The sequence below is a fragment of the Sinohyriopsis cumingii genome, chromosome 12, assembly GCF_028554795.1.
Source record: "Sinohyriopsis cumingii isolate HCF-2022 chromosome 12, ASM2855479v2, whole genome shotgun sequence".
Lineage (NCBI taxonomy): Eukaryota > Metazoa > Mollusca > Bivalvia > Unionida > Unionidae > Sinohyriopsis > Sinohyriopsis cumingii.
The window spans coordinates 126291556-126579913 of NC_142972.1; the positions used below are offsets into that span (position 1 = coordinate 126291556).

A 288358-nucleotide genomic window follows, 5' to 3' on the forward strand; every position below is an offset into this window, starting at 1 on the left:
CTGTCATTTACACTGTATTCTCTCTCTCTCTCTCTCTCTCTCTCTCTCAGCAAGTCTGAGTCATGCCGCATGTAAACATGTAAAAAGTTCATCTTGTAATAATGTTTTAACATGATGTATCCATGTATGCATATGTGCCCGTTTGCTAAAAACTACACACATTGAGTAACGAAGTATTACTGAATTTCAGTGTGATTCTTTTCTGTTATTATTGTCATATATTTGTCTGTCTATCCATCCTGGTAAAATTCCGGCAAAGAAATATAGACAACCGTAATGTTAAATTATTATACAGTCCCATAGAAACTCAAACATAATGTTAAATTTCCATAGGGGCCACACACTGCTAATGTTAAATTCCTGTTGAGAGCAATTAACGCAGAGAGTTGCCGTAAATGTTAATTCCTATAACCGCCATAGAGGCCTAAACGCAATGTTAAATTTTAATAGGGGACCATAGCGTCAATGTTAAATTTGAATAGGGGACCATAGCGTCGTCCGTTATTTTAAATTCACGTGGAGGACCAGACAAGAATGACCCTTTTTGACTTTGCTTTCATAACTGTTCCAAACGATAGTGTTAAATCACAGTAAGCACCATACCAATCTAGACATGCTTTTCAATTCCCATTACCGCCATAATGACCAAAAGGTCAGCGTTAAATCCCCATAGACTCGATATTGCCCTAAACGCGCATTTGAAATTCTCCGATTTGCCTCAGTTCTTAACTCACAAAACAGCCATATATACTCCCTTAACTACTAGTTTTAAAAAAAGCTATGTGCATACCGTTTGTCAAGAGCTGATAGAAAAAATAAATGACTGAGGGGTATAACTGAAACTGTAACTGCGTATCAAACTATTATTAGAATTCTTAACACTCGTCTGCTCTTCTCCAGTTTCATTGTTCACAGATTAAGTGTAGTTAGTGTAGTAGTTACAGCGTATAAATTCTTTGCCTCTATTTCTGGCAGATTTCCAAATGTGTATATAAGTATACTTCTCGGTGTATCGTATATAAACAGTTGAGTGATTTTCGTCACAATATAGACTATATGGAACCAAAAGCACATTTCCCTATTTGTTGGAGAAATGCGTCGCTCTTTATGAGTCAGCAATATTAAGTGGGTGACACAATGCTACTGTTCAAAGAAGACGGACGATTCAGATCGGAATGACCGTGCTATCGTCATTTGGTATGTATGTCAAGGAGTCGCTTACATATTTATAGGTCCAGTGTAATCAAATCGCGTACATATTTATGGGAACTGAGTAATCGATTGCTGTTTGGGGTTTTTTTTATCACTCTAAAGGATATAATGAACTCCTTCTTACAGGTAAGCTGGAATTTGTAATGGTTTAGTATAGATGACACATATTTTCCTTCCTTTTTAAATCGCAGATGAAGCTTACGGACGTTCTTGCAAACTATGTAGACATTTCCATTCGATCAATATTAGCAGGTTCATATTAATTTGAGATATTTGACTAGTTTCGCCATCGATCCAAACAATCAGTAGGCCTACTCATCTAGCTAGTCGTATGGGAAACAGAAAGTTGTTGTGCACTACTTGACCCATTACTCAGGACACGCATTTCTCCTTCCATGTAAACATCTGACTATAACTTTAACGTCGAACGTAGGCGTACAAAAGTGCAACATCGGCGCCAACCCTCCAACCCACCGCATTGGGATGGATTTAGGATTCAAAACTGTTGGCTGTCATCTGCTTATCCACACGACACACCACACCTAACTCAATCGATGTGATGGTGTTCAGATTACATTGTATAGTCCATATTACCAGTTAAAAATATGATGTGACCTTTGACCCCGACCCCTGGATACAGGATTTTTTTTTTTTTTCTTGAAACATAATACCACCACCCCTCCCAAAAATACGATCATCGCATGATTCCAGCCTTCTCATCCTCATATAGCAGAATGCCGGAATTTCGAAACTTTGCTTGTTATCTACTACTCACCATCGACATCATACCAAATAGTACCTTCTTCCAAGGGCCCCGAGTGGCCGAGTGGTCTAAAGTGCTCTCCGTTTCGGATCACTGCCATCTCACCTCTGTCTGCGTGTGTTCGAGTCCAAAGCTCGGCTAGCGTGGGTACGTGGGATAGCCTGCCAGTAGATTCTCGTGGGTCGGTGGTACTTCCCTGGGTTTACCAGGATTCTTCCTCCACCAGTTACACTGGCCGCGATGTATAGCCTATCTTGTGCTGAAAAATGGCGTTAAACCCTAGAACAACAACAACCTTCTTCCTAGGGGCCCCGAGTGGCCGAGTGGTCTAAAGCGCTCTCCGTTACGGATCACTGCCATCTCACCTCTGTCTGCGTGGGTTCGAATCTTGGATTCGGTCAGTGTGGGTATGTGAGAATGCTTGCCAGTAGCTTCTCGTGGGTCGATGGTTCTTTCCAGGGTTTTCCCAGGTTCTTCCTCCACCATTAATACTGGCCGCCATGTATGGCCTATCGTGTGCTGAAAAATGGCGTTAAATCCAATAACAACAACAACCTTCTTCCTATGTTGTTGTAGATGAACTTCAGGGTACAAGGTTAACTGAGAAAAAGACGTGTGAGCGTTACGGACGGATGCACAGACATAACTTAACACAATATATCAGCAACAGTGCGAATATAAAAATACAGACTTTAATGAAAGGTGTAAGAGCAAAACAATGAACAACATTTAAGACCGTAATAATTATGAATTGCATGAACGGGATGTAATGTAAGTAGTTAATGGGGATCTTATAGGGTCTATGGGATTTATCATTAAAAACACCCTTGGGAACATGTAGGGTCTATGTAAATTTAACATGGAGAAAAATCGTGGGAACATATAGGGTCTATGGGAATTAACATGGCCAAAAACCCTGGGACAATATAGGGTCTATGTAAATTTAACATGGACATAAACCCTTGGGACTGTATAGGGTCTATGTAAAATTGAAACAGGGAGGGTCTCTATTTTTTTTTTTTAAAAAAAAATAAAAAATAAAATAAAAAAAGGGGTAGGCAATTCAAAGACTATCTCTTTTCGAGAAATATGGCTGGCCCTGAAAAGGGCCTTTGGGTTTTCTTCTTCTTCTTCTTCTAATTTCTTCTTTTCCTCCACCAAGTTCTTATTTTATCTCCTACACTCTTCTTCTCTTTCTTTTTTTTCTTCTCCTCCTCTTCTTTCTTCTTCTCTTCCTCCTCTTCTTTCTTCCTCTTTTCATTTTCTTCTTCTTTTTCAATCTTTTCGTTCCATTTGCTTATTCTTATTCTTTCCTCTTCATCCTCCTTCTCCTCCTTGATCTCTTTCATGACACCACTAATCTTGTCCTTTGCTTTCCTTAAGTTATTAATTTCCATCTTCACACGATGGGGACTATAGGAATAATGGTCTTCAACCAGTCTTAATGGCATCTGTTCCATTATTCCTAAGTTGTCTAAAACGTCTTGCAAGGTTTGAATTTTGTCGATTTGGTTTGACGCCATCTTCTTTTTATTCTTTGCAGAATGGTTTGAACAAAGAACACTGTGAGTTCTTATAGTGAAAGCGCGGACGTGAAGGAAAACATCCCCCTAAAAAACATAAAATTGATCTTACCTAGATCATGACCCAACAACGCGCGGACGTGAAGGAAAACATCCCCACTTTTCTCATTTCATATAATATAAACCTCAACTATACTCTCCACATACGCTAAGAATCAATAAATAAACCCATAATCTACTATTCACACAAACTTACTTCATCATTTACAAACACAAACACACAATCACATACACTCCCACTATTAATAAAGAGTTAGTGTTTATTTTCACACTACTCTACCTACACACACACTGGCAAATCGATCGTTATTTCTTTTCTAGAGTATTGGGGTAGCCCTGAAAAGGGCTGTTTTGTTTGGAACTTCATGGACACCTGGTTAATGGTGGCACCTTCCAGGCCTGGCGCCACATACGCATCTTATCCCCCAGTTACTTTTTACCTTTTGGGGGGAGAGAGCAGAGGCAGGATATGTCGCTTCAGAATCCCAATTTTCGCTCTCTGGGATTTTGAAATTTTTTCTTCTCTCCTTTTCCTCCTCCTCTTCTTTGTTTCTTCTTTCCTCTTTATATCTTCTTTCTTCTTCTTCTTCTTCTTCTTCTTTATATCTTCTCTCCTCCTCTTCTTTGTTTCTTCTTTCCTCCTCTCTTATCCTTCCCTCCTCGACAATGGCTTCCGCGGCCAGTTCATTTAATATGCGCCTGGCATATTCCAGATGCACATGAAGCTCCAACAGTTTCTCAAGTCTCGTGTTCATTTTTTGGTGTTGATCAATCAACAAGGGTAACTGGACTGCCGAACGAGTTTCAATTTATACTGAAAGCGCGGACGTGATGGAAAACATCCCCCCTAATAACATAAAATTCATCTTACCTAGATCATGACCAAAAAAACAACAACGCGCGGACCTAAAAGAAACACTCACTCACTTTTTATGCTACCCATCACTATTTTAAAAATTTTTTATAAATCACTTCAATAGACTATCCACATACGCAAAGCAATTCAATCTAACTCCAAATATACACCTCAAACACTAAGAAAAGATATCATTTTAATCTACTATCCACACCAACTTACTTGAGCTCTTACAAACACAAACACACCAACACATACACTTTCACTATCAATAAAGAGTTAGTGTTTATTTTCACACTACTCTACCTACACACACACTGGCAAATCGATCGTTACTTCTTTTCTAGAGTATTGGGGTAGCCCTGAAAAGGGCTGTTTTTTTTGTTTGCTATGGCATTCTTTTTTAGTTTCTAAGAATGCGATGTCCTCTGAGGATAGACTTTCTGGCGATAGGTCTGCTTCTTCGGAAAGAGAAGAAGAACTCTTTGGTGTCGATACGGCAATCGACAAAGCCTCTGTCAGGTTCAGGTTGCTGCTGCTGTTGTTGTTGTTGCTGCTGTTGTTGCTGTTTTTGAAGTCTGTACTTCTCTGTCCATTCTTCTTTCTCCCTGTTCACTTCTTCTCTGAAGAGCTCTTCTATCAGGTCTTCAGTGATTTTTAACATTCTCACATTCTCTATTTCTTCTGGCTTCGGTATCAGACTGTGTCTGACCCTATGCAAATTCACGTAGGCTTCGTTGAGCTTAGCTAGTTTGGAGCACATTTTCGTAGGAGGATGAGTCGACAATGGATGGTTAGACTGGAAACAAACCCGGTTCTTAAAGTGAAAGCGCGGACGTGAAGGAAAACATCCCCCACACGGTTTTCGATTCGCAACGTTCAGTGATTGTCATGAGAGGGATAGTAAGAAATGAAAGAGCATCAATTCAACATTCTTATAGCTAAACAAAAAGACAAAAGCATTTTTTCAAAACACAACATTTTTTATTCAAAAATCACTTAACACTAAACAACAACTCTAACATTTTTTAACAATAATCCAACACTATAACATCAAACCATTTTTTTCAAATCACTAACATTTTTTCTCAATGGACAATCTACTTTAAACAAGGCTGACAACGTTGTGAATGAAATTGTGATTTCCACTGTTGGAAATCATTAGGCCATTGATGGACACTACGTTTCCTAGCTTGAGACAAAAGATAAGCATAATGGTCACAAAACCATCGATCTACTTTCACATCATTTCTAGAAGAAGAACGAGGATCAAAATGAGTCACTAAATGTTCTAAGGAATAGCCCAGGCTGCGATGATGCAGAAAATACACACAATATTGTCCACACACCAAGGAATCTGTGCCTTGTAATTTCACGTTATTGAATCGGGTGGTTTGAGCATTTCTTCTCATAAAGTCGATGATATCGTCTTCCAAAGGGGGCAATCCGTACGAATCGAAATATTCCACACATCCTTCTTGAGGAAAGTAGACGGCTACCCAGTGGGTTCCTGGGAGATGACTGTCGTCCGTGTTGATCACGTAAGCTTGATGGTCTTTAGGTTTGCGATGAGGGAGTTCATCTTTAGCACAGACGACAGGATTCCAAGAAGCCGTATACGAACTGTGGTTCAAAAGGTAATAAAGTTCCCAGGTATCCATTGATTTGTGTTTGTTTTCTTCTTCACAGGTAATAATAAGTCGTCAATTCGATCCTGACTTTTTGCTTGAAAATGTCTGACGAATAAACGGTTATTCGTTCTGTTTCCTCACTCTGATTCAGGAGAGCTTCGATACGATGGATCTCTTGAGTGGTTAATGGTGGACAAGAATGTTCACGCAAGTCTTTATACCACTGGTGCAACACGTCTTTGTTCGAGATGAGACTCCAAGCTTCGTCCAGATACTCGTCCAATTTTTCTTCTTGACTCAACATCAGGCATTTATCGTGTTGAATTTGACTGGGATGATCGTTTTGACATCCATAGCAATTTTTCTTGATCAATTCCGTCATTTTGTCGACCAAGTGTTTGGCAAAACAGGAGACTAAATGGGCTTCTTGTTCTGGCCATCTCGATTTCATCATGATCACTTCTTCTTCCACAGTCTCCTCACATTTCATGTCCCAAGTTTCTTCACTAGGTAAAGAGGGATAACAGTCTTCCATGACTTCTAATAATCTAGAATGACTTCTCTCAAACTGTTGATTTCTATGGTATTATCGAATTCTGCATACAGGATGACGTTCACTGTTGCTGGTAGTTTATCTGCAAACTGAAGTTCCACACGAATCTGGCCAGATTTTATAGGGTGGAAATGTCCCTCGTCGCTGCCTTGGTCTGAAGTGAAATCGAAAGCCCACAAAGCATAGCCTCCTGCATATTCGTTGTACTCAATGCCGTGACTGGTGTTGGTTCCTAACTGACCGGTAGCTTCGTACAGGGACAAGTACGATCTCAAGTAATTGTTGTTGGCAAAGTCAGGTTCGAAAGGTCGGGTACACAAGGTCTTGCCATCACGACTGACTTCGATTTTCTTTACGTTGAAGTGATGAAAGTTGAAAGGATTTTGAGCGAAGGCTCCGTTGAAGGCTGAATTCGAGACCATACCAAGGATTAAACGTTTGGGTAACTGTCCTTGGAACAGATGATCTTCGGTCATGGAATGCTGTCCAGCAGGAATGGTGAAGGTTTTCACTTCTACGCGTCGTATGGGATACTTGGCGGTCGTTCTGCTCAACGTTTGACTGATGTCGTTACCCACTTTGGGTAACACTTCCACGCGTCGTACGTAGAGTTTGGCCTCTAAAATTGTGCTTTTAGGATTGCCAGTCTTAGTAGCATCAGCATCAGCCAACAAATGGAAAGCGGTACTGCTACGATTCAGTCTCAAGCGAAGATTGACCCCGTTTAGCAAATATTTCTCTTGCAACCACATGTCCAAATGCAAACGATCCATCAGTTCTAAACTCTTTTCTTTTAGGATTTTGCTTCGTCTTGCCTCAAAGCCGTCATTGTCAGTTGCGTCAAACTTGCCCGCTTCGTCATCTACCCACAGCACACAGGCATTGAGATGACTTGTCTTGGCATCTGTTCCGTACGTCAAGAGATTTTCCAGGTAGGCACGGTAAGGGTAAGTATCCATGCTGCTGCTGACCAGTTTGTTGTTCAAGTACAAGTCCACTGAGCTGAACAAGGAATGCATGAAATTGTTGACGGGAGCTATATTCTCAGTGTCTGTTACTTCACCATTATCCTTATCTAGAACTTTGACTTTCAAGTACAAGTAACTGCTATTCAGATCGATGTAATCTTCGGGCTGTCCCTTGATTTCAAACTCGATGGGAGCGGAATCGGTTAGTGAGGAGACGGGGTGAAATTCCACCCACTGGGATTCTTGCATGGTCATCATGGTGGGGGGCATGGCAAACAGATCCAGTTCCGTCTTGGAACAAGCGCAAGACTCTCGGTGCATCATTTTGTTCTGTTCTTTCTCAATAATCGAAAACGTCTAAGTCTCGAACGGTTCTTCTTTTCTTGGCTTTTCTCGCTTGAAGTCTGGTGAAAGGGTGTTTTCTTCTTCGTCGTCTCTTTCTACCTTGTCCTTGCTGAATGCCTGACTCGGTAGCGTGCAGGGCATTTATAGGTGTGTCTCGTCGGCCTAAAATGTCTTTGCCCGTTTGCAGCAAGACATTTTTGCCTGCCCTCATGAAGGCTTCTTTAGGGTTTTGTTTGTCGATGATGACATTTTGGAGAAATTCTTTGCCTTGCGTCAGTGCCGCATCTTTCAAGGCGTGCAATCCGCGTGTCACCATCGGTTTCAACACTGGGGCCACCGAACGAAAGGCCGATTTTAACATGTCTCCTAAACCGTGTCCTCGCTGTCGAGCCACCCCTTGGTACACTGGATACATGACTTACTTACGAGTCGTGAGAGAACCGTTTTCGAAAATGGAGTTTCACCGTGACTTTTCCTTTGGTGAATGGAATATTTTGTCCCAGATCTCCTTTTATAGTAATGTTGACCGTGTCCAAATACGACTTGCTGACCGGCAAATAGTGAGGATGGACAAATTCGCGGTGGACGTGGTAAGTGTTTCCACCTTCCTCGTCAGCGTTCGTGGCAGAATCCACTTTGAAAGGAATGACACGCAGTAACGGCACGGAGGTGTGGCCCACCACGTTGTACTCCACCACATCGGAATACACAAAGATCAAATTCAGTCCTTGGTTCAGTTCTACCGGGGTACGAAAATACTGGCCAAACGTCACGTTGTCAGAAATGATGGGTAATTCGCCTTTCTCTTTTTCTACTTTCTTCCTCATCTCCATGTCCCCGCCCAACATGTCAAACAATTCAGGACAAAATACAATGGACACGATTTTAGGCCGCTCAAATTTCATCAAGAAGCGACGAGCTACTTTGTGGTACTCTATGGTGACACTTTTGTTCTTGACAATCTCAAAAGCTTTCCCAAACACGCCATTAAACCTGGAGGTTATGGCGCTGACCAAATGATGACCACTGAAATAATAGCCTGGGAGAATGGACAAGTGGTAGGTGGTCGTTTTAGTTTTGTCATCATAGTCTTTAATGTCAGATATGGTTCTCTTATCCAACTCCTGTTGCAATTGCTCGTCATGAACTTCCACCTTAAACCAATTTTGCTGGGCAATGACATTGAGGACTTGGGTCGGGTGAATCATTTCTACTAAAGCCACTTCCCAATGGGCTTCGTGATCTAAGGGGATGGCTTGAGGTAATTTGGCCGTGTAACAGCACAACGTGTTGTGGGGAAACACCTCCATGGAACTGTCACTGGGTAAGGTTAAGTAAAATTGATTTTGGTGACTCATAATTCTAGAGTTCTGTGGCTGTCCGAGGGGATATTACTGGACGTCAGAGGTGTGTCTCCGCCCAAAATGGGGTTCTGGTTGTGGTTGTTGGAGTGGTGACTGGCACTGGCACTGGACACAACGTTCCCGTTCGAGGAGAATTTCAGGGAGGGATTGGGAAGCAGGTAACCGATGCAACTGCTCAATAAAATGGTCCACAATTGTTTGTCTCCTTGTTGCAAACTCAAATTGGCGATGGCTGCCCCGATGACACAATACACCACGAAGATTTGGCAGAAAAAGACGATTTGCGTTTTAGGCACACGTTCTCCACACCACACCCACAAGGGTTGTTTTTGTAAATCTTGCACAGAAGAACTAGGGGAAGGAGGAGTGGTCGACGTAGCTGCGTCTGCTGCTGTGTGAAAGGGCATGATGGTCACTTCTTCTTTTTATAGTCGATGACTTGCGAAGCGTCGATCCAAGAATCGAAACTGGGTGGATATCCTTTCCAACGTACTTTGACTTCTTTGACACGTCGTTTGCCCACTTTACGGGTTCTGCGTTCGAGAATGCTTTCGATGTCGTACACGTCGTCTTCTTTTTTGGTGACACGTTGTAACTCGGGCAAATAAAACGTTCCTTTGAGTACTTCTCCGTTCATGTCTTCCAATTTATAGACGGCAGGATGACGGCCATGTACTCGTCCAGTGACGCGAAACAATTCGGTTGTCCAGTTAGGTAAGTAACCTTTGTCGAAAGTGCGTTTGGTTTTGCCAATGCGCACCCAATCTCCTACGGTCAACTCTCCACTTTTCTTGGGGACAGCCCTCGTCGGGGACGTACCGAACAGACTCTCAAACACCAACACTTCATTGTCGGGAGTCACGTCTTGCGGGGCACGTCCGATGCTTCGATGGTAAGATTGGTTGTACGCTTGCACCAGGTGCGGTAAGATGTCGATGTACTTCAGAGTGTGGTGATGCGTAAAATATTTCCACATGCGTTCTTTCAAAGTGCGTTGAAAACGCTCCACGATGCTGGCTTTGGTTTCGGGATTCTCGGTGGTAAAAAAATGAATGTCACGTTTCTTTAATTCTTTTTGGAAAGCTTGGTTCAGAAATTCGGTGCCTTTGTCCGTTTGCCATCGAAGAGGGTGACGGCCACTTTGTTTCAACACTCGTTGCAGGGCTCGCACGAACTCGCTGCTGGATTTGGAAGTCAAGGGCACGACCCAGGCAAATTTGGAAAAGACGTCGATGACACAAAACAGATATTTATAGCCACGATTGTAGCTGGCCAAATGAGAGACATCGGCTAAATCGGCTTGCCATTGATGATCGATGCCTTCCACTCGGGTGCGACTTCTGGCAAACTTGCGTCGAATGGGTTTGTGCAAAGTGTAGGTAGCTTGTTCTTGTAACCATCGTTGCACTTGAGGTAAACGGAGACTTTTCATTCGCGTTTTGGCAGCACGATACAATTTTTGAACTCCTGCGTAACCTGCAGGATGCGAGGGATCGTAGTAAATGCTAGCTAAGACTTTTTCCATTTTTTTTGTGTTGATTGGTGTCTTAATAAGGCACCCACTCTTGGAAGAGGCTACTCTTTTTCTCTTGGGGTATTTTCTTGGATTGCAAGGCTTTGCGTGTGCGACCGGCAATAGGTGTCGAAGAGGAGGATGTCTGAGCAGGGGATATCGGTTCTTGTTTCACTTCTGTCTTCACTTTCTTTTTCTCTTGTGAGGAAGAAGGGGTGGCCATCATCTTTTTAATCCATCCAATTCTGGAGGTAGGTGGTGTTGTTAACTTGCGTACTTTTTCTGGTGGAGTTTGAAACCCTTCTTCTTCTTCTTCTTTTCCTTTTTCTGTCTTGACCACTGGTACCGGTACTGGTACTGGTACTGGTGATGGTGCTGGACTTTTCATCAAGGTCTTAAAATCTTTCAAAGTGGGTAGAGCTGTTTCGTCTAAAGCTTTCTGGTGAAAGAGTTGCAGTCGTTGCAAGAGTTGACCGTACTTTTGCGATTTTTCTGTTTCGGACAAATCTTGGCGATCCATCAAGGATTGCAATTCGTGTTGTAACTGGGACATCTCGCTCAAATGGGGATTGGGAGGTAAATGCGGGGTGCGTTGTTCTTGCCACCGATGGTATTCCATCCATCGTTTGTAAGGCACTAAAGCTAGTTTTCGTCCTTCCATGGGGTTGTCAGGGGTCGATTCTGAGATCTTGGAACTTCCGAGGCCTTTTTATCTTGCTCCCACCAGTCCTCCCAACATGGTTCCCAAGACTCCTTTCAGTATGGGGCCTAACAAGAGAGGTAAAATGCCTCCACGTTGGACCAACATCTTCTTTTTTTGACGAATGGGAATTTTCTTTTGAACCATTTGGCGAAGAACGTGACGATGTTTGCCTAAGCATTGTTTCTGGTGTTTGGACAAAGGGATCGTGCCTTTCAAAACGTTCAAACAACATTCGCACACGGTATCGATGACCTCTTTGGAGGCCGTTTGAATGAGTTTTTTTCGTAGGGGTGAAGAAGCTTTGGACAGGACAGATAACAGGTCCCCCATGTTTAGCTAAACGTGGTGGCAGTCCTTTCCTTTTCTTTCCTTGGGGTTTTCTGGAGGGTGACATTTTTTGCTTGTGGGTTCCGGGACATTCACCGAACAGACACTAACGTCGATGACTTAACGCACGCCCTTTTATCTTTTTTTTGGGACTATCGCTTTGTCATAAAGGTGACAATGTTTTTCCCAAAATCACCAAGGAATCCTCCCCTTTGTTGACGCCTCTTTTTCTTGGAACGACTGAGTCTTTTCTTAGGGTAATGTCGATGCTTGGCTAAGCGCTTTGTCAGATGACGCGTCTGCCTTTGTCTCTTTCTTTTGTGGCTTCTTGGAGGTGACATCTTTTTTACAAGTTCACTGATACCCCGACTTGGTCACAGGCTCTTTTTATACTGGAACGCGTCGCCACTGATTGTCTTTACGTTTTATCAGTTTGAGGACAGGCATGACACGTCGTGCAGGGGTACGCAACGGACTAAATCGAGCCAGTTCTTGCTTGGACAAATCCAGTAAACTTTGTAACATGCCCGATCTTTCTTGGACTTTGATTTTGGGAGAAGGTACTTTGTGAGCAGCAGCCACTGCCACTAAATTGGAGGGTCCTGCCACTGGGGAAGTTCTTTTGGGGGTCATCAACGGAGATGTTCTTGGTGTGATCAACGTCTCCAAGTACTCTTCAGTTCTGGGTGTCATCAACGGAGAAATGGATGAACGTGAGGATGTCGGAGACGCAGTCACTGCCGTGGCAGGTCGTGGTTTGCGAGTGTAAGGTTGCGTCCTGGCCGAAGTGCCTCTCTTGCGACTAGTTTTCTTCTGTGGACTTTTCTTTTTCTGGGGACTTTTTCTCTGTTTCTTTTTCTTGGGGCTTCTTTTCTTTTTCCGGGGTGGTGGTGTCTGGTAAGAGGAGGGTCCTGCCACTGGAGAAGTTATTCCTCTTGGGGACCTGGTCTTTTTCTTTTTCTTCTTGGGGCTTCGTTGGACTTTTGTCTTTGGGATAACTTTGGGGGCATTAGGATCCCATCTTAAGAGTGAGCGAATGATGACCCCTCCTAGAGTACCGCTCCCTCCAGGTTTCAAAATGATTTGTTTTTTGGTTTGAGTGTCGATGCGGGGATCGGCCAGTTGGACCAAAGCGACTTTGTTTCGATCGAAAAAGCGTTTGGTTTGATGAGGAATCTGAATGATTCCTTGGAGTAATTGACGTGCCGTCACCGTGAACCATCGTAAGACTTCTTTGAGACTAGCTTCTAAGACACGGGCTCGTGTTTGTGGATCTTTTTCTCGACTGATGCCATACAAGGCACGAATCAATTTGACGGGAAGATGCGACTGAAGGGACGTCATGTTCACACTGTGTGAGACAGACGAAAAAGGGTCTGAGGTTTTTATAGATTTTTTGATGGGGAGTGAAATGAAGTCGAGGACGGAGACGTGTACAGGACAGGCCCTCCGTCTTGGCACCAGTGGTGAAACAAGTGGGTACGAAATCGCAAATCCTCGGGGGTCGTAGGTTTCAAATCGACGAGTAAATAGGCGTGTGGCGTTTGAGTGGCATCGTCGTACGCCTGAGTCAGCCAAGACGTTCCTAACTGTTTGGCTAAGACTTGCACTTGCGATTTATCTCGAGGGCTTTTAAACAAGACCACGTAATGCGCATTGAGACTGATGGTGCGATGGGCTTTACTTTGTTGAAACAAATTTTGGGTGATGTAAATGACACTGGCATTACGGTGATGCCCTTTGCGCGTGAACCACAATTTAATTTCTTCTTCGTCTTCTCCTAACATGTCGTCGAAAATGACCAAATGGGTTTGACGGGAGTCAGAGACGATGCCGTCGTCTTCTTTAGGAATGCCTTCCACAAACACGATGGAATCGCCTTGACTTTCTCGCAAGAGGCTGTACGCCGATTGCCACTCTTTGTAACACCACACGATCCGTTGAGGTGGCCGATCGATCAAATGATGTTTATGTTCGATCAAACGTTTGACGAATTCGGTTTTGCCTGAACCGCTAGGTCCAGCAATGAGCATGTTAAAGGGATGGCGAAGATACAAAGCCTCCCAACTGGCACGATCTAAGTGTTCGTCGATGACTTTGACAGTAGAGGAAGAGGGAGCAGAGACAGCAGAAGTAGCCATGGTGTGAGAAATGTCACTTGTGACACGAAAACGAACAAGACAAGAGTTTATATACTTTTTCAGAACACGTTTATTGAATGTTTTTTTATCAAACATGAATACGAAAGACAAAAATACATAAAAGCCAAAGGCTTAAGTACAAGGATAAAAGGCACATGATAACGATGAACGCGGAATAAACACAAGTGTCTGTACAACAATCACATCTTTTGGGTAATGTTCTAACCAGTTCAACAGAGGGTAAGGTCACACAAGTGTCCTCCCGAAAGGGTCTTTCAGGTCTGTCCACGACAGTCCTGTCCTGGGTGACGGGTTCTTCTGGCACCGTCACTAACACGGGTTGAAAAGTAACTTTTTTCCTTGAACAACTCTCGTGCATACTGGGCCACTTCTTGGGTCCAAGCCTCAAAATCCCATTCTTTCCAGGCACGGACATCTGTCCAATGGGGATGTAAGTCACAAGCTACACACACATCGTCATACACGTCTTGGGTAGCTAAAAGTTGACGAATCTTTTTTTCCCGTAGAGGTCGAGAAGTATCCAGATGAAACCGCAAGGCTTTGAGCAAAAGGAGTTTTTCGTGACCATTTAAGGCCATGGAGGTGGTAAGTACTGATCGTAAAGAGTCCACAAAGAATCGGCTGGTAAACGAAATCCCAGAAAACAAGTCACTAAGACACACACCACTTGTCGTCCCAAATTGAATGGATACAGTTCTTGTAATAATCGATGGTAATGATCCACGGTTTGAATATGGTCATTGAGTTCCTTCCACGGAATCTGTTGGATGACATGTGACATAAGTCGTGGCATGGCAGCCTGTTTTTATAGTCTCTTTGTTTCGGAAACAATACACGTACTTTCTAGCCAGAGATCTTCGTTCTCCAGTAGGGAATCTAAATCTTGCATACTGTAACCGAAACTTCAGAGTTCGTTTAGAAGTTTCCTCTTCCTCTAAGTAGATTCCACGTAAAATATGTTGATAATCCTTTAACTTGTCTTCCTCAATGTATTGCTGTAGGTGAATCTCGAAGTAACCAAAATAATGAACATTTCGATCATTCACTAACTCAAAGTGTTGAACAAGGTCTGACCACTGAAACAATTTCTGACGAATCAGTTCTCTTATACCATTCAGGTACCAGTGGTTAAAGATCTGGTGACGTAACGGATGCAATTGTTCTTTACGTTTGACTTGTATTTTCACCAGCTCTCGGTAAATGCGTTCTCTCAACTCCACAGGCAAAGCACGAATGTTCTCTAGCAAAGTATCCATGAATAGGTCATACTAAATCCTCTTTGGTCTGACACAAGAAATGTACTCTTTGCACAAACATGGTTTCACTTCAGTGTCAAATTTAAATCGTTGAGTCACTAATCTACACATTACAATTCGTTCAGAAGTTTCCTCTTTCACTAAGTTGACATTGTGTTCAAGATGTTGGTAATTCGTTAACTCTTCCTCTGGAATTCGATGCAGTACGTTTACAATGATGTAGGTAGAATCGTCCATACCAAACCAATCCTTTTTAAAACTAGAGGATCGTTGATCAATGTCTGTCCGATGGAACACTTTCAATTGAATCAATCCTTGTATAGCCTTCAGGTACCAGTGGTTCAAACACCGGTGACGTAACGGATGCAATTGTTCTTTACGTTTCACTTGTATTTTGACCAGCTCTCGGTAAATGCGTTCTCTCAACTCCACAGGCAAAGCACGAATGTTCTCTTGTAAAGTATCCATGAACAGATTATTATGGTAAGAAGTTACTTCAATGTCTCGGTCCCACTAAGGGTAAGTAATGACAATTCGGTGACCATCGAGCATGTTCTACGTAGGCCGAATCTTGCGGTTCCCAGTGGTGAAGTGTCACATCGCAACTGAAGCACCTGACTTTATCTCCTTCGCCCAAGTAGAAAAATCCGGCTCTGGCTAATTCTTCGGGGGTCGGTCCTCCCAGATACTTTGGCCATTTTCCTTTGAACGATTGAAGACGATTTTCAAAGTCGCAGTATTCCGACAAACGCACAGGAAACGAATATTCGTTTTTCACAGGTTCGTTTCGATGAGGGTTGAGTGACATGGGTAGGAGTTTGCTCAAGGCTGGATGACATCCGTAGGGGGGTAGACGTGAAGGTGAACATTCCCCTTTAAAACGAAACCCAGTAAAATGTCCAAGAGGACGAGCGGCATCACTTTCGCATCCGACATGTTTGACACGCACAGCATCACTTTCCATGATAGGGGTAGGGGTACTAAAGTTCCCATGATGCTTTACGGCATCGCTCAGGTCACAACGTACAGCATCGTATCCATCGCAAGGCTCACAATCGCACTCGTCTGCAAACTCCGTTACGCAATTACAATGGTAACCACATGGACAATCGCAGTTTCCTTCCGGACATTTTCCGTCGCAATGCATGGGTCTTATCCATCCAATATTAGTCACACTAGAGGAAGATACAACTTTTTTACAATCCCCAAACTGGAACGATGTCTCTTTCAAAGTATTCATCTTGTTTGCTCGGTCTTGGTAGTCACAATGAACTATCGATCTTGCCTAGGGTTCCTTTTTATATACAGACCAATACCGACGTGACCGTACGGTAAGGTGAAATGATTGGGAAGTCGAACTCGCTTCTGGTACACGATTTGATAAAGTTTTTCCAAAGGTCGACTGACGATGTGGTGAGTGGGTAAACGTACAATCTTGTTCGGTTGGTAAGTGGTCACTTTAAAGTTTCCATCCTCTTCCGATTGCAAGGCTTCTTTCAATACCCCAAAGTTGACCACACGACTGGTACGATGATTCAGAGTCAGTCCTTTCACTTTGCACGTCGTGTGCACTTCTCCTTGTTTGTCCCGGTATTCGTAGCCGTAATTTTTGGGACCGCCACTGACGAAACTTAGAATCTTGTCGTCGGGATGCTCGTCTGTCCAGGCTCCTAAACGGTCTCCTTCGATGTCAGGGTGATGTTGAATCGGGTGATGGATGTAAATGCAACTGTCCGTGTCAAAGTACAGGACGCGTTCTTCTAACAGTTCTAAAGCTTCGTACAATTTTAAGCGAGCATGGGCTGTCACGTAAGCCGCAATGATGACATTTCCAAAGGGGTCGTCTTGTACAAAGTCCAGATCTTCTTCGTAATTGACTAAGATCAAATCCTCGCGAACGACGTCCACGTGTTTCATGAATTTGGTTTTGTCGTGAATCATCTGAAAGTAGCGGGAAGGTTCTGTCAAATATTCCGTCTTGGGTAAACACGGGCGTTGTGCCATTTTACCCCACAAGCAATTTAACATCACTTTGGCAAACGATCGCCTGCCTTCGTTTTTCTCGATGTGGTCTAAAGTGATGCCTTCTTGTTCGTAGTATTTCTCTTTGAATTGTATTTGGTCTTCGGGAGTGTGACACCAGGAAGGATAGCCGCTGGCTTCTTGCTTCAGTTTCAAAAAGGCATCCACGTAGTCTGCGAAAATGCTTTTCTGAGTAGGGTCACCCTTGTGGTATTGTTGTGTCTTGGGAAAGTGGCAAATTTCGTACACTTCTAACAGTTGGTATCCCATGTCCATAGCTTTGAACAATTCTACGCTGACCCAGGTTCCCGTCAAGGCCCGTTCTTCCTGGCTGTGATGACAAGGCTGGTCTTGGTTGCACGTTTCGGCACAAGTACGGCACAAAGGAAACATCAGTTTGCCTTGACAAGGGTGAGGTAAGACGGGATGGTATAGGTTCGTGGGAGGCAAAACTTTACACTTGATCAAGCCTTCGTATTGTCGAATGTTGACCAGGTCGATGTGTTCCGTGAACAATTGCGGGTGCCCTACAGGAAAGCGACAATATTTGCACACGTAGGGATACAGCGAACACACGTCCAAGTATTTGATTTCTTCTCCGTTCTCTTCGTCGGCTTGGTACAGCAAACAGGTGGCATTGGTCCTTCCTCCGTACAAACTATCCCTCGGGTTCAGCGGGTCCATGAACTGGTAACTTTCCACGAGGCGTTTAAACTCGGGATCGGTTTTTTATACGGTGATCGTACTCGTGTTCCCACATTTCCACCACTTGGTATCCTTGCTGTTCTAACTTTAGGCGTCGCTGACAAGTGTCCTGGTACAAGTCTTCCATGGTTCGTTGCAAAAACTGATTTTTAGTGCCACGGTCAGGATAACAAACGGGACATCCGTGAAATAAGCAACCGTTAAACTCGTACACGATCTTGGGGTTTTCTAAGTCCCAGCCATCGACCGAATACGTTCCGATGGTCTTTTCGCCCCCTCCGTTGCGGGCATGCTGAATCCACTTGTCTTCCTTGTCGCACAAGTAATGTAACCAACGTAGGGCTTTGACCGAGTATTGACGCTTGACATAGTGGGTCGTTTGAGGACTGATGACAGCCACGGTGTTTTCAGGCATGAATCGTTGTCGATACACTAAGGAACACGCTTTGGCAATGGTGCAAGCTTCTTTCAAAGGATCGACCCCTCCGTGTTCCATGAACAGTTCTCGAAATTTTCCACAGCAACGCCGTAAAATGTCCACGTCGGAACGACAATACTTTAGCATTTCTTCCTGAAAGTCGAAAGGGTTCGAGGCGTGAGCCTGGTACCAAGCGTAGAAAGCTTCTCGTTGTTCGGTACGCATGTTGTCGGGGTCGTAATAGTGAGCCTCAGGTAAATGGGGTAGAACGGCGTGTTGATTGGCTTCCGTATTGAAAAAGTGTGGAAAGTACCCTTTAGCCATTTCTGTCATTCCAAATAGCTCATCGAATTTTTAAACTGTACTTGTCCCACTTGCATGAAAATGATTTTGGCTCCGTTCAAAGTCACTTTAGGACGTTCGGTGCCATGTTCCGTATAGTATCTGAGAAGAAACTGTCCATCGTATCCGGAGAAATTGTGAGCCATCACCGTGGCATGACGATGACAATCTCCGTAAAGTCCGATGTCCTCTTGGCTCCACGTCTTGTCGATGGGGTCTAAGACCCATTGGGCAAAATCGGCTAACGTGTTTGGCCCCCGAAAGATTTTTTCACGCCCTCCAGGAATCTTGCTGCAGTGAGGGCAATGACTGAAGATAGGTTCTTGAATGCACTTCTCGCACGCTCGATGAGCCACGCAGAAATTAGGAATGTGAATGCCAGTCTCTTGCATGCATTCGAAATCGAAAAAGATGAAATTGCCTTTCTTCTTGTGACCGTCCTCTTTCTCTGGTGGGGGTTGGTATTTTTGCACGTAACATTGGTGTTCCAAGTCCACGATGTGGTGACAAATGTGACATTTCTTTTTTCCTGAACATACGTGTGCCTTGGTACTATTGGTACGTATGCCTTGTCCACACGTAGGGCACAATCTCAGGAGTTGACAAGCACATTTCTTCTGTGAACCTTGCGTTTTCAGATGTTGTTGGTAACAGGTAGGGCTGACAAACGTGCGCAGACAAGTTGAACAAGGCACTGGTTCTTCGCTCAGACAGGGTGAAGAGGCCAAACATCCTGAGCATTTCGATCCACAATGCTTGTGTTGCTCTCGATTATTATAACCATGGTCACATTTCTCACAGTAATAACCGTATCCCAGGAATCCGGTGATACTGGTAATGGTATCGAAATGGTCATCGTGATGATAAACGTGAATGTATTTTCCGTCCTTAAAATCTTGCCCTCGAAACAACAGAGGTCCGCGCACTTCTTGAGGGTGCACTTTCAAGGTGTATCGTGGAGCTAGGGCATCTTGCAATTTTTGCATCTCAGGAATGCCACAGGGTATGTCTTTGGACATGCCAGCTTTTCGTAACAGGAGTTCTGCTTCACTTCGTTGTTTGGCTCGGTCCGATTGTCGAATGTTCTCCCAGTCTCTTTTCCATTCTACCGTGTCGTTCTTGTTGGCATAGGTTCGTCCCACCACGATGGCACGGGCTAAACACATCTGGTCATGAGGATTGTGAATTTGGACAAGGCTACGCTTAATGCTGCGAAGGTCGTTCACCAATAACATCTTTTTGCGTCCGGTCCCTTGAGGAGGAGAGACGTGGGTCATGTCCAATGTGGCTTTTCCATCGGTGATGTCAAACGGGTCATTAGATTGTTGCACGTGTTGAATCTTGTCCATGACTTTGGAAGCGGTCAATTCTGCAGGGGTGCTAAACTCGATCCAAACAGGGGATTTCAAACCGTCGTGTTGTATGGAAAGTCTCAAGCGATCGTCTTCTTTGGGTTGACATTGTCGCTTGAGTGCAGTGAGCAGAGAATCCCACACTCCGGTGATGAACCCTTCTGCTTTCTCTAACGGTACTTCGGACTTGAAATCTTTAAACTTCACCGTGTATTTGTAAGCCGTGGTTCTAAATTTTCTAGAGGAGCGCTTTTCCGTCTCTCGAATAGAATAGTATTTTTCAGGATTGACTAAGGGTGGTGAACTTGGTTTAGAGGTTTCAAATTCTGGTTCACTCATGTCCTCTTCAAAATCACTGGCATGAATTTGTGCCAATATTTCAGCCCTGGTACGAGGCGATAGATCACGTTTCTGCCTCTTACTTTCTTCTTCTTCTTTCTTCTCGAATGAATGGGATCGTTTCATCTTGAAAGCAAAAAGTCAAATGACTCAAGTTCAAACACCATGAACTACTTTATAGTCATAGCAGACCAGCGTATATAAAAGGGTGTGTGTCTTGTCCTTTCACTATTCATTTCACTCTCAAGCCGAGCACAACGATGGAAGAGACTAACCAGATGGAACGTTTCGTCAGAGCTTTGCGAGGGGTCATTAGAAAATTCTCTTCAGACCAGCCTACGGACTACTCTCCTTCCTTTCGAGATAAAAGTCAAGATACTTGCTATATCTGTCAGAAGAAAGGGCATTGGTCTTCAGAGTGTCCAGACCGTCAAAAAACAGGAGCTAAAAAAGACAAAAGTAAAGATACCTGTTATTATTGTAAAGAAAAAGGACATTGGTCTCCAGATTGCCCAAAAAAGAAACAAGAGGAGTCAGAAGAAAAGAAGGATTCTTCAGAAGAAGAGAGGGATTCTTCTGAGGAAGAAAGAAGACAGGTGAAGAAAAAGAAACAGGAGAAAAAAAGAAGGGAAGAAAGCGAGGAGGAAGAAGAGGAAAAGAGTGTGACGGTGAAGAAATTCAAAAAACAGAGAGACTAAACAAGGAGAAAAGAAGAAATCAATGAACTTTTTATTAAAGTGTTGTGTTGTGAATTGTGACTTGTGAATTGGATTGTAAAAAATGGAGAAAAGAATAAATGAATGATATAAGGTAAGAGTCTTTGAGTTTTGATTTTAAAATAAGAAGCTACACTCACGCACTCATACACAGACACGTACTATAAGGGTAAAAATGGGTGGGGTTTATTTTTGAGTTATTGGCAAATTGAAATTGTATTTCTTTTCGAGAAATGTGGGTGGCCCTGAAAAGGGCCTTTTTTCTTTATGGTGCAGGGGTGAGTTTAAGCAATCAATTTTAACTGCCTTAAGCCTTTGCCACGGCCAAGACCTACTTCTGGACTGCGTAATGATGATAATGATTGGGTTGAAATCACTAAGGGTGGTACGGTAGGCTTAGTCACAGGGTTGACGTGTTTAGCTCGGGAAGGTCGTATTCTCTTCGGTCGTGATAAAGAAGTCTGATACATTTGTTTCAGACTTCTTAACTCCGCTAAAATGTCCAACAGTACCGTGACCGTTTGATTTTCACCCTCTTGTTTCTTTGCTGCTACTTCTTCTTGCTGTTGTTTTTTTCTTACCTCTTCTTCTTGGTGCTGTTGCTGTAAGAGAAAAGCCTGTTCCGCTTCCTTTTGTCGTTGCATAAATTTCTCCAATTCTTCTTTCTGTCTCTGTCTAAAATTCTCCACTTGCGGTAATGAAGAAGGTAACGAAGGTTCCGGAACAAATTCTTGCGAGGAGAGAAAATCCACAAAATCCCAATTCACCTCTTCTGAAAGTAAGTCCGGGTTCCCTTGGGCGGTCTCCCCTGCTGGTGCACCCCATTGGATCGTTTTCTGAGTTTCCGTCATGTTGAATCACTGTCGCATAGATTGACTGCACACAAGCGCTAGCGAATCTATATAGACTACGTGACGTCACAGACTGCTCTCTTCGGATTGGATGCGGGCTGACTGAATTCTGTAACGCGTGTTCGGATTGGTGAATGAACTCAATCCGTTTCAATCCTTTCTGTCCCTATAAATAAGCCCAGTTCACTGCATTGATTCACCTATTGTAGGAGCCTCAACATGTGGACCGACGTTGAATCTTCAACCCTTGTGTCAACAATGATGTTCAGGACGGACATGCTCATGTATGTCCGATCCAAGTGGACCGTTGTCCACAGGACCAGCAGCAGCCTGTGGATAAGAAGAGTCTATATAGAGAGACAAGGTTGCCTCAAGAGGACTCTGATGTATGGCCCTGCTGTAAGACGAAGTTTGAGGACAAGAAGATGTCGCAAATGCCCTTTATGTTAAGGGCATATTAACATAAACCAAAGGCCCTTTTCAGGGCCAGCCATATTTCTCGAAAAGAGATAGTCTTTGAATTGCCTACCCCTTTTTTTATTTTATTTTTTATTTTTTTTTAAAAAAAAAAAAATAGAGACCCTCCCTGTTTCAATTTTACATAGACCCTATACAGTCCCAAGGGTTTATGTCCATGTTAAATTTACATAGACCCTATATTGTCCCAGGGTTTTTGGCCATGTTAATTCCCATAGACCCTATATGTTCCCACGATTTTTCTCCATGTTAAATTTACATAGACCCTATATGTTCCCAAGGGTGTTTTTAATGATAAATCCCATAGACCCTATAAGATCCCCATTAACTACTAATGTAGGAGTACGCGGAATAAAAATATCGTATTCTTTGCAATGAAATGGGTGGCTTATCAATTCTTTGATCAGTTAGATTTGTACATTTCTTTTGTCAGGGACTGTGTCCATTGGAAAAGCACACTGCACCATAGCCGCTAAATAAGCGATTTGGTTATCTGGCGATTTACTATCCAGCTCCTACGCCGACCAACTCGGAGGTCACGTCTGTATGTTCAGGAAAACGATTTAGTTTAAAATAAGCACAATTCGTAGAAGAAATCGGCAAATATGTGTGTTTGCAAAGCATAAAATTGACCATAATTGTTGGAGCACTTTCGTTGTCAAAGCTTCAGTTTCGGAGATACTGCTGGTTGTTAGGATCTTCAATTTCGGAAGTAGGTAAATCTTGTTTGTAGACCTCAATCCCATAATGCCTAAATCGAAGTGATTGGTTTCGAAAAACACCAGAACTTGTGAAATTGGTTGGAAAATAGCTTTATTTTTTGTGTAGGTGACACTAGTACATCTAAAACCTTTACTCAGAGGTTTTTCTTTCAAACTAGCATCATATTTTGCAGTCACTCCGTGGTACTTTCGATTACGTTTATCTAGTATCTCCTCTTTCGATTTCTCTATGAAAAAAAACAACAACGTTTTCTTCATTTCCTCTATGTTCACCATCAGTAAATCTCTTATGTCATCACTTCTGTATTGTTTTTTTTCCTGATTGCATAGTCTGTATCTCTTTGTATATATTGTAATCTTTGATCAATATAAGTTCTGTGTCTTGTCTAATTGTCTTTATTGTTTTGCGTATCATATCGTTCTCTACTATTCAACTTGAGAATTGCAGATGTTACCCTTTCATCATGTGATAACAACATTTTTCTCGTTTTTCCTGAAAGTCTTTGTAAGAAATAATCCTGTCAAGGTTTCACTAAATCCGCAAGAACCTATATGAACAACTCCACTATTAGCTATTCATGCACTACGACATAAACTGTTTGCATGCTAGACTTCACCCAATTTTAAACGTTGTATGCTACTTTGCATTTCATTACAACACCTATATAGTGTTCGATCTCTGTCAAAACCATGTTCATCTCGTTAATTGTAGTAACCCAAAGTTAAGAATATGGTCTCAGGGCAGTGTGGGATATAACACGTGTGCCTAGATATTCATGTTCTCTGGGTCGACATCTTACTTGCAAAATAAACTGCGTTGTGTTGAGTTTTGCCAGTCGAATGACTTGAAATATGGGCCAACTTTTCCACAAATTAAAACCATATTGCTTTCCTAGGACTATCTTGACTCTTTTTTTCTGATGGAATCAAATTCTGATGCAAGCGGGTTTTGAAGCGCGTTTTGAAAGTCTTTTGTCACACATTTCAAATGGATGAAGTGCGAGGTGGTCGAGGAATGCCGCAATCTGGTAAAGGTGGAATTTATTTCTTTAAGGAAGCGAATAAAAACATAATATGATAAAAAATTTAAAAAAACACCATTAGAGAAATTCGTTTCGTTAAAGAGACGTTATCTCTACTTTAAAAGTCTTAGTCATTTGTGTAAGGTGGCGCTCCAGTTTCGTATTTTGCATAAGATTTTTAAAGAAAAGAGTTTCCCAAGTTTTCCTCACTGGTTGTACTGGCTATTTCAAAAAGACCTTGTATATATAAGGTATTATTAAAAGAACTTTTAATTAACTTTATGTTGGTGTATGATTAATAGATGTAATTTGGGTTGTAGAGTATACAGCTTGGCCTTAGATGTTCGCCTATCGAAAAATTGCTAGCTCCGCATGATCATTTTATATTCATGTATTTCAAAGGAAATTGTATAAAAAAATTTTTAAAAAATAAAATAATTTTAGAGCCGATGACTTTGAAGTACATTTGATATATTTTTAATTCATTCATTGCACGTTCAGACGCTGATATTTTCTTGTCTGGCGAAACTTATTTAAAAATTTATTTTAACATTTAATTTTTTAAAAAAAACTGCTACAGATAGTTTTCTTTAGACGAATTCAAGCTGATTTTGGAGTGCAAGGGAGCAGTCATTTTGGTTACCTGTGTGCTTAGATCATGTATAATTTTAAAAAGTTCGATATCCAAAGAAATTTCAGCAACAGTACATGAAAGTAATATAGAGGTATGCCAACAGTCTCTCCATTGTGCAAGTCAAAATGCAAACAACTTCACCTTTCAAACGTCACTCTCTCAGAAGTACTATTTGAAGAGCACCCTATAGGATTTCGACCCAAGGAACATAGATATCATGTTAGACGTCCTACATTGTGCTATTTAATCGTAGCAGCAATAAACAGCATATCAGGGTAGACCAATTATATTGTACTTACTAATAGTAGCTGCACTATACAAACTGTGCTTCCACATGAATATACATCCAAACCGTGTCTGCCAAAACAAGTCTACTCATTTGTGAATGAATATTGCGGCAATTAAGCGTAAGATTACGTATAACAATGCGGTCATTCATAACTGTCTGAAATAGCACTCTTTATGGACACAAATGCACGTTACGATGGTAATGAGAATAGCCATGCCGTAAGCGTTCTCAAAAGGACTATGTGAATTAATCCAGATCAACCGACTTAGCAATATGCAAATCACCACTACATTTCCATCATTCTTTCCTATTAGGTCCTATGCACCTGTTTAGAATGGACTTCGTGCAACCTATTCCCTTGGTAGGAGGCTGATTTTGCACCTACATGTTTATTAGTTATACATTAATGGTAATTTTTGCATTTAGCTTAAGTTATACCTGCCATCATTAAATTTGGCGAGCGGACGCATCAGCAACTCTTAGTACGCCACTGTAATCCACATTTCACGCTTCACAGACCTTGATAAAAATTGTTTTTAGCCTGCTTTCATGTTCTGTTCATGCTAAAGTCATAAATGGACAGCATTGTGCCAGCAAAAAACGGAATATATAGTACAAATTGAAAAATAATATTTATTAATTTTTGTAATTAAGAAAACTTTTAAACTTTAGATATATAAAAAAAGAAACTTTACTTGGAAGAAAGGGGCAAATATTTCATTATCAAGATGACATTTAGGCTGAATTTCGTTTCTTTTCTTTCCGTTTTTGTGTGTGCAAGATATTCATTATTTATAATGGCTTCTGGATAATACTGCAGACCATGTAGAGGTGGGCTGTATAATCAAGATGCAAGGTTAAATGGGATGTTCATGGATTGTCCATACATCTCAGATCGCATAAGGTCTCTATCACAGTCAAAATCTTACAATTTAAGCCAAAAGCCGTAAAGTCTTTGTGCAGTTTGCCTACTCCATGCTATAAGACACTTTCTTGGATCAGCCACAGGTCCATCAATTCACATAGTGCCCAGTTCAGTAACAAAAGTACACACATGATACTGAGTCACTACATTCTCGTTCCTTCGTCAAGCAAATGGAATATGCATTTAGTGATCAAATCACAGTCAGTACGTTCTGCGAGCACGGTGAAGCTAAATTTTGTATAATCATCACCCGTTTCATTTCAAATTCAACAGCAGGTGTCGGCGTTGCCACATTCACCAAAACGAGGTGAAATATACTCACAAGTTCCACAGTCTTTGCTAGATCTCACTAACATGAGAAGATTGTTCCTTCCTATCGTCACTTGAGGAAGTCTTTCGCTCGTTGCCACACGAGTTTCGCTCTCCTGCTCCGTCAACAGCTTGGTACAGAGTTGCAGCATCTGTTGACATGCTAATCACCAACGATTAACCGGCGTTCAATTGTTATCGCTGTCGGGTTGAGTATCTTTCTTCGAAAAACTGCATTCGTATAGCATCCACGAGAATAGCGAAATCCTTTCAAGTAAGCACATCAGATGCCATCTTGGACGGTGGAATAAGAAACGGTTTTATAGAATACGTTTCCTATAACATGCCACTAACATAAGGAGTTTGAAAGTTATGGACGATAAAATGATCCTGTTCCGTCAATATCTGACTCTGCTATCTGAATCTGACCACATCTGGTCAGTAACGAAGCCGATCCTACCTGTTATGTTAACATAAATATGGACAAACTTTTATCACCATCCCGTATGTCCTAAAAAATTATGTGCACTGACACTCTTGACACTTAGTCTACCTATAGTGCCACCATGCGCACAGCTCGCTCCATGGCTAGTTGTGCCACAATTGCCTAATAAGGAAACTTCTCGTTGGAAACATTCCTGAAGATCTATTACAAGTTAATAGCCATGGTTCTCGATAATCAATGTAGATAAAAGCACGGATAAGGGGTCGTTCCACCCCAATTTCTCTCCATGCCGTAAGCTATAGATTGCTCACGGTCGATACTGAACCAAAATCTAGCTTTCAAATATGCATGAGGGGACTGCTTACGATAATCTAATATCATATATTCCGTCCCCACCCCATCTTTACACAGCCCCGTAATGGGGAAATACATCCAGTTGATGGATATCTACTGTATAGTACCATCGCAGTCCCATGCCATTCTATGACCAGATAGTGCCTTTGTGCCAAGTTAATATCATGGACCCAGGGAGTCCAATAGCTTAAGTTTTTGCAAAGAACCGTCTCTCAGCCCGAGGATCCTTTGTCGTCGTGGTTTACTCATTTGGACAGCTGACAAATCACCAATTTATGAGGTCATTATAATGATACTGTTATCCCAATGGCAGCTGAAACTTGGCTCCTTGGATCCAACATTGCATATGAGGTCCCATCTCAGGAATGGGAGAAGCTGACTTGGATTAGGTGGAGTGATCTTTTGTCTTCGAGTTTACAGTTTGTACGGACACGAGTACTCCGGGCTGGGGTGCATATCTCCAATTACTCCATTAAGCCAGTGGACAGCGCTTCAATCAAGATCATCTATTGGATATCAAATTCTGGAGATAAAAGCAATACAAAAAGCATTCCATCGTGGCAGGATAATCTACATAGAAGGGCATTCTCATTTTGTGCGATATCTCCACTACTGTGACTTATCATTGGAGGCAATGGGGAACGAAGACGCTGACCTCCGCGTTCTTTTTGAATATATACGCTGATGTCTTCAATGTCAAAGCCATGGACAGGTTCGTCAGAACGGTAGCTTTACCTATCGGTTTTCACTCGCATAAGTGCCCGCTGAGATCGACCAGTGGCGGATCTATTGGCGTCAAGGGATTTGCAAAACTTTCAAATTTTGTCTCCCAGCCCTTGGTCTAAAGACTTGGGAAGTCGACGCTCTCTCCATATACTGGAAAAGTTGGACGTATATGCCCATTCTCCATGACTCCTGCTTCCGAACATAATACAGAGCATAACAGATAATCGCTTCATCCTGATTGTTTCCTTCAAATGGGAAAATTGTGGCTTCAGCTTGAGGTATATATATATATATATATATATATATATATATATATATATATATATATATACACACACACACACACACACACACACACATAATGATGTTCTTTTATCTTTAAACTGGCTTTGACAATCCTCTTTCGGCAATATTTTGAGTCAAATACTTCCATTTTCTAGTCTTTAATCTAAGTAACGTCAAACGTATTCATTGGATTTATTTTCAAGCAAATCGGAAACCTTTTTGTTAAAGAATTACTTTCTTTCATTGTAATGTATCTTTGTTTCATGTGTATTTATAGCGCACTGTGTATCGTCTGACACATTTTCATTTTTATTTTCCAGCTCAAGCATATTTAAAGGACCTTTAATACTGTCAGCATTTAAAGGACCTTTAGTACCGTCAACATTTATTGGTATCCACAGTTCTATTTACTGCATGTCAACAACATCCATCCGTTATATGTCACCTACGTATTTAATATAAACAGTTTTTAAAGAAAGTATTTCATTCTTTCTTTGTTTAATGTGTGGGCAGACTATTCATTTAATAATTCTTTCAACTGATCGTATTTTTCCCCCCGTTTAATCTGCATACAAATCTAGAGAATAATATACGCCTGATAATTTTGTATTGTGATCGACAAGCCAACAGGACGACCGTCTACAGCGTGTACTCCTATTTTTAATAATTGCAACGTTTCTTCAATTCTAGAACTTCTTGAAGTTGCTAGAACTGATATTTCACATGGAACGCTATGTGTGATGCTTAGCTTAGTGCATGGAAGACGTTCCCTTGGCCTGACATAATTCACTCTCACTTTCATGGACAAACAAGAGCTGTCTGTGGTGTAAAAAAGTTAGAAAATTAAACTCAATCGCAACCACGGGTTCTACTCATCTGGAAATTAAGCCACTTCAGGTATAATGATTTCAGACTGACTTCAAATTCTGCAGCTCATGTTTCTAAAACAACTACTTCATAATAATGTCTCCATTTATTAATTTAAATCTAACTTTGTTCTCCATATAGTCTGTCTGTTGTTGAAACATTTTACACTGACCTTGTGAAATTTATGAGATCTGCGAGCTGTACTTTAAATTGGTCCAGCCATATACAGTTTTATGAATTTAATCTTAGCAAAGAGGTAATTGTTTCCAGAGATCTCGGAAACACTTAATCACGCGTATTTGGACACAAGTTGTCATTTTCATGGACAAACAAGAGTTGTCACTGGTGTAAGAAGATGGAAAATTAAACTCAATGGCAAACATTAGTTCTACTCATCTGGAAATTTAGCCACTTCAGGTATGACCAATATGATTCTGGTAGGGGACTGCAACTTTTGCTGGTAGGACTCCTGTTCCCCCCCCCCCCAATAAGAGTCCTGGACTCCTAGTTTTAAAATCCTAGCGAGACCTCTGGTTTCAAGCCACATACAGTACAATTTTAACCAATGTTATCATTATTAAATAAAATATATAAATCAGCATTTCGTTTTTTAAGACTTGTATGGACTTGTATGTTATTTGCGTAACATAACTAGCTTTAACCACATTTTTATCTCATTGAAACTTGTAAAGAGTTACACGTTTTCTCGTTACCGACATTCTTGCGTCATGTTAAAACTCTTCAAATATTTCTGTCTTCTCTCTTAAAACTGCTGAATTCAATACATTGCGGCTTTATACGATTTTTATGATGTGCAAGATAGCCTTTGTACTCTGCATTGCCTGTTCTCTTTTTTTTAAAACTATTTTCATAGTCTGCTTGGTGTATTTATTAAATTTTTTCTTCAAAATACTTACAAGTAGTACTGGTCAAATAATTTTCAATTTCGATTCTAACGTTCACTATTCACTATCATCTCCATTACTACATCAAAACGCAAAAGACAAAATAGGTCATGAACCGTTCCATTTACACTATTTAAGTGGTTATATTTCCATGTCGTGTACAAACACACACACACGCACACGCACGCATATAAATGGAGAAGTTTAGTTGTTTGCTGGTGTTTTCACGCCACCACATGCATTAGACTTTCGGTAAAAAAAAGTTGCACAAAATGAAAATTATGTGTACAATTTACGCCTTACAATACACACATAGATGATCACAAGTAAATGAAGTCGCAATGTTAGAGTGTGAACACTTGGTGTAAGATTTACCCATCTAGCCGAGGGGGTGAAAAACTACAACAACCACATTGTAACTCAGCCTCGTGTGCGGGTGGCGGGCGTAGCGTTAGAGACATTTATCCCCCATATGTGTGGATATGACAGGAAATCTAACTCTCAGGGAGTAATATCGTGATTCAAATTCCCTTTCCTGCCTTGTACAAGAGGAATATATCCCATAATTAAATGAAAATCCCACACTTCTTAACATTTTCCAGATGACCATATGACAGTCTGAAACCAACTGCAACCAGACGACTTCGGAACAGCGCAGTTAAGATGGAACAAAATAATTCACAGGTACCATGTGCCATATCATAACTTTCTGGCATCGATTTGTGGTCATTTTTGTCCAGTACTATGATAATTACACGTGATGTTTAAAATATGTATATTTCATTTGAGCAAACTTGCAAAGAGTTGTATCAACCTGTCCATTAATTTCGGATCGAATCGAATCACAGCTTTCTGTTACTAATATCATAATTTTCTTCTGATAAGCATCTTTCACTTTATTTGTTATTTCCGTCCTTGTTCTTTTTACTTATGTATGTTCTTTGTATGTAATTGTTTCTTTGCATGACCTAACGAAACAATTGAGATAATCAAACTTTTTTGTAAAATTCAATAAATACTTTATTTCCCCAGAACGCAAAGTGATAATTGTAAAAGAACTTACAATATTGTGAATTCAATCCCAAATAGTCCTAAAAGCTTTTTACAAGTCCAAATGTATAAAGTTCCAACTGAATTTCAGTGGTATTCCAAACCTTAAGTTCCAATATTAAATGCGTTGATGTGCATGTAGTCTTAAACGTGGTAATGTGCCAAAGACATGAAAAGTGATGATCTACTTTCAGTATTTTGATGTATCACAATAATATAATCCAAAAGTATTTTTGTCTGAATTCATTATAATTCCAAATTAATGTTCCAGTCCAAGAATATTATTGATGAGCACCTCGTACTTCCAGTGAATAATATTTTGAATAAATAATTCCACCCAAATGAAAAACTGAACACAACAACACAACTGATTCTACTTCAAGGTGTTAATGCAAGAATTAGTAGCTCCTCAAGTAAACAACATTATATAAAAAGCCGAGACACAAAATTATAATCAGGAAGAGTGTCAAAAGTTTGTTCCTAGAACATTCTGAGTTGTCAAAATGATCAGGTCTATTATTAAAATTATAACAAAAATCATAAGAAATATTAGGTACATTAGGTTTTTCCATGGGGGAATTCCAATGTCCTCGACTCAGATTAGGATAAACATGTTTACCTTTACAGAGAAATATTAGCTATGTATCATGTTTACAAAATAAATGACATTAGTCAGGTACACAATGAATATGATTTTGGACAAGATCAAGTACAAAATACAAAATGTATTTATCATATAATCATTAAGTAAAGCCAACATATAATACAAATTAAATATATATAACAAAAGAACAAACTGTTTTTTTCTTCAAACAATATCTTACGCTTTGTAATAACCTAAACGGTTTTATTATTTCGAGACAATCTTCAAGAAATAATGAAAATCTGTCGAAAAGCATGTTTTCTAAGTAAAATCAATTATGTTTACGTTATAAAACATACATTTGTTATTATGCACACACACACACGCACACATATTTTATACATTCGGGAGAACACTTTTAATTTACGTGCTTGTGCTTGTTGAATAATTATACTAAGGAGTTAACCCAATGAACCGTTTCCACTATTTACTTAATCAGCACCCCATAATTTCTAAATGCTCAGGGTCAAATCGAATTTTTCATTATTGATCCATCATTGATGTAATCGTCTATGTAGAGAAAATCATATGAGCGGAGGCATTTATTTTTATGTTTGAAGTACATGTTTTCGATTCCGCACTTAGATTCGTGTGCTAATTTCAGTAACTGCTGCTGCAAACAAGTACGCGGATTGTTTTCAGTGTACTCAGTAAAGTGCGTTTCGTGAAGGTAGACACTGAATTTGTCACTTTGAATCCACAAACTTAAGGGTGTGTACTGATTAGTTTCTTTCACCACTTCGTCAATCCTATGCTGGCATAGCTGATCGTTCTCTTGGTACGATCACGAATTTGATATAAAAATGGCGCCAAGGTTCCTGCGGGCTCAGATATGTTAAATATACCCGATGTGTCCTCCTGCATGTCGTTAGAAGTTATCAGTAGAGACTGGTGGATCACTGGTTAGTATGCTGGACTTGCTTTTGAAAGGGTGCGGGTTGGAATCCTACCATCGCATTAGCCCCTTGAAGTTTGCAGCTCTGTGTAACTGCTTTGTTGTCTAATGTGCGTGCGTGTGTGTGTGTGTGTGTGTGTGTGTGTGTGTGTGTTTGTGTGTGTGAAGGAGAGAAAGGAGATCTATGCAAAATGATCAAATCTTCTTTGAACGTTTTGATTGGTCAGTTTACAATCGGCTTACACGCCTTATAAAGAACAAAACCTTGAACTCCAATAAGCCAACATCATTATAAATACCATGTACATGTCTTAGTGCACATATATCATTGTTGACGCTTGTTCCGAACTCTGTACCTTACTACAAGTTTGAGAACAATGCAGCATTTACTTGAGAATGAGTTTAGTTCTTCAGATTTGTTACTCGTTAATACTGTAGCCAACAGTGAAGACGGCAGTCTGAAACATTTGGATTTTTGCAAACTTTCATCTTTGAAATTTGGCAATTCCGTCTTGTCCTGTGTCAAAACTTTTACTTCTTCTAAGGTAAAAACACATTGCATATTGAAAGTCTCTGCCTGTCTGTCTCTGCCTCTCTCTCTCTCTCTCTCTCTCTCTCTCTCTCAGTGGTTAGAGCGTCTGCCTCGGATGCGGGAGGTCGCGAATTCAAACCCCGGCCGAGTCATACCAAAGACTTATAAAAATGGTACTAACAGCTGCCTCGCTTGGCGTTCAGCATTAACAGGTTAGTGTTAGGACTGGTCGGCCTGGTGTCAGAATAATGTGACTAGTTGGGACATCATGCTACATGTCTGCGGCATGCTGCCTCAGTGCTAGACATCATTATAAACTGCCACACTACAGACATCGTAGCAGTGTGACTGAAAAATTGTTAAAGCTGCGTTAAAAATCAAAATCACACACACACACACACACACAAACACACACACTAATACATTTCTTTATGCGATTCAACACACAAGTCGCAAAATGTTTGCTTGTTATGCCGGCTTTTTATGATGATAATTTTATAATAGATTGTTTCGAATGTCTTTTTTATTTGCATGAAACCCATGTGCGGACTGCTGTGACAGTATTTTACATTCATATCACAGGGCCGGATCAGCGGGGTTTGGGGCACCGGTTCCGGCCTCATACCCGGCTAAAAGCAAACGTATGCACACACGAACCTAGTCACTTGTCAGTTGAAATTTGACCTACGTTTTATCCTTGCGCATGTTTATTGTGTATTATGCACACAGTTAGTTAACAGACACATCGACTTTCGCTTTGGTGCTCTTTCTATGAAAATCAATGGTCTTTTGGTCTCACTGGATAGTTTCGTATTTTGACACCTTACTAATTTTTAAGGTAGAAGGCATGAACCTAATTATCACAAGCCTAGCATTTATAAATTCACACAGAAGCTAAATCTGTAATGTGGTTTAGATTTACTTTGAGTTAGGCTTGGAAATGGGTTGGCTTGTTGGTGACTGCCTGTCACAATTAGACGAGCATTGGAGATCACTTGCGTACCTTTGGCTGCAAATGAGCAGCCGACTTGGCTTACGTATTTACGTGTCTCTGCTACAGAGGTAAATATCTACAAATCTAGATGGTTGAGGGGTGATGAAAAGTATGGTAATATGTTGTAGTACTAGTGAACTTTATTCATGCATAAGGTACATACTGATTCTTTTAGCTACCTGTCACAGGACAATATTCAAAATAGCTCTTTCCTGTCAAAAATGAATGCAAAATTTAAGGGTTGGTGGCAGCGTTGGTTCAGTATAAAAGCCACCAGTTGCATCAGGAATTAACCTGATTGCCGCAGTCAAAATCTCACATATATGCTTTATACAAAAACCATTAATTTGTTTTTATTTGTATCTTCAGTGTAAAATTATTCTCATTTTTCTGTAATAAGTCATTGTTGGATGAAAATTCACCAGATAAACTGTCCAGTGAGACCTTTGAAGTTTTGGACCCCCACCCCGAACACTTGACCTGATCCGGCCCTGTTTCACAGGGAGTATGTACGTAGATTATAAATATATCATGGATATAGCCAGAATCTATTGTAATATTATAATCTGTATAATGTGCCAATGTGGTTCTGTGAGAATGCTTGCCAGTAGCTTCTAGTGGGTCGGTGGTTCTTTCCGGGGTTTCCCCGGGTTCTTCCTCCACCATTTATACTGGTTGCCATGTATAGCCTATCCTGTACTGAAAAATGCCGTTAAACCCTACAACACAGCAACGTTTATATATTGTATTTCTATATGCATATACATTCCTTTCCAATTACGGCTTGCACAATTGAAAGGGACCAAACCATAGCGCTCTCGCACAGTATGAAAGTATTAAATGACTGACCGCTCCTATGGCCTAGTGGTTAGGGTGTCCGCCTCGGATGCGGAAGGTCGTGGGTTCGATCCCCGGCCGAGTCATACCAAAGACTTGCCCAAAAAATTGTACTAACAGCTGCCCCGCTTGGCGCTCAGCATTAAAAGGTTAGTGTTAGGACTGGTCGGCCTGGTGTCAGGATAATGTGACTGGGTGGGACATCATGCTACATGTCTGCGGCATGATGCCCCCGGCTAGACATCACTATAAACTGCCACGCTGCAGACATCGTAGCGATATGAGGAAAAGTTTTAAAGCTACATTAAAAATCCAAATCACACACGCACATTAAATGACTGGTGAAGGAAATAAAAACTAATATATATATATATATATATATATATATATATATATATATATATATATATATATATATATATATATATCTGGCTGCATCTTTTTAGTCTGGTCTTATTCTGGAGAGCCCTGTAACCTGAAACTGTTTATATCGTAATAATAAATCTAAACGACCTCACATCTCTATTTGCCTGCCACAACCAGTTTTATCTTACAACAAAGCATGACTTTAGACGATGACGTGCGAATTACTTTTGTAGAAATCAGGACCGTGTCAAATGTAATACTATTCCGTGATGGGAAAATCTTAACCGAAATTAACTTCTCGTGTGTGTCTTCTTTGAACGTTTTGATTGGTCAGTTCGCCATTGGCTCTTACTCGCCTTATAAAGAACAAGACCTTGAACTCCGATAAGCCATCGTAAATATACTTCTAAATATCATGTACATGTCTCTGTGCATATATATATATATATATATATATATATATATATATATATATATATATATATATATATATATAATTGTTGACGCTTGTTCCAAACTTTGTACGTTACCACAAGTTTGACAGGGATTATGTACGTGGATTATAAAAAAATAACGGGTATAGCCGTAATCTATTGTAATGTTGTAATCAGTATACTGTATATATGCAGGGCCGGCGCTACCATATAGGCAAAAATAGGCAGCCGCCTAGGACGCTGATTTCAAGGGGGCGCATTTTTAAAAAAATGTATTGTTTATAAATTTTGAAATTGATATTTCGGGGGGGGGGGTGCGCCAGAATCTAACCTTGCCTAGGGTGCCAGATAGTCTGGCCGGGTCTGGCGCCGGCCCTCTATATATGTATGTATGTATGTATGTATGTATGTATGTATGTATGTATGTATGTATGTCAGAGGTGTTACAAATCCCGTCGACTTGCTGTCATCCATAGCAGAAACTATTTCAAACACTAACGTATACCATAGCAGAAACTATTTCAAACACTAATGTATACCAATCGTCTATCTGCCGTAAGTACTTGTGAAGATGCATCATTTTATTGTTCATGGGCGTGATAGCCAGGTGCTCACACTCGTACATAAGTATAAGTACCGACCAGCTGAAACCTCAACAAATCTTTTTACCCTATAGCTCATAAATAAATATAAATAGAGGTTACTGCAACCACATAAATATTAACCTCAAAACTCATAAATAAGCTTAAGTACCGGACTCCTGATACCTCATAAATCTTTCTTGAAAGCTCATAAATGAATATAAGCATTGGCTTTCTGAAACTTTATAAATCTTTGTTTGAAAGTTCATACATAAATGTAAGCACCGACCTCATGAAATATGAAATATTTTCCTGAAAGCTCATACTTAAATATACGTAACGAGCTCCTGAAACCTTACAAATCTTTACCTGAGAATTCATAACTAAATATAAGTACCGACCTCCCGAAACCTCATAAATCATCATATGAAAGCTCATAAGCATCGACTTCCTGAAACCTCCTACGTCTTTACCTGAAACGTTATAAATAAGTATAAGCACCGATCTCCTGGTACCTCGTAAATATTTACCTAATAATTAATTCAAAATAATATAAGCACCGACCTCCTGGCACCTCGTAAATATTTATCTAACAATTAATTCAAAATAGTATAAGCACTGACCTCCTGAAACCTCATAAATCTTAACCTGAATTATTACCTGAGACCTCATAAATAAGTATATAAATACGGACCTCCTGAAACAACATAAAATTTTACCAATAGGTATAAGTACCGACCTCCTGAAACTTCATATATCTTTATCGTAAGGCTCATAAATAAATATAAGCATCAACCTCCTGAAACCGCATAATCTGTAAATGAAATTTCATACATACAAGCACCGAACTCCTGCAATCTCCGTCGCATGACTGTTTTTCCTTGAGGGTGATTTCTCCTGTGTTCTAGTTGCCGATTACCGATGATATACGATTTGGTTTTCATGATGCGTATTTTCGGACATCAGTTAGAAAACGTTTTCGTTCGTTGCAGTGGACATTTTGCATCTCAGGATTTTTATTATAAAAATAACGATAACCCCATTTTTAGAAACTCGTGGAAGAAAATGGCTACCGTGTACATGTTTCACAGAGGAAATATAGCAGGATATCACATATAATATGGAAAAGAACAACAACAACAAAAATGGATTGTCAATTGTGTTATTTTATATAACATATTGGAAAAGCAAACTCACTTGTTGTAAGAAACAATGACCAGAGTTCAAAAGACAAAATAGACTTCTTTCGTAAGTGCAATAGAGCTTCGGTTATCTGAACATCAATTGATTTTAAGTTCATCCTAGCCACCAGCATATATCTCAACATTTGCAATGTACATAATACATGATCGTTCGACTGCTCCGTGGCCTAGTGGTTAGAGCGTCCGCTTCGGATGCGGGAGGTCGTGGGTTCGATCCCCGGTCGAGGCATACCAAAGACTTACAAAACTGGTACTAACAGCTGCCTCGCTTGGCGCTCAGCATTAAGAGATTAGTGTTAGGACTGGTCGGCCTGGTGTCAGAATAATATGACTGGGTGGGACATCATGCTACATTTCTGCGGCATGATGTCCCAGTGCTAGATATCACTAAAAACTGTCACACTGGAGACATCGTAGCGATATGACTGAAAAATTGTTAAAGCTACGTTAAAAATCCAAATCACACACTCACTCACACACACACACACACACACACACACACACGATCTTTCGAACTCCGATGAGTTTGGGATAATTGTACTCTATTACACTATATAGTGTCTCGATACATATATGATATATGCATTGCTTATAGCCATTAAAAATATTACTTCACGTTTGCTGAACTAGCTATTCCTATTTATTTAAGCGCATTCTTGGTGGCTCATGTGTCGATTGTTGATGTGGACTTTAATGGTGGAGGAAAACACATAACCCTTGGATGGGCAAGTGCCCAACTTTGCACGTGTTGGAACCTAGTATCTAACCGGTGTGGATCGCAAAGGTTGAAAACTAGCTATTACGACGGAGTTCATATCTTTTTACAGTTGGAGTTATCGCCCTTGTTCGAGAAGCCCGTGCAGAAACAGTACTCCAGAAAAGAGGTGTCCAACCACTGCGATTCTAGTTCCTGTTGGATTGTGTTGGACGATAAAATCTACGACGTCACAGAATTCCTTTCCAAAGTATGTCAATCATACACCCTGGTCTTGATGTTTTCCAAATGCATGTACGTCATGAGACAAGAAATAACATTATTCTTAGCTTGGCTCGTCGTTATTTTAATAATAAGAATGATCTTTATAGACAATCTGATTAAAATGGAGACCTTCGACGTAACTGAGATCTAATAGGCACTGATTTAAAGTTCATGTTCTGATTGCAGTTCAAATTTCTAGTGCACTTAGCTTTCGTAACACATCAGATAAATTGTATTTTACTTTAGGGATACGTTTCGTTCGCAGCAACATGTTACGATTGACATTTTCTTTTTACTTAAAGGTCACTGGCCACATATATTGTACAAACGTGTGATATTATTATAGTCCTAAACAAAACGCATTTGTTATTTATGCACACCATACAAATGTTTCATTAGATTTAGAAATCCGCTTTTTTAAATGAAAAAAATTATTCTGCAATCTCCGTAAACAATCGGTAGTTTCCGCGTGCAAAAAAACGGATATGACGTACATTTATCCCTTCTATTCGACCTAGCCATTCAAATGTTTAATTTCCCAACGTAAATGTCTATGTGATATATCTTACGATCGTGCTTTTGTACAGCAATTATGGTGCACAGTGTTGCATATGGATGTAACCAAAAGGATGATGATGGGAAAAAGTGGATTCAAGCTTTGGGATCAAATAGGGTGAGGGATGGGAGAGTTGTATCATTTATGCTGGATTATATAGTCAATTTGGCCCAAAGACAATTCGGCTCAATTCGAAAGACCATTCGGCCCAGTTCGAAAGACAATATTTATCTTGCTCGTCCTAATTAAAATATTTATATATATTTTGTATGCTAATAATATACGCATCTGCACAATGACATTCTGAATTTATGTCTTCCGGTCAAATTATCAATACTGATTTATAAAACAATAATAATTAACAGATAATATTCTACAGAATACGTATACATTTTTCTAACAGTAGCGTACATGAGATGTTATACCAAATGTATTTAATTTTAGGTTTCATGTTGTAACACTGCTGCATATAATACACACTCGATTACAGATGAAAGAGAGAGAATAATGCTGAGCATTTTGTCAGTGTTTAGTTGCTGCAATATGAAGTTCTTACCAGTTAATTTTATGGTTTGTTTTTATTGTTCAAGTTGTCTTAGTGTGTGCGCACGTAAATTGAAAGCTTGCAGAGGCATCACTAGGGTTTGTGTCACCCAGTAAGGTAACTCATCGTGTCACCCCCAAGGACCTCCTTCCTACACATAAATTCAAAAATGTTATAGACAGTCATGTGCAGTAACTCATGGTGTCACCCTCATGGACCCCCTTCCTGCACAAAAATTCAAAAATGTTATAGACGGTCATTTTGGCATCACTCCCTCTGATGGTGTCACCCGGTGCGGTCTGCACCCCTAGTGACGCCACTGAAAGCTTGTCATTACTAGTCAATATCGTCAATCATATTTGCTCCATTATTCCATACAAATAAGAAAGAAAAAAATCTGTGTTGAATTTGTGCCTCCTCCCCCCACCCCCGCACGGTACAAAAAATTTATAAACATACTTATTTGAAAATACAATGAAAGAAACTAACCTTGCATTGTTATAATTTATTCCTTCTTTTTTCATCATGCGAAATTTATTTTAAAAAAATATATCCACGAACTCTGTTTATGTAGCGGATGCCGGTTTGCGTATTCATCCTTTCTGTAGCGTGTATCGCTTATGTTAAATAACAAAATAGCAAAAGAGACGAAAATATCACCCGATTGCTTGAATGTACTTGCCATTCACGAATAAGTTACAAGATGCAAACTGACCAAGATTATATTGTATCCAGGTTAACTATACGACATAAAAAAACATTCATAATCTTTTCGCTAGCATGAGTTACAAAAGTATTATTAAAGAATATTATTGTTATGTATACTATTTGCCCTGCAAACGTCAAGTATGATTACATATGGCAAACAAATAGAAGCCCGGGTGATGAATAAACACAACTGGCAGCGAGCAATAAACTCCTTGCTTAAACTTACGGACAGGTTATCAAATACAAAGCTTATTTTATTACAAAGCAAATCAACCCCGGAAACTGACTTTGGTATATTTTAAGTGTGCCCATTTTTTTCTTATGAAGTCGGCCGACGTAAGGAAGCCAAGTTTGGTTCCTTTGGATTCTTTTAATTGTGCCGATTTCTTTTTTTTTATAAGGTCGGACGACATAGGGAAGCCAGCATTGATTCATTTTTACCTGTATTAACGGGAATTTTCAAAATAAATTGAAACAATGGAACAGTTTTGAAAGTGACACAATCTAGTGCGCCTTGCGCGCATATCGATATACGGCTGAACAGTAAATTAGTTTTCAGTAGTTTCCTCTAAATATTTCCTCCACATAGTTTACAGTGTTTTATTTTTCGACAAGAAGAAGTATGCACTTCTTCTTGTGATATAAATGTACGTCATTTCCGGTTGGCGTCCTCTATAGGTGGGAAATCGTAGCTAAGGGGAAGTAACACCGTTGTATACTTATATTTCGCGTAATTAAATTATTTCTTCTTTACACTTGATTATTGTGTTGTTCTTTTTGTGCGAGTATAGCTACCTTTAATCATGCTATGCAAATCTGATGTAAAAAAAAAAAACCAATGTTGAGAATCGGCGGTGACATTTAAGCGGAACGAAAGCTGTAATTTGTTTATAGGATAACCAGAAAGTCAACATCACGTGACCTTACATCAGTGTTTGTATGATTTACGTATTGACGAGAAGATCTCGACTTTAATTATGTTGCTTATAGTACCAAAAACGATTTTTCGTAAATGAAAAACCGTTTTTTCTAAATGAGATATTACCAAAAAAAATTGTTTTTAATTTTTCTTTCTCGAATTATCTATATGTTATAATGGCGGTAAGCATTGGACATTACGTCGACATAAATTACAATTCTGAAATTACCTTGTCTGTGCAGGACAGAATAAATGCGTGAGGTTGTAATTATTACTGCCCCTGATAATGTAACTTTGTTTTCTATTCCAGAAATCGATCAGTCTACATAAACATATGCATGAAATCTCAGTCATGTATTGTTCTCGGGGGATGACACATAGTAGGAATTTTAATTAATACTTTAGAATATTTCCAGAAATTCTGCAGCATTTTGCTCGAACGATTTTCCAGCGGCATATAGAATTAATGTCATCGTTATAGTTAACATCACAATATTAGCATTAATTTACCACTAATGAGACACCTCATAATTTTAGCACCCAGGCGGTCCAGACATAATTCTGGAGAATGCAGGTAGAGACGCGACGGTACCATTCAAGGACAAAGGCCACTCGGTGGAAGCCATCAATCTGCTGAACAAGTACTATATTGGAGATCTGATTGTGGTATTATGATACTAAATTTAAAGTACTGCATATTAAATAAAGTCGATTGTACAACATGTCGCAACTTACGTTCTTAACGGACCAATTAAAGTCGATTGTACAACATGTCGCAACTCAGGTTCTTAACGGACCAATTGAAGGCGCGGGTTGGCCCTTGTAGTGTTAAGTACAGGAAATAGGAAACCCGGGTGAACCACCAACCTTGTATGGACAGCAACGTACCACTGCTGGCACAGAAAATCAAACCCAAGCTCGCAGAGGTGCAAAGAGTGTGTACTACCACTACGCTATACAGTCCCCGTAGTATACAAAGTTACACTCCAATGAGTTATGTTAACGTAGTATTAAGAAGCTAGCTTATTACAGGGGCCCCGAGTGGTCTAAAGCGCTCTCCGTTACGGTCACTGTCATCTCATCTCTGTCTACGTGGGTTCGAGTCTTGGATTCGGCCAATGTGGTTATGTGAGAAAGCGTGCCAGTAGCTTCTCGTGGGTCGGTGGTTCTTTCCAGGTTTTTTTTTCCGGATTCTTCCTCCACCATTAATGCTGGCCGCCATGTATAGCCTATCATGTGCTGAAAAATGGCACTAGATCCTACTACAACAACAACTCGCTTATTACCGTGCGATTAACTCGTGCGCTTCCCGATGTCCTTATGCTTGTTGTGCAACGGTCAATGGTCGTCTCCATGTAGTTAATAATTATGAGGCGCCGTAGCGGACAAAAGCTGGTCCAATGAGAAAGCTGCAATTGAAATTTTGATATGACGTAGGTCGAGAAATCCAATATCACGTGTTGGAACAAATTGCATGTCATTAAAGTTCCATTTTCTAGATCGATTTCATATGTCGAATCATACAGTAGTGCTTAAAAATTATATTTCCTATGTCGATGGTGGTTGAAATTTCAATATCACATGTCGAGAATCCCTAATTCACACGTATGTAATTGTTTGTGATGAAAGATTTATTTCACTTGCCGAGTATTTAGATTTCATCTGTTGAATTTCACAGCAATGAGAAGCAGCCGTTCACGAGAGCGACCTCTAACGAAGAAATTCATAGTAATTCTCTACCTGTGAATGGTAACTTTCAAACTGTAAATGCATGAAATGTAATGTCGGTTCATAATTGAGTAAACGAATGATGTATCTTAATACTCTATATTATCTTGAATTGTTAAAGTTGACATTGTGTAATGTTACTTTTAACACCAACACATCATTTCATCATATAAAAGTAACAATTCTGACAAGCGCAATAAAATGTCCAACCACCACTGTGTAATTCAACAGATACAATCTAAAACCTCAACATACGAAATGGAACCTCAAGCACAATCACTGTGATTCAACATGTTAAATTGAAACTCTCGACATTTCAACAACCGCCCCGTAATTCAGAAGATACAGTCTAAAAACTGACATTGGACATCGCATTTTCGACCAGCGCTGTGTAATTCAACAGATGAAATCTAAATACTCAGTAAATGAAATGGAACTTTCAACATAAACTCTTTGAACCAATACGTAAATTAGGAATTCTCGACGTATGACATTTAAATTTCAACCACCACCATGTAATTCAAACGATACAATCTAAAACCGCGACACAGAAAATATAACTTTCCACTACCTTTTTATAACACAATTAAGTCATCTTTTACGTGATTCATATATATATATATATATATATATATATATATATATATATATATATATATATATATGCGATCACAAAAGAGATATTAAATAAATTAAAGCAATATCATAGTAGTATTTATAGGGACGAAATTAAGTCTGTATATAATCTAATGAATGACGACAGTATAGTGATTAAAAAGGATAAGTCAAACACTATTATTATTGTGAATCAAGATGATTATGTTAAAGAAGTTGAACGTCAATTAGAAATTAAATAAAAAATTTCAACATGCATTAATGAGATAGCTAAAAGTAATAATTCCGTATGTGAGGAATTTGATACTTTCCCTCTTAACATACGTACACCTCAAAAATAATAATTCTGTATATGAGGAATTTGATACTTTCCCTCTATACATACGTACACCTCAAAAATAATAATTCCGTATGTGAGGAATTTGATACTTTCCCTCTTAATATACGTACACCTCAATTCTATATATTACCCAAAACTCCTGAAAATCCTGACCATAATTTACCTTTAAATTTTCCAGGAGGACCAATTATATCAGGTTATAATTCATATATTGAAAACCTATCCAAAGTTATTGATAGTGTTTTACAACCTTTAATGAAATCACTTCCTTCATTAATTAAAGATACAACTACTTTCATTAAAAAGTCGAAGTCTATTCCACATCTATCTGATAATTTAATTCCTGGTATCATTAGATGTAACATCACTATATACCAACATTCCGCATGCAGATGGTATTGAAGCGTGCAAATATTTTCTTGATAACATATTAACAATCCTAATAATAGCACGCTATCTAGCGAAGATATTTGTAAAATAATAAAAACTTATCTTGGAAAATAATTATTTTCAATTTAATAATACGAATTACGATTTTTAGATAACATATTTATGATCTGGAAGCATTCAACTGAAGAACTGAAAAAATGATTGATCGCCTAAATCATTTTCACCCGATGATTAAATTTACTTATACTGCATCTAGTACGCATGTTTCATTTTTGGATGTAAATGTAATAAAAATTATGATAACACTATCTCTACAAATATTATTAAAATGCATCTAATGATTTGAAGAGCAGAGCAGAAGGGACAGATAACACTTATTTTTCGTTAAGTACGCGATGAAGTTGATCAAATGGAAAAGTTGAAAAATTGTAAATTTTATAAATTTGATAAGTTATTAAGTTGAAGAAAAACAACAATAAATAAAGCCTTAACCATGTGGCTGTATCTCAGAATTACTGTATATGATCCTTGGGGCGATTCTCCAGGCGAAGTGGGGCAACTTCTCCGAACCGTTGCGAAATTTGTAAATATATGCAACAGCCGAGTCGATATCGACAGAAGCAGCTTGTCGGAGGAAAATGGCGGACGTAAACAGTGTCTGGAGGTGTGTATAATAGCGCTCGCTGATTGGTCAATCGAGCAGAATGATTGACAACTGGCGATAGGTCAATTCAACAGATACATCTAAAATCTCGACCTAGAAAATGAAACTTTAATACAACATGTGAAATTGGAATTCTCGACCGATGACATTAAAATTTAAACGGCAACATTCTGATTGGACCAGCTTTTGTCCGCTGCGGCGCCTCATATAATTCTATTAATAATTCTATGATGTTGATTCGGCCTTGTTCAGTTCAAGGACAACGCCATGACACCACCATTGAATGTTTTATTACTTAAGGCGCGAAAGAATTTGTCAATATATCTATATTTGGTTTTAAAATATCTTTCTATTCATTGATGCATAAGGTAGTTCCCTTTACAAGCCCCTGTTTTCGCGAGTTGTCGAGGCTGACCACTCGAAAGCAAATGAAAATATCACTTTAAATTCTTAATTTTTATTTATTGCCATTCTCCTAGTCATATTCATAGCTGAATTTACCTCGTGTGGGATGGGATGTGGAACAGATCTGACGCAATTCCCTCCATATCGCTAAGAAGTGACACTTGGAGGTTGAAGTCGCGGTAGTTCAGTGGTTAGCATGCCGTCCTTGGGAAACTTATTCTTTTTACCTTGGCCGTAAATATCATAATCGTTTTACTGTGTCCTTAAACAATAAATCAAACCAAACTAGAATTTGTTTTTGTTACATAAGGTTCTTTATTTGTTGTATTTAACGGCACTTCCTTTTTGCTATCTAATGTCTATGAAATTGAGTATAGTGCCTTTCTCAGGAACATATCGAAGCAGCCAACCAGGGCTGGCCTAGTTGGGTATCCAACAAGCAACCTCAGATTCCGAGTCCTGCCGGTGCTGTACCAACTGAGCTAACTCGGAGAGAGAGAGAGAGAGAGAGAGAGAGAGAGAGAGAGATTACACTTCTAGAAGGCAAAGTCAAGTTGATATAAATTACTCTCTTTTCTTCGTGTCTTTTCAGAACGATCGTCCACGAAAACACTGATGAAGATTGTTGGAATATACAAGTAGTTCCTAGTGATCAACACGCATGTAATGAATTCCCCATGGCGCGTTTTTCAACTTCCGTTGCTGTTTCTTTTTATATACATTTTATAAGGTCTTTATGTAAATATGCAGTTATATAAATGAAAGTATGATGCTTTTAACACTTAGTGATGGAAGTCCACTAGGACAGTTTACACGTAGGCAGCAGAAATAGTCGTTTGCTCCAATCTCTGTTTAAGTTCCCGCATGTTCTGTACATAACCATGGATATAAAACTGCGCATTATCTTGCCTAGCCTCTAACTAATAGAGAAACTTTTTGCATTCGAGGTCGCAAAGACGTGACCAATCTTAAAGTGTAGTTTGTTTCGTTTATTCGTTTTGTTTATATTTTTGTTGTTGTTGTCTGGTTAGAAGTTTAATGAGACAGCACACTTTCGATTATATGGTCTAAAAGTGTTCAAACGTTAACGTCACGGAGAAGGAGCCGATGTAGCATTCGTAGCAGGTGAGATTGCCCGGAAAGAATACCGGTCATTGCTTTCGGGGGCTCTGCAATTTCACACGAGATCTGACTTACAAATGTACATGAAAGATATGTGGATCATAATTAAAGGTCTACACACAAATTTCATTAAAAATTGCGCAGGAATTAACGAGGATAAAGTATGGTTGTTCAAACCCTCTTTCGTACCTAAATTTGCAGTCCATGTAAGGCTGTAGTGAAATAAAAACCTTAGGAAACTTAGAGAGATATATCCACTTTTCCGTTCCAAGGGCAGCATTTTTTGTGTTTCATGGTTCCATGATAACAAATGGCAATAAAATCTGGATGACAAGTTAGTTTTGAGGAATACTGTATTATCAAAATGTGCTATAACTGTTCTCTCTATACACGGTTCAATTGCAAACAACACAGACCCTAAGCTGCCGTCGCATAATGAGCTGGCACATCGGGGTCTATATTATTTGTTCTGCTACTTACTCCTAACTGCATTTACCCATATATGCCGGCTCATGCGACGGCAGATTTAGGTTTGTGTACTTTGCAGTTGGACTCGACGTATAGGCGAGTACATACGGTACATCTGCCTCATATTATTGCTATATTCAGATTCACTGTTTAAGTTATCTTTTGTGCTATAATATCATTTCACCGTCATGATGTCATGTTTATATTTGGTCATATTTCCTTGATTGTAAGAAATTCTTTGCATCTGCCATTAAACTACGTCATTGAAGCGACGCCGTTGCGAGTTTTGAGTTGCTTTTCATTGAAAACTTGAAAAAAACTGTCATAAATTGTTTTATTTTCCTTTGTTATTAATAAACAGGGATGCACCTTAAGTTTGAAACAAATTCTTCTTCCGACAATTTTTCATTTTTGCATGACTTTTGTAACAAGGCCAACTAACCAATTAAGTTTAGTACAAGAAATCATCCGATCCCAATTCAAAGACCTTATTTTTGGGCTCGGTCTAATACTAAAACACGAGGAAAGTAGCAATAGCGAGATTAAAATTTATCACACACAGAAATGAGGTAACAAAATCAACAACCCCGAAGGTCGTGTTAAAGACCGTCTTTGATGGATTGTGTTAAAGGCCGTCTTTGATGGATTGTGTTAAAGACCGTCTTTGATGGATTGTGTTAAAGACCGTCTTTGATGGATTGTATTAAAGGCCGTCTTTGATGGATTGTGTTAAAGACCGTCTTTGATGGATTGTGTTAAAGGCCGTCTTTGATGGATTGTGTTAAAGGCCGTCTTTGATGGATTGTGTTAAAGGCCGTCTTTGATGGATTGTATTAAAGGCCGTCTTTGATGGATTGTGTTAAAGACCGTCTTTGATGGATTGTGTTAAGGGCCGTCTTTGATGGATTGTGTTAAAGGCCGTCTTTGATGGATTGTGTTAAAGGACGTCTTTGATGGATTGTATTAAAGGCCGTCTTTGATGGATTGTGTTAAAGGCCGTCTTTGATGGATTGTGTTAAAGGCCGTCTTTGATGGATTGTATTAAAGACCGTCTTTGATGGATTGTGTTAAAGGCCGTCTTTGATGGATTGTATTAAAGGCCGTCTTTGATGGATTGTGTTAAAGACCGTCTTTGATGGATTGTGTTAAGGGCCGTCTTTGATGGATTGTGTTAAAGGCCGTCTTTGATGGATTGTGTTAAAGGACGTCTTTGATGGATTGTATTAAAGGCCGTCTTTGATGGATTGTGTTAAAGACCGTCTTTGATGGATTGTGTTAAGGGCCGTCTTTGATGGATTGTGTTAAAGGCCGTCTTTGATGGATTGTGTTAAAGGACGTCTTTGATGGATTGTATTAAAGGCCGTCTTTGATGGATTGTGTTAAAGGCCGTCTTTGATGGATTGTGTTAAAGGCCGTCTTTGATGGATTGTATTAAAGACCGTCTTTGATGGATTGTGTTAAAGGCCGTCTTTGATGGATTGTATTAAAGGCCGTCTTTGATGGATTGTGTTAAAGACCGTCTTTGATGGATTGTGTTAAGGGCCGTCTTTGATGGATTGTGTTAAAGGCCGTCTTTGATGGATTGTGTTAAAGGACGTCTTTGATGGATTGTATTAAAGGCCGTCTTTGATGGATTGTGTTAAAGGCCGTCTTTGATGGATTGTGTTAAAGGCCGTCTTTGATGGATTGTATTAAAGACCGTCTTTGATGGATTGTGTTAAAGGCCGTCTTTGATGGATTGTGTTAAAGACCGTCTTTGATGGATTGTGTTAAGGGCCGTCTTTGATGGATTGTGTTAAAGACCGTCTTTGATGGATTGTGTTAAGGGCCGTCTTTGATGGATTGTGTTAAAGGCCGTCTTTGATGGATTGTGTTAAAGGCCGTCTTTGATGGATTGTGTTAAAGACCGTCTTTGATGGATTGTATTAAAGGACGTCTTTGATGGATTGTGTTAAAGGCCGTCTTTGATGGATTATGTTAAAGACCGTCTTTGATGGATTGTGTTAAAGACCGTCTTTGATGGATTGTATTAAAGGCCGTCTTTGATGGATTGTGTTAAGGGCCGTCTTTGATGGATTGTACTGATGATGATCGTGATTTAGGAATTTAACGTAATCACACATACAGGCAACCGTTTGTTCTGTATTATCGACACCTTTTGTCCATTAACGCGAACAGATGACGAGGTCGATTACCATATGAGAGTCTGTTTTGTGGATTTAAGGGTAATCGTTTCATGCTTCGCCGAAGATGATGCAATACTGTCCATTTCTTTTGGTGGTACGATTGTTCTAAAACCAAGACATAAAATTAGGCCTGATAACGTTCACTTGTCTCGAGCAAAAATCTATGCATATTTAAACTGACCAGATGGAGTCGGACCACCAATTAATTATGTATTACCTATATCCATTTCTCCAAGCTGAACTCAAGCCAACATTCCAAAGATGCTATGATTCCTATGAGTACATTATAGTACATTAATTCACACTACAACTTGTCAGATGTTACCCTACGTTTTTAATGACAATTGAATAAAGCCTTCTGAGGTTAAGATTCCATTTCCGGGTCAGTGAAAACATGTTTCTTGACCATATTTCATACTTATTTTACCTGTGCGCGTCCACCACACTGCTTTCACAACCACAATAAAAGGCACCTTAACATAAAGAATGACTCCTTCCAAACTATTACATCGTAATAATCAATGCCTATCATGAATATTTCACCGTGATAAGCTCAGCCAAACAACACCTAAATTTAGATGGAACTGCTTGGATCCACAACCAATCGGAAACATTTTATTGTGGTCTGACCCCAGATGGTAGTCGTGATCAAACTCATTCGTAATCTGATATATGCTTACATACTAAGTTTGATCAAATACGACCAGAACTACAGCCTACAGACTGTCAGCCAGCTCAAGCAATCAGATTTGAGAAGGTATCACTTGTATGGTCAAATATCCATCATAATTCAACTCATCCGAGATCTTGATGACAGGAGCCTATATGTGCCTATATGTGTCAAAATTGGATCAGAAATAGAGCGTCTAAAGTGGTGATCAGCTCCGCTAATAAGAAGCCTGAAAGCCTCATTGATGTGTATAGTTCTTGCTTATAGTCAAAGATTAATCCGAGATGGGGGGTGGGTGAGGCCTGAGCCTGACGTCCCGCTTGCCAAAGGAAAGTAAAGCGTCTCTCATAACCTCTCCTTCCCAGGTGTAGTGATCGCCGCAGGACCACTGTCACGCTCTGCGGGGCAGGAGGTTACTTGCATATGGCCTCTCCTACACTATTGTGTCCACAGCAGCACCTTTACGTGGGTCCCCCTGTTTTAACAGAGCCTGCTGTGTGGCGCGACCGAGTGCCCGGCGGTATAACTGGGTGGGCAGACTGGGCTCATTAGCCTTGGCAGGCAACCAGTCTAAGAGAAGGGAAACTCTGACTCCAAACCCGGGCAGATGAAGCTCGTTAGCCTTGTCAGGCAATTCATCTAGGAGAATGAAACTCTGATTCAAAACGCACCAAGTCCCATCCATTCGATTATGGCTCCACTGCCTTGTGGATATCTTCGGGAGAAGGAAAGGCTACGGAAGTAAACCCAGACAGAATATCCGGAGTGGAGCCCCTAAGGCGGCTGGGGGTCGACTACGACTTCATTTCGGCAGCTCCTGCATCCAAACTGGTGCCAAATGTCACGCTCAACATTCCTTTGGACCCCACTAGCAAGGACGAGAGGGGGATCCTGACGTCTGGGCAGCCCAGGATCTCCATACTCCACGCCCAGGCTTGCGCCCTGGAGAGGACACTCAAGTCTCGCTACTGAGTGAGGAAACAAACACGGAAGCTGACAGTTTACGGGTTATAAGTACCACCCGATTGGCGTAGGGAAGGGGCGCCACGGATCAGCTTTGACGGTGGGAGGGATCATCGTGTCCCACTGGCCAACTATCGCCCGCCTCAAGCCGGGCAGCCCCCGGTCAATAAGGTGTTGACCCGCCATCGTCTGCCTGCTCCAGTGGGTGTCTGGAGCTCAGTGTGTTGTTCAGCATGACAAGCAGACGGTAATTCCACACCAGACAAAAGAAACAAGAAACCAATAAAGAAGATTCCAGCTCTTCGATTTGCAAGCTGAAATTTGCGCACCATGTATACAGGCATCTCCGACGACCTCAGAGAAGTGGAAAACACCAGAAAGACGGCCATCATCGATAGGGAACTCACCAGACTAAATATCAGCATAGCTGCCCTCCAGGAAACCAGGCTCGCCTCTAGTGGCTCCCTCAAGAGGAAAACTACACCTTCTTCTGGAAGGGTCGAGAACCTGAGGAGTCCCGCCAGCACGGAGTGGGCTTCGCCATCAAAAACAATCTTCTGGCCTCGGTTGAACCTCCCACAGGGGGCACTGAGCGTCTCGTGTCCATCCGTCTCACCACTGTTTCAGGTCCTGTCAACATCATCATTGTCTACGCCCCAACCCTCACGTCGTCAGAAGATCCGAAGGATCAGTTCTATGGGCAGCTGGATGAACAGATTAAAGGATGCCCCAAAAACGAATGCCAGAGTAGGTGCGGACCACGAGTCATGGCCTACCTGCTGAAGCTATGCACCTACCATGGACTGTGCGTCACAAACACCTTCTTCAAGTGTAAGCCACAACACAAAGTGTCATGGAAACACCCCAGATCTCATCACTGGCACCAACTCGACTTGGTCATCACCAGGCGCTCTGCCCTTAACAGCGTCCTCTCCACCAGAACCTACCACAGTGCAGACTGCGACTCCGACCATGCCCTCGTGAGCAGCAGAGTGCGATTACAGCCACACACGCTACACCGCTCAAAATCAAAAGGACGTCCTAGCATAAACACTGCGCAGATGTCTGTCCCTGCCAAGGTGGAGGAGTATGTGTCCGCCCTGGACAAGGCTCTCCAGGACCTGCCTGAGCACGACGCTACAGCCAAGTGGAACGCCATGAAGGGTGCCATCTACAGTACAGCTATGTCAACGTTTGGCAAGAAGGAACAACCCAGCCAGGACTGGTTCAACGCACACCTATCAAGGATGGAACCACAAATCGAGCAGAAACGAAAAGCCTTCATAGCTTACAAAAAATGCCCTAATGAACGGACGCTTGCTGATTTCAGAAGTGCCCGAAGTAACACCCAATGCATCGCTAGACAGTGCGCGAACGAGTACTGGCAACAACTGTGTGAAGGGATCCAGCGCAGTGCCGAGTCCGGACACATCCACGGTATGTACAGTAGCATCAAAAAGGCTCTAGGCCCTACAGTGAAAGGGGTCGCTCCCCTGAAATCTCCCCTGATGGGAGAGAAGATCACAGACCGTGGGCAACAGATGGCCAGATGGGTGGAGCACTACTCAGAGCTATACTCCCGAGAAACATCAGTCACCGACGAAGCCTTCAGCAGCATAAGGAATCTGCCCACCATGGAAGAACTCGACAAAGTGCCAACCTTAGAGGAGCTCAGCAAAGCAATCGACTCCCTTCCAAACGACAAAGCACCAGGTAGTGACAGCATCCCGCCCGAAGCTATCAAACGTGGAAAACCAACATTGATTAAACCACTCCATGAGTTACTTTGACTCTGCTGGGAGGAAGGAGTAGTTCCCCAACACATGCGCGATGCCACAATTGTGACCCTGTACAAAAACAAGGGCGACCACAGTGACTGTAATAATTACAGAGGGATCTCGCTCTTAAGTATCGTTGGTAAAGTGTACGCCCGCATCATACTCAACAGGCTGCAGTTGCTGGCGGACCGTGTGTACCCAGAATCACAGTGCGGCTTCAGAGCAGGCAGGTCGACGACAGACATGATCTTCTCCCTACGACAACTCCAAGAGAAAAGCAGAGAGCAAGGTCAACCACTCTACACGATGTTCATCGACCTCACCAAGGCCTTTGACTTGGTCAGCAGGAATTGTCTTTTTGAACTTCTGAGTAAGGTTGGTTGCCCCACAAAACTCCTCAGCATGATAATCTCTTTCCATGCAGATATGAAGGGAACAGTCCTGTATGATGGATCCTCCTCAACCTCCTTCCCAATTAACAGCGGCGTGAAGCAGGGCTGCGTGCTGGCACCAACACATTTTGGGATCTTCTTCTCCCTGCTCCTGTCCTACGCCTTCGACACGTCCACGAATGGCATATATCTACACACCAGGTCCGACAGGAGGCTGTTCAACCTGGCACGACTGTGCTCAAAGACCAAAGTGAGAGCTGTGCTCATCAGGGAGATGCTTTTTGCAGATGACGCAGCTCTTGTGACCCACACCGAAGAAACCCTCCAGTAACTGGGAGACCGTTTTGCTGATGCCTTCATGCAGTTTGGTCTCACCATCAGCTTGAAAAAACAAATGTCAGCGTGCAAGATACCACCATTGCCCCTTCCATCAAAATCAATGGTGTCACCCTGGAAGCAGTCAACAACTTTACCTACCTAGGGTCAACCATCAGTAACACTCTCTCGATTGATATGGAGCTGGACAGAAGGATTGGAAAGACAAACACCGTCATGGCTCGATTAACGAAGAGGGTGTGGGAAAACAACGTGCTGACAGAGCACACCAAGGTCCGAGTCTACCAGGCCTGCGTTCTCAGCACCCTTCTATATGGAAGTGAGACGTGGAGTACCTACATGAGGCAAGAGCGCCGGCTCAACTCCTTCCATATACGGTGCCTAAAACGCATCCTGAAAATCAGCTGGCAAGACCGTGTTCCACACAGCGAGATCCTGCAGCGTGCAAGTACCCCCATCATGTACTCCCTGCTGAGCAAACGCCGCCTTCGATGGCTGGGACACGTCCGATGCATGGAGGACGGGAGGCTGCCAAAGGACATCCTATATGGACAGCTGGCCACTGGCACGAGAAGAGTCGGACGCCCCTCACTCCGTTTTAAGGATGTATGCAAGAGGGACATGAAGGCATGCAACTTTTCACCCGATGGCTGGAAAGAGCTAGCTGAGGACCGGAAGTGTCCACAAAGGAAAACTTCGCGAAAATCGCACGTTTCGCAGCCCGTAACTTCAGTTTGGTACAACGCAGAAAAGTCAATGATGGCTTGATGGATAGAAAAATATCTCAGAAGTAAAACAAGCCATATAGTATGGTCGCGTGCCTTTAAAGACGGAAATAGCAGAAGGAAATCGAGAGTCATCGGTGGAGCGAAGTATTTGGAAGTTCCGTACCTAATCTCTTATATATTATGATAGAGAGGGTCCTATGTCAGAACGGGTCATGGGGGTAATCTAAGGTATTTTTGTCACTCTGTATGATTTTTTCCTTTAGATTATTATTTTTTTCTTAACATCAAGCTCGCGTCGAGCACCTGTGGGCTTGTGTGGGGCTTTGATATAAATGAATACTGTTCTATGGGGGAAAACATCAGAACTTTTCAAAAGGACTGTTTTGATGCTTGCGACTTAAACGTTTCACTTATACAACCAAAATTAAATCATACAATAATTATACGTACGTGGTCTTTACGGGGAGCTCATTGTGAACTTATGCGAAAGTAACGGCTGGAAATTGATGTTGTTTGCATTTGCAACATCCACACTATAGAAAATATTAGCTTACCACTATGTTGTTTTAATGGACTGTGGCTGAAATTTCTTTGATATTGTACTTTTGAAAATTGTACACAGCTAACCAAAATGACTGTTCCCATGTGCTCGAAAAATCAGTCTGAATTAGTCTCAAGTACACTATCATTAGCAGTTATTAAAATAGGGGAAACGAATTTTGCCAGACTATACAATATCAGCTTCTAAAAGTACAATGAATGAATTACCAAATATACTAAATGTAAAGAACGTATCGGCTCCCATTTTTATAGCAAATTTGCCTTTGAAGTCAATGGAATAAAAACGATCAAGCGGAGCTAGCAGTTGACCACAGTTGGTGGAGGATATCCGTACACACGATTCTGTCAATTTACTAGCATTGTTTAAAACAAAAACTGAAACTTGTTAGACTTTGTCATCCCTTTTTTTATCGAAACTTGCAAGAAATAAATTGGTTGTTCTACCAGAAGTTTACTAAATACTTATTAGAAATTATCGCTGTATACTCTAATTATTCATATGAATTAAAATTAATTACAATGTAAATTTTCTGCTTTGTTCATTTCAAGCCACATGGGCGAAATACGTGGTGAAATGTTCAAAATGTGAACATTAAACCTTATAGTTATTTCAATCCACTGAAACATAAAACAAGGCCCTAGAGTTCCTGTTTTTCTTTCATCTGATTATTCGCATAGCGGTTTCAGTTTACTCATAGAAAATTCAACATTACAATAATTTAAAAAAAAATCAAAATGAAACGAAATATGTGCAAAAAATATCAGAGAACAGAGACAGTATGACCAAAAACACACGAGAAGATGATATGATATCCTCGAAAACTCATCCCTTTCCAAAATGAATTATATCAATAATCCGAATTTTTTAATGATATAACATATTCTTATTACATATTAGATACTGAAATATGCCACTTTTAGAACTAATCTCTTTTTCCGTTTAGGACGTATATCTGCCCTTATATATGTTATTCAGACCTGTATTTCCATATTTAGGCCTATTTCAGTTTTTCTTCTCTCTCTCTCTCTCTCTCTCTCTCTCTCTCTCTGCATACGAACCATGCAAATTGTCAGTGACTTAAATTAGATGACATCATTCTATGTTCGATATTCTCTCATCCTACATTATCGTATAACTGTCCCATTCAATCATACACATTTTAAAGAGAAACTGTTGACTGCATATAGTAATACAAGTGCTTATGTAGCAATTTTAAATATCATCACGATCATAATCATGTCTGAAAACAATGTAGAAAACGCATTTACTGGTGTCTATTGCAAACCGAAAATACGTGGCGATTGAAACATGATTACCGAAATAGACTGCAAGCTTATCAAGACACACAATTCACGTCTAAATAGAAAATAAACAAAACAAGCAACAATAACTCCTTACAATAAACTCACAATCCTTACAATATATTTTTTATATCATGTTGCGACCGGAAGTCTGTTGGAGTTTTCTGTGGTGTTGTTATGGACCTATCACCCTCTCACCAACAATGTTCATTGTATCAATCCGCGCAATAAATGTGTTAATGTACATAAGACTCCGCATTTTTGGCAAGAAAACATTAATTTGACAAAACACAATTTTTAGCATTATATGTACAGTCTAAATTTGCAAAATGTTGCTGTCCTACTTTGGTGAAAGCTTTAACTGTGTAGTAATATTATTCATATTTGACAATATTGTTAACTTTTCAACCACATACACAAGCACTACAAAGAAAGCTAACCTAAAGATTTTGTCCTGACGCAAAGGACTTCATCAGCAGCCTGATTTAATCTTTACTGACTGTTAACATCGCTCGATGTTAACTGTATCTGTCCTAAAATTATTGTAAAATTTCGGAACTTCTTTTTATCGATGTAGAAATAACGCCACTAATCGCACTGACACAGAATGAAGAAACAAATCAGTGTAAATTAACGTTTTTACCTTTAAAATGATATATTTTAGAAAATCTACCGGACCCAGCCGGATACGGTAAAATCGCATTCTTATTGAATCTGATCATGAGACGGTTAACACGAGGTCGCCTGTGCGTCATTGCACTGTGATGATCAGATGCACAGTGTTAAGATATACTCAAAGATTTTATATAAGCACTTTAGTTGTCAAAGACGTCGTCATCATCCACCATTTTCTTTTCCAAAAACGATTAAGCCCTACTATTAATGACCCTGATTCAAGAGCGAATAATCTTCTCGTTTACAACGATATGATGCTTGAACACTAAGAGAATCCCGCGAAAATATTTTCCCAGAGGCTGACACTAAACCACCGACGTGATGCATCTTAATCAACGATATGCACACGTGCCGAAAAAACGAGTTTCAGAATATGTTTGTGGAGGACACCCGAGGTCAAATATAGTTTCCTCATGATCGCCTTAATCAGAACTTCCGAAAAATATCGAGTAGACTTTGATTTAACAATTTAAGCCACTATGGTCAATATTAGGTATAAACTTGCCAGTCATATCATAGTAGAGTAAGGACAGCGACGCCTCAAAGCTGCTAGTGAAGTCTGAAACTGATTTATAATGTAATAGTCGGTCGCAAACGTGCCATATATATAGTCAAGACACACTGCACGAAAAGATCTCCCTGAGGGCTTGCAATAAACATTTGCACCACTGCTTTAGCCCACGCGTGAAACCACGGAAGATGTAAAGAAAACTGCGGGAACCACTGCAGTAATGGTCTGTCTGTTTGCCAGGATAGACCAAGCCACTAAATTACTGCCACCGCAGATGAAGAAATTCCAAATGGCACCCAGGAACTCGACGAAGACGAAAGAGCGGTAGTTGTAATCTTCCACGACCACCATTACCGTATACCAGTCAATGCTGAGAACAGATCCGTAAAATTGTAATGAAGAAGGTCGTCATAAGATTGTCGTTCACCGCCTCGTAGAAACAGCTCGTGATCAGGAAAGCATCGAATATAAAAGATGTATGGACCAAGTGGTTATACATGGAAATTAATGTGTCTAAATATAACAATGACCCGACATTTGATTGTTTTAATAGAATACTTGAAACAGTTAATTATGGAGACTTTAAAAAAGGCCACGCAATGCTTGGAGAATTTATGCAATAAGTAAGTAGATCGGTAAATTTTCAGAAAACGGCCTCGCGCACGTCCACCTAAAACTTTTCCAAAATCCAGCTCAAGCAAACACCTGCACTAGCATGCAAAGATTTACCTATTCCTCCCCTTGAAAAACTTTCCCAAGCTAAGCCATCTGCACACACACGGAAAGAACAACAACAACAACAACAAAAAAAGAAATAACAGCGTGTAGATGTGCAGCAACAACAAGAAATTTCCGAATTGCAAAGAGAACAATGAAAAATAATAATAAAATTTAAAAAAAAATTGACAACTAGCAGAAGAAAGATGTGTATATGATAAGTAGCAACAAAGACGTCCATCATACCGAATCCAAGAGAAACAAAGACGTGTAAATCAATAGCAACAAAGACGTTCATCATACCGAACCCGAGAGAAACAAAGTCGTGCAGCTACATCCTATCTGAATCAGTACGTGCATGCGAACCAGCGCCTTTGAAAATCATTTGCTACATTTCAGGAAGCAGCTAGAATAGTTCATAAGTAGATAATAGAATCAGCACCCGCACGTATATTAGCCCAACCTCAAACATCTCATCCCCAAGGGAACAAGAAGAAAGACACACACACACACACACACACACACACACACATATATATATATATATATATATATATATATATATATATATATATATATATATATGCCAACAAAGACAAGTATCATCCCGACAAAGATCTTCTTTACCCACATTGAAACAACAACCAAAGAAACAAGGAAAAGGCCTTGGTGGACTGGATGACCCTCACGACTCTGCCGATCAGTTGGAAACACTCGTGGGATTGGTTCGCACTAGGAACAACATACCAGAAGCCATTATTGAGGCGACATCGATTTGTCAGTGGCTGCTCACCAATGATATAATGGACCCGGACAATTTTCGCGCCTTAAAACAAACTTATTGAAGACATAGTGTATACTATGACAGCGATGATAAATTCAGAGGCAATTCTCAGCGAAATCAATGATGTGGTGCAGCTTGTCGTTGCAAACACAGCCTCCAAAGTTACCCCAATGATCACGATCTCATCAACAAAACCAAAATTGTAAACCAAAATTGTATGGGACTTTGCTAACACCTACCACAACTGGGCAATACCGCACAATTAATATTGCACTAGTGTCACTGCGCGTTTATTGCAGTTGGCCTAATATTCGATAGTGGCCGTTTGGAAGCTTTAACTCGCCTGCATTTTCGTCAGACAGTGGTGCAACCTGGAATTTTGTTGGATTTTCCAAGGGCGCATACGAGACTGAATCAATAAACACTGAGACCTGACGGAAGACCACACTGGTGATCGATAAAGACACAAATTTTCATACTCATACACCAACCCACATTGAGATCTGCCATCTCGATCGAAACTCCATCATATGCAGGGATACAATTTTGCGCCAGACATTGTCAAGATTACCTCAACGATTCAGAATAATATGACCTGTGATGCCATCAGTGGTAGTTATGAAGCTTCTGTCTCATCTCTAACGTCGCAGGGTCACACACACACACACACACACACACACAGACACACACACACACACACACACACACACACACACATATATATATATATATATATATATATATATATATATATATATCTCACGTAGCGTCCGTGCAACTTATATATGACTGTGGCCAGTTGGTACTAATGCATTTCATCCTTACGGAACAAGGCAGACCCACATTTGACCTCAGCGAGGAAACCCGGACAATACAACTGTACCTTAAAGATCGACCTCGTATTTAAATACAAGAACAGTTGAACGTGGACTAGTGATATGGCGTATTCATTAAAACCTGCACAAAATCAGGAGCTACTTTTTTCTTCACACATCGGGTACAATGTTACACACTTACTGATATTTCTCACGACTGTTGAGCTACGGTCGGCTCAACAGTTCTCTTGGCATTGTGTAAACACTATTTCCGGATGAAATGCTATATTTGACGACTTGCAAATCCACGTGGAATTAACACAACCCTCAGTTTTGTGACCCTTTCGAATTTCGCGCTAGATATGGCTGTTATCAAATACCGGTATCTAAACTGCACCCCGGTGTGTTCCGAAAAGATTTGCATGCAGCAAATTGCACATTTTAATTACCAGGTGACATCATACCCATATCTCGTCCATCATTACCAACACAAAGTTGGCGAGGTAGGAGGATTTATCGGACTAGGTCTAGGGGTTCCTGAGTGCTTAAAGGCGATTGCCCTTAGCAGCAAAGGTGGCGAAAACACCGACTTTGGAAGCGTCCAAAAACCGAAATAAGCCTTCCTAAAGAAAAAGGATTAATAACTTTAATAATCAAAATAACTAACTACAGATGCTCTCTCAAAGAGTCCCTAGAGTCCCTAGGTTAGTCCATGTTATTTCTCCAACTAAAATCTTGTTAATGGCGAGTATATTAAAAAAAAAAACGAACCAACTTGAGGTCCCGCCCCCTCTGCTGCTATTAATTTATCCAAATATTTTATCAAGTCCAATACCATATCTTGTTCTAGGATCGTGCAAATTTATTGTTATAAATCCATGTGGAGTAGCTTGCGCTCGTAAAAAGAAATTTCTGAATTTAATTATATCCATGTCACCGCTGCACCAAGTTTGATGAATATTTCGCAACGTATGTGTATCAACTCCATTAAACACAACTAAAATATTACATTATCTCTGATCACTTTTGGTATTTGTGTGTATCGTTGAGTAACATAAATGACATCTGTGTTTTTATGTCTACCACGGGAAAAAATCCTAGCTGGATTGATTGTTTGTCCAGCATCACATCATCGTATACAACCAAATTATTAATAAATCCGTCTATGGAATCAACTGATGGTGCTTCATCAATATCGGTTATAAACTCGATAACATCGTTATCCTTATCTATTCGAGCGTTTTCATTAAAATCCTTGAGCACATTATAACATCGTTGATCATTAACTGACGGGGCTACCAAATACAATTTATCCCACTTTAACCATCTCATTATAAGATTAAGTAACAACTGTGTCTTTCCACTTCCAGATGGTCCTATTATTATCATTCTGATGGAATTTGGTAACGCAGGATGGTGCTTGACAGGTTCTCGTTTTCTTGTCGCTGAAAAATCAATTATATCCATGCTGTATAAAATATCCATGGATTAATATTGTGTGAAGTGCAGGACGCGTACCCCGACGGATACACTAACAACTATTACCACAAAAAATAACAGATCAGCGGTTACGGGTAAGTGTACGCGGTGTGGTACAAAGAAATTTAAATTTATTCCCGGTGATAATTCAGGGACAAAGTCAGCGTTAAAAAAAAAAAAAAAAAAAAAAAAAAAAAAAAGAGGAGGTGATATTGCAGCAAAATTAAAAAAATTACCCGGGACTCCGTGGGCTAAATACCCAGGAGAAAAACATCTACCAGGATATAACTATTGCGGTCCTGGTACTCGACTCGATATCAGGTTTGATAATCAGGATCAACCAAAACCAGGCGAGGAACCAATAAACGCTATTGATAAAGCATGTCATGCTCATGATGTTGCGTATAAAGGCAATGATCTACAACCTAGGCATATTGCAGATCTGAAATTAAATCATGCGCTAAATTCTATAAAAAATAAAAATATCAAAGAATCACTAGCTAATTGGTTAGTAAGATCCGCGATGAAAGGTAAATTAGCGCTAGGGGCTGGTAATATATAAATGGAATCGATTTATTATTCCCCAATTGGATACTGGAAAGGTAAAGCAGCAATTAGTAAACTTGCTGATGCAGCAGCGGTTAAACATTCTACTGCTAAAGCATGGTTATCCAAACAGGCAATATGGCAAATTTACCTACCACCACCGAAACAAATTCAGTACGCATATTTCGATGTTAGTGTTCCTAATGAAGTTCATCAAGCTGATATTCTGTTTTTACCACATGATACTGTACGTAGAAAAACGTACAAATACGTACTAACCGTTGTTGGTGTTGCAAGTAGATATAAAGAAGCAGAGCCGTTGTCAACAAAGACAGCTGCTGAAGTTGCTTCTGCGTTTAAACGAATTTATCAACGAGGTGGTCTACGATGGCCACAGCTGTTACAAGTTGACCCTGGCAAAAAATTTCTTGGTCCAGTATCATCGTTAATGAAGCAACATAATGTCAAAATACGACGAGGACATACTGCAATTCATCGTGATCAGGCAATTGATGAACGATTTAATCGAACACTTGCTGAGCGGTTATTTGGATATCAATACGCGAAGGAATTCATTCAAGACAAGAGATCTCGCGAATGGGTTGCAAGATTACCAAATGTGATAACTGCATTAAATAATGAGATTACTCGAACAACCAACATGAAACCTATTCATGCAATCACAAAAGCGCATATACCAATACAACGACGTGATTTTTCAGCGCAACCATTATTAGGTAATATCACTGTCAGGTATTTATATGAGCCCGGTGAACTTGAAGGTGGTAAACAAAGAGCGACTGATCCTATTTGGAGTATTACGACGTACAAGATATCCACCGTGACAAGATCCACTGGTAGACCTGCAATCTACAGACTGGATTCAACTGCTCCTCAACGTGGATTTGTACGTGAGCAATTACAGATAATTCCCGATGACACACAATTACCACCCAAATCACTTAACTAGCACTGGTGCCAGTACCCTGACGTCGGTTACATTTAAGACAGGTCAATTTGATATTTTCTCCTGTATGACCAAGATTGTTATTTTTTCTATCTACAGTAAATTGTCTTGGATCATTTTTCAGATACAGCCATAACATTATACAATTACAACTTGCACAATTATTATTCTGTTGTTGTTTCAGCGCATTAATAAAATCAACATCAAGATCAAAATTGCGTTTGTTTTTTTTTTTGTCACTTTGTTTATAACCAGATAATTTTTTTCTTATTATATCATTTTGACATTCGACAATATCATCATTGATCACTGACGAGTCCATGACGATTCTCCGCAGTTGAGATATTTTTCTAACTCGAGATACTGCAAGATAAACAAAGTTCGACCATTCGATACGATCATCAACGATCCAAACAACTGTATCAGTAATATTTTATCCCTGAGATGAATGAATCCTCATCGAGTATCCAAGCGTCCACGGGGATTTATCAGCACGTAGAGCATCTTCAACAACATCAACATCAACTGCAACAATATCATTCAACACAAGATTCTGTTTCCTTGACTCTGTCAAGTGTCCTGGTATATCAACGTCAATATTTTGCCGTCGCGTATCTGCTGGTCGATAACATAACGGAACTGGCAACGTTGTAAACTTTTCTCGTTGTAACTGAAACAACTCCCGTTGAAGTGTATCACGAACTATCTTTCTACTTGCAACTATCAAATCGTTTGGTCTCCACGTTTGCAGAAAGTCTTTCATGGGTGTTTCTGAAATTATCTCGCGCATTACTTCACACTGAATTTTATTCGGTTGTAGTCTGATTAACTTTTTAAATTCCTTTAATTCTGCATCAAGTGCTCTATGATCATCAGTTATTTCTTCATAGTAATCAACGAAATTTTTCAGTCAATCCTATGGAGATGGTCCAACTACGGGTGGTGGTTGACCGTGATCGCCGCACATTATCACAGCAGTACAGCAGTATTTCTTGTTAATAACCAATCAAGAAATATTTTTAGTGTTTCTAGCGGTACAGTGCATATTTCATCCCATATTATGATCCTTGGAATATATTTTTCTTCCATCCTTAAAGATGTCCATGTATCACCCTTCCATCGGAAGAAGCTGTGATAAGTTCACGATTGTACTCCTCGTTGTTTCATTTCTCGCGCGAGTCTGTGTGTAGGTGTTAGCATGATCATATCTGAATTCTGAAATAGTTCGATAGCTCGAGTGGTTTTACCAGAACCGTCAGGTCCGTTTAGATAAACTGTTTTGTGTCTAGTTATTGGATCGTATACCGATGGTAACAAAGAAGTTGTCGACGATAGTTTTGATGTTTGATATATTTTACAGTAAATACCTTTAACCGCAACAGCAGAGGATTCAGAATAATTAAGTAAATTTTCCTTTTTTATTCTCCACGAACCCCACGATGCACAAGTGTCTTTGTTTAATTTTTCTAACAGTATTGAATATTTTTTACTTATATAAAACGAATCCGTAACAACTCTGACAGCAAACTTAGAAACCTTATTTATCATCGATAATAAATTTATCGAAACGTACGCTAACATTGAAGATCTTAAATGAGTAAACTGCGGTGACTCACCGTCCATGTAGCTCACAATTGCACCTAGTTTATTTCCATTTGGCAAGAAAGCTATTTCTCGACTTATAAACGTGTTCTTATTCGTTGTATCAGCGATTATGAAATCTAACTCAGCATCGTCCATGATCAATCTTGTACAATGTCGTTTATGATCATATGATCCTCCTTGGGTGAACTTGCCAATTATTTTTCTACCAAGATCTTTTGTGATCTTATTTACATAATCAGTTTTATCCGGGTTTTCATAATCAGAATATTCCTTTTGTTGTGGTAACCAAACTTCGGTTTGTTTTCGATACGATATAATTGCTTCGCTGATCGTCAGCGATATTAATATCGCACAATCAAGCATATACCGTAATAGTACTATTGGTGTCCACATTTTTTCTGAAAAATGTTTTCCAAACCAAACATAACAAATTGGATGAAGTCCTTTAGACATTTCGAATGACTCGATACAAGCGAATCCAGTCAGGTCAAAATCCGGTAATGGTCCATTTATCGATACTCGCGTCATTTCGTGCGTCGGATTACCGAATCTTTTAAAGTATACAGAACAATCTCCCATCCCGAGAAAACTTCTGGGATAACACGCGACCATATCAACTGAAATAACATCTCTGTGATCGTATTTAGTATTCCACAATCCGCCGTGTCCATATTCGACACAACTGGATACTATGTCATCAAGAAAACCAAACCTAGTTGGTTTCCACGAATTTTTCTTTCTAGCAAAATGAGCCGCAACTGACGGAACAGTAAAACAGTTGCTCAATAGTTCGTCAGTATCATCAGTATATTGCAGTGCAAGATTTTTCATTTTCTCGTGAAGAAGATCTGTTCGATAAATAACGCCGTTTGGTCTCACCAGCTGATCAAATTTATTTTTTTCTTCCATATCTGATTCGTCTTTAGAACTCTGAAATAACCGTACTGACACAGGTTCGTTTTTACTTATTTTGTTAATAAAATCAAACATATCTCCATCAGAATTATCTATGGGATAACATTTGACAGTTCGATCTCGTGGAAATATTGTTACTGCGTTAGTCTACGCGTGTGCGTTATGATCAATAATTTCAATTGAAGCTCCTTTTGATCTATATTTTGATTCATACACAATCTCTCCTGCTATCGTCGCTACGGTTATTGGAATTTTTAATTTTTTTTCTAACTCAGCGACATCTTTGATAGTCGCCCCGGTATCTTTAACCATTTCTCCCCACGTTTTTATTATTTACGTCTTTTATCCGTTAGACCGTTTCCACGAGTCGAAACGGTAAAATGTTCTTTTGCTCGTTCAGCTACACAGTTTATTTTTGAAAATTTCATCGGCGCCAGTTTATCAACGCTAGCTTTTTCATTTATCACATAGATTCTATAAATAACTGCTGTTACAGGATATGCTCGTTCATAATACAGTTTTTATTATTGTGGACAGGATCATATTTGTCACGGATAATCCAATCATCTGTTTCTGAGATGAGATGCACCATCTGTGCGAAATTCTTTCTTGGCGTCGTGAATTTTATTAATCAAACTTTTATTTTTCAGATCAACCAGATCTTGCATCGGTAGGTCAGGAGATATTCTGTCGAGATTAAATTTATCTGTGCTCCAGGGCTTTATTCGGGATAATCTATCGAATTCGTTCATATCATATTTCAAACAAATATTTAAATTAAAATATTATGTATACAATGTCTCAATGCAAATGGCTGATGGTGGGTTCATTGACTCGTTGTAATAAATCCTGTAAAAAGGAATTCTGCGGACAACACATGCAAAACGTTCACCGTGGAAGCTTAGGACCAATACCATGTCTGCGATGTGGTGCTGGAGTACGAGGAAAAACACAGTTATGTGCAAATGCAGTGATAAAAAATATCGCAAACATAAAAGATATTATGACAAAAAAAAATAACGACCTGACAGAGTCAATAATAACGCATTAAAATCCGTGGAGGATTATCTAACTAATTTTTCAGACAAATTATGATTTAAACAAATGATATTATTATAATGAACCACGAGTTTGTGAAGAATCCTATAATAACAAACTACGAATCAAATATTGATAGTATGATCAGAAATTGCCAGAAGAAAGTACCAGTTTATTCTGTTAATAAACATGGTTATCTATTGTTTACTGTTGGGAAGAAACCTTATCTCTGTCATCGATTCGTGTATGAATGTCATAAGGGGTTGATCAAAGACGGTCTTGTAATCGATCATATCAACGGGGTGAAAATTAACAATAATTTATACAATCTTCGAGCTGTTACACAGAGCGAGAATGATACACGTGGTAATACTGGGAGATGTAAAACAACCGGAAAGAGGGCGGTAAAATCTACAAACATAGAAACTAGCGAAGAAATTATATTTCAATCAATGAACGCGGCTGCGAAATATTTTGATATCAATCCGCCTTCAGTACAATTTGTCGCGGAAAATATATATAAATCCACTTTTTCCAAGAAATATAAACAGAAAATCACCTTCCAATATTGTTAATGAGATAAACTATCATCACTACCTCGAATTATATTTATTAACCATTTTTTAAATTATTTATCCTTTTTGGCAGAAATCCTCACTTTTATACTACTTATTTTTCGATTATGCGAAAGGGAGATTACTTCTGTAATATAACTTTCTTCGTAGATTTCCGATTTTTATGGTCGTAATTAGTTAATTAATCATCTACGTCGTAATTAATATCAATAATTATACCAAAGAAAAATATTTATGGTTTCTAACTTACAAAATAGAAAAATATACGTATTTCATATCGCACAAGATAGCGAGCTATTTTTAAATCTGTTACGAGAAATCGAGGCAAAACACGCTGTTTTAATGCAGATATTTACAATCTGTTCAGAAATACAGAAATATTTAAACCGATCTGCAGGTGGTAAAACATTTGATGGTGCAGTGGTAGTATGTAAATATATTTTATCAAGACAGAACACGCTGTTAGTGCAAGATATTTACAATCTGTTACGAGAAATCGAGGCAGAACACGATGCTCATTTATATAGTTACAATCTATTCAGAAACTGTTGTTTTAATGCAGAAATATTTACAATCTATTCAGAAACCGCTGTTTTAATGCAGAAATATTTACAATCTATTCAGAAACCGATCTGTAGCTATATAATAACTTCTGAAACGTATATTGTTAGATGATTCGATTGCTCAGTTGATAACGTATCTGGCCGTGATACTCGAGGCCCCAGGATCGAATCACATGACTGACAACTGTCGGTGATTTACGCATATTAGCGATTTTTATAATTAATTGGGGCACCGCCAGCCCCTCTGCGCTCAACAGAACCCCTCCAACCAAACGTTACCAGTGGTTGATACATGTTTTGTATCACCCACGGGCTGATTATTGGAGGGGGTGTTCTTTTGAGCGTAGAAACTGGCCCCATATATGTTTGTGCCGTCCTTAATTAAGATTTCATTCATTGTATATATTTCATTTCATTCATTCATTGTATATATTTCATTTCATTCATTCATTGTATATATTATAAATACTACGTGTTGTACTGTCATTCATTCATTGTACATGTTTGTGCCGTCCTTAATTAAGATTGTCATTCATTCATTGTATATATTTCATGTCATTCATTCATTGTATGCTTGTGCTGTCTTCACCAAACGCACCCTCTTGGGCCTCTAGACCGTTGTTTGACGGGTTAGGGGCTCTCATAGGGGGTAGTGTTTCGTGTGCCCGTTGAACTTGGTAGAATGCGGTGGCAAGCTACGAGTTCTGGGTTGTACTGTCCTTGTAAATATGTAAATACTATATATTGTGCTGTGCCCCTTCCTGAACTCGCTAGAACACTCGACTAGGGGTTCATAGGGGATATTCTTTAATTATATATATATATATATATATATATATATATATATATATATATATATATATATATATATATATATATATATATATATATATAATGAACTACGAAAATATTAATGATCTAATTTTGCTATTAAAAAATTGGAAAAAGATAGAATTAATATATCTGATGAACTAAATCCTGAAAAAATAATTTCTGATTTTGAAATTTTACAAGAACGTAAAAACCAAGGAATACACACACTATCATCTGAATAATGAACTACGAAAATATTAATGATGTAATTTTGCTATTAAAAAATTGGAAAAAGATAGAATTAATATATCTGATGAACTAAATCCTGAAAAAAATAATTTCTGATTTTGAAATTTTACAAGAATGTAAAAACCAAGGAATACACACACTATACACGACCGAGCACGTGTAATATTTTATTTATTCTGAAATATGTTATTTATTCTGAAATATTTTATTTATTCTGAAATATTATCTATCTATTCTGAAATATTATATATTTATTCTGAAATATTATTTATTTATTCTGAAACAGTTTATTTATTCTGAAATATTATATTTATTCTGAAATATTTATTCTGAAATATTTTATTTTGTCTGAAATATTATATGTTTATTCTGAAATATTATATATTTATTCTGAAATATTATTTATTTATTCTGAAACATTTTATTTATTCTGAGATATTATATTTATTCTGAAATATTATATTTATTCTGAAATATTTTATTTTTTCTGAAATATTTCAACATTTTTAGTCAAATTTGTTATTTTTTTTAGCTATTTTAGTCGATTTGTCAAGGAAAATTGATGAATTTTCCAATATCATTCGGGTCAAACCTCAAGTGGTTCTCTAATTGATTTATCAATAAATCGTTAAACATCAGTAAAATTAGCTCAAAAAATGAATTTTTCATGCGATTTTTGTTAATTTTTATGGTAATTTTCGAAAAAAAGAGGATTTTTAACGATTTATCGATAAATCAATTAGAGAACCGCTTGAGGTTTGACCTGACGAAAAACTGTAATTTGACGAATTTTCCTTGACAGATTGACTAAAATAGCTGAAAAAAATAACAAATTTGACTAAAAATGTTAGAATATTTCTGAAAAAATTAAATATTTCAGAAAAAATAAAAATATTTCTGATAAAATAAAAATTTCTGATCAAAGATCTATGATGAAAAATCATTATGATAAAAGTATTTAAGATTTTACATGTAGATTGACAATCAATTCCTCCCCACGCAGGTCAATTAATCGTCCTATGTGGTCTGTGAGTTTAAAATTTATTCGTGTTAACATAGAATTATGACACCGCAGATAAACAGGATTGGTTGGTACTTGCACGATGAAATCCCCAGGGGGAACTTGTGGTGTGAACGTGTATAAGATATCTTTGTTGAGCCTGATTTGATTTTCCAAGATCTATTTGATAACTGCCATCGATCACATCACAAAGTAGATTAACCGCGATTGTCGATGTTATATTAACGATTCCCGGAGATACATGCCGCCGCCGTGTGGATCATTATTATATCTAAGAACAGTTGCTGGTGGGGCTATTTTTCTCCACGCATCGAGTATTTTAGGAAAATATTCATCAATGACATCATTGACAGATTTTCTTAATTTATCTGGATTATAATCAGGGAACTTAAACGTTGCAATGTCAGCTTCGGGTATTTTGTATTTGGTTGCGAAAAACCTTCTATTATCGACCGATGATTCAAAAACCAAGTTTATGATCCTATTATGAAAATATTCAATGGTATCAGCTATATGATTTAAAATTTCTATCCGTTTAATAATTTCTCCACGCGTAGATGTCAAATCAGACAAATATTCATAGAAAAGAACACGTAAAAATTATTTAGTTGTTCTTTATGGTCTGAATTTATAATATCAATGACATTATTAATATTTATATCGTAAAATGAATTATACAGATTATTACCGTCGTCAGTGTTATGTAAAAGCCAATAGTATTCACCAGTTCGCTCGATACGAAATTGATCCCGTTTATCCCATACTCGTTTTTCTATGTTCCACCAAAAACTCATATAACCCATTTTAACTCCATGATATAAACTTTTAGTCGATGTAAAATCAGCCCGAGTTGGTTCTGGTATCTGTGCAGCTATTGGTGGTGCTATTTCAGGCCATCCTAGTACGGATCTTATCGTGGACTGATAAATATCAACGACATAATCAGGCGAGTTTATTTCGATTGCAGAAGATAGCGTCGGCTCATGAACATTAATTGATATTTTTAATTCTTTTCCTGTTATTGATTTTATTCTACGCGCAAATTCATCATTGATTTGTTCGATCTCATAACTGCCAGCTGGTATTCCAACAACGACCCAATCAGGTGTTCCATCTGGTTTGTTTTTATTAGCAAATACAAGTGAATTATTTGCTTGTGTACCATTAAATGATTTCGATCTGATATTTTGCCAACTATGGTATACTCGTAATTGCGCTAGTGCAATTTCATTAGCGCGAATTGCAGTTGGAAAACTGATGCTAAATTCAGGATTAATCGAGCTTACCGAGATCATCGTGGTCTTGTGCGGGGTTGTGTTCGTCACGATCTGCTGGAGTAATTCCGTCATTATTAATACTCGTACCTTTAATACTAGCGCAGTTGTATATTTTAATCATCTCTGAAAACTCAAAATCAGATATAATTCCATCACTGAGACTCGCTGATAACAACGAAGATAACTTCGAGTATGCGACAGTTGCTATGTGTAATTTTATCATGTAATCGGATAACTTTTCATTCGTGCAAGTACATATTTTTTTTTGCAATGATATTGAGCACACCTGCAATCGTTGTTGCAGCTGAAATACAAATAGTTACAGCTACTGGTGCCATCATTGTCATTGTTGATAATATCACACCGGTTCCATCAACAACATCGGATACTGAATAAACGATCATGTCGACGATAACTAATCGTCGTCTATATTTCTTTACTTTTACTGTATATTGTTCGACTCGATCTTACAACGCTGCCTGCCATTCACGCGCTTGATTGTACCTATAATGTTGCGATGCAACATCATTTTGAACGTCGATTGGGGTATTCATTATTGTTTTATGCAGTAACCAATTGAGGTGTTTCAGCTACAAATTCCAAACACCACCAGTAAGATGTTGCGGTTAATTTCTTATCAGCTGCTTCCAGAATAAATATTTCTTCGTTTCCGCTATTTAATATAAAAGATACAACCCCGGAAAACTTATCAGTTGAATGACACCATGGATACGTTGTAAATATTTCAAATTTTGCAGCACTGAACACAGACAGCCTGTACACGCCAGTGACTGTTGCAGTATATTTGATAGTTTTATTTTGCTGCGACCATGTTGCGAATCCAGATGATACTGTGTATACGATGTTGTAATATGCCCGGGAGTAACCCCGCCGTGAATTTTAATCAAACTGGTTTTATTAACGATCTCAGGAATCCCCGCTACGATGTTTTGCTGTGTTTGTTTGATCGTGTCGATGTTCGTCTTGATATCAGCGAGTTTTACGTCAACGGTGTGCCCGATTACCAAAATATTCCTCTGCGGTTTCATTAATTTTTCTAAAGTTTCTGCGAAGATTTGTAAACACGTTTACGTGAACGTCATACTCTGCCCACAACGTGGATAATTTACCATCTACGGTGTTGTAGTTAACGTCAACGTATTTTCTTGTTGCTGCGTCTTCGTCGGATGTTGGATCTCTCAAAACTACTATCTTATTCCCGTTAATGCTGAGTTCTCCCGTCATTGTGTCACCGGTATTTTTCACGCGATTAGCAACACTTGTTGTAATTTGATCTCTGATGGTTGTAAACGATACACTTGAATCCCTGATTTTTCCGCTGTCAGTAAACACAGGGATATTATCCGTGACCGCACCGAGTACTCGTCGAATTATATCATTCCATTTGATATTGCTCGTTTTTAGTTTTCCGTATCGGTCCTGAAAAATAACAACCTCATCTGGGTCAACTCCAGCCAGGTTCATAATATCAGCGAGTTCATCTTTAGTCGCGTACTTCGACAGATCAATATCATCAGACTTTTTCTTAACTGTAGAAGAAGATCTTCTTCCGTAAATATCAACCGTTATATAAGATCTAAGATCTAAGATCTGTTTAAAACGAATTGGTCGCTTGTATAATCATGTACGACTTTATGTGGCGGTTTGGATGATTTTGATATAGCATTAAGTACATTAATTACTTCACGGCCACATATTGGCGGATCTGTCATTGTTTGTGTGAGTAGCGTTGAATACCAAACTTGCGCGTGAAGTGGTGCAACATACTTGATAAACTCACGCGGTGGAGCTAACCCGTATGAATCAAAATAAACGATTCCACGTGGATCAACCGCGTATGATACCCAATGAGTACCAGGTCCTGAATTCGAGTCAAGATTAATAATACCTGTTTCGAGTTTGTTCGGTTGTTTCGGTAATTGATCTCGCATAAAACACCTCTGAAGTGTTTTTATTTTTAATCGTTTAGCAGCATCAAGTAAATCAAAATTTGATGCTGGAGCGTCTAACGAAGTGATCCTGGAAGCCTCAGACCTCTTCCCCAACGAGATCCCGGTAATCTTAGGCCGCGTCCCTTTTTTGTACCCATTTCCTGTTGCTTTCTTTAGAGCCATTCCAGCAGCTGTTCCAACAGCACCTAACGCGGCCGCTTTTGCTACGGCTGGAGCGGCAGCAGCTATTAACGCTGGTATTACTGCAAGAAGTAGAAAAATACCACCGGTTTTAACCGAGTCTTGAATCGCACCCGCAGAGAGATTAAGTTTGACGCCTGTTTTTGATTGTTTAGCGCCGTTGAAATGTTTAAGTTGACGTTCTGATAATGATAATTTATTTTGACCACCCGTGATCTGATCTCGCTTTAGTGATATTTTCATTCCGCAGTTTTTTGCTGAATTTGATTGAAGGTTTTTAATCTGACCAGGAGTCAGACTGACACTAACGTGATGATATGGCATTTTATGATAATACTCGCCATTTTCCAAATGGTGATTAAAGATTTTCCACTGGTGCATCACTAATCCTCATTCGTCCACCAACACCCTCAAGCAACATTGATTTGTCGCTAAATATAACAGCAACTGCTCTGTAAGCACCATAAATAGCTGGTTGACCAGCTACGGCAACAGGAGGTTGTGTTACCTGAACTCGAAAGTGAATATCAACGACAGATTGTCTAGATTAATCAAGATGTTCCAATGAAAAGTAATAAATCGGATATAATGTTGTAAAATCAAATTGTGATATTTGTAGACCAGTATCTATATTTAGATCACGTCCCATAAATGACATCAAACGATGATATGCACGCGCTACGTGATTTTGATCAAAATTTAACAATATATCTTCAGCTGGTTCTTGATGTCCATTTATCCGCAAAGAAACTTCATTAACTCCAAATTTGTCAAATATCATATGACTGTGTGTTTGTGAACTCATTCGCGCAAAATCCTGAAAAGCATTAAATATATGTCGTGGTGTGTGAAGCTATATGCCATGTAAATAAACCATTAACAGAACTTTGGATACTGTCTGTGGTCACTGTCAGCCATGATAATAATGATTTACAGCCTGAATCCATAAAAGAGAGTAATTTTTGTTCCTCAGCAATTGATGGAGTCATTACTGGCATCCACAATGAAAGTTTTGTTAGTATTACTTTACCAGCATCAACAACAGGTCTCCAGAGTGCATCGTTATGATCACCCTTTCTTACCAGTGCAATTGTATGTTTAGCCCCAAAGATAACTTTTCTAACATTTCTGCAAAATCCAAAGATATGGGATAAGGGAATCGCGCATGAGAAATTTCTACGATTACCTTTTAACATCGATCGTCGTGATGAAAATTCTACGTTGAACTCTGGATTAGCATCATGAACAACCGGCCACACAGCAGCATCAGCGGTATCGGCATCGTTTCTTGGTCGTCTTATATTATACGGTCTGCTGTCTGGGTGATTAGAAGTGTCTTTGGCGAACATCATTGTCGGACCGGCTGATCTTGTATAATCATCTGAATATCTTGCTAGACCTATTATCGCTGTGGCAACATCAACGTCTTTTTGAATAGATTCAATATTTCTTCCATCAGTCATGTATGTGGCACTATCAAACAACGCCATAATACCGTTGTTAACTAAACCGATTCTAACATTAGCTGCGTATTCAGTATCGTATGTTTTTATAATTTCACCTTCTACTTCAATAAACGCTTCGGCGGGTAAAAAATATCTACTTGTATCCTGAACTTGTAATTCGATTCGACCACGTTGGTTTGGTTGTCGTGCGTCATAAGAATAAAATTGACAATCGCGTATTGATTCGTCTTTGAGAACTGTTGCGTCTATATCAAACGCTGGATCGGATACACGTTTAAACATTTTATTATAATTACCCATTTTTTCAAATGGTGATCTAAATTATCATCGTGGACGAAGACCGCTTCCTGCTATTAAATTTGCTGTTATATTTCTTTCTGCTTCTTCAGATAATTCCGCTAGTTTTTGATTTGCAGCCTGATTTATTATTTTACTGACATTTGCTGGCATAACTTCAGTGCTAGACAGTTTCATTGGTTGCTGCTGTTTTCTTCGTACTAATCAAGCTAGTCTGTCCTTGACAGTCGAGAACGCTTTACTGGCAAGATTACCAATAGCGCCAGGAATTTTATCACGAACAGCCTCAATAGCCTTCATCCCTAATTGTTTTGCAATCGGTACTGCTTTTGGAGCCATCCTTCTAAATAGACCCTGAACAACATCACCAAGTCCATCTCCGTAAATTGCTTTGTAATTTGGCAGTCGTGAGTTTACTACCCTGACCATGATCGGTCCACGTTGAGCAGTGTGTATAATCATTTTTATATACTGATTAATTAATTGTTTAGTCGCTGTGATAATCATCAGCAATTTCATCAATAAGGGAACGATAAATGCTGCGATCCATAATACCGCCTTGAAATAATCTTCGACAAATATCAGATATTTCATTAACAATTTCTGGTGAGTTATTTCCGGCACGTTTTCCCCCTATGAGAACTTCTAACCGTGACACGTCATTGAGGATATTATCAGGACAAACAAACTTATTTCCCAAACCACTCCCCGGTGCTCCTTCTTCTGTTGTTTTCTTAAATAGTCTTAAGGGTGATTTTTTTTTCTTTTACTTTTTTAAGTAGCTCCTCAGACCTCTCAAGTTCCGACATCAACCTCTGCTGCGGTGAAGAAGATTGTTGTTGTTCTGTTTGTTGCAGAGGTGGAGGAAGTTGATATGAAGGTTCCTGCTGGGAGAGTTGCTCTTGTTCTAGTTATTTTAGTCTCTCTCTATAAAGTCTTTTTACTTCTTTATCAAGATTTTTGTATTCTAGATCTCTGGCTTGTTTTTTGTTTCTATATACGCGATATATCCATTTAATAAGATTATCATCACTTACTTTTTCATGACGGGGTTTTAAAATATAAGATTTATTAAATATACCAAATAATATTGTTTCGGGTAATTTTTCTCTTTTAGTATTTCTAATATCTTCAACAAAACCTTCCCTAAATCTTGCAATCAATTCTAAGTTTTCTCCTATTGGTTTGGGTTCAAGTGCAAGTTCTTTTCTCACGTCGGCGACTTCAGTACGAAGTTTTCCAATATCTTCAAGTATTTCTTCATCGACAGGTGGAGGTGGAGCTGCAGCTATGTCAGTTGGAAGGTCTCGTAAAATCTTTTTTGTTTTCTTGGTTCTTCTTGCTATTTTTTTAGTCTGCGCTGCAGTTTGTTCTAACGGAGGAAGTAAACTCTCGGTAACTTTTGTAACAGGTTTAAATAACTGTTCTGTGCCTTCTGCAAATTCAACCTGTGCTTCTTGACGTTCTTGCAATTTTTGTCTTACAGAATCACGAACAGGAATAAATTTCTTTATTGCTTCTAGTCTTTCTCGAGCTAATCTAGCAGTGTGAGATTCACTAGCCGGTGGAATTTATTAATATGATGATGATTTAATTATAGCAGCAGAGGGGGCGAGACCTCAAGTTGGTTCGTTTTTTTGTAATATATTCGCCATTAACAAGATTTTAGTTAAAGAAATAACATGGACTAACCTAGGGACTCTTTGAGAGAGCCTCTGTAGTTAGTTATTTTGATTTTTAAAGTTATTAATCCTTTTTTTAGGAAGGCTTATTTCGGTTTTTGGACGCTTCCAAAGTCGGTCTGTTCGCCCCCACTGCTGCTCCTAGCTACGATGTCGTAGCCTCAACTTGTTTTGTTGTGGTTGAGGTACACCTGTCCACGAGGTACGAGTAAGGGTACTATGCTGCTCCCTTACTGGTCACTCATACCAGAACTCAGACCGCGTGGGGTCTAGTCCAACTAACGTGAATACGTGAGAAAGCTTCCTAGCAGCCTCCAGTTGATCGGTAATTCAGGGTTATTACTCAGCCGAATATACTGGCCACGTTAAACCCGCCAAATAAGTAATCTTAAGTTCCGGTGTGAGAGACGCTTTGGTCCAGAGTGTATCACATACCTGTCAATAGTCTAGGATGATGTAAATCGCTTTGTTGTTAGCTTCTTAGTCAGCGTATAAATAATAAGAAATAACAATGTTTGTTTTCTTGGTTTTTTGTGGTTGTTACTTTTTTAATACATACTACTGTTAACGAAACATGCTCGACACATGTTTCTGCCAGGTATTTGCAATCGGAGTACCTTGTGAAATTTTGTACGTACTGTTTTTGCCTATCGGAAAGGCCCGATGATATTCCGATTGAGTGATGTGATGAATTTGGAATATATCGGTATTAATCCAACACCTGCCAATGATTGAAGTTTGGACCGTCGGTAAGAAGAGAATCATTATCTTATTGTCCCGTGTTAGTTTAAATTTTATTCAAAGCAGAGACAACGTGGCAATTTTAATTTTGACAACGGAGTCCGATTTTAAATGTCCATTTTCATCTGCAGCTGCTGTCATGCATACACTTAACATACGATGATGCGCGGTGAAATGACGAGTCTTCTTCACGGCAAAGAGTTCATCCCGGATTTTATCAATCAGCATATAGCAATGCAATAAATACAAGAATAATTTTAGTAATTTTGAAAAGTATCAGTAAGGACGCGAGTATAATATTACACGAACAAGATTTTACTCTATTTTCAATTCATAAAATCAAATTAATGAATCAGTGCATATAATTGGATACAGATTATAGTACAGTCACATGGGTCATGTAGGCATCCAGCACCAACTATTTCAGTACTGGGTGTCATTTTTTAGAATTTGATTCTACATACCATTAAGTGGCAAGTATTCACTTCATTTGGATTCTTTTACATCAATATTCCTTTGGAAGGTCATTATTTAGACGCCCCGAGAGGTGCTTATGGCAAATGCAATGTTCAAGTACATAGACATTTTTGGATGAAATGAACCTAAAGATGTGATCCAGTACAATCCGGATTGAATGTTGTGTGCTGTGATGTCATAATGAAAGGTACACATTTTAATGAATAGATTCACACTACCCTCAATTGTGACGATTCCACTTGACGCGCTCTTATTTTGACCCAAGTTTAGTACATGGCCACCATCGTAAAAGTTTATAGTGATAGATAATTTTTTTGTCTGGAAGTTTCTTGGTGACAGTTTAGGTGCAGAACATCCATTAATCAGGATTGACTAGACTTTGGTGAAAGAAAATTAGTGTTAAATTTTAAGAACAATTTATATTTAATTTAAAATGAGTAAATGTGCATACATGACCCATGTGACTTGTACTATAGAAGCTGTGCTTAAAATAAACCAAAAGGAAATATTTATTGATTGATACCTCAACTGCTTTGCCAGTACAGTGCATAATCCAAAAACTTGGCATAGCCCATTTAGTGAGAAAAGCTGGTCATTGCAACCACAATTGATGTATTTTAGTTGTCAACAAAAGTTACCATTTTGAAATGCACACATGAAATTGCATAGCCATACTGCATGCAACCTTTCTGGGGTAACTAAGCAAGGCTTACATTGGCAAAGCAAGGATCTATTAGAATACAGTATAAGAGAGAGGGAGTTGTTGTTGTTGTGAGGTTTACACCATTTATCAGCACACGATAGGCTATACATGGCAGCCAGTATTAATGGTGGAGGAAGAACCCGGAAAAGCCCCAGAAAGAACCACTGACCCACGAGAAGCTACTGTTATTTATTATTTGTACCTCTATATTTCTTTGATTTTTATCTATCCTGGGTATGCAAAATCTTACAGATGTTATACAAGATAGCACCATTCTAATTGTTCGCAGGAACCCAAGCTTCTGAGTCTTATATCTTTGAAATTCTCAAAGGACCCATCTTTTCTCCATATGAATCTTCACTGTGACCAGCCACATTTTCCTCATGCGATGCTCACTTTTTGATATTTTTTGTCAGCCATTGACATTCTACAGAATAGCTAATGGCTAGACTTGGTTACCATATATACTCTCTTATAACACAAGTCCAACTGCAAACCGCACAGACTACTATCTTCCATTGCATAATGCATCTGCAGATCTGGGTCTGTGTCATTTTTTACGAGTTATCTTAAAACAAACAGCATAGAGACTGATGTGTGGGCATATCATGCTTTAGCAGATCAGGATCTTAGTTGTTTGAGGTTTGAATTATAAGCAGGTATGTACAGTACACTGGCAAGAAGCAAATGTGAATAAATTAAAGTTAATCCTAGCCCAATGTGATAACTTAAGCCAGTGTTCTATTGAATGTGTGTAAGTACCAGTGATTGTTTGGCAAATGAACAATGTCCTTTTGTTTAACAGTGTTTAAATTGGTGTTGATCTGTAAATAATCATGAAAGTAATGACACCTTTCTCAGAGTTTGGATTGGATAATACTATCAAATCATTAAGGAGCAAGGAAACTTCGAATGTGAGAACTTTGGAGAAGTAGTTCTCATGGTTGATAAAAGTAGAATCCAATAGTAAATAAAAAACATTTTTTTGAGTGGTGTAAGACTAAAGAAAAAAACAGAATCCTTTTACTTAAAAATAGAAATACTGAATGCAGTTATCTGCCTTTAACCCTCTTAAACTTAACCTGGATAATTTAATTATTGTTGAGTCTTACCATGCTGCTGAAAAAAGGATAAAATCCTATATGATGTTGAAAAAACTCTACAAATTAGTTTGAAAAATGATGTCTCCAAATTAGTGTGAAAAATGATGATCACAGAGCAGAACAGTATAGTGAAACTGAATAAATTAGTCAGAATAATGGAGGAACACCCTGAAGACTTTGATGACCAGAATGTCAAAGAAACATTTGAAAAACTAGAGTGCAGTATGATATGCAAATTTCTGGACAGTTACTGAAAAATAGTTTCTCTCTAATGTGGTCTTATGAGGCATAGAATTTAACTAAGACCTGTAATAAAATATTGATCATTTTTCTTTCTAACATTTTGAAAGTGATGGACTCATGAGTTTATGCCAGAGACTTTAGGAAATATGCTAGTTAGTTCCATGAGTGCAGATTCCAGGACTCTTCATCCTGAAACTGTGTTGAGAGCCCTCCATTCTCTTCAGGATGTTGGTTATGTCATCACAAAAACTTTCCCACATTAGTTCCACATCATCTGAATCCACTAAATTCTGTACATTTTGAGTTAAGGATGTTTCTTCTGTTTTGATTTTTTCCCATTTTAATTTTTTTTCCTAGTCGGGTTTCTTATGAATCAAACATTCATGTTATTGATCTTGGAAAAAATTGGGTGTATATCGGCATTTACATTTGTCATCATCATAGTCTGAGATTCCTGGGATGGACTGAAAATGTTTGATGAGTGAAACTGTTGATGGAGAGTGTTTGATATAACTTGTAGTATCTTTGTAGCTGACCATAATTTGGGAAATGCATACAAAATCAATGTTTATTTGAATCATACTTCCTTGTCATTATCAAGTAGGACCACTTGGGTATGAGGTGCAGGGGTCCCAGCAACACTGTAGGAAATGTCAGTCAAAGCTACGTTTAGAAGGACTATCCAACCAAAGCTACCTTTAGAAGGACTATCCGCCATGGAAGATGATATTCATCATTCACCAAAACAATGCAGAGTACTACTGTACAGTGTCATCAGCTGATCTTTGACATTGTTTTATTTGAGAGATTGCATCCCATTCACATCCATTTCATGTCTGCTTTTCCAAAGTTTGTTCTTAAACATATTTATAGAGGATAATTAGGTACTTATCTGTCTACCATGCATTTTTATGTTTACATCAAATTTAAAGGAAATCACTACAGTGATTCTAAATGAAAGAACAGCTGGTCAAGTATACTTCTTTCCTTGTCAATTTCTTCATTTCCTATTTTCATTTCAGACTGTTTGCTCACTAGTGGATAAACTGAGTAGCGATTGAGCTTGTTGCCATGTGGTGATTCTTTCACTTCACGATGTCACGTTATGATGAAGACTTGTTTGAGAATCCTTTCTTTGTGGCTCTCCAGCGAGAAAATGCAAAATTGTTTGAGAAAGCCACCACAAATAGATGGATAGTAAGTCAAGCTAACTACCATATTTATAGTAATAATATTGCGCATCTGTCTGTCTGGTTGTCTGTCAGTCTGTCTGTCTATTCATCATCCGTTGGGGTTTCTGTAAGATAACTTTAACTGTTGGATTTTGGCCAGATTTGGTATGCACCTTTATATTTATATGCACCTTTATATTTATAAGTCCTCAGCAGTGTTACATTTTCAGCCTTCTCTGTCTTCTTTTACTTGAGTTATGCCCCCTGATTACCAAACCTCCAGACTTGATTGTGACTTCGTCATTAATGACACTTTTAATGAGTAAGATTTCCACTGTCCCACAACCATATACTGTTGCGGTGCCTCCTGGTTACCTTTCTTTCATTACTTTAGCAAAGTATGTTGGATTTCAGCCCAATATGATTATGAAGTACAAATTTCATGGATTATGGATTGCCCACTTAAGCTGGTTTACATGGACAGATATGGCAAGAAATTAAGTGCTCACCCTGAGTAGTGGATGTCCACTTTGTTTTTTAAAGAAAAAAAATTGAGAAATTCATTTGATGTTTTCATGTTATTGTGTGTGCTTCCATTAACCTTTCAATGCCTCACATATAAGTCTATAACAGCAGCACAGAGTTATGACATGTTTACAAAAACTGACATGTATGTTATGTTGATGAGACCTTTGGATTTTAAGTCATCATTAAGAGGAGTTATGTCCCTTCTCCTTGCATTGGTTTCCCATCAAGTTTCCGAGTTTAAGACCAGCCATATAAACTGATTTAGGCATATCTGTATATCTGTCTGTGGTTCCTCTATTGCTAATGGCTCCCATTTGATGGTGTGTTACTGTAATGGCTCAAATTTGATGGCGTGCTACTGCAATGGCTCTAGTTTGATGGTGTGTTACTGTAATGGTTCTAGTTTGATGGTGTGTTACTGTAATGGTTCTAGTTTGATGGTGTTCTACCATAATGTCTCTAGTTAGATGGTGTGTTACTGTAATGGCTCTAATTTGATGGCATGTTAATGTAATGGTTCTAATTTGATGGCATGCTACTGTAATGGCTCTAATGTGATGGCGTGTTACTGTAATGGCTCTAGTATGATGGCGTGTTACTGTAATGGCTCTAATTTGATGGCGTGTTACTGTACTGGCTCTAGTTTGATGGTGTGTTACTGTAATGACTCTAATTTGATGGCGTGCTACTGTAATGGCTCTAATTTGATGGCATGCTACTGTAACGGCTCTAGTTTGATGGTGTGTTACTGTAATGGTTCTAGTTTGATGGTGTGTTACTGTAATGGCTCTAGTTTGATGGTGTGTTGCTGTAATGGCTCTTATTTGATGGCGTGTTACAGTAATGGCTCTAATTTGATGGCGTGCTACTGTAATGGCTCTAATTTGATGGCGTGCTACTGTAATGGCTCTAGTTTGATGGTGTGTTACTGTAATGGTTCTAGTTTGATGGTGTGTTACTGTAATGGCTCAAATTTGATGGCGTGCTACTGCAATGGCTCTAGTTTGATGGTGTGTTACTGTAATGGTTCTAGTTTGATGGTGTGTTACTGTAATGGTTCTAGTTTGATGGTGTTCTACCATAATGTCTCTAGTTAGATGGTGTGTTACTGTAATGGCTCTAATTTGATGGCGTGTTAATGTAATGGTTCTAATTTGATGGCATGCTACTGTAATGGCTCTAATGTGATGGCGTGTTACTGTAATGGCTCTAGTATGATGGCGTGTTACTGTAATGGCTCTAATTTGATGGCGTGTTACTGTACTGGCTCTAGTTTGATGGTGTGTTACTGTAATGGCTCTAGTTTGATGGTGTGTTACTGTAATGGCTCGACCACTCCAGTGGCCTAGTGGTTAGAGCATCCGCCGTGGAAGTGGGAGGTCATGGGTTCGAACCCGGACCGAGTCATACCAAAGATTTACACAGTGTATCCCCTAGGGGTGCAAGACTGGGGGACAGACTGAATAAAAACAAACTTTCTTACCAAAATTGGGGTGAAATTAAAAATTTGGGGGTATCTGAAGTGCAGATGAAGGTAAAGGTGAAACACTGCTTACCCAAATGGAAGTAACAGCTGCCTCACTTGGCGTTTAGCATTAAGAGGGTAGTGTTAGGACTGGTTGGCCTAGTGTCAGGATAATGTGACTGGGTGGGACATCATACTACATGTCTGCGGCATGATGCCCCAGTGCTAGACATCACTGTAACCTGCCACACTGCAGACATCATATCGGTATGACTGAACAATTGTTAAAGCTATGTTATAAATCCTAATCACACTCACAAACACACACTGTAATGGCTTTAGTTTGATGGTGTGTTACTATAATGGCTCTAGTTTGATGGTGTGCTACTGTAATGGTTCTAGTTTGATGGTGTTACTGGAAACTGTCTCTAAGTAAATTACAGACTGGTACCTGCTAATGGTTCTAGTTTGATGGTGTGTTACTGGAACTCATCTCTAAGTAAATTGTAGACTGGTACCTGCTAATGGCTCCAGTTTGATGGTGCGTTACTGGAACTCATCTCTAAGTAAATTGTAGACTGGTACCTGCTAATGGTTCTAAGTTGATGGTGTATTACTGGAACTCATCTCGAAATAAATTATAGACTGGTACCTGCTAATGGTTCTAAGTTGATGGTGTATTACTGGAACTCATCTCGAAATAAATTACAGACTGGTGACTGCTAATGGCTCTAGTTTAATGTTGTGTTACTGGTTCTCATCTCTGTAAATTACAGACTGGTACCTGCTATTGGCTCTAGTTTGGTGGTGAGTTACAGGCACTTATCTGTAAATAAATTATAGACTGATACCTGCTAATGGCTCTAGTTTGATTGTGTATTACTGGAAATGATCTTTAAGTAAATTACAGACTGGTACCTGTTAATGGCTCTGGTTTGATGTTGTGTTACTGGTACTCATCTCTATGTAAATTACAGACTGGTACCTGCTATTGACTCTAGTTTTATGGTATGTTACTGGCACTTATCTGTAAATAAATTATAGACTGGTACCTGTTAATATCTCTAGTTTGATAGTGTGTTACTAGAACTCATCTCTAAGCAAATTACAGACTGATACCTGCTAATGTTTCTAGTTTGATCATGTGTTACTGGAACTCATCTCTAAGTAAATTACAGACTGATACCTGCTAATGGCTCTAATTTGATCATGTGTTACTGGAACTCATCTCTAAGTAAATTACAGACTGGTACCAGCTAATGGCTCTAGTTTGATGGTGTGTTACTTGAACTCATCTCTAAGTAAATTACAGACTGGTATCTACTAATGGCTCTAGTTTGATCATGTGTTACTGGAACTCATCTCTAAGTAAATTACAGACTGATACCTGCTAATGGCTCTAGTTTGATCATGTGTTACTGGAACTCATCTCTAAGTAAATTACAGACTGATACCTGCTAATGTTTCTAGTTTGATCATGTGTTACTGGAACTCATCTCTAAGTAAATTACAGACTTATACCTGCTAATGGCTCTAGTTTGATCATGTGTTACTGGAACTCATCTCTAAGTAAATTACAGACTGGTACCAGCTAATGGCTCTAGTTTGATGGTGTGTTACTTGAACTCATCTCTAAGTAAATTACAGACTGGTATCTACTAATGGCTCTAGTTTGATCATGTGTTACTGGAACTCATCTCTAAGTAAATTACAGACTGATACCTGCTAATGGCTCTAGTTTGATCATGTGTTACTGGAACTCATCTCTAAGTAAATTACAGACTGATACCTGCTAATGGATCTAGTTTGATCATGTGTTACTGGAACTCATCTCTAAGTAAATTACAGACTGATACCTGCTAATGGCTCTAGTTTGATCATGTGTTACTGGAACTCATCTCTAAGTAAATTACAGACTGATACCTGCTAATGGATCTAGTTTGATCATGTGTTACTGGAACTCATCTCTAAGTAAATTACAGACTGGTACCAGCTAATGGCTCTAGTTTGATGGTGTGTTACTTGAACTCATCTCTAAGTAAATTACAGACTGGTATCTACTAATGGCTCTAGTTTGATCGTGTTTTACTGAAACTCATCTCTAAGTAAATTGTAGACTCATACCTGACATTGCATTTGCAGGTCAGAGTGAGTCAGAAGTTTTGGTCACTCCACTGTAATTTGGCCTTTGTAACACTTTTAATAAACATTTTAAACTGCTTGATAAGCTATGATAGATAATGTTTTTAACATATTTGCAGATGAAATATTATATTCTATAACTAGTTTGATAACTCAGCAGACAAAAATCAAAACTCCAAGAAGTCATCATTGTTATTTCTGTATTTTCAATGTACACTCACTGGTTTTTCTTCCTTTTTTTGGCAGATCCCTTCTAAAAGAATCAGGTATCAATAGATTGCAGCTGATGGCGATTTCACTTAGTTATGTAAAAATGATGACATTGTGTAGATTGGATTTTTATCATATTGGTTTAAAAGAATTAGAAACTCTACCAAATTATTGAAATATTTATATTGTTGTAATCAGTTGTTAAATTTTATATAAATCAGTGGAAAGCTGGATCATGATGGGGTGACCAAAATTTTACAGTTTGCTTTACTTAGGGTTTACTACAAGTGCTAGATAAGTTCATGTTATATTTGGGTAAAATGGTACTTTTCAGTGTTTGAAGTAAAGCTGAAATGAATATCAGCTTTTTCTGTTTGAATTTTCGTTGAATGTATTCAGATAGAAGTTTAATTCTTTTGTTGCTGTTGATGTGAATATGTATGAAGCTATGAAATCTTTGCATTTTATCTTTGTCTTCTTTAAAAGCTATTGATTCCTCCCCTGCATTCAATTGTTGGGTTTTTGATTAATTTAATGGGGGTGGGTGTGTGGGTTGTCACTCAGATTGATAAATAAATGTAGTTGTTGTTTTCCCATTTTATCTTCGAATACAGTGAGACCAAAAATTCAGCACTGACAAGGAACTGTAGGTAAAAGACAGGCAGTAAATCTGAGTTACTTATTCAATCAAATGTGGCATCTGTTATCTAAAAGATTGTTTTTGGTCAGTGATTTGCTCATGATCAAAATTAAATGTGGATGGTTGATATATTCACAGAGGCTTTGGGACTAAGATATGACCTCTGTTCTATAACATTTTCCTTCTCAATTTGATGTATTATTACACACAATCATTTCAAAAGTACCTGAATAATAAGGAAGAGAAATAGCAATGTGACAGTTTAGATTAATGAAAATAATTGGCAACGAGAGCAGTGTGGCTATTCAGAATTTTGTCCTTGGATTAATCAACATGTTTTTTTTCTCCTTCAGATTTGTATTCCCAAATACTCTGTTGTCAGTAAAGTAGATTCTCTGACCAGTGAAGTATTTGAGGACCAAATTTTGTTGCCAAAGGAGGGAAGTGATGAAGAATTTCTTACAGTGTCAGGATATGTAAGTATTATAATTGTAAATGAAAATATGCTTCTTGGAGATCCAAAGAAATGTATTCAAATAAACCTGCTTTTAAAGCTGACTTGGCTTTAAGAAGAAAATATATTTTTCTGTCTATTTTGTTCCCAATGTACAGATGGCAACAGCTTAGATCAGCAGTTAGATAATAAACCAACAGATCAGAGTCTACAGGATATTTGTAGAAATCCACTTGGGAATAAATAAACCAACAGATCAGAGTCTACAGACATTCTTGTCCTATGATATCTTAAAACAGTTCGTCAGCTTGCAAACTCAAGACAATATTCTTGTCCTTGATTGTTATGATGCATGTTGCTTGTTAATATTGTTAACTCATGAGATTTCTTTGAAAGGTGTGTTTGGAAATCAAAGGCACTCGTCTCTTATGATTATCTACCAGGAGGATTTCAGTCAAAGTGTAATTGATCTTAACAAAAATGTGTCACATATTTATGATATGTTGTTTACCTGAAAATTAAAGGAGACTGATACATACTTACTGCCTGGTGAACAAATAAATGGATACAAATATATGCTCTCATACCATTCTCAAAAGCTGGCTTGTCAAATATTTTGATGTTTGTCACCAATTTTATGATTAGATGCTAATTATTAAATAAATGTGAAAGTGGATGCAGGCATGAGTGGAAATGACACATCCCAGAATAAAGAGTGGAGAGTGAAATCATTGTTATTATATGCTCATTTTTTTCTCCGTTAACATAAAATGTTTATTATCATTCTGGGGAAGAGATTGCACATGAATAATACATGACGATCATGGCATGGAGCCTGAAATTTTCTTTGTATTTTTCTTATCCACAAAAAAGTAGTTTTTTCTTCTTAAAAGTATGAAAAATAACATGTACAAAGTTTATTTTGGGATCACATAGGGCTTCGCGAGTGTCCCAAACTGTAATTTTATTTTCCTTACTGGCAGCAAAATAGACCATCTGGCATTTTTTTTTTTTTTTTTTTTTATTGCTGTCATTATTGGCTGTTTAAACTTGTATATACAGCTGTTAGGTTTTAGTGGAGAAATTCCCAAGTGGAAAAGTCCAAACAAATGTTATATATTCAGACATCAGTAAAAATAAATTTACACAGTTCTGTTATAGGTTTATCTTTTCAGTTCAAGGTCTTTTACCTAAACATCTCTATCGCTTAAATGTCTAGCTATTTCTAAACCCTTTCTATTTATCCATGTATATGTTTATATACATGTATATTTCTGTTTTTGCTTTCGTACTATATCTTTCTCATCTACATATCTACCTACATGTATTATTTACACATATCTTTTTTCATAATTTTATTTATTGGCATATAGTTTTAAGGTGCCAATAAAGATAGGATGGTTATTTTGGGTAACATTTCATCAGCATAAGCATGTACATGCATCCATTGACCATGTTCATTTTAGGTCATTGTTAACCATGTATGTAGCTCAAAATTTGTCAATTGATACAAATTTTGAGTTTATTTTCATTGCCCCCAAATAATGGAAGATGCACATTAAGAAAACCTGTCTTTAATCTCTGGAATATAATTCTCCAATATTTAAAACCTGGTCTCTTTTGACAAAATTGACAAAGTTTTTCCCCCACAAAAATCATATGATAGATGGTATATTGTAAATTGCCTGCCCATGTGTCTGTGTATAAATCCCCATCAGTCTGTTCACCTTGTAACATGAACACCAAAATGTTCATCTTGTAACATGAACACTGGTATGTTGACCTTGTAATCTAAAAACGCCAGTATGTTCATCTTGTAACATGAACACCAATATGTTCATCTTGTAATGTGAACACCAGTATGTTCATTTTGTTACATGAACATCAGTATGTTCATTTTGTTACATGAACACCTGTATGTTCATCCTGTGATCTAAAAATACCAGTATGATCATCTTGTAACATGATCACCAGTATGTTCACCTTGCTATATAAACATCAGTGTTTTCATCTTGTGACATGAACATCAGTATGTTCATCTTGTAACATGAACATCAGTATGTTAATCTTGTTATATGAACACCAGTATGCTAATTTTGTAACACGAACATCAGTATGTTCATCTTGTGATATGAACACCAGTATGTTCATCTTGTAATCTAAAAATATCAATATGTTCACCTTGTATTCTGAACACTGGTATGTTCACCTTGTAATCTAAAAATGCCAGTATAATTACCTTGTAACATGAACACCAGCATGTGCACTTTGTAAACTGAACACAGTATGTTCACCTTGTAAAATGAACAGTGGTGTGTTCACCTTGTACAGTGAATGTATGTATGCTGCTCTTATAACCTGAACACTTGTATATTCATCTTGCAATCTGAATACTCGGGCCTCACTTGAATTTTAAAACCAGGAGTCCACAACTCCTATTATGGTAAAAATAGGAGTCCCACTAGCAGAAGTGCAGTCCCCTCCCAGAAGCATGTTGGACATACTTGAAGTGGTTCATGTCCAGATTGCCACCGAGTTTCATTTTCCTCATTCTTTACACCACTGACATGTAGCTCTTGTTTGTCCATCAGGGAAAGGTCATATTCCAAACACTAAGCTAGGCATCATGCACCATGTTACACTTAGCCAGTGTCCCATCTGAACTATCATTTCTAGAAACTTGAGCATTCTTCAGAATCTCATTACAGTCTTGGTCAATTTGCCATTTAACCCCAAAATGCTTATCCAAATTTGCAAATGGCATTTTGTCAAAATCTCGATATTTGTCTTGATTTGAGGACACATGCACTACTGAAGGTAGTGGCTACACTCAGAAACAAACACACAATTTAAAGCTAAAGTTGTTCATTTGATGTATTGTTATAATGACCACTCTTATAATGACCACATGTACATCTGTGTCTTTCTGCCTCTGAATTTAGCAATTGTAAATATCACCACATTTTCCCACTTAGCAGCTGGTCGAAGCTTTTGAACTTGCCACTCAGCTATTGCATCATGTTCTTTCAATGTTCTCTTATAATGGCAATATGCACATTTAGGGGACTTTCAGCCACTGAAGTCTGTCATTGTAAATATCAGCACAGCTAAAATGATCAATTGATCAGCAGATATTCCCTCACAGCAGGTGGTTGAAGCAGGAATGGCAAGTCTTTGAATTTGCTGCCCACCTATTGTGTGCATATGGAGGACTCACTTGTAAGAAGTTTTCTGTTTCCCAGATAACAATTTGCATCCAAATACACATGATTAAATGTTTCTGAGACAAATACACATGATTAAATGCTTCTGAGACCTACCGCAGACACTGTTATGTTCACCTTGTAACCTGAATGTTGGTGTGTTCACCTTGTAGCCTGAATGTTGGTGTGTTCATTTTGTGATCAGAATATTGGTATGTTCACCTTGTAATATGAACACCTGTATGTTCATATTGTAACTTGAACACCTGTATGTTCACCTTTAACCTGAACATATGTATGTTATTTTAATCTTGCAACATGAACATCTGTTCATTTTTTAACATAAAAGTCAATGTGTTCATTTTATAACCTTAATACGGCATGTACTACTATGTTCAGTGTTACCTGAACAATAGTATATTTACCTTTTAGCCTAAACATGTCTGTTCACCTTGTTACCTGAACACTGTCCACAATTATTGAGAGTGTGTGATCATATTTAGCGTGATGCTTCACAAGGATGAATAGATATAAAACTTTCATATCCTCTGAGATTGTGTAAAGACGATAATTGCAGCTGCTTTCATACCTAGTTTGAGCATTATAGTTGCACATGTGCTTAAAATGTCACTGTAATTTATGTTTTTCTTTCACTTCAGGAAGTTGTTGTAGAGAATGGAAATGTGATTATAACCATAGCAAGCACTGAGAGCAAGGTATGGTATTGTTTTTATTTTAGTTGAACATGTTCCATGAGCTGGTACTTGAATGAAATGCCATGAGCTAGTACTTGAACATGGGTCATAAGCTGGTACTTGAACATTTGTCATATGCTGGTACTTAGACATGGCCCATAAGCTAGTACTTGAATATATGCCATAAGCTGGTACTTGAACATGTGCCATAAGCTAGTACTTAAATATGTGTCATAAGCTGGAACTTGAACATGGGTCATAAGCTGGTACTTGAACATGGGCCATAAGCTAGTACTTGAACATGGGCCATAAGCTGGTACTTGAACATGTGTCATAAGCTGGTACTTAAACATGGCCCATAAGCTAGTACTTGAATATATGCCATAAGCTGGTACTTGAACATGTGCCATAAGCTAGTACTTGAATATGTGTCATAAGCTGGTACTTGAACATGTGTCATAAGCTGGTACTTGAACATGTGCCATAAGCTGGTACTTGAACATGGGTCATAAGCTGGTATTTGAACATGGGTCTTAAGCTAGTACTTCAACATGTGTCATAAGCTGGTACTTGAACATGTGACATAAGCTTGTACTTTAATATGGCCATAAGCTGGTACTTGAACATGGGCCATAAGCTGGTACTTGAACATGTGCCATAAGCTGGTACTTGAACATGGGTCATAAGCTGGTACTTGAACATGTGTCGTAAGCTAGTTCTTCAACATGTGTCATAAGCTGGTACTTGAACATGGGCCATAAGCTAGTACTTGAACATGTGTCATAAGCTGGTACTTGAACATGTGTCGTAAGCTAGTACTTCAACATGTGTCGTAAGCTAGTACTTCAACATGTGTCATAAGCTGGTACTTGAACATGGGCCATAAGCTGGTACTTGAACATGGGCCATAAGCTGGTACTTGAACATGTGTCATAATCTGGTACTTGAACATGTGTCATAAGCTGGCACTTGAACATGTGTCGTAAGCTGGTACTTGAACATGGGCCATAAGCTGGTACTTGAACATGTCATAAGCTGGTACTTAAACGTATACCATAAGCTGGTTCTTGAAGATGTGTCATAAGCTGGTACTTCAACATGTGCTATAAGCTGGTACTTCAATATGTGCCATAAGCTGGTACTTGAACATGTGTCATAAGCTGTTATTTGAATGTGTCATAAGCTGGTACTTGAACATGTGCCCTAAGCTAGTACTTCAACATGTGTCATAAGCTGGTACTTGAACATGTGCCATAAGCTAGTACTTCAACATATGTCATAAGCTGGTACTTGAATATGTGCCATAAATTGGTACTTCAGCATGTGCCATAAGCTGGTACTTCAACATGCGCCATAAGCTCGTACCTGAGCATTAATGTATGTAAAAATTGAGGTACAATCAATTCCTGTTATAATGACCATGTTCGCTTCCTGCCATTTTGTCAACATAACAATGTCTTTGTAAAGGTCATGCCTTTAATTTAGAAAACTTTATATTGTCACACAAATACATGTATGTGTCTGTGTGATTTGGATTTTTAACGTAGCTTTAACAATTTTTCAGTTATATTGCTACAATGACTGCACTGTGGCAGTTTACAGTGATGTCTAGCACTGAGGCATCATGCCGCAGACATGTAGCATGATGTCCCATCCAGTCACATTATCCTGACACCAGGCCGACCAGTCCTAACACTAACCTCTTAATGCTGAGTGCCAAGCGTGGCACCTGTTAGTACCATTTTTGTAAGTCTTTGATATGACTCAGTCGGTTATTGAACCCACGACCTTCCACATCCAAGGCGGACACTCTAACCACTAGGCCACCGGAGCAGTTGCCAATACATGTAAAAATGATTAGAATGAGCCAGAAAGATAAATTTCTACTTACTGTTAAATATTATCTTGATTATTTTTGCTTAAATCAAGCATTAATTTTTTAAAACATTTTAATAGTCAAGGTTTTAGTAGGATCTTAGGAAATAGCATCCTCTGACTTAGTCCTGATGAAACTAAAATCCCAGTGACATTATAGTGTTAGTGTATTTAATTTGTATATGTTAGTTTTTTCTTTATGATTATAGGTTATGCATAATTGTATTTTGTACTTGACCTTTTTGGGGCCCCGAGTGGCTGAGTGGTCTAAAGCACTCACCGTTACGGATCACTGCCATCTCACCTCTGTCTGCTTGGGTTCAAGTCTCGGATTTGGCCAATGTGGGAATGTGAGAAAGCTTGCCAGTAGCTTCTTGTGGTTTGGCCGTTCTTTCAGGGGTTTTCCCAGGTTCTTCCTCCACCATTTATACTGGCTGCCATGTATAGCCTATCTTGTGCTAAAAAATGGCATTAAACCTTACAATAACAACAACATTTTGATCTTTTCTAAAATCAAGTTCACATTTTACCGGACTAGGGTCAATGATGTTGTTTTTATTTTGTATCAAATAATACATAGTTATTATTTCTCTAGTAGTGTGGGTTTAATATCATTGTCAATAAAGGTAAACATGTTTATTTGGGTCTGGGTCTAGGATAATGGAATTCACGTATGAAGAACATGTACCTGATGTTTCCCAAGTACTTATTTATAATTTTATTAACAGATTTTATTTGTTTACAACTTAGAATTTTCTAGCTCTACTTTTGTGTCTTACTTCTCTATAAAATCTTGTTTACTTGAAAACGTATTCATTCTTGGAATAACATCAGATGCAGAATCATTTGTATTGTTGTGTTCAGTTTTTGATTGGGTGGAATTATTTATTCAAATTATCATTATTCTTTGGAATTACAAAGTGCTCAATAATATTGTTAGAAACAATAATTTGGAATTATAGTGAATTCAGACAAGGATACCATGAATTATATTATTGTGAATAATTGGAATACTGTTAGCACATCATCACACTTCAGGCCATTGTACATTGGTATGTTCAAGACTACAGGCATATCAACACCTTCAGTGCTGCATCTTACTTTGAACACCACTGGAATTTAGTTAGATCTTTATTCATTAGGACTGGTGATGGAATTCTTTGGACTATATGTGATTTAGTTTACAATAGTTTAAGTTCTATTTAAATTTTGTATTCTAAGGAAATAATTATTTGTTGAATATTACAAGACTTGTTGGTCTTCACTTTTTGTTACTTAGTTTAAGACCATAGAGTCATAATATTGAAGCAATGTACATATTTTTATACTGGAAAATAGTTCATGGAGTTGGAAATTAAATTTTATCAAGATAAAATTTTATATTGCACATTCTTTTTCGGTTATGACAGATATTGTATTGTAATGAATGTTGTTGTAATGATTTTGAATGTATTAGTAAAACCTTAGGAATAGATAAGAATTGCAGAAAATTGCACCTAAAACCTAAAACCAGTCTCCTAATCCTATATTAGGTCATGAATAACACATCATTGTTCATTTTTCATTTTGTCAAGCCAGTCTTTACTGAAGCTCAGCTTGAAATTTATTGACTCACTTGTTATGTTTCATATAGAGATAGTAATTGATTCTTTGTAAAATATGTGGACATATCTGTTATATCTCCTCATGCAGAGATATCGATTTTGAATTTGTATTCACCATATGCAGGTTCCTTGACCTGTGTCCTATAATTCGCCAGAAAGTTTATTTTTGTACTCTCATTGTAGGTGCCAGTTTTGTTTGAGGAGACTTTCTATAATAGCAAGGATGAGAATTACAGGGTATTGTGTGTGGACACCTTCTTCAGGGCTACAGTTGCTGGTATGGCAGTATGCAAAAATAAAAACATAAATAGAAACTTAAATATTTCAGTGTTGCCTCAAACAATATCTGTTTCAAACTATTTAGTATAGGGATCATTCCCAGATTGCAAAATTCAAATGTTTGCCAAAATATGATGGAGCCTGAAGGTTTTTAATCAGAGTACCTTCCAATGTTTGAAACTTGTATATAATTTGCAATCAGTATTCTCATATGGTCCATTACTTAATAATGGACATAGCCTGTATATTAAAAAATGCTTCAAAAAGTTTGCTGTTTGTATTCACTTATAAGTTGATTCCACCTACAAACAACATAGACCCTGATTTGCCATTGCATGATATGTTGGCAGATCAGGGGCTATATTATTTGTTCTACTGATTACTCCTAACATACTGCACAGACTCCGATCTGTCGGCACATTTTGTGTGAAATCAGATCCAGGCCTGTACGATCTGTCACATTGTGTGAAATCAGATCCAGGTCTGTCCGGTCTCTCACATTGTGTGAAATCAGATCCAGGCCTGTCCGGTCTGTCACATTGTGTGTACTCAGATCCAGGCCTGTCCGATCTGTCACATTGTTTGAAATCAGATCCAGGCCTGTCCAATATGTCACATTGTGTGAAATCGGATCCAGGTCTTTCTGATCTGTCGCATTGTGTGAAATCAGATCCAGGCCTGTCCGATCTGTCACATTGTGTGAAATCAGATCCAGGCCTGTCTGATCTGTCACATTGTGTGAAATCAGATCCAGGCCTGTCCGATCTGTCACATTGTGTGAAATCAGATCCAGGCCTGTCCGATCTGTCACATTGTGTGAAATCAGATCCAGGCCTGTCAGGTCTGCAGTTGAACTTGACTGATAAGAGAGCATATATGGTTATTCACTTATTTTATGTTGAAACACCTTATACTCTAGTTGACATTGTATTTCACATTGACTTGTGTTTGTCTTCAAGCTAACCATTTTTTATAACATGTACTTGACCACAAACAACAGAGACTTAGACTTGCCATGTTATTCATGGTTGGGCAGTATGTTAGACTTGATCCATTGTGAGATGAGCCAGTACAGGAGGCACCTGTTGGACTGTTGCAGCAATGGATGACATGTTGGATATGAGTCATGTAGGATGTACCTATTTGGCTGTTACTGCAGCTTTGACATGCTCCAGTGATCTCCCTTTATTCATTAGTTTTCAGATTTCAGCAATCAAACTGTTTCATTTTTAGTGGTGTCTGTGTTTTCATTTTTGTGCATTTTGCTATAGATGATGATGCACACTGTTACATCAAGTGATTTCTTGTGTTTCATGAGTCGTGTGCAATGTTTTACAGGAGAAATCTCATCAGCAGGAGAAGCAGGGGTATATGTAGACAAACCTCCAACCACATATCAGGAGTGTATGAAGTTACTGTGGGGACATGCAGGTATGAATACTATGCATTTTAGTTGGAGCTTAACTCTTGTCTTGTTGGGTTCATTTTGTGTGTTTTTTCTGTAGTTGGATTTATGTTACGCTTGATTGTTTGATATTTTTTAATCATTTTCACTAAATCGTTTCAAACTTTCTTGAAATCTTCTTGAGAAAATTCCAGTATGTGATAGGTTTCCATGAACATGACATGCATTACAGGGTGAAATTTGTGAGGTAAAAACAGGCATGCATTTGTAATATGAAGCTTTGTATTGATCACAAGTAGAACAAGTAAGGTTGTCATCATTCCTTGAGATCATTAAGTTTATGCCCTCTGATTGACCATTCTTCTGACTTTGTTTTCACTGCATAACTTTACATGGCATTTCAGTTAACTTTAACATGTGATTAGCTTTGACCTTCAACAAATTTCATTTCCATCTTTACTATTACATTTACAGAGTTATGACCCCTGATATCCAACATGCAGGCTCTGGCTTGTGTAGCATAACTTTACCAAGGATAATTAGATTCCAAACAGATTTGGCAGGCACATTTATATTAATGAGACATTGTACGAGTTCTCGTTCATGTGCACTGAAATTGTCCTGTCTTCTCACTTGGGTTGGATTAGTATAACTTTACAAAGTAATTTTGTATTTCAGCCAAACCTAATTTTACCATGGTTTCATGGTCCAATACAATTTGGCAAATGGCTTCATATTGATGCCAGGTCATTGTTTAAATGAATTATTGTCGCTGAATGCTCATTGTTTCATAACTTTGGTTTCCCAATACAAGTGCTTCAGTTTAAGGCTCTACCAATTACATGTAAATGTTGCCAATAGCTTTTGTATAGAGAGATTAAATTGTATTTAGCATGGGCCTTTATGATGTAAATGTTGCCAATATTTTTTGTATACAGAGATTAAATTGTATTTAGCATGGGCCTTTATGATGTAAATGTTGCCAATAGCTTTTGTATACAAAGATTAAATTGTATTTAGCATGGGTCTTTATGATGTACATGTTGCCAATAGCTTTTGTATACAGAAATTAAATTGTATTTAGCATGGGCCTTTATGATGTACCTGTTGCCAGTAGCTTTTGTATACAGAGATTAAATTGTATTTAGCATAAGCCTTTATGATGTAAATGTTGCCAATAGTTTTTGTATATAGAGATTAAATTGTATTTAGCATGGGCCTTTATGATGTAAATGTTGCCAATAGCTTTTGTATACAGAGATTAAATTGTATTTAGCATGGGCCTTTATGATGTGCATGTTGCCAATAGCTTTTGCATATAGAGATTAAATTGTATTTAGCATGGGCCTTTAGGCTGTAAATATTGCTAAATGCTTTTGTATACAGAGATTAAATTGTATTTAGCATGGTCCTTTATGATGTACCTGTTGCCAATAGCTTTTGTATACAGAGATTAAATTGTATTTAGCATGGGCCTTTATGATGTACATGTTGCCAATAGCTTTTGTATATAGAGATTAAATTGTATTTAGCATAGGCCTTTATGCTGTAAATGTTGCCAATAGCTTTTGTATACAGAGATTAAATTGTATTTAGCATGGGCCTTTACGATGTACATGTTGTCAATAGCTTTTGTATATAGAGATTAAATTGTATTTAGCATGGGCCTTTATGCTGTAAATGTTGCCAATAGCTTTTGTATATAGAGATTAAATTGTATTCAGCATGGGCCTTTATGTTGTAAATGTTGCCAGTAGCTTTTGTATACAGAGATTAAATTGTATTTAGCATGGGCCTTTATGCTGTAAATGTTGCCAATAGCTTTTCTATACAGAGATTAAATTGTATTTAGCATGGACCTTTATGATGTACCTGTTGCCAATAGCTTTTGTATACAGAGATTAAATTGTATTTAGCATGGTCCTTTATGCTGTACCTGTTGCCAATAGCATTTGTAATGGGCAATAGATCAGTTTTGAAATATACAATAAAATGGAGTAATTAAATTTGGATGTATAAATATTCAAGAAGGTAGAAAGATGTCAGGAGTAACAACTTATTCTTAATTTCAGGTGGCAATAAAACTAAAGAGAACCTAGACAAAGCATTATCTTCCTTTAATAAATCCTACCAGAGTTTGGAAGGAGAGAATCTCAGTAACTTACAGGTACAGTATACAAACAGATAATATTTTACTTTGCAAATAATTTAAGGATCTATCATTTTTGTGTTTTAGCCACAATTGTAATTCTTGTTATACATAAAAGTTGGAGTTTTTTCTTCATATCTATTAAGAGACAAATGCTCTGTTTCTAATTGAAGATTGTGGACATTTCGGTACCTGCATTAGATTATTTTAAAAGGTCATAGGTTCAGTATTCCTTCAGGTCAGCCTGGGTTTGCTAATTTTGTAGGATCACAGGTTCAGTATTCCTTAACATTAGTCGGGGTTGGCTCATTTTGTAGGGTCACAGGTTCAGTATTTCTTTTATGTCTGCCTGGGTTGGCTCATTTTATAGGGTCAACAGTTCAGTATTTGTTCATTTCATCCTGAGTAGGGTCATATTTCTTCAGGTCAGCCTGGGTTGGCTCATTTTATATGGTCATTGATTCAATATTCCTTCAGGTCAGCCTGGGTTGGCTCATTTTATATGGTCATTGATTCAATATTCCTTCAGGTCAGCATGGGTTGGCTCATTTTGTATTCTCACAGGTTCAGTATTCCTTTTATGTCTGCCTGGGTTGGCTTATTTCATAGGGTCAACAGATCAGTATTTGTTCATTTCATCCTGAGCTGGTTTACTTTGGAGGGTCATATTTCTTCAGGTCAGCCTGGGTTGGCTCATTTTATATGGTCATTGATTCAATATTCCTTCAGGTCGGCCTGGGTTGGCTCATTTTATATGGTCATTGATTCAATATTCCTTCAGGTCGGCCTGGGTTGGCTCATTTTATATGGTCATTGATTCAATATTCCTTCAGGTCAGCCTGGGTTAGCAGTTACCATTTCCTTTGCATGATGCAGCCAATAATGTGTTAAAAACCAACCATCAACATTACTTTGCAAAAGGATTAAGTAAATTGGTTAAATTAATAATGGAGTTTTAGCAGTTTTGATTTTTATATTTGATTTTTTCCTAATGTTTGCTTTAAAAAAAATTTGAGTAAAAAATATGTTCCATTTATATTCTTACATGCTGGCTGATTTTTTGCATGCAGGCTGTTAGTTTTTAACTTGCTGGCTGACAGATTTGCTGGCTAATTGCTTGTGTATGATATCTGCTTCAGGTATATAAACCAATATGATCGTTTGCAAGAGTCAAATTTTGCCTTAATAAAAGAAGTTAAATAGAATATAAACCTTGACAGTGTTCTTTTTATTTTTAAATTGTGTTATGTTTCAGATGAAGTCTTGTTTCTATCACATAATTAGAAATGAAAACAAAATGTTAAGCTCTGTAGAAGCCTCCCTATTAGTAGAATAAGACAGTAATTCAGTAAAACAGTTGATAACCAGTTGAATAGTTGAGTTTAAGCTGATTTAGATGGTGATTATTAGAGACAGTGTAAAGAGTTTGGACCACATTACTTTTTCTGTGTTTGTTTGCTTCAGGATGCTGTATATGCACAGATGACACGGTTGATGCAAATGGTGCTTAAGGATCCAGCTCAGGTTTTTATCTTCTTCCACGTTTCCACCCCATAGTATAGTGTCACCCATGTCCATTCATTGGCCCATCTTTCGACACATCAGTCTGTATGTCCATACATCCATCACTCCATGGTCAGGTTTTGTGTTTATGTCATTTTTCAGGCATTTTATGTTTCTTCAAAATGTTCCCTGGTCACTTGAATGTTAGGAAAATAAATTTGCTACCTCCCAAATCCAGTCCTCCCCAAAAGATGAAAATCATCTTTTTTGTCTATATCATATAGTTGAAGGGCAATAACTCTTGTACCTTTCCTTGCCACTTCCATGCTTTCTAGTTTTAAGCTTTCAAGTTTTATCATCATGGCTGAGTGGGTTATGTGCTCTTAAGTCTAAAAAGACCAGAGTAACCTCATGTAAATTTCAGCTGAAGAAATGAGATCTCTGTGAGCCTTGCTAGCTATTGTAAGTTGTCTGGCATGCACAGTCAGCCTTTTGGAGTTTTATTGCCGGATTTAGCTTTGCAAAGGCAAGATTTGAATCGGGTGGATCTAGTGGCTGCTGCCCAGATGCCACCAGACTCAGTTGATCTCAGCATAGCTTCCTCACTGGCATATTTTAGCAATTTTGCAGGATTGTCAATAAAAAGTTTGATCTTAAGAAGAGTTCAGTAGTCTTGGTCTATGCTGCTATCAAGTTAGGAGAGTGGGTTTTCACAAACGGAATCCAGCCTTTCTTTTCAAGAAGGTTGTCCTTTACAGGTAGGATACTCAGCATTCCCTCCTCCTATTATCTTTGCTCCTAATGTTTGTGATTGGAGAACGTATTTGAAGAAGGCAAAGTTTTTTGGTAAATTCTCCGAAAATACTTAGTTGATCACATTACTTTAAATTGGACCAACTTCTCCATCATGTGAGTGTCCCGTCCTAGTTTATATATCAATTAGCTCAAAACTAGTGACACCTGGTGGTGACGAGGGGAGATAATGGGCAAGAGTTACTGCCCATTGTACAGGATGGAAAAGATGATTTCAATCTGTTTGGAAGGGCAGGATTTGGGAGGTAGAAATCTTATTTTTCTAAACATGTATGATCAAGTAGTTATTCCTTGGGGAAATATAATTTATTGAAAAAGTTTGCTTTCCTGAACATGTTTCTAGAACAATTCTTTAAAATCGATATTTCAGTTATCCCAGCCATAAACTAGAGTTTCAGTCCGTCATTTATTCCAAATTTTAAAGTTTATCATACTGGAAGTTGACTGTGAACAAAATGCTACCATAAAAAGATATTGCATTTTATTTATAATTACAATAGATCTGGTTTTGGCTATAACTATAAAAACAAACTTAATAAAATTTCCAGTGCTTTGCAAAGGAATGTCCCTTTTTGCAGTTTCATTTAAGCAGCCTATGCTAGACCCTCACTCATGTATTTTATTTTGGTAAATGCGCATGAAATGAAATGGTTTCTGAATGAAAATACAATGCTTCTAATTATAATGCAGTTCAAGGGAGTGATAAACTTTGACCCCACCATAGATGAGGACACCTTATATTGAGGTATTTTATTCATAATATGGTGGTTCCCCCTCTTATATGGCTACCCCTTCTGCACCAGGAAAGTGTCTGTATAAGACAAGTGACCAGAGGGGAGGTCTGTATGTTTTAGAAGTATATGTATTTAGTAAGAATGCTACATATAACAGGTTCTTGTCTTAAAAACTGACTTGTTTCAAGTTAACTTACATTTATATTTCTTATTCTTAAGGATGAAATGCGAGTGAAGTATTGTTGGCTTGTGCATTGCAAAACCATTTTTTCTTTGTGCGTCCATTGCTTGGCATTTAGAATCATTCTCTTTCCATTTACTACATCTTCCCACTGCAGCAGAATATTCTTATCTGTTATGATGTTGTTTATTTGAGTCTTCCTAACGTAAAATTCTTTTGGCAAGACTGTTGAATTCAGCATATTGTCATAAAGTTGAATGACTTTTACTTTTTCTACCAAACTATTAATTTTCCGTTTTGTGTGGTCACATGTTAAAGTTTGTTAACAATGTATATTTATGTTGCTAATAGTACAGTACTACAATTTAATAATGCAGACAAAACTTTTGTAGAATAGACAAAAATGCCTTGTTTATAAAGGAAGTATTACATGTACTGTCATATGATTTTTGGTCTTTGTCTGGTAAACTGTTTTGTTCAAGGTTAATTTTTCTCATTTTCTTAAATCACAAAATCTATATTTAGTCGATGCATACCACGTTATGATCTCGACAACTGCGTCAGGTCGTAAACATCAGAGAGAAGAACTCAGCTGCTGTGTTAAGCCCAAAACTCGGTCACAACATCTTCGAACCCATTTCTTGTAAACATAGGCATTGATAGATTATGATATAATTTTAACCTTAGTGGTACATGCACTTAGTCAATACTTCTTTCAGTCATAAAAACCTGACATCAGAAAACAGACCAGTAGAGATAATCAGATTACTTAGCTTACCATATGAATTAATTACTGCCTCTAGACACATATTAAAATAAATATGCTGGCTGCTGGTCGTGTTAGATGAGTGGTCTTTCTTGAGGGGTACTTTTGAACACAAACTTGTTGGTGCCAAGGGATTCTGGTTGTAAAAAGTGGGTGGCCATTGGGTTGGTCAAGGGGGGGTAACATTCATGAGGAGGACCACTGTATTATTATTAAATGACCTTATACTGATGTGTGTTATAGTGAGGGAGTATTGTATACAGTAGACTCTGAATAGCTCAACACCTAAAGGACATACTATATTTACTTGCTTATAAGTGAAATCAAATTGCAAACAACGAAGGGGGCCCCCACTGGCTGAGTGGTCTAAAGCGCTCTCCATTACATATCACTGACATCTCACCTCTGTCTGCGTGGGTTCGAGTATAGGATTTGGCCAATGTGGGTATGTGAGAAAGCTTGCTAGTAGCTTCTCGTTGATCGGTGGTTCTTCCTGGGGATTTCCTGGGTCCTTCCTTCACCATTAATACTGGCCGCCATGCATAGCTTATGATGTGCTGAAAAATGGTGTTAAACCCTACAACAACAACAACAACGAAGACCCTGATCTGCTGTTGCATAATGTGCCTGTAGATTGGGATTTGTGTTGCTTGTTCTACTGATTACTCCTAACTGCACAGACCCAGATCTGCTGGTGCACCATGTGATGGCAGATCTGGGTCTGTGCAGTTACACTAATCTTATAAGCAAGTACACACGGTAATAAAATTTAAGAGGTTTGTGAATCAAGTCAGTGAGGTTTCACTTGATCTTGAAAATTCTGTTAGGTCTTCAAAATAAGTTTGAGCAATTAAGAATCTTTGACTTGACCATATTTCAGCCATATATATTGTATTTTAAATTCTGACCAGTACTTATTCCAGTGATCTTTTCTTTCCAGAAAAGAGAGACCAAGTTTAGTCCTAACTATATGGAAAACTTGAAAATAGCAGTTGAGGTAGGTGATTGTGAGTTATTTTTACAGTGAAACCTCTCAAAAATCTGAAAACCCATGGGACCTCAAGAAATGTTTGATTTTGAAAAATTTTTGTTTACTGGGGTTTTGCAGGTATTAAAAAATTCTTTTTATAAGCACTTATGTGATGAGAAAGAGAATGTAATTATGAGAGCATTATTGTCTGTGTGTGTAAAAGTGTTTTATTATTTTAAAAATATTTAATGAAGAATTTGCTTAACAGTATATGTTCCTTTGATAAATCACAGTATATAAATTAAAAAAAAATTTTCACATAGAAATACAGTCCTCATCACAAGAAACCTATGAGGAATGAGATAGTTTTATAACTTTACTACAAGTCCATTAGAATAATGAATCATACTCCACAATGTAAAAATAATCTGTATAATTCATAATGTTCAGAGTTAAAGAACCAAGCTTGAAAAAGTGGAACATTATCTGTTTTTTCTTGTATCTTTCCTTAACAATGCCTTGTGGTAATGACTCCATTTCTTGTGCCATAGTCAAATAAAGTTAATCCTTTGCAATCTCGGTATAAGATCTAAAACATCAGGATTTGTCACTGAGTGAAGTTTACTTAAAATGCTGCTTTTTGATCTCTGTTGGCAATGTATTAAAAGTGAGGACAAGAAAACCTGGATATTTAATTAAGAAAACAAGCAAACAATGTTCTGCAGATTGTGAGCATAAATTAATAGCATGAATAACAATTAGATAATTCAATTAAACATAAACAGCTTACGTACAATTAGCTATTAATATTTTGCCTTAAAGTCATTTTTCTGGTCTTTGTTACACAGATCACCCTACAACAGCAATGTGTTCCACCGTGTACCCGGAACTTTTCAGCTAAAATATATTTCTAAGTTTTAATTGAGTTTAAGTTTGATGGGAGATAAGCATAACATTTAAGTATGGGATCAAAACTTGTTTCAGTATTTGGGTTTACTGTGGAAAAATGATCATATTAAGGAAGGAAATATTCAGAACTAAGAAAAAATTGGGTCTTGAGGGGACTCTGGTATAATGGGGTGTAGGTTTGAAGAGTTAAAATGTATTTTAGAGAACAAACTACATCCAGCACAGGTTAAACAGCATTTAATTCCTTCCTATACCTACTTTTCACAACATTGAGGTCTTTAATTATAAGATTAAATGTTATTTCTCTTTTCCACAGCTTTTTAGTTGGTATTTCTGTTTTTTCTTCTGGGAGCAGACCGCTTGTCATAAATCTCAAAGACCCTCCACAATATTATTTTTTCTTCACACATTTTTGCTAAGTAGACCTTCACCCTGAATTTATATTTTCATTGCAGATGTACATGATGAACTGCATTCATCATCAACTGTTCTCGGCCATTACTGCATGTGTGACCACTCAGGATGCCAAGGTCAACAAAATGACCCGAAATCTCACCGACATCAGTCTGGAACAACTGGGAGTCCGGCACGAGTTTGAGAGGAATTTGCCGTTGGCCAGAAAACAACTGGCAAAGCTAAACAAGTATGCGACTCCTATTGGTAGACTTTGCTGCCTTAAAAGGGTCATGTCAGATTTAACAAAACCATCTGTGCCATCTGCTTCTGAAAATGAGGGTAAATGTTAGTCAGGGCTAATGCCCCTATCTTTTTTGCATAGTTTTTCCATTTCCACCCTTTTTTCCTTCCATCTATCCATCACACTTTCATCTCTGCATTTATGTTTAAAGCCATGTGAGATAAAGAAATAAAATTTGGTTTACTATGACATTATCATGAGATAGTGTGGCTCATGCCATTTTAGGGCTTACTTATTTTAAGGTCAAGGTTATGCATCAGTATTTTATATATTATACATTTTGATTTCCGGGAACTTTTTGTGTTGTGGGCATTGTCTCTGAAGATCCCATGCAGTAGGCCTAGGCTGGTCAAAGTGGAAATAGGCCATGTTATTAGGGAGGATGTTGTCCGAGTCATAATGTTGGGACAGGTTACTGTATGCCATGTTAGTAGGGAGGATGTTGTCTGAGTCATAATGTTGGGACAGGTTACTGTATGCCATGTTAGTAGGGAGGAAGTTGTCCGATCATAATGTTGGGACAAAATACGGTATGTTTTGAGCCACATGATCAGTCTGTGTATTGGTGGAGAGAAAGGATACTTTGTTTTGCTCATTCATTTGTGTTGTTTATTATCAAGAGCTGTAGAGTGGAACCCTAAAGAGGCAAGGCCTAAAGGTATCGCCAGCAATGAGGAGTCTTGTTGTGGTGACCTAGGTGCCTGGGCTGTCTCTGATCGTGTAGATTTCTGGCATTTTGAAAAGTTTATTTGTCGCCCTTATCTGCCCCAAATCCCAGCACTGATGACATGTCAGCATATAGGCTTATCCATGTCTTAATCCATTGTCATGCATTTCTGTGCTTTTCCCAATCTGTAAGATAAATAGAGCAGAACATATAAATCAGTTATAATTCTCTACCTGTGTCTTATTATTGAACACAAAGTTGGCACAGAGCTGTGCCTAAGAGCATTAGCAGACAAATTCAATGAAGCTATGAAGCATTCAGGTTGAAAAAATAATAATTCACCATACTACCTGTGAGAGATTCAAGGACGATCCATACAGGTAAAAGTATTGGCAACAAAAACTCACCTGTATGTAGCCAGACATTGTGGAATTATACATATATTAAGAGTTTTCTATAGGTCTCAGGGATTTGCACATTAACACAGATTAAAAGTACAGCCTGAACTTATCTGTGAAGTCATGTAGGCTACCCATGCAAATACCTAAGTACAGTAAAAATGTGAGTTGGAAATATAGATGGAGTATACTTTCCGTGTGAAGTGAGAACTCCTCCAACTTGTATCAGCGTTGATTCTGGCTTTTGTAAGGGCTCTCATGGTGAGAACATGCAACAGTAGCCTCTGGTGGCAATTGGTCCAACTTGGCATGAGCGGAAGTAGTAACTGAGGTATTCATGAGTAGTGCCACCAATCCCTTTATCAAGGGGAAATCACTCTACCCAACTGCCACCAAGATGGAAAGATATCTTTTAGCTCCTTTTAGGTTAAAGTTTTATATGGGATGGCTGGAGTTGCGAGGTATTAATAGTTCTAAGGTATTTATTATTGGTTAAGTATTTGTGAAGAAACGTATTTTGCTTGAAAAAATTTGTTTTTTCATGGTTGTGCAAAAGTTAACTCTTTCATTAATACTTAACTTCATTGATGGTGAGACTGTCCTTATGTCTTCAGAAATGGGTGAAGAGTTCTTTGTGACTTGACAGATGGGGGAAGGATTCTTAGTGTCTTCACTGATGGGGGAAGGATTCTTAGTGTCTTTATAGATAGAGAAAGAAGTCCCTAGTGTCTTCACAGACAGGAGAGGGGTCCTGATGTCTTCACAGCTAAGTGGGGGTCCTAGAGTCTTCACAAGTGCACGAGGGATCCTATTGTCTTCACAGATGTGGAAGAATCCTAGTGCGTTCACAGATAGGGGAAGGGGTCCTAGTGTCTTCATTGTTTGGGAGGGGCCTAATGTCTTCACAGCTCAGTAGGGGATCCTAGTCTCGACAGGAAGGAGAGGGGCATTAGTGTTTCACAGATAGGAAAGGGGTGCTTGTCTATTCATTGTTTGGGAGGGGCCTAATGTCTTCACAGCTAAGTAGGGGATCCTGGTCTTGACAGGAAGGAGAGGGGCATTAGTGTTTCACAGATAGGAGAGGAGTGCTATTGTCTTCACAGATAGGAAAGAGGTCCTATTGATGTCTCAGATGGAGAGGGGTCCTAGTATCTTCACAGGTAGGGGAGGGTTCACTGTCTTCACAGATTGGTGAATGACTAGTGTCTTTACAGATTGGTGAAGGTCTAGTGTCTTTACAGATTGGTGAATAACTAGTGTCTTCACAGAGCAGCGACGGTCTAGTGTCTTTACAGATTGGTGAAGGTCTAGTGTCTTTACAGATTGGTGAAGGTCTAGTGTCTTTACAGATTGGTGAAGGTCTAGTGTCTTCACAGATAGAGGAGGAGTCCTAATGGTTTCACAGATAAAAAGGAGTCTAAGTGTCTTCACAGATAAGGAAGTGGTCCTGGTGTTTTCACAGATAAGTGAGGGGTTCTAATGTTTTCACAGATAGGGAATGGTTCCTTGTTTTCACAGATAGGGAATGGTTCCTTGTTTTCACAGATAGGGAATGGTTCCTTGTTTTCTTATAGATAACAATATTATTGTTGACTAATAGTCTGAAGCAACCGTGAAAAAATCACAAAAATGTACACCCTACAAATAAAAGTGGTTATATAATACCCTTACAGAATGTACACCCTACAAATAAAAGTGGTTTTATAATACCCTTATAGAATGTACACCCTACAAATAAAAGTGGTTTTATAATACCCTTACAGAATGTACACCCTACAAATAAAAGTGGTTTTATAATATACCTTTACAGATTTGAAATGGAGCTGTGGTTTATTCCACTTGATATTCTTTTAATGCTTAATTGTTTAGATTGTTCTGCTGATGAGGTTATAGGCTAATATTCAGGTAGATTATTCAAGCATTATTGGAGAAAAGAGTTATGGTAGCTGTAGGTTGGCAGCATTGTTGATATAGTTTCATTTCAATTTTCAGAACTTGTGATGACAACTGATGACTTCCTTCCTATTTTGATTTTCCTAATCATCCGCTCCCAGATACCAAACTGGTAAGTCAACCATACTTACACAAGTGTATTTCCAGATATGATACTGGTAAGCATAATTTCTTAGAAAAGATTTTTTTCTAGATACCAAGCCAGTAACTCTACCTTTCTCCTTCAGATATGTTCCCCAATCACATTAATATTATTGATATAAGTATGCTACATACCTAATCCAGCCTTACTAGAATGATGAAAATTGATTTTTTTTCTGTATATATTATGTATAGCAATAACTCTTGCCCATTACCTCCCCTTGCAGCTACCAGATATTGTACAAACAAACTGTCAATCCATGCCAATATCGATGTTAATTTTCGACCATCCATCCAGAAATTTGGATTTATATTGTGTATTAATCATTCCTTTACTGGTGGGATACATTTTTTTGAATTTTTTCCAATATTTTGATGAATTTTTCACATTCTCAGACTTTGACTATTTAGACCACTGCCATAGATTAATGTTGTCATTGACATTTTAGTGTGCACTGCCTATTTTTTGCTCATGTGGTAAATGGTGTTGTTTTGGTGACTTATTAGCATGCTACATTTATGAATTTCTTTAGTGTAACATGTTGGTGATGCACAATAAATGCAAGAAGTTTAAAGCAAGGGAAGATATGCATGAGTCGTGTCTAGCATGTGCAAAATGTACTATGTCCTTACCTCACTAATTTGCCAGTGAAATTTTGTCAATTAAAGGAATTCAGTAATTGTCTTAACCAGATACATCTCATGGATCAGTGGTTCTTTCTGGGGTTTTCCTCGGTTCTTCCTCCACCAGTTATACTGGCTGTCATGTTTAGCCAAACTTGTGCTGAAAAATGGCATTAAACCCTATAACAACAATTTAACCAGATATATAGAGTCACATGTTTGGAGAGTGGGTTATCATTCACATAGGGAATCTAGCCCTTTAATCCCTAGAAGGATACCTAAGGTATACGTGGGAATGTATTTGAAAGAGAAAGAAAATTTTGAAGTAAATTATGTTTCTTCAAGAATACTTATTTGTTCACATCACTTAAAATCACTCCCAACCACCCCACCATGATAGCATTCTTGTTGGTCTTTTGCATAGCTTAAAAATTAGTGTCACTGGGTGACAGGAAGGGAAGGTTAAGAGCAAGAGTTATTATCCTTAGTCATATGATACCAACAGAAAAGTGAATTTTCATCTTTTTAATATCTCTGGATTCAGGAGGTAGCAATCTTATAGTCTTAATGTTAATACGATTGGGCAAACATTCTTGGAGAAACATAATTTGCTTAAAAATTTGCTTTCTTACAAAGGAGTATTTCCAGATACCAAAAGGTAAGTTTACAAAAGAGTATTTGCATATACTTATTAGGACTTTGAAAAATTAAAAGAAAGGAAAATACTTGAATAAAAATGGAAATAGAGTGTTTGTGTCTCAAGTTTGTACCCATGTATACAGGAGTTTGTCTTATCCAGTTAGGCAAAATATTAACACTGTTCATATGAAACACCACATTTTGTTGAATACTTGTTTTATTGTTAAAAGATCTTCACATGTTAAACAAAACATTTATATTTTGGTCTTAAGTTTTCATACTTTTCTCATTTGTAATACATAACCTGGATCACTGTTTTGCTACAAAAAGGAATTACAGTTTTGTGAATTTATTTGTTTTGCTATATTTGTAAATATTTAATGCTTCTTAAAATTTTGTGATGAATAGTAAATAAATGTCTAGTTATAAGGGAATACATGTTTAGTAGTCATTATGTACATTTGAAGGCCTAAAATAGTACATACAGTCATACCTGGTATATCCAGTACTATCTGTATATAGCAACCAACTGCATATATCAGCAGCCTGAGACCACCAATCTTTAGTCTACCCATGCAATGTACTATTTTGCCAGCATTTTGTGACCACCTGCTTAATGTGACTGTTTTTCTGTACAGTCGACCCTCATGTACTATGTATTGAAACCGATGATTTGTATAGGTGAATGTTACTTTTTTCTTTGAATTAATCACCTGCATAAACTTGCCTGAAGCAGATTTGAACCATTGCATCTAAATCTGACTGTTGGTATAATTTTATTGTCTACATTTCAGGACTGCCAATCTGATGTATATGAAACATTTTCACCTTGCCAAGCACGTGGATGACGATGAGTTTAGGTCTGTGAACTACATCCATTTGGTGTGTGTGTATGTGTGAGTGCATCCATGCATGTTTGTGTGTGTGTGTATGTATATATATAAATATAAAATTCATTCCAAGCAGAAAAGTATTTTTTTTATTACATTTATTAGGGCATGTGTAGGTATTAGACTGAATACAGTGCGGTTTCTTTTGCAGTTACACTGAAAGGTATTATTGCCTTTATTAATTTCTCTAAATTAATGGTGGTTTCTATTTTTATTTAAATGATTACATATTCTTTGAATTTTCAAAACAGTTCATTTGCCATTTAAGGTGCAATGTAAATTCACTGGTCCTTAAGGTAGTAAGATTGTTTAAAACACGTAGGTTTTATTCCTATTGAGGTTTGTTAGAAAATTCATATATATATATATATATATATATATATATATATACATATACATACAGTGCTCAAAAAGCAGATAGCCTGATGCCTGGGGCTTCTCTATTTTAGATTGGGCTCATTCTGTATTCAAAGTGATGTACCTGTTGGGCATGTCAAAAATTTTTAAAAATTTGTCTGAGAACACTTTGATTACGCTGATGATGTTGTTGTTATGGGGTTTAATGGCATTTTTTGGAACAAGAGACGCTATACATGGTGGCCAGTATCAAGGGTAGAAGAAGAACCCAGGAAAACCCCGGATAGAACCGCCAACTCACGAGAAGCTACTGGCAAGCTTTCTCATGTACCCACACTGACTGAGCCCAAGACTCAAACACATGCAGACAGAGGTGAGATGGCAGTGATCCATAACGGTGGGTGCTTTAGACCACTTGGCCACTCAGGGCCCTGAATTGTGCTAATGAAGTGTGTAAATGTATTTTCAAGACGTTGACATACCTGGTATAACGAGCCGCAATCTCCTTTGTGAAATTGTTTTCTGATTTTAATTAAATTGAAGCATGGCGTGTCATGCTAAAAATATGATTTTGTACTCACACCCCACCCACCCCAGTTGTGTTTCAAGAAAACACAATTTTCAGTAATCTTCACACACACAAAAAAACCCAAAACAAAACAAAACAAAAAAGCAAAAAGAACCCACCACTTTCAGTATATATCTGTTACATGCAGCATGTATAAACAGGAAACAGTCATGATTGGAGTTTGTAGAACTATCCCTTGAGCAGTTTAAATAGAAGCATTTAAACGCAAAAAGAGCAGACATAAACCCCTATTTCATATCTTACTTAACTGGCTGAAAATAGCTAGTGAGATATGTTTGAAGGCTGCAGTGGATGAGCCCATTGTGCTAATTTGCATAGGTAGGATCAGGAAGTGGAACAATCCATTATAGGTAAATGAAAGAGATGCTACATGCATGTACAAGAACAAAAGTTATTACATTATTGCCTTGAGTGAGAAAGTTTAAGAAATATGTGTTATTTTTGACAAGCTTGTGATCAGCGCCAATGATTCATTGAAGTGAGATTTAACTGCATATACAGAACGCAAAGTATGATCATTTCAGTGTTCAAGTGTAATTCATTTATGAAGTTGATTTTGGAAGCAATTAGCTATCAGCAGAGGTCAACAAAATAAATTTCAGAACTCATGGTTGACAGTTTTATTTTGTGAAGTACACCAGCAAGAAAAAAGAATAAAAACTATGAGGGGTGGGGGCTATTAATTCTTTACACATACTGCAAACAACACATCAACACGTGTTAGCTCGATTCTGACCAGGATTCACTCAGAGAATCCAGCAGAGAAGTTTCAACACCAAAATCATCCAGTCCCTACCGAGTATGGTGATAAACACTAATGACTCTTGCATTAACTTCAGAACCCCCTATTGAATCTATATTAGAGTCGTGGCTATTGTAACGTTGTGTGACAGTATTAAAAAGGGGAAACTTTGGGCATGTGGAAATTGGAGTCCGGGATTGTGGAATTTCAGTCAGGACTTGTGAGTTTATTTGTCACCAGCCTGGGGCCTGTGTCGAAAAAAATATTTTTTGAGCACTGATATATATATATATATATATATATATATATATATATATATATATATATATATATATATATATATATATTATATATATATATATATATATAATAAAAAATGTATACATGCATAGCTTCCAAAATGCTTAACATAATAAAAAAAGTTAGATTTATTGTGATAACCAGACTTTTTATTTAACAGTTTTTATCTGGCAACAGTGGAGGCAGCCCTGGACTACATTACAAGTGGTAAAGTCAAACAGGAAGCATTAGCCACTACCAAGAAACAGGCATGTGATTCACAGTTACACGTGTGACATCATCTGTTTACACTAACGACCATTTATCATGCGATTTTTATTGATAAATGACAAATCACAATTTGTATGATGTCAGGATTTGTTTTTAGGTGCCATAAATATGGACACAAACAAAGACTTTGTCCATCAGTGTATGCATATTAGGAAGCTGGCAAAGAGGAGAATGCCAACGCTTCATTTACAAAAAAACTAAATGTACCCAGTGGGACTCTTGACTCTAACTATTCAATGGACACTATTGTAGATGCAAATGTAAATGGATTTTCAGGGTTTGTATGTGACTTTGAAGATGCTAATATATATGAACATTTAAATATAGAAATAGGATGTCAGAATGATAAAAGTAGTATGGAGACAATCTCAGTGAGTACCCCATTGCATGATGACATACATGTAATTGATATGAAACTAAATACAAAAGGTTTTAACATAGGTCACTTAAATGTACAAGGTATAGTGGGAAAGATAGACCAGATTAAGTTAATGTTGTCTTCCAAAGAAAATAATATACATGTTTTAGGACTCACTGAAACCAAATTAAATGCTAACCACAATCATGATCTATTTCACTGTCAAGGCTACAATAAACCATTTCGTAGGGACAGAGAGACAGCAGGGGGGGGTCTTGTTGTATACATTAGGGAAGATGTAAATGTAAAAAGGCGACTTGACTTGGAGTCACATGAAATTGAGAGTATCTGGGTGGAAATTTTTCAAAATAATGCAAAATCTTTCCTAGCTGGTTTCATTTATAGACCACCTTCCTCCAAAGCATTTCGGAATGATAACTTTTTGAAACAAATAGAAAATGTTCTAGCACAGGAGAAAGAAACATATATACTCGGAGATATAAATAAGGACCTTCTCAATAATCAAATAAGGAACAACTGGATGGAATTTATTGAATCATTAGGCCTAGACCAGCTGGTAAATGAGCCTACAAGGGTAACAGAAAAATCAAGCACTCTTATTGATGACATTTATACTAACCTACCAGACAATGTGGCTTGTGTTAATGTACCGAATGTTGGTCTTAGTGACCACTATCCTACTTTTTTGACAAGAAAGGTTAAATGCAAGAAAAATAAGAAAAATACACATAAAACGATCACTTACAGCTCGTTCAAAACTTTTAATGAAGAACAATTTCTCAATGACCTATATAAAGTTCCATGGAGTATGATCCAGAATTTGGATGACATAGATGAAGCCATGAGGGTGTGGACTGACTTATTTATGGATGTAGTATCTAAGCATGCACCACTGAAAGTACATCGAGTAAAGACTGATATTCAACCTAATTGGCTTACTACTGAAATCCTAGATGCTATGAAAACACGAGACAAATTCAAGGCTATGGAAAACCATGCACAATATAAAGTATGGAGAAATAAAATAACAAGTATGATCAAAAAAGCTAAAAAAAACTTATTATCAATCACTGCTTGAAAACAAAAAGAGCAACACAAACTCCATTTGGAAAGTCTTCAATGAACTCACTGGAGGAACGCACAAAAAACATACAAATAAAATTCACTCACTTCTGGTAAATGACACCATAGTCACTGATGAAACTGACATTGCAAATGTTTTCAATGATTTTTTCATCAACATTACCACAAAGTTAAAAGAGCCAGTGATAGAAAACAACTTTAATGAACTGAAAAAGTTCTGCAGCAGTAAAATCTCAAAGGAGGTATGTTTCTCTATCCCACCAGTGTCAAAACACTTTGTTAAAAAATGTCTCGGTGAACTTGATACCAAGAAAGCTACAGGACTTGATCAGATTGGTCCACGACTCATTAAATCTTCTGCCTTTGCTATTGTTGATAGCATAACATTCATAATTAATTTAAGTATTGCAACCTCATCTGTCCCCAAAATATGGAAAACTGCAAAAGTAACTCCTATTCACAAATCTGGTTCTAAGGATGATGCTGATAACTACTGACCAATTTCAGTACTACCAAACTTGTCAAAATTGATTGAAAAACATGTCCATGACTCATTCATGTTATATTTAACCAAAAACTTGCTGTTACACCCTAATCAATCAGGCTTTAGACAGAACCATTCCTGTGAGACTGCCTTGATCTCCCTAACTGATAATGGCTTCAAGCACTTGACCAAGGTAGAATAATAGGAACTGTATTTGTAGATTTCAGGAAAGCTTTTGACATGGTGGATCATGAAATCCTTTTGAAGAAACTGAAAATCTACCAGTGTGATGAAAGAACAATTAGATGGTTTACTTCGTACTTAAATGAGAGAACACAACATGTTTACATAAATAATGTTCTGTCTGAACCTGAAACAATTAGATATGGAGTACCACAAGGCTCAATTCTAGGTCCACTACTATTCATTTTATTTATTAATGACCTACCACTTTTACTAATAGACTCAATATCATCTACAGATCTCTATGCAGATGACACAACATTGTCAGACATCCAAAACACAAAGCATGAGCTCGAAATTTCTTTACAGAATGCACTTAACAAACTGGAAAACTGGTGCACATGTAATGGCATGGTGGTAAATACTGGTAAAACTAAAATATTACTTATCTCAACACGGCAAAGAAGGACAAATCTTGATAGTGATGAACTTTGTCTGACATGGAAGGATACAAATCTGCAAATAGTCTGCCATGATAGGCTACTTGGTGTTCTGGTAGATAATAACCTATCATGAACTGAACATATCAAACATACCAGTAAAAAAGTCAATTCAAGTTTATGGCTTCTCAGTAGGATAAGACATTTTCTCCCTGAAAGGCACAGGAAACTATTTTATAACAGTTACATACAACCCTATTTGGACTACTGTAGTACAGTATGGGGTAATTCAAATGATAAAAACATAGCAAGCTGGCACATCTTCAAAAATGAGCATTTGGGCTAATATCAATCCAGAATGACAGCAAGGAAAGTTTAGCTGGTAGGTTAAAAATATTACCTATTAAAGACCGAATCTGTTTGAGAAAAGCCAAATTAATGTACAGGATATCTCAGAATAGTGCTCCTGGATATTTACAATCACTATTCCAGTATAGGCTACCTGGTAATACTCCCCACCTGTGATCCATGTCTACCAAACAGTATAAAATTCCCAAACCAAATAAGGAGTTATTTAAAAAAAGTTTCCAATACTCTGGAACTCTGCTCTGGAATAGTATTCCAGTTGAGATTAGAAATGCCTACTCTGTTTCCTTCTTCCAAACCCAATATATCCAGTGGCTTCAGAGATGCAGCTTAAATAAATGAATTCCTTTGTATGAGGGCCTCAAGGTAGATTAGTTTTTAGCTAATTGTGTTACCCTCTTTAAATAAGGTCATTATTATTTTATCAAAATGAGAAAAACTTGGTTTAAACCATATTTTTTGAGTTTGTCAGAGATTTTTTCCATCACAAAGTTTGACATTATCCACATGACTGACCAGAAATGAAGTCACATGACCAGTTATCGTAATTCAGAATTAATTTATTTCCTCGAAAAAGTACTTATGGTCTGCAAATTTGTTAATTATTTGGTAAATAGTTTTTATTTAAATCAGCAACATGAAAATGATGACAAAATAAACATAAATTACATAATTACTAGGTACCAGACATAAGTATACATCCAAAGAAAGTTCCAGTTACATGTTTCCAAATGGTCACCATATAGGGTGAAAGGGAGACAAAACTGTAGACCTTAGCAGTCAGTTTGCATTTAGTACACTTGATTCGAATTTCACATTTAGGTTCAAGATTACATCGTCAGATAAGCATGTTTATTTGCAGCAGACTTAAGGTAAAAATGCAGTATTTTCATAAGCATAGTTGGCTTCCTAGATGTGACATGGGTGTTACGGTCAATCAATTTAAATTTGTGGCAGCCATTTTGGGGGGTAACTTGTACCTCAGATTTAAAGTCACAACAAAATATGAATCAAGTTGAGATTCAAAGCATCCCATTACCTCACTGCCTGCACTATATTAAACCATATATATATATATATATATATATATATATATAGTCATGACAACTGATAAACCATGATAACTGGTCACAACCCACTATTCTGATTACATTGGTTTAAATGTGGTTTTATTATAACATATTTCTTTTGCTTAAGTTTAACCATTGCTTCATTGTAAAGTAAAACTTTATAGGGCACCATCAGCATATTTCCCTTACCTTCTCTAAGCAACCCATATATTCAGTTCTGCCAATTTTATAATGGGCAGATCCAAATGTTGGGCCTTTCTGTGTTAGAATTAAAATTTGCCTTTTATGCAAATATTTTTGGTTCCTTTTAAGTGATTACAATACTAGATACCTATTTACTGAACCATCTTCCTTTCCTGCTTCTTCCTTCTTGTTATCTTTACTGTCATTGATCTTTCATCATTATGACATATCATTTTTACTCACATAGAAGTCAGGACCAACTGTAAACAACGTAGACTCTAATCTGCCTGTGCATTGTGTGATTGCAGATCATGATCTTTGTTTGTCTTACTGATTATTCCTGACAAACTTTATCGATCTAGATCTGGTACATTATACAAAGGCAGGTCTGGGTCTGTGCAGTTTGCAGTTTGATCAGACTTATAGGCAAGTATATACCATACTGTGAAATCTTGATAATATGTGTAAACATCAACATTTTATAAATATGTTATTTCATCATCAGTTAATGTATTATATGATACATTTCATTGTCATTGTAACATGTTAAAATTTTGCTGTCAATTAGTGTGATGTGATGCATTTCACTGTCAGTGTGTTGTGATGGATTTCATTGTCAGTTAGTGTTGTGATGCATTTCACTTTCAATTAGTGTGTTGTGATGCATTTCACTGTTGGTGTTTTGTCTAATTTTTTCAAAAGTAAGCAAATGAGCATATTTTTCATATTTTACAGTATAGTCAAGAGAGAAAGCAGCTTAAATATGGGCTGGTTAGTTGGAATTTTTGACTGTATTAGAAACTTAAAACTGAATATCTTAGAAATCAGATTTAGATCTTGTCATATATTTTACACATCTCATTGACTTAGTTGTACTCGGTACACTAGCTCAGTCCTGTTGTAAAGATTTGTTTAATTTATATTCATTGCATGTTTTTAAGTTTTCACTACCTCAGTCCTACCATAATTGCACACTTCGTTTTATTTAACTTTTATTCGTTGCATGCTTTTAATTTTTCGTGATTCGTTATTGTTTTCAGAATTTTAAACATCAAGAACACACAGACCCTCCTGGATTTAGGAGACATCCCTCTGGTGGTTCATCAATGCGAGAGAAATTTTTTCAGGTTAACATTTTTGCCTCCCTTGTTTTCAAAAATGCATGTTACCTAAACCCATTGGAAGATGATGATTTTGTCCCTAAAATTGGTTGTTGGGATAATTGATTTTAAGGTAGCTTGCTTTTGTAAAACAACTCTTACCTTAAAGCTGATATGAAGATTACATTATGTCAACAATATGATGTCATTTGTTACTTGACATGGAGCAGTGAACTATGGGAGAGATTTGATGTAAAATGCAATTCTTGCCTTTATTAAATAATGAAAAAGGAAAAAATATACTTTTAATAATAATTGCAATAACAGTCCCGTGAAAGACAGCAATAGGACTATGAAAATGACTTGTGGCCTTGAGAAATCTTTTGCAGTTTACAATCTGCTATAAATCTGATATGCCTTCTTTCTGTTACAGAAAACCAATGTGACCTCAATACATAATATCTCACCAGCATTCATTTTTTCTTATGCTTGGGTCATCTTCAGACTGCAGATTTGTTGAATATTTAAATACTCGTTTGTTAGTCTTTGGACAGTTTCCTTTTTGTCACCTACTTTCCTATGTTATGACCCTTACATGGGGATAGATCTAGCAGTTTAGAAAAACACAAGAAAATGTACGCCAACCTATGCATCTTTAATTTGTTGTAGATTGCATGGACTCTTATCCATGTAGAAATATTAATTTCTCCTGCAAATATATTACCTGATCACATTACATAAGGATAACTTCTTTACAACCTCCGAATCCAGCCCTTCTGGAAAGACAGAAAAACGTCTTTCTGCCTATGTATTATATAGACAAAGTGAAGGAACTCTTACAGGTTGTATCCCCTTTTTCTACCTGCTAGGTGGCTACCATTATATATTGTTAAACCAGTTTTTCACTTTTACTCCATGTTCATGGATATCCATTCAGTCCAGTTAATTCTATCAAATTATATACATTAAATTTAACCATGATCATCTTTTCTTTAGAAGTTTTTTGTTGTATCTACTCGTTTATTTTCATTCATTACAAAAATGACTAAATGGTGTAACAAGAGATTCAAACTAGTAGATGACGTTCATGAAGCATCGCTGCACTTACCGATTGCTCTTCATCACACACTTGTAAAGTGTGGGCAGATAATACATGGTCTAATGTCCTTAGAAAACAGCTCAAGGGCTGTGGAAAAAGAGAAATATCTATTTCTTTTCATCTTGAGGCACTGAGACTACATTCCACTTGAGAATTTCTAACAAGTCTCATGAAAGATGCTAAGATGCATCCGATGCTGATATTTGTTCTCCATGAAGTTTCAGAAGACAATGCCAGATCCTAATACAGTTGGAATGAGAGACATTTCCAGCCATGAATTTGAATTTCTCATGCTTTCCATAATAAAGAAGGCTTTATCATCTCGAATGTAGATGAGAGAACAGGAATTTCAGATTATATGTAATTTTTCATATATAAGTCATGTGATCAAGATTAATCACTAATGAAGGCAGTGTGATATTGCTGAAAATTTTGAATTCTTAAGATATTTAAGCTCTGAGTATGAGAAATTACTAATGATCATGATTTATCCAGAGCAAGGAAGCAACCTTTTCAGGAATAGCAGAATCCCCTTTGGACAAACCTTTAGCTTCACCCACAAGTTGAGACAATTTGTAAGTCAAATATTACCCCATCTCTGGAGACTGAGGGTCAGAGTCATATCTATGTCGGCCCTGAAGGTGTGAGTATACAATACCCTGTACTTGTCCATGCATGACAGTGTTCTTTCCAGACATGAGGATGTATTATTCTGCTCATACAGACATACTGCTGGTCATCCAGCTGGACCAAATAAGCTGCAATCTGACTTGCAGAGATGGATAGATGGCCAGCCAGCCATGCCACATACCTTCTCAAATGGAGTGGGACGAAATCACTGATCATTTGTGCCATGGTATGGGATTGCTTTAGTTGGTGTGCCCAATACCAGTTAAATATTCAGGTATGCCATATGCAAGGATGACTCAACATTTTAGCAAACTCATTGTCAAAGAAAGGACATCTCCTTCACACATAGTGGTCTCCATCTTTCTGCATTCAATCGAATTTGCACCCGATTGGGCTGCCTGATGATAGATCTTTTTGCAACAAGGTAGAACAACAAATTTCTGACCTTCGTCTTCCTTTTCCAGATCCAGAAGCATGGGCCGTCGATGCTTTATCAGTCGGCTGGGCATTGACCTTCCTTCCATCAGGCCTGATACCAAACATAGTCCAGAAAGTGAGGGACATGAACTGCCAGATAGTTCTGATTGACCGTCAATGATTGGACAAATCATGGATCAATGATCTTATCTCCCTGGCGACAGACGAACCCAGGAAAGTCATGGTGACTCCCACCTTGCACAAGCAGCCCAGATTGCCACTGTTTAATCTGTATGTAGAGAATCTTTACCTAATCTCCTGACTCTTTTCTGGTATGCCTTGAGCGAAATGGAGCTTGGATCTTTGGTTGTAGAGAGGATTGCAACAGCTAGAAGACCTCCACTCTGAAAGTATATGAAGATAAATGGAGCCAACTTCTATCTCTTTCACTTTGAAGCCAAGAAGTTAGTCCCCTTGAGGGATACTGGTCCATGATCATTGACCAGCACCATGGCCAAGATTATACTGGACACAACAAGAATCTTTCCAACTCTAAGTTTGATCTATCCAGACCATGTTCACTCATGTTTATTCCCAAAATGGAATCTTCCCTGGGTGTTGACTCATTCAAGTTCAAGCCCTTGTCATCCATATCCATCAATTCAGCTATGATACAAGACTTTCTTTCTATTAACACTTGTATCAGCATGCAGAGTCAGTGAACTTCATTGTGGACCCAAACTATGTGCAGTTTCGCCGTGATCGATTAGTTGTCTATGACACAACCTGCTGCCAGAAACCAATTGCCATCGCTAGGGAGATGAATGGCATACCACTTTTTCCAGCTTTTTTTCTGTGGTACATGGCCTCGCAGAGGAGAGAACTGAACCTCATTGGGTCAGTGGTAGCTGCACAGACAGTAACCACTCCCCACTTATTGCAGCACAACTTTGTAACAGTGCTATTAGCCAATTCTACTTCATTGGCCTGGGTAAAATTTAACAGGTGAGACCAATTAATTACAGAATCCCGTAGGTCTCCCATTGTGTTAAACTAACATTAGAAGAATATGAACCATTAGATGAGCATGCATTCTCCTCATGGATGACACCTTCAGATGTATAATATTCAAGATTTCCTCCTCCTCTTTCCTATGCTCCTCATGTCATGTGATTAAGTAACGTATTTGCAGGAGAAAGCAAATTTTTAAAAATAAGATGTTTTTCCCATACTTCCCTAATGACATTACAAATAATCCTCCCACCCTTCCCTGAAGTGCAAGCATCATTTAATGTCTTGCTTAAGTAAAATAGTGGTTTAATCTGGATATAACAGTAACCACCTAGCATGTAAAAATAGAGATAACTTGTAAAAGTTGTCTCCCTTTTTCAACATAATGGCGACAGAAAGATGTTTTTCCATCTTTCTGGGAGGGCTGGATTTGGAAGTAGCAAAGAAAGTTATCCAAATATGTGATCAAGTAAGTACTTATTAAAGTAAATAATTATTTTAAAAGAAACATAATTTAATAATTTTTTTTAAATTGCATCTCCTGAAAGTTGAATACTAACATTTTCATAAGCAATCAGCCTGAAATAATATGAAATTTAAATTATGGGTAAATGATGGAAGTTGATATGAGTGAACAATCCAGATAATTGATATCTATATAATTATGATAATTAACCTAATAACCTGAACCTCCAATTTTCCATAAACTGTATTTGAAAATTGTAACGATTTTAAATAAAATCATGTTATTTTTAGAGCCAACAAAAAGTAAAAAGCTAAAATTGAAACTCAGACTAGGAATGTTTTACCTGTACTCAAAACTGGTAAATGATTAATCACTCTTCTGTCATTGAAACTGCATTGATTACTCAAATTATCCCATGGATTAATGGAATATGTTGTTAATAGACAGCAATAAAAACTGCTGACACGTTCCACAAATGTAGTAGTGTCATTGGTTTAATTTTCTTGGATAGAAAAAACGGGATGGGGTAGTTCTCACTTAATTATGAGGTCAGGAGTTGAAAGGTCAAGGTCACTGGAGTCAACATTGTAATGTGTTTTGTTTTGTTTCCTTCATTGAGTCAGATTTCCTGGATTTAATTTTTTAACACTTTTTAGTCTATATTTGGTCATGGGAACCTATCAGTAGATTCTCAAGCCCTAAGGTCAGATGTCAAGGTCATGGACATAAAATTGTCATTTTGGTTTCCATACATTAATATATCCACTTTCCTCAAATTTATACTGCTTATACTTTAGGATGAACATCTTCCTAATAAGAGTGGTTGATAGAGCAAAGGTCATGGTCTCTGGATGTAAAATTGCAAATTTGCATTTGTAATAGCTGTAGTTAGTCTGGGATCAACCATTCCTTTGATGTTTGAGGTTTAAATGGTGTCAAGGACATTGAACTAATTTCTGTGTCTGAATAAAGCTTGAGTCACTTGTTGACATTTTTTAGACTTTAACAGTCCTCATGTCACTTGTTTGAGTTTGCATGTACATATGATTTCTGTTCTTACATATTGATGCTTCATTTTGAAATATGGTAGTTTTGAAGGATTTGATTATTCTTGCATGAAAATATAAAACCTTATGTTCCATTTAAATTGCACAGTATTAAGTTTTATGTCATTGACAGTAACTTCATGAAAACTTGGAGAAAATTTTAAAAAACTTTTTTTTACATTCTCAGTTCATGACATTGAGGGGGCCGCAAATGCCCAAGTTGGCTAAAGTGCTCACCATTACAGATCACCTCTGTCTGCATGTGTTTGAGTCTCGGGCTCGGCCAATGTGGGTATTTGAGAAAGCTTGCCAGTAGCTTCTTGTGGGTTGGTGGTTCTTTCCCAGGTTTTCCTGGGTTCCTTCTCCACCATTTATACTGGCTGCCATGTATAGCCTATCTTGTGCTGAAAAATGGCATTTAACCCTTCAACAGTAACAACAGCAACATGACATGGATGATGCAGTGTTTAAAGTCTGAGAGAGATAGAGAACTGATTTAGTTTGTAATGCTTTGCTTAGTTGCTTTGATTGCTGCAGTAAAGCATTGTGTGCCTTTTATGTGATTCTCATTGATATGCAGGAGTTTAATTGGTATCCAGACTGCATAGACCCTGATCTGCCAGCATATTATGTACCAGCAGATTTGGGTCTATGCTGTTTGTTAGGAATGATGAATAGAAGAAGCACAGATACCCTGATCTGCCACCACATTACATACCATCAGATTTGGGTCAATGCAATTTGTTAGGAATAATGAGTAGAAGAAGCACAGATACCCTGATCTGCCACCACATTATGTATGTGCAGATTTGGGTTTATGCAGTTTGTTAGGAATAATGAATAGAATAAGTACAGAGACCCTGATCTGCCAGCACATTATGCAGTAGCAGCTCAGGGTTTATTTTGATTGTAATTGGCTTGCAAGCAAGTACATGTGAAATGCAAGAAGAATCGATCTGTCGAACATTTATTGTAGTGAAGTGTCAAGTGGAACTGATTTTAATTCCAGTATGTGCAGTATGGTGATGAAGCTGCTGTCTTGTGTATGTTGAGAAAACCTAAAACAACTGGTGATGAGGTACTTTTAAAGCTTTGTCACCCACTGTGTTCCTGTGAAAAATGTACAGAACTGCAGCAGCGCAACAAAATCAGCACAGGACTGGTATCTCCATATACCAGGGATGACATGGGACATACAGGTAGGTAGAGGGAGTTTTGCTTTCACATTGTAGGATTTTGTGTTTATTTCTCACTCGAGAAATCTACCTGTTTTGCTAACCTTACTCTTCCTTATCTCAGTCAGGTTATCTCAGATGTGTCATGATGTCCATGCACTAGGATAAAAACAAACCCTTGATGTCTTCTGCTCTTCCTGATGGAGTTGTTATAAAATCCAACAACAGCGTTAGATATATGAAAAAAAGAAATTCACTCATAAAGCAACTTAAGGTGTCTCCAATTTTGATAATGCCATCCAAAACATTTTGACACACACACACACAGAGCTGAGCTATCTGATGGGGCTCCTGACACACAGGCAATACACATCAATGGCCACACAAAACCAAACTTTCTCATGTGCTACTGCAAAGCCAGCAAAAACCAGAAATGTGTTCCGTTAAACTGCTATCTTCTAACTTTGTCAAACACCCACAATCCACCCCTGCTGAATCAAATATAATATTGCGATTACAAATGAAAACTCCAGCACTTACTAACCATTTGTTCATTAATCAGTCCACATGCTGTTTCACATAAAGATTTCCCTGTAGTGTATCATTACACTAGTGATAGTATCACTTTCCATATTTCCAGGCCAGAAAATATAAATTTCTAAGAAAGACATGAATTAGAAATTTCCTGATGCCACTACACACTTTGTTAGAACTATACCCAGTAGGCATATTGTACTGCACAGTATCATACCATTGCCAATATCTGAAACAGAAGAGGTATTAGTTTACAGACAAAGCTGAAGGTGTACAGAATATAGTACTCCCTACACTAGTATATGCCTGCGAAACCTGGACAGTGTACCAGTGGCATGCGAAAATGTTGAACCACTTCCATACAGCTTGCCTCGGAAGACTCATCAACATCAAGTGGCAAGACAGGATCCCGGATACTGAGGTCCTTGCCACAGCAAGCCTGCCCAGTATCTACACCATCCTGATGCAATTACAGTCGCGATGGGCAGGCCATGTAGCTTGCATGACTATATGGATTAAGGTTTCTTTGTATATTAAAAAATAAAAAATAAAAATAAAACAGTAAATTGTAATTCTGGCATTAATATATAGATTACACTTTTTGTACCCAAATTACTCTTGTTGCCTCTTATGACAGCAATAATTATGCTTATGCCTTATGCACCCAATGAATACTGTGTTTTGAATCTGTTAAATTAATTGCAAAGGTGCAGGGTTATTTCAATTTAGTTGGAGAAAAAAACGGGGTGGGAAAAATAATCTATGTCAGTGTTTGTTCAAGACAAGGAAATCTCAGTCATGGAGTTAAATTACTTGCCTCCCTATGAGGCTATGCTGAGTGGGCAGACAAATAATATAACCCTTAACTGGGATTTCCTTGTCTCAGTCCAAATCTTAATGATGATTATATTATTCTCACTCTTGAGCAAGGGAATATTGTTATACCATGTTTGTCCATCTGTTCATTGATGCATCTTTCCATAACCTCAGCTCTTAAACTATTTGGTGGAAATTCACCAAACATGGTACATGGGTTGCCACTTTGATGACCATCTACAAAGGGTATCATTTTTGGGCCCCAATACTGTGATCCTTATTAGGACTCAAAGGTCAGAAAAAACTGCAGTTACAATGACATTTTGGAATATTTGTTTACCTTTCTTTGTATATGCATTGGTATGAGGACAAAATATTTCTAATTGATTTGGGGTTACACCTCTTGGATCACAATCCAGAAAGAGAGGTGAAGTCAAATACAGTTTGTTATTGTGAGCCATGTGTTTCATTTTGTTTTAAATTGTCTTTTCATAAGACCAAGTTAGGTTATGTTACATCATTTGGCTGGCTATCCATCAACAATTGCTTGTTGTTTCCCACCTTTTAGAAGAAAAGAGGATGACATAATATCAGTGCTTCCATCTATTCATTCATCTTACTATCTGAATATTTGTCCATCACACTTTCTGTTCTGTTGTATAATTTTCAAATTTTGTGATTAAAGGAAGAAACATTGTATACTATGAAGGTGTGTTGCACATCTTATTGGGAATCCTATCTTCTAGGTAAATGTGATTTTGTTTTTGATCTCTTTGCTCTCAATGCAGCATATATGCCTTATCTTCAAGGGCATTGTCTCGATGTTATCTTTGGTATTTTTGTCTCATTGTCCATTCTGCTGTATACTTTTTGGAGCCATATGAGATGAAGACATGAAACCTGGTACAACTGTATATTATCTCTGAAAAAATGTCTTGCGTTGCCATTCTAACTTGACAGATGTTTAAGATACTGTGTGAAGTTTGTTATACTTGTATATTGTCACTATAAGATGTGTTACATTGGTCGTTTGAGGGCTTGTTGTTATGATTGAGGTCACAGCACCATATTTGTAGCGTTCTTTTGTTTATGTTTTACATCATAGTACAAGCTATTTTAATGACAGGGATGAAGCAGGTACACTTATGCTTGACAGCTTTATGGCATCACATGCATCAAAGTCAAGGTTTCATCTAAGGTCAAGGTCAATATTTTTTAACCCTCCTCTGCACGTTTTCTCCACTGTACTTGAAGAAAGGGCAATGAAACTTGGTTACTTTTGATGACTTCCCAGTAACATTACAGATGTCTTAAAATCACTGTCAGATTACATGATTGTGAACTTTTATGACCCAGTTAAATTGTTTCAATCTTAACACAGGTAACCTGACTCAATTTTGTTCTCATTTTTTGATCATCTTGGTTAGAACATTCTGCACTGTGCCTGCAAACTCTAATTAGCAGTCATGTTTATGGAACATTATGCACTGTGCCTGCAAACTCTAATTAGCAGTCATGGTTACAGAAGATTTAAAAAAAAGTCTGTAGTGTTTGCATTATTGTCATTTATAGTAGTCTTGAAATGTGGCTACTGGTAACATTTAGTGGGTGGTCATTACATTTTTAAAGTAAAATCAATCTTTGCATGATGATTTTGGTCATAAATACAGCTGGTCATTTGTTGCATAGGTCATTCAAATCAGATTTTAGCATAATATAGAATTTATCTCTAAATATATTGTCTACAGCTGGTCATTTATTGCATAGGTCATTCAAATCAGATTTTAGCATAATATAGAATTTATGTCTAAATATATTGTCTACAGCTGGTCATTTGTTGCATAGGTCATTCAAATCAGATTTTAGCATAATATAGAATTTATCTCTAAATATATTGTCTACAGCTGGTCATTTGTTGCATAGGTCATTCAGATCAGATTTTAGCATAATATAGAATTTATCTCTAAATATATTGTCTACAGCTGGTCATTTGTTGCATAGGTCATTCAAATCAGATTTTAGCATAATATAGAATTTATCTCTAAATATATTGTCTACAGCTGGTCATTTGTTGCATAGGTCATTCAAATCAGATTTTAGCATAATATAGAATTTATCTCTAAATATATTGTCTACAGCTGGTCATTTGTTGCATAGGTCATTCAAATCAGATTTTACCATAATACAGAATTTGTGTCTAAATATATTGTCTACAGCTGGTCATTTGTTGCATAGGTCATTCAAATCAGATTTTACCATAATATAGAATTTATGTCTAAATATATTGTCTACAGCTGGTCATTTTGTTGCATTGGTCATTCAAATCAGATTTTACCATAATATAGAATTTATGTCTAAATATATTGTCTACAGCTGGTCATTTGTTGCATAGGTCATTCAAATCAGATTTTACCATAATATAGAATTTATCTCTAAATATATTGTCTGCAGCTGGTCATTTGTTGCATAGGTCATTCAAATCAGATTTTACCATAATATAGAATTTTGTTGCATAGGTCATTCAAATCAGATTTTACCATAATATAGAATTTTGTTGCATAGGTCATTCAAATCAGATTTTACCATAATATAGAATTTATCTCTAAATATATTGTCTTGGAGTTTGTTACCTCAGAGTTCATTATCAATTGGTTCCTTTGTAGATTTCGTTTGAAAATATGAACTTATTTTCGTTTCATTCTTGCTTGTGTTTATTTTAAGCCCTGCACATCGCTGCCTTACATGGTCAGGCACACCTCATAGACATTCTTGTTAATTCCGGAGCCCTGGTGGATGCTAGTAATTTCCTGGGAATGTCTCCTCTTCATCTCGCTTGCCAGAAGGGCTACCAGAATATTGTTGTAAGTAAATTTCTTGTTGGATTAATTATTGCTGTGTATTCCCTCAAGATATGATAGTGGTGTCTTGTTGTAACAAGACTTCTAGGATTAAACAGACTGAGTGCTGTGTATTCCCTCTAGATGTGATAGGGTTTCTTGTTATAACAGGGCTTGTGGGATTAAATAATGGTGTGTATTCACTCTAGGTGTTATAACAGTGTCTTGTTGCAAAAAGGCTTGTTGTCCATGCAAGTTAGTTGATTATGTATAACTAGTGCTGTTCATTGAAATGACCAATTAATTGATTACAATTTATATGATTGATTTTGGTGGATATTTGGATTTGCATGTTTCAGACTTTAGACTATTTGAAAAATAGTTCTGGTCTTGGTAAGGCATAATTTGGACAAATTAATAGATAATTATTTGATCATCAGTTAGCAAGTGATGTTTCATCATGAAATTGTATTAAGTTATAATAACATTATATGTATAACATACTTCATTATAAGGCAGCTCAGTGTAAATCACTATACTGTGTCATGGACAGCATTATAATGAGGGAGTACTGTATTTCAATTCAGCTGCTGCTTGTCCATTTTGGAGCAGACATCACTATGGGTGATAATGATGGAAACACTCCCTTGCACCTTTGTGCTGCAAATGGTCATGAAGATGTAAGTAAATTTTCTACTTTTTCCTTACTTTCAATTTTTCATACCCTCACAGGCTGAATCAAGTGCATCTTGATTTGGTTCTGTAAATCCATGTGTCCATCTGTACATCGATGTATCAATCTGTACATTTATATGTCCATCTGTACATCCATATATCCATCTGTAAATTCATAAATCCTGTGTCTATATATCTGTCTGTACATCTTTATATCTGTCTGTACATCCATATATCTGTCTGTACATCTTTATATCTGTCTGTACATCCATATATCTGTCTGTACATCTTTATATCTGTCTGTACATCCATATATCTGTCTGTACATCTTTATATCTGTCTGTACATCCATATATCTGTCTGTACATCTTTATATCTGTCTGTACATCCATATATCTGTCTGTACATCTTTATATCTGTCTGTACATCCATATATCTGTCTGTACATCTTTATATCTGTCTCTACATCCATATATCTGTCTGTACATCTTTATATCTGTCTCTGCATCCATATATCTGTCTGTACATCTTTATATCTGTCTCTGCATCCATATATCTATCTGTACATCTGTATATCCATCTGTAAATTCATATATCCTTCAGTACTTCCATATATCTGTCTGTACATCTATATATCTGTCCATATATCCATCTGTATATCCATCTATCTGTCTGTACATCCATGTCTGTACATCCATATATCAGTCTGTACATCCATATATCCATCTGTACATCCATATATCTGTACATCCATATAGCTGTCTGTACATCCATATGTCTGTACATCCATGTGTCTGTACATCCATATATCCATCTGTACATCCATATATCTATCTGTACATCCATATAGCTGTCTGTACATCCATATAGGTATGTACATCCATATGTGTATGTACATCCATGTGTCTGTACATCCATATATCCATCTGTACATTCATATATCCATCTATACATCCATATATCTGTCTGTATATCCATATATTTGTCTGTACATCCATATGTCTGTACATCCATATATCTGTCTGTACATCCATATATTTGTCTGTATATCCATATATCTGTCTCTACATCCATATATCTGTCTGTATATCCATATATCTGTCTGTACATCCATATATCTCTCTGTACATCCATATGTCTGTACATCCATATATCTGTATATCCATATATCTGTCTGAAAATCCATGTCTGTACATCCATATATCTGTATATCCATATATCTGTCTGTACATCCATATATCTGTCTGTACATCCATGTCTCTCTGTACATCCATATATCTACATCCATATATCCATCTGTAAATTCATATATCCTTCAGTACATCAATATATCTGTCTGTATATCTATATATATGTGTCTGTATATCCATCTACATAGCTGCCAACCCTCACGAATTTGGTGTGAATTTCACGACTTTTTCAGCGATTCACGAATTCACGCCGTAAGACAAAAATTCACGAATTTTCCGATCCTCAGTTATTTTAAATCTTTAATAAAATAACCGATTTCCCGTTAAGCGCTAGTCATGATATTCGCAGTTGCCGAAACAGTCCGGTACCGCTGGTCACGATATTAGTAGATCTACAGACGATTAGTACAGTTGGCTCGGTCGCAAGCATTTTAGCCTATTTTAATCTATATGTATAAGAGTAGTTTTACAAATACTTTTGAGAGAAACTGGGGCCTAACCGGAAATTTGCTCCACGCATGCGTCAAAACACTGATTCGAGTTACCGTTCAGCATCGCATGTAAGATATTGAAAATGTCTTCACCGCCAAGGAAAAAGAAATGTATTACTCAAAAAGTGAAGTTTAATTTGGAATATATCAAAAATTGGCCGTGCATTCTGCCATTAAACATTGATATTCATTCATGCTTTTTGCACTCAGTGTGCCATCGCAGAGACGATGTGAGGAAGAATGTCGGTTGCAAAAAACACGTAGAAGTTGGGAAAATTAAGAATTTGCATATGTCAGCTCTGGAATATTTTAAACCATTGGTGGAAGACCCACAGGCTACCAACGCTTAAGCATTATTTGTGAGTTTTCTTGTGTCGAACACAATCTACCTTTATCAGCTGGAGACCATGCTAAACATTTGTTCTGACATATGTTCCCGGACTCGAAAATCGCTTCCAAATTTTCCTGTGGAAGAACCAAAAATGCTGCAGCTCCTGTGCATTCCTCACAGCAACAGTGACGGCGAAAGAGTATTTTCATTAGTTAGGAAAAATAAGACAGACTTTAAGGCCTCCTTAGCTGCAGAAAATTTGGCAGCAATTTTAGTCCCCAAGATCAACCAGCAGGCAAGAAGTCGGAACTGTTTAGAAAACAAATTTACGATCAAGCAGTTGAGGAAGTTCAAGTCTGCCACAGTATCATGTCTTGATAAATAAATATTTCTGCATATATATAGTGTTTTATTTTTATTTTGCGAACTTGATATAGTGTAGTATTGACGGTTGGAGTAGTCAGAGTGGATGGAGTTATTGTCATAGTATTATTCACGAATTCGTGTCCAAATTCACGACTTTTTATCCCTATTTTCACTAATTATGAGCCTGGAAGGTTGGCAGCTATGCATCTATACATCCATGTATCTGTACATCTGTATTTCTGTCTGTACATCCATATATCTGTACATCTATTTCTATCTGTACATCCATATATCTCTCTGTACATCCATATGTCCATACTGAGAAGCTTGTTTGTAAGATTGTATAAAAACATCTTAATATAAAGAAAATCAATTTGCTCTGCTTATTTTGTAAGCATATGAAGATGACCAGGTTAGATTTTCAGACCATTACAGCAGTTTTGTTCCATTTTCTATTTACACCTTTTTTTGCTTTCCGGCATGTAGCCTCTTTTAAAACTAAAACCTTTATTGCACAGTGAAACAAAATCCACGTTAGATGATCATGACATCACTAACTGGTTTAGTTTCAGGTAGTGTGTGAGTGACTGTAAGGTCAGTTTGTGCTCTGAACTGCCTGTGGCACACTGGACAGGAAGTTGTTTCAGTGGACTTCAGGTTTCATTTATTTAACACACCGCTCTGGCGGCCTAGTGGTTAGACCGTCCACCTCGGATGCAGGAGGTTGTGGGTTCAATCCCCGGCCGAGTCATACCAAAGACTTACAGAAAAATGGTAGCAACAGCTGCCTTGCTTGGCACTCAGCATCAAGAGGTTAGTGTTAGGACTGGTCGGCCTGGTGTCAGGATAATGTGACTGGGTGGGACATCATGCTACATGTCTGCAGCATGATGCCTCAGTGCTAGACATCTCTATAAACTGTCACACTGCAGACATCGTCGTGATATGACTGAAAAATTGTTAAAGCTACGTTAAAAATCCAAATCACACACACACACTCTAATTTCACCTTCTTTAATCTTCCCCTACCATGATGGTGGTTCCATACATGCCAACCCTTCTGCTTTTGGTGTAGTCATTACACATTTTTTTCACCAAATTATGTTTTATGTTTGTCTGCATATGGATTACACTTTTTTGGTACAGTTAAAAATAAAATGAAAATAAAACAATAAAAAGTAGTTTTTGTCATATTTATTATCATCTCTTTAATCCCACTCATAAAAATTTGAGAATATTCTAAGAAAGGCGACTTTTGTATAAGAATAGCATAAGAGTACTTTCGTTATTTGCTATTTATGACAACTGTATGTGACACATTTAAAAAAAACAGACTGGTTTCTTCAAATTTGAACTTTGCCTCAGTTTCATTATGATAACCTAATTAGTTAGCAGGCCAGTCTATAGTTTTAAAGAAAATGGCACCACATATTAAGCAAAATGTTTTACGATGCAGGTTGTGGATGTTATAGGACAGAAAATGTTAGAGCAGATGGATCTTTTCAAACTTCAGACATGTCAGATCAGAAAAAGGACTAATTAAAATCACCTTACAAACTTTAAAAGAAGAATACAAGAGTAATGCAGTACAGCACACTGAGCACATGGTCATGCTTTTTGTAAAATTCCAGTTCACGATCATTCAATGAAAGTGACAGATGTAGACTAGTTAAAGTAAGTGCTGAATATAAATATTTTTTCTGTATATTTTGTGTTTGTATTCTGGTTCTAATCCATGTGGATTCTATACCCTTTGTGACAAGAATTTTGATCAGCTGCAGAACCAGGTTAGTAACAAAACTAAATGCATCTTTTTCATATATGCTGTAATTCTCGCATGTAATATATAGATTATGCTTTTTCCACTCATAATAGCAATAATTATACCTTTTGGTGGAGTTGGCATATATGCAGTTCCAGCTGATGTTGCAAAATTAAAATCCTTCTGAAGGAGAACATTTCTTTTCTCTGAAGGAGGATGATTTTAAAATCTGGATTTGGTTACAGTTATTTTTACTTTCAGGTTCTGATAGCTATGAAGAGAAATTTCTGAATGTCATCATTTATAGCTATACTGGTCATAGATCTGAAGACCTTATGGGATGATCTGTTGTCTGTCGTCCATCATTTATAGCTCTATTGGTCATAGATCTGAAAACCTTATGGGATGATCTATTGTCTGTCATCCATCATTTATAGCTCTATTGGTCATAGATCTGAAGACCTTATGGGATGATCTGTTGTCTGTTATCCATCATTTGTTTTTTTGTCTGTTATTTCCATTGTCCATTTATTAGCACAAGTTTGTTATCTCTACTCCTCCTAAGTTACTTGGAGGATTGCCATGAAATTTTAAACACACATTCATCCCATGGTCCAGTTGATCCTAAATGTGCTGCTCAGATCCTTGCCACAATGGCTGCCATTTTGAAAATCTTATTTTTTCTACTCTTCCTTATCTACATGAGGTTTTACTACAAACCTTCTCATGATATCTACTTGGTCATGAATGAAAATGGTGCCAATCAACATCCAATATGGCCACCAAAATGTCCAGCTTGAAAAAACTTGTTTCACCAGAAGACTTCTTACAATGTCTGGTTAGTCCAAAATGAAAATGGTGCTGATCTGATGTCGTAGACGTCTTGAAAATCGTTTTATTGCTAATTGTCCTGAATGAAAAGTAATATTGCCATGGTTTTCACCAGACGGCTTATTATGTATCGTTGAAAATGGCATTGATCTGTGTCCATCTGGAAAATATGTTTATCACAACTCTTCCAAAATGGATGCTCATATCAACATGGGAATTTTACTAAACAGCTTCTAATGATATCCAGTTGGTCCTAATGGTGCCATTCAAAAATCCAATATGTCTGTCACTGTAGCCATCTTAAAAATCTTGTTATCACTATTTCTTCCGAATGAATGGTAATAACAGCTTGTGGTTTTCACTGAGAGACTTCTTATGATGCTGTTGAAAATGTGACCTCTAATCTGACCTCTAATCAAACTCCATAATGGCCATCTTGAAAATCTTGTTCTAGCTACTTCTTCTTGATGGCTGGTCATATCAGTAATGTGCTTTTACCAATGGTCTTCTTTTGATGTCTAGTTGGTACTCAGTAGAAATGGTACCAGTCTTATGTCGAATATGGCCACCATACCATCCATGTTGAATACCTTTTTATCATTGCTCCTCTGAAATGGAAAGTCATCTTAACATATGCTGAAAAATATTAATGATGGTTTTAGCACTCTGTGGATAAATGGAAGAAATGGTCTCATCTTGAATTACTGGTAATTATTTCAGCAAGTAGAGGATCAGTCCCTTCAAAGGACTCGTTTTAAAATGCTTTCAGATTGTACAATAATGCATGTTACATTCATCACCTGTACAATAATGCATGTTACATTCATCACCTGTACAATAATGCATGTTACATTCATCACCTGTACAATAATGCATGTTACATTCATCACCTGTACAATAATGCATGAGAATTTTCTCAAATTAATGTTACATTCATCACCTATATTGGTTTAAAATTCAAAATGGATACTTGCTAAATTGAACAAAAATATACATACAAATGTCCTGATTCTGCTGCAAGATGTTTAGATTTGATTTTACTGTGATATGTACCCGATTTAAAGATAACGATACAATATTTTTTTATTTTACAGTGAGATGCATCCTATTTTAGATTGTTTTCATTTGCACAGATGATACATATCTGTTGTCAAATATGGCCACTATTTCTAAACATAAATATAACAATTGGAAATGACTTCTCAAATTGCTCATCAGAATTTTACTGTACTAAAAATAGAAAATCCTTTGAATGACTTCTCAAAAACCACTCAACAGAATTTGACCAGATTTGACAGAAGGCATCCTGGCAGAATGGTCCTATAAGTTTTGCAGTTGATGTACATCAGCCATTGACCATACTAAGAATAGAAAACTACTGAAGAAATTTTGACAGCTTTTTGGCAATAAAGGCTTTTAAATTTGTACCTATGATAGCAATTTGCCATCAAATATGGCTGCTACTTCGTAAGATATAAAAAAAACTTAATAAATTTATCTTATGGTATGGAGGACATAGAGGACATTAAACAAATTTTGGAAAAAACATTCATCCTGTGGTTTTCATGACAAATGCATTGAACAGCCATAAAAGAGATTTCTGTAGAGTGTCCTTGACCCAGATGTATGGTCTGATTGATTATTATGCTGTTGTGCACATTTCAAACAGTTGAATGATTAATGCCTGCCCACTTGAGTCTCTTGTTTGTTTATAAACATAATTTTCTCTCAAGTAAAATTAATGTTAATATAAATGTTGCCTTTTTTTAATGATTGCATATTCATTAGGTTTTCTGTATTCTTTTATTCTAGTGTGTGAAAGCCATACTTTTCCTTGACATTGTCAAGAATAAATTGGATGTCAACAGACAGAATGATATGGGTGACACACCACTACATTTAGCAGCCAAGTGGGGTTATGGTGAGTTATCCATACAAAATTAAAGGATCTTATTTAAGTAATCCTAAGAATTGCAAGCATCCTGATGTTATTTAACTCAATTTATAACTTTAAATTGAAATTGAACACAGGTTTTAGAGGCTTTGATATTTGCAAGCTATCCAGCTGGATGATAATGGAATATAGTATTCCTTGTGTCTATCCATCTTCCTGTCCTTCCATTCATCTGTCCTTCCATCTTGAATTCTTTAGTGCACCAGGTCCCACAGGTTTTAGTTGATTGTCTTGAACATTTATGGCGATCATATAAAGATGCACGTATTAACAAATCATTGTGCTTCCATGATTTTTTAAGGGTTATTGCCTTTTTTAACTTCACTGTATACAGTGTATGGCAGACATTAGTGAATGCAAATTACTCTTGCAGTTTTTAGTAGATTTTTGTTAAACTTTGTACAAGTTATATTTATTATAAGAAGACATGCATGTCAACCAATCATATATATATAAACAAATTGCTCAGCATTTCTTCAATTTTGATATGATCATCAAATGATGAATTTGGCTTTAATAAATTGGTGTATTGCTTCAAAAGATAATACTTTTTAACATCCTTTTGTTGTCCGCAGTAAGACTGGAGTGAAGTTGGCCTATCCGTCAACCTATGTACAATATACTATTTTTTTGTTTTTTTTTCAAACTTTTATTTCAAAATCTTTTTGATATTTGATGTAGAAATGAGTTTCTACTGGAGTATTGTGTAAGTTACCTCCCTTTCCGACAAGGGATTGTCTCCCTAAAATAGGTATTTTACTGTTTAGTATTTAACTGAATGAGCCCTTTTACAAGTTTAAACTGAATGTAAAGAAAAAGTAATTTCATTGAATTTCTATAAAATTGTGTACTTTTATCTAATACAGTCAGTTTGTGAGTTTTGTGAATTGTAACTATTATCACCTAAAAATGAATATAGAGTTCATTTGTTTTTGCTATGCATTATTATCTAAATACCTACTGTTGGAAAGTAACTCTTTGATTGAAAGAGAAACCACATATTTGATGTTAAAAGACACAATTCTGTACCTCTGGTCTCTGGTTTGTTAAATGCCAATCTTTTATGAACTTATTGCCCCGACACAAATACCATATTCTGGATTGGAATTTTTAAAATTTATGGATAGCAGTATTATGGGATAATGGAAAATCTTCAAATTCAATTTCATGTTCATATTTCAGGCTTTGAGATTAAGTGTTAATAGCATGCCATAATATCCTTGAAATCTGATAGCAGTATACCTTGACAGGTAGCTAGTTCTATGACATTTGTCTGAAAGCAGTTCAATGGAAATTCTAAGAATTAGAAACAAAAGTCACCAAACAGCTGTCAGTTTTAATAAAGATTAATATCCACCTTTTGTTCTGTCAAAAAAGATGTTGGAAATAGTTTTTAATGTGCAAGTATAAGATATGGCCTCAGTTTCACCAACATAAGTATTAAGTTAAGTCTAGACTTAAGATGTTTGATTAGTCAGTATTTAGTCAGACTTAAATTTCAGCCAATCAGATTGCAGGATGCTAAATTTAAATTTAATTCTAGACTGAAGTTCTTTTAGTGAAATTAAGGCATTATCATACCTGTGATGCTATCATCCACTATTCTCTCTTTTATTCCTATTAGTAGAACATTGCTATCAGATTTTGTGATTAAGTAGCAAAAGCATGGAACATATAGCTAGTCCGCATTGCTATCAGATGTTTTGATTAAGTAGCAGAAGAATGGAACAAATAGCCAGTCTGCATTGCTATCAGATGTTTTGATTAAGTAGCAGAAGAATGGAACATATAGCCAGTCTGCATTGCTATCAGATGTTTTGATTAAGTAACAGAAGAATGGAACATATAGCCAGTCTGTATTGCTATCAGATGTTTTGATTAAGTAGCAGAAGAATGGAACATATAGCCAGTCTGCATTGCTATCAGATGTTTTGATTAAGTAGCAGAAGAATGGAACATATAGCCAGTCTGCATTGCTATCAGATGTTTTGATTAAGTAGCAGAAGAATGGAACATATAGCCAGTCTGCATTGCTATCAAATTTTTGTGATTAAGTAGCAAAAGCATGGAACATACAGCTGCTGCTGTTTTTGCATTTTTTAAACCCTTAAATTTTACATTCAAACCTGTTTCACTTGTCACCTCCATGTAAAGGTCATCTGTTCATATTTGTCAGTTGATAAGATTCATTTGGTCCCATTACTTTTTTTAATCAAATCTCCAATATATAGAAGCCACTAGGTCATTGTGGTCAATGGTTACTTTTCAGAGTCCCTACTGCAAAGGGTTTCTATATAGATACATAACAGTCATATTAGCGTTATTGCATGAATCCTTTATGTTGGGTGATGAGAGTTTTTGAGTTTATTTTATTGATTTGTTATAGTAATTAATGCAGAAACATGGTATATTTAATGAACTCAAAATAAACTTTCTTTTGATAATCATTTCTCTTTTTCGGTCTGTCTGTAAAACAACCCTGTTGGAGAACTATCAGCATTTGCTTATACTGACCTTTTTCTATTTTATTTGAAAACCATAATTCCAGTTCAGAAATGAACTGTACAGACCTTCAACTGTATTGTTTTCTGATACAATGATGCTATATATGATTGTGACCATAAATATAATTCCATTCTGCAAAAATGATTGGAATTTACCAAGATTTTGCATAGGTTCTAGCTCAGAAAATGGCAGTTGGTTAAGATATAACTTCCAACTGCAGATTTGGTCCAGTAGGTGCAGAACAAAGCACATGTCACAATGCATGCATTGCAACTGAACTCCTCAAGGTAATGGATTCATCCAACATTGATACAGTTCATAATCATGGTTTTTCTCATAGACTATTGGAATGTAGTGTAATCTTACCAAGGCTTTTTCTCATAGACTATTGGAATGTAGTGTAATCTTACCAAGGCTTTTTCTCATAGATTATTGGAATGTAGTGTAATCTTTCCAAGGCTTTTTCTCATAGATTATTGGAATGTAGTGTAATCTTTCCAAGGCTTTTTCTCATAGATTATTGGAATGTAGTGTAATCTTTCCAAGGCTTTTTCTCATAGACTATTGGAATGTAGTGTAATCTTTCCAAGGCTTTTTCTCATAGATTATTGGAATGTAGTGTAATCTTACCAAGGCTTTTTCTCATAGACTATTGGAATGTGTGTAATCTTACCAAGGCTTTTTCTCATAGACTGTTGGAAATGTAGTGTGTATGTATGTGTGATTTGGATTTTTAAAGTAACTTTAATAATTTTCTATTTATATCGCTATGATGTCTGCAGTGTAGCATTTTTTAGTGATGTCAAGGCTTTTTCTCATAGACTATTGGAATGTAGTGTAATCTTACCAAGGCTTTTTCTCATAGATTATTGGAATGCAGTGTAATCTTACCAAGGCTTTTTCTCATAGACTGTTGGAATGTAGTGTAATCTTACCAAGGCTTTTTCTCATAGACTATTGGAATGTAGTGTAATCTTACCAAGGCTTTTACTCATAGACTGTTGGAATGTAGCGTAATCTTACCAAGGCTTTTTCATATAGACTATTGGAATGTAGTGTAATCTTACCAAGGCTTTTTCATATAGACTATTGGAATGTAGTGTAATCTTACCAAGGCTTTTTCTCATAGACTATTGGAATGTAGTGTAATCTTACCAAGGCTTTTTCATATAGACTATTGGAATGTAGTGTAATCTTACCAAGGCTTTTTCATATAGACTATTGGAATGTAGTGTAATCTTACCAAGGCTTTTTCATATAGACTATTGGAATGTAGTGTAATCTTACCAAGGCTTTTTCATATAGACTATTGGAATGTAGTGTAATCTTACCAAGGCTTTTTCTCATAGACTATTGGAATGTAGTGTAATCTTACCAAGGCTTTTACTCATAGACTGTTGGAATGTAGTGTAATCTTACCAAGGCTTTTACTCATAGACTATTGGAATGTAGTGTAATCTTACCAAGGCTTTTTCAGATAGACTATTGGAATGTAGTGTAATCTTACCAAGGCTTTTTCATATAGACTATTGGAATGTAGTGTAATCTTACCAAGGCTTTTTCTCATAGACTATTGGAATGTAGTGTAATCTTTCCAAGGCTTTTTCTCATAGACTCTTGGAATGTAGTGTAATCTTACCAAGGCTTTTTCTCATAGACTGTTGGAATGTAGTGTAATCTTACCAAGGCTTTTTCTCATAGACTATTGGAATGTAGTGTAATCTTACCAAGGCTTTTTCTCATAGACTATTGGAATGTAGTGTAATCTTACCAAGGCTTTTTCTCATAGACTCTTGGAATGTAGTGTAATCTTACCAAGGCTTTTTCTCATAGACTGTTGGAATGTAGTGTAATCTTACCAAGGCTTTTTCTCATAGACTATTGGAATGTAGTGTAATCTTACCAAGGCTTTTTCTCATAGACTCTTGGAATGTAGTGTAATCTTACCAAGGCTTTTTCTCATAGACTGTTGGAATGTAGTGTAATCTTACCAGGGCTTTTTCTCATAGACTATTGGAATGTAGTGTAATCTTTCCAAGGCTTTTTCTCATAGATTATTGGAATGTAGTGTAATCTTACCAAGGCTTTTTCTCATAGACTATTGGAATGTAGTGTAATCTTACCAAGGCTTTTTCTCATAGACTATTGGAATGTAGTGTAATCTTACCAAGGCTTTTTCTCATAGACTATTGGAATGTAGTGTAATCTTTCCAAGGCTTTTTCTCATAGATTATTGGAATGTAGTGTAATCTTACCAAGGCTTTTTCTCATAGATTATTGGAATGTAGTGTAATCTTACCAAGGCTTTTTCTCATAGACTATTGGAATGTAGTGTAATCTTACCAAGGCTTTTTCTCATAGACTGTTGGAATGTAGTGTAATCTTACCAAGGCTTTTTCTCATAGACTGTTGGAATGTAGTGTAATCTTACCAAGGCTTTTTCTCATAGACTATTGGAATGTAGTGTAATCTTTCCAAGGCTTTTTCTCATAGACTATTGGAATGTAGTGTAATCTTACCAAGGCTTTTTCTCATAGACTATTGGAATGTAGTGTAATCTTACCAAGGCTTTTTCTCATAGACTATTGGAATGTAGTGTAATCTTACCAAGGCTTTTTCTCATAGACTATTGGAATGTAGTGTAATCTTACCAAGGCTTTTTCTCATAGACTATTGGAATGTAGTGTAATCTTTCCAAGGCTTTTTTTCATAGATTATTGGAATGTAGTGTAATCTTACCAAGGCTTTTTCTCATAGACTATTGGAATGTAGTGTAATCTTACCAAGGCTTTTTCTCATAGACTATTGGAATGTAGTGTAATCTTACCAAGGCTTTTTCTCATAGATTATTGGAATGTAGTGTAATCTTTCCAAGGCTTTTTCTCATAGACTATTGGAATGTAGTGTAATCTTTCCAAGGCTTTTTCTCATAGATTATTGGAATGTAGTGTAATCTTACCAAGGCTTTTTCTCATAGACTATTGGAATGTGTGTAATCTTACCAAGGCTTTTTCTCATAGACTGTTGGAAATGTAGTGTGTATGTATGTGTGATTTGGATTTTTAAAGTAACTTTAATAATTTTCTATTTATATCGCTATGATGTCTGCAGTGTAGCATTTTTTAGTGATGTCTAGCACTGTGGCATGATGCCACAGACATGGAACATCATGTCCAACCCAGTCAAGTTTTCCTGAGAGCAGACTGACCAGTCCTCACATTAACCTCTTAGTTTAATGCTACCAAAGCTTTTTCGCATAGACTGTCGAAAATGTTGTGCATTTCTAACAAGGATTCTTTTAATCAACTATTGGAATGTAGTGTAATCCTGTCAAGCCAATCTTGATGTTATTAATTTGTGAATATGTTTTATGACTAACTTTATCAGGTATGTCATGCTTATTATTCCAAAAATATATAATGAACATAATTATAGTGGAATAATTACAGTATTTATACTGAACATAATTATAGTGGAATAATTACAGTATTTATAATGACCATAATTATAGTGGAATAAATACAGTATTTATAATGAACATAATTATAGTGGAATAATTACAGTATTTATAATGAACATAATTATAGTGGAATAAATACAGTATTTATAATGAACATAATTATAGTGGAATAATTACAGTATTTATAATGAACATAATTATAGTGGAATAATTACAGTATTTATAATGAACATAATTATAGTGGAATAATTACATTATTTATAATGAACATAATTATAGTGGAATAATTACAGTATTTATATTGGACATAATTATAGTGGAATAATTACAGTATTTATAATGAACATAATTATAGTGGAATAAATACAGTATTTATAATGGACATAATTATAGTGGAATAATTACAGTATTTATAATGGACATAATTATAGTGGAATAATTGCAGTATTTATAATGGACATAATTATAGTGGAATAATTACAGTATTTTATTATTGCTGACCCTATAAAACAGGTTTGTCTGTAATGTGAAAGCTTTTTTAGAAACTCAAACATATGCTTTACAACACAATCATCATTCCTCCAGAAGAAATGTATTAATCAAATGATTCTAAGAAAAATGTAAGGATTTGAAAACTGAGTTGTCTTGCTAAAATAAAAGACATAAATAATGACTACAAGTTTGTAAACTCTAGTTCCATGATAAATAACATTGAATTTTGGCAGTTTTCTATCATACAAGTGAATGTTAATTTGTAAGTATTTATGAAGTAGCAGGAGAAATTTTATTTTTGTGTATCACTATTTTTGCAGAATTACTGTTGAAGTAGTAATGGATACAAATGCATTTAAATATTTTTATATTTTATATTTGCAGACAGACTAAACAAGCAGAATATAAATATTGTTTGTTATGTTGTATTATAATGACAAACTTGCATACCTACCAACAATAAATAATGCAATGGAAGATGGACTCCAAAATGCTGTAATATCTCTCAAGCAGAAGTTTGATTTAACTGGAATTTAAAAGTGCCAGTATGAAAGGAATATTGTACAAATCAGGTTATTTTAGTTACAGCGAAACCTTTCTTAGCAGACACTTCCATCTAAAGAATACTTGCTCACATAGGACAAACAGAGTCCATCATATATGGATTGGTGGAACATTTCACATTTGGGTCAGATTTGACCTATCCAACACAATAGGACTACCAGAGTCCATCATATATGGATTGGTGGAACATTTCACATTTGGGTCAGATTTGACCTATCCAACACAATAGGACTAACAGAGTCCATCATATATGGATTGGTGGAACATTTCACATTTGGGTCAGATTTGACCTATCCAACACAAAAACTTAATAAAAGATGTCAAGACGGTGTATTTTGAATACTGATGTAATTTTAAACAGCTGCAATAGAAAATAAAAAGTATGGGGAAACTTTCAGTGATGTTTAAACACAAATTAGCAAGTGGTTGAAACTGTTCAAATACATAGTATCCTAACTCTGCCCTGAATATTGATTGTACATTGACATAAATCTGAACAAAATAATATTTGCTTTTATCCCAAACATTAAATGAAACAAAAAAAATAGTGATCATTTTAGTTTTTGTTTTTTAATTGATTTTCCTTTCATCAATAATTAAAGAGGATGAATTATTGAAAACAGCAAGGGCTTTTTCAGTATGAATGTGAATCTGTACCTGCAGGTAGACCAATCAGTGCAGAATGTCTTTTTTGAGGCATATTCACTTCAGGTGCAGAATGTTTGTTTTGCAGCACATTCACTTCAGGTGCAGAATGTTTGTTTTGTGGCACATTCACTTCAGGTACAGAATGTTTGTTTTGCGGCACATTCACTTCAGGTGCAGAATGTTTTGTGGCACATTCACTTCAGGTACAGAATGTTTGTTTTGAGGCACATTCACTTCAGGTGCAGAATGTCTGTTTTGAGGCACATTCACTTCAGGTGCAGAATGTCTGTTTTGAGGCACGTTCTCTTCAAGTAATGCATGTTTTAGATTGTCAATCTGTTACAACTTATGTTTATCTTGATTATTGTGAAAGAATGATCAGGTGATGATGACTTACTGCCAGATTGTGTGTGCACTATGATCAGAATATAAGGATATGTAACGAACGATAGATATTTCCTGTCACTGTTTTACACTGGAAAACATGATTATACACAAGTAGAAATGTGAGAAAATGTTTATGGTCCCATCTTATTTGTTTTTGCACCATTATTACCTCCCTGGCTGAGCCATACCAAAGACTTACAAAAATGGTTCTAACAGCTGCCTTGCTTGGTGCTCAGCATTAAGAGTTTAGTGTTAGGACTAGTCGGCCTGGTGTCAGGATAATGTGACTGGGTGGGACATCGTGCTACATGTCTGCGGCCTGTTGCCACAGTGCTAGACATCACTATAAACTGCCACACTGCAGACATCATAGCGATATGTCTGATTTTTTTTAAAGCTATGTCAAAAATCCAAATCAGACACACACACCTCTATATAAAGGACACAAGATCATAACAGATTTTTGTAGTCTCTTGAATACCTTTAACAAACAGGTTTCACTATTTAAGGTAGTTGAAAAAACATGTTTACTAAAAATGGAGTACAACCAGATCATATAATTTATTTTGTTATAAAAGAACCATGCCTTTTTTCAGTTGGAATTGTGTCATTCCTATTGGAATCAGAAGCTGATCCATCAATCCGAAATCGTAAGAAGCAACTGCCTCTTAGCCTGGCCCAGAATGCAACAGTTCAGACGATTCTTCAGCAGGCCATGGACAATCCACTACCAAAACTTACCAAGAAGACATTGCAGGATTCCCATGCTACTAGGACCTCAGGAAAAAGTCAGCAGAAAGAATGGGTTGGTTCCCATCCATGAGTAGCCCTTTATTTTTGCAAATATTGATCAGAGTTGGGAAAAGCTGGAAATTTTCAGGTGCCACTTGATCACAGATAGAATACATAATTGAGCCATAACTAAACTAATCAAGTTGGCTCCACATTAGGAATTATTTTCACTTACCTGCAAGATCACCATAATTAATTATTTATTTATACTGCCTAAACTGCTCTGATCCTGCTAAAAACAAAGATAGTTCAATTTCTAATCACCATTTATTTTTATTAGCATCAACCCAAAACAATATTGGTATTTCACCAACAAGACTCCCTAAAAGCTGAAGATTTATGTTCAGGCTTCTTAAAGACACTCTTCAAATATGCCACAACTTTATCTGCTTCTGAGAAATCAACTTTCTCTTTTGGTTTCATGTATCTCTTTGTCATTAAGTGCAGGGAGCTTTCATTGTGTAATTCCAGAGACCATTTATGAAAGCTTTTACACCCATCAATGAACAGAGTACCCAGAGCACATTCATATTTCCCTGGATACTCTGTGCAGAAAGTGCACAACTTCATATCTTTTCTATGTTATGCATAAGTCATTTGTATTCATTTGCCCAGAATTTCTGATACTTTCTTTCTCTCCTCTCTTGATTACATGTGCAATCACGCTCTCTCTCTCTCATGTCATCATCTAATTACTGCTGTGTTGGTGCCAGCTGCACATCTTGTAGATATTTCCACATGTTTACAATTGTCACGACATGATGCATTGAGTGTTTGTTAAAATACATTTTTCTGTTTAATTCTGGATTATTTGTTGAATTGGAGAACAGAAACTTTTCCAATTGGTCTGTACTAGCCTGAGGTCCTGCACATTTTCTGATTGGTTGGGACTAGCCAGCCTGAGATCCTGTACATTTTCTGATTTATTGGTACTAGCCAGCCTGAGATCCTGTACATTTTCTGATTCACTGGTACTAGCCAGCCTGAGGTCCTGTATATTTTCTGATTGGTTGGTACTAGCCAGCCTGAGGTCCTGTACATTTTCTGATTGGTTGGTACTACTAGCCAGCCTGAGATCCTGTACATTTTCTGATTGGTTGGTACTAGCCAGCCTGAGATGCTGTACATTTTCTGATTGATTGGTACTAGCCAGCCTGAGATCCTGTACATTTGTAATCATCAGTGTTTCTTGGTGGTACACCTGGCCAGTTTGACATACGCAAAGACTGTTGTGACAGTAATCTCCCTAATTTGCTTAATGAGTGGATGAATGATTTAAAAACCTGTCCGTTTGCACCATGAGAATTTATTATACCATGTCAGTTGCAGGATGTTTGTAGGTATTCGATTAACACAATAAACAGATCAATTATCCATTAAAGAAAATGGCAGCTCGTGACCACTACTTAACTGTTATGATAGGTGACTGGCGATAATTTTCACTGCCCCCACAGATTAGCAACTGCTGGGTTTTACTGATATAGCATTAATTTAGAGCCCTGGATCATGAGTTTCATTTATTGAATTCTTACTGGCAGTTTAGAGGTTGCAAAACTCTTCAGTCAGTTTATGTACAGTTACTACATGGATCCTGTGGGTGTTGATACTAATCATCTTAGTATAGTCAATCCAAGTGCTCAGGCAATCAGATTGGTCAAGTTGACTGGTTAACCTTGGTAAGCTCCATATTGGTATCTTTTCATAAGCAGAAGGGATGAAACCAGTCTAGTATAACACTCTGCCAGCATATTGTATTATGTTTAAGATGGGAAAAATTAAAATCTTCCCCAGTTCCCCATTTTATATGCAAGTTAACAAAAATGTAGTGTGATAAATCATTGCTTATTATTCTATAGTTTGCACTTGGAACACTATGTTTGGTATTATCATTAGTTGTAACCTTCACTGCTCCCAACTCTAACTCCCCTTTGCAGTGAATTTTACTATCAGACCTTGCTAAATATGCAAAAACTTTGGAGAGCTAGGGCAGTTTTCAATGCAGAATCCCAAACTTTGGGTATTTTTGACAATGACTGCATTGAATATACAGTCCATTGGCTGATTACATTAAAAGTAAATGTTAGGGCACCAACCAGACATAAGCAGATGAAAGAATTAATTCAGTCCTTGTTATACAAAGGTATATCATTATTAAGGGCTTTTTGCCAAAATTTTAAACAATCCTTTCCTAAAACAAAATGTTTTTGATAACAACATAATGGAGTTAAGTAAAAAATAAAGGAAAGTAAAGTTAATATCTTTATTCTGTAAATTTGAATAAGTTACAAGAAAATGAATTTTAATTGGTGTAATTGTTCTGGTGATTCATCATGTGGATTAGTACATGGTATGATTGAGATTTTATGGGAATGTCTCAGAATAGAGACAGCTTTTGATTAAACATGTGTGTTTCTTAGCCAGTTTGGTTTTGATTCCAATTAGTAAGAGGTTATTTAATGAATCTTGATAAAAATCAATATCGTCTTGGAAATGACCTGTACAAGACCTGGAAATTTTTGTTTCAGAAAGTTGGGGAACCCTAGCTGGGGTAGATAATACTGTCATGTTCAACTTCTGATTGGGAATAAATAGAAGTTATGCTTAACTTCTGTGACCTCTTATTTATAACTGAGCAAGCCCAGGAATTTTCTTGAACTTGAGTTGCAGCCAGTTGCAAATGATGTTGTTTTTAAAAGGTTCATACTGATTGGCTGATAGTGGATACTGTTTCAAATTCAAGCTCAGACTTTTATGGTCTCCAGACTTGAGAAAATTTCTTGCAGAGGAAGCATCATTATTTAATCCTGTCCAGTTTTTCATCAATCTTTTCATCTTTTTTTTTAAAAAAACCTTGTTACACAAACTATGCCATTCATCTTGCAAGCCTTGGGGGCAGAATTAATAAACTTGTGTATCACTGTAGACCAGCACTTGTACTATGGTCTCATTACATGCAAAGGTAAATTTTTGCCAATCAAGGATGTTCTGTTTTCTCTGGCATATCTAGGAGTCCTTGGTTTTGATGCACTTAAGCACTTACTTTAACCTTTTTCTGAAATTTGCTTCTTTCAATGTGATATCTCTCATTCCAATCAAAACATTATTTATTTAAACAAATTATTGGTAACTGATGACAATGATATATTCTGTCATACTTCTCTTAACTAGCCTTCATCCATACGACCCTTGTTGTAAGGAGCATGTAGTATGTCATCCATTTTGACGCCCATCAAAAATGTCTATTTATTCATGTGACATCTTTGTACAAATTATCAAGAGAAAATAATATGTTGCAGAGCAACATAAATAGCACATAGAAAACTCAAGTTTTAAAAAAACTACTTAAATTTAATTTAGGATTCCTAAGGTTTTTCTTATTTTTGTCATAATCTTCGTTTTGGAACAGATTTTGTCACAAAAGCTAAAACAATCAATTGGTGCAAAATTCTGTTTGTATTTTTATTTAAAAAATTTAGATCTAGCTGTTTTTAATATTTAATTGGCATTGTGAATATTTAGAACCTCAATCCTCAAATGTGGTGTTTTTGGAAATTCAAAACTGGTTTGCATCCTTCGTAACTTATGTCTCTAAAAGTGTAAATATTTGGTTATCAGCTTGCAGTTATCACATTATGAAAACATATGAGCAATCAAAAGTGATTGTTAAAAATCAGTTTAAAGCTAAATAGATTTTTTAAAAATCTTTTATTTCTTGTTATCTGAATGGAAGATTCCAGTACTGATTTCCAGTATTGTATAAATCAGCATTTCATTGTACCTGGCAAAAATATGTGGAATGAAAACTCCACAAAGATAAGAATATCAGAACCACTGTTGGAGTGGCATCCCTCATATTTAAATTTTTTTTGCAGAGATGAGGCGTTATTTTGTGGATTGCATATAGGACATACATGCGTGACTTGTGCATACCTTCCAAAGTTTGAACCTTGACCAGAGTGCATATCGTGCCAGTGTCCACTGACAGTGGAACACATTTTTATTGGATGTTTATTTCAATCCAGTGAGACAGTTATTATGAAACTGAACTGCATGAAGAATGTGTATGATGATGTACCACCGTGGAAGTTTTGGCTTCTGGGAGGATTGTGGTTTATAAAGCAAATTTTTACCAAGTGTAAAGAATTTTCATTACATGTGCTACCTTTTTTGTTTTATCTTTTTTGATATATTTTACAGAATTTAAGCATCTTTACACCTGATATTTATCTTGTTGTTCATATTTTTATTTATTTAGACTGTTTTTTGGTACCCCCAAAATGTTTAAAATTATTTATTCATTTTTTAACTTTACATTTAGTTGAACCATATAACCATTATTATGCATGTAACTAGTGAGGTGCCGTACACACACGACTACGTACATACATGTTATTTCTAGTCTTCACAGGCCTATGATGTAGTAGATGTGAAGCCCATGAAGAGGTCAGCGCCCATGGAAGGTGTGGCACCTAGAACACCTGTAGTGGCCTCCCTTGATCAGGCCGATGAACGTGTAAGGGAGAAATTGTTCAGAGCTATTAAAGATGGTGACATCCCACTGGTGAGTGTTAAATATCAACAGTAAAGACTCTCTGGGTCTTTTTTAATATATATTGTCTATGATACTATTATGGGCTGTAACTGCAAATTTGCACACATGTCCGGAAGGACAACTGGAGAGAAGGTAGTTGGAAGTGTTGTTGATTTGTTCCTTGACATTAGCTTGTTAGTAATCCCGAAGAGCTCTTTGCAGCTGGAACTTTCCATGATCTTAGTAGTGTAGTGGGCTGATTTCACTGCATGGGCTATATTTGTGACATTCTTCTTAGCGATTTCATAGATTTGCTTATGAATAGTGATTCTGGTGGAAAGCCAGAGCCTCTCAGCTTTACGGCGGTCTCTTTTAGCAGTACGAAGCTGGTCCCTAACACTGCTCTACCATGGAGAACACTTTTGAATTGATACTCTGCACTTGGTAGCTGGGGCATGTTTGTCAAGCAGTGAACGCAGACAGTTATCGAGTTGTTCTGCGGTAGGAGGTAAGCAAGTTGTTAGGTTAGTTTGGATGTCGTGCATTAGTTTGGTTCTATTTATCATACAGAGGTTTCTCTTAGTAGCAGATAAAGGTGGAGGGTTAGGGACTGATACGTCCAGATGGCATATAATGCAGAGGTTTTCTGATGCAAGGTCATGGGATACCAGGGAGGACCATAGAATGTTATCATCAGGTCTATGAAGAATCCAGTCTAAAATGTGACCATATTTATGGGTGGGTTGGTTAGCTGACTGTTTGAGGTTGAAAACATTAATGGAATCTATGAGTTTTGATGTATTTGAGTTTCCGGGACAGAGTGAAAGTTTAAATCTCCAAGAATAATCAGGTTGCCACCTATCAAATCATTGAAGTATAAAATTACTGTCATGCTAAATCATTGAAGTATAGAATCACTGTCATACTAAATCATTGAAGTATAAAATCACTGTGTTATACAGAATCATTGAAGTATAAAATCAATGTCATACTAAATCACTGAAGTATAAAATCACTGTCTTATACAGAATCATTGAAGTATAAAATCACTGTCATACTAAATCATTGAAGTATAGAATCACTGTCATACTAAATCATTGAAGTATAAAATCCCTGTCATACTAAATCATTGAAGTATAAAATCCCTGTCATACTAAATCATTGAAGTATAGAATCCCTGTCATACTAAATCATTGAAGTATAGAATCACTGTCATACTAAATCATTGAAGTATAAAATCACTGTCATACTAAATCATTGAAGTATAAAATCCCTGAGTCGGATTCAAACTTGCCCTCTTTAGTCACCCTCCTCTCCTAAACAAGAAGAGAGAATTACAAGGTCCACACTCACCATTTTCTCCTTATTTTGTCTTTGATGATAACGTTCCATTTTTTCTTTTATTGGCTTGAAGGTATTTTATTCCATCCATGCTTAGAGCATAGTATCCATTCTCTTTTGTATCACTAATAATAGCAACAAACTTTATGATCATACTGAAATTAGTAACCAAGTCGAAAATCAATGGCCTATCAGGTCACACCATCAGTACTCTCAGTTCTTTTGATCTAAGACTAACATACAGGGGGATTTATAACTGAGGGTAACATACAGGGGGATTGAAAACTCCTTACCCAACCTGCGACAAACATACAGGGGGATTTAAACTGAGACTAACATACAGGGGAATTTTAACTGAGGCTAACATACAAGGGAATTTAAACTGAGGCTAACATACAGGGGAATTTAAACTGAGACTAATACCAGGGGGATTTAAACTGAGGCTAATGTACAGGGGAATTTAAACTGAGGCTAACATACAGAGGAATTTAAACTGAGACTGACACCAGGGAGATTTAAACTGAGGCTAATGTACAGGGGAATTTAAACCGAGGTTAACATACAGGGGGATTTAAGCTGAGGCTGACATACAGGGGAATTTAAACTGAGGCTAACTTAAAAGGGAATTTAAACTGAGGCTAACATACAGGGGGATTTAAACTATGGCTAACATACAGGGGGATTTAGACTGAGGCTAACATACAGGGGGATTTAAACTATGGCTAACATACAGGGGGATTTAAACTATGGCTAACATACAGGGGCATTTAAACTGAGACTAACATTCAGGGGGATTTAGACTGAGGCTACCATACAGGGGAATTTAAACTGAGGGTAACTTACAGGGGAATTTAAACTGAGGCTAACTTACAGGGGAATTTAAACTGAGGCTAACATACAGGGGGTTTAAACTATGTCTAACATACAGGGGGATTTAAACTGAGGCTGCCATACAGGGGGATTTAAACTGAGACTAACATACAGGGGGATTTAAACTGAGGCTACCATACAGGGGAATTTAAACTGAGGCTAACTTACAGGGGAATTTAAACTGAGGCTAACATACATGGGAATTTAAAATGAGACTAACACGCAGGGGTATTGGGAAAAAACCTCCTTACCCAACCTGTGACTTGCATACAGGGGCATTGAAAACTCCTGAACCAACATGAGGCTAACTTACACGTGGAATGGAAGCTCTATACCCAGCCCACAAAACATAATCAATTCCCTGGTGTTATGCGAATGGTACTATCCATGCACTCAGAAATCTTAAGGAGGCTTTGTTAATCACATTTATGGTAACCACATAGTACTAATATTAGTACTCTTACTCCTACCTCGTGGACAGGGTACTAACATGAGCATATACATGTCAATGGAGCATGCCGGATGTGATTTGCACCCGGCACTCTTTTAGCCCAATAATAACAATTTGAACATATTCCTTGTGTATAATCCAATAAATTGAGTAGTCCTCTTATTTAATACTGGAAATATCAAAAATCTTTGTAGAAATAGTTGTAAAATCTTGTTTACCTTTTTTATCCAATATTTTTGTTTAGATTGTCTGCTATATTAGTTCAAATAATGATTACTTCCGTTCTCAGCCTCATTTGTTTGTGTGCCATGTAAGGACATTGAGGCCTTATTTGGAAACGTAAACAAATCGTAGTAAACATTTGGCGCGGTTTGAGTCAGAAATTCTGTGCATTAAAAGTAAATACGGTTTATCGGCAACTTTAAAATTCCACCAAAAAGCGATTATTCTCCACTTGATTGATAATAACATAGCATAGAATATCCAAATATGGTCTGGCAAGCCTTACATAGAAAAGAGGTCACGGCAAGAGTCTAACATTATCTGTCATGGTGGAGACAGTGAGGTTAGTGTAACCATGCCAATTTATTTTATCGTGTAAGGGCTTGATAAATTAAAAATAAGCCAAACTTCTTTCACAACATGATTATACTTATGTAGTTGATTTCTACACTGTTTGTTTTTCTCACTTTAATGATGATTTTTTTTTTTGCTCCATTACATGATATGAGATCAGTTCGTAGCCTCAACCACAATGAATCAAGTTGAGGCTACGACATCGTAGCTAGATAACCACAGTTCTCCTATATTTATCATTAATGTAAAAATAAAGGTATTCTTTTATTGAAAAAGATGTAAGAGTGCATTGGTATAGTTGATTTAAACATATAAGTAAAATGCTTGGAGAAATGAGAGGTTAAAGATGATTTTTCATTTGCACAAACATTTTCAGAGGAACTTACAGAATTTTGAATTAATAAAAATTAATCCTGAAAAGTTCAATCACATGTCCAAAAGAATAGTGTTCTGAATGAATTCTAGGTCTCAAAATGTGCAGAAGTATCAATATCCTTGAATATGCTGAAGTACCAATGTACCAATAGTCATGATGTATCACAATGACATTGTCCAAAACTCCTTAGAATGAATTCACAGTAATCCCAAACTGTTACATTAGTCCAGACTGTAATATGAGCACTTTGTAATTCTAGTGAAGAATTCAAAACAAATGATTCCTGTGAAATCATATCTAAACACAACATTAAATGCTTCTGTAGACAGATTTTTAAACAAGAACATAAGAAATAGGAATGAATTAATTGTCCACTTCTTCCTCTTTATACACACCCTCCTCATTTATGTCACAATGTTGTTGCATTTCCTATTTTATGTTAAGAGAATCCACCTAATTTGATTAACAGGAAATTACCCCAAACTTGTAAACAGTTTTATTATTATGACTGAGTTTAAAATTTGTCAACAACCTTGGTTAGCTTATTGCAATCTACAGTCATGGACCAAAAGTTATAGACACAGTATAGATATACTAAACAACACACATATTATATCTTCATTAAATATCCGTCCATGTTTTTGAGTTAAAAATGTTAGCAGGCATTTTGTAAATAGTTCACTCATTTTAGTCCAAAAATAGAACAGACTTTGTCATCAAAGATATTATGTTGGTTTAAAATTTTAAAGGAATTTTGTGCCAAATTTTGCAAGATTATAGAACTGGGGAACCCACACACACATGTAAATACATGATGGGAGTCATGGGACTAGTTTTTCAACTTAATATGTATACTGTTGTTTGAACAAGGTGACCTGGCAGTCATTGATTTGACATTTTCTTTACCTAGCCAATGTATGTTACTTTTGGGATAACTCCAACATACAAACAAACAAACAAGCTGTCTGCTGTCTTACTACATGTATGTGTATAAGCAGAAGATATTGTGTGAGAAATAAACAGAGGGGCAACTTCAGGAAATCTATGAATAAAGCCAATTTCCACCATAATTTCCTGCACTTATATTGTATATTAATAGGAAATAATGCAAATTACCTGAAAATCTTTCCTAAAAAAGGAATTTGTAAATGCTTAGAAAGTTTTAAGATTAGGGAAGAAAATGATTAAAGAAATAGTTACAACATCAAAAACAATGACAATAATTAAAATAATGATTTTGATTTGCTTAAATTCCAAGTTTGATAGTTTAGCCTCCATCTGGAGGTTGCTTTTTAGCCTCCATGTGGAGGTTGCTTTTTAGCCTCCATTTGGAGGTTACTTTTGTTTAGAGTCCACTTTAGCCTTTGCCCATAGGTGGCTGCTTGTTACAGGTTTCATTTGTACTCTTAGATCCTTGAAAAATTCATTGCTGCTAATTTTAATGAAAAATACATTTATTCCTAATTGAAAATATGGAAGGTATAAAACACAAGTTGCTTTCCAGAAGAACATTATTATGGTTAACTTCAAACTGACACCTAGGTAAGCACTCTTAGGTTTATAGCCTGAGGGCAAATTCACCCACCCACCTACCATGCATGTACTGCTCAACTGACTACCTGGAACACCATTTGCATATCAGTAATGAATTGGTGATATTCAGCAATTCTCTAGAGTTTTCAGTCCCAGTGTCTTTTACTTTCTAGGCTTTTATATACTGTACTGTTAAATTTTCTCAATATATATTTCATTCACTGGGCTTCTTACCACTGTGGAGTCCCTATTTCTGATTTGGTTTCAGTCAAACTTGGAATATGGGTTTGTATTATCAAAACCTTTAGACTAATTCAGTAATGAGGAAGATCAGTGTATATTTATATAGTGATCTTACATTTCATTGGTTAACCTTGATACCACATTGGAGGCCATATTTCTGATTCAGTTTTGACCATACTTTGAATATATGCTTTTATCACCAAAATCTTGAACAAGCAAGATGCATGCATGTTAATGAGTTGATCTTGCCTCTGATTGGCTGAACTTTTTGCTTTGCTACAAACCATATTTGATTCCATTTTGATCAAACTGTAAATGTTGGTTTATGTCATCTGGAGTTTGAATGGGTTAGTTAATGAGCAAGATCATGCATATTAATGATGTAATCTTTGATCAGATTGGTCACCACACAGGAAGCCATTTTTGTGATTCAGTTTTCATAAAACTTAGGATAAATACTTGTATCATCATGAGAAATCCATTCATATTTATGAGGTGATCTTGCATGTGATTGGCTGAGCTTATTACCACTCAGGAAGCTATAATTCATATTTGATTTTAATCAGCATTAGATTATGGGCTTATATTGTCAAGATCATTTTCAGGATTAAGCAGGATCCATGCATATTAATGAGACAATCTTACAGCTGATTGACTGAACTCTTAAAGTCCTATTTTTGTTTATCAGGATCAGGATGACATCAACAAACTCTGCATGTTCATTATATTTAGTTTTTTTAGCAGTAGGTAAAAGCAACATCATGGAAAGTTTGGAGATAATTTATGTATGAAGTGTTCTTACTATGCTCTGCATAGTGAAATGGTTGAGTAAGCCAGGTGATCGATATTAGGCCTTCTTTGACCCTTTTTTTAAACTTTCATTTGAGTGCTATTGTATTGTACATTGTACCCCAAGAAGACAGTTTTGTTAGTGGTTTCATAAGGTAGTGATTCAATGTTCTGTGTTACTTCTTTTGGGTGACTACTCAACATTGAAATATCCTTTCCAAATTCCCAAGCATGGTTTACAGGAACAGCCCCAAGAGTGTACTTATTTGTTTCAGGTTCCCCCTCCCCCAGTTCAGAAAGTCATTTCCTTTGAATTCATTTCTTGTCATGGGTATAAATTTCTTTAGATATGTTACCAGATTATTATCATTAGGAATACATTCACTATCTTGCAAATTCAGCCATTTCAAGCCAAAACAGATGTTTACCACTTCTTTTTGTTTGTTTGAGCAACATAAGTAGTAAAAGTTGTCTAATTGCCAAGGTGGCAGTCAGATTAGAGTGGTCTCCCCATGAATATATTGATTGGTGCCAAATCTCCTCATTTTTTAGTAATTACTTTTGCTCTTGCCTTGTCAGGATGCCTTTTTTCAGGAACTCGCAAAAATTCCAAGTTCCAGTGTGCATTTCCATGGTGATTCTTGAAAGTGGTCTCACTCCAGATAGTTTTCTATCTATTTCTTACTTTATTTTCATCATGGATGAATTTTTTCAACGTGGATTGTTGAACTTTATCACACTCCATTTTGTCAAAATGTTCCTCAGTGCATATAAATCAGAAGTCCTTCCACAACAAGTAAAAAGTGGTTCAGAATGTCATAGCAATAGGATCCATGTTCAGCTTGGTTTCAATGACTATTTTCCAGAGATATGAACACATCAAAACCTTTTTGTTGAGACCCCTGCTGATGGTCATGGTTGGTAGTCTGACTTTCATATGACTTTCTTAACAGAGCACTCTTCTATATGGCCACATATATGTTAAAATCTACTGTTTGTGGAAAGAGACGTCTTTCTACATGAGTCTGCTGTCTCGACAGATCACCAGTCATTCTTAGATCACCATCACTTTCTTCCAACCTTTTTTCTACTGCCTTGTCGAGGAGGTCATGAAACAGGTCACCAAAGAAGCTCACTTCTGTCAGGTCCCAACCCACACTTCATAGTAGAGATAAGAAAAACCTGGAGGAACCACCTACCTCTGTAAGAAATGCACAGTTGAGAAATGGGAAGGACACAATAGAGATCAGTAGAGATCAGTGAAATAGGAAGGGCACAATAGAGATCAGTGAAATGGGAAGGACACAGTAGAGATCAGTGAAATGAGAAGGACACAATAGAGATCAATAGAGTTCAGTGAAATGTGAAAGACATGCCTTCAGTGCAGGCCATACAGGAAAATCATCCTATTAGCCTTTTCTTTCAACAAAAACTTATTTTCCAAGATCAGTGGATGATGAAACATGTAACAAGGATTGGCTTTGAGCCAACTTGTCTCCTTATTGGAGATAGTAATGTCATTATAATGACATCCTTATCTGACATCCTGGTGAGGGAAAGATTTAAGTACTTTGTCATGGAATGGAAAGGACTTAAAAATCATCTTGGAGGGCCTCCAGACGTCACCACAGACAACACTCATACAATCCAACATTCTGCAGTAAGAAATAACACTCTTTACAAAAAGAGAGTATATATTTTTAACAATGCATGTTCACTGGGATTTTATTCTCCAAAGTCATTTGGGACAACATGTTTTAGAATGGAAATGCCAGAATTGGTTCGGTTCTAATGTCTTTCAGGAAGACAGTCATCTTAGGCCTTCAAGACGAATATGTTCATATTCTGATTCTCAGCTTTGCCTTCAGGGACACTGTTTACCATTTCAGGTCATTCCCTTCAGGTACACTTTACCATTTCAAGTCATTCCCTTTTGGTACACTGTTTACCGTTTCAAGTCATTCTCTTTTGGTACACTGTTTACCATTTCAGGTCATTCCCTTTTGGTACACTGTTTACCATTTCAAGTCATTCCCTTTTGGTACACTGTTTACCACTTCAGGTCATTCCCTTTTGGACTGCATCTTCATGAGAATCATAAACAGAGTTCCATGTCACAATTCCAAATCACCTTCATGTCTGTGGCATCCATCTATCTGGACATCTTTCAACAAAGGCACTAGGTGTGTTACCTTTTGTATCAAGACTGAAATCTTTGTTTCTCATCTTTTGTTTAATTGGATTCTTTATCAGCAAAGACATTCCATCTTCACATTTCCATTGTCTATGGGGTTCAAAACCCACTTAAACCAAGTCTCTCCATCAGGAATGTGCCTTAAAAATCATTAAATATTCACTCTTGAATTTCAGCCTGGGGATTTCTTCAGTTCTTGAATCTCATCAGTGTGGCAGTGGATGGTTGTATTCTTGGGTTGCTTGCTTATTTTACCACAACAGTGAGTGGCCCATTCTGCCAGCCTACCAAGAATTATGCAGAGTTTTCCAGAGTGCCAGTGCACTGATTATGTAAAATGCAAGGAGGAATAAATCTCTAGATATGTTGCTATCTGGTGTGGGATTTTCTGAAGTGAAGTCAGTGTGTTAACAAATCTACATCCAAGTTGGCCACCGAGATAGGCTTTTTGTCCTTCACTGTACTGATGAACTCGGTCATTTCACAACCTAATGGTCCATTTGCCCTTCTGTATTTAGACAGATCTGTGCCATTTGGGATAGTCCTGTCATGGACCAGTTTGCTCTGACAAAGCTCTAGATCTTTGTTTCTTTACTCTCTGATCTGAAACAAGTCGACACTATTTCTTGATTAGGATTGGTTACGATGCATATACATCCCCGTTACACCGGATTCCACAATTCCTGCAAAGAACAAGTGCCATTTGATCCTGATTGCTTCCCTCTGATCTTTGACCTATTGAACTAAGGAGCAGAGGTTCCCAGAAGATCTTGCATTCTTGTTGCCTGCTCAGACAACTATGAATACAGAATTTCAATTGGAATCCATATATACTGAACCCACATATATGACTCCTATCAAACAATCTATCAGAAAGAATCCATTCTCAGAACTTGTGTTAGAAAAATTATTGAAACAATAAGGCCCATCACATCAGAAAAGCTTATAAGGGGAATTGGAGGGTTTTCTCTCAATAGGATGAGCAGAAACACACATCTCTGTCATAAAAAACCTCACTATGATAGATGGCTAACACCCTTATATGGCTTTTTGAGGATATGTTCGCTCCCGTCACAATCAACTGTTCCATGACCTTGGAAACATTTCAGTATCATGGAACAAAGACCTTTTAAACTTTCTGGCAAACTTCAACATATGACAACAGAAGTCTTTTTGGCCATCTGAAATGTTATCTTCCATGGGTTCTGACATGGTGGAATAATGAACCTTTTGAACCAAAGTCTGGATCATCCACAAATTACCTTTGGCACCAAACCTACTTTTACACTGCTCCACACAGGGAGAATGAGTGTGATACACACCTTGTTAAATGAGCTGAACTGCATCCATGGAAGAAATTGCTCCCACACATGTAAAAACTAATGATTAATGAGATGGGGTCTGTCCAGGTGAAGATCATTCAAGTATGACTTCACCATGCTAAGCAGCCATTTTGTTTAGCACTTCTCTTGCTACATGTGGCAAACATCTGATGTAGCTTGAAAGGGCTGATTTGTCAAGTAAGGAATGTGCTCCATGCATATTATGATCAGGTATTTACAAACATATTTTGCAGTTAACACTTCATTTTCTCGGTTTTATCAAAAGTGACTTTTGCATTGGTGGTTACATTCATGGACTGATGAAGGGATCCTTTATTTACACAGATTGATCTCTGATGTGTGTTTAAATGTTTTTTTTGTAACCAAGAAATAGAAAATAAATTTGGTAACTGTGAAAGTTGGCAAAATCACAGTATCTTCAAAATAGGTTACTATATATGTCTAAATTTTATAAAATTGAAACATCTGTATATCTAAACTCTTTTACATCAGTATATGTCGAAAGTTTATATCCTTTATATCATTATATACAGTTGAAACCTCCATATGTCTAAAGTTTGTACACAGTGTCATTTATATCAATAGTTATATTCATTTGAAACTTCATATGTCTAAAGTTTGTCTTTTGCATCAATTGAACTTCACTGTGTCTAAAGTTTGTAAACAGTATCTTCTACATCAGTTCCTTTATACAGTTAAAACTTTGGAATAATGCTTCAGTATGTCTAAATTTTGTACCCTGTTGTACTCAGAGTTCCTGTTTCATCTGCTTCAGTAAAAAGCTCTATCATCGTGTTGTGAAAATGATCATTTATGTTGTACCACTTTGCAGGTCTTTGTAAGCAGTCATTTATGACAAACAATGTTACAGGTCTTTAAAGGCTATAATTTATGATATGTTATACCATGTTACAGGTCTGTAAAGCTATCATTTATCATGATATACCATGTTATACCATATTGCAGGTCTGTAAAGCTATCATTGATCATGGTATACTATATTATACCATGTTGCAGGTCTGTAAAGCTATCATTTATCATGATATACCATGTTATACCATGTTACAGGTCTGTAAAGCTATCATTTATCATGATATACTATATTATACCATGTTGCAGGTCTATAAATGATTTATGATACACCATGTCATTTCATGTTGCAGGCCTCTGTAAGCTATCATTTATAACATGCCATGTTACAGGTCTGTAAAAGCTACCATGTATGACATACCATGTTGCTGGTATTACTCTGCTTTACAGGTTACCTTTTACTTTGGATGGAAAACATATTCTGTAGAAGAGAGTGAGGATGAGGGTGATTCTGCCAGTCTGACATTTGGTGAAATGTGTCACCCACTATGTCAGTGTCCAAAATGTCAACAGATCCAAAAGGTAATTTTGTCAAGCCCACTTAAGTGAAAAAGCAAGGCAGAGCAGATACTATTCTAACACTGCTGCAGTTTCAGCTTTTGTTTATGTTTTTGTTAAGGGATATGTTTCCTAATTCTTTGATGGATTCTGATTTTATTTGGCTTGAATTACTAGGGCATTTGTTCTTGCAACACCATTGTTCAACACTTGATCTTTAGGTCAAGGTCACAATCATTGAAGATTTTCTTTAAGGTTTTATGTAAAGTTTTTCATTTGCAAATATTTTATAAACTCTTTGATGAATTCCAAATGTACATGGGGATCAATCATAATGAGATTATATTGAAGCAAAGGCAATTCATTTTATGGCATAGATGCTTTCCTCTTTGACCTTAGGGTCAAGGTCATAGTCTTAGAAGATTGGCATTAAGGTTTTGCTTATATTTCCTATACTCCTTCATGAATTTAATTCATATATTGGGAACAAACACAGTAAGATTATGTTGACATGAAGGCAATTCATTTTTGTGGCATATACACTTTTCTCTTTAACCTTGTAATCAAGGTCACAAGCATAGAATATTTGCATTAAGATTTAGCTTGTATTTCCAAAATGCCTTGATGAATTATATTTGTACATTAGATTAATCATTAGATTATTTCAAGCCAAAGCAATTCATTTCATGGTATACAGACATTCGTCTTTCATCTTGGAGTCAAGGTCAGTTATAGAAATGTTGTTTTAAATTTGAAATAAAGTTTTTTTGTTTGTTTTATTTCCTGAACACTTTCATGGATTCTATTCATGCTCAGTGTGAAACATTATGATACAATCATCTTGTAGTCAAGGTCACATTGTACAGCATTGTTTTGAGTGTCAACTCAACAAGCAAGATCTGATCTCCTATTTATTTTTCCATCTACTTTACAAAATGTTTCAAATATTGTACAATTATGTACTGTAATTGAAGACCTGGACATAATCAAAGGGGTGTTGAATTATTTACAGTGATTGGATGAGTGCTAAAATGTTAAACTTGTTTCACTTCTTCCTATTTTTATATTTTGCATCTTCTTCATGTAGTTTGATTAAATTTATCTTATAGGGTCATAAGAGCAATTAAAATAAATTAGGCAGGGCAGACTATATAAAACACAGATTCCAAGTGGAAGTGGTGTAAAACCTATTGAATCTTTTTCCTTGGAAACAGTGTTGACAATTTTGGATTCAGCTGTGTCAAATCTGCTTTTCATTCTTGGTGGCTTTAAAGTATCGGTATGAGATGAACCACCATTGTATTTAATTTGGTTGTGTTCATTCCTTGTTTTAAAAAACATCACCCCAGGGCCAACTTACAAACAACATTCATAATCATCCAAATATTTGTGGAACAATATACAAGGAACTGTAAGAAAAGGAAGGTAGATATTAAGGCAATGACACATTTAATTTCTGTGTCAAATGTGAAGTGAAATCCATATATCATCTAGTTTCAGTTTTAAAAATAAAAGATTAAAAAGACAAAAAGTTTTTCATTATCATTGCTCATTGAAGCCATGCATTTATAAATATCCCTTGAATTATTTCAGCTATTTCCTTACAAAGCATACATTAAATATTTTAATTCCCACATTTGATTATAATGTTTGACAACAATAATATCTATGTCCACATTATTACCTCCGATCATCATAACTTTCCCTTTTATTTTTGCATTATTTTCCATCTTGTTCCTTTCTTTATAGTCTGGTAAGAGCACAAGCTTGGATGTTAACTGTACAAACAGCCAGGGTATGACACCACTTCATGTGGCCACGCTTTATGGGCAGGTTGAATTAGTCAAGTTGTTCATCAGTAAGGGTGCTAACAACAATATTCAGACGGTCAAAAACATATCTCCACTTCATAGGGCTTGCTATATCAACAACAAAGAGGTGAGTGCATGTTATGATAGTTATCCTGGTAGGATGCAAAAATTAAAATACAGTAGGATTCAAAAACACAGACACATACACACACAGACTAGCCTATAGTTCGCTAGCTGGAGCCTAGTAAATTTCCCATCAGACTATTAGTCTTCATAATTTATTAGTCCAATGGCTAGTAAAGTTTCAGTTGTTACCAGTCAGAATTTATTTACATAATTTTTTAAATTCTGAATCCACGAACGTTGTCCAGGTTGTTTAGAAAATTATCATGTAAATCTCATGATAGAGTCACTTGGTCCCCTAGACTGGTAGAACAAATGTGGAAAACAAGTCTGTATAAATTTTTATTTGTTTTGATAGATTTATATGGTAAAATTCTGTCAAAGACTGGTAGTTCCTCTGACCTAATTGGCTACTCTATGTCAACACTGCATGGTGTCTTTGAATTAGGTTTTCAATTGGCAATGCACTCGGACCTGTTCTAAACCATTTTTGTTGTGGCGTGAGGTCAAAGTCCATTACCTATTGGATTGCCAAAACCACACAGTGTTGGCATTAGGTAGCTGCTTACTATCAAATTTAAATAACCATTTTTCAAGCCCTGCCCACATGAAATCAAGGGGAAGATTATTTATCTTCTCAGAACTTGCAAGCTTAAATTTGTTGTGTCTTTAATTCATTGATAGAGGAGACGAAGCTAATGCATAGACGAAATCTACTGTGGTTCTCCCCATTTCATTGCTAGTCACATGACTCAATCTCTATATCCATGTGATGCTAACAAAAATTCCTTTCCATTCTATACCCAAAAAATTGGAAAATATTAAATGATAGTTGCATAATCTTTTTCCACCCCAAAAATGAAAATGCACATAATTTCAACATATTTATTTTGAGAACAACACCCAGAAACCTGAACTGTTGCATCAGCCTGAAAAAGGCCAGATTCACCACATAGAGCACATGTTGGCATGGTAATAGTGTGATACGAACAAAAACCATGTTGATACATGCTCATTACTTGATGAATTTATCAATGAATCAAAGAACACCAATGTTGTACTTGCAATTTCTGAGAAGTTGAGCCATCTTCCTATTAATTTTATGCAGGTATGGTTTAATGTTCGCTAGACCTGGTAGTAAATGGCTACCCTATGCTAACACTAACTAATATTTATTGAGTCATCTCATTTTACAGTTAATATTTGGAGAAGTATTGCTTTTATTGTGAACTTGTTGTGAATATTTTCAAATAACCTTTGTCTAAAGCAAGATTTTTACTACAGAAGTTTAAATGATTGTGATATTTAAGAAATGAAAGTGTTGTTAATGTAGATAATTGTCTAGCATTGTTTTGTGGGAAAAACAAGTGAAGACAGAAGGACTAGTAAATTTCTTCAGATATGTTCTGCAATTGCATGAACATTAGGGGTATTAAACTGCTACCTCATGAATCCAGCCCTACTTAAAGATGAAAATATCTTTTTCTGTCTATTTTATATAGACAGAGGGCAATAACTCTTACTCATTACCTTCCCCTGCCAATGCCAGGTGTTGGTCGATTTTTTAGCTTTGCTGCTGTACTGATAATGACATACATTTTATCTCCGATAATCCAAGAAATCTTTAATTTGGACCATCCAACTTGAAATTCGAATTTAATGTGTTGGACAAACATTCTTCTACAGGTTGTATACATTATTTTTACAATTTCTTCCAAAATTTGTCACCTTTATGGACTTCATTATTTAAGACCACATATCAACACGCTATTGTTGAACTCTAGTTGTCATTTACAAGTTAATGTGGCACTGACTATGTTTGCTTAATCTGTTAGTAATGGGGGGCGGGTATTGGTGGTTAGTAATATGCTGAATTACTGATTTATACTTTGTTTTCTCTTCTTGTGTGGTTTCAGTAGAAATGTCAGCCAGATGCATGAAATGCAAAAGTTCAAAAGCAAATGAAGTCAACCGTGACTCTTGTGTATACTAAGTATTCATCATCAGTACCATGTATAATGGATGGAGGAAATCTTGGCTACACTATTAATGAGTTAGTAACATGCTAATTTATGCATTGTTTTCTCTTGTGTCATTTCACTAGAAATATCAACTAAATCCATGATATGCAAAGAGCAGTGGTCTATAAGGCATCAGAAGGGAAATAAAGACAGAATAAGTTGAAGATTGATAACTTTGACGACCACAGTATACATCCCAAGTCAGCCTCCACTGTAAGCTATGTGGGGAACAATGGGGTCCCCCCAACCTAAAGTTCATCACTTGCAATTTCCAACTCATTGGAGGAGTGTCTCCCCAGTTTTAGGCAGCCCAGTGAGTGCAAGTCCCCTGCATGTTCGAGTATGGCCTTTGGGCCTGTAAGTCTGGACCCATAGGGTTTGTACCAGATTTGTTGGATTCATTTCATAATACAGCCTCCCCTTCACTGGCTGTCCAGCTAACACTGGCTGTCCAGCATGGGTACTGTTTTTATAAAATGGTCAAGCCAACTACGATTTATTAGTGATGGATCTGTCTATTTACCTGTGCCATTGGTGACATAACCATACTATGAAGAAGATTTCAGTGAGAAATATGTCCATCCAGCCAGGCCTTTGGAGCAGCCAGTACTGGTGATAGCTATTAAACTTTCCCAGCATGGAGATTTTTTTATATAAAATGGTCCAGACAACTTGAATTTATGGGATCTTAGTGACAGATCTGTTCCTTTAGCCACACTATCAGTGACATAACCTTACTGTGATGGGAATTTCAGTGAGAAATCTATCTGTCCAGCCAGGCCATTGGAGCAGCCAGTGTTGGTGATTGCAGGACCGTATTCTATACCAGCAGCATCTAGGCCGACCATACAACAGGCAAAGCTGCTGTATGTTCCAGCATTGCTGGACTCCGTTTTCACTGCTTATCCACATTGGAGAATTAGTGACATTTTCAGGGAGGATGGAATGGAGTCACCAATGCCACTGCTATGGGTTATCCAGAGTTGCTAGTGGAACTTGGACTGGACTCAACACACAGCGACAGTGTGACAAAGTTCCTACAAATCAGCCATACTCAGATCCAACCATGGAGCAGACTGAGTTTTAGCATCAAGGCCACAGTGGAGGAAATTTATAGGGTGTTGGTAACTTCAGCATGCCCGCTACTGACCTACCCTCAACACTGCCTGCAGACAGCCTACCTGTAGGCATCTGCCTCCTGCATTTTCAGGCTCACTGGATCACTTAGAATGATTGGGTGATCCTTGTCTTTTTGTAAGGCTTTGGATTTCATTTATCCAACCCCTTCCCATTTCCTCCTCTCCCCTCTTCATTTAGATGCCATAATATGAGAAGAAGGATGACTTTCTTCAACAGGAGATACAGTTGCTCATATAAAAAAAGGCAGTGGAGATTGTGCAAAAACCACTATTTTGGGGGCTTTTATTCAAGGCTGTTTTTTATTTGGCAGGTGAATGTCAAGTTGAGGCCAATCATCAACTTAAGTCGCTTCAAACTACATTTTGCCACCACTATTCAAGATGGAGACATCAAGATCAGTCTGTCTTTACATCCGTTAAGATGAGTATGCCATCAGTCTGTCTTTCCAATGCATATTTTCATGTCCATATTGTGTCGCAGAATTTCCCATCTGTCCAATGCATATTTTCATGTCCCTATTGTGTCACAAAATTTCCCATCTATCCAATGCATATTTTCATGTCCCTATTGTGTCACAGAATTTCCCATTTGCTTACCACAACATGATTTATCAGTTCATACTCCAACCTTTGGCATCAACATCAGCCCTTGGGTTTTTAACAAATTTCTCGATTGCATTTTCACCTTGTTCTGATTGACTTCATCTACAGTAATGGCAGTTTACATGGATGACATCCTTCAGAAACCTATGGCAAGTGTTATACTATAATCTTCTCTCACTTTTACATCAACTAATCTTTTTGATGAACTGGGAAAAGTCTGACCTCCATCCATCCCAGTTTTTTGTCTATCTGGGTATGGAGTTTATCACCATCCTGAATTTGGCATGGCTTCCTTGTGCTTGCATAATCAGGATTGTCATGCGCACACAGTCCATTTCATCAACCTGAATTTGGCATGGCTTCCTTGTGTTTGCATAATCAGGATTGTCTTACATGCAGAGCCCATTTCATCAACCTGAATTTGGCATGGCTTCCTTGTGTTTGCATAATCAGGATTGTCATACGCGCAGAGTGCATTTCCCTCAGGACTTGGATTTCAGCAAGAGAATTCTTGCAACTCCTTGGATTGTTCAGTGTGACACTAGGCTTGATCCCACTTGGCCCCTTGCAAATGTTGTTCCTAGCACAGTGGCTCCTCTTTTCAAGTGCTTTCTATCAAACAGGCATGATCACACCCGAGATGTGATCATTCCTGCATCAGTGTTGCAAACCCTGGTTGGCTGACAATGAGATCCCACTGGAGAAGCCCCAAGCAGAAATAACAGTATGTACTAATGCCCATGTGTATGGTTGGGATGCCCAACTGCTGCTGGACTTCACTACCATCAGCAGCATGTAGGAGGCAGGCCTCTTCACATCAACCTTTTAGAAATGAACATCAACACTTTTCACTTCTGGAATGATCGACTCTCAGGCAAAATGTCCTCATTATGTCCAACAACTCAGTGGTGGTGACCTACCTCATCAAATGGGGACAACAAATCACCCAAACTGTGTGCTCTGATTTGGCAGTTTCTACATTGGTGCGACAATCTCTATCAATGTACAAATCAGACATATTCATGGCAGACTCTGTGTCTTAATGTCTTGGCTGACACTCTATCCAGGAAAGATCAAGTCCTTCATACAGAATGGTCTCTCCATCATTCAGTCTTTATTTAGATCTACATGCTTTGGGAGCATCCAATTATCTTTTTGCAGCAAGGTGGAATCATAAGTTGCCCATCTTTGTCTCTCCAGTTCCAGAGCCAGAAGTTTGGACTTTGTAGGCTCTGTCAATCATTTGGGAGTTGTGAGCATTTGCCGACCCTCCAACAATCTTGGTACCAAAAATAATGCAGACGTTTCACGGTCAGAAATGATTGTGACAGTTCCTCTCAGATGGGACAAGTCCTAGATTAGTGACAGATTTGCCCAGGAAGATTAGGGCCAGCTTGACTCATCCAGTTATTATTGTTCCATCCTTACCCAGACCATCTTCCTCCCCATGCTTGGCTCTTGTCCAGACAGCCTTGCAAGACAATTTAAGGTTTTGATTCTGGAGAGAATCTCAACAGCAAGAAGGACCACCACTCTGAAGTCTTACAAGGGAAGGTGTTTTCAGGAATTAGTGCCATATCAATAACATCATCCCTCTGAGTGCCTCAATCCCTTAACTGGACAACTTTTTTTCTCTCACGCAGTTCAAGGAGAAACAGTTAGCCACAATTACTATCAAAGGCTACCACTCCATGATATCAGGCACCTTCCAGCAACGTGGTAAACATGATATCAGACACCTTCCAGCAATGTGGTAAACATGATATCAGAAATGATAATGATCTGTCAGATCTTTTGACAATTTTGCTCTCAGTCAGTTGAAATCTTTCACTCTCTTTCCAGATGGAATCTGTCCTGGGTTTTAACATGGCTCAGTTCAAATAAATCAGTCTTTAGCCCACACTTTGCTTAAGTTACTGTCATACAAAACAAGTTTCCTGATAGCTTTAGCATCACCATGAAGGGTGATCGAGCTATGTGCCCTTTCTGTCAACACGAACTATCTTAGTTTAGATCAGATGGTTCGGTGGTCTTGTTGTCACAACAAGGTTTTGTAGACAAAAATAGGTTATCGTCTGTCAGTAATCAAAGTGTCATCATTTGCTCATTCTCTTCCATAAATAGGTTGAAAACAACAGCCATGCAATATCCTGTTTGCTCAGCATACCCTCTTCGTATTACCTAATCTCCTGAATTACCTAATTACCTAATTTCCTGAATAGTAATGGGATTGGGGAATGTATTTGAAGGAGAAAGCAAATTTTTAAGTAAATTGTGTTTCTCTAAGAATACTTACCCTATCACATTACTTAGAAACCCTCTGCTATGCAAGCATCCTTGCTCAGAAAAACAACTAGCGACTCTTGGCAGTGACATGGGGTGGTTGTGTGCAAGAGTTATTGCCCTTCATCTATATAAGATAGACAGTAAAGGACAATTTTCATATTTTAGTAGGGCCGGATTTGCAAAGTAACAGACTAATATTCCACACACTAAGCTTTACAAATGACTTGCACTTGTGGTAAGGGAAAAATCCAGTGATTTTGGATCATTAGGTCAATAAACAAGATCACTGTGACTGGAGGGAAAAAAAATCATTTCTACATAAAAATTTAGTTCTCAGTCATGTACCTTCACCAGAGTTTGTGGATTACTTGCATGATATGCATGAAAGAAACTTTTTGATTGTTAAGTCAAATGGTCAAAGATCATGGTCACTGTGACAGAGTGAAGAAAAATGGTTGTCACATAGAATCTTTAGTTTTTGACCAAGTACCTTTACCAGAGTTTGTAAAATGATTGATTGCACATAAGGTATGGAAGAGGTCTTGATTTTGGAGTCAAAAGGGTGAATGGTCAGGATTACTGTGGCTTGAAGAAAAATTGTTTTTTTATAATACCTTTCATTCTAGATTAAGTTCTGAAAGAAAACTATGAATGACTTGCAATTATGGTTGTCAGAAACCTATAGATTCTTGGTTCTAAAGGTCAGAGGTTATGGTAAACCTAATAAGAAAATGGTTTTCTGCACCATAAGTTTACTTAAAGGTCATGCATCAGGTACATTTGACTCATTGGTGAATAGTCCGCCTTAGTCCTACTAGTGGCTAGATAAAGGACCATTTAAAACAGGTAGCCATATAGTGTATTATTCAGTGTACTCTGTCTTATTGGTCAGAATTGCACAAAGATTTCTTAATTTAATCTTTACATTTAATAATTTATCAAATTTTCAAAAAATTTATATATGACTATTATAGAGAGAAGTGAAATAGAATTCCATGATATCTTTTTTGAAACTGATAAGTGTATAAACTTTCCACTTATGCAAGTAGATTGCCTTTCTGTTGATAACCAATGGAGCCAATGTCAATGCCAAGGACTCTTATGGTGAGACGGCCCTTCACCTGTGCTGTGGTAAAGGCAGTAAAGAAATAGCAGAGTACCTTCTTCAGGTAAGTACAGTGTTAGCATTCTTATCCTGATTATGTAAATTAACACTTTAATAAGATTGATAGTTTTTGTTTCCATCCTGCAGTGATCCTTAATTTTAGTGGTTGCATATAGTCCAGTAGTGACCTTTGATTTTTTTTTTAGTGGTTGCATAATTTAATACATCTGGGCATTATAGTCCAGTAGTGATCTTTGATTTTTTTTTAGTGGTTGTATACTTTAATACACTTGTCGATTACAGTTCAGCTGACCATTAGTGCCATCAAGAAATGACCTGTCAATTAGTTGTAATTTCTTTGGACATGTTCAGTAAGAATGCATGTTTCTGCTTTTTCAAACTTCAGGCAGTTTACAAATATCTGTTTTGGTTAGACATCAGGTTGACAAATTAATTGATTATTAATTCCTAATCGACTGATAAATAGAGACTGATAATTAATGATAAAAATTTAACCAGACTCCGGAATTAATAATACATTTAGAAGATTTATACGTACCTTGTTTAAAATATGATTACAGTGGAAGCTATGGTGACTGTTTAGCATTAATTTGCATTTGCCCTGTAATTATTTACAGTTTGGATGTATTAGAAAGACAGTTGTTTAGTATCATCTGAACTTGGCTTTGAGTTTTATTCTCCCACTTTTAGTCTTATACCATTCTAAAAAGCTGTAGCCAACTTAATTTCATGTGATTAAGTACATTACTGTTTTCACATTTTTTCAACACTTTGTGATTTGGGTATGATAGAGTTCAAATTAATCCCTTTTCTCAACAAATTTCTGTTTAATACAGTTAAACCTGACTTGAGAGACCACTGCTATGAAAGACCACCTGTCTTGAGAGACCAGGTTTTCCTTGAACAGATTGATTGAATCTATAGTGTTATGACCTGTCATGAGAGACCACCTGTCTTGAGTGAGCCATTATTTTTTGGCAGAAGGGGTGGCCTATCAAGACAGGCTCTGCTGCTTAAATAAATGTATCACTGTTATAACTTAAACCCAGATAAGGCCCATGCAGATTATTTTCAAAGTTTTATTTAGAAGTTTCATGTAGTTCACTAACAGTATACCTCTCCCTCAATGACTAGCACACAACAGGGTCCAAAAACATAAACTGCACTATAAGTTGGATCTCAGAGAAATGCAGAAGTGGGTGCCATCCTGTCTGTTGATCAAGAAGACCTTGGAAGGATGTAGTAGTGGTACAGTTTAATAGCAGCTGAATACTTGTTTTATAATCGTGTTGGGAATAATTGTCAATAAACATTTTTTTAAAACTTCATTTTCAATAAAAAATTATCTTTATTTTAGAGATAACTAATCTCTAAAAGTTTGTGGGAAAAATACTCCAAGAGGGTACAACACATCACACACATGCATACCTTGTTGTATAACTGCAAGACATTGGGTATTATGTCACTGCTTTTTGCACAATAAAACAAGATTCCTTTTGTTTAAAAAGTAGAGACATTTCTTTCATGAAAAAAGCCTCAACAGTGAAACTCGATTTTGTTTTGTTAGTTAATGTTGATGCAGTAATTTGAATGCAAGTATTTGTGAAACTTCTGCTTATCCTTAATCAATCACTGAGTGCCATTTCAATAGTTTAATTTCACTACAAACTTTGGAACTCACTTTTCCGTAATGAACCGTATCTTTGAAAGGAAAAGTTTGAATTCGCCATAAACTCCTTGCAGTCGTTGATCACATTTATGAATGACTAGGATAATTTAAGGTAGTGGTTTTTTTTATCTTACACAATAATATTATAACAGTGTTCAAGTGGTCAGTTGAACTAAGTTGACCTGACAAATGACCTTGATTGCTATCTCTTACACAGGTACGAATTGCACACCTTTAACTTTTTTATTTATTCCCTTCCCTTGATTTAAATTGATACAAAATACATATCATAATAATACAGAGCAGGTCTGCTTTTAATTGAGTGTAACAATACAGCAAATATTTTGTACTGGAAATGAATAATATACATATTTCCACTGGTATGTCACCAGGTGTCAGTTAAGTCATATAACCATGCAAGTTGTCCTTTGTCTCCTTTAAACCCCCATTATAAACTGTATTAGTGACTGCTGCCTAGTTAATTCGAAATGAAAGAGCACCTCTCTTGGCAACTCTGTTAATTACACGTGTAAGTTAGTCACATGGCCAAACTATTGTGAGTTCTTTATTATTTTTGGTGTGCCATTTTCTTTATTTATTTCATACTTGCTACAGAGCAGGAATTTTATTTAAAAAAACAACATGAAACAGCGATTCTGCTGTTGAAACAATTAGACCCCCTTAGACCCCCTTCTGCTGTCTGTAAATTTAAGTAATGCAAAATGTCATTTTGTTGTGGAACTATCAAAATTGACAGAAAAGATAATTGAATTAACTGATGTTACTATATATACTAGCTTATAAGTAGAGTCAAATTACAAACAGTACAGTCACTGATATTCCGTTGCATAATGCACCAACAGATTAGGATCTGTATTCTTTGTTTACTGATTACTCCTAACAAAGTCATGTGAATTCCCATCATTTTTCAAAACTGCCATTGTAAAGCGCCTCTGCTGAAGAAATCAACACTAGACCATAACGATTTAAAGAACTACCACCCAGTTTCTAATCTCCCATTCATATAAAAAATCTTAGAAAAGGTTGTTCTATCCCATCTTGTATCTCATCTTAATTCAAACAGTCTTTTTTGCAATGTACAATCTGCATATCGCCCTTGCCACAGTACTGAAACTGCTCTTCTAAAAGTAGTTAATGACATTCTCTCTGCGTTGGATAGCGGAAAGATTTCAGTCCTCACCCTCTTTGATTTGTCTGCAGCATTTGACCCAATAGACCTTGATATATTACTTCACCGTCTCCAGCATGTATTTGGCATTCATGATACAGCCATACTGTGGTTCAAGTCCTACTTGGTCCACAGGACACAAATTATATCAGCAAATGGAATACACTCCAGCCCTGTTGATCTTTGTTGTGGTCTTCCACAGGGGTCTGTTCTTGGACCTGTTCTCTTCATTTTATACACTCAGTCGCTCTCAAGTGTCATAGATCATCATCCAGTGTCTCACCAGTTGTACGCTGATGACACCCAAATATACAAATCTAGCCACCCAACTGAACTTGATGCTACCATCCAAGGTGTAGAGAGGTGCATTTCTGATGTGAAATCATGGATGACATGCAACAAGCTGCAGATGAATGATAAAACTGAGGCCAATCTGATCACAACACAAAGACTTTCTCATTCACATCCTTTACCTCAAACAATAAATATCAGCAACACCAACATTAAATTCACACAATCAGTATGAAACCTAGGTGTTACTCTGAACAGTGCTCTCACATTGCACCAACATGTCATGAACATATGCAAGGCTGCATATCTTGAGCTGAGACGCATCAGCTCCATTCACAAATATCTTTCAGTTGATGCCACTAAAACACTTGTCTGTTCATTAGTACTTTCAAGACTGGACTATTGTAACTCAAATCTGTCTGGTTCGTCTCAATATCTGCTCCAGAAACTTCAGAAAGTTCAAAACACAGCTGCTCCGATCATACTTAGAGTACCACGATCAGAGCACACCTCCCTGCTGCTCTGTACCCTACACTGGCTATCCATTTGGTCCAGAATCAAACACAAAATTTGTTCTCTGTGCTACGTTTCATTGTCGGACTCTAGTCCAACATACCTATCTGACTTCACCCATGTGTACTCACCAGCAAGAAATTTACGCTTCTCTTCTGACAATCTTATACTCATTATTCCCACAACAAAAACAAAGTCATATGGACAGCGTTCTTTTGCATACCATGGCCCAGCAACGTGGAATGAATTGCCCACTGAACTTAGACACAAAGACACAGTGATCCCATTTAAGAGTGCTCTCAAAACTCACTTATTTTGACTGCAAGAAAAAACTTAAAGACCTAATAATGTTTCCTACCTTAAATATTCTCAGCATGTTTTTTTATGTTTTCCAATTTCATGGTGTTTGTTTTTGTAATCATATCATTATATCTGTTTTTTATCTTATATGTGTTGTCTAATGTTGTAAAGCGCTTAGAGCTTCTAAAGATTAGGTGCTATACAAAGTTCTCATTATTATTATTATTATTATTATTAATACCAGTCAGTACATTGTGTGATGGCAGATCTGGGTCTGTGCAATTTGATTATGATAATGATATGATTATGCCCACTTTTCTTGACCTCATTTATCTCAAGAATCCATGTATTTCAAGCATTTTGGTATTGTCCCGTAAAATCCTTCATTTTTACAATAATTTTTCCCTGCTAGATCGACCCCTGTTGAGTCAATAACCCCATTATGTCGGGCGTAAATTTTTTCCAAAATAATGTGCACCTGCTTATTTCGATGAAGTGCAAAATTTTAATGTCCATCTTGGAGAAGTTTTACAAGAAATGAATAGTAAAACCCATCAATATTCAGTCAGTTACATTTTGCTACTAGTCACAAGTCAATACTAACAAAAGAAAATACTTTTAAAAAGTAGTCTTACATAGTTTGTGAAATGGAAATTTTTAAAAAGTGGGTACAGACAATACAGCAGAACAATGCACATCAACTTTTTGCAGAGTAAATATCACTACAGTAGTCACTTCATACAACAAAATCATCACTGATACATGCTCTATTCTTGATGAATCTGACTCTCTCCAAGTTGTCAGGCTTCTGGTCATTGTTCTCAGAAAAATATATTGAGAATTACGTGTCTTTTCATTCTTTTACAAACAGAATGTGACTTTAATGTAACATTTTCATATTTTGTAGAATAATATTCTTGATATAACATGGCTATTGGACCTTTGATGTCATTGACATTTAGGTTGCAAGATTTGTGTAGTCACATTACTAGAAATGCAAATGGCAAGTACCAGGTCAAATTTCATCAACACTGTAGTGGTATCTTGTCTGTCAGTGGATTAAATGCATAACAATTATAATACTTGCAATTTATCAGAAAATAAATCATTTTCCTGGCAATTTCATTCAGCTATAACTTGATGTTACATCATTTAAGTTTTCTTGATCGGCTGGTAAGCAGCTACTGTAATAATTTTCCTTAGTCAGAAACATGAAGAACAAAAAAAAATACAATCGTATCTTTTAGGCATTATAATGAGGTTAGATATTTATTAACATTTTTAAATTCTGATTCTATCTTCATTCCATAAAATTTGACTATGGTGGCACATTATAGTGTATCAATTTCCATTAAATAATATATATAATTAGATTCATGGCAGCTGTATGTATATACACATCGTATTATTCTCCCATCGGCAATGACACAAGCAAATCCATTTCACTTACATAGGGGTGGTCAGGTTTAGATCATTTTGTATTAATTTTTCTTTCTTCATGAGGTAAGCTTATTTTATTTATTGAGGAATTTTAAAGCTGTGATATGTTTACTGCAGAATATAAATGGACTGGAAATAAAAGAGAAAATAGAATACATATTGTACTTTTATTTCAAAGAGTGCATATACATGTATACACATGTTAGTAATTTCTTAACAACACTGTTGTGGCCGAGTGGTCTAAAGCGCTCTCCGTTACGGATCATTGCCATCTCACCTCTGTCTGCGTGGGTTCGAGTCTCTGATTCGGCCAATGTGGGTATGTGAGAAAGCTTGCCAGTAGCTTCTCGTGGGTCGGTGGTTCTTTCCGGGGTTTTCCCAGGTTCTTCCTCCACCATTAATACTGGCCGCGATATATAGCCTATCGTGTGCTGAAAAATGGCGTTAAACCCTACAACAACAACAACAAAATTAACAACACTGTTCTTTGTGTATTGTCTGCTATGTACAGCTGGAGTCTGAATTCTGTCCAAAAGGTATGAAATCACAACACTTGCTACTATTAAAGTAAAACTGTGTACAAATAAAGAAATAATTTAATCTTAAAACTACAACCTGTTTGTCAGCAATGTTTGAGTAAACCTAAGAGTAAGTGACAGAAGTAAATGTCAAGGACATTTAAAATTACATTACCAGTTTTTAGTAACCCTGATATCTTGGGTTTATGTCGACAATTTTTTTAACACTCCTGACATAATCGAGATAACCGGGTTTGACTGTACAGTATATTGTTTCAGAATGGGGCAGATGTGAATGCCATAAATGTTCTTGGTAATACGCCACTACATAATGCCGTCAACTCGTCTCATCTGGACATTGTGGAGTTTTTACTTCAGCATGGAGCAGACACCAATATACGTAATAACAGAGGGGAATGTCCATTACAGCTTGCAAAGGTAAGTAACTCTAATGTGACTCGTCACCTTGGAAACATAATTTCATCATGTTCTGATCAGCACCAACAGCATTTCAGTATGAATGTGTCTCACAAGTAACTAAACTATTTCTCATCATAATTAAGTCAATTCTCTTCTGTAAAGGTGGAAATCGTGACTAAAAATCTGCAGCAAAAGCATTCTGTGTGCATTGACATGGTTTCTTTCAATATGCAGTGTTGAAATTTTGTGTTAGTGACAAGTATAATTATACTTACTCTATGTAAAATATTGTGTTTGGAACTGTATATCTACATTTATTTTGCTTGCTTAGTGCAAATACCAACAACAACAAAAGCAAATAATTATTTTTGAAAAAAATGTTAAACTGAATGATGAACCTTGGTTTATCCTTGCAGATTCCCCAGGTGGAGAGCTACCTCAGGAGTTACAGTTCTGTAGTGAATCAGCCAGGTAGTCAAGTTTCTACAAAAGGTAAGACAGATGAGAAGAGTAAGAAATGGCATCATGCTTTGATAGTGACAGAGAACCAGGACAGTTTTATTAGCATTATTTTGCATCAGAAAATGCAAATAGCATTAGCTAATGGGTGTTTTTTATACTGACAGCCAATATAATAAGTGCTTTTGTATCGTCATAAATAGAGAAAAGATAGAATTAGTATGTAGGTAAATTTGGCATGTCATTGATAGAATTTAGAAACATATCAACTACTAAATAAATTTTAGTCATGACTTAAAAAAAGGTATTAAAAAGGTAGATTTGTTAGTTTTAATACATAATTACTATTCTATGGTATGCTAAGATGAAATTTAATTGCTGCGTCTGTATATATTTTCTCTGGAATCAGCTTATGTAATCAAGGCAGAAACATGATTATGTTTGCTTTGGTTGCAATGAATACTTATGTGTAGCAATCATCGTCAAAATGATTTACATTTTGTATCCCACATTTGTCACCTCTTGCAGGGTTTTTTCAACACAAGGCCAGATACAGGCAGGCATATTTGCCAGATATCAGTGTATGATGATATTTTGGATAATCTTTCTTATTTTTATCATTTTCAAGCTTTATCACCAGGGATATTGTGGTACAATCCATCCGTCTGTAACTCTATTCCTATTCCTTAGTGTCATTGATGTTGTGGTACAATCTGTTTTTTGGTCTCTATCTCCTGCTGAAGGAAATGAAAGTTCACAAAATGTTATGTATAAATTGCCCAACTGGTAAACGTCAACAAATTTAACGTGATATATTTGTAGTCCATTCATTTGGGTCTCTGAAGGTAAGTAAGGGTAATATGCAAAGAATTGCAGCTTCATTGATTTATGTTAATTCCACCATCTCCCTAACTATATAAATGTAGTCATTACAGGAGGACATGTAATACATATAACTGATTCTAGGTTATTACTGACAGGTCACCATTCAGTGGTGAAATAGGATTATTGAGTAATACCAAAAAAATGGAGATTTGCCATTGTTATGACATATAATACATATAATTGATTCTAGGTTATTACTGATGGGTCGCCATCCAGTGGTGAAATAGGATTATTGAGTAATACAAATCACACAGCTTTCCATTGTGAGGACGTGTACATACATGCCAAGCATTATGCTTTTGGCGCAATCGTTACCCGTTTTTTCCACTAAATTAAAATGTATGCATAAACATATATGGATTATGTGTTTTTGGTATATCTCCCCTCCAGAAAAATTCATAATTTGTTTTATTATTTTTATTAACTTCCCATTAATCCCACAGACCATATGATGGAAAAGATGGTTTCAACATAACTACGACATAAAAGTACATAGTCTTGCATACACTTTCATAACACTGTTACGTTCTGTTTGTAGCAACTGTCCTATTTCCAAGAAACATGCTGGATTCTGCTTTCAAACTTTTGACCTTGGATTTTATTTATAGCAGCTGTATAGCTTATTTAGGAGAGAACAGACTGGTTTTCTAATTTATAATCTTTGCTTGCAGATTCTTTGTTTTAATTCATATTTGATATAGAACCAGTCTGTAGTTACTTGTCACTAAAAGTCAAGTCAGATTTATTCTGGTCGATGCATGTGTTAGAGCAAATATGTTTTTCAAATAATTTCACAGATGGATTAGAAAACGATGAAAAACCGATTCAAAGATGAATAAATGAATTAAATAATACAGCTTTCGAGTCTAGGGCAGCTTCATGTCCATTGAAAGCTGTGTGGAAAGGATTTTAATATTGGTCATGTTGGTAAATTTGATGTGGGACAACATTTGACAAGAAAGAAACCTTGAATTAGCTCATCTTACTAACTCCAGTACTAAGGTAACTTCTTTTTTACAGCAGAACTCAATTGTGGACATGAATGTTATAAATGCAGAGGGGTGTTATTTACCAAGTTCTTAATAGAACACAGACAACCCCTAGTGGTAGAACACTATGTTGGTCCTTTGTTCAAACGGCTGTTTCCTGATTCCAAAATGGCAGAAAATATGCATGTGCAAGAACAAAATATCTAATATTGTTAGGTGTTTAGCAGAAGATACTTCATTAAAATTGCAGAAGCCATGAAAATTGGGCCATTTATTATTGCCACAGATGGGAGTAGTGATTATGATGACAAAAAGTTGTACTCAGTCTGTGTAAAAGACTTTTACAATGAAAATGGCAAAGTCAGAGTTTTCTTCTGTCATTGTCAGAATTAACAATGGAATCCATTGGAGAAAACATTTTTGATTTGATTGATAATGCTTTGAAGAAACATGATGCAAGTTGGCAGAACTGTATGGGGTTTTCAGCATCAGTGATGACTGGAATTCTTAAAGGAATTGCATTCTGTATTTTGTAAAATGTCTCCATCGGTGTACATATCAGGTTGTCCCTGTCATTTGATGCACCTTGCTGCAGGAAAAGCTGCCAATAAATTAGAAGAATTCATGAAGTATCAAGTTGGCATTCTACCTGACAATGTACTTCATGCAGACAGAGTTGATGTGCAGTGGCACCTTATTTCCCAGCTAAAACAAACAGTAACTGGAAGATATAAATTTCCTCTTCTTTGTCAGGTTATAAAAGGAATATTGGTTCTTTACCATTCGAATGCTGACTGTGAGAGATTGTTCAGTATTGTTAACAGAAATAAAACTGAATTCAGATCCAGGCTCAGTAACCCAGTACTTTGTGCTCCGCTGGTGTGCAAAACATTTATAGTCTCAGCTGGAACAAAGTGTTTTGAAATGCAAATGAGTCTATTGCTTTTTAAAGCTAAAAGTGCTGCTTATGAAAACTTGAAGTAGTAATTGATGTTAAAAGACCAGAGGGGTAATTAAATCATTTTGTACATAACCTCATTGAATTTTTATCATGTTATATGTGGATTACTCTTTTTCTGCTCGGATTACTCTTTTTGTCCACTTGGATTACACTTTTTCCTTGCCAGGGGTTGGCATGGATGCATGTAATACATATAACTGATTCTAGGTTATTACTGATGGGTCGCCATCCAGTGGTGAAATAGGATTATTGAGTAATACAAATCATAGAAATTTGCCATTGTTATGACATGTAATATATGTAACTGATTCTAGGTTATTACTGACAGGTCACCACCTAGTGGTGAAATAGGATTATTGAGTAATACAAATCATAGAGATTTCCATTGTTATGACATGTAATACATATAACTGATTCTAGGTTATTACTGATGGGTCACCATCCAGTGGTGGGATGGGATTGATGAGTAATATAACTCATTGAGATTTGCCATTTTAAACCCAAAAATTAGCTTCTTGCAGGCAGTGGGATCCACTTCCTTTATAACTTGCAGCCAGTGGGATCCACTCCCTTTATAACTTGCAGCTAATGGGCTCCACTCCCTTTGTAACTTTCAGCCAATGGGATCCACTCCCTTTATGACTTGCAGTCAATGGGATCCATAAACATCGCTACAGCATAAGTGAGGACTGGAGATAGTGAGGGAAATAAATTTTAGTTAACATTATACGTGATGGGAGGGTAGTGCTAGCAACTTTCATTGTTACATGGGACCTTTTTTTGCCTATACAAATAATTCATCTAACAGACTTTAATATTATTTGATGACATCAAATAGAGTTAATAAACTGAAAACAAACTTTAAAGCAATCAAATTGACATGCATCAGTCACAAATTTGTGCATCAGTAAAGTAGAAGTTACCTCCCTTTCAGTATCAGACCATGTTGTTATTGTGGGGTTTAACGCCATTTTTCAGCACACGATAGGCTATACATGGCGGCCAGTATTATTGGTGGAAGAAGAACCCGGGAAAACCTCAGAAAGAACCACCGACCCACGAGAAGCTACTGGCAAGCTTTCTCACATACCCACACTGGCTGAATCCAAGACTCAAACCGGCGCAGACAGAGGTGAGATGGCAGTGATCCGTAATGGAGAGCACTTTAGACCACTCGGCCACTCGGGGCCCCATCAGACCATGTGTATTCATCATAAACAAAGACAAATAAACTGTACATAATTGCCATATTGATTTCTTCCAGTCATTTATTTTTAAGTGCCATCACTTCTTTGTCAGTAATACTTGGTACTGATGATTTAGTACAGATCCACGTTGTTGGTGCTAATAATGCATGGTAATCATGATTTAGTACAGGTCCATGTTGTTGGTGCTAATAATACGTGGTAATGATGATTTAGTACAGATCCACGTTGTTGGTGCTAATAATACGTGGTAATGATGATTTAGTACAGATCTACGTTGTTGGTGCTAATAATACGTGGTAATGATGATTTAGTACAGATCCATGTTGTTGGTGCTAATAATACGTGGTAATCATGATTTAGTACAGATCCATGTTGTTGGTGCTAATAATACATGATAATCATGATTTAGTACAGATCCACGTTGTTGGTGCTAATAATACATGATAATCATGATTTAGTACAGATCCACGTTGTTGGTGCTAATAATACATGGTAATCATGATTTAGTACAGATCCACGTTGTTGGTGCTAATAGTACGTGGTAATGATGATTTAGTACAGATCCACGTTGTTGGTGCTAATAATACGTGGTAATGATGATTTAGTACAGATCCACGTTGTTGGTGCTAATAATACGTGGTAATGATGATTTAGTACAGATCCACGTTGTTGGTGCTAATAATACCTGGTAATGATGATTTAGTACAGATCCACGTTGTTGGTGCTAATAATACCTGGTAATGATGATTTAGTACAGATCCACGTTGTTGGTGCTAATAATACGTGGTAATGATGATTTAGTACAGATCCACGTTGTTGGTGCTAATAATACGTGGTAATGATGATTTAGTACAGATCCACGTTGTTGGTGCTAATAATACGTGGTAATGATGATTTAGTACAGATCCACGTTGTTGGTGCTAATAATACGTGGTAATGATGATTTAGTACAGATCCACGTTGTTGGTGCTAATAATACGTCGTAATGATGATTTAGTACAGATTCACGTTGTTGATGCTAATAATACGTGGTAATGATGATTTAGTACAGATCCACGTTGTTGGTGCTAATAATACGTGGTAATGATGATTTAGTACAGATCCACGTTGTTGGTGCTAATAATACGTGGTAATGATGATTTAGTACAGATCCACGTTGTTGGTGCTAATAATACGTGGTAATGATGATTTAGTACAGATCCACGTTGTTGGTGCTAATAATACGTGGTAATGATGATTTAGTACAGATCCACGTTGTTGGTGCTAATAATACGTGGTAATGATGATTTAGTACAGATCCACGTTGTTGGTGCTAATAATACGTGGTAATGATGATTTAGTACAGATCCACGTTGTTGGTGCTCATAATACGTGGTAATGATGATTTAGTACAGATCCACGTTGTTGGTGCTCATAATACGTGGTAATGATGATTTAGTACAGATCCACGTTGTTGGTGCTCATAATACGTGGTAATGATGATTTAGTACAGATCCACGTTGTTGGTGCTCATAATACGTGGTAATGATGATTTAGTACAGATCCACGTTGTTGGTGCTCATAATACGTGGTAATGATGATTTAGTACAGATCCACGTTGTTGGTGCTCATAATACCTGGTAATGATGATTTAGTACAGATCCACGTTGTTGGTGCTAATAATACCTGGTAATGATGATTTAGTACAGATCCACGTTGTTGGTGCTAATAATACGTGGTAATGATGATTTAGTACAGATCCACGTCGTTGGTGCTAATAATACGTGGTAATGATGATTTAGTACAGATCCACGTTGTTGGTGCTAATAATACGTGGTAATGATGATTTAGTACAGATCCACGTTGTTGGTGCTAATAATACGTGGTAATGATGATTTAGTACAGATCCACATTGTTGGTGCTAATAATATGTGGTAATGATGGTGCTAATAATACATGGTAATCATGATTTAGTACAGATCCACGTTGTTGGTGCTAATGGTGCTAATAATACATGGTAATGATGATTTAGTACAGATCCACGTTGTTGGTGCTAATAATACGTGGTAATCATGATTTGGTACAGATCCACGTTGTTGGTGCTAATAATACGTGGTAATCATGATTTAGTACAGATCCACGTTGTTGGTGCTAATAATACATGGTAATCATGATTTAGTACAGATCCACGTTGTTGGTGCTAATAATACGTGGTAATCATGATTTAGTACAGATCCACGTTGTTGGTGCTAATAATACGTGGTAATCATGATTTAGTACAGATCCACGTTGTTGGTGCTAATAATACGTGGTAATGATGATTTAGTACAGATCCACGTTGTTGGTGCTAATAATATCTGGTAATCATGATTTAGTACAGATCCACGTTGTTGGTGCTAATAATACCTGGTAATCATGATTTAGTACAGATCCACGTTGTTGGTGCTAATGGTGCTAATAATACGTGGTAATGATGATTTAGTACAGATCCACGTTGTTGGTGCTAATAATACATGGTAATCATGATTTAGTACAGATCCATATTGTTGCTGCTAATAATACAGCAGTTGTATAGTCCTCTAACTATACATCTGCATTTCATTTAAAAAAAGCTATGGACCAAAAAGAAAACTGAGAAATAAGTATGTTTCACTAGAGCATTCAAGTGTTTTTGAAATGTGTCACTGCAAAGTTTGATGAACAATCACACACAAGCCTAAGGCGAAAACTTAGAAGTTATCTACAAGAATAATCATGCTTTTCAACTTCTGTGTGTTATTGTAATTTCAGTCCCTTTCATGTACTTTAATGGGCTGAAGATGGCTAATCTCTTAATTAGCTTGTGTCATTGAATCAAAGGGTCATGAAGTCCAGAACAGATGTCAAGATAAAACCAGCTTAGATACTGAGTAAACATTAGAGTCTTAAGGAAGTGTTAATGGGCATCTCTGTGACAGTTGATTGACTCTAAATCAATGAGTATATATCACATTTACGATTACATTTAAACCCAATTAAAATACAAAAAATGGGCAATATATCTAGCTGTCATTTGTTAGTTTGGATCAGATTTTTAGCTCAATGAAAATGGTTTGGCTCATACATCCAATATGGACACCATAACTGGCCCGCAGTGTACAAAGCTAGGTTATGGTAAGATGGGAAACTCCATAGAGTCACTGTACAAAGCTAGGTGAGATGGGAAAGTCCATTTAGCTGATACTGTTTGCCAACTTCAGAGTCAGTATACAATGCTAGGAATAGTGGAATGGGGAACTCCACAAAGTCAGTATACAAAGCTAGAAATAGTGGAATGGAGAACTTCAGAGTCAATATACAATGCTAGGAATAGTAGAATGGGAAACTAAACTAAGTCAGTATGCAGTGCTAGGAATAGTGGAATGGAGAACTAATCTGAGTCAGTATACAATGCTAGGAATAGTGGAATGGAGAACTAAACTGAGTCAGTTTACAATGCTAGGAATAGTGGAATGGGGAACTCCACAGAGTCAGTATACAATGCTAGGAATAGTGGAATGGAGAACTAAACTGAGTCAATATACAATGCTAGAAATAGTGGAATGGAGAACTAAACTGAGTCAGTATACAATGCTAGGAATAGTGGAATGGGGAACTCCACAAAGTCAGTATACAAAGCTAGAAATAGTGGAATGGAGAACTTCAGAGTCAATATACAATGCTAGGAATAGTAGAATGGGAAACTAAACTAAGTCAGTATGCAGTGCTAGGAATAGTGGAATGGAGAACTAAACTGAGTCAGTTTACAATGCTAGAAATAGTGGAATGGAGAACTAAACTGAGTCAGTTTACAATGCTAGGAATAGTGGAATGGGGAACTCCACAGAGTCAGTATACAATGCTAGGAATAGTGGAATGGAGAACTAAACTGAGTCAGTATACAATGCTAGGAATAGTGGAATGGAGAACTAAACTGAGTCAGTATACAATGCTAGGAATAGTGGAATGGGGAACTCCACAAAGTCAGTATACAAAGCTAGAAATAGTGGAATGGAGAACTTCAGAGTCAATATACAATGCTAGGAATAGTGGAATGGAGAACTAATCTGAGTCAATATGCAATGCTAGGAATAGTGGAATGGAGAACTAATCTGAGTCAGTATACAATGCTAGGAATAGTGGAATGGAGAACTAAACTGAGTCAGTTTACAATGCTAGGAATAGTGGAATGGGGAACTCCACAGAGTCAGTATACAATGCTAGGAATAGTGGAATGGAGAACTAAACTGAGTCAGTATACAATGCTAGGAATAGTGGAATGGAGAACTAAACTGAGTCAGTATACAATGCTAGGAATAGTGGAATGGGGAACTCCACAAAGTCAGTATACAAAGCTAGAAATAGTGGAATGGAGAACTTCAGAGTCAATATACAATGCTAGGAATAGTAGAATGGGAAACTAAACTAAGTCAGTATGCAGTGCTAGGAATAGTGGAATGGAGAACTAATCTGAGTCAGTATACAATGCTAGGAATAGTGGAATGGGGAACTCCACAGAGTCAGTATACAATGCTAGGAATAGTGGAATGGAGAACTAAACTGAGTCAATATACATTGCTAGGAATAGTGGAATGGAGAACTAAACCGAGTCAGTATACAATGCTAGGAATAGTGGAATGGAGAACTAAACTGAGTCCGTTTACAATGCTAGGAATAGTGGAATGGGGAACTCCACAGAGTCAGTATACAAGGCTAGGAATAGTGGAATGGAGAACTTAAGAGTCAATATACAATGCTAGGAACAGTGGAATGGGGAACTCCACAGAGTCAGTATACAAGGCTAGGAATAGAGGAATGGAGAACTTAAGAGTCAATATACAATGCTAGGAATAGTGGAATGGGAAACTAAACAGTGAGTGAGTATACAATGCTAAAAATAGTGGAATGGGGAACTCACAGAGTCAGTATACAAGGCCATGAAATGAATCAGAAATAAGCTTGCCTTTAGGCTAGAAACCTGCCTGTGATAATCTAGGTCAACGGTTATTTGGTTTACTTGATAGTATTTCATAAAATGTTTAAAATTAATGTTGGCCTGCATGGAAGACTGACTTATTTCTAGATGTATGCCCTTAGTCTGCATGGAAGACTGACTTATTTCTACATGTACACCCTTAGTTTGCATGGAAGACTGACTTAATTCTAGATGTTTGCCCTTAGTCTGCATGGAAGACTGACTTATTTCTAGATGTATGCCCTTATTCTGCATGGAAGACTGACTTATTTCTAGATGTATTCACTTATTCTGCATGGAAGACTGACTTAATTCTAGATGTTTGCCCATAGTCTGCATGGAAGACTGACTTATTTCTAGATGTATGCCCTTATTCTGCATGGAAGACTGACTTATTTCTAGATGTATGCCCTTAGTCTGCATGGAAGACGGACTTATTTCTAAATGTATTCCCTTAGTCTGCATGGAAGACTGACTTATTTCTAGATGTATGCCCTTAGTCTGCATGGAAGACTGACTTATTCCTAGATGTATGCCCTTAGTCTGCATGGAAGACTGACTTATTTCTAGATGTATTCCCTTATTCTGCTTGGAAGACGGACTTATTTCTAGATGTATTCCCTTAGTCTGCATGGAAGACTGACTTATTTCTAGATGTATGCTCTTAGTCTGCATGGAAGACTGACTTATTTCTAGATGTATGCCCTTATTCTGCATGGAAGACTGACTTATTTCTAGATGTATTCCCTTAGTCTGCATGAAAGACTGACTTATTTCTAGATGTATTCCCTTATTCTGCTTGGAAGACTGACTTCTTTCTAGATGTATTCCCTTAGTCTGCATGAAAGACTGACTTATTTCTAGATGTATAGCCTTAGTCTGCATGGAAGACTGACTTATTTCTAGATGTATGCCCTTAGTCTGCATGGAAGACTGACTTATTTCTAGATGTATGCCCTTAGGCTGCATGAAAGACTGACTTATTTCTAGATGTATTCCCTTAGTCTGCATGGAAGACTGACTTATTTCTAGATGTATGCCCTTAGGCTGCATGGAAGACTGACTTATTTCTAGATGTATGCCCTTATTCTGCATGGAAGATGGACTTATTTCTAGATGTATGCCCTTAGTCTGCATGGAAGACTGACTTATTTCTAGATGTATGCCCTTATTCTGCATGGAAGACTGACTTATTTCTACATGTACACCCTTAGTTTGCATGGAAGACTGACTTAATTCTAGATGTTTGCCCTTAGTCTGAATGGAAGACTGACTTATTTCTAGATGTATGCCCTTATTCTGCATGGAAGACTGACTTATTTCTAGATGTATTCCCTTAGTCTGCATAGAAGACTGACTTATTTCTAGATGTATGCCCTTAGGCTGCATGAAAGACTGACTTATTTCTAGATGTATGCCCTTAGTCTGCATGGAAGACTGACTTATTTCTAGATGTATTCCCTTATTCTGCATGGAAGATGGACTTATTTCTAGATGTATTCCCTTAGTCTGCATGGAAGACTGACTTATTTCTAGATGTATGCCCTTAGTCTGCATGGAAGACTGACTTATTTCTAGATGTATTCACTTATTCTGCATGGAAGACTGACTTATTTCTAGATGTATTCCCTTATTCTGCTTGGAAGACTGACTTATTTCTAGATGTATTCCCTTATTCTGCATGGAAGACTGACTTATTTCTAGATGTATGCCCTTAGTCTGCATGGAAGACTGACTTATTTCTAGATGTATGCCCTTAGTCTGGATGGAAGACTGACTTATTTTTAGATGTATTCCCTTATTCTGCTTGGAAGACTGACTTATTTCTAGATGTATGCCCTTAGTCTGCATGGAAGACTGACTTATTTCTAGATGTATTCACTTAGTCTGCATGGAAGACTGACTTATTTCTAGATGTATGCCCTTATTCTGCCATGGAAGACTGACTTATTTCTAGATGTATTCCCTTATTCTGCATGGAAGACTGACTTATTTCTAGATGTATGCCCTTAGTCTGCATGGAAGACTGACTTTTTTCTAGATGTATGCCCTTATTCTGCATGGAAGACTGACTTATTTCTAGATGTATGCCCTTATTCAGCATGGAAGACTGACTTATTTCTAGATGTATGCCCTTAGTCTGCATGGAAGACTGACTTATTTCTAGATGTATTCCCTTAGTCTGCATGAAGACTGACATATTTCTAGATGTATTCCCTTATTCTGCTTGGAAGACTGACTTATTTCTAGATGTATTCACTTAGTCTGCATGAAAGACTGACTTATTCTAGATGTATTCCCTTAGTCTGCATGGAAGACTGACTTATTTCTAGATGTATGCCCTTATTCTGCATGTAAGATTGACTTATTTCTGGATGTATCCCCTTAGGCTGCATGGAAGACTGACTTATTTCTAGATGTATTCCCTTATTCTGCTTGGAAGACGGACTTATTTCTAGATGTATTCCCTTAGTCTGCATGGAAGACTGACTTATTTCTAGATGTATGCCCTTAGTCTGCATGGAAGACTGACTTATTTCTAGATGTATTCCCTTATTCTGCATGGAAGACTGACTTATTTCTAGATGTATGCCCTTATTCTGCATGTAAGATTGACTTATTTCTAGATGTATCCCCTTAGGCTGCATGAAAGACTGACTTATTTCTAGATGTATTCCCTTATTCTGCTTGGAAGACGGACTTATTTCTAGATGTATTCCCTTAGTCTGCATGGAAGACTGACTTATTTCTAGATGTATGCCCTTAGTCTGCATGGAAGACGGACTTATTTCTAGATGTATGCCCTTATTCTGCCATGGAAGACTGACTTATTTCTAGATGTATTCCCTTATTCTGCATGGAAGACTGACTTATTTCTAGATGTATGCCCTTATTCTGCATGGAAGACTGACTTATTTCTAGATGTATGCCCTTATTCTGCATGGAAGACTGACTTATTTCTAGATGTATGCCCTTATTCAGCATGGAAGACTGACTTATTTCTAGATGTATGCCCTTAGTCTGCATGGAAGACTGACTTATTTCTAGATGTATTCCCTTAGTCTGCATGAAAGACTGACATATTTCTAGATGTATTCCCTTATTCTGCTTGGAAGACTGACTTATTTCTAGATGTATTCCCTTAGTCTGCATGAAAGACTGACTTATTTCTAGATGTATGCCCTTAGTCTGCATGGAAGACTGACTTATTTCTAGATGTATTCCCTTATTCTGCATGGAAGACTGACATATTTCTAGATGTATGCCCTTATTCTGCATATAAGATTGACTTATTTCTAGATGTATCCCCTTAGGCTGCATGAAAGACTGACTTATTTCTAGATGTATTCCCTTATTCTGCTTGGAAGACGGACTTATTTCTAGATGTATACCCTTAGTCTGCATGGAAGACTGACTTATTTCTAGATGTATGCCCTTATTCAGCATGGAAGACTGACTTATTTCTAGATGTATTCCCTTAGTCTGCATGAAAGACTGACATATTTCTAGATGTATTCCCTTAGTCTGCATGAAAGACTGACTTATTTCTAGATGTATGCCCTTAGTCTGCATGGAAGACGGACTTATTTCTAGATGTATTCCCTTAGTCTGCATGGAAGTCTGACTTATTTCTAGATGTATGCCCTTAGTCTGCATGGAAGACTGACTTATTTCTAGATGTATTCCCTTAGTCTGCATGAAAGACTGACCTATTTCTAGATGTATGCCCTTAGTCTGCATGGAAGACTGACTTATTTCTAGATGTATTCCCTTAGTCTGGATGGAAGAATGACTTATTTTAGATGTATGCCCTTAGTCTGCATGGAAGACTGACTTATTTCTAGATGTATTCCCTTAGTCTGCATGGAAGACTGACTTATTTCTAGATGTATTCCCTTAGTCTGCATGGAAGACTGACTTATTTCTAGATGTATTCACTTATTCTGCATGGAAGACTGACTTATTTCTAGATGTATACCCTTAGTCTGCCTGGAAGACTGACTTATTTCTAGATGTATGCCCTTATTCTGCATGGAAGACTGACTTATTTCTAGATGTATTCCCTTAGTCTGCATGGAAGACTGACTTATTTCTAGATGTATGCCCTTAGGCTGCATGAAAGACTGACTTAATTCTAGATGTATGCCCTTAGGCTGCATGGAAGACTGACTTATTTCTAGATGTATGCCCTTAGTCTGCCTGGAAGACGGACTTATTTCTAGATGTATGCCCTTACTCTGCATGGAAGACTGACTTGTTTCTAGATGTATGCCCTTAGTCTGCATGGAAGACTGACTTATTTCTAGATGTATTCCCTTAGTCTGCATGGAAGACTGACTTATTTCTAGATGTATGCCCTTAGTCTGCCTGGAAGACTGACTTATTTCTAGATGTATGCCCTTAGTCTGCTATATACTTTTTTGTAATTTCATGATGGAAATTGATATAATTCTTTTCAATAAAAGTGCTGCTTATGTCTACTCAAATTCAAAAGTTACAAATGAAAACAATTTTTCAAACTAAAATTAGTAACAGTGCTTTCTAAATGTGTGCAAATTTTTCCTAAACAACATACACAAAACAGCTGGAAAATGGGAAACAAGGGTGTGCGAGGAAAATCAACAATGAAGGTTGCTTTTTTTCTTTTAGACTATGAATACCTATATCTCTGCAACTAGATATGAACACTTATATCTCTGCAACTAGTGTTCTATTTGAGTGAAATATTTTTTTCATTCCTGATTGGCATGGTTTCAATTACAAAATGATTTCAGATTGGATTGGGTGATTTCCATAAACATTTTTGAGTACTTGTTTATTGAAACTGATTGTTGTGTCTTCTTTATTTTCTACTTTTCACCTTAATATTTAATATCTACCAGAATTTTGACATGTTACTTTTTCATTTCATCTGCTGAAACAAAAGATGTAGATCACTTTATTAGCATCAGTTTTGTCAGGTAGGCAGATGTGTTGATCAATCTGTACATCTGTCACTTCTTTGTTATACATTTCCACCAGTCTATACATCGGTCAGTTCTTTGATACAAATTTCCATCATTCTGTAAATCTTTCAGTTTGTTGATACAAATTTCCATCATTCTGTAAATCTTTCAGTTTGTTGATACAAATTTCCATCATTCTGTAAATCTTTCAGTCTGTTGATACAAATTTCCATCATTCTGTACATCTTTCAGTTTGTTGATACAAATTTCCATCATTCTGTACATCTTTCAGTTTGTTGATACAAATTTCCACCAGTCTGCACATCTGTCAGTTCTGATACAAATTTCATCTTTCTGTGCATCTGTCAGTTCTTTGAAACAAATTTCCATTTGTCTGTACATTTCTCAGTTCTTTGGTACAAATTTCCATCTGTATATCTGTCAGTTCTTTTTAGATCTGTCTTTACATCTGTCAGTTCTTTGATACAAATTTCCACCAGTCTGTACATTTGTCAGTACTTTGGTACAAATTTCCATCTGTCTGTAATTGTGTCAGTTCTTTGCTGCAAATTTCTATTTGTCTGTTCTGGTCTGGCAGGCATGTTTCTGCATACATGCTGCAAATGACCTGATTTAGATTTGCATGACGTTTAAGTGACTATTTTTCGTGACAGACTTGTTACTATATTGATCATGTGGAATCTGCGTGACCCATTTCAAGTAAAAATTTTGGTTGTCAGATTTATTTGAACATGTCATTGAACTGATTAGAGTTCTGTGTCATTTTTAAATGATTCTTTTTTAGCCCACATTAGCATAAAGTGAGATGTAGCAGTCATTTTTCTGGCAATGACAGCATCAAAGGTTTGTTATGGTTTTAATTAACATTTTTCAGCAGTAATTTGATCAGGGAGATTCTATATTGAGACTTTTCTTTTGGCTGCACTAGGCACATACATGTTTTACAAGGTCTAATCCTGTTGGAGTATACCTTTAAATTACTCTCAAAAACATCAGCATTTCATCTGTACACAGAACCTTATACAGTATATTTTGTTCTTTTGACAGGAAAGCTTGGAATAAAAGAGCTTTTTGCTGCATTTGAGGAGAAAGACTTAAAAACATTGCAAAATCTGAATTCATCTATTCAAACTTTTGACCGAAGAAGTAGTTTGAGAAGAGTAGGCACTTTAGATAAAACTGATACACAACTATTTCATATGAGGCACTCCTTTTCCATCCAAAACTTTAATACAGGAACGCTACGGCATGTGGATTCTGTGGATAAAAGTGATCCATTGTACATGTATTCATTATTTTGCCAGGCCTTAAATACTGATGGAAATTCCTCCTCCACAGAAGTGTCTGGAAAAACACAAGAAAACGATGACCATATTAAAAATGGAGAGAATGGTTTGGTTTGCCAACAGACAAGCTCAGTAAATAACAGTACCTCAGAGAAAATGACATTTTCAGAAAAAAGTGCAGTCTCATCACAAGCAATGTTGGAATCTAGTGATAGTGATTTCAGGGAATGGAAAGGAGATCATGCGTTTGTTTCCACTTGTAGTTCAGATGCTATGAAAAATGAAATTGAAGATGAGAAGACTAGCAAAAGCAATTCATGCAGGGAAAATGAAAACTCTTTAGAGCAGCCGTCATCTGTCGTAGAAGTTAAGTTGACTGATAATGTAGAATTGAGACATCATTCACCAAGCACTCAACAAAATGACCGATCATAGTCATGGGTCATCAAGCATAAATATTGTTGAGTAGCTAACAGTTATTGATGCTAATGGTATTTACCATGTAGAATATGCACTCTGCTAAAAACTGTCTAGACCCAGATCATCCTGCGCATTATCAGAATATATACTGTTTGCTCAAAATTTTAAGTAAAAAAAAGAATTGTGTAGATCCAATCCTGTTGGTGCCTTATGTACTGGAAACTACAGTTGTCATTGGGACACCAGTTGTCATTGTGCACCTGCAATGGACAATCAAGTAAAATTACCATTTGTACATACTAATAAGTCAAGTCCAACTGCAAACTGCACAGACCCAGATTTACCTTTATGTAATGTGCTGACAGGTCTAGGTCAGTGCTAGAAGTAATGGGGAGAACATCCAACATAGACTCTAACCTGTAGCAGATTATGATGGCAGATCAGGATCAGTATTGTTTTCAGTTTGAATCAACATGTATTCAAGTGTTCTTATAGAATGAAGATATTACAACATAGCTACATTTACAGCATAAATGATCTCTGAAAGTTGAATAAAGTCCATTTTTTGGAAATGCAGAAATTCTGCAAGGAAAAACTGATGCCTTTTCTGACAAATTTATAAAGCAATGTAAAAATTAAGTTGTATACCAGTAAAAATTTGCTGTATAGCGTTTTGTTTAACTTAATTCTAGGAAAGCGTGAATGCAGTTAAGTTGGTGGATTTATAGCCAGATTTCAGATTTTGTTAAAAGAATTGCTGTATTCTTTTGATAATAACTTGAGCAGTTGCTGGGAAGTACAAGTCTCCAGGTACGATTCATTAGACAGGGCTATTGGAAATGTGCTGTTTACAACAGGTAAGACAAATGACAGTGTTATTAAGCAAAACCACATATGAAAATACTCTTGTATGTAGGATGTATCCATTAAAGTAGATGTTGTTCAAATATATTTGCTAGTGGTGCATTGCTTTTAGAGACATGTAAATGCCAACTATAAAAATCAGTATTGGTCAGTTTTAATTTACATTGGTTATGTGCCATTTGTATATCAGAGGCGGACAGTCCTGAAATGTAAGTGCTGAAGATCATTGGAGAGTTATTATGATAAGGCATTATGCGTTCAGCTAACTTTCTTTACATCAACGCTATCAATGAGATTTTGAAACTAAGAGTTCTTGACCTTCAACCTTCATAAACTAAGGGTGACATGTGTGCACATGACTTAGTTGCTTAATTGCAGTAGATTTATACTGCATGCTCATCAGCAAAGACTGTTGATATATAAGAGTTTTGAAAATGTGTCTGTAGGACACATGAAGAAATTTATGTGAAAGAATTCCGATTACTCATTAAAAGTATTGAGGAGCTCTGTTGAAAATTTGTGTCTGCAGGAGGCATAAGAAAATGATGCAAGTCCAGGATGGGGGGAATATATCATGAATTGATATGCATCAGAAAGCATTCAGATTTCTCTTTATGAGTATGTAGAAAGTTGCTCAAACTTAGTGCAAATGGTTTTATGCGATCTTTCTATCTTTTGTGAAAAAATTTTGTTTGCTCACACAAGTGTCATAACTGTATAATCTGCTTTTTTTTGCATGAAATTGTGTACAACATAATTATCAAGAAAGAAATTTTTCCTTTTGATTAATGCTAGGTTGAAAATCTTTATGTTTACACATTTTCATAAAATGCTTCATTTTCAAAACTGCATGACCCACAGATTTATCCTATATTTAAATTAATGGAGAATTTTGTGGTATATATAATTCATTTTATCCTTATTATAAATTTATTTTTGTTCCACTTCACTGCATCTGCTAAATTATTTCACTTTGCATTAAAGCAAATATTATAATATAACCATGGTTGTACTGTAATAATATAGAAATATGATATAACCATGGTTGTACTGTAATAATATAGAAATATAATATAACCATGGTTGTACTGTAATAATATAGAAATATAATATAACCATGGTTGTACTGTAATAATATAGAAATATGATATAACCATGGTTATATTGTAATAATATAGAAATATAATATAATATAACCATGGTTGTACTGTAATAATATAGAAAATATTATAATATAACCATGATTGTTCTGTTATAGAAAATAAACTTTGTCTCGAAAGTGCATTGCATCAGTTTCCATGAGTGAAAAAAGTTTGTGGATTGGTAATTGACATTTTGCTATATAGATAAACTATGTCGACCTGACTTTTTTTCCCGAACCTTATTTTGATCTCTTTGCAACAACTGGAATTACCAAGTTAAAGGAAATAATGTAGAACCCATCTTTTAGGATGTAGCAAATATTTGAGTGTTGTGCAATAGTAATTTAAGTTCAAATTGTTATTCATTAAATCAGTTTTTCTCTATTTGATCATGTATTGTAAGAGAGCAAGTTCGTATGCATCATTATAAATATATTTTGTTCGTATGCATCATTATAAATATATTTTGTTCGTATGCATCATTATAAATATATTTTGTTCGTATGTGTCATTATAAATATATTTTGAACTGCAGTTTTTGTTTTTATATCATATCAGTGTACTAGTTACAATGTGTTCTAGTCAGATTTGTGATCATTTTAAAATGCCCATCTTCATTGAATGTATCAGGAATAACTTTATTACCAAGCATATGAGATTATATAGGTTTTACTAATTGTTTTGTCATGCATTCAAATAATTCATTCCTTATGGTGTAAGTCAATAGCTTTTCTAATGGACTTATGACACATTAATGAGGAACATGATGGTCTTAATGCTTTTTCCTTTTATTCTTGTATTAGTGTCATTTCAAAATTAGTGGACACATACTCATTGAGGAAGAGATGTTTTGTCATTTTTGCCATTACCTATACTTTATTCATGAGGTTATTATAATTGAATGACTTAGTGATAAGAAATACTAGGTACAGCCAATTACCTATACATGAGGTTATTATAATTGAATGACTTAGGGATAAGAAATACTAGGTACAGCCAATTACCTATACATGAGGTTATTATAATTGAATGACTTAGTGATAAGAAATACTAGTTACAGCCAATTACCTATTCATGAGGTTATTATAATTGAATGACTTAGTGATAAGAAATACTAGGTACAGCCAATTACCTATTCATGAGGTTATTATAATTGAATGACTTAGGGATAAGAAATACTAGTTACAGCCAATTACCTATTCATGAGGTTATTATAATTGAATGACTTAGTGATAAGAAATACTAGTTACAGCCAATTACTTATTCATGAGGTTATTATAATTAATGACATAGGAATAAGAAATACTAGGTAAAGCCAATTACCTATTCATGAGGTTATAATAATTGAATGACTTAGGGATAAGAAATACTTGGTACAGCCAATTACTTATTCATGAGGTTATTATAATTAATGACTTAGGGATAAGAAATACTAGGTACAGCCAATTACCTATACATGAGGTTATTATAATTAATGACTTAGGGATAAGAAATACTAGGTACAGCCAATTATTCATGAGGTTATTATAATTGAATGACTTAGTGATAAGAAATACTAGTTACAGCCAATTACCTATTCATGAGGTTATTATAATTGAATGACTTAGTGATAAGAAATACTAGTTACAGCCAATTACTTATTCATGAGGTTATTATAATTGAATGACTTAGTGATAAGAAATACTAGGTACAGCCAATTACTTATTCATGAGGTTATTATAATTAATGACTTGGGGATAAGAAAAACTAGGTAAAGCCAATTACCTATTCATGAGGTTATTATAATTGAATGACTTAGGGATAAGAAATACTTGGTACAGCCAATTACTTATTCATGAGGTTATTATAATTAATGACTTAGTGATAAGAAATACTAGTTACAGCCAATTACTTATTCATGAGGTTATTATAATTGAATGACTTAGTGATAAGAAATACTAGTTACAACCAATTACTTATTCATGAGGTTATTATAATTGAATGACTTAGTGATAAGAAATACTAGGTACAGCCAATTACCTATTCATGAGGTTATTATAATTGAATGACTTAGTGATAAGAAATACTAGGTACAGCCAATTACCTATTCATGAGGTTATTATAATTGAATGACTTAGTGATAAGAAATACTAGTTACAGCCAATTACTTATTCATGAGGTTATTATAATTGAATGACTTAGGGATAAGAAATACTAGTTACAGCCAATTACTTATTCATGAGGTTATTATAATTGAATGACTTAGGGATAAGAAATACTAGGTACAGCCAATTACCTATTCATGAGGTTATTATAATTGAATGACTTAGGGATAAGAAATACTAGTTACAGCCAATTACTTATTCATGAGGTTATTATAATTGAATGACTTAGGGATAAGAAATACTAGGTACAGCCAATTACTTATTCATGAGGTTATTATAATTGAATGACTTAGTGATAAGAAATACTAGTTACAGCCAATTACTTATTCATGAGGTTATTATAATTGAATGACTTAGGGATAAGAAATACTAGTTACAGCCAATTACTTATTCATGAGGTTATTATAATTGAATGACTTAGGGATAAGAAATACTAGGTACAGCCAATTACCTATTCATGAGGTTATTATAATTGAATGACTTAGGGATAAGAAATACTTGGTACAGCCAATTACTTATTCATGAGGTTATTATAATTAATGACTTAGGGATAAGAAATACTAGGTACAGCCAATTACCTATACATGAGGTTATTATAATTAATGACTTAGGGATAAGAAATACTAGGTACAGCCAATTACTTATTCATGAGGTTATTATAATTGAATGACTTAGGGATAAGAAATACTAGGTACAGCCAATTACTTATTCATGAGGTTATTATAATTGAATGACTTAGTGATAAGAAATACTAGGTACAGCCAATTACTTATTCATGAGGTTATTATAATTGAATGACTTAGTGATAAGAAATACTAGTTACAGCCAATTACTTATTCATGAGGTTATTATAATTGAATGACTTAGGGATAAGAAATACTAGTTACAGCCAATTACTTATTCATGAGGTTATTATAATTGAATGACTTAGGGATAAGAAATACTAGGTAAAGCCAATTACCTATTCATGAGGTTATTATAATTGAATGACTTAGGGATAAGAAATACTTGGTACAGCCAATTACTTATTCATGAGGTTATTATAATTAATGACTTAGGGATAAGAAATACTAGGTACAGCCAATTACCTATACATGAGGTTATTATAATTAATGACTTAGGGATAAGAAATACTAGGTACAGCCAATTACTTATTCATGAGGTTATTATAATTGAATGACTTAGTGATAAAAAATACTAGGTACAGCCAATTACCTATTCATGAGGTTATTATAAAATGAATGACTTAGGGATAAGAAATACTAGGTACAGCCAATTACCTATTCATGAGGTTATTATAATTGAATGACTTAGGGATAAGAAATACTTGGTACAGCCAATTACTTATTCATGAGGTTATTATAATTAATGACTTAGGGATAAGAAATACTAGGTACAGCCAATTACCTATACATGAGGTTATTATAATTAATGACTTAGGGATAAGAAATACTAGTTACAGCCAATTACTTATTCATGAGGTTATTATAATTAATGACTTAGTGATAAGAAATACTAGGTACAGCCAATTACCTATTCATGAGGTTATTATAAATGAATGACTTAGGGATAAGAAATACTAGGTACAGCCAATTACCTATTCATGAGGTTATTATAATTGAATGACTTAGTGATAAGAAATACTAGGTACAGCCAATTACCTATACATGAGGTTATTATAATTAATGACTTAGGGATAAGAAATACTAGTTACAGCCAATTACTTATTCATGAGGTTATTATAATTAATGACTTAGTGATAAGAAATACTAGGTACAGCCAAATACCTATTCATGAGGTTATTATAAATAAATGACTTAGGGATAAGAAATACTAGGTACAGCCAATTACCTATTCATGAGGTTATTATAATTGAATGACTTAGTGATAAAAAATACTAGGTACAGCTAAGAATGCTAATTGTTGTCATTTCTACCTAGCAATCATATCCATATAAGAGTTGGTTACAAGTAGTCCCACTGGAACATAACTTAGTGCACATGGACCCCTGAGTGCACATGTATCTAATAGGTCTATTACATTAAGTCTTATTACAACATAACTTAGTTTACATGTACCATTAGAAAAAAGTCAGCTGCACCATGTTCCATTGACACAGTTTGATGCACCTATGATAAGGGCAGTTACTAAATGTCCCAATGGAACAAATCTTAGTGCATGTGTACTTGTATATAAAAGTCATTTGCAGGTTCCTTTTAAGATAACTTTTGTACAGATGTCATGTATATAAATATCAGTTAGAACAAGTTCCAGTAGAGGTAACTTGGTGCACATGTACCTTCTATAAAGATCACTTACAAAAAGTCCCATTATGATTTACTTTAGTGCACATGTACTGTATATAATGGTCAATTGCAACAAAGTCCCAATGTTGCACATATATCTGTGTCTAAAGAGCATCAGCTCATAATGGTCAGTTTTGGCTAGTGACCTCAACACACTGACTCATTTTGCATTAAGTTAACCTGTTGAAATGTTGTACAGAAGCCATGGATATAACATATTTCATTTGTTATATTAAGCAAACATTAATTTTAAATAAATATGAAAAAACCCATCTGTTTTATATTTCTTAGCTTTGGATGTAAAACGTGTTATGCAGGTATGTTCAGACTTTGTATGCTTTTAACAAGATCCGATCCTTCTGGCAATCACTGTTTTCATGACTACAAGAATCAAAACTTTTTCATCCCCCTCCCATTGAATTTGTCAGGGGAAATAGAAATATTTTTCTTCCAATCACCTATCCATCTTGTCATCTCAGACTTCATCTTTCCAAACCTAACCCTCTTGTTTCAAAAATATAATTCATACCTCTTTTGAAACATCTTTATGAAACAAAATGGTGTCAGATTTTTTTAATGAAACTAGGTACATGTATGCTGATCACACTTGTGGCTTAGAGATGCTTTGGTCTTGCCAGCAACAAATGTTTAAAAAAATTGAATTGTAGTGGCAAAGTTGTAATCTGTTTGGCCATAGGCCATTCATCTGCTCCTCTGGTACCTACTTTCTGATAAAAACATTTTCGAAAAGGGCTCCATTTTCATCAGTGAATCATCATTAGGCTTTTCATACAAGTTCATCAAGGAAAGGAATATTCCTGGAGATTGAAGGCCAAGGAGGTCAAAGGTCACAGGTAAAAATTGTTTAAATCTAAGGTAGGTGGCAGGTTAAATTTTAGGTGAGTGGTTAATGTTTGAAGATTTTGATTAGGCAGTATTGACAACTATCGGCATGGATCAATTTTCTTCAGAAAAAATTAACAAGTTTTCCAAGGGATGTAAATTACTGTTACTACAGTATCATTAAAATTTTCGACATTTTTCCACAAATTGATACTTCAATAAGAATAATAAAATATGTACCTGGTTTGCTAACCATTCTCAGGACGCCAAGTCCCTTGTCCAAAATAAACATTCTCTCCTTGTTTGGGAACTTAATGGATGTATTCCTCTTTCTGGAATCCCCCAGGCAGCAGATAGGGTGGTCTGTCTCTCCTTTTAAGTAATTACCCCTGGTCTCTGTCTCCAGCTATCAGGTCTTGCTTGGCTCAGTAAGCCTGCACCCCACAGGTGGCCTTGGAGTGTAAGACTCAAGCCCTAGGGATAATTGTCTCCCATGCTGATCACCTTTTGGCTGTGTTTTTCAGTGTGTTGAGGGTGGAATCATTGTCTTTATTTGTGCTTCAGAGCATGCTGGAAAAGGTCAAAGCATCCACTCTGTGTCAGTGGTACTCCCTGTGGAATGTCTCCATCCCTGAAGGGATGCTGCCCTGGAAATGTCTAAGGTATTGCTGGTTCACATCAAGAAACTTTTGAGGGCTGCACCACTTGAGCAACTCTGGATCCATCGGAACAGACCAGCAAGTGTGTTCACATTGACCGTTGGGACAGCTTCAAACGTTTTCTCTGAACATTGTCAGCCTCAAGGGACTTTTTGTTGTTGTTGTTGTCATAGGGTTTAACGCCATTTTCAGCACAAGATAGGCTATACATGACGGCCAATAATAATGGTGGAGGAAGAACCGGGGAAAACCCTGGAAAGAACTACCGACCCATGGGAACCTACTGGCAAGCTTTCTCACGTACCCACTTTGGCCGAGCCCGAGACTTGAACCCATGCAGACAGAGGTGAGATGGCAGTGATCTGTAACGGTTAGTGCTTTAGACCACTAGGCTACTCGGGGCCCTGCCTTAAGGGACTGATAAGCAGCTCCAGTTCAAATCTTTCATGCCCGCCTTTCACTAGGCGAGGCGGTCGAAAAGGCCTTGGCACGAAGTCTTTTGACTCTTTTCTCTTCACTAAGGAGGGAGATAGTTGACCCTTGGGAACTGCTTTAACTCGTGCAATGTCTTCCTCATCCCAGAAGGTGTTTGACTTGCCCTCCTTTCAGAGAGTAAGTCAGTTACGCTTTAAAGGAGCGATACCATCTTCACTTTCTTGAAACAATTTCTTTATCACAGACTAGGTACACACTGTTATGCAGAAATTACCACTCAAGAGAGTGGAAAAGGAGAAGACTCTGACATTCTATTCTCTTGTCTTTGTTGTGTTGAGGAAAGCCACCAAGTTTTGACTCATCTGTCTGTCAACCATAAAAGATTTCTTTGGGAAAAACGCTTCAAGATGGTGAATACTGCCTCGGTCAGGAACTTCATAAGACATATAGCTGGGTAGTCTCTGTAGACTTGCAGGATACATACATTTTCCAGCCTCACATAGAGTACCTCCCAGCTTTGCCTCAACCAGGAGGTATTTCAGTATCGAGCTTTTCCATTGGGCTTCACCCCGGAACCGTTACCATGATGATGGGATTAATAGTGGCTTACTTGATGCCTTTATCTGTATCTTCATCTTCCAATTAAGTGCTTGGCCCATATGCAGGCATTGGCGCACTGTGGTGAGCTTTGTACATGTTTGAAGGAAGACTCTTTGTACAAGTTAAAAAGAGGTTAAAATAACACACATTGCACATGCTTAGACATGGGGTCTACAGCGCTGATATAGAGCTTAAAGGTTTCAATGAAGGGCGCTGTAAAGTGGTTCCAAAAGACGGATGCCTGTGGGGAAGAAGGAACTCCAATGTGTGTCACGGAACAGTATGTTAACCTATATCTGTTGGGATAGCCTCTGGTTGATGCTTCTGTATGGATCAAGTACCCTGTTGTTGGTATTTCAACCAGTTGGTTAATGATCCGGTACATCATGATGACCTTGTTCTGTTGATAAAGGCTTCGCTGAAGGTTTCTCGGTATGATTGTAATGCTACTGGTTTGTCATTAGATACCATGACAAAATCTTACTGCCCGTTTTTTCCAGTTTGGTTGCATAGCTTTTGGATTGTGGGTCCCATACTATATAAGCATAGTCGAGCTGTGGGCGTACGAGCGCCTCGATGTGTTTTGATGAGGATGGCAGGTTTCTTTGCAGAAATGATGTCGTCAGATTGGCTTTTTTTTAAAGAGATCCCCATTCTTCAGTATTTCGATGACTACTTGATGATCAAGTTTCTCAGTCAGAGATACTCTTAACACTGAGAAATTGGATCTTGTCCTTTCTCTGGACATAATGTACATATGGATAAATTACACTCACCAGTGAAGGGAAAGTTCTCTTCCCACCAGACAGAATCTCTCAAATTCGGTCCCACATAGGGTTATTATAATCAGGACTTCGTCGTCAGCAGCCTCTCTCTCTCTCTCTCTCTCTCTCAATTCAACTACGGATATAGTTTCCCCACAGAGACTTCACTTTCACTTGCGTACTTCTAACGAACTGGAAACCACACAAATGACCCACTAGCAAGGATTCCTCTAAGAACCGAATTTCGTCCTCATCTGACTTTGATGGCTACATCAGAATTAGTTTATGATTTGAGCCCCGATTCAGAGCCCAGACTTCTCTCTGTACAAAGACGCACCAGATTCGGGATGGGGTACTCACCTGGAACCAGAGAGTAAATTTCTTAATTAAATTTGGTTTCGGAAGTATCGACCCTTCACTTAGAAATGTGGGTAGCGTTTCGAGTCCAACGGGTGTCAACTTCATCGGGGGCACTTGGGGTTTTCGAGTGGTCTAAGGCGCTCTCCTCTACAGATCACTGACATCTCACGTTTGCCCGCGTGGGTTCCATTCTCGGGCTTGGCCAGCGTAGGTATATGAGAAATTCTGCCAGTAGCTTCCCGTGGGGTGGTGGTTCTCGATGGGGTTTTCCCGGGTTTCTTCTTCACCAAATATACTGATCGCAACGTAAAGCATATCAAAGGCTGAAAATGGCGTTAAACCCATGATAACCATCCAAGCAACCTCATAAGGCGGTGTTGTGTTCTGATCGTCTCAGACAACACGTCAAAAAGATACACCTGTTCCTTTCTTTTCATGTATGTCGGGAATCGGAAGCAATCATCAACAGGAATGTCCACGTGTGTTCAGATAGGACCGTGTGGCCTCGCGGAATAATGGCTGTACCAGTCTGTAGCAGAAGCGCTTTTCAAATGTTTGAGAGACCATTCGTGGACTTGTTCATCGCGAGACTGAACAACAAGCCCCCATTTTACGTCTCTCCAGTGCCAGACCAAAGAACATTGGCGGTAAACGCTTCCATCAACAAATGGAATCGTCTGTACGTTCGTTTCAAAAACAATTTCGCTGGTTCTCAACCAAGTAAGGCTCTGCACGCCCCGGATCATCATGTTAGTCATCACTTCCCTCCCGAGGTGGCAACGGTCATGATTCAATAATGTACTCGATCGATTGGTAGACGAGCCCAGGAGATTGCCATTGTAAACTGCTGTCGCACCACATGTGGGTCTCCCCATCACAACAGCCCTGCAGATTCTCCACCTTAACGCTTGGCTCATCTCAACTGATGGATTCTCCAAGACCAGTTCTCAAGTAAGGTTGACAACTGCATCGTCTAGGCTAGACGACAACCCAAGCCAAAGTTTACGATGCAATATGAAAAATCGTTTGTAGCTGGTACAGTAGAAAACCCTTTGATAATAGGCGTCTCACCTTAAATGCATTGGCAGAATTTTTTCATCCTATTTGGAGGAAAGAGAATGTTCTGTTTATACTATATAGGGCTATAGGACTGCACTTTCCATGGCTCTCACATTTTCTAAGTGTTCTGCCGTGCAGTCGGACCATCATCATTTAAATCTCATTATATATATATTGAGCTTCGGAAACTGGTATCCTGATGGACACATAGAATCTTTTGTGTGTTCTTAGGGACGTTATCAAAATCATCTTACTAACCTTTAAGCGAAGCGTCCTTAAAAGAAATTTAACCTTTACAACATTCTTCTTGTCTTAGCCTCACTGAGGAGAATGAGTGAGCCTAGTGATTTGTCAGTGGAAAAGGGTTAGTTTTGGTTCGATGATAGGTATGATTCACTTTCTTTTCTTTGCCAACCTGGACTCCTAGCTAATAATCTGCTACCTTAATAGCTCCAGCTATCATGGATGTTCCAAGTCTCAGTCGTATCAGTGATGGGGATGTGATAGGTTCCTTTGCCAGTTAGGGCACAACAATTTTATCAGGCTTCCTCAAAAAAAGAAAGTAATAATCGGAATGTCTCTTTCTACCTCTCAAGGATTTCTCTGATATTTCGGCGTCCAACACTTTCAGATTGATCGTCCTCACTACCAAGAGAGCTTACCAATCCCTTCACGAAAGGCCAATCTTTCATGGGAGTTTAAGTCCAGTCACTTTGGATTCAGTCGCGACAGCAAATCACGTGACCAGTTTACAGCAGTGAACTTTAAAACCGTAAGGGTAAACGCACTGTTTACTTGTACTGGTTTGTTGGGATTTTTTTTTGACCGCCAGCCTCCCTAAAAGCAGGTATTGTATTACTGCCACTAAAATGGGGGGGGGCAGTAAAATAAATCTGAAAATATGTTTTATGTAGTATTGTTGCAAAGCTTCCCTCCGCTCTAATGTTCTGAAATCTTGGCCCAAGTCAAAAGAAGGTTGTCATATGTTGGCTATGACTAAAGAATCAGATGAGATCGTGTTCCTTTCAATTCTGAGCTTAATTGGAGGAGGGAATATTTTTATTGGACTGGGGACATAGTGTCCCAAAAAAGGCAAATAATGCAATAGTAACTGGCAAGTATTATGCAACTAAAATTAATTCCCAAATACATAGATGTAGAATACAAAATCACTTTTTAATTGTAAATTTAGCGTTTGAAAACCCTTTTAATTTTGAAAAATAGATTTGAGAAATCTTAGAAATTTTAGGAAATTCTCACATTTACTTGGAGATCCCGCGTGACGCCTTTGAGGATTTTATCACTGTATTTTGATTCCAGATGCTTGCTGACTAGTGTGGGGGAAAAGTCACTGTAACCAACGAAACAATAAGAAAGATGTTACAAGATCCCAATTTGAACAAGACATTTTGAGATCTTCAGTATTCTATTCACATTTTCATACCGATTTTTGCCTTCTTTGATATATTATCGGGAGTTTTTTATCGGTTTTAACGACACTTTTAACACCTTACTGACTATATAATCCTGAGGAAATGGAAGCCAAGTGCCTTTCTCAAGAATACGCCACGACAGCCGACCTGGGTTGGCAGGACGAGTATGGAACACGAGACCCCTGGATTACAAGTTCAACAGCCTACCAAATGAGGTACCGAGGCTTGAAATAACCGATCTCAAATTTCAAATTTAAACTCGTAAATAAACCCCATACAACCGTACCTAACTTTAAACTTGGTCATTTATTTAAGCTGCTAAATTCCTGCCACAATTACAGCTCCGGTGGCCTAGTGGTTAGAGCGTCCGCCTCGGGTGCGGGAGGCCTCGAGTTAGAACTTCGGCTGTGTCATACCAAACACTTATAAAAATGGTACTAGCAGCTGCCTCGCTATGCTAGCTCAGCATTAAGAAGTTAGTGTTTGGACTGGTCGACCTCGTGTCAGGACGATGTGACTGGGTGGGACATCATGTTACACGTCTGCGGCATGATGCCCCAGTGCTAGATATCACTATAACCTGTCACACTGCATATATCGTAGCGATATGACTGAAAAATTGTTAAAGCTACGTTAAAAATCCAAATCACACACACATACACGCTGGTCCATGTTATCTACGGTTAGCAAAAACTGTAGTAGACTTTCAATAGGGCGATGAAGTCTCAAGAGCACGCAGGTTAAAACAGTACTTGTACGCTCACCGATACGTGTTAGGGCCAGTAATAGTCTAATCCAACGTTTTTACACAATAAAAAAGTTCTAACTGTTAAGGCACATCATTAGTAACTAAACGCTTTTAGATATTCTATTTAAGAAAGATTACATTTACTTGCTTTTTATTTAATTGTCATTGATGATATTCGTTTGTATCAATGATTCATATAACGTTTTTTTCTTCCTTAATTAAATATCTGGGCTGTATTAGCCATGCATGCAGTTTACTCTTGATGTTTTTTCTTAGGAGACCGACAAAATAGTATTATAAAGTCAGATTGACTCGATTGATTTTCAGAGTAGAGCGTTCTTATATACACTTATTTCAGTAGCCATGACTGTGATTTTTCTTCACTCGTATGTCAAGCTGTCAGAACAACTAGCTAAGCGCCGTAACATTCATCTATCCCTTCAGGATATGGTCTGACCAAAGAAATCAATCTTTGCAAAAACATACCTTGAAGAAAGTATAGAAGAACTTGGTATTGAAAAATTATTACTTTTTATGGGGAGTATTTAACTTTATGAATGGACTATGTATATGGTTCCTTAAATGTTTCTTGAGACGAGGACGCTGTTTCTGTGAGACGAATGTATTAACAGAAGATTTTAAAAAAAAAAAAAACAGTTTTCCCGTTTGTTTTTATAACCCACAGATCTCTCAGAGCTGGGTGTATGAACTAAGGAATTACAAAATATTAGATTATTACCTGTTCCAGAAACTGAAAAGACAGTTGCCGTAGATGCCGGATACTACAAGCACCATGAGGGCTAGCAGCGACATCTTGAGGTGCCATGTGAATTTTAAAATGAAGCTGTTAATAACCATGACGTATACACGATGGTTGTCTCTGGATCATGAAGCGCTAAGTGTACTTGTCTCCAGTACATATGAAGTCGTATTCCAAACGTTTGTGTGAAACACCATGTGCGTTTTCAAGAGTAAGTCGCTTACATTTGAAATTGTCTTGTAACATCACATACTGTTACTGGATTTTGAAACTGAGAATTAGTTGGCGGCTTCAGATGTTGGATTTAAGATGCACTGTGGAATTACAAAACCTACATTGCAGGTATCTACTCTTGGAACTCAATAGACGGTTGTTGTAGATGCAGGCTACAAGAGCAGCCAAAGAGCAAAAAGTCGACATCTTGAGGTAACGGTGAAGTTTTTAATAATCAAGGTCTACATAGCCAAAAAATACATTCACTGGTAGTCTCAGAAACGTTAAACAGCAATTGTACTTGGCCTACAATGCTTATGCAGTTGTAGCAATAATCGAGTACCTTTTCGAGGTTCAAAGTTCAACGCATGTGGTAACGGTAATTTGTATCCTGCTATTTTGTGAAACATCAGTTCTAAGATATCCAGTAAAAATACAGAATCTAGGATAGACTTGTCAGTGATTCTGCTATTGAAAACCAACTTATAGGTAACCTACACTTTTCCAGCAGACATTATACATAAAATTAGTGTTACATTATCGAGACTGTGTTAGTTGCGCATGAGCATTACAAAGTCGGATTAAATTTCCAACAATATCCCGTTAAACGTAGAAGAACTTCAGTAGTATAGGCAGAAACATTGACTAAGTATATCCAAGTGGGATTATGAGCTTGGTGCCTTCGGTCCCAACTTTCATATAGGATGAGGCGGTAAGTCTCGGGACAGTAGTGAGTCAAATTAGTGAGCAAGCTGCATACATCTAGAGGTGCATGTGACATAATTTTGCTAGAACCATCACTCGTAGTTTTAATACCTGGGACATGTGCCGTGTTGATGCGGGATACAATGAACAGCGAGTGAGCAGACAGCAAAAGCCTTTCTTCCCCACATTCGCAACATATTTATTTACAATTTGCATTGTTCACATATGAATCTGTGCCATAAGCGCCATTAAATTTTTAAGTCAGCAATTTAATTTTATTTATTTTGGTCTGTTCAGACCCGTGAAAGAAACACTCACAAAATGTTGATTTTTTTTTTCTTCTTCTCCCGTTAATAGTGTTACTCGAAAGGGGTCTCATTACCGAGCGAATCGAACAACTTCTGCGCGAGTCTGGCTTTGATATTCCATGCATCGTCTATTTTGAAGGACCTCAAGACATCAAGTCGTGGTCAACTTAAAAGATTCTTAAACGCGCAAACACTATAATTTTTAAAATATTCAACCAATGACTGTACTCAGACAATTTCATCCTTGTAAGTTTTTTTCTTGTTTCACAATTGTATGATTCACCAGTGAACCTTTGCAAGTCGAATATTAATACTTCACGCCAATCACGACCCAAATACTCGATACAAAGAATCTTTCCTATCTTAAATTACTAGTATTACCGTTCATTCTGTTAGTTTTAACAGTGGGTTTTTTTCGTCTCCGATATATTTGTCATCTTGTTGGTCGTACTCTTCTCCTTTTCAGTCTTTCAATTTATATCAGTAGACTAACTTTTTAAAGTCCTAACCATCTCACCTTTATCTTTGAGTTTTCGAGTGGTATTAGTATTCATGTAAACAAATAAATCATGGAACCAAGCTTTAGATCCATTGTTTGGATAATTAGCTTGAATTTGAGACTTTACTTTCTCAGTCAATGCATATTAAGGATGAGAGTGCAGTGCCTCAGGGCATCAGAGATGCCAACCCTGTGCAAGAACAAAGGCGACAGACGTGACTGCAACAACTACAGGGGCATATCCCTTCTCAGCATCGTGGGTAAGTCTTCGCACGCGTCATCCTGAACAGACTACAGACGCTTGCTGACAGAATGTATCCAGAGTCGCAGTGCGGGTTCCGCGCAGAAAGGTCCACAATCGACACGATATTCTCCGTCAGGCAACTACAGGAGAAATGCAGAGAACAACATAGACCCCTCTTCCTGGCCTTTATAGACCTCACCAAGACGTTCGATCTGGTCAGCAGAGACGGACTCTTCACCATCCTGGCGAAGATGGATGCCCTCCAAAGCTGCTAAGCATGATCCAGTCCTTCCACGATGACATGAAAAACATAGTGTAGTACGATGGCTAAGGTCCGACCCCTTCAACATCCGCAGCGGAGTGAAACAGGGTTGCCTCCTAGCCCCCAAGCTCTTCGGCATCTTCTTCGCTGTTCTGCTCAAGCACGCCTTTGGGACGTCCACAGAAGGGATTTACCTGCACACGCGATCAGACGACAGACTGTTCAACCTGGCACGACTAAAAGCAGAGACATCTCTCGTCGGCGCACTTCCATCGTCTCTCGAGACTAACGGATGCCAACAACAACATACATACATATATATATATATATATATATATATATATATATATATATATATATATATATATATATATAAAAGCAAGCCTTTCGATGAGGTTGCCTATCTTAGACATAAACTGTTTTCGAGGGTGCCGTTTGATGTCACACACCAGCTGTGGTAAAGCGAAATAAGAAAGGTTTTTAAATATTTTTTTTCCCCAATTCATATATAATTTGCATTTTCCGACAAGTCGAGAAAGAGCCCTGGGATGAATTTCGCCGCCATTGCTAACTACTACCACCAGATCCGGCCCTAGGGCAAGGCGAATGAGTCAAACGCCTTGGGCCCAGCGCTTTCAGGAAATCAACTCCGCAATGTAATGTTTTGGCTTGTGGCCCCGCGCTCATCTCATAGTTTGCTGCCTTGGGCCCCCCATGCTGCCTTGGACCCCGCACATCCTAGGGCTGGACCTGACTACCACTAACAGAAACAAACTTGCAATTGAAATATGATGGGTCTTTTATGTTATAGTGGCTATGGTGTAATCACTAAACACTTCCAATTTATATGTATTCCTACCAATGCATCGGGGGGTCCCGAGTGGCCGAGTGATCTAAGCGCTCTCCGTTACGGATCTTTGCCATCTCATCTTTGTTTGCGTGGGTTCGAGTCTCGGATTTGGCTAATGTGGTTATGTGAGAAAGCTTGCCAGTAGCTTCTCGTGGGTCGGTGGTTCTTTCCGGGGTTTACCCGGGTTCTTCCTCCACCATTAATGCTGGCCGCCATCGTGTACCCAACAAGAACAACAGTAGTGAAGTGGGGCACTTTAGCCTCAATGGGAATTAGCATTAAAAACACCCCTGGGTCACTTTAGCCTCAATGGGAAATTTAACATTACGAAAACACCTGGGTCACTTTAGCCTCAAGGGGAATTTAACATGGAAAATAATCTTGGGTCTGTTGAGCCTCAAGGGGAATTGAACATAGGGAATAAATCGTGGGACTGTCTAGGGACAAGGAGAATTGAACAGGGGATTTTCTTTAAAAACAAAAATGGGGTAGGCAATTGAAACTCTATCTCTTTTCGAGAGATGTGGGTGGCCCTGAAAAGGGCCTTTGGGTTTATATATGCCCTTAAAATAAAGGGCATCTGTGACTTCTTCTTGTCCTTAGGCTTCGTCTCACTGTAGGACCGTAAATCAGGACTCTTTTGAGGCATCCTTGCCTCTCCACGTAAATCCTACGTATCCATAGGTTGCTGGCGGTCCTATCGACAACTGTCCATTCGGATCGGACATACATCGGTATGTCCGTCCTGAACATCATTGTTGACACAAGGGTGAAGATTCAACGTCAGTCCACATGCTGAGGCCACGACAGCAGGTAAATCAATGCAGTGAACTGCGCTTATTTATAGGTAGAGGAAGGATTGAAACGGATTGAGTTCATTGACCAATCCAAACACGCGTTACAAAATTCAGTCAGCTCGCATCCAATCCGAAGAGAACAGTCTGTGACGTCACGTGATCTATATAGATTCGCTAGCGCCTGTGCGCTGTCAATCCATGCGACAGTTATTCAACATGACGGGAACCCGGACTTACTTTTAGAAGAGGTGAATTGGGATTTTGTGGATTTTCTTACCTCGCAAGAATTTGTTCCGGAACCTTCGTCACCTTCATTACCACACGTGGATAATTTTAGACAGAGACAGAAAGAAGAATTGGAGAAATTTATACAACAACAAAAGGAAGCGGAACAAGCTTTTCTTTTACAGCAACAACAGCAAGAAGAGGTAAGAAAAAACAACAACAAGAAGAAGCAGCAACAAAGAAACAAGAGGGTGAAAATCAAACGGTCACGGTACTGTTAGACATTTTAGCGGAGTTAAGAAGTCTGAAACAAATGTATCAGACTTCTTTATCACGACCGAAGAGAATACGACCTTCCCGAGCTAAACACGCCAACCCTGTGACTAATCCTACCGTACCACCCTTAGTGATTTCAACCAAATCATCATCATCAGAAGTAGGCCTCGGCCGTGGCAAAGGCTTAAGGCAGTTAAAGTTGACTGCTTAAACTCACCCCTACACCAAAAACCAAAGGCCCTTTTCAGGGCCACCCACTTCTCTCGAAAAGAGATAGACTTTCAATTGCCAATAACTCAAAAAAAAAAAAAATACATTTTACCCCTATAGTACGTGTATATGAGTGCGTCAGTGTAGCTTCTTATTTAAAATCAAAACTCAAAGACACTTACCTTTTTATACCTAATTTATTCTTTTATAAATAGTTACAATCCAATTCACAATTCACAACAGAGCACTTTAAAAAGTACATTCACTTCTTCTGTCTCACTGTTTAGTCTCTCTGTTTTTTAAATTTCTTCAACGTCACAGTCTTTTCTTCCTCTTCCTCCTCACTTTCTTCCCTTCGTCTTCTCTTCTCCTGTTTCTTTTTCTTCACCTGCCTGCTATCTTCCTCCTCTTCTTCTTCCTCTGAAGAATCCCTCTCTTCTTCTGACTCCTCTTGTTTCTTTTTTGGGCAATCTGGAGACCAATGTCCTTTATCTTGAAAATAATAACAGGTATCTTGACTTTTGTCTCTTTTAACCCCTGTTTTTCTTTTTTGACGGTCTGGACACTCTGAAGACCAATGCCCTTTCTTCTGACAGATATAGCAAGCATCTTCACTTTTAAGCATCTTCACTTTTATCTCGAAAAGAAGGAGAGTAGTCCGAAGGCTGGTCTGAAGAAAATTTTCTAATGACCCCTCGCAAAGCTCTGATGAAACGTTCGATTTGGCTAGTCTCTTCCATCGTTGTGCTCGGTTAGAGAGTGAAATGAATAGTGAAAGGACAAGACACACACCCTTTTATATACGCTGGTCTGCCATGACTATAAATTAGTCCATGCTGTTTAAATTTTAGTCATTTGACGTTTTTCACTCAAGATGAAACGATCCAATTCATTTGAGAAGAAAGAAGAAAGTAAGAGGCAGAAACGTGATCTATCGCCTCGTACTAGAGCTGAAGTCTTGGCACAAATTCATGCCAGTGATTTTGAAGAGGACATGAGTGAACAAGAATCCGAACCCTCTAAACAAAGTTCACCACCCTTAGTCAACCCTGAAAAGTACTATTCCATTCGAGAGACAGAAAAGCGCTCCTCTAGAAAATTTAGAACCACGGCTTACAAATACACGGTGAAGTTTAAAGATTTCAAGTCCGAAGTACGGTAAGAGAAAGCAGAAGGGTTCATCACCGGGGTGTGGGATTCTTTACTCACCACACTCAAGCGACAATGTCAACCCAAAGAAGACGATCGCTTGAGACTTTCCATACAACACGACGGTTTGAAATCCCCTGTTTGGATCGAGTTTGGCAGCCCTGCAGAATTGACCCCTTCCAAAGTCATGGACAAGATTCAACACGTGAAACAATCCAATGACCAGTTTGACATCACCGATGGAAAAGCCACATTGGACATGACCCACGTCTCTCCTCCTCAAGGGACTGGCCGCAGAAAGATCTTATTGGTGAACGACCTTCGCAGCACCAAAAGGAGTCTCGTCCGAATTAACCACCCTCAAGACCAGATGTGTTTAGCCAGGGCTATCGTGGTGGGACGAACCTATGATAACAAGAATGACACGGCAGAATGGAAAAGAGCCTGGAAAACTATTCGACAATCGGACCGAGCCAAACAACGAAGTGAAGCAGAACTCCTGTTGCAACAAGTCGGCCTGTCCAAAGACACACCCTGTGGCATTCCTGAAATGCAAACATTGCAAGATGTCCTAGCTCCACGCTACACCTTGAAAGTGCACCCTCAAGAAATGCGTGGGCCTCTGTTGTTTCGAGGGAAAGACTTTAAGGATGGAAAATACATTTATGTCTATTATCACGATGACCATTTCGATACCATTACCAGTATCACCGGATTCCTGGAATATGTTTATTACTGTGAGAAATGTGACTATGGCTATAACAATCGAGAACAACACAAACATTGTGGATCGAAATGCTCAGGATGTTTGGCCTCTCCACCCTGTCTGAACGAAGGGCAAGAACCAGTGCATTGTTATGCTTGTCTGCGCACGTTTGTCAGCCCTGCCTGTGACCAACAACATTCGAAGACGCAAGGTTCACAGCAGAAATGTGCTTGTCAACTGCTGAGATTGAGCCCTACGTGTGGACAAGGCATACGTACCAATAATGCCAAGGTGCACGTATGTTCAGGAAAGAAAAAATGTCACATTTTCACCACATCGTGGACTTGGAACACCAATGCTACGTGCAAAAATACCAACCCCCACCAGAGAAAGAGGACGGTCACAAGAAGAAAGGCAATTTCATCTTTTTCGATTTCGAATGCATGCAAGAGACTGGCATTCACATTCCTAATTTCTGCGTGGCTCATCGAGCGTGCGAGAAGTGCATTCAAGAACCTATCTTCAGTCATTGCCCTCACTGCAGCAAGATTCCCGGAGGGCGTGAAAAAATCTTTCGGGGACCAAACACGTTAGCCGATTTTGCCCAATGGGTCTTAGACCCCGTCGACAAGACGTGGAGCCAAGAGGACATCGAACGTTACGGAGATTGTCATCGTCATGCCACGGTGATGGCTCACAATTTCTCCGGATACGATGGACAGTTCCTTTTGAGGTACTATACGGAACAAGGCACCGAGCGTCCTAAAGTGACTTTGAACGGAGCCAAAATCATTTTCATGCAAGTGGGACAAGTACAGTTTAAAGATTCGATGAGCTATTTGGCCATGCCTTTGAGTCGAATGCCTAAAACGTTTGGAATGACAGAAATGGCTAAAGGGTACTTTCCACACTTTTTCAATACGGAAGCCAATCAACACGCCGTTCTACCCCATTTGCCTGAGGCTCACTATTACGACCCCGACAACATGCGTACCGAACAACGAGAAGCTTTCTACGCTTGGTACCAGATTCACGCCTCGGACCCTTTCGACTTTCAGGAAGAAATGCTAAAGTATTGTCGTTCCGACGTGGACATTTTACGGCGTTGCTGTGGAAAATTTCGAGAACTGTTCATGGAACACGGAGGGGTCGATCCTTTGAAAGAAGCTTGCACCATTGCCAAAGCGTGTTCCTTAGTGTATCGACAACCATTCATGCCTGAAAACACCGTGGCTGTCATCAGTCCTCAAACGACCCACTTTGTCAAACGTCAATACTCGGTCAAAGCCCTACGTTGGTTACATTACTTGTGCGACAAGGAAGACAAGTGGATTCAGCATGCCCGCAACGGAGGGGGCGAAAAGACCATCGGAACGTATTCGGTCGATGGCTGGGACTTAGAAAACCCCAAGATCGTGTACGAGTTTAACGGTTGCTTATTTCACGGATGTCCCGCCTGTTACCCTGACCGTGACACTAAAAATCAGTTTTTGCAACGAACCATGGAAGACTTGTACCAGGACACTTGTCAGCGACGCCTAAAGTTAGAACAGCAAGGATACCAAGTGGTGGAAATGTGGGAACACGAGTACGATCACCGTTTGAAACCGATCCCGAGTTTAAACGCCTCATGAAAAGTTACCAGTTCATGGACCCGCTGAACCCGAGGGATAGTTTGTACGGAGGAAGGACCAATGCCACCTGTTTGCTGTACCAAGCCGACGAAGAGAAAGGAGAAGAAATCAAATACTTGGACGTGTGTTCGCTGTATCCCTACGTGTGCAAATATTGTCGCCTTCCTGCAGGGCACCCACAATTGCTGACGGAACACATCGACCTGAAAAACATTCGACAATACGAAGGCTTGATCAAGTGCAAAGTTTTGCCTGATGTTTCCTTTGTGCCGTACTTGGGCCGAAACGTGCAACCAAGATCAACCTTGTCATCACACCCAGGAAGAACGGGCCTTCACGGGGACGTGGGTCAGGGTGTAATTCTTCAAAGCTCTGGACATGGGATACCAACTGTTAGAATTGTACGAAATTTGCCACTTTCCCAAGACACAACAATACCACAAGGGTGACCCCACGCAGAAAGGCATTTTCGCCGACTACGTGGATGCCTTTTTGAAACTGAAACAAGAAGCCAGCGGCTATCCTTCCTGGTGTCACACTCTCGAAGACCAAAAGACATTCAAAGAGAAATACTGGGCACAAGAAGGCATTACTTTAGATCACATCGAGAAAAACGAAGGCAGGCGATCGTTTGCCAAAGTGATGTTAAATTGCTTGTGGGGTAAAATGGCACAACGTCCGTGTTTACCCAAGACGGAGTATTTGACAGAACCTTCCCGCTACTTTCAAATGATTCACGACAAAACCAAATTCATGAAACACGTGGACGTCGTTCGAGAGGATTTTATCTTGGTCAATTACGAAGAAGATCTGGACTTTGTAGAAGACGACCGTTTTGGAAATGTCATCATTGCGGCTTACGTGACAGCTCATGCTCGCTTAAAATTGTACGAAGCTTTAGAACTGTTAAGGGAACGCGTCCTGTACTTTGACACGGACAGTTGCATTTACATCCATCACCCGATTCAACAGCACCCTGACATCGAAGGAGACCGTTTAGGAGCCTGGACAGACGAGCATCCCGACGAGAAGATTCTAAGCTTCGTCAGTGGCGGTCCAAAAAATTACGGCTATGAATACCGGGACCCACAAGGAGAAGTGCACACGAAGTGTAAAGTGAAAGGATTGACTCTGAATTATCGTACCAGTCGTGTGGTCAACTTTGGGGTATTGAAAGAAGCCTTGCAATCTGGAGAGGATAAACACTTGAAAGTGACCACCTATCAACCCAGCAAGATTGTACGTTTACCCACTCACCACATCGTCAGTCGACCCTTGGAAAAAGTCTATCAAATCGTGTACCAGAAGCGAGTGCGACTTCCCAATCATTTCACCTTGCCGTATGGACACGCCGGTATTGGTCTGTATATTAAAAGGAACCCTAGGCAAGATCGATAGTTCATTGTGACTACCAAGACCAAGTGAACAAGATGAATCTTTCAGAGAAACACAAAACAAGTTTAGAAAGGCATAATTCAAGTGTGGGGCTTCTGAAGTGGAATGCGATTGTGAGTCTTGCGATGGGAACGATGCTGTATTCTGTGACCTTAGTGATGCCGTAAAGCATCATGGGAACTTTGTTCTCACTACCCCTATCATGGAAAGTGATGCTGTGCGTGTGAAACCTGACGGATGCGAAAGCGATGCCGCTCGTCCTCTTGGACACTTTACTGGGTTTCGTTTTAAAGGTGGATGTTCACCTTCACGTTTACCCTCCTACGGATGTCATCCAGCCCTGAGCAAACTCCTGTCCATGTCACCCAACCCTCATCGAAACGAACCTGTGAAAGACGAATATTCGTTCCCTGTACGTTTGTCGGAATACTGCGACTTTGAAAATCGTCTTCAATCGTTCAAAGGAAAATGGCCTAAGTATCTGGGAGGACCGACCCCCGAAGAATTAGCCAGAGTCGGATTGTTCTACTTGGGCGAAGGAGATAAAGTCAAGTGCTTCAGTTGCGGTGTGTCACTTCACCACTGGGAACCGCAAGATTCGGCCTACGTAGAACATGCTCGATGGTCACCGAATTGTCATTACTTACCCTTAGTGGGACCGAGACATTGAAGTAACTTACCATAATCTGTTTATGGATACTTTACAAGAGAACATTCGCACTTTGCCTGTGGAGTTGAGAGAAAGGATTTACCGAGAGCTGGTCAAAATACAAGTGAAACGTAAAAAACAATTGCATCCGTTACGTCACCAGATGTTTAATCACTGGTACCTGAATGCTATAAAAGGACTGATTCAGTTGAAAGTGTTCCATTGGACAGACATTGATCAACAACCCCCTGGTTTTAAAAAGGATTGGTTTACTATTGATGATTCTATGTACAACAATGTAAGCTTACTGCATCGAATTCCAGAGGAAGAGTTAACGAATTACCGACATCTTTTAGACAATGTCAACTTAGTGAAAGAGGAAACTTCTGAACGAATTGTAATGTGTAAATTAGTGACTAAACGATTTAAATTCGGCACTGAAGTAAAACCATATATGTGCAAACGGTACATTTCTTGTGTTAGAAAGAGGATTTAGTATGACCTATTCATGGATACTTTGCTAGAGAACATTCATGCTTTGCCTGTGGAGTTGAGAGAACGCATTTACCGAGAACTGGTCAAAATACAAGTCAAACGTAAAGAACAGTTGCATCCGTTACTCACCAGAGCTTTAACCACTGGTACCTGAATGGTATAAGAGAACTGATTCGTCAGAAATTGTTTCAGTGGTCAGACCTTGTTCAACACTTTGAGTTAGTGAATGAACGAAATGTTCATCATTTTGGTTACTTCGAGATTCACCTAGTGCAACGCATTGAGGAAGACAAGTTAAAGGATTACCAACATATTTTACGTGGGATCTACTTAGAGGAAGAGGAAACTTCTAAACAAACTCTGATGTTTCGGTTACAGTATGCAAGATTTAGATTCCCCACTGGAGAACGAAGATCTAAGTTCGTGTATTGTTTCCGAAACAAAGAGACTATAAAAACAGGCTGCCATGCCACGACTTATGTCACATGTAATTGAACAGATTCCGTGGAAGGAACTCAATGACCATATTCAAACCGTGGATCATTACCATCGATTATTACAAGAAATGTATCCATTCAATTTGGGTCGACAAGTGGTGTGTGTCTTAGTGACTTGTTTTCTGGGATTTCGTTTACCAGCCGATTCCTTGTGGACTCTTTACGATCAGTACTTACCACCCAAATGGCCTTAAATGGTCACGAAAGACTCCTTTTGCTCAAAGCCTTGCGTTTTCATCTGGATACTTCTCGACCTCTACGGGAAAAAAAGATTCGTCACCTTTTAGCTACCCAAGAAGTATATGACGATGTGTGTGTAGCTTGTGACTTACATCCCCATTGGACAGATGTCCGTGCCTGGAAAGAATGGGATTTTGAGGCTTGGACCCAAGAAGTGGCCCAGTATGCACGAGAATTGTTCAAGGAAAAAAGTCACTTTTCAACCAGTGTTAGTGACGGTGCCAGAAGAACCCGTCACCCAGGACAGGACGGTCGTGGACAGGCCTGAAAGACCCTTTCGGAAGGACACCTGTGTGACCTTACCCCCTATAGAACTGGTCAGAACATTACCCAAAACATGTTATACAGACGCTTGTTTCTATTCCACGTTGATCGTTTTAATGTGTTTTTTATTCCTGTACATAACTATTTGGCTTTTATGTATTTTTGTCCTTCGTGTTGTTCATATTTGAAACATTCAATAAACGTGCCCTGAAAAAAGTATATAAACTCTCGTCTTGTCTGTTTTCATGTCACAAGTGACATTCCTAACACTATGGCTACCTCTGCTGTCTCTGCTCCCTCTTCCTCCATTGTCAAAGTCATCGACGAATACTTAGATCGTGCCAGTTGGGAGGCTTTGTATCTTCGCCATCCCTTTAACATGCTCATTGCTGGACCTAGCGGTTCAGGCAAAACCGAATTCGTCAAACGCTTGATCGAACATAAACATCATTTGATCGATCGGCCACCTCAACGCATCGTGTGGTGTTACAAAGAGTGGCAATCGGCGTACAGCCTCTTGCGAGAAAGTCAAGGCGATTCCATCGTGTTTGTGGAAGGCATTCCTAAAGAAGACGACGCCATCGTCTCTGATTCCCGTCAAACCCATTTGGTCATTTTTGACATGTTACGAGAAGACGAAGAAGAAATTAAACTGTGGTTCACGCGCAAAGGGCATCACCGTAATGCCAGTGTCGTTTACATTACTTAAAATTTGTTTCAACAAAGTAAAGCCCATCGCACCATCAGTCTCAATGCGCATTACGTGGTCTTGTTTAAAAGCCCTCGAGATAAATCGCAAGTGCAAGTCTTAGCCAAACAGTTAGGGACACCTTGGCTGACTCAGGCATACGACGATGCCACTCAAACTCCACACGCCAATTTACTTGTCGATTTGAAACCTACGACCCCAGAGGATTTGCGATTTCGTACCCACTTGTTTCACCACTGGTGCCAAGACGGAGGGCCTGTCCTGTACACGTCTCCGTCCTCGACTTAACTTCATTCCACAAAAAAATCTATAAAAACCTCAGACACTTTTCGTCTGTCTCACACATTTTGAACATGACGTCCCTTCAGTCGCATCTTCCCGTCAAATTGATTCGTGCCTTGTATGGCATCAGTCGCGAAAAAAATTTCACAAACACAAGCTCGTGTCTTAGAAGCTAGTCTCAAAGAAGTCTTACGATGGTTCACGGTGACAGCACGTCAGTTACTATAAGGGATCATTCAGATTCCTCATCAAACCAAACGCTTTTTTGATCGAAACAAAGTCGCTTTGACCCAACTGGCCGATCCTCGCATCGACACTCAAACCCAAAAACAAATCATTTTGAAACCTGGAGGGAGCGGTACTCTTGGAGGGGTCATCATTCGCTCTCTCTTAAGATGGGATCCTAATGCTCCCAATCTTCTCCCCAAGAAAAAAGTCAAACGAAGCTCCAAGAAGAAGAAAAATAGCCACGGTGCCAAGGCCAAGTCCCCAAGGAGACCCGTGTCTCCAAGAACTTCTCCAGTGGCGGGACCCTCCTCTTACCAGTCACCACCCCGGAAAAAGAAAAGCCCCCGGAAAAAGAAACATAGAAAAAGTCCCCAGAAAAAGAAAAGTCCACAGAAGAAAACTAGTCGCAAGAGAGGCACTTCGGCCAGGACGGAACCTTACACTCGCAAACCACGACCTGCAAAGGAAGTGACCGCGTCTCCAGTATCCTCAGGTTCATTCACTTCCCCGTTGATGTCACCAAGAACTTAAGAGTACTTGGAGACGTTGATTACACCAAGAACTTCTCCGTTGATAACCCCAAGAACTTCCCCAGTGGCAGGACCCTCCAATTTAGTGGCAGTGGCCGCTGCTCACAAAGTACCTTCTCCCAAAATCAAAGTTCAAGAAAGATCGGGCATGTTACAAAGTTTACTGGATTTGTCCAAGCAAGAACTGGCTCGATTTAGTCCGTTACGTACCCCTGCACGACGTGTCATGCCTGTCCTCAAATTGATACGACGTAAAGACAACCAGTGGCGACGCGTTCCAGTATAAAAAAGGCCTGTGACTATGTAGGGGTATTAGTGTTTTTGGTGCTGAAGACTCAAAAATGTCACCCTCCAGAAAACATCCATCTTCTAAACAACCCAAAGGAAAGAAAAGGAAAGGACTGCCTCCTCGTTTCGTCAAACATGGGGACATGTTATCTGTCCTGTACAAAGCTTCTCCACCCCTACGAAAAAAACTCATTCAATCAGCCTCCAAAGAGGTCATCGATACCGTGTGCGAATGTTGTTTGAACGTCTTGAAAGGCACGATCCCTTTGTCCAAACACCAGAAACAGTGCTTAAGCAAACATCGTCACGTTCTTCGCCAAATGGTTCAAAAGAAAATTCCCCTTCGTCAAAAAAAGAAGATGTTGGTCCAACTTGGAGGCATTTTACCCCTCTTCTTAGCTCCATTGCTGAAAGGAGTCTTGGGAACCATGTTGGGAGGACTGGTGGGAGCAAGATAAAAAGGCCTTCGGAAGTCCCAAGATCTCAGAATCGACCCCTGACAACCCCATGGAAGGACGAAAACTAGCTTTAGTGCCTTACAAACGATGGATGGAATACCATCGTTGGCAAGAACAACGCACCCCGCATTTACCTCCCAATCCCCATTTGAGCGAGATGTCCCAGTTACAACACGAATTGCAGTCCTTGATGGATCCCTAAGATTTGTCCGAAACAGAAAAATCGCAAAAATACGGTCAACACTTGCAACGACTGCAACTCTTTCACCAGAAAGCTTTAGACGAAACAGCTCTTCCCACTCTGAAAGATTTTAAGACCTTGATGAAAAGTCCAGCACCATCACTAGTACCACCACTACCAGTGACCAAGACAGAAAATGGAGAAGAAGAAGAAGAAGGGTTTCAAACTCCACCAGAAAAAGTACGCAAGTTAACAACACCACCTACCTCCAGAATTGGATGGATTATAAAGATGATGACCACCCCTTCTTCATCACAAGAGAAAAAGAAAGTGAAGACAGAAGTGAAGACAGAAGTGAAAGAAGAACCGATATCCCCTGTTCCGACATCCTCCTCTGCGACACCTATTGCTGGTCGCACACGCAAAGCATTGCAATCCAAGAAAGTACCCCAAGAGAAAAAGAGTAGCATCTTCCAAGAGTGGGTGTCTTATTAACACACAAACACAAAATGGAAAAAGTGTTAGCCAGCATTTACTACGATCCCTCGCATCCTGCAGGTTACGCAGGAGTTCAAAAATTGTATCGTGCTGCCAAAACGCGACTGAAAAGTCTCCGTTTACCTCAAGTGCAACGATGGTTACAAGAACAAGCTACTTACACTTTACACAAACCCATTCGACGCAAGTTTTCCAGAAGTCGCACCCGAGTGGAAGGCATCGATCATCAATGGCAAGCCGATTTAGCCGATGTCTCTCATTTGGCCAGCTACAATCGCGGTTACAAATATTTGTTTTGTGTCATCGACGTCTTTTCCAAATTTGCCTGGGTCGTACCCTTGACTTCCAAATCGAGCAGTGAGTTAGTGCGAGCCCTGCAACGAGTGTTGAAATAAAGCGGTCGTCACCCTCTTCGATGGCAAACGGACAAAGACACCGAATTTCTGAACCAAGCTTTCCAAAAAGAATTAAGAATCCCGAAACCAAAGTCAACATCGTGGAACGTTTTCAACGCACTTTGAAAGAACGCATGTGGAAATATTTTACGCATCACCACACTCTGAAGTACATCGACATCTTACCGCACCTGGTGCAAGCGTACAACCAATCTTACCATCGAAGCATCGGACGTGCCCCGCAAGAAGTGACTCCCGAGAACGAAGTGTTGGTGTTTGAGCGCCTGTTTGGTACGTCCCCGACGAGGGCTGTCCCCAAGAAAAGTGGAGTGTTGGCCGTAGGAGATTGGGTACGCATTGGCAAAACCAAACGCACTTTCGACAAAGGTTACTTACCTAACTGGACGACCGAATTGTTTCGTGTCACTGGACGAGTGCATGGCCGTCATCCTGCCGTCTATAAATTGGAAGACATGAACGGAGAAGTGCTCAAAGGAACGTTTTATTTGCCCGAGTTACAACGTGTGACCAAAAAAGAAGACGACGTGTACGACATCGAAAGCATTCTCGAACGCAGAACCCGTAAAGTGGGCAAACGACGTGTTAAAGAAGTCAAAGTACGTTGGAAAGGATATCCACCCAGTTTTGATTCTTGGATCGACGCTTCGCAAGTCATCGACTATAAAAAGAAGTGACCATCATGTCCTTTCACACAGACACAGCTACGTCGACCACTCCTTCACCCAGTTCTTCTCTGCAAGATTTACAGAAACAACCCTTGTGGGTGTGGTGTGGAGAACGTGTGCCTAAAACGCAAATCGTCTTTTTCTGCCAAATCTTCGTGGTGTATTGTGTCATCGGTGCAGCCATTGCCAATTCAAGTTTGCAACAAGGAGACAAACAATTGTGGACCATTTTATTGAGTAGTTGCATCGGTTACCTGCTTCCCAAACCCTCCCTGAAATTCTCTTCCAACGGGAACAACGGGAACCTTGTGTCCAGTGCCAGTGTCAGTCACCACTCCAATAACAGCAACAACAACAACCCTATTTTGGGCGGAGACACGCCTCTGACGTCCAGTAACCCCTCGGACAGCCACAGAACTCTGGATTTATGAGTCACCAAAACCAATTTTACTTAACCTTACCCAGTAACAGTTCCATGGAGGTGTTTCCCATGAACACGTTGTGCTGTTACACCGCCAAATTACCTCAGACCATCCCCTTAGATCACGAAGCCCATTGGGAAGTGGCTTTAGTAGAAATCATTCACCCAACCCTAGTCCTCAATGTCCTTCCCAATCAAAATAAATTTGATGTGGAAGTTCATGACGAACAATTGCAACAGTACTTGGATACCTATGGCAAATATGACAAGAAAACTCCTGGCACAAAAAATCAAAAGTACACCACCTATCACTTGTTCGTTCCACCAGGCTATTATTTTAGTGGTCAACATTTGGTGAGCACTATAACCTCCAGGTTTAATGTCGTGTTTCTGAAAGCTTTGGAAAGTGTCAAAAAAAGTGTCACCATGGAGTACCACAAAGCAGCTCGTAGCTTCTTGATGAAATTTGACGGGAGTAAAATCGTGTCCATTTTATTTTGTCCTGAATTGTTTGACATGTTGAGCGGAGACATGGACATGAGAATGGCCATGCCCAAGAAAAACGAATTACCAATCATTTACGACAACGAGTCTTTTAGCAAGTTATTTCGTGCCCCGGTAGAACTGAACCAAGGACTGAATTTGATTTTTGTGTACTCCGATGTGGTGGAGTACAACGTGGTGGGACACGACCGCTGACGAGGAAGGTGGAAACACTTACCACGTTCACCGCGAATTTGTACATCCTCACTATTTGCTTGTCAGTAAGTCTTATTTGGACACGGTCAACATTGCTATAAAAGGAGATCTGGGACAAAATATTCCATTCACCAAAGGAAAAGTCACGGTGAAACTCCATTTTCGAAAACGGTTCTCTCACGACTCGTAAGTCATGTATCCAGTGTACCGAGGGGTTGTTCGACAGCGAGGACACGGTTTAGGAGATATGTTAAAATCGGGTTTTCGTTCGGTGGCTCCGGTGTTGAAACCGATGGTGACACGCGGATTGCACGCCTTGAAAGATGCGGCATTGACACAAGGCAAAGAATTTCTCCAAAATGTCATTATCGACAAACAAAACCCTAAAGAAGCCTTCATGAGGGCAGGCAAAAATGTCTTGCTGCAAACGGGCAAAGACCTTTTGGGCCGACGAGAAACACCTATAAATGCCCTGCACGCTACCGAGTCAGGCATTCAGCAAGGACAAGGCAGAAAGAGACGACGAAGAAAACACCCTTTCACCAGACTTCACACGTCTAAAGCTAGAAAGGAAAAGAAAAGAAGAACCGTTCGAGACTTAGACGTTTTCGATTATTGAGAAAGAGAAAAAAATGATGCACCGAGAGTCTTGCGCTTGTTCCAAGTCGGAACTGGATCTGTTTGCCATGCCCCCCACGATGATGACGATGCAAGAATCCCAATGGGTGGAATTTCATCCCGTCTCCTCTTTGACGGATTCCGCTCCCATCGAGTTCGAAATCAAAGGAGAGCCCGAAGATTACATCGATCTGAATAGCAGTTGCCTGTACTTGAAAGTGAAAATGATCAAAACGGACAACACCAATCCAGGAGGCGATGCTAGAGTGGCTCCTGTCAACAATTTCATGCATTCCTTGTTCAGCGAAGTGGACTTGTACTTGAATAACAAACTGCTCAGCAGCAGCATGGATACTTACCCATATCGTGCCTACCTGGAAAATCTCTTGTCGTACGGAAAAGAAGCCAAGAATACTCATCTGGATGCTTGCGTGGTATGGAAACCTGACACAGCAGGTGTAGCCACGTTTAGCGACACAGTCCTGACAGAAGATGACAATCCTCACAATGTGGGGTTTAACGACCGTCGTAAGAAAATTCTGCAAGGGCGAAGTTTAGAACTGATGGATCGTTTGCATTTGGACATGTGGTTACAAGAAAAGTATTTGCTCAACGGGGTGGATATCCGTCTGAGACTGAATCGTAGCAGTGCCGCTTTCCATTTGATGACCCATGCCAATGAATACAAAACTATCATTCAAGAAGTCCGACTTTACGTGCGTCGTGTGGAAGTGTTACCTAAAGTGGGAAACGACGTCAGTCAGACGTTGAGCAGAACGACCGCCAAGTATCCGATACGACGCGTAGAAGTGAAAACGTTCACCATTCCCGCTGCACAGCGATCTATGATCGAAGATCATCTGTTCCAAGGACAGTTACCCAAGCGTTTGATTGTTGGTATCGTCAGGAATTCAGCCTTCAACGGAACCCACGATCAAAATCCTTTTGAGTTTCAACATTACAATTTGTCCAAGATCGAAGTCAGTCGCGACGGCAAGACCTTGTGTACCCGACCCTTTGAGCCCAACTTTGGTGTCGCGAAGAATTATTTGAGATCGTACTTGTCCCTGTACGAAGCCACGGGACAGTTAGGAACCAACACCAGTCACGGTATTTCGTACGACGATTATGCAGGAGGCTATGCTATGTGGGGTTTTGATTTCACTCCAGGCCAAGGCAGCGACGAGGGACATTTCCACCCTATAAAATCGGGTCAGATTCGTGTGGAACTTCAGTTTGCAAATCCACCTCCAGATCACACAGTGAACGTCCTCCTGTATGCAGAATTTGACAATACCATAGAAATCAACAGTTTGAGAGAAGTCATTCTAGACTATTAGAAGCCATGGAAGACTGTTATCCCTCTTTACCTAGTGGAGAAACTTTGGAGATGGAATGTGAGGAGACCGGGGAAGAAGAAGAAGAATCCCAAGACGAAGAAGTTATCATGATGAAGTCAAGATGGCCAGAACAAGAAGCCCATTTAGTTTCCTGTTTTGCTACATTCCTGGCAGATATAATGAAAGAATTGATCAAGGAAGAGTGCTATGGATGTCACAACGATCATCCCAGTCAAATTCAACACGACAAATGTCTGATGTTGAGTCAAGAAGAAAAATTGGACGAATATCTGGACAAAGCTTGGGATCACATCGAGATAGAATTCGTGTTGAACGAATGGTATAAAGGCTTGAATAAACATTCTTCTCCTCCATTAACGTCTCTGGAGTGCCGTCGCATCGAATCTCTCTTGGACCAGAGTAAGAAGTCGGATCTAAACGCCTTGTACTTGTCAGACATTTTCAAGCAAAAAGTCAGGATCGAATTGATCACTTATCATTACCTGTGAAGAAAAAAAACCCACACAAAACATGGATACCTGGGAACTTTATAACGTTTTGAACCACAGTTCGTACACGGCTTCTTGGAATCCTGTCGTCTGTGCTAAGATGAACTCCCTCATCGCAAACCTGAAGACCATCACGCTTATGTGATCAACACGGACGACAGTCATCTCCCAGGAACCCACTGGGTAGCCGTCTACTTTCCTCAAGAAGGATGTGTGGAATATTTCGATTCGTATGGATTGCCTCCTTTGGAAGACGATATCATTGACTTTATGAGAAGAAATGCTCAGACCACCCGATTCAATAATGTGAAATTACAAGGCACAAATTCCTTGGTGTGTGGACAATATTGTGTGTATTGTCTGCATCATCGCAGCCTGGATTATTCCTTAGAACATTTAGTGACTCATTTTGATCCTCGTTCTTCTTCTAGAAACGATGTGAAAGTAGATCGATGGTTTTGTGACCATTATGCTTATCTTTTGTCTCAAGCTAGGAAACGTAGTGTCCATCAATGGCGTAATGACTTCCAACAGTGGAAATCACAATTTTATTCACAACGTTGTCAACCCTGTCCAAAATAATGTGTGAGTTGCAAAAAAAAAATGTTTGTCATTTGAAAAAATGTTTGATGTTATATTGTTAAATTATTATTAAAAATGTTATAGTTGTTTGTTAGTGTTAAGTGATTTTGAATAAAAAAATGTTGTATTTTGAAAAAAATGCCTTTGTGGTTTGTTTGGCTATAAGAATCTTGATTCATGCTCTTTGACTTCTTACTATCCCTCTCATGACACTCATTGAACGTTCCGGCCCGAAAACCGTGGAGGGATGTTTTCCTTCACGTCCGCGCTCTAACTTTAAAGCCGGGGTAGCCTCCAGTCTAACCATCCATTGTCGACTCATCCTCCTACGAAGATGTGCTCCAAACTAGCTAAGATAAACGAAGCCTACGTGAATTTGCATAGGGTCAGACACAGTCTGATACCAAAGCCAGAAGAGATAGAGAATGTGAGAATGTTAAAAGTCACTGAAGACCTGATAGAAGAGCTCTTCAGAGAAGAAGTGAACAGGGAGAAAGAAGAATGGACAGAGAAGTACAGACTTCAGAAACAGCAGAGAGAACAGCAACAGCAGCAGCAACCTGAACCTGACAGAGGCTTTGTCGATTGTCGTATCGACACCAAAGAGTTCTTCTTCTCTTTCCGAAGAAGCAGACCTATCGTCAGAAAGTCTATCGTCAGAGGACATCGCATTCTTAGAAACTAAAAGATTGCCATAGCAAACAAAAAAAACAGCCCTTTTCAGGGCTACCCAATACTCTAGAAAATAAATAACAATTGATTTGCCAATGTGTGTATGTAGAGTAGTGTGAATATAAACACTGACTCTTTTTTATAGTGTGAGTGTATGTGTTTGTGTATATCATTGTGTGTTTGTAAGTGATCACGTAAGCTTGTGTGGATAATAGATCATGATCATGTTTTTTTGCTGTTTGACGTGTGGGGAGAGTAGATTTGGGGTTTGATTGCTTTGCGTATGTGGATAGTATATTGAAGTGATTAATGAAAATTTTTAAATTAGTAATGGGTAGTATAAAAAAGTGAGTGAGTGTTTCTTTTAGGTCGGCGCGTTGTTTGGTCATGATCTAGGTAAGATCAATTTTGTTTTAGGGCATGTTTTCCTTCACGTCCGCGCTTTTAGTATAAAGTGAAAATCGCTGGACAGTCTAGCTACCCTGTTCATTCGTTAACAAGACAATGAATACCAGAACTGTAAAGCTTCTAGAACTCCAGATGCACCTGGAATATGCCAGGCGCATACTAAATGAACTGGCCGCGGAGGCCATTGTCGAAGAAGGAAGGATGAAAGAGGAGGAGGAAAGAAGAAAAAAAGAAGAGGAGGAAAAGGAGAGAGGAAATTTCAGAATCCCAGAGACAGAAAATTGGGATTCTGAAGCCACTTATCCCGCCTCTGCTCTCCCCCAAAAAAGAGCGAAAAGAGACTGGGGAAGAAGATGTGTGTGTGTGGTGCCAGGCCTGGAAGGTGCCATCATTAACCAGGTGCCATGGAGTTCAAAAACAAACAGCCCTTTTCAGGGCTACCCAAACCTTTAGAAAAGAAATAGTAATCGATTTGCCAATGTGTGTGTATGTAGAGTAGTGTGAATATAAACACCGACTCTTTTTTATGTGTGTGTGTGTGTGCTTGTTTGTAAGCGATCACGTACGTTTGTGTGGATAGTAGATTATTGGGTTATGGAAGAGCTTAAGTTGGTTTGTGTGATAGTAGATTAGGATTTCATTTTAATGCTTTGCGTGTGTGGATAGTAGATTTGAGGTTAGTTTATTGCTGCTTCATGTATGTGGATAGTAGATAATATGAAATGAGAAAAGTAGGGAATGTTTTCCTTCACGTCCGCGCTTTAACTATAAAACTAACAGTGTTTGCCATTGGAGCCCATTGATTGGCATATAACTCAATAGACTATTCCTGTATATTGTAAAATTTAACAACTTGATTAATCATAATTTATACATTTAACTAATAGCGGTCTTAATCAAATTTGGTTTCTTTAACCTTGCTTGGACAATTCTTTCACTTTACCAAGTCCAGACTAATTAAAAAGTGCGGTCATCGCACAGTAAACACGGGATTGTAGTGGCTCTATTACCTACAACCGACCAATTAAGTAGCCTAGTCATTAGGCATTAACAAGACGCAAAAGCACTAGTTTGCGTAAGCGTCTATAATTTATATTCATTCATTCATTGGAGCCCATTCCACGGAATAAGCAAACAAGAATATGCCAGCAGCTTCAGCTTTATAACAACCTTATGGGAAGTTGGTATTGGATGGTGGATGGATTGAATGTAGCAAAAAGGCTTGAACAGGAATGGAGGTATGCACTGACAAAAGACTTCGTCTCAAGACAAGTAACCAGCCTCCACTTGGCCATCGATATTGTGAAAGAAATGATAGAGGATGAGGAGAAGAGAATCAGAGGTTTCATTAACCCACCGTATGTGAAAGTGGGCAAGTTGAAACAAGCCATAGTTTATGTGACGAGTGTAAGGTATTTATTAGAAGACATTGTAGAATGGACAGATTGGCCTTTTGTGAAGTGGGGCTTAGACAAGCTTAAGAAAGCGGAAAAAGTAATGAGGAAAGTGCTGACCGAAGAGGTCAAGAACATCAAAGAAAAGTGGTCTAAGGAAAGAAAAGAAGAAGAAAATAGAAAGAGAACAGAAAACTTAGACAAACTCAACCATAACTGGATACGAATACAGGAGAAATTCAGAGCGCTAGGCCATCCTGACTGGATGCCAGAGACGAAGGAGAAGAAGAAAGGAATTTTAGGAAAGATAAGGGGATGGTGGAAGAAGTGGAGGAGTTAGAAGAAGAAGAAGAAACCCAAAGGCCCTTTTCAGGGCCACCCACATCTCTCGAAAAGAGATAGACTTTCAATTGCCTACCCCATTTTTTTTTTTAAACCCCCTGTTCAATTCCCCTTGTCCCTAGACAGTCCCACGATTTATTCCCTATGTTCAATTCCCCTTGAGGCTCAACAGACCCAAGATTATTTTCCATGTTCAATTCCCCTTGAGGCTAAACAAGCCCAAATTTTTTTCCCATGTTAAATTCCCCTTGAGGCTCAACAGACCCAAAAAATTTTCCCATGTTAAATTCCCCTTGAGGCTAAAGTGACCCAGATGTTTTCGTAATGTTAAATTTCCCATTGAGGCTAAAGTGACCCAGGGGTGTTTTTAATGCTAATTCCCATTGAGGCTAAAGTGCCCCACTTCACTACTAACAACGAATGCTTCAGAGGCTATTTTTCGACTTGACGGAAAGGAACGAACGGTGTTCCGATCGCATTGAACCATTCGGATATTACTGGCAGACTAAAATGAGCATAAAACGTATGACAGTGCAGTAATTTACTGAAAAATCAAACATTTTTGATCCTCTGAAAATCTCCGCGAAAAAAGACTATTCAGACTATTTGGCTATTTCTGCGATTGGATTGACTGTAGAATTTACCGAAATGTTACGATTGAAAAAAAAAAGTTCAACCTTCTGTAACATTTCAGCCAATCCTTGATTAGTAAATAGCCAGTTTGGTCCGAATGCGAACCATCGATATATATTCCTGGTATGATCAGTAGTATTGACCTCGAAGTTGCGATTGCACTATCAACCTTCAATCGGAACGTCCTCGGCCTTTTCCATCACATTCTAAACTCGCACCAGAAACAGACTATAACGTTCTGAATGAGTGAACCAGCTGTAAATACATTCAGACAAATGACCTTTCGGACCAAACTATATATATATAATCTTCGAACAAATCAGCATTTCGGATCAAAGTACCCTGAGACTTTTTCAATTTTATTCACTATAATGAACCTTGAAACCAATTAATCCCTTGTTGTCAAATACCTTCGGACTAACTAACCTTCCAAACCTGACCTTACAAATTATGAACTATCGGATGAATCAACCTCCAGACTTTATACTCCTACATTCTTTAAACATTGGAAACAATGGAACTTTGGGCTAAAGTGTTCAATATAGTTCTTGTACAAAAATGTTTTAATCTTATCAAACTTGGAACCTCGAGCAATTACCGCCTGAATTATTCATTAAATGGTGCCAGTGAATGGTGCATCTCCAGTATCATATCTTCGTGCATTACTTAAAAAAGGCTTTGTGACTAAACACTTTATCATAAACTACATGTCTGAATGGTTTATACCCAGAATGCGTCATCAGTTACATCGTTTGACATCCATCCTGATCAAACCTTTAACCGCACATTTCAAATTTGTACAATTTTTCTCCAGTATGCATCCAAATTTAGTAACAAATTTCACATGGCATAGTTCCTTTCTCAAACAGATGTTTGTATGCCTCACTAGATTTTCAACCTAACTAGCCTAAACCTTTCTGTTGGATACTTTACATTTGACTGGAGTTTCTCCAGTATGTATTCTCGTGTGTGTCATTCTTGCGAATAAAGTCTTGACCACACACTTCACACTTAAATGGTTTATATCCTAAATGTATCCTCATATGCACCGTCAGACTTCCACTCTGACTAAACATTTTCTCACATGCTTCACACTTGTATGGTTTTTCTCCAGTATGTACCCTAATGTGCGCATTCAAGTCAGAACTCTGATTGAACATTTTATAACAAATTTCACATTTGAATGGTTTATTTTGCGAATGTATCCAGTGGTGTTTCGACAGATTTTCACTACAACTGAAGCGTTTCTCACATATTTCACACTGGTATGGTTTTTCTCCAGTATGTATCCTTTTATGCTTTGTCAGATTTTCATTCCAACTAAACCTTTTATCGCACAGTTCGCATTTGAAAGGTTTTTCTCCAGAATGAGTCCTTATGTGCGCAGTCAAATGTCCATTTTGAGTAAACCTTTTATCACAGACTTCACAGCTGTATGGCTTTTCTCCAGTATGTATTCTTAAATGCTGCTTTAAATTACCATTCTCACCAAACATTTTACCACAAACTTCACATTTAAATTGCTTTTCTGCAGGATGTGTTCCGGTATGTGCCTTCAAATTACGTCTCCATCTAGACATCGTTTCCCTCACTATCTAGGCCTTCACAATTGTTCTGCCACTATTACTGTGATTGACAGCGGACACGAACACGAGTCAGACTGCAGTAAATTGATTAGGGACGGGCCATTTTAATAAGGGGGATGATTATATAGACAAGAATTCCAGGCCCATATAGTTTGAAAATAATACTGAAATGAAATTATTGCTCTATGGAATAAAGTATCGGTTGATAAAAGAATTATCGCTAAATACCATATAAAAATGATGTGGTTTGAAAATTTAATCCCTGCCGTTTGTGGCACGCCACCCCAATTCAAAGGTGGGTCACTTACATGCATATGAACTAACCCCAACCCAAGTTGTGAACACGCAATGTTGTTTCAGTTTGATAGAAATACCCCTTCTTAATATTTACTGAACAACACAGGTATGTCAACTCAATAACAACTTATGGTAAAATTAATATCAATGGCATTTCACGTCATTGACGCTGTTAATTTTGTAGAGCCATTCCTGTAAAATCTTTATGAACGGCGATCGCATTATTTTTTCTTCATAAACAACATGCCAAAAATTAATAATTTATTCATGAAGTCCGATCAGTTATCTTTCTTTGCTAAAAGTTACAAATCAACATGAAAAATGTAACTTTTCTTTTTCTGTCATTGCAACATGTTCACGAAAAAGTATACTGTGGTGGTGGTGGTATTTGCATTGACGTGGAAGGACGTTTTCCTTGAAGAAAGATACAATACTCTTAAAGGTTGCACCTTTTATAACGATAACTTTTTTTGTAAAGTAAATTATATATTTTTGTGAAATGCTTGCAGCAGCGTGTGTAGGCGTGTTCAGAAAATGTGTCAAGAATATAATACGGGCCATTTAAAACTAAAGTATTCGAAAATATTTGTTCAATATTTTACGTATCTCGTTTACCCAGAAAATAAGCAGAAACATGAGATGAATATTTGAAAAGATTGCATATATAACATTGCACATAAGTAGGTATCATGCGCGTAGAGGAAGCGCATACATAGATTTGCTTCAATGAGTTAAAAACACACATTTTTTTAAGCATAAACGTAACAAAATACAACAGGGTTGATAAGACAAACTTTTGTCTATGTAGTTGCATCTGTACTAAATACACCGATGACCACATACATAGATCGTTAATATACAATTTAGATAAATACAACAACCGGTTCATAAAAAGCCTTGTATAATTCAATAATGACCCAAGAAATGAGAATGAGTTTGATATCCATGTAATGTGTAAGAAATTGCTGAACACTAGTACCCTAGGGCATTTAGAGTTACAAAAATGATAAGTGCCAGGAATTTGTAAAGGTACTGGTTGCATTCTGGTGTTTTATAACTGTTTAGACTGAATCCGAAAAATAAAAGTATATTTAACCAACAAGTACTTGCCATATCTGTGAGAGAGAAACATGTACAAACACGGTGTTATACATATCTAATTTGTCGATGGAAGCAATACATGTTTATCTTAATCTAAGTCAAGCACAGTTGAATCATATCATGGAATATCTGATGTTTCATGCGTCTTTTATTTTAATTTTAGTAATAGACGTTATCTTGTTGACAACTTGGAATTTTCTAGAAATGAATGTTTGACCCTCATCCTGGTTCTTTTATGTGTCCTAGAGTTTTATATGTTGTTTACTTGAGAAATCGCTCATAATTGCATTAATATTTTGAAGATGAATCTGTCTTATTGTTTCGTTTAGAATTTCATTTGATTCTAATTATTTATTCAAATTATTATACACTGGAAATACACAGTGCTCGTCAATACTATTCTTGGACAGAAACATTAATTTTGAACAGACAAGAACATTTTTGGATTATATTATTGTGATACATCACACGACTCTTAGCACATCGCTACCCTCCAGGCTACTGGCACATTAGTACATTCGAGACTACAGGCATATCAATACATTCAATATTGGAACTCATTTGGAATACGACTAAAATTCAATTGTAACTTCTTACACTTGGACTTGTGATAGGACTATTTAGGATTTTAATTCACAATAGTATAAGTTCTTTTTAAATTTTTATTTTGTATTCAAGAGAAATAAATCGTTTGTTGCATTTTACAAAACTTATTGTTTTCGCTCTTTTTTTGTAACTTAGTTTAAGAACATACTATATTAACAATGATTACTGACCAAGATCACCTGAAATGAATGTATAGAGATCCCTCAATTAAAGACTGTAATTTAAATATCAAAGACCCCAGAGGTGTCGAATTATTAACTTACAATTTGTCTGGCTATATACTCATTTCTTCATGGAAACAATTTTAAAAAATATCCAACAATTACGTAAAAGTACTACATAAAAAACTATAAATATATATCGTAAAAGAAGCTTATATTCGATCTGTTTATGAAGAATGCAAAGGAAGAAGCATTTATTAAATAAATGAATAAATCTGAAGAAATCTTTCGATTTATGGCAACACTATTATAGCAGCTGCCTCGAAATTGAAACTATGGCAAGTTAGGGGAAACAATCAAATTTTTTGGTGACATGAAACTTTGAAACTTAAATATTTAATAAGGGACACCTGCAAGTAGTGAATGGGGTAAGATTAGCGACAATGGGAATTAGCATTAAAAACACCCCCTGGGTAAGATTAGCGACAATGGAAATTTAACATTAACCACCCTGGGTAAGATTAGCGACAATGGAATTTAACATTGGAGAAAGGAAAAAAAAGGAAATATCCATTCTAGGGACAAAGGCATTCGAACAATGGAAAAAAATATCGATTCTAGGGACAAAGGCAATTGAACATGGGGAATAGAGTTTGGGTCTGTCTAGGGACAAGGGGAATTGAACATGGGAATAGAGTTTGGGTTTGTCTAGGGACAAAGGGAACTGAACATGTTAGAAAAAAAAAACTACTTTAGCGACAAGGGGAATTGAACATGGGATTTTTTTTTAAAAAATTTTTTAAAAAAGGGGTAGGCAATGGAAAGTCAGTCTCTTTTCGAGAAATGTGGGTGGCCCTGAAAAGGGCCTTTGGGTTTCTTCTTCTTCTAATTTCTTCTATTTCTTCACCAACTTCTTATTTTCTCTCCTACACTCTTTCTCTTCTTTTCTTTCTTTTCTTCCTTCTTTTCTCTTCTTTCTGCTTCTCCTCCTCTTCTTTCTTCCCCTTCTCATTTTCTTCTTCCTTTTCAATTTTCTCGTTCCATGCTCTCATCCTTATCCTTTCCTCTTCATCCTCCTTCTCCTCCTTTATTTCTTTCATCACAGCACTTATCATTTCCTTTACTTTTCTTAAGTTGTTAATCTCCATCTTCACTCTATGTGGGCTATAAGAATAGTGATCCTCGTTTAACCTCACTAACATTTGCTCCATCATACCTAAATTGTCCAGGACGTCTTGCAATGTTTTCATTTTATCGAGCTGGTTCGAAGCCATCTTCTTTTTTATTCTTTGTAGAATGGTTTGAACGACGAATACTGTGGGTTCTTATAGTGAAAGCGCGGACGTGAAGGAAAACATCCCCCTACTTTCTCATTTCATATAATATACTATTCACATAAGTGAATCAGCAATAAACTAACCCCAAATCTACTATCCACACAATCGTACGTGATCGGTTACAAAACCCAAACTATACTCTCCACATACGCTAAGAAAAAATAAACAAACCCCAAATCTACTATTTACACACGCAAATCATTAAAACAAAATCCATAATCTACTATCCACACAATCGTACGTGATCGGTTACAAAACCCAAACTATACTCTCCACATACGCTAAGAAACAATAAACAAACCCAAATCTACTATCCACACAAACATATGTGAGCGCTTACAAACAGACACACACACACACACACACACACAAAAGAAAAAAAAAGAGTCAGTGTTTATATTCACACTACTCTACCTACACACATTGGCAAATCGATTGTTATATCTTTTCTAGAGATTGGGGTAGCCCTGAAAAGGGCTGTATTTTTTAACTCCAGATGCACCTATCTAATGCTGGCACCTTCCTGGTCTGGCACGACACACACATCTTCGACTCCAGTCTCCTTGCCAATTCACCCTTGTTGCTGTAAGCGCAGAGGCAGGTTGAGTGGCTTCACTATTCCAATCTTCTGTCTCTGGAATAGTGAAGACTTCCCTTTCTCTTCTTCTATTTCTTATTCTAGGATGAATTGGCATCCTTACCTCCTGTTGTAAATGTGGTGTAGCTACAGGTTGGGGAGATGTTCTTGCCTTAGGTGTCACCTTGCACACAGGGTTCATCATAGGGTGACACCTGATCTCTCTCTTTCTTTCCTCCTCTTCTTTCATTTTTCTCTCTTCCTCCTCCTGTTCTATCCTGGCTTCTTCCACAAGGGCCTCCGCAGCCAGCTCGTTCAGGAGGCATCTGGCATATTCCAGGTGCATCTGGAGTTCAAAAAGTTTTTCAAGTCTGCTACTCATTTTTATTGTTGATCAATCAACAAGGGTAGCTAGACTGTCCAGCGAGTTTCAATTTATAGTGAAAGCGTGGACTTGAAGGAAAACATCCCCCTAAAAACATAAAATTGATCTTACCTAGATCATGACCAAACAACGCGCGGACCTAAAAGAAACACTCACTCACTTTTTTATACTACCCATTTCTATTCTAAAAATATTTTTCATTAATCACTTCAATATACTATCCACATACGCAAAGCAATCAAACCCCAAATCTACTCTCCCCACACGTCAAACAGCCCAAAAAAACATGATCTTAATCTGCTTTCCTCACCAACGTACGTGAGCATTTACAAACGCACAATCCTACACACAAACACATACCCTCACACTATAAAAAAGAGTCAGTGTTTATATTCACACTACTCTACCTACACACATTGGCAAATCGATTGTTATTTCTTTTCTAGAGTTTTGGGGTAGCCCTGAAAAGGGCTGTTTTTTTTTTTTGTTTTTTTTTTTGTTTGCTATGGCAATCTTTTAGTTTCTAAGAATGCGACGTCCTCTGAGGATAGACTTTCTGACGATAGGTCTGCTTCTTCGGAAAGAGAAGAACTCTTTGGTGTCGATACGACAATCGACAAAGCCTCTCTCAGGTTCAGGTTCCTGCTGCTGTTGCTGCTGTTGTTGTTGTTGTTGTTGTTGTTGCTGTTGCTGCTGTCTCTGAAGTCTGTACTTCTCTGTCCATTCTTCTTTCTCCCTGTTCACTTCTTCTCTGAAGAGCTCTTCTATCAGGTCTTCGGTGACTTTTAGCTTTCTCACATTCTCTATCTCTTCTGGCTTCGGTATCAGACTGTGTCTGACCCTATGCAAATTCACGTAGACTTCGTTTAGCTTAGCTAGTTTGGAGCACATCTTCGTAGGAGGATGAGTCGACAATGGATGGTTAGACTGGAAACTCCCCCCGGTTCTTAAAGTCAAAGCGCGGACGTGAAGGAAAACATCCCTCTACGGTTTTCGAGCCGCAACGTTCAATGAGTGTCATGAGAGGGATAGTAAGAAGTCAAAGAGCATAAATCAACATTCTTATAGCCAAACAAACCAAAGGCATTTTTTTCAAAACACAACATTTTTTATTCAAAATCACTTAACATTAACCAACAACTCTAACATTTTTTAACAATAATCCAACAATATAACATCAAACATTTTTTTTCAAATGACAAACATTTTTTTCAATTTACACTCTACTTTAAACAGGGTTGGCAAAGTTGTGAATGAAATTGTGATTTCCACTGTTGCAAGTCATTGAGTCATGGATGGACACTACGTTTCCTAGCTGAAGACAACAAAATAAGCATACTAGTCACAAAATCAACGATTTACTTTCTCATCGTTTCTAGAAAAATCACGATCAAAATAAGTCACTAAATGTTCTTTTGCTGATAATAAGTGATCAATTTCGATCTCGACTTTCTCTTTGAATTTGTCAAAGAGGGCTTTGATGTAATGGATGTCTCGAGTCGTTAATGGAGGACAGAAATGTTCACGCAAGTCTTTATACCACCAACGTAATACGTCTTTGTTAAACAGACTCCAAGCTTCGTCCAGATATTCGTTGAATTTTTCTTCTTGACTGATGTTTTGACATCCATAGTAATCATGCTTCATCCATATCGTAATTGTGTCTGCCAGGTATGTAGCACAGTAGGAGACCAATTGCTGTTCTTGTTCTGGACATCTCGACTTGATCACGATGTCCTTTTCGTCTTTGTGTTGGGATTCTCCTTCCACGGTCTCCTCACATTCCATCTTCAAAGCTTCTCCACTAGGTAAAGAGGGAGAACAGTCTTCCATAGCTTCTAATAGTCTAGAATGACTTCTCTCAAACTGTTGATTTCTATCGTATTATCGAATTCTGCATACAGGATGACGTTCACTGTCTTGTCCAGTGGTTCTGTAAACTGAAGTTCCACACGAATCTGGCCAGATTTTATAGGGTGGAAATGTCCCTCGTTGCTGCCCTGGTCTGGAGTGAAATCGAAAGCCCACAAAGCATAGCCTCCGTCATAATCGTCGTACGTAATGCCGTGACTGGTGTTGGTTCCTAACTGTCCGGTGGCTTCGAACAAGGACAAGTACGATCTCAAGTAATTCATTTTATTGGGAGAAAAGTTAGGTTCGAAAGGTCTGGTACACAAGGTCTTGCCATCGCGACTGACTTCGATTTTCTTCACGTTGAAGTGTTGAAAGTTGAAAGGATTTTCTTTGAAGGCTCCGTTGAAGGCTGAATTCAGGACCATACCAAGGATTAAACGCTTGGGTAACTGTCCTTGAAACAGATGATCTTCGATCATGGAATGATGGTTAGCGGGAATGGTGAACGTTTTCACTTCCACACGTCGTATGGGATACTTGGCGGTCGTTCTGCTCAACGTTTGACTGATGTCATTTCCCACTTTGGGTAACACTTCCACGCGTCGTACGTAGAGTTTGACGTCCTCGATTTGGCTTTTAGGATTGCCAGCAGCAGTATCAGCCAACAAATGGAAAGCGGTACTGCTGAGATTCAGTCTCAAGCGAATATTTACCCCGTTCAGCAAATATTTCTCTTGCAACCACATGTCCAAATGCAAACGATCCATCAGTTCTAAACTGTTCTTATTTAAGATTTTTTTCGTCTTTCCTCAAAGCCGTCATTGCTTCCATCTATTTTGTCGAACTTGCCCGCTTCGTCAGGTTCCCATAGCACACAAACATTGAGATGAGTATTCTTGGCATCTATTCCGTACGTCAAGAGATTTTCCAGGTAGGAACGATAAGGGTAAGTATCCATGCTGCTGCTGACCAGTTTGTTATTCAAGTACAAGTGCACTGAGCTGAACAAGGAATGCATGAAATTGTTGACGGGAGCTATATTCTCAGTGTCTTCTACTGCACCATCATCCTTATCTAGAACTTTGACTTTCAAGTACAAGTAACTGCTATTCAGATCGATGTAATCTTCGGGCTGTCCCTTGATTTCAAACTCGATGGGCGCGGAATCGGTCAGTGAGGAGACGGGATGAAATTCCACCCATTGGGATTCTTGCATGGTCATCATGGTGGGCGGCATGGCAAACAGATCCAGTTTCGACTTGGAACAGGCGCATGACTCTCGGTGCATCATTTTTTTGTTGCTGTTTCTCAATAATCGAAAACGTCTAAGTCTCGGACGGTTCTTCTTTTCTTGGCCTTTCTAGTTTTAGAAGTGTGAAGTCTGGTGAAAGGGTGTTTTCTTCGTCGTCTCTTTCTGCCTTGTCCTTGCTGAATGCCTGACTCGGTAGCGTGCAGGGCATTTGTAGGTGTGTCTCGTTGGCCCAAAAGGTCTTTACCCGTTTGCAGCAAGACATTTTTGCCTGCCCTCATGAAAGCTTCTTTTGGGTTTTGTTTGTCGATGATGACATTTTGGAGAAATTCTTTGCCTTGCGTCAGTGCCGCATCTTTCAAGGCGTGCAATCCGCGTGTCACCATCGGTTTCAACACCGGAGCCACCGAACGAAAGGCCGATTTTAACATATCTCCTAAACCGTGTCCTCGCTGTCGAGCAACCCCTCGGTACACTGGATACATGACTTACGAATCGTGAGAGAACCGTTTTCGAAAATGGAGTTTCACCGTGACTTTTCCTTTGGTGAATGGAATATTTTGTCCCAAATCTCCTTTTATAGCAATGTTGACCGTGTCCAAATACGACTTGCTGACAGGCAAATAGTGAGGATGTAAAAATTCGCGGTGAACGTGGTAAGTGTTTCCACCTTCCTCGTCAGTGGCCGTGGCAGAATTTACTTTGAAAGGAATGACACGCAGTAACGGCACGGAGGTGTGTCCCACCACGTTGTACTCCACCACATCGGAGTACACGAAGATCGAATTCAGTCCCTGGTTCAGTTCTACCAGGAAACGAAAATACCTCGCAAAATGCCCGTTGTTGTCAATGTCTGCTATGTGAATCTTTTTGGTCTGCTTATCCGTGACCAAACTGAGGTCTCCACCCAAAATGTCATACAATTCTGGGCAAAATTTAATACGTATACTTCTATCCTCACTTTCAAATTTGATGAGTAGACGTTGAGACTGTTTGTGGTACTCAATGGTGACACGTTTATTTAGTTTGGTCAGAACTTTGTCAAATGCTGCATAGAATTTGTCAGCGATGGCCTCCACCAGATGTTGACCACTAAAATAATGGCCTGAGTTAATTTTAAAGTGATAAATGTAAAAAGGAGGAGAAGTGTCACTGCTGTGGAGTATTGGGGTCTTGGGAAGTGATTTATGTTGAGAAGTGGCCGTCATGGTTTGCTGCACTGTTGGGTCCAGAATATCGACGTCAAAAGTGTTTTGAGTTTCAGTGATGTTTTTGATTTGTGTTGGGTGAATCATTTCTACCAAAGCCACTTCCCAATGGGCTTCGTGATCTAATGGGATGGCCTGAGGTAATTTGGCCGTGTAACAGCACAACGTGTTCTTGGGAAACACCTCCATGGAACTGTCACTGGGTAAGGTTAAGTAAAATTGGTTTTGGTGACTCATAAATCCAGAGTTCTGTGGCTGTCCAAGGGGTTACTGGACGTCAGAGACGTGTCTCCGCTCAAAATGGGGTTCTGGTTGTGGTTGGAGTGGTGACTGGCACTGGCACTGGACACAAGGTTCCCGTTCGAGGAGAATTTCAGGGAGGGATTGGGAAGCAGGTAACCGATGCAACTGCTCAATAAAATGGTCCACAATTGTTTGTCTCCTTGTTACAAACTCAAATTGGCAATGGCTGCCCCGATGACACAATACACCACGAAGATTTGGCAGAAAAAGACGATTTCCGTTTTTGGTACACGTTCTCCGCACCACACCCACAAAGGTTGTTTTTGTAAATATTGCAGAGAAGACCTAGGTGAAGGAGTGGTCGACGTAGCTGCGTCTGTCTGAAAGGGCATGATGGTCACTTCTTTTTATAGTCGATGACTTGCGAAGCGTCGATCCAAGAATCAAAACTGGGTGGATATCCTTTCCAACGTAATTTGACTTCTTTGACACCTCGTTTGCCCACTTTACGGGTTCTGCGTTCGAGAATGCTTTCGATGTCGTACACGTCGTCTTCTTTTTTGGTGACACGTTGTAACTCAGGCAAACAAAACGTTCCTTTGAGCACTTCTCCGTTCATGTCTTCCAATTTATAGACGGCAGGATGACGGCCATGCACTCGTCCAGTGACACGAAACAATTCGGTCGTCCAGTTAGGTAAGTAACCTTTGTCGAAAGTGCGTTTGGTTTTGCCAATGCGCACCCAATCTCCTACGGCCAACTCTCCACTTTTCTTGGAGACAGCCCTCGTCGGGGACGTACCAAACAGGCGCTCAAACACCAACACTTCGTTCTCGGGAGTCACTTCTTGCGGGGCACGTCCGATGCTTCGATGGTAAGATTGGTTGTACGCTTGCACCAGGTGCGGTAAGATGTCGATGTACTTCAGAGTGTGGTGATGCGTAAAATATTTCCACATGCGTTCTTTCAAAGTGCGTTGAAAACGTTCCACGATGCTGGCTTTGGTTTCGGGATTCTCGGTGGTAAAAAAATGAATGTCACGTTTCTTTAATTCTTTTTGGAAAGCTTGGTTCAGAAATTCGGTGCCTTTGTCCGTTTGCCATCGAAGAGGGTGACGGCCACTTTGTTTCAACACTCGTTGCAGGGCTCGCACTAACTCGCTGCTCGATTTGGAAGTCAAGGGTACGACCCAGGCAAATTTGGAAAAGACGTCGATGACACAAAACAAATATTTGTAGCCGCGATTGTAGCTGGCCAAATGAGAGACATCGGCTAAATCGGCTTGCCATTGATGATCGATGCCTTCCACTCGGGTGCGACTTCTGGAAAACTTGCGTCGAATGGGTTTGTGTAGAGTGTAAGTAGCTTGTTCTTGTAACCATCGTTGCACTTGAGGTAAACGGAGACTTTTCAGTCGCGTTTTAGCAACACGATACAATTTTTGAACTCCTGCGTAACCTGCAGGATGGGAGGGATCTTTTCCATTTTTTGTGTTTGTTTGTGTGTTAATAAGACACCCACTCTTGAAGGATGCTACTCTTTTTCTCTTGGGGTATTTTCTTGGACTGCAATGCTTTGCGTGTGCGACCGGCAACATGTGTCGAGGAGGAGGAGGATGTGTGAACAGGGGATACCGGTTCTTGTTTCACTTCTGTCTTCACTTCTGTCTTCACTTTCTTTTTCTCTTGTGATGAAGAAGGGGTGGCCATCATCTTTTTAATCCATCCAATTCTGGAGATAGGTGGTGTTGTTAACTTGCATACTTTTTCTGGTGGAGTTTGAAATCCTTCTTCTTCTTTTTCTCCTTTTTATGTCTTGGTCACTGGTACTGGTACTGGTACTTGTACTGGTGATGGTGCTGGACTTTTCATCAAGGTCTTAAAATCTTTCTGAGTGGGTAGAGCTGTTTCGTCTAAAGCTTTCTGGTGAAAGAGTTGCAGTCGTTGCAAGAGTTGACCGTACTTTTGCGATTTTTCTGTTTCGGACAAATCTTGGCGATCCATCAAGGACTGCAATTCGTGTTCTAACTGGGACATCTCGCTCAAATGGGGATTGGGAGGTAAATGCGGGGTGCGTTGTTCTTGCCAACGATGGTATTCCATCCATCGTTTGTAAGTCACTAAAGCTAGTTTTCGTCCTTCCATGGGGTTGTCAGGGGTCAATTCTGAGATCTTGGGACTTCCGAGGGCCTTTTTATCTTGCTCCCACCAGTCCTCAAAACATGGTTCCCAAGACTCCTTTCAGTAAGGGACCTAAGAAGAGGGGTAAAATGCCTCCACGTTGGACCAACATCTTCTTCTTTTGACGAATTGGAATTTTCTTTTGAACCATTTGACGAAGAACGTGACGATGTTTGCCTAAGCATTGTTTCTGGTGTTTGGACAAAGGGATCGTGCCTTTCAAGACGTTCAAACAGCATACGCACACGGTATCGATGACCTCTTTGGAGGCTGATTGAATGAGTTTTTCTCGTAGGGGTGGAGAAGCTTTGGACAGGACAGATAACATGTCCCAATGTTTGACTAAACGAGGAGGCAGACCTTTTCTTTTCTTTCCTTGGGGCTGTTTAGAAGAGGGATGTTTTCTGGAGGGTGGCATCTTTGAGTCTTCAGCACTAAAAACACTGATACCCCGACTTGGTCACATACCTTTTTTATACTGGAACGCGTCGCCACTGATTGTCTTTACGTCGTAACAGTTTGAGGACAGGCATGACACGTCGTGCAGGGGTACGTAACGGACTAAATCGAGCCAGTTCTTGCTTGGACAAATCCAGTAAACTTTGTAACATGCCCGATCTTTCTTGGACTTTGATCTTGGGAGAAGGTACTTTCTAAGCAGCAGCCACTGCCACTAAATTGGAGGGTCCTGCCACTGGGGAAGTTCTTCTTGGGGTCATCAACGGATATGTTCTTGGTGTGATCAACGTCTCCAAGTACTCTTCAGTTCTTGGTGTCATCAACGGAGAAGTGGATGAACTTGAGGCTGCCGGATACGCAGTCACCGCCGTGGCACGTCGTGGTTTGCGAGTGTAAGGTTGCGTCCTGGCCGAAGTGCCTCTCTTGCGACTAGTTTTCTTCTGTAGACTTTTCTTTTTCTGTGGGCTTCTTTACTTTTTCCGGGGTGGCGTCTGGTAAGAGGAGGGTCCCGCCACCTGAGAAGTTCTCCTTGGGGACCTGGTCTTTTTCTTCTTTTTGGAGCTTCGTTTGACTTTTTTCTTGGGGAGAAGTTTGGGGGCATTAGGATCCCATCTTAAGAGAGAGCGAATGATGACCCCTCCTAGAGTACCGCTCCCTCCAGGTTTCAAAATGATTTGTTTTTTGGTCAAAGCGACTTTGTTTCGATCAAAAAAGCGTTTGGTTTGATGAGGAATCTGAATGATCCCTTGGAGTAATTGACGTGCCGTCACCGTGAACCATCGTAAGACTTCTTTGAGACTAGCTTCTAAGACACGAGCTCGTGTTTGTGGATTTTTTTCTCGACTGATGCCATTACAAGGCACGAATCAATTTGACGGGAAGATGCGACTCAAGGGATGTCATGTTCAAAATGTGTGTGAGACAGACGAAAAGTGTCTGAGGTTTTTATAGATTTTTTTTGTGGAGTGAAATTAAGTCGAGGACGGAGACGTGTACAGGACAGGCCCTCCGTCTTGGCACCAGTGGTGAAACAAGTGGGTACGAAATCGCAAATCCTCGGGGGTCGTAGGTTTCAAATCGACGAGTAAATAGGCGTGTGGAGTTTGAGTGGCATCGTCGTACGCCTGAGTCAGCCAAGGTGTCCCTAACTGTTTGGCTAAGACTTGCACTTGCGATTTATCTCGAGGGTTTTTAAACAAGACCACGTAATGCGCATTGAGACTGATGGTGCGATGGGCTTTACTTTGTTGAAACAAATTTTGGGTGATGTAAACGACACTGGCATTACGGTGATGCCCTTTGCGCGTGAACCACAGTTTAATTTCTTCTTCGTCTTCTCCTAACATGTCGTCAAAAATGACCAAATGGGTTTGACGGGAGTCAGAGACGATACCGTCGTCTTCTTTAGGAATGCCTTCCACAAACACGATGGAATCGCCTTGACTTTCTCGCAAGAGGCTGTACGCCGATTGCCACTCTTTGTAACACCACACGATCCGCTGAGGTGGTCGATCGATCAAATGATGTTTATGTTCGATCAAACGTTTGACGAATTCGGTTTTGCCTGAACCGCTAGGTCCTGCAATGAGCATGTTAAAGGGATGGCGAAGATACAAAGCCTCCCAACTGGCACTATCTAAGTGTTCGTCGATGACTTTGACAGTAGAGGAAGAGGGAGCAGAGACAGCAGAGGTAGCCATAGTGTCTGGAATGTCACTTGTGACACAAAAACAAACAAGACGAGAGTTTATATACTTTTTTTCAGAACACGTTTATTGAATGTTTTAAACATGAATACGAAAGACAAAAAATACATAAAAGCCAAAGGCTTAAGTACAGGGATAAAATGCACATGATAACCATCAACGTGGAATAAACACAAGTGTCTGTACAACATATTTTGGGTAATGTTCTGACCAGTTCTATAGGGGGTAAGGTCACACAAGTGTCCTCCCGAAAGGGTCTTTCAGGCCTGTCCACGACAGTCCTGTCCTGGGTGACGGGTTCTTCTGGCACCGTCACTAACACAGGTTGAAAAGTCGCAAGGCTCACAATCGCATTCCACTTCAGAAGCCCCACACTTGAATTGTGCCTGTCTAAACTTGTTTTGTGTTTCTCTGAAAGTATTCATCTTCTTCGCTCGGTCTTGGTAGTCACAATGAACTATCGATCTTGCCTAGGGTTCCTTTTTATATACAGACCAATACCGACGTGTCCATACGGTAAGGTGAAATGATTGGAAAGTCGCACTCGCTTCTGGTACACGATTTCCAAGGGTCGACTGACGATGTGGTGAGTGGGTAAACGTACAATCTTGTTGGGTTGATAGGTGGTCACTTTAAAGTTTCCATCCTCTCCCGATTGCAAGGCTTCTTTCAATACCCCAAAGTTCACCACACGACTGGTACGATAATTCAGAGTCAATCCTTTCACTTTGCACGTCGTGTGCACTTCTCCTTGTGGGTCCCGGTATTCGTAGCCGTAATTTTTGGGACCATCACTGACGAAACTTAGAATCTTGTCGTCGGGATGTTCGTCTGTCCAGGCTCCTAAACGGTCTCCCTCGATGTCAGGGTGCTGTTGACTCGGGTGATGGATGCAAATGCAACTGTCCGTGTCAAAGTACAGGACACGTTCCCCTAACAGTTCTAAAGCTTCGTATAATTTTAAGCGAGCATGAGCTGTCACGTAAGCCGCAATGATGACATTTCCAAAGGGGTCGTCTTGTACAAAGTCCAGATCTTCTTCGTAATTGACCAAGATCAAATCCTCGCGAACGACGTCCACGTGTTTCATGTATTTGGTTTTGTCGTGAATCATCTGAAAGTAGCGGGAGGGTTCTGTCAAATATTTCGTCTTGGGTAAACACGGTCGTTGTGCCATTTTACCCCACAAGCAATTTAACATCACTTTGGCAAACGATCGCCTGCCTTCGTTTTTCTCGATGTGGTCTAAAGGAATACCTTCTTGTTCATAGTATTTCTCTTTGAATGTCTTTTCGTCTTCGGAAGTGTGACACCAGGAACGATAACCGCTGGCTTCTTGCTTCAGTTTCAAAAAGGCATCCACGTAGTCGGCGAAAATGCCTTTCTGACTGGGGTCACCCTTGTGGTATTGTTGTGTCTTGGGAAAGTGGCAAATTTCGTACACTTCTAACAGTTGGTATCCCACGTCCAAAGCTTTGAACAATTCTACGCTGACCCAGGTTCCCGTCAAGGCCCGTTCTTCCTGGGTGTGCTGACAAGGTTGGTCTTGGTTGCACGTTTCGGCACAAGTACGGCACAAAGGAAACATCAGTTTGCCTTGGCAATGGTGAGGTAAGACGGGATGGTATAGGTTCGTGGGAGGCAAAACTTTACACTTGATCAAACCTTCGTATTGTCGAATGTTTTTCAGGTCGATGTGTTCCGTGAACAATTGTGGGTGCCCTGCAGGAAAGCGACAATATTTGCGCACGTAAGGATACAGCGAATACACGTCCAAGTATTTGATTTCTTCTCCTTTCTCTTCATCGGCTTGGTACAGCAAACAGGTGGCATTGGTCCTTCCTCCGTACAAACTATCCCTCGGGTTTAGGGGGTCCATCAGCTTGTAACTTTCCACGGCACGTTTAAACTCGGGATCGGTTTTCATACGGTGATCGTACTCGTGTTCCCACATTTCCACCACTTGGTATCCTTGCTGTTCTAACTTTAGGCGTCGCTGACAAGTGTCCTGGTACAAGTCTTCCATGGTTCGTTGTAAAAACTGATTTTTAGTGCTACGATCAGGGTAACAGACGGGACATCCGTGAAATAAGCAACCGTTAAACTCGTACACGATCTTGGGGTTTTCTAAGTCCCAGCCATCGACCGAATGCGTTCCGATGGTCTTTTCACCTCCTCCGTTGCGGGCATGCTGAATCCATTTGTCTTCCTTGTCGCACAAGTAATGTAACCAACGTAGGGCTTTGACCGAGTATTGACGTTTGACATAGTGGGTCGTTTGAGGACTGATGACAGCCACGGTGTTTTCAGGCATGAATCGTTGTTGATACACTAAGGAACACGCTTTGGCAATGGTGCAAGCTTCTTTCAAAGGATCGACCCCTCCGTGTTCCATGAACAGTTCTCGAAATTTTCCACAGCAACGCCGTAAAATGTCCACGTCGGAACGACAATACTTGAGCATTTCTTCCTGAAAGTCGAAAGGGTCGGAGGCGTGAGTCTGGTACCAAGCGTAGAAAGCTTCTCGTTGTTCGGTACGCATGTTGTCAGGGTCGTAATAGTGAGCCTCAGGCAAATGGGGTAGAACGGCGTGTTGATTGGCTTCCGTATTGAAAAAGTGTGATAAGTACCCTTTAGCCATTTCTGTCATTCCAAACGTTTTAGGCATTCGACTCAAAGGCATGGCCAAATAGCTCATCGAATCTTTAAACTGCACTTGTCCCACTTGCATGAAAATGATTTTGGCTCCGTTCAAAGTGACTTTAGGACGTTCGGTGCCTTGTTCCGTATAGTATCTGAGAAGAAACTGTCCATCGTATCCGGAGAATTTGTGAGCAATCACTGTGGCATGACGATGACAATCTCCGTAACGTTCGATGTCCTCTTGGCTCCACGTCTTGTCGATGGGATCTAAGACCCATTGGGCAAAATCGGCTAACGTGTTCGGTCCTCAAAAGATTTTTTCACGCCCTCCGGGAATCTTGCTGCAGTGAGGGCAATGACTGAAGATAGGTTCTTGAATGCACTTCTTGCACGCTCGATGAGCCACGCAGAAATTAGGAATGTGAATGCCAGTCTCTTGCATGCATTCGAAATCGAAAAAGATGAAATTGCCTTTCTTCTTGTGACCGTCCTCTTTCTCTGGTTGGGGTTGGCATTTTTGCACGTAGCATTCGTGTTGCAGGTCCACGATGTGGTGACAAATGTGACATTTTTTTTCCTGAACATACGTGTGTCTTGGTACTGTTGGTACGTAGGCCTTGTCGACACGTAGGGCACAATCTCAGGAGTTGACAAGCACATTTCTGCTGTGAACCTTGCGTCTTCAGATGTTGTTGGTAACAGGCAGGGCTGACAAACGTGTGCAGACAAGCAGGACAACGTACTCTTTTTTGTCCTTCGCTCAGACAGGGTGGAGAGGCCAAACATCCTGGGCATTTCCATCCGCAATGTTTGTGTTGCTCTCGATTATTATAGCCATAGTCACATTTCTCACAGTAATAACTGTATCCCCGGAATCCAGTGATAGTGGTAATGGTATCGAAATGGTCATCATGATAATAGACATGAATGTATTTTCCGTCCTTAAAGTCTTTCCCTCGAAACAACAGAGGTCCGCGCATTTCTTGAGGGTGCACTTTCAAGGTGTAGAGTGGAGCTAGGACATCTTGCAATTTCTGCATCTCAGGAATGCCACAGGGTGTGTCTTTGGACAGTCCGGCTTGTTGTAACAGGAGTTCTGCTTCGTTTCGTTGTTTGGCTCGGTCGGATCGTTGAATAGTTTTCCAGGCTCTTTTCCATTCTACCGTGTCGTTCTTGTTGGCATAGGTTCGTCCCACAACGATGGCTCGGGCTAAACACATCTGGTCTTGAGAATTGTGAATTTGGACGAGACTCTTTTTGGTGTTGTGAAGGTCGTTCACCAATAACACCTTATTGCGTTGTCCGGTCCCTTGAGGAGGAGAGACGTGGGCCATTTTCAGTGTGGCTTTACCATCGGTGATGTCAAACTGGTCATTAGATTGTTGTACGTGTTGAATCTTGTCCATGACTTTGGAAGGGGTTAGTTCTGCGGGTCTGCTAAACTCGATCCAAACAGGGGATTTCAAGCTGTCGTGATCTATGGATAGTGTCAAGCGATCGTCTTCTTTGGGTTGACATTGTCGCTTGAGTGCGGTGAGCAAAGAATCCCACATCTCGGTGATAAACCCTTCTGCTTTCTCCAATGGTACGTCGGACTTGAAATCTTTAAACTTCACTGTGTAGGTGTAAGCCGTGGTTCTAAATTTTCTAGAGGAGCGCTTTTCCGTCTCTCGAATGGAATAGTACTTTTCAGGGTTGACTAAGGGTGGTGAACTTTGTTTAGAGGGTTCGGATTCTGGTTCACTCATGTCCTCTTCAAAATCACTGGCATGAATTTGTGCCAAGACTTCAGCTCTGGTACGAGGCGATAGATCACGTTTCTGCCTCTTACTTTCTTCTTTCTTCTCGAATGAATAGGATCGTTTCATCTTGAGTGCAAAACGTCAAATGACTCAAGTTTAAACACCATAGACTAATTTATAGTCATGGCAAACCAGCGTATATAAAAGGGTGTGTGTCTTGTCCTTTCACTATTCATTTCACTCTCAAACCGAGCACAACGATGGAAGAGACTACCCAGATGGAACGTTTCATCAGAGCTTTGCGAGGGGTCATTAGAAAATTCTCTACTCTCCTTCCTTTCGAGATAAAAGTCAAGATACTTGCTATATCTGTCAGAAGAAAGGGCATTGGTCTTCAGAGTGTCCAGATCGTCAAAAAAGAAAAAAAAACAGGGGTTAGAAAAGACAAAAGTCAAGATACCTGTTATTATTGTCAAGAAAAAGGACATTGGTCTCCAGATTGCCCAAAAAAGAAACAAGAGGAGTCAGAAGAAAAGAGGGATTCTTCAGAAGAAGAGAGAGATTCTTCAGAGGAAGAAAGCAGCCCGGTGAAGAAAAAGAAACAGGAGAAGAAAAGAAGAAGGGAAGAAAGTGAGGAGGAAGAGGAGGAAAAGACTGTGAAGGTGAAGAAATTGAAAAAAAAAGAGAGTAAAAAAAGAAACAGAAGTAGTGTATGAACTTTGTAAAGTGTTCTGTTGTGAATTGTGAATTGGATTGTAACTATGGAGAAAAGAATACATTAATTATATAAGGTAAGTGTCTTTGAGTTTTGATTTTAAATAAGAAGCTACACTCACGCACTCATACACAGACACGTACTATAAGGGTAAAATGGGTTTTTTTTGTTGATTTTTGAGTTATTGGCAAATTGAAAGGCTATCTCTTTTCGAGAGAAGTGGGTGGCCCTGAAAAGGGCCTTTTTTTGGTGTAGGGGTGAGTTTAAGCAATCAACTTTAACTGCCTTAAGCCTTTGCCACGGCCGAGGCATACTTCTGATGATGATGATTGGGTTGAAATCACTAAGGGTGGTACGATAGGCTTAGTCACAGGGTTGGCGTGTTTAGCTCGGGAAGGTCGTATTCTCTTCGGTCGTGATAAAGAAGTCTGATATATTTGTTTCAGACTTCTTAACTCCGCTAAAATGTCCAACAGTACCGTGGCCGTTTGATTTTCACCCTCTTGTTTCTTTGCTGCTACTTCTTCTTGTTTTTTTTTCTTACCCCTTCTTGTTGCTGTTGCTGTTGCTATAGGAGAAAAGCTTGTTCCGCTTCCTTTTGTCGTTGCATAAATTTCTCCAATTCTTCTTTCTGTCTCTGTCTAAAATTCTCCACTTGCGGTAATGAAGAATGAGACGAAGGTTCCGGAACAAATTCTTGCGAGGTAAGAAAATCCACAAAATCCCAATGTACCTCTTCTGAAAGTAAGTCCGGGTTCCCTTGGGCGGTCTCCACTGCTGGTGCACCCCAGTGAATCGTTTTCTGAGTTTCCGTCATGTTGAATCACTGTCTCGCATCGATTGACTGCACACAGGCGCTAGCGAATCTATATAGACCACGTGACGTCACAGACTGCTCTCTTCGGATTGGATGCGGGCTGACTGAATTTTCTCACGCGTGTTTGGATTGGTCAATGAACTCAATCCGTTTCAATCCTTCCTCTCCCTATAAATAAGCGCAGTTCAGCGCAATCACTCACCTGTTCTCGGAGCCTCAAGATGTGGACCAACGTTCAATCTTCCACCCTTGTGTCAACTATGATGTTCAGGACGGACATACCCATGTATGTCCGATCCAAGTGGACTGTTGTCGATAGGACAGATACTACTAGTCTATGGATGAGAAGAGTTTACATAGAAAGACAAGGATGCCTCAAGAGGGTACTTGTGTATGGACCTGCAGTTAGAAGGAGTTTAAGAAGAAGAAGATGTGACAGATGCCGTCTATGTTAATATTAACATAAAACCAAAGGCCCTTTTCAGGGCCACCCACATTTCTCGAAAAGAGACTGACTTTCCATTGCCTACCCCTTTTTTAAAAAATTGTTTTAAAAAAAAATCCCATGTTCAATTCCCCTTGTCCCTAAAGTAGTTTTTTTTTCTAACATGTTCAATTCTCTTTGTCCCTAGACAAACCCAAACTCTATTCCCATGTTCAATTCCCCTTGTCTCTAGACAGACCCAAACTCTATTCCCCATGTTCAATTGCCTTTGTCCCTAGAATCGATATTTTTTTCCATTGTTCGAATGCCTTTGTCCCTAGAATGGATATTTCCTTTTTTTTTCCTTTCTCCAATGTTAAATTCCATTGTCGCTAATCTTACCCAGGGTTTTTTGCCCACGTTAAATTTCCATTGTCGCTAATCTTACCCAGGGTGGTTAATGTTAAATTTCCATTGTCGCTAATCTTACCCAGGGGGTGTTTTCAATGCTAATTCCCATTGTCGCTAATCTCACCCCATTCACTACCCCTGCAGCATGAATGCATGGATGGTTTAGATAGATTCTATAAAAGGGATATACCATCCAAAGAAAAGTTTTATTCAAGTCTGAGTGATTGGAACACGTGAACAAAAGAGGCTTGAAACATTCAGCAGGTTATTTGTGTAGCTTAGCAGTAAAGAGGATCATTACCTGAAATTATGGATAATGTGACTAGTCGGTTACTTTTGCCTACTGTACAACTTTTTTGTTTCCTTGCTGAACATGTTATTCCATTTGCTCTGATATTATTTGGTATGCTGCTGATATGTTGCTGAAAGGTATAAGCAAATCAGCTTGAAGAGTTGAAAGCTATCAGCAAATCAACTAGAAGAGTTAGTGGTTCGTAAACCATTTTATCAAGAAAGCCGCTCCCAATTATTTTACTTGTGGGACTCTATCCTTCATTGTAGGTGAGCTGTTCCAAGGCAACAACATACTCTGCCCCTGTGACTTGTCCATTTCTTTTCGATGTAGATAACGAAAAGTGGTTGGAGGTAGCAAACTTTTAATATTAATTATCACGAAGTTCTAATAACGCTTGTGATGATTATGAGACAGGTGTGTAAGTTAGAACAGGCATTTCTCATACTATAAACGTTTCAAAAAAAAAAAGTTTCTCAAAACAAAATGTTGAAAGTCTTTATATTGGATGAGGGAAAACATAACAGAAATTTTAACCACATTGGCGAAGCTGTTCGTAAGGTCTGATTATCAAGTGGGTTTGACATTGTCTGATTATCAAATAGGTATGTCTAGAGATGCTCTTGCTGAAATACTTATCAGGTCACGTGAAAGATAAAGTGGTACACCTGATTCGAGTCTCCCCCAGTTTGCTGTTACACTTTTATCATCTAGCGCAACATATACAATTCGGTTGATTGACTTTTGCTACCGGATTAAAAGACAATGATGTAGCAAACCGACACCTGGAAAAAAAACCTCTCATAACATATATACTTTGAGACATATTTAAAATATTCAGATGCAAGGAGGGAGTGGTAAAGTACGACACAACATATCAAAATTGCTTGGAAAGAATATCTCAGTGAACCATCAAACAATAAATACAATTACATGAGAAAGTGAAATGCCATGATTTTGTTTATGCAAATGTGTTGTTTAATGAACATGTAAGAGAAGCGGATTCTACAAGTGTCAGTGATAACGGAAAGTTCAAAATGGAGTACATTATCATGCAGTGAAAAGATTATTCGCTACAAAAGAAAAGCGAATTAAGAGATTTCGTAGATTTTAAAGTATTTATCAATTAGAAAATAAAGTTCTTGAAACTTGATGACGAGACTTTGAAAAAAATACTTCTGCAAAGAAATCAGGTACATATTGTAACTTCTTTGTTTTCTTTTGCTCTGTTTGTTACAAATGAGTCACATTCTGTAAATCGATTAACTGTTTTTAAAAACAACAACTCAGCTTTATGCCTCTTGATACTGTTGTCTTTGTACTGTTCTTCCAACAATTATTTTAAAGCACTGATTTTCTCTGTTCTATTAAGCGATTCATCATTTCACATTCACTTTCTTTATTTTGGCCTTTCAAAATCTTTTCAACTTTTTAGTTGTCATCCTGTTAGTCGGTTAGTGATAACCTTTTGTCACGGTTGCCTGCCCGCGATTACGTAAGTCAGGAACAAAGGAATGGGTTAGCGCAATGAGTATTTCGACCCTGCACTGTTACAGCGATTTTGTTTGTACAAGAACCCTTCGTTAGGTGTTGACACTAGCATATGGATGTTAAAAGCTTCGTTCTAAGAACAAAGGACCCTCGATGCTATTGTAAATCTCTCCGCTTGACAGATGGCCTGAGGCTCGTCTGTTAATATGGACCGACTGGGGGTAGAATTGATATCCAATCAGAACTGAGGAAGGGTGGGGCCATCAATTCGAATCAGAACTTAACAGTCATTTGAACTAATAACGAATTAGTGATTTGTAAGCCATCGTACTGGTAAAGCAGAATATAATTCACTCCGAGGGAGCCACTCGTGATTTGGCGGGAAAACTCTTAGTACATTCTAAGGACAGAAAGCTTCGTAAAGGTCAGTGAGTTATTTGCTCGATTGTTGCAGAATGTTACAGCATTGTAATTGTAATTAAGTGCAGTATGTACATTTACTTACTAGAATCGTTAGCACGTAGAATTACCCTTGTATTGTTAATTTACATGCGTACTTGAGAAATGAGCTATGATTATGTAGACTGCTCGCTCGTCATAATTAATATTGTATTTCACTATTTAGTTACTTCGTAGTAAACTAGTGTATTTATTCATGTGATATTCTAGATTTTGCCATTGTGAATTAAATGGTAGCTTGTAAAATGGCTGCAGTGTGTAGATTTAAATAATATGAATATTTGAATATTTGTGTACACTTGTAGGAGTGTAAAGTACAGAAATGCGTCGGATTATTGTGATATTGTTGAGAATAATGAGATTAAGAATATATATATATATATATATATATATATATATATATATATATATATATATATATATATATATATATATATATATATATATATATATATATATATTGATGTGACGTAATTTAGTGATTTCTGTATGATAAGTAGGATACCGCTCTTATTGCAACGTTGTTTCTATAAGAACGTGTGTGTTTTTCGATGTGTATGAATGCGTGACCAAAGATGTAGATAACCTTGATCTGATGATTGATTGATTGTTGATTTAGTGTGAGCGAGATGGCTAACACAAATACTAACGTCCTTGTGTTTTTCGTAGGAAGCTTTTGGGGACAGAGTAGTGAAGTCCCGAGTCTCAGAGAGACAGGATAGAAATAGGCGGAGGACGCCGGAAGGAGAAATAGAGAATAGAATTAGGCGGGGAACAAGCCTCGTTGAAGGAAAGAGAGAAAGAAAAGGAGGAGGAGAAAGGAAGACAAAGGGGAGGAGGACAGGAAGAATCAGAGAACACCGTAAGGAGGAAAGCAATTGGCGTAGTAAACTCAGATGAGTAGAAACCAAGTACAGGGGAAAACCATCTCACACTAAAATCACGTGATGAAATAGGTTGTCACATGGTCGAGAGGAAACAGATTGGTTGAGAACTTAATATCGTTTAATTTGTATTATGTATTAAATTGTTATTCTTTTGGATTTCACCCTTGTGTTCTTAATAATTTAATTGTCGGTATTGCTGACTGGGGGCTCGGAGCTTTACCTCTCTCTATCACTAATTTCACTTCCTACAAAAACGAGCCAGGGTGGGAATTCCACAGTAATTCAAATAAATTTGGGAGCACCCCACCCCAACGCATAACAGGGAGTCATATAGAACTTCACACCTTTGGTCATAGGACATGTCTCTTTATCATTCTCCTTTAAGTCCTGTTAGTCGGTTAGTGATAACCTTTGGTTATGGGACATGTGTCTTAACCTTCTCCTTTAAGTCATATTAGTCGGTTAGTGATAACCTTTGGTCATGAGACATGTCTCTTTATCCTTCTCCTTTAAGTCATGTTAGTCAGTTAGTGATAACCTTTGGTCATGGGACATGTCTCTTTATCCTTCTCCTTTAAGTCCTGTTAGTCGGTTAGTGATAACCTTTGGTCATAGGACATGTCTCTTTATCATTCTCCTTTAAGTCCTGTTAATCGGTTAGTGATAACCTTTGGTCATGGGACATGTGTCTTAACCTTCTCCTTTAAGTCATATTAGTCGGTTAGTGATAACCTTTGGTCATGGGACATGTCTCTTTATTCTTCTCCTTTAAGTCTTTAAGTTTGTAAACTACCATATCGCCTAGAATTGCATGCCTGGTTCAGAGTATTTGCTCTGTATACTTGCGAAAGTAGCCCTGTATTTTGTATTTTGAAATTCTAACTTTATACATCAAATTTAAGTTCAAAGGTTCTAAATGTAACATTTATAAACTAATAGAATTCATCTGTCCTCCTTGCTTGCTTCAACTGGAGTACTGTCTACGGATGTGAAATGACTGTTATTGCATCCCTGATTAATTGTTTGTAAATCTCCAGCCATTGTCTGGTTTCATTTTTTGTGAAATACTTCCACATTAAGAGTCTTTATTAAAGTTCTATGAATCCATTCCACTACATATGTATTGAATTTGACTAATTTAAAAAAAAATACTCCCCCCCCCCTCGTAAACTGGCTAGACTTAGAAAGTGTCGGTAGCTTCTATGGAGTCTACGTCAAAGCATTTCGAAATGGCCATGATCGTACCCTCATAATATGCAAGTGAAATCCTGCTGAATGGAATACTGACTTCTTATTGGTTCCGTTGGCCAATGAGAAGGCAGTATTCCATTTAGCGTGCTGGTCTTGCATATGGCCATTTCGAGCAAGGATAAATTATTACTAAAGAATCAAATCGAAAATTGAGGAAAATTGTCTGGCATTCCTTATGATAGTAAGCCAAAAATTGGATAGGCATACACAGTCGAATGCCTGAGCTAAATATCAGTACCAAATTTATTACGCTACGCAAAATGCTTCTTGAAATATCAGCGTTGATTCTTAAATAGGTCGCGAAAAACCGGAGAGAAGTGCATACGGTACGAGCCCCAGTGATTGGTGACTGTGTTCAAAATGTTGTAGGTGACGCTAGCAAGTGTCGGAATCACGAAAGAAGCATTCAGATAGTTAATAACTGTTAATCTGGAAATTATTTATATTGATAGAGCATATCTGGCAAATGAAAAGTGGTGAAATAGTATCACTGTCCGTCGATTTGGGCCTGAAACTTGACCGACTATTTTGCTTGCCGCCAGTGACATGCGTTGTAAGAAGTCAGCCTGGCGATGGTCTTACTTCCGGTTTGGATGACAAGAATGACCCACTTCATTGAAAACTCAATTATAGGTATGGCGCATCAGTTAAAATTCTTCAAATTTTCTGTAAAATGGTTTGAAATGTTGTTGTTTCTAATAATTGATGTGTTGAGCTTGTATTTTCAGATTAAAGGATCAAATGCAATTTGGCCATTTCGTCTTTCCTTTCTTGCCTTAAACTATAAAAACTTGCGCTAGATATATAAAGATCATACAGGTCATGTAGGCGCATTTACTCAAATTGAATCAAATTTTTATTGCTGTTCTATAAATGTATTCCAAACTAGTTTGACAAAAGTCCCTTATAGTCTTAAATGTTGAATGCTCTGCACCATAAATGTCATTTAACAAAAACTTCCAACGATAATTATTGCTCGCTGTAAACCTTTGCAATGGTAGCCAGGTACTAAACTGGGTCAACAAAAGAGAACGTGAGGTCTGGTCTGTCGTAACAAATAACAGGGTAGTTCGAATTTGCATTCAACGCGCGCTGCTTTTATGGTGGCACCACAGCGCGACACTCATTCCAGTTTATAAGGGATCCTATCTTTAGGATAACCTCGTCCAAATATGTCCGCATAATTTAGCATTAATTTTGCCGTGAGTCTTTCATGGGGCGTTTTAATAATGACCTTCTAGAGGGAATATGAATGTATGAAGGTCCAAATGAAGTGAGCAATTGCCATTTAAAGGCGTGTATAATCAAACTGGAACAAATGACACCTATTACTGAAATAGTTGGTTCTGAAAAGCTATATGACATGTTTGAATTTTGTAATTGTAGACTTTGGAGTTTGTTTGTTTTTTGACGATATTCCCTATACTAGTTTAAAGTGAGGAAGCAATTAATCCCGAGATGTGGGATGGAAAATTCCAAAGTACTGCAGTTTTCGGGTGAACCAAATAACAGAAAATATCAACACGTTTTCGTGACCAATTAGTAAATTCTAGTTCCAGCCCAGGTATTCATACGTTTAAAATACTCTTGATAGTAATGTTGAGATTATAAAACACAAACACTGAAACTGTGTTGTTTACTTTACCATTACGAGACACACATGAAGGTATGCAATGGTTGCTAATATTTACAGGCGGATCGAATTAAAACACCTCTGGCTTATTCAATTCCCGTATATTCATGATGAGATTAATGTTGTGTCCTTAAAGTGAGATGTGATACCGATAGTTGTTGTTGTTGTGGGGTTTAGCGCCATTTTTCAGCACACGATATGCTATGCATGGCGGCCAGTATTAATGGTGGATGAAGAACCCGGGAATACCCCAGGAAGAACCACCGACCCACGAGAGAAGCTACTGGCAAGCTTTCTCACATACCCACATTAGCCGAATCCTTGACTCGAACCCACACAGACAGGTGAGATGGCAGTGATCCGTAACGGAGAGCGCTTTTGACCACTCGGCCACTCGGAGATAAATCAACCAATCCTGTCTTGCAGTCACCTGTTTTCGAATGGCAGAGGCTTATACGAACATCAAATATGATACAGATGAGCATGATCATCATACTATGAAATGAACTCTCCACAAAGAAGTTCCTGAACGTCACACCCAAAATTGGACAATGGTATTCATCATATAGGACAAGTTGTAGAGACGCGATGGCATTGTGGATCAGATGCGCACATCTGCCTCATAAAAAGGTTAAAATCCGTTAAATACAGTATCAAAATTTGTTATATAAACTGCATTTCTTCGAAATGCTAAATATTTTATTCTGGTGGTACATCAATATAAATATTCTTCCTTGAGTCCATATAAAAAACTTCCGTCTCCCAAAGTGGAAGGTGTGCACATTGCTCGAGGTTCACCGTTCAGGAGGTTTTTATGAGGCAGATGTGCGCATTATTGCAGAATTGTAATATCTTTACCTTTTGACTTGGCAATGTTTAGTACTTAGACTTGGCGATTCGGTATGGCCGTTACGGTGGCCGTCTTGAAAATTGTCTTATCACTACTTCGAAAGTCCCAATAGGTTTTCACTACAAGAATTCGTTAAATGCCTAGTTAGTCCTAATGAAAATGATGCCGATTATGAGTGCCATCTTGAAAATATATTTTTTGTAATGACAGCAATATCTTATTGTGGATCAACATCATTTGAGCAAATCAAGGAGATAGTCATGGCATGGTTTCTGTAAAATGCAGTCAAATTCTGTTGATAAGTTGTTTAACAAGTTTTAATAATGGTAGCCATATTTGATGGGGAATCGACATCATCGAGCAAATTATGTCTTTATGCCAGAATGCTTTCGTCAACTGCAGCCAAATTATGTTTCATGTTTTCTGTGATGAAGTTATTTCCAATCATGTTATCTTTTATGGTTATGAAAGAAAAGTCAAATAAATGTTTGATTTTCATCAGAAAGAAGATTTCTTATGATTATGCTTTTGTTGTTGTAGCGTGTAATGCCATTTTTTAGCACAAGACAGGCTATACATGGCATCCAGTACAAATGCTGGAGGAAGAACCCGGGAAAACCTCAAAAAGAACCACCTACCCACGAGAAGCTACTGGCATGCTTTCTTACATACCCACACTGGCCAAACCCGAGACTTGAACCCACGCAGACAGAGGTGATATTGCAATGATCCGTGACGGTGAGCGCCTTAGACCACTCGGCCACCCTTATTATGTGTCTAAATGGGTCTAAATGAACATGATTCTGCATGAATCTCGAATATAGTCACCACAGAAAAGCCATATCACTGTTCTATGTGAGGATCCGACAGTGACCACTTAGGGGTCATGTTCTGGTTATCTTTGAATTAGCCAATGGTAACGCATCTTTCAGAAACCTTAATGTGAATCAAATCATTCGGCACAGAGTGATGCTCTTCTGCCATACTTCTCAGTCTCCCAAACAAGAAATAAAAGATTTCATCTGATTGGCTGATAAAATTAGCTATTATGGTGAAAACATAGGGCACCAGATCATGACCCCTAAGTGTCAGATCTTCACGTAGGGCATTGGATATTTGATTTTAATCAGATTGGTCATCACAGTGGCTATCTTGAAGATCTTGTTTTCGCTATTCCTTTTGATTCAGTGGTCAATGGACTTCACTAAAAGGCTTCTCAGGGCGCGCTCCCCAGCTATTATGCACTTTTGAGAGAGTGATATATGTAAAATAAAGTGAAGTTGTTTGCATTTAAGACATGAACAGTGGAGAGAATATTATCATACCTCTATGCTAATTTGAAATAATGTGGTTGATATTTCTTTGGATATTGTACTTTTGGAAATTGTAAATTATCTAAGCACATTGCTAACTAAAATGACTGCTCCCTTTTGATAAAAATATCAGCCTGAATTAGTCTAAAGTTCGCTATCCTTAGCAGCTATTAAAATAGAAAAAATAAATGTTGCGAGACTAGACAATGTCAGCTTCTGAAAGGGCAATGAATAAATTACCAAATATATAAAATGTAAAAAAAAAATTATCGGCTCTTTTTTTTAAACAATTTACCACTGAAGTACAGGAAGTAAAAATGACCAAGTGGAGGTAGCACTTTTTTGAAATTTGCACATCTGAAGTAAGGTCAAGCTGTGTACTCCCCTATTACACCGATCAATCATACACTAAAATAAAGCGAATTAAAGGTTCTTTGAACAATATATAAGATATACAAGGTCTTTTTTAAAATAGCCAGTATAACCAGTAAAAGAAACCCGGGGAAATTATTTTTCTTGTAATATTCTAACCCTAATGCAACATACGAAACTGTAGAGCGCCACCTTATAATGTCGATATGTTCTCCAATATGGCCGCCATGACATCCATCTTTAAAATCGTGCTATCCTCTTGAATGGAAAGGTATATTGAGATTGGTGTTTCAGCGGAAAACGTACAATAGTGTCTTGTTGGTCCTAAATGAAAATGGATTTTCTCGAACATCCAATATGGCCACCTAAACAGTCATCATGAATATCTTCTTACAGCCACTTCTCCTGAATGTGTGGTCATTTTAACATGTGACTCAGATGAGTAGTTAGTGTTGAATCTGCTGGTCTAAATGAATTGCAGCCTTTGTTGGTGTAGATATCAGACAAGAGGACAAAACAAATTCATATTCATTCACATGTATGCTAGTAGTAGTAGTAGTAGTAGTACTATCTTTGAGGCTATGATATATACAGTGAAATATATTTAAAGATTAATACATATTAATATTTTGATCTTTCTTATTGTAAATGATCTCTTAAAATCCTATTCTGTATGAAAGGTTAAAATAGGAGACTGAATTATTTTATTTGTTACAAAAGAGTAGCTTGACATCGAATACATGATTAAAATTTTTAACATGGTTTGAGACATAGTTTTAGGCGACCCCAGTTTGTCACGACATTAAAGATAAAACTTTTCAATGACAATAAGTCATGGTAACACTTTTGAAAACAAATTACATTACTTTCCTACATACTCATAGAAAGTCCTTATGTGCAGAAAGAGAAAGAATTTTTGATCATGATATATCATGTATGATATCTGACTGCCAAACAAAAAATATATATTTTATTTATCTTTCTTTTCCTGTAGCTGGAAGTCACATTACTCTTTCTCTGTTACAAAAATTAAAGAAGCAGCAACACAAGAAACAATCTTAGATTTTCAAGGATGAGGACGCAGTGACAGGCTTCATGAAATATGACAGCTTAGATACTGTTATGTATATCTATATTTTGTGTAACTTTCGTTACATGACTGTATCTATATTGTGTGTAATTTTTGTTCATGACTGTAAATTTTAGTGATCGCCTGCAAACAATATATTAGTTAATTGTTTTACACGGGTATAACTTCTATTTTAAGATATTAAGGGTGCTTGTATATTTCATATGATCTATAAATAGGTGTTTATAATCATTAATAATAATATTGTCGATAAACCTGTTAGCTAGTTTGTTTAATATTGGCAATAAACTTGTTCACTAATTGGGTGTTATTTCCCATTGGGTGGGTTGACCAAGTGGGTTCTCAAAAGAATTAAGTATTTACCCATTGGTTGTAACATCGATCTGCAGATATATTTAATGCTATGGTTAGATATTATTTGAGATGAAACACTTGTTTAGATTATTCGTTGGAATTACAAAGTGCTCACTGTACTAAAATTTCATTATGGGAATATTACGAATTTATTCAAAGGAATTATGGACAATGCCATTGTGATACATTAAAACTGTTGGCAAGTACATTCGAGATTTCAATTTCATTCGGAACTATCGCGTTCTTTGTGCGTTAATATAACTTTTTTTGATTATTTTAGATTCAGTTCATAATAATGTCATTTCCTCTGAAACTTTCATTTTATAACTTTGATGATTAAATTATTTGCTACAGGCTTTACGAAAAGTGTCTACTTTGATTTACACGGATGATGAGGCAGTTATAGACACTAAAAACATGCCTATATTTTAGCTTAATGCGAGCTGCTTAAAGAAGAATTTCATTATAATGCGGATCTTGCAGGATCCCTGGGAATTACACTGAGCAAAAGCAAAACATCTACTACCCACCAAAGTGTGACGGAGTTGTTCACATCATATCTGCATCTATCATTATGGACGATTACATTCACGGAGTTCGTAAGACAATTTTGCAATGATAATAAATGAATGATCAGACACAGGAAACTCAAAGGGACTTGTCATGTACCGTCATAATTTTTACTTGAAAACATGCCTATTGAGCAATTGTAAAATCCATGGAGGGACTGTCAATGGTGAAGTTATAATGATGAAAGTAAGTGAGTAGTTAAAGGAGAATTAGAAATATGATAGGGACAGAAATCACTAGTGTCATGACTGGTAGGAAGACTGGTGTTATGGTGCAGTTAAGTTCTGTTTCCCCCATGCGAGTCTGCACTATTGAGCACATTGGCGTGCCTTAGCTGATTCACAGGCATCCAAAGCTTTTCTATTGCTGGGGAAATGGAAGTCGACTTTTGTGCCATTGTGACAGGTATAGTTCGATATCTTCATCTGTTTGCAAATAAATCCAAGTTATCTCTGATCTAAAAATTCATCTTTGAGAAGATTTGCGTGTTACATCCCTTTTTATTAGGGATACGGGTCATTAAATATTTAAAACTCGTCTATAAATGCTGGAGAAGTTTCGGTTCATGGGTCATAAATAACAGTCATATACATCTTTTAAATAAAATATCTTATTCACAACAGGTATCTCATATAAGCCAACTGACCTTTATTTCAGTGAGTTGAGCAACTGGCTAGTTCGTTTGTTGTTTTCGAACTTTGAACAGTCGGTCGTCTGTTTCAGTGATATGTAAACAGTCAATCAATAGTAAAATCAGTGCTTCGTCGCGGTACACGAAACCACCCAAGATCGGTGATTATTTTGAGTGACTTGTGATTTAAATTGTAGGATGGATTAAAGTGTCATTGTGTGGGGCATAAATTTAGGAGAGAACAAGATTTGCATGTAGTTTATGATTTTGTTGAATAATGCAACTTAAAACAATTTTGATAATGTGATTTTGGGGTTTAAAGCCACGTTTAGCACATGATCGGCCATACTTGGCAGCCAGTATATTTGGTGGAGTAAGAAAGAACCACTAAGCCGTAGGAAACTTTCTCAAGTATCCACATTTGTTGATCAATACTCCAGCCAATTCAGAAAGAGATGAAATGTGAGTAATTTATAAAGGAGCGCACCTTTAGACTATTTGGTCACTCATAACCCATCTTGATAACATAGTAGTAATAGTAGCAGTAGTAGTAATATTCGATACATGGTATTAATTCTAAAGACAATATTGAAAGGTGAATTTGAATACAAAGGTCACCAGTGTACAAAGGTCAGTTTTGCCGTATATGTCTTACGCTGCCGTATATGTGTCATGCTACCGTATATGTGTTACGTTGTTTGCTTATTCCTCATTTCAGCTATCACTTCTCTTGATTCTGTCCAAAATGAAAAGTCACTTCTCCCTAAAATTCAAGACTTTCGACTGACCTCTACATTTTTCAAAATCTAGCTGTCCTAAACGGAAAGTGATTTAAGCGTAATGTTTTCACCAGGATGCCTCAGATGCTGACTAGCTGGTCGTAAATGAAAATGGTGTCTAACTTACCTCAACTATGGCTGATATCTGCAGAATCTTATTAATTTTATTTCTACTCCTAATAAAATATTAACATCGGTTTTTCGGCAGAAGGCTTGATATGGTTTCTAGTTGGTCCTCAAAAAAAAATTAGGTGGATCTGACATCAAATATGGCCATAAATTCCACTCATGCTGTAAATATTACCATAAAACTTAAGTTTACAATGGAATATTCGAAGGACAAAATCACGTTCCTAGATACTACAGTTATTCGTGAAAATAACACAGTAATATTTAATTTATATTGACCATTGCTATCTGCACTACAATTCCTACTATCCGTACGATAGTAAAAAAAAATGTAAAATGTAAAATGTAAAAAAAAAATCATGTCCATTTATTCAATTATTAAGGATTAGACGAATCTGTATTAAACAACCGGACTTAGAAAAACATGCCTCCAGTTTAATTAAAGTTTATGGAAAAGAGACTATCTGACTACAATTCTTAGAGTCTTTTCAAAAAGCAAGCCGGCTAGATCGTTCAGAATTACTAATACCAATTCAAAAAGGTTCACTACGTTGCAATGTGGTACAAGCTATCTTCACATATGATAAAGATAATTATTTCCTTAAATGTGCAATAAAAAATCTCTGGATTATTTTCAAAATGAGTCTCCCAGAGATTTTTCGTGATCAACCAATTTTTGCACAGATAATTGGTTATAAATTCAGTAACAAATTAATAAGAGCTAAGTTTTTTTAGCAAACATCCTGGTCTTACTGGAAAAACGTTTGATAACAAAGCATTAGATTGTGAAACCATTAATTGCAGTTTCTGCAGTAGAATGGATGAATATAAAATCTTTAAAAATTCATTTACTAACCTCAAATATGTATAAAAGCTTAGAGGACACTGTACAACATGCAATTTCGTCTATTTACTCATCTGCACGAAATGTGGTAAACAATATGTAGGTGAGACTAAAACGAAATTCTAAGTGAGGCTAAAAGAGCACTTGAGGGATATACGCAATCACAAAGATTCCCCTGTGTCTAAGCATTTTAATTTACCTGGCCACAACATAGACTGTGTTAAATATCAGACAATAGAAATTACTAAATCTGATCTCTATTAGCACATAATACAGGATAGATAGAAAACTTGACTGGATATAATACCACATACATACTGTACAGCCAGTAAGGATTAACATCTTGGTCAAAATTGGAGTACAGACATTTTTAACCAAATTAAAATCCAAATCACACATGCACACATAGCTATGTACACCCCCCATCTAGAAACATATCCTCCTCTTCTGACACTCACATTCTCATTGTTCCCACTGTTCAAATCAAGTAATATGGACAAAGTTCTTTTGCAATACCAGGGCCCAGCTACACGGAACAAATTGCCCATATAAATTAGACACAAGGACAATGAGATCTCATACAAGAGTGCTCTTAAAACTCACCTATTTTGACTACAAGAACAAATGTAAAGACCTAATTATGTTGACATCCTTAAGTATTATCAGCCAATTTTTGTTTTGTAATTGCATGGCATTTGATTTTTTTTGTTTTTGTAATTTTGTGGTTGTATATGTTTTTATGTATTATCTAATATTGTAAAGTGCTTAGAGATTCTGGAAATTAAATGCTGTACTAAGTTCACATTATTATTATTATTATTATTATTATTCAAAAAAAATCTTGTTGTCCAAAATTCAGTGAGCACTTTGTATATCTAGTTAATATTTGAAATAAATAAACCTTTTCAAATTATAACCAAACACAGCTAAAAGACTGATATTAAGATAAGAATAGAAATGAATCCATAACTGTTTTCTTCTTCCAGCTTATATACATACCCAAGATTGTATCTTGCAATACACCCCTACATGAATAATAGGAAGGAATCCCTACTATTTCCTTCTTCCATCTTATATACGTACCCAAGATTGTATGTTGAAATACACTTCTACATGAATAATATGATGGAATCCATAACTGTTTCCTTCTTCCAGCTTATATACGTACCTAAGATTGTATGTTGCAATACACCCCTACATGAATAATAGGAAGGAATCCATAACTGTTTCCTTCTTCCAGCTTATATATGTAACCAAGATTGTATGTTGCAATACACCCCTACATGATCTATGTAGCAGTACATTCAAACTTGACATATGTTGTAATACAGCCCGACCTAACCAGTGTCACAATAACTCAATCAATCCAATGGAAAATTACTCCAAACTGTACACATGTTCGTTTTCTAGAACCTTCTAAGGTTATAATCAAGTCTTGGTCTAGAACTCAAATCCAAGTAAACAACCTAGTTATTCCTTACAAATTATCATTATCTTAAAATATATTCAACAATCATGGACAAAAATGTAACTACATTGTATGTAATATGTTGTTTACAAATGATCATTACAATCTAAATAATGGACAAAAGTTAAATAAATGTGCTTTTTTTCTTTTCATGCCCATTGGACAACAATCATGAATGTTCATCAGATGCTAATAATTATGCAAAGAAGGCACACACTTGACGTGTTTATTAAAAAGTTAAAAACATGGTTGGTAACAAATTATCACCGATTGATATAAATTATATTGCAAGGTGAGGATGGCAATGTAACATAGATGTTATTAGGCTAGTGGATGCTTATTAATACAATACCAGTGATGCTTGACATATCACACAGTTTGCTAAATTTGAACTAAATATAACAAATAAGAGCACTTAATAAATTACAAAATGAAAATAGTATATGTATTGTGTCATACTGATTCTTTTTCCTTCATTTGCTTTAAAAATGACTATAATTTACAGAACTTGGACTGTATTATCAAGATGAACTCCATAATCATCAGCACAGGACTTTACCACACAACAAGACATCCTCTTCTAAACCTAGTTAATTCTTATTCTGGATATTATCTCTGTCTTATTTTATATATATATATATATATATATATATATATATATATATATATATATATATATATATATATATATATATATAATGTTTGCTTATTTTCCATATTATTCTATTACTGGTAACTTGTATTTTTCCATGCCTTTTTAAAATGTTTTGTTTGCAGATTTTTCTATCCACTGAGTACTTAAGTGCTTTTGATTTCATTCAAAGAACTATGAGCATACACAATGATTCTACAAGTACCCAATGCTTCTACATGTACCCAGTGATTCTACATATACCCAATGATCCTACATGTACCCAGTGATTCTACATGTACCCAATGATTCTACATGTATTTTACATGTACCCAATGATCCTACATGTACCCTATGATTCTACATGTACCCAATGATTCTACATGTACCCAATGATTCTACATGTACCTAATGATTCTACATGTAGCCAATGATTCTACATGTACCCAATGATCCTACATGTACCCAATGATTCTACATGTACCCAATGATTCTACATGTACCCAATGATTAAACATGTACCCAATGATTCTACATGTACACAATGATTCTACATGTACTTAATGATTCTACATGTACCCAATGATTCTACATGAAAAGTTTTCTTTATTATTTGGAAGGAACCAATAAAAATAGTCCTGAAAGATATGAATTAACAAGAACACATTTTCAAACAAATTTCACAATTCTTCATCAACGAAAGATAGTCTATCACCATGAACACCATTTCAGCCCAGGGAGCAGAAGGTGCAATTCACCAACACCACCCCACTCCTGTTGTTTTTGCCCCATCCCTCTTTCTCACTGCCATGTACCAATGAACGAAATCAAAAGATGGAATTCACCCATCCATAAACAAAATAAATTTCTTTAATGACAAAACCAAAATGCTCAATGGCCAAAAAACATGTAGAGATTAACTCAACAAACAAAGGTTGTAATAGGCCTGCACCACAGTAACTGATGATGACATAATATGGGAATTAATATAGGTAACATCAGCAAATAAACAAACAACACAAACCTTTTAAAATGACAATCAAATCTGAAAAATGATGATTACTTATTATTCACCCCCAGGCATTACTGATCCACTCAGACTACAAATGACATACTCAACTACTACAAGAGAAATAAATACACAATACAAACCTTTGAATTCACCATTTACATGTATGTTTGAGGAAGCTCCTTTAAAGAAACAATAGATAATCATAATGGGGATTTATGGGACTTTGATACTACAATGATGGTTAGTGACAGGTACTTTAACCTGGTTTACAATCTATACTTTAACCTGGTTTACAGTCTGTACTTTAACTTGGTTTGTGGTCTGTACTTTGGATTGGTTTATGGTCTGTACTTTAGCTTGGTTTACAGTCTGTACTTTGGATTGGTTTATGGTCTGTACTTTGGATTGGTTTACAGTCTGTACTTTAACCTGGTTTACAGTCTGTACTTTGGATTGGTTTATGGTCTGTACTCTAGCTTGGTTTACAGTTTGTAGCATACGTAGGCTGTATGCATGCCGGTAGCCAAACTTGATTATTGTTTTTATTTGTTTTTTTTCATTAAAAATGTTTTTAGCACCAATGCTCTCATAAATGATCATGGCTTGAACAAATTAAATAAAGGTTAGTGATATGGAATGCCTTTACTTTCTTCCATTATTGACTTTTTATATATGCAGTGCTGATTTCATGATACATGGTGGGTTTCCATTACACATGGTGCTTATTTCATTATACATGGTGCTTATTTCATTATACATGGTGGATTTTCCATTATATGTGGTGCTTATTACATTATATGTCATGCATCCACATTTATATGTGGTACATATTCCATTATATGTGGTGTATATTTGGTTATACATGGTGCGTACAATATATTACATTATATGTTGTGCATATCCGAATATATGCTGTGTATATTCCAGTATACTTGCTGCTAATTACATTATATGTCATGTATCCACATTTATATGTGGTACATATTCCATTATATGTGGTGTATATTTGATTATGCATGATGCATGTTACATTATTTGTGGTGCAGATTCCAATATATGTTGTGCATTAATGTACATTATACATTGTGTATATTCCAGTATGTATAGTGCTCATTACATTAAACTTGATGCATATGCCATATTACTTGGTGCATAATCCATTATACATGGTGCATGTTAACATTATAGATGGTGCATATTACATTATACATGGTGCATGTTACATTATACATGGTGCATATTACATTATACATGGTGCATGTTACAGTTTACATGGTGCATGTTACATTATACATGGTGCATATTACATTATACATGGTGCATGTTACATTATACATGTTGCATATTACATTATACATGGTGCATGGTACATTATACATGGTGCATGGTGCATTATACATGGTGCATATTACATTATACATGGTGCATGTTACATTATACATGGTGCATATTAAGTTATACATGGTGCATATTACATTATACATGGTGCATGTTATGTTATAATTGGTGCATATTACATTATACATGGTGCATATTACAATATACATGGTGCATGTTACATTATACATGTTGCATGTTACATTATAGATGGTGCATATTACATTATAAGTGGTGCATGTTACATTATACATGGTGCATGTTATATTATAATTGGTGCATATTACAATATACATGTGTTCCATTCAACTTTATATGCAGTGCCTTATTCATTATACTCTTTTGTAATATGATACTTTCTGCTACTCTTAATAATATTACTGAGTACCCCCAAATGTGGTCATAATTAGCTGTCAAATATCAGTGGTTTTACTGAGTACCCCCAAAAGTGGGCATAATTAGCTGTCAAATATCAGTGGTATTACTGAGTACCCTCAAAAGTGGGCATAATTAGCTGTCAAATATCAGTGGTATTACTGAGTACCCTCAAAAAGTGGACATAATTAGCTGGCAAATATCAGTGGTATTTTTCTGTTTTTGTGATGCGGCCCTGTAAGCAGTGTTGTTTTAAATGTCAACAGTGCTCATTGGACTTTGGTAAATGGTCATTCATAGCAGTGTCAAAATCCACTTTTTATCCCCAAAAATCATAGTCACTGGTCGTATTATGCAGAGCTGATGACAGTATGTTTTATTTAATATAATAGATCTTTACATGACAATTGTAGCTGTAAATGGCAGGTGGTATCTCATAACATAGATCACTCAAGTTTATTTTCACTTATGTGTAATTAACATAGTTGGTAGTAAATAGGGCTGTACCAAATAGGTGATTATCACTATTCGGCCAAATACGAACAAATGGACCAACTATTCAGCTGAATACAAATACGAATAGTGTACAAAATAGGTCTACCGACAACATTCAAAATTTTAAATGTAAGCAAAAGTTTCAGTTCAGTAAATTTAATACATAAACTAAAAGTAAACAGTTAACTGCATGTAATTTTTGCATCCTTCTGCCAGTCTGTGTAAACTAGGAATGGAACTAATTTAACTAAGCTTAGAAATTGTCACTTACAGTTCAGTTTACACATGAGTTACTTCAGTCTACTTGCTGTAGCAGCCAGATATGCAGAAACAGATGTCTCGTGACCACTATTCACATTCGGTCTGACCACTACTATTTGGCTGAATACCGAATAGCTATTTGGCCCACTATTCGGCCCCGAAGCAAATACGAAGCAAATGCTCAGTACAGCCCTAGTAGTAAATAATCCAATACTGGCATTTAATTGCAATACTTATGCATACAAGTTATTCTGTGAGTAATAAACACGACAAACCTGAATAACATTAGCTTACCAAAACCTAAGACTTCATAGGACTACATCACTTTTCTTACAGTCTATGAGTAAAAACAGTGATGATGGATTATATCAGTGTTGGACTTTAAGGGGTGAACTGCAAATGATATGATGCACCACCCACAACAACAACTCCTTCAATCAGAAATCACTCTCTGAACTGGCTACCATTTTTGTGTTGGAATCGATTGAAATTCCTTGTATACCATAACTATTTCACAGGAATGGTTTAGTTCAAATTGTGGATACAGTCTCTGATGTAAGTTTTATTTAGGAAAATAGCACAACTGAAAGTTCGTATGGCATTTAAGTTGAATTGAGTTGTCATATTGCCAGTATAATTTTGTGTCTTGTAGAGCATTTTAGTTCAGTTGTCTTATGGACAGTATAATTTTGTGTCTTGTAGAGCATTTTAGTTCAGTTGTCATATTGACAGTATAATTGTGTGTCTTGTAGAGCATTTTAGTTCAGTTGTCATATTGCCAGTATAATTTTGTGTCTTGTAGAGCATTTTAGTTCAGTTGTCATATTGCCAGTATAATTTTGTGTCTTGTAGAGCATTTTAGTTCAGTTGTCATATTGCCAGTATAATTTTGTGTCTTGTAGAGCATTTTAGTTCAGTTGTCATATTGCCAGTATAATTTTGTGTCTTGTAGAGCATTTTAGTTCAGTTGTCATATTGACAGTATAATTGTGTGTCTTGTAGAGCATTTTAGTTCAGTTGTCATATTGACAGTATAATTGTGTGTCTTGTAGAGCATTTTAGTTCAGTTGTCTTATGGACAGTATAATTTTGTGTCTTGTAGAGCATTTTAGTTCAGTTGTCTTATGGACAGTATAATTTTGTGTCTTGTAGAGCATTTTAGTTCAGTTGTCTTATGGACAGTATTGCACAAAGTTCTTCATACCCATATTGGCATAACGGACATGCAAAACATTTACTGTAATTTGGTTTTGTGATTTTTAGCGGACATAAACCAGAAGAGATTATGGCATGGCCTGTTGTTGGTTGTGAGTCGATTCTGTCCATCCATTTGCACAAGTTTGTTATAACTTAGTAACTCCCATTTGAAGGATGGAAATAGGCTTTATTCACAATTTTTTGCCAAGGTCTAGTTGGTCCTAAATTGAACTCATGCCACTCAGACATCCATTATAGCCAGTATAAAGGACATCTTGAAAATCTTTAAATGGATCATCTTAACAGCAATGGGCTTTACTGCAAAATACTTTTCATGAGGCATAGCTATTGCAAAATGAAAATGGTACCATTCTCACATCCATTTTGGTCCAAAATGAAAATAGTACCAATCTGACATCCATTATGGTCCAAAATGAAATTGATACCAATCTGACATGCATTATGGTCCAAAATGGAAATGGTACCAATCTGACATCCATTATGGTCCAAAATGATATTGATACCAATCTGACATCCATTGCGGTTCAAAGTGAAAATGGTACCAATCTGACATGCATTATGGTCCAAAATGAAAATAGTACCAATCCGACATCCATTATGGTCACCATGGTGGTCATCTAAGAGTCTTTTTCATTCTGTTCAATGGATGGCATATTGTCATGGAATATTCACCAAAAGACTTCTTATGATATCTAGCTGGTTATAAATGAAAATGGGGTCAATCTATTGGCTACTACAGTGACCACAGTTCCAATTATCAGTTGTCCCGCTGAATGAATGGTCATATTTATTAATACATTGCTTATTACTGAAATGTCTAGTTTGTTGTAAATGAAAGTCATACCAATTACATTCAGTATGTTCACCATAATGGCTTGTTTACAAATCTTGCCATGGTTCAAGAATATTGGACATGGTTTCAGCACTCCACCATTACAAAGATACTAGATGTCTAACTCTGTGTGTGTGTGTGTGTGTGTGTGTGTGTGTGTGTGTGTGTGTGTGTGTGTGTGTGTGTGTGTGTGTGTGTGTGTGTGTGTGTGTGTGTGTGTGTGCGTGCGTGCGTGCGTGCGTGCGTGCGTGCGTGCGTGCGTGCGTGCGTGTGTGTGTGTGTGTGATTTGGTTTTTGACATAGCTTTAAAAAATGTTCTGTCATATCGCTACGATGTCTACAGTGTGACAGTTTATAGTGATGTTTAGCACTGGGGCATCATGCTGCAGACATATATCATGATGTCCCACCCAGTCACATTATCATGAACCCGGCCAACCAATCCTAACACTAACTTCTTAATGTTAAGAGCCTTGCGATGCAGCTATGTGTACCATTTTTATAACTTTTTCGAATGACTCAGCCAGGGATTGAACCCAAAACCTCTGAGGTGGATGCTCTAACCACTAGACCACTGGAGCTGTGCAGTTTTACTTTGAATTCCTGGCAATTCTTTTTAAAATCTGGCCATGCTGAGAAGTTTTCATAATGCCACTCCATCAGACTAGATGACCATATTGACATGAGGTTTTCACCGAAAGGTTTCTTATGACATCTGTCCAGAAAATAAAAATGAGACCAATCTTACATCCAGTATGGTTGCAACAACAGCCATCTTGAAAGATTTGTTATTGCTCCTTCTCCCAAGGATGGTCATATTAACACAAGGTTTGCACTGAAAGATTCCCAATATTGTCTGGTTGGTCCTAAATGTAAATGGTGCTCATTACACAAAATAAAATTGCCACAGTGATCCATTAACATATCTTGTTAGAGCTCAAAAATATCAACGATGGTTTCATCACACTTCTAGCTCAAAAATATCAACGATGGTTTCATTACACTTCTACACATATGCTAAAGAAGATGGTAAGTGCGTATGGTCGCACGAGAAAAAGACACTAACTAGCAACAAGTTTGATTCAGAGATTAACTTCTTATCAATGGAAAAATAATGATTTGTAATATCAGTATTCTAAACGTAAGTCATTTATTTGATTATATTTGTACTGCAATAGATATAGTGTGATCAGAAAAGTTCATCTGTGCAATCCTGTAACCTGAAACTCGCTTATGCATATTTATTTATTTATTTATTTATTTATTTATTTATTTATTTATTTATTGAGAGAGAGAGAGAGAGAGAGATAAAGAGAGAAATCCTGTTTACTATGCTGTTTCACTGTCAGCATCGTTTTCAGATCTAGGATGCAGCCATAAAACACAATGTAAAAGACACATCAATGGTAATATATGTGAAATTTATTAGTTCAGTACTCACTCTTTATCATACTGTCAGAATGTATTCAGTACTCACTTTGTCATGCTGTCAGAATGTATTCAGTACTCACTTTGTCATGCTGTCAGAATGTATTAGTTCAGTACTCACTCTTTATCATACTGTCAGAATGTATTCAGTACTCACTCTGTCATGCTGTCAGAATGTATTCAGTACTCACTTTGTCATGCTGTCAGAATGTATTAGTTCAGTACTCACTCTTTATTATACTGTCTTAACATATAAATTTACTATTCACTCCTTATAGTGTTTTCAGAATGTATTAAAGTTTTGTATTCACTCATTATAGTGCTATCAAAATATATGCTTTCATTCTTCACTCATTTTAGTGCTATATGATGTATTAGTTCAGTATTCATAATTTATAGTGCTGTCAGAATATATTAGTTCAGTATTCACTCTTTATAATGCTGTCAGAATGTATGCATTCAATATTCACTCTTTATAATTCTGTCAGAATGTATGCATTCAATATGCACTCTTTATAATGCTGTCAGAATGTATTAGTTCATTATTCATTCTTTTTAGTGCTGTCAGAATGCATTAGTTCATTATTCACTCTTTATAATGCTGTCAGAATGTGTGCATTCACTATTCACTCTATAATGCTGTCAGAATGTATTAGTTCATTATTAACTCTTTATAATGCTGTCAGAATGTATTAGTTCATTATTCACTCTTTATAATGCTGTCAGAATGTATGCATTCAATTTTCACTCTTTATAATGCTGTCAGAATGTATTAGTTCATTATTCATTCTTTATAATGCTGTCAGAATGTATGCATTCAATATTCACTCTTTATAATGCTGTCAGAATGTATGCATTCAATATGCACTCTTTATAATGCTGTTAGAATGTATTAGTTCATTATTCATTCTTTTTAGTGCTGTCAGAATGTATGCATTCAATATCCACTCTTTATAATGCTGTCAGAATGTATGCATTCAATATTCACTCTTTATAATTCTGTCAGAATGTATGCATTCAATATGCACTCTTTATAATGCTGTCAGAATGTATGCATTCAATATTCACTCTTTATAATTCTGTCAGAATGTATGCATTCAATATGCACTCTTTATAATGCTGTCAGAATGTATTAGTTCATTATTCATTCTTTTTAGTGCTGTCAGAATGTATGCATTCAATATTCACTCTTTATAATGCTGTCAGAATGTATGTATTCAATATTCACTCTTTATAAGTCTGTCAGAATGTATGCATTCAATATCCACTCTTTATAATTCTGTCAGAATGTATGCATTCAATATCCACTCTTTATAATGCTGTCAGAATGTATGCATTCAATATTCACTCTTTATAATTCTGTCAGAATGTATGCATTCAATATGCACTCTTTATAATGCTGTCAGAATGTATTAGTTCATTGTTCACTCTTTATAATGCTGTCTGACTGTATGCATTCAATAAGACACTCTTTATAATGCTGTCAGATTGTGTGCATTCAGTATTCACTCTTTATAATGCTGTCAGTGGGAGCCATACAAATGACCTGCATTAGACGTGATCAAGCTTTATATTAAGGGATTTTCAGCAAGGTTTTGTCATAAAAACATATACAAAAATAGGATATTTAATGATGTGAAAATACACTATAATTGGTTCTCATTAGCCAAAGAGTAAACACATATACAAACACAAAAATGGGACATTTAATAATATGAAAATGCAGTACATGTATAATGGTTCTCATTAGCCACGGAGTAAACACATATACAAACACAAACATGGGACATTTAATAATATGAAAATGCAATACACATACATGTATAATGGTTCTCATTAGCAAAGAACTAAATTTAAGAGAAGCAATTTGGTTAGCAATGATAAAATAAGAATTGTTCAATTGATAGCAATATTAGATAACTCAAATCTTGTTGCTGAATATTGTATTGTGGTCCTCTGTGGACAAACTTTAGTGAATGTATGAAAAGAAAACTAGTTATTGGTTATAATACTAGTCTTCATTTTATATTAGGCCTTCTAGATGGAACAGTGCCTCCATGTTTGTAAATTATAATGTATTCAGTTTTGAGGAAGTAATGAGAAAGTATGTATTCTCAATGATGACAAGAATATCTAATAGTAAGAACTGTATATTGAAATCTCTTTGGAACTATGACATTCATATAAATTCTCATATTATAAGTAGATGGAACAAATTACTCTTTCAATGTGCTACTTAATTTCATTCTTATCAATGCAGGGCACTGTCCATTGTCTGTATACTTGTACATATGATATCTATGATTTTTTATGTTTAAAATACCTTTACTTTATATCTATATTTTAATTTAGATGCATGGACTATGAAGTCTGAAATAAAGAATTCTTATCTTATCTTGATAAATTTAGTTGGTCTAATGGCATCCATTATCTGCATTATAAATGGGCCAGTTATATACAGAGGGGCTTTATAGTGAGGGATTAATGTACAATTTAATCAGGATAAAAACATTCTTGTAATAAAATTCTACAGTATTTCCTCACAGAATGTAGACTTGTTGTTTTAATCTTTATTTGATGGATTGATATCAGTTATCTTGGCTGTAGGTCAGTTTAGCTGAAATTGAGACCCTGGCTCCGTTGGGAATTGTCTGTCTACAAATTATTGCTTATTACATGGAGTTCATATTTCTGTGATGGGGATTTATATACAGATAATGTTTCATTGTTGTTATTAAAATAGCCATTTTTATAATACCCTACAACCCTTTGTATCCTCTGTACATACATACATTATCTGGTCAGTATACTGACCATTGACAGGACCTCTGACCATAGTCAGGTCATCTGTTGCTCAATCATCCATAGAGACAACAACATCTAATTGGTTAATCTATTTGTTTATTTTTGTTTTGACCTTTGGATGGATATTCATTTTACAAATAGATCTAAACAGAGAGTTAATTTTGCCATTCAGAATAATGAATTCCATTGCAGTGTGTTGGAACTGTCTTTAAAGCAAATTCAGGTCAGTACTGTATAATGCATTCATTTATAGTTTTGTTTTTAATTCTACAAATTCATAATTTGAGGATTGTATTTGTTTGGCAAACTCTGATAATTGGGTGCAAAAACTTTAATATGATGCAGTTTCATTGACCAAGAGTCATAAGGCACATGTATTTTAAATCCAGTATTTAGCTCTACTGGTCACAGCCAGAGGACTTCTTCTGCATGTATAATTGGTCTTCAATAAAAGTGGTGCTGATGTAACATCCAGTATGGCTGTGACAGCGGCCAACTTTAAAATACAGGTAAAAACTGTTATAATGTGATTTGTTATAAAGTGGTTCCACTTTTGACGTGATGGCAGCATGGCTCCCATTTTTTAATGTAAGGTGACCTCTCTTTTAACACTCTAAATACATCCTCTCTGAAAAGCCGATTATTCATATCCCTAGCAGATTTTTAATCCCAGCACTATGTTTAATGTTGCCTTAACTTCCAAAATTTTCCAAAACACACGTTATATGATCAAGAGGTTAGTTAAAACTGATAACACTGAAATTTCAATGCACATTTTCTATGGGGAAGTTTTCAGAAAATTTTGTTTACGTGATCCAACTTGTATCACAATGTAATTTTGGGACCCCGAGCATCACGCTATAACGGGTTTTACCCGTATTTCTGTTGCAATTCTATCTGAATGGATGCTTGTATTTGCATGTTTTTTTCTTCTACATGACTTCTTATGTCTAATTGGTTCTAAATGAAAATGGCTCTTATCAGACATTGAGTCTGGACACCACTGTATTACTAACCCTGAATGAATGTCAAAACACATATCAGCATGTGGTTTTCACTGAAGGACTTATTATGGATGTCTAGTTGATTGTAATCAAAAATGGTGCCAATCAGACTTTCTAGATGGCTGGTCATATAAACAAAGTTCTTTCACCAAAAGACTTTTTAGGATATCTAGTTGTAAATGGAAATGGTGCCAATTCAATATCCATCATGACCACACTGGCAGCCATCTTGAAAATCTTGTTATGGTTACTTCTCAAAATGGAAAGGTATAGCATCATAAGGTCTCCACCATAAAACTTCTGGTCCTGTCTTGTCAGTCCTAAATGATGTTTTGTTGGCCCCAAAATAAAAGTGGTGCCAATCTGACATCCACAGCAGCTAGTTTCAAAATCTTGCTCTTGAAGAAGATTAAGAGATGGTTTCCATAATCTGCAGTTGTAACGAAGAAATGGTCTTATCCTTAATTCCTGGAAATTATGTTCAGCCAGTAGAGTGACAATCCCTTTGAGAGACTTTGCTTTCATGGGAATTTAGTTATAAGTTAAAAAGGAGCATGGTGTTCCAAATTAACAGGCAGTTTGAGAGATTGATATTTCATGCAGCAAATCCTGTCTATCTAAATTAATACAAAGTTATGACACAGCATATAAAGTACATGTGTAAGCTGATATAATGTTTTATGTACTTAATTTAAAATATGATTCCACAGCATTGTCTCAGTATGTCATGTACTGCAGCTTTGCACTAATGTAGCCCTTTGCACTAATGTAGCCTTTTGCACTAATGTAGCCCTCTGGTGGACAGAAGATTAATACTGGGAGATTATTCTATGTAAAAAACACTCCAGCATTTATTCCAGAAAGCAGATGACCCCGTACCTGGTAATTATCTCCTTAGTCTTGAATGGCACCTGTATCATATTTTTAAATTACTTGAGAATTTTAATTCCTATCCACTCCAGTGGAGTTGTTTTGTACATGTGACTGAATATACAGACCTGCACATACCTTGAGAATATAATAACACTGGTAGTTTGTGAAGATGACTATTGTATAAAGGTTAACATGCCATATTTGATTATAAAAATTTATTTTTCTTTCTTGTTCAGTCTTGTTCATGATATAGTCCTCAAGGCTTTCATTATTGTCCTAGCCAGCCAATCGATGGCCCAATTATGGTTATTTACTGAGACGGGTCACTGAATAATTAGATCTGTGTAAAGGGTACTCCATATCTCCTATTACTGAAGAGTGATATTTTTGTTTCAGATCTTTTTGACTAGGGATGCATCAGATGACTGTATGAGAGATCTTTTTTTCTCCTACTATTCAAAGTCATTATTTTGACTGCAGTCAGTAAACAAACATTGATAAAATGATTAATATTATCAATTAGTCTGACTGACCCAATATGGCCTACTTGCTGTGTAATGTGTCATTGAATTGATGGTGTAAAGAACACAGGGATCTACGTACAATGATGGTGTGATGGCATAAAGAACACTGGGATCTACTTACAATGATGGTGTGATGGCATAAAGAACACTGGGATCTACTTCCAATGATGGTGTGATGGTATAAAGAACACTGGGATCTATGTACAATGATGGTGTAATGGTATAAAGAACACTGGGATCTATGTACAATGATGGTGTGATGGTATAAAGAACACTGGGATCTATGTTCAATGATGGTGTGATGGTATAAAGAACACTGGGATCTACTTACAATGATGGTGTGATGGTATAAAGAACACTGGGATCCAGCTGACTGGTTTGATGTGAAGACATGAAATATCTCATCTTCTGGGAACTGATTTGACAAAGCTTTTAATTAAGTTTTGTGTTTCAATGGAATGTATTGCTTAAAATTATTTATTTTAAAGTATTTTGTTGGCTCCATTTGTTTGGTATTAGTATCTCAGTGGATGAGTAACTTTAGGATCAGCATCTCAGTGGATGAGTAAGTTCTAGATTAGTATCTTGGTGGATGAGTAACTTCCAGATTAGTATCTCAGTGGATGAGTAACTTCCAGATGGATGAGTAACTTCCAGATTAGAATCTCAGTGGATGAGTAACTTCCAGGTTAATATCTTGTTGGATGAGTAACTTCCGGATTAGTATTTTGGAGGATGAGTAAATTCAGGATTAGTATCTCGGTCGATAAGTAACCTCAGGATTCTGCTTTGTGGAGATTGGACAAATTCTTTCTGATCATAAAACATGGTTTTCTGTCATTGTCAGACTTGAGTGATATTTCATCATTCCCAACCCAGAACTGTCTATTCTTAAAATACAGTTGTGCATGTAACATGATCACAGTGATTTCTGAGGAAAAATTCATAACTGGTGAAAAGAACAAGCTTGTTAAGGGTTCCAATCACTGTATGCATTTCCACCTAAGGGTGTCAATCACTGTATGCATTTCCACTTAAAGGTGCCAATCACTGTATGCATTTCCACTTAAGGGTGCCAATCACTGTATGCATTTCCACTTAAGGTACCAATCACTGTATGCATTTCCACTTAAGGGTGTCAATCACAAAAGAATCACATTCAGTGCATTTTTCTTGTTAATTGCTTTGTGAAAAACTTGCTGTCATGCATATACTGCTGATTATGTGTTCATGGTCAAGTAATAAAATTCCAATGGAATAGAGGCACTATTCCATTTAATAAATAACAAAGTGATAGCTTTAGGTAAATTGGAGATACTTAGAATCATTCAGCTCAGGATTTAGCACCCTACTGCATCATTCAACACAGGACTTAGCACTCTACACAATTATTCAACTCAGGACTTAGCACCCTACTGCATCATTTAACTCAGGACTTAGTACCTGGCAGGATCTGATCTGACTCATGACTTAGCACTCTACATAATTATTCAACTCAGGACTTAGCACCCTACTGCATCATTCAACTCAGGACTTAGTACCTAGAAGGATCTGATCTGACTCAGGACTTAGCATACTACAAAAACTTAATGGCCAGTTGCCAATACAATCTGTTCAGACAATAAGCAATATGTGATACCTGGGATACTATACAGACTGCATTCAACTGAGGTTACATTCAATACACATATATAAGTATTTGAAAGACAGTTCATCAAGGAATGGTAGACCCAGATTATCCAAGAACGACTTCATTGTTCTGGGCTGGATGGAGGTAATGTATATTTAGAATATACCTATAAAAATGTCCTCTTTATTCTGGCTTGATGGAGGTAATGTTTATATAGAGCATACATATAAAAATGTCGTCATTGTTCTGAGTTGGATGGAGGTAACGTGTATACCAGGTATTTAGAGTTTACCTGGATGGAGGTATTGCACATTTAGAGCATAACTGTAATACTTCTATAACAGCTTTCATAGAGTTTTCATTTCAGGGAGATTTGTTTCAAAATATAGACTATGTAAGAATATTATTCTGATTTAGAAAGTTCCCCTGATGACCATGGAGATATGACATATCAACATGGAGCTATCACATATCACTATAGACTTATCACATATCACAATAGACCTATCACATATCATTATAGACCTAACACATATGACTATAGACTTATCACATATCATTATGGATCTATCACATATCACTATAGACTTATCACATATCATTATAGACCTATCACATATCACTATAGACCTAGCACATATCATTATAGATCTAGCACATATCATTATAGATCTATCACATATCATTATAGACATATAGACCTATCACATATCACTATAGACTTATCACATATCATTATGGAGCTATCACATATCAATATAGACCTCTCACATATCACTATAGATCTATTACATATCATTATAGACCTATCAAATATCACTATAGACTTATCACATATCAGTATAGACCTATCACATATCACTATAGACCTATTACATATTATTATAGACCTATCACATATCACTATAGACCTATCACATGCATGTTTTCCTGAGCCCAATAATGGCTCTTAAATCCTTTTGCTAGTAACAGAGAGTGCCTAAGCTAGAGACAAACTCCACTGTTGAATTCATATTCTGAAAACAAGAGGTTACTTTTTTGATGAGTCCACCATTTAGCTAGAAAGTAAAAGCATTCCTGACACTGATCATAATCTAAAACTCTTTGATAATCACTATAATCTAGAGTGTGTGTATACATATGGCCAGAAAAGCACACCAATTCCAAAGTGACCACTATGCCAAGCTTCCGCCTTGTTGGGATCCACAATTACCAATATCTTAAACATTGACTCTATGGATGCCATTTTGAAGTTTGAAGTAGTATGGATCAACATAGTGCCTACAAAATACCCATCATATTCAGTTTAGCAGTTAACAGACCAGCCTCTTATCTGGACAAAATCATTGCCTTTTGACCTGGTTTAATAACTAATGTTTTACTGATAACACTTTATCAGTGTCAGAGTCCTTAAATATGTCACATGACAGTACAGTCTATCATATAGACTCACTTATAAGTCAAAATCTGACTGCAAACTGCATAGACCCAGTCTGCCACCATGTTTTTCCAACAGCAGAGCAGAGTCTATGTTGTTTGGATTCAGCTCATAATTGAGTAGATATGGTATTTAGCTCATCTAATGCTTCCATTTATAGATTTTGTTTCTGTTTTAATCAAACTTATTTAAACTTATAAAATGAAATTTATTTATCACATGTGCTATAACCAAGAATTTGATCAGGAAGAGTATCAGCCAGCATAATTACACTACCACTGAGGCATTGCTATATTATTTGTGTTTATATTGATCTACATGGAATATTATTGAAAAAAGAAAAATGGTAGATTAAAAACTGCAATGTTAATGAATGGCTCTGATAATGATTCAGTTTGGCCACACTAATGAATGGCTCATAATGAGTTAGTTTGCCATGTTAATGGCTCTCTTAATGAGTCAGTTTGGCCATGCTAATGAATGACTCTCTTAATGAGTCACTTTGGCCATGATAATGGATGACACTTAATGAGTCAGTTTGTCCATGCTAATACCTGACTTCAAGTATTCCTTGTGCGTAATGAATACCTGACTTCAAGCATTGCTTGTGCATAATGCACACATGACTCCAAGCATTGCTTGTGTATAATATATACCTGACTTCAAGTATTCCTTTTGCATAATACATACCTGACTACAAGCATTTCTTGTGTATAATATATACCTGACTTCAAGTATTCCTTGTGCATAATGCATACGTGACTTCAAGTATTCCTTGTGCATAATACATACCTGACTTCAAGTATTCCTTGTGCATAATACATACCTGACTTCAAGCATTTTTTGTGTATAATATATACCTGACTTCAAGTGTTCCTTGTGCATAATGCATACCTGACTTCAAGTATTCCTTGTGCATAATGCATACCTGACTTCAAGCATTGCTTGTGCATAATGCACACCTGACTTCAAGCATTGCTTGTGTATAATATATACCTGACTTCAAGTATTCCTTGTGCATAATACATACCTGACTTCAAGAATGGCTTGTGCATAATGCACACCTGACTTCAAGCATTGCTTGTGCATAATGCACACCTGACTTCAAGCATTGCTTGTGTATAATATATACCTGACTTCAAGTATTCCTTGTGCATAATGCATACCTGATTTCAAGCATTGCTTGTGCATAATGCACACCTGACTTCAAGCATTGCTTGTGTATAATATATACCTGACTTCAAGCATTGCTTCTGTATAATATATACCTCACTTAAAGTATTCCTTGTGCATAATGTACACCTGACTTCAAGCATTGCTTGTGCATAAACCATGCATGACTTAAGCATCGCTTGTGCATAAAACATGTCTGATAAAACATGTCTGATAATACATGTCTGATAATACATGTCTGATAAAACATGTCTGATAATACATGCCTGATTGCAAGCAGCATAGACCTATAACTCTTATTGCATAAGAGTCATAATGCTGTTAGCCGAAAATCATGAATCAGATGAATAGCATGGACCCTGATTTACTGGGGCCTACTGCAATATAAGATCTATGTCAAAACTATCAGGTGAAATCATGAGCAGCATGGACCATGATTTACAGTTGTATATTGTTATGGCAAATTAGTGTCAAAGCTGTTTTATGTTGGGATGTATTATATATTGGTAAAGACAATCAATGTTATGTTGTGTGACAACCGTAAAGCTCTAACGATACATACATTACATGCTCTTATTTACAGTATACATAACATATAAGCCAGGTTCAAGTGCAACATATGACCCTCACAGTTCTCCATGGTAGAAGCAGCAGATATCCTTGGTGGATTTCAATATGTCAAAATGCAGTAGTTGAGATTTCTCAGATATTGTGCTGTCCCTTGAGTAATCAAATGAATGCCATTTTTGTGAAACAGTAGGTCATTGATTTCATCTCTGTCTTGTGGTAAGTACGAATCATATTGTGAAACATAATAATGATTGATGATCTCACACAGGTCTACCAACATGGAGTTCACAGGTTCCACATCAGTATCAAAATGAGGGAGATTAGTCCAGATATAAATATGTTGCCCTCAACTGAATTGGTCACCAGGACTGATGAGTCCATTGCACCTGTATGACTACTGTTGAAAAGTAACTTGATAGGTCCATGTTTGAGATAAATTCAGTCACTTAGTTTAATTTTTCTTCTGAGAGTGTCCTCAAATCTGTTCAGTAAAGTTTCCTGGGCTTTTTTTCACCATGGAGCAGTCAGTAATAAAGGTGGTGGTTGTAGGTTTATTGATATTTACACACTGTGTTGGTTTATCATACCCTTTTATTTGTATTTGGGACTTGGTTTGGGAATGTAAGAGTGCACGGGCGGATTTTTTTGTTGCTAATTTATTTAGCTGAGATTTGTTTAGAAGTATTGTGACAGTATACAGCATTGCAGCACTTGCTCCTGATGTTGTTGAATCAGTCATGACAGAATTTTCACTCATTTTACTGGGATGTGAGTTCTTTGCAATGATTGTGTATCCAGCACATGGGCACTGGCATTTCACCTCTAAACTTGTTTTGGCCTACATTCATAAAACTTAACAGCTGACCCCCCCCCTCCTGAAAATAATTCTGTGAGTGCCTATGATCCAGCATAAGGTCCTTCAAAGTTTCTGTGGCATGTACGACTGAGAGTTCCATCTTTTCTCACCTTGACTGCCAGTTTCTGTGGCATGTACAACTGAGAGTTCCATCTTTTCTCACCTTCACTGCCAGTTTCTGTGGCATGTACGACTGAGAGTTCCATCTTTTCTCACCTTGACTGCCAGTTTCTGTGGCATGTACAACTGAGAGTTCCATCTTTTCTCACCTTGACTGCCAGTTTCTGTGGCATGTACGACTGAGAGTTCCATCTTTTCTCACCTTGACTGCCAGTTTTCCCATCTGGGCCATAATTTCTGAGCCTTGTGAACATGAAGAACTCTTAGTGTCAAAGGTCAACATGAAGCTATTACTTTTTGATTCTTTAAAAATATTAATTGATTATAAAGGGTGGATTGAGAGAGAGAGAGAGAGAGAGAGAAAGATCTGTAAAAATAAGCCACAAGTTTAAGATTAGGTAACATGTATTTTATAGAAGCTGAATCATTAAATACAACCAGAAGTGTTTCAGTGTATTTCTCGGGGGGGGGGGGTGTTCCACTTCATTGCCCACAGCAAAAGTACATAATGCACCATTTACCAGATCATTTCCTATGTATGGTCCACTGCACCAGTGTTTATGTACAATTATCATATCAATACCTAGAAAATTTGGGTTGTTTATTTCATGTCTCAAGTCTGGGTAGAATTTATAAAATCTGCCTTTAGCAGGCAAACTCTTCTGAAAACAAGCATTTTTGTAGTTTTCCCTTGTACCAATATCTAAAACATTAGAAACAATTCCAAAGACACAATTATCATCATGAATCAATACTAAGATGTATGGAAGATGCATAAAAAAATTATTTTAATACTAGGTATGAATTTGTACTTTTCTTAGATCTTGCTTTGATGTATAATGAATTTCTCTCACAGTTTTATCAATCAGACTTTGTATTTTTTGTGTCGAACCAATTTTTTCAGCCATGCCAAATGTAATGGATACTCACCACTAATGAAATATTGTTGAGTGCTGTAGACCATAATAACTTTCACATACAAAGATAGTGTCAGTTTACCATGAGTTCGAGTGGTCTAAAGCGCTCTCCATTACGGATCACTGCCATCTCACCTCTGTCTGTGTGGGTTCGAGTCTCGGATTTGGTTAATGTAGGTATGTGAGAAAGCTTGCCAGTAGCTTCTCATGGGTCGTTGGTTCTCTCCAGGGTTTTCACGGGTTCTTCCTCCACCATTAATACTGGCTGCCATGTATGGCCTATCATGTGCTGAAAAATGGCGTTATACCCCACAACAACTACAACTAAATTACCATGAGTTAATTGTACTAGACTCCAATGGGAGGTAATGAATTGTAATGAACTGGATTATCATGGTTTGTACCAAAAATGCTCAGGTTTTTTGTGAGAGTCCAACTTGAAAAGCTTATTGATGAGTCTTATGATACTGTACATACTTATAAGACAAGTCCAGCTGCAAACTGTACAGACCCAGATATGCCATCACATAATGTACCATCAGATCTGGGTCTATGCAGTGTGTTAGGAGTAATTAGTAGAAAAACAATGCAGACTCTGATCTACAGGCACATTACACTACAGCAGATCAGGATCTTTTTTATTTGTAGATTGACTTGACTTTTAAGTAAGTATGGACAGTAAGAAGTTTTTGTTTGGAATTTAACCTTGACCTTGATTAACTTAAAATATTCCAATCAGCTTGTGTTCAACACTTTAGTTAGCATCCCTTTTATGTTTTGTTTCAAGCATGATTTGCACTTGTACATGTTAGGAAAGGATTTAGCTTGAATGACTTACTTCAATGATGAGCAAAAATTTGTCAATATTTTACAGCACTATTTGGGATTGACTTAGACTATGTATTATTTTACTTGTAGACACTTTTGCCCCAAGGTAATTTCCAGAACCAGATCGACAGAGATGTCATGACATCCAAACTTTATCTTTTGCCTCAAGGTAATTCCAAAAACCAGATCAATAGAGATGTCATGACATCTAAACTTTATCTTTTGCCTCAAGGTCATTTCAAAAACCAGATTGACAGAGATGTCATGACATCTAAACTTTATCTTTTGCCTCAAGGTAATTTCAAAAACCAGATCAACAGATATGTCATGACATCTAAACTTTATCTTTTGCCTCAAGGTCATTTCAAAAACCAGATCAACAGAGATGTCATGACATCTAAACTTTATCTTTTGCCTCAAGGTCATTTCAAAAACCAGATCGACAGATGTCATGACATCCAAACTTTGTCTTTTGCTTCAAGGTAATTTCAAAAACCAGATTGACAGAGATGTCATGACATCTAAACTTTATCATTTGCCTCAAGGTAATTTCAATAACCAGATCAACAGAGATGTCATGACATCTAAACTTTATCTTTTGCCTCAAGGTCATTTCAAAAACCAGATCAACAGAGATGTCATGACATCCAAACTTTATCTGTAATTGGTGATTCCAAATTGTAGACCAACAAAAATATCCAAGACACCCTCATTCTGTTTGATACATCTTACATACAACATACAATGAACACTTATGACATGTCAAATTTATTTGATACATTCTTACATACAGCATGCAACGAACACTTATGACATGTCAGATTTATTTGATACATTCTTACATACAGCATGCAATGAAGACTTATGACATGTCAGATTTATTTGATACATTTTTACATACAACATGCAATGAACACTTATGACATGTCAGATTTATTTGATACGTTCTTACATACAGGATGCAATTAACACTTATGACATGTCAAATTTATTTGATACATTCTTACATACAGCATGCAACGAACACTTATGACATGTCAGATTTATTTGATACATTCTTACATACAGCATGCAATGAAGACTTATGACATGTCAGATTTATTTGATACATTTTTACATACAGCATGCAATGAACACTTATGACATGTCAGATTTATTTGATACATTCTTACATACAGCATGCAATGAACACTTATGACATGTCAGATTTATTTGATACGTTCTTACATACAGGATGCAATGAACACTTATGACATGTCAGATTTATTTGATACATTTTTACATACAGCATGTAACGAACACTTATGACATGTCAGATTTATTTGATACATCTTAACATACAGTATGCAATGAACACTTATGACATGTCAGATTTATTTGATACATTCTTACATACAGTATGCAATGAACACTTATGACATGTCAGATTTATTTGATACATTCTTACATACAGCATGCAATAAACACTTATGACATGTCAGATTTATTTGATACATTCTTACATACAGCATGCAATGAACACTTATGACATGTCAGATTATTTGATACATTCTTACATACAGCATGCAATTAACACTTATGACATGACAAATTTATTTGTTACATTCATACACAGTGCATGCAGTATAACATTTCTGACAGGAATGATTTTGGATACATTCATACACAGTGCATGCAGTATAACATTTCGGACAGGAATGATTTTGGATACATTCATACACAGTGCATGCAGTATAACATTTCTGATGGGAATGTTTTGGATATATTGTTATATAGATCATGCAGACTAAACTTCTGTATATGATACATTCTTACATAAAGTCAACACATGTCTGTTTCATTTGATACATTCTTACATGGTGGACACAGTCTACAAATGTGACACAGTAGTTTTATATGATACATTCTTACACAGTGCATGCAGAAGAAGCCATTTTTAAGGTGTCAATAGCCCTAAGAACCAAGTTATTTTCATCTACGTCCATATTTACCTTTATTTTGAGAATTAAGCTAGTTTTCTCACCCAGCAATAAAAGGAGAATCTTTAAAATGTTCCTAATAAGGTTCTTGCTGGAAGGTAATTTTATAATAATAATAATAATAATAATAATAATCATCATCATAATAATAATGTTTTATTTATAGAGGGTGACTCATTAGTCAAGGACTATTCTCCCATTAGGCCCTCTTAAGGAGAGGATAACAATGCACATTATATGAAGATAGCAATAATTACTGTTTATTTTAACATGTTTAGTATTAAAATACTAAATTCCATTATCTATTAGAAACACATACATGGTTATAATATCTCTTCTTAAATACTCTAATATTTTCAGCAGATTTTACATGTAGTGGAAGCTTGTTCCACAGAACTCTACCAGAATATTGGAAGCTCTTTTTAAATTCCTCTGTTCTTGGTTTTGGTGCTAGAAGGTTGATCTCAACTGGTTTTTGTCTTGAAAAAGCCTATTGTATAAAGTGTTTGGAGTGGGCATCGGGATAGCCATTTTATTGTGCTATTTGATATTCTGTATCGCAGAGTTTGGAGTGGACATCAGGATAGCCATTTTATTGTGCTATTTGCTATTTTGTATTGCAGAGTTTGGAGTGGACATCAGGATAGCCATTTTATTGTGCTATTTGATATTTTGTATTGCAGAGTTTGGAGTGGACATCAGGATAGCCATTTTATTGTGCTATTTGATATTTTGTATCGCAGAGTTTGGAGTGGACATCAGGATAGCCATTTTATTGTGCTATTTGATATTTTGTATCGCAGAGTTTGGAGTGGACATCAGGATAGCCATTTTATTGTGCTATTTGATATTTTGTATTGCAGAGTTTGGAGTGGACATCAGGATAGCCATTTTATTGTGCTATTTGATATTTTGTATCGCAGAGTTTGGAGTGGACATCAGGATAGCCATTTTATTGTGCTATTTGATATTTTGTATCGCAGAGTTTGGAGTGGACATCAGGATAGCCATTTTATTGTGCTATTTGATATTTTGTATCGCAGAGTTTGGAGTGGACATCAAGATAGCCATTTTATTGTGCTATTTGATATTTTGTATCGCAGAGTTTGGAGTGGACATCAGGATAGCCATTTTATTGTGCTATTTGATATTTTGTATTGCAGAGTTTGGAGTGGACATCAGGATAGCCATTTTATTGTGCTATTTGATATTTTGTATCGCAGAGTTTTTGATCATCCAGGTTCTTTTTGTATAACAGATATTGTACTGTACTACTTATCTTTACCATGATAAGGAGAAAATATTAACGCTAATGAAGTCCAATCCAAATGCCCACTACCTTTACTCATCCTCTGACAATATAATTAGAATGTATTACTGAATTGTCGGAATGTTCAAAAATTTTCACTAGCAAGAGCTGAGGTACATAATAGAAACTAATAGATCACAGTAGGCTTGACAGAAATTGGAAACGGACAGTTATTTAATAAGACCTATCTTGAAAGATCACCTCTGCAGTCCAAACGTTTTAAAAAAACCTGGGTGGCCGAGGCATTTACCTTTGCAGAAAACTCAAACTAATCACTGCTGATCCATGTGAGTATGTGAGAAAGCTTGCCAGTAGTTTCCACGTGGGTTAATGGCTCTTCTTCTGGTCTTTCTCCACAAAATATATTGGCTGCAATGTATAGCTTATCATGCGGTGAAAAATGGAATTAAACCCCACAGAAATGACCTGACCTTTTGCCCAAAAGTATAGTCTCTCAATACACTATACAGTTATTAAATGTTTAAAATGAAAACTGATCTCTAACCACAGGTCTTTTCCCACAGCAGTGGCCATTAAAGATGGGTTTTACCCTTGTATAAATTATATATAGCCCTCATTTAATTCGGCATCTAGTTCTAATGACATCAGAATTATGTTACTCTTTAAATGTCAGCAACCTCACAGATCAAGTAAAGCTAGATTTCTAGAAACTGTGAAACTTGTCTTGGTGAGTGTCTCCCTGTAAAGGACACCTGCTGTTATTTACTATATTTGAACCACTTACTTATTACAGTGCTATAAGGAATATCTTTTCATAGAGAACAGAATGTTTCT

At 37.6% G+C, this 288358-nt stretch overlaps 2 protein-coding genes and 1 long non-coding RNA gene across 3 annotated transcripts; all 3 read left to right on the forward strand.

Annotated features, from left to right (window-relative positions):
- The first annotated feature begins 907 nt into the window (after positions 1-907).
- On the forward strand, positions 908-47186 carry LOC149787416 (cytochrome b5-like). The gene is made up of 5 exons (XM_089978028.1): positions 908-1197; positions 30544-30625; positions 38303-38440; positions 41719-41847; positions 45916-47186. The coding sequence occupies exons 2-5, from the start codon at positions 30605-30607 to the stop codon at positions 45937-45939; spliced, it is 312 nt and encodes a 103-aa protein (XP_089834154.1). The 5' UTR covers positions 908-1197; positions 30544-30604; the 3' UTR covers positions 45940-47186.
- A 29477-nt stretch (positions 47187-76663) lies between these two features.
- On the forward strand, positions 76664-192726 carry LOC149787417 (ankyrin repeat domain-containing protein 27-like). Its single transcript, XM_089978029.1, has 26 exons — positions 76664-76726; positions 80267-80441; positions 85755-85877; positions 89718-89774; positions 93416-93509; positions 94850-94942; positions 96989-97083; positions 98530-98589; positions 102003-102059; positions 103397-103676; positions 106696-106768; positions 108855-108920; positions 111099-111186; positions 116437-116523; positions 122175-122364; positions 126412-126551; positions 127115-127207; positions 133986-134094; positions 142780-142988; positions 147375-147536; positions 158483-158614; positions 160340-160528; positions 167623-167742; positions 173899-174057; positions 174456-174531; positions 189528-192726. The coding sequence occupies exons 2-26, from the start codon at positions 80340-80342 to the stop codon at positions 190199-190201; spliced, it is 3528 nt and encodes a 1175-aa protein (XP_089834155.1). The 5' UTR covers positions 76664-76726; positions 80267-80339; the 3' UTR covers positions 190202-192726.
- A 2434-nt stretch (positions 192727-195160) lies between these two features.
- Positions 195161-196912, forward strand: LOC149787418 (uncharacterized). The gene is made up of 2 exons (XR_016425287.1): positions 195161-195729; positions 196238-196912. It is a non-coding gene; the product is annotated as an uncharacterized LOC149787418 (long non-coding RNA).
- The last annotated feature ends 91446 nt before the right edge of the window (positions 196913-288358 follow it).

Bases quoted from the DNA above. Each gene is read 5' to 3' on its own strand.
- LOC149787416 (XM_089978028.1), top strand. From the start codon at position 30,605: ATGGAACAAAATAATTCACAG. The intron at 30,626-38,302 runs GTACCATGTGCC...ATCTTTTTACAG, and splicing joins TGGAACAAAATAATTCACAG to TTGGAGTTATCGCCCTTGTT. The intron at 38,441-41,718 runs GTATGTCAATCA...TCATAATTTTAG, and splicing joins TCACAGAATTCCTTTCCAAA to CACCCAGGCGGTCCAGACAT.
- LOC149787417 (XM_089978029.1), top strand. From the start codon at position 80,340: ATGTCACGTTATGATGAAGACTTGTTTGAGAATCCTTTCTTTGTGGCT. The intron at 97,084-98,529 runs GTACAGTATACA...TGTTTGCTTCAG, and splicing joins AGAATCTCAGTAACTTACAG to GATGCTGTATATGCACAGAT. The intron at 126,552-127,114 runs GTAAGTAAATTT...ATTTCAATTCAG, and splicing joins AGGGCTACCAGAATATTGTT to CTGCTGCTTGTCCATTTTGG.